Here is a 288,358-nt window from a genome sequence, read left to right as displayed (position 1 = left end):
TCAGCCCGAGAATCCTTTTTAATCGCTAAGGAGCTGATCAAGGTCCCCATCACTTCCCCCTCCAACACCCCTAAAGTTGACAGAAGCAATGAGCTAGCGAACTTCTTCAACGATAAAATCACCCGCATCCTGGTCTCCCTCCCACCCCCCAGTCCCCCCAGCATCACGGAAAGCCGTACACTCCTCGACCAGACTGAAAGTAACCGACGCCCCACTCTTCCAACATTCCGACCAGTCACCCCCCTTGAGGTTGAGCGAACCCTAACAAAAATGAAAAGTGGGTCACCCTTGGACCCAGCACCAATCAGGTTCCTCAAGACCGTTGCCTCAGTAATCGTACCTACTGTCACGGATCTCATCAACTGCTCGTTCGCCCACGGAACTGTCCCCGACAGCTGGAAGAGTGCTGTGGTCAAAGCACTCTTAAAAAAACCTCAGCTAGATCCATCGGACCTGTCTAACTACAGACCAATATCTCTACTCCCGGGCATCAGCAAAGTCACTGAGAAACTGGTAAATACCCAACTATCCCAGTTCCTTGAAACCAACAACTTGCTTCGACAATCCCAAACCGGATTTCGCCCGGGCCATGGAACAGACACTGCACTCCTCGCAGTCATCGAGGAGGCAAGGGGCATACTGGATTCAGGAGGATCAGTGGCAGTGATCCTCCTGGATCTAAGCGCAGCCTTTGACACGGTCAACCACCGTATCCTTCTGCATAGACTGGCGGATGCAGGACTTACCGGGACAGCAATCAAATGGATTGAATCCTTTCTTACAGGGCGCACCTTCCAAGTGTGGGACGATAATCATCATTCATCCACCCTCCCACTCACCAGCGGTGTCCCCCAGGGCTCCTCCCTGAGCCCGACGCTTTTTAATGTCTATATGGCCCCCCTCGAGGACGTGGTAACACCATTTAACATAAAAATGGTGAGTTACGCTGACGATACCCAACTAGTCGTCTCCTTGTCCCAGTTGATTGATCACCCAGAAAATCTGACCAACTGCCTCATAGGTATCCATAACTGGATGAATAACTCATCACTAAAACTGAATGGGACAAAGACGGAAGTGATGCTACTTGGAAAGCAATGGACGACCATCCCTCCAACACTATGGCCCGATGTGTTCGGAGAAATCCCCCCCCCCAAAACGTGAAATCAAGACACTCGGGGTGTGGCTCGAACCACAGCTCACGATGAAAACTCAAGCAACTAAAACCTCGGGCACCTGCTTCGGGCTCATGCGCACGACCCGTAAAATCCTGCCCTTTCTGCCACCTATCTCCAGGAAGCTTCTCATCCAGGGACTAGTGCTGTCCCGCCTGGACTACAGCAACCTGGTCTATCTGGGAGCCCCCGAGTCCACCATCACGAAACTCCAGCGGACACAGAACGCGGCGGCACGCATGCTTACTAACATCCCTTCCAGAACGTCCGCCAAGCCAGCCCTCAAAGCCCTGCACTGGCTCCCTGTGCGCCAAAGGGTGCAATTCAAAGCAATGTGTACAACACACAAGCTTTACAACGGATCTGGTCCAGCGATTCTTAGTAAAATGATCACTCCCTACACAGCAACCAGATCCCTACGATCTCAGAATGAGAACCTAGTCAGCACCCCCAGATTCAAAAGAACCCGTACAGGAGGTCGACAATTCTCCGTTCAAGCGGCTAAGGGCTGGAACGCACTCCCTCGCTCCCTCAGACTAGAACCCAACTACCTGGTTTTTCGCAAAAAACTAAAGACTCACCTGTTCCCTAAATAATACCCTTCTGTCGCTCTCCCCTCCCTCTCTTCCCCTCAACAGGATTTCAAGTCACATAGCGGGGGGATGCCCTTGGGTCACCAGGCGCTTTAGAAATCGCTAAAAAATAAAATAAATAAATTATCTGAAGTAACAGGGTTAAGAAAGCAACAAGTAACCTGGAGAATGGAAGTACTGTGCTGCAACTGAATAAACCTTGGACTTTCTTACCTGGATTTATCTCTTCTTTTTTGCAAATTTGGCGACGAGGGTGTCTGGTACCTACTACTGCAGCAGCACAGGTGTGGTACACCTGATTTGGACCTGATTTGGATTACTTATGGAATTTTAATCTATTTTGGGCATTTTAAAATTGTTGAAGATTGAGGACTTATCGGACTTATCACTTCCATAAGGAAAACGTCCTACCAACGATCTGTTTATATACTGAAGAATTGGTGACTTTTATCTTTTTTGGCATAATACCTACAGCTGGGAGTTTTTCTGCACAACGTTTGATTGGCAACGTTTTTGATCTGGAGACTGCACTGGTGTGGGCACTGCGTGTTATTGAAACTACGAGGTTCCTGTGTTTCTACTCAAAAGATTCATATTATTTCAAGCATTTGAGCAAATGTTTACTTTCAATTCTTGTTTCAACGAATGAATTTCTCACACGCGACGAACGAAGGCTGCCCATGCGACAGAATCTCCGTGCGCTTTGTTGAAAAGCGTAGTTGCCATAGTTTCAGTTATACCTGTGTGACAGAATCTCCGTGCGCTTGGGTGAAAAGCGTAGTTGCCATAGTTTCAGTTGTATCTGCCAAGTATGATGCTGCACGCATAGAACGTCACGTCGCATCACGTGAAAGCGGCCATATTTGTTTACATCGGTACCGGCTAATTTTCTCTTCAGCAGCTGCCGTTATTCTAATGCGCTTTTAAAATAAAGGTACTGTTTTTGTTTTACACATTCCCAAGATAAAACTAAACTAATTAATTAAATGACAAAATATGGCTCTACGACCTTTGCGACAATCTAATTGAACACTATTAGAAGATCGTGCTCATTGGAAGTGGAACATTTGTATCGGTGCTCACCAATTGTGGATTTCATTTCATGAGTCCAACATCTACAACTACCTTATGGGACTTAACATCGCTGATGTACACAGCTGGTGTACTCAAGGATTGTTTTTATTGTGAATTCTAGGTGGATGTTTATTTAATTTTTTTTGTGTTTTCTTTTCTTTCAACAGTTATTCTTACCATTTTGCACTATTTTGTTCTGTATCTATTTGGTGCAATTATTTTACATTCTCACACCATGCAGTTTGACCCTCCTTCGAAATTTTTACAGTGTAAAGGTGATCCCCCCATTCCCTGGAATAGATGGAAAGAGGAGTTCATGACTTATTTAAAAGCTATTGATGGGGAAAGAATGGGAAATGAAAGAAAGAAAAACATTTTTCTGCACTGTTTAGGATCCGAGGGGCAAGCTATATTTAGAAATTTACCACCTGTGCCTGGTGACTCTGGTGTATTTGATGAAGCAATGCTTCGTGTAGAAACGCATTTCAAACCCACAACCAGCATTGCTCTAAATCCTTATAAATTTTATACAAGAGCACAGAAGGAAAACGAATCTTTTGATGATTTTTTAACGGGTTTGGGAGCTTTAGTGGTTTCATGCAAATTTTGGAGCAATGACAGATGAAATGATTAGGGATCAGATAATTGTTAATGTTAAAAGCAAGAAAACGCAAGAACAGTTGTGGATTTTAGGTAATCCTACTCTGTTAGAAAGTATTTCCACTGCTAAAGCTTTTGAGCAATCTAACAAGTGGATGAAAACTATCGAGGAGACGAGCACTAGAAGTGGCAAGAATTATAAACTAAGTGAAGAAGTATGTGCGATGAACAATGTTACTAAAAGTTTTCAAAATTATAGAAATGTATCGCGTAATCGTATTGTATGTTTTAGATGTGGGAGTTACAATCACGTAGCTTCCTTCAAGTTTTGTCCTGCTTTGGGAAAAGAGTGCAACAAATGTGGCAGAATTGGTCATTTTTCCAAATCCTGCACAGAAGACAAGAAGAAAATTGGGGACAAAAGTAGTTACTTTAAAAAAGGGGAAGTCTCTTGTGTGAGAGATGACACAGATTTGGGGTCTAGTTTATCAAGGTGTGAGCGCATTGGGTCTGATGAATCTCTTGGGGAAAGAGGAATGATTGTGTCATTAGTGAGTTTAGGGTCACTTGAGGAAGATGTTTTAAACTCTCCTAAATGTACAGTTAGATTTATGGATGTTGAGCTTGAGCTTATGGCTGATTCCGGGTCTCCTTGGACCATTATAACGGAAGAATATTTTGATGAAAAGTATGAATCTAAAATCGCTAAAAGTGATTTATGCTCTCCTGATGTAATGGCACAAGGTTTCAGTGGTTCAAACATTGATTTCATTGGTTACATTGCTTCTACCATCAAATTATATGTTGTAGTAAAGGGTGTGAATGTTCTGGGCTGGCGTGATCAATTCAAACTTAACATCATGTTGAATCCATGCAGCAAAGATCCGGTTATGGTGTTGCAAGATGAGTGTGTTTCAGATAAAAGAGTTATGTTTGTGGAGGAGGGTAAAGCTTGGAAGATACTATCCAGTGAGTTTTCTGGAGTTTTTTCAGATAAATTAGGTAGATTAAGGGGTTTCATTCATGTTATCAAGCTCAAACAACGAGCTGAACCAGTTGTGCAAAAATTTAGACCTGTACCACTAAATGTTAGAGAAGAGTTAAGTGATGCACTAAATGATATGTTAAAAAATGACGTCATAGAAGAAATAGAATCCTCAGAATGGGTTTCGCCAGTAGTTTTGGCACGTAAACCTGATAAGTCTTTGAGACTCTGCATGGATTTGAGGGCTTTGAATGCGAACATAGTAGTAGATTGTCATCCGCTGCCGAATATCAACGAAGTGGTGAGTATGCTTGGTGAGGCTGTTGTTTTTTCTACTTTGGATCTGAGGTTTGCGTACCACCAGGTGGTGTTGGCAGAAGAATCGTGCCATCTCACAGCTTTTATCATGCCTCAGGGGTTGTATCATTTCAAACGGATGCCTTTTGGTCTAGCATCGGCAGCCTCAGTTTTTCAGAGGTCGATGTATCATATTTTTAAGGACATGAGTAACTACGTAAGTGTTTTCAGGACGACATCCTGGTGTTTTCTAAAAGTGATGATATACACATGGAACATCTGAGAAATGTGTGTAAAATGTTGAGTAAGTTTGGTCTTACCATTAAGAGTAAAAAGTGTAAGTTGTTCCAAAAAACTGTAGAATATTTAGGACATACTGTGTCTGAAAAAGGTGTTGCTCCAAAGAGGTCGTTAGTTGATGCGATTTTGAAAGCTCCCGCACCTGGTTGCAAAGATAAATTGTTATCATTTTTAGGACTCTGTGAATATTATAGTAAGTTTATAGTTGGTTTTGCAACTAAAATGGAGCCTTTGAGAGAATTAACCAGGAAGGATGTAGAGTTTGTGTGGAGTACTAAACAACAAAATGCTTTTGACAGTATTAAACTTGACATGGTGTCAGCTCCTACACTTAAGCCTTTTTGTTTGAACAAACTTTGTGTTTTAACAGTAGATGCTAGTCTTTATGGTCTTGGTTGTGTGCTTTCACAACGTTCGGGTAAAGAAGATTGGAATGTTGCTTTCGCATCTAGGTCTTTAAACCTCACTGAAAGATGGTATGCTGTGATCGAAAAGGAATTGTTAGGGTGTGTGTGGGCTGTTGAGCATTTCCGGAATTATATTTGGGTGCAAGATTTTTAATACGTACAGATCATAAGCCGTTAGTAGGTATTCTTTCACCTGGTGGAGGTTTAAGTGTGACTGCTCGAATTGCTAGATTGATGTCGCGGTTGCAAGAATACAGTTTTGACATAGAATATGTACCTGGTAAACTCAATGTGACTGCAGATTGTTTGTCAAGATTACCGTGTCCCAGTGTAAATGATGATGAAGATGTAGAAGTTGTGGTCAGTATTTCTGATTTGTTGTCTGAAAAATTCAGTGTTATTTCAGAAGATTTGTGGATGAAAAGCATGAGTGAGGATGATATCTTATGTAAGGTGAGTGAATATGTCAATTCGGGTTGGCCTTCTAAGGAGTTGATTCCTGCTGAAGTTATGCCTTTTTACAATGTTGCTGATGAGTTGGCCATCGAGGGAAATTTGTTATTCAGAGCTGGAAAATGTATTCCACCCTGTGCAGTAAGGAATGTTATTTTACAAATGAGTCATGAATGCCACATGGGAATGTCGTCCATGAAAAGATTAATTAGATCAAATTTCTGGTGGCCAGGAGTTGATAAGTTTGTAGATAGGTTTGTTAGAGAATGTCCTGAGTGCATTGAAAGTGATAAAACATGTAAATTTGATCCTGCACCTTTGACTCCCGTGAAGGGGCCAGATCATCCGTGGCAGAAATTAGGGATTGATATTGCTGGTCCATTTAATTTTTTGCCGCAAGAATGTAGGTATGCAATTGTTACTGTTGATTATCACTCCAAGTGGCCTGAGGTCAAACTTGTACCTCATCCTAACACTGAAAGTGTTATTTTGTTTTTGAGAGAGATATTTTCAAGAGAAGGATTCCCAGAAAGTATAGTATCTGATAACGGAATACAGTTCAAATCTTTAGAGATGTTGGAGTTTTTGCGCACTTATGGTATAAAACATTGTACCACAGCTTTGTATGAACCACAAGGAAATGGACTAGTTGAGAGATATAACGGGGTTCTCAAACAAGATATCTTATGGGCACGGAGGTTTGGGGGAATGTGGAAAGAGAAATTGAGAGAAAAGTTATGGTTGTACCGGATAACACCTCATGCTACAACAGAAGTGTCACCTTTCCGCCTACTAAAAGGTAGAGATCCTGTATCTAATTTGTGCCCTTGGTGGTTTAAGAAGAGTGTTGGTTATCACATGGTTGATGTGAATGTCAAGGATGTGGCTGAGAAAGTGGAACTTAAACAAAGTAAATACAAATGTGATTATGATTCTAGAATGAGAGTCAAACCACCCACATTTATGGTAGGTGATGTTGTTAGGATCCGTAAACCTGGTTATGTTACCAAAGGTGAGACAAAGTTTGTTAAGCCTATGAAGGTTGTGAAAGTTTATCACAACAGCATTGTTACTCAAGATGGCAAGAGATGGAATGTTAGAAGGGTATCTAAGTGTATATCTTAATATCTTAATATTCCTATTGTGTTCTGTAGTGTACCTTTTCTATGAGTTGGATTTTTGAAATGTTGTAACTTGCCATTCAATTTTCTTTAGGGGGAAAATGTGTTGTATTCTTATTTGTAGACATTTCCCTTTTAATATAATATTCCATCCCTGTAAATATTTCCCTTTTAATAGAATGTATATTCATTGCTGCGCATGCACACTGTGTAATGGATTCCATTTAGAATTGTTATTATCTGAAGTAAAAGGGTTAAGAAAGCTACATGTAACCTGGAGAATGGAAGTACTGTGCTGCAACTGAATAAACCTTGGACTTTCTTACCTGGATTTATCTCTTCTTTTTTACAAGCCCCTTTGGCTGCAGCTTAGTTTTTATCAGTTCCTCAACATAAAGATCCATCGCCCGGGTTCCTTCCGTCTCCGGAACACCTATGATTCTCACGTTGTTCCGCCATGCGTGTCTTCCTGGTCGTCCAACTTGTCTGCTAGCATCTTGTTATCTTTTTCCAAGTGGGCCACTGATATTTGCAAGTCCGAGGTGTCTTGGACCAGGGCTTTCGTCACAACCTCCACCTCCTTCACTCTATCTGCCATTTTGTGGAAGTCTGCCCGGAGCAGGGAGACGTCCGTAGAAATTGTTCCAACCGTAGTTTGTACATTTGTTAGCGCCTTCATGATGTCTTCCAACGTGATTTTCTTCCCCCCATCTCCCTCCTGAGTCTTACCCTGGGGCGGTGTCACATTCACCCTTTATCATAAGCATATTTGTCCAGCTTACTCTGCGCAGTCTGATTCCTGGGCCCTCTGCCCGCCATGTCGCCACGGATAGGAATTATTTCACAGAGGCAAACAGCGAGCAGTCGGAAGATGGTGTGTAGTATGCGACCCGTCCAGTGGATTCCAAGTGTTTAGAATAACGTGGGCCCAGAGGGGTGGAGGGAGGGAGGTCAGTTAAATGGTGAGGCAAGCACCTTCACAGTCACCGCGTGTTTGTCCCCTCACGAGCAGACCGCTCCATTCTGGGCCAACACCCAAGCCCACACCTCGAGGCGGTAGATCGTACCCAACAATAAGAGGCGTCAGCGGTAAATACACCATTCAATTCAAGGGTAGACAGCAGTTCAGTCCGGGCTTACCACTGCGCAAGTCAGGATTATAGGGCCTGTACCCAGGGACGCTTCAGAGCCCACTTGAGCCGGGTACCCAGAAAGCACGAGGTGATGCAGCCCAGGACAGAGCAGTCCTCACCCGCTAGTCACGGGGTGAGGGGTAGGGGTGGACACGACAGTGCCCAAGATGACGCCGCCACTGACCCGGTCACATCCACCGCAGGGAGCTGTACAGTAGGGCGGCCAGTGCCGATGTTCTTTAGGAACCGGCGTAGTCCGTCAGGACCTTAGAGGCAGGATCTTGAGGGGCACAATAGTAGGTATAAGTGGGGCGGAAGCGTCGTCTGTTCGCCTCAGTGCTCCGCCGCAACAGAGCAGTGCGCCTCTTCGCTGCCGCTGTGCGTCTTTCCTCGGCCCTCGGGAAGAACCCCAGCCCCCGGTCTCGAAGGCCGCAGTAGGCCGCCGATGCTCGGGGACGATATCAGCGTATGTCCGCAGCTGATCTGCGCCGGATTGCCTGCGGTGCATGCCACCCACGTTACACCGCCGGGGAAGCCCCTCAACGGACCCCAAATGAACGGATAAATGCACGGCCATTTTCGTCTGCCGGTAGCCACGCCCCCCCAAAAATACTTATTTTTAATATACAACTGTGTGGTGTCCATCTGTAGTGTTGTCACTGGGTTACTGTATGTGGTCACAAATGCTTTACACACTGCCTCTGAGATAAGCCTGTCTGCTCGCGCCAAGCTACCAAGGGGGTGAGCAGGGGTTATTTTAGGAGTGTACCCCTTTACCCTGACTAGAGGCAAGGGTCCCTATTTGTCACAAGTACCTACCTGTGCCAACTAGAGACCCCCAAATCTAACATTCTCCCTCTTGATTTCCATACTTTCAGCCCCCCCCCAGCGAATCACCTCACCATGCCATGCCAAAGCCATCGGGGGCAATGAAGACTTCCAACGCATTGTAATTGACATTTTTGCCAGAAGCATCATCAGATTGGCAAACCTAGTCTGCACTCCCTGCTTCTTGCACTTTTTGCACAACCTCAGTATGCAGTATTCAATTGTATTCCCACCTGTAAACAGCACTACCTCATCAAGAATGTTGAGTACCATTGTCCAAAAAGAGGTTAGACGGCGGCATGCACATGTCATATGGAGTAACTCAGCTGGTTGTGTGTGACATCTGGGACATATATCTGCTGTGCCTGGGAACATCTTACTAAATCTATGTGGAGTCAAGTACGCTCTATGTAAGAACATGTATTGGATTAGTTTAAATTTGGGATTACGAGATATTTTTTCTTAGAGTGTTCCAGTATTCGCTCCCATTCCTTCTCTGACAATGCACGTCCAATATCATCAGACCATTTGGCTCTTAGCTCCTGGACCAGGATTGCCGCATGTGCACGAATACCTCTATACAACCACTTGGTTAAGTGTCCCCCATTTCCCATGAGATATAGTATTTATACTAATTCATGTGTCTTAGGTTCAGTACCCTCTGCCGACGAGGTATTTTTAACATATCCACTGATGCTAACGTGGAGTAGATGTAGCGGTTTTGGAACCTCTTGTTCCCGGACAAAAGATTCATGCTCCATTAAAGTATTGTCTACAAACAACATCCCTATTGTGGTAACTCCTTCTTCTGATCATTTGGTCAGACTTCTGGTATTGACTATTCTGGACGGTGTAGGGATCCCCAGCAGAGGATTGTTGGGAGCATAGAGAGGAAGGCCATTTGTGTAGTGGATAGCTTTCTTCTAGTAGGCAACAGCCACTTTAAGTAGCAGCAATGCTGCGTGCAAGGGGTTCCCTTTGGGTAACAGCTGGGCATGTAACGTGCCACTTTCCCATGTTTTCTGTGACATCCCTATTTCCTACAAGTGACGTCCTGCTATCCAGTATGAAAGCCATTGGAGTTGGCACGCATAGCAATATGCCTTAAAGTCAGGGACCCCCAGTCCCCCCGATCTGTGTGCAGCTGAAGTTTCGCCAGTCCCACCCTCCTATGCCCTCTATTCCATATTAGTTCCAAAAGAAGCGTGTTTAGTGATTTAAAAATGTGTGACAGGATTAAGTTTGGCAAATTTGTAAAAAAGTAAAGCAGTCTCTGGAGCATAACCATTTTTGAAATAGTCACTCTCCCACTCTCAGTGATTTGATGGTACGGCCCAAGTTACCGTCCAGTAGATCCTGTGCCTCTATATCTATTTGTATCCCCAAGTATTTAAATGTTACAGAGGCTATTGGAAATGTCAAGTGACCAAAGTGAATGGGTTCTACTCTTGCAGTGTCCTTGAAATAATAAACGTACAATTTTGTTTCATTTATTGCTAAGCCTGAGAGTACTTGAAATTGTTAAAACACCATGGGTAGTGGGTCATGGGCACTTTTCAGGTTATTTAGATATAGTATTATGTCATCTGCCTAGGTGGAAAAAATATGCGTGGTAGCCCCAGTCTTAATACCTCTGTCCACCGCCACAGCACGTATTTTGACGGCTAATGGTTCAATCGCTAACACAAACAACAGTGGGGACAAAGGGCACACCTGCCTCGTGCCTCTAGCTATTGAATAGGGCTGCAAGATATGTGCCCTGGTGCGGGCCCTTGCCGTGGGATCCGTATATAATACTCATACCCACTTTATGTATTCATTGGGTATTGCAAACTTCGGGAGGACTCACAACATATAGCTCCAGTGTAGAGTATCAAATGCCTTTCTACGTCTAAGTCTAATGAAATACAGACTGCTGTATCGTCCTCTGTGGCCACACTTGTTAATACCTGGTGTAGGCATCTAGTATTGGGAGAGGTACTCCTGCCCAGGACAAATCCACACTGGTCTATGTGTACCAGCAGTGGTAGGTATGTAAGTGGTCTATGAGCCAAGATTTTGCTTAGGATATTATAATCTGTATTTAGTAATTTAAAGGGGGTAGTATCCCAACATATCTGTGGGGTCCATGCCAGTCTTCGGGAGGGATGCAACTAATGCCTGTTGTGTAGTAGGGGGATTAAAACCCTGTTTCCAGTGCCGCATGATATAATTTTTCTTGTTGGGGGACCAATTGTGTCTCAAATGTCTCATAGAACTCAACTAGCAGACCGTCAAGCCCCAGAGTTTTATTACGTGGGAGCTCGTTCATCGCCGGTCGTATTTCAGTTTTGGTAAAGGGTGTTGCAAGTTCTTTTTTCTGTGCATCTGAGAGTTGTGGTAATCCTAGGCCATCTAGGAAGGCCATAAATGCCTCCTCTCGAAGCTCCGCTGGAGCGGCGTATAGTTTTTCATAATATTTCCTAAAGGCCATAATGATGTCTACTTGTGTGTTCACTATATTCCCCTCTATCGTGATGACCTCATGTATTTGAACAGTGACCGGCATGTCCCGTATAATCATTGCTATCTGGGCACCCTTCTCTATCTGCCTCTACCTGCCATCTTTGGGTGTAAGCACCGTAGTATATGGTCCGCAACAGTTCTAAGAGTACTGCATGTCTTATGTGAGCTTCTTGTAGGACATCTTTATTCGTGTCATCTGACACAGCAGCCTGTTCTGGCCTTCCCAATCTGTTTCCCAACTCCGGTAATTCTCTATTTAACCTTATGCGGACTCCCACTTTGATGCTGATGGCCACCCCAAGGATGACCATTTTAAAGGCCTCCCACTCCACCTACTTCGAGCTTGCAGTGTCCTCATTTTCTATGAAATAATTTGTTATGGCAGTGGAGAGGGCGGAGCGGAACACCGGGTCCTCCAATGTTATAGGCTGTATTCTCCATGTGGGCACTGCTGCAGGAATTCTACCCCATACCAGCGTTACTTCTAGAGGATTATGGTCCCCAGGTAAGTAGTGTGTGTAATACGTGCTATTAGGGACAGAGAACAAAACACCTTGTCAATTCTTGCGTGTAACATGTGTGGTGGGGAATAGTACGAGTACTCTCTGCTCTTCGGATTGCGTACTCAATGCCTCGGCTAGTTTTTTACTACTAGTCCCTATTAGAGGCGGGTGTGAGCGGTCCAATTCGATGTCCAGGACAGCATTTAAGTCCCCACCTATACACCAGGCGTATCCCTCCCAGTCCGCTAATATTGTGTTGAGTGCTCCCAGGAATTTGCCTTGTTCTAAATTTGGGGCATATATACTATCAAGTATCAGATGTTCCCCATCCAGTGTGCCGCGGAGCAACACATACTACCATTAATGTCTATCCTCTGTTCCAGGACCACAAAAGCAGTGCCATTTCTGATCCATGTAGCTGCCACTTGTGTGAATGCCGAGTATGATGTACATGCTTAATGAAAACAAGAAAAAATGAACTGTAATAATTTATAATAAATTGTTTTTGATAAACCTCCTTTTGCTATATGTCTGTGAGATATCCCCTTGGGTTCAGAGTGATATGTAACCTTTGGACCTAATTTAGGCCTCTGTATTATCCTCGTGGCAGGTTCTTTTCTGCTTTGATACTCTGTTTTCTTCCCCGTCTACCTGCCTTGTATCGATGTGGGGTTCCCCCTTCTTCTGAAAGAGACTCTCTTCGGGTGTCTGCTCATGCTGGTTCAGGCCACCGCTACCGCTTACTCCTTATATATCCACAAGCAGGGCCGCCGAGTCAGAGATGCAAGTCGCCGCAGTGCGCACCGCTTAAGCCAGCAGGCCCACTTCCGTGTACTGCTGGTTTCTTGCACGGCGATTTCTTTGTGGTTCTCTTATTTTTTGGGGACTGCGTTATACCATCCTGGTTGGGTTTGTTGCTGCCACTTACTCCTTGTGTTCAGTCTGGCAAGGCCACTTGGTCATGCAGCCTCTGTTAATTGCCCTCCTCCGCCGCCGCCTAAAGAGCACTCTGGACAGAGACGCAGGCCTCCGCAGCGCTCGCCTCGCAGATCAGTTTGTCCGATCCGGTGCGCCGCTGGCCTCCTGCAGGATCCTTCGGCTCCCTTGTTCTTCAGTGATTGTGTCACGCCGCCTCGAACGATCTGAGCCGCAGCGTCGACTTCACTTTCGAGTGTTGCTTTTGCCACTTGGAGGGGGGATCAGAAGCCCAGCAGGCAGCGCAGCGCATCGGATGTCCAGTCAATCCCGCCGTAATTATCAGGATTTAGGGCCCCGACCCGGAGCTCGGCTACAACACATCCGCCTGCTTGGAGGTTAGCCATGCCCCCCCCATTTCAAGCCCACATAACCTTTCACAGCGCTGGGATGCCTCAGGGTAGCCATGCGCTATACAAGAGCGTACTCATTCATTCATTCATTTCAGAAATCAAACGCATACGGAGGGATTGGACAAATAAGCAGTGGGTGAGAGCATTTCTCAATGCACAAATTGTCAAATGAGTTAGAAGGACGATTGCTAAACTATGATCATGGAGTCCTCATACAACCTTATAGGTCCAAAACTACCCTACTGATAAAAGTAGCCCAGTCTCTGACAAAAAGCAAGCAGGCTGAATAATACCCCACCTTTTTTTCATAAAATACATCTGTAAAATATTGAAGCACAAATAGACAAATTAAGAATTCATACATATATGCTTGTACATTTCTTTCATTCAAAATCGTTTGCGTACTATTTAACAAATAGACAAACATTTAGGCTAGCATTATAAAGATAGCTCTTGACATTAGAGAAAGTTTTGTATAAATAAAAGCAAAGTACATATTAATCTCCTGAGAATATCCGTCTTCAGTTTAGTATGCAGGCTCCTCTGATGAGTGCAGGTGTGCAGAATTACCTGTGCCGAAATCACTTATTCTTGGGTGTAATTCGTTCCTGTACTGTTATTAAAAAAATTGAAGCAACCCAGAATTCATATTTACCAAGCCCATTCCAACATGTTTTTCCTGATTCTATATTAACAATTTAATATGGGAGCTCTTCCGTCACCTGAAAGGTAGAGCAACATACTCAATGAGTTGTCCAGTGTATCGACTCAGCAACCGATGTACTTTGCTCAGCAATGGATGGTGTGCATATAGTTAACTTTACGGCTTCCTCTCTGCATACAAGAAGTGAGAGTCCAAGCAGGGTTCCAAGACTGGCTTCTTCAACCGACTTAGATATTTTGTCATCATCCTCTTGTTCAGAAGATCCTAAACTCTTGCAGACGGATCGCTGAGTAGACCCCTAAATGGAATCTTCTCATCTCCCTACAAGACCTCCTTAGTGGGAGAACCAAATTTCACCTTTGGATCCCAAGTATGGTCCATAACTATCCAGCCTACCTCATCTTCACCTCTGTTGGATGTAATGCTGCTTATGTAAACCACTTTGCATGGTATCTTGGAAGCTCTCGTGCTGATAAGGTAAAATCAGGTGGACCAAACAAAGCTTCTGAAAGACATCAAACATAAATTTAATCATTTTAAAAGTAAGGCTTCAAATGTAGACAATACCATGGGCATCAAGCTCCCTGGTGCAGTTTCAGTCCCAGAGCTTTGGGGGGGTCAAAGTTTCCTCACAGGAGTTTTTGAGGGTCAATTAAACTCGGAAGGCTCAGTCTATATATCCAAATGCCAAATGTTTGTGAGGAAAAGCACCATCTCATTATCTCTTTTACATTTTCCTCAAGGTTTCCCTGCTCACAGAAGGCTAGTACTCGGAATAATATTTAGGCTCCCTTAGCCCACGTGCAGGTAGAAAGAAGGATTTGAGTTCTAAGGGAAGGGCCTGTAAGGGTGTTTCCCTCTTAGATCAATAATTGAGGACCTTAAAGCAGCTTGTTGGTAGATCTGTAGATGCACCCACCTATAAGGAGGTCAAATCAAAGACCAGTGTTAAAACTAGTTCAGTTCCCAGCTCCTCAACAAGTGGCAGCCCCACAACAAATGATAAAGCCCAAATATCAGCCAGTAATAAATGATCAAAGCCCCCAAATCCCCATAAACTTTGTAAAGATCCCTTCTCTGGTCCCGAATCTCACCCTAGCCTTGACTTGGGGTCTCCAGAGCTATTACTGGATATTACCCACCGGGGGAAAAAGCTAAGAAACTACGGCCTTTGAACCGCTCAAGAATCCTCCACATATTTCAGCAAATCCCCTTCCTCTCAGTGATATCCTTGTTGGATTTAATTTCAGTTGGGTTTCAGCCTGGCCAGCATGGCAGGGAAGAATCTAGAGTTTCTTTATTTTTCCCTTTATTGCGCAGCTAGTGCTTAAGGCAGTTAAGCTAAGGCAGGCCTAAAGCCTCCTGGCCTCCCAAACGGACCCCCGCCTCAATAGATTCTCAGCTGGGCCCTACTCCTCCTGCTGTTTTAAATGTCCATGGTGGATTATCTACCCAATGGGAGCGATTTATACCTTACAGACCACTCTCTAGGTGCGCAAGTTTATGGAAAGGCAGTCAGCCGGACAAAAATCTAGTGGTGGTAATAGTAAATGACAGACCAGCCAAGCAGACCAAGGGATCTGTATGTGGCCAGTGTAACAGGTTCTCTTCCCTACAGCAACTCCCTGAGGATGGTGTTTGGAAAGACAGATCCAGTTCTGCATAGAGCAAGGAGTCCTCTCCTAACCTGAGAATCCTGAGCTGGAATATCCATGGGTTTGAACGCTTTAGAATAGTGGTGAACTCGAGGAAAGATTGAGACCTTCAAGAGTCCTGGGTTGAGAGAGGATCAAACAGTAGAAGGTATTATGGTATTGAACAGCAAAGGCCCGAGCTGGGGTAAAGGGAAAGCCTCCGCAGGTATTATAACTTTAATATCCACTAAGGTGACCAAGAAATCATTAGAGGTCATAAATGTGTCAAGTTTTCTGAAGTTTTCCATGGTTGAAATAGGCTTGAGCAATACCACACATAGATGCTTACTTCTTATAAATGTTTATATCTTTAAAGAAGACCACCAGCAAATGAAAGGCTGGCTGGAATCGTTTGAACTTTCTTTCCAGAATCTGGTAGCAAAATACCCTGAAGCAATCATAATAATAGCCAGAGATGTTAATGCTCATCTTTTTCCTGTATAGATGGACTCACTGTTGGAGGAAGCTTTGGAATCTTATAACATTCCTCCAGTGCAATTTCCACCCAGCATTATTAAAAAGTAGGCTAAAGTGCTGAGTCAATGGCTGGTGAACAATGATTTGATCTATTTAAACGGGTGATATAAAAGCGATAAGCCAGCAGGTGCAACCTTTCGACAGGGCCTGTCTCCAGGATCTATTGACTATATACTCATGCCCCTTTGGCACTTCGATCTCTTCCTAGACTTTGAAGTGGCAAAATATGGTGGTAGTGACCATTGGGCAACCTCGGTGGTTCTTAGCCTGTGTGATCCAGTGACCCCTGAGAGGGTATTGCCACTAGGGATGTCCTATCAGCGGAGACTTTCAACATGCCTAGATCCCATTCACCTCCAACATCAAGCCGCTTTTCAATTAAGTGGGGAAATTGATATTCTCCCGATTAGTTTCGAGAATTTTATTGTGTGATACAATGAAATTGCACATAAAGTTCTGGGCTGTATAACAGCAAATGTAAGAGAGAAGGGACCGCAAGCAGACCCCCGTATTAAGGGGGGGCTGGTTTGACTCCACATGCCAAGAGCTTGAAGCGATTGGGGAGAGGGAGAGCCAGGAGCGATAGGCGACATCCAGGTACCGTAAGCTTCCAGCAGTTGGCTAAGCTTAAACAACAATATAATTCCCTAGTGAATCCCTTAGATTCTGAAGTACTAAGGATCAGCAAATGTTTTGGGCGAAGGTCAATGAACCCAGTGATCTCAAAAGGGCTACCCTGGTATGCATGATTCCGGAAAATCATTGGGATCCCTATTGGCTGGATCTATATAGGAGACCTTGGGCATCCTTAGGATTGCAGGCGGACTTTGTCCTCCCGCAATCCCGACGTAAAAATGGATTACCTGCCATAAGTGCGGCGGTCCTGTGGGGGTGATTAGGATGCACCCCCCACACTGGCGGGCGCATCCTGCTTTTTCAACATTGCGGCTGGCGGTGCTTTTAGCACGGCTCGCCACAATGCCAAAAATCCATGTTGGGGCCCGCTACGGGCCCCCAATAGCAAAGACCGCATGCCTTTCCGTGGCGGCAACCGCCACGGTAAGGCACATCCCCGCATGTATTGTAATATGGATGGCGGTGTCTGACAGACAACGACTCATCGACCGGGCGGAAAACCGGCGGACGGTCTTCCCATCCGCCGCGGTACTCCCCTCAAACATAATCAGGCAGGGGTAAATTTCATGCGGGCGGGGGATAATGGCGGGCCGATCGCCACCACCCATATGGCGGTGGCGATCCGCCTGCCATTATAATCGACCCCTTTGTGTTCTAACTAGACTCAAGGGAACTCCTGGACAAAAACTCCTCCCCACTTCATTTTCAATAAACGAGGTTAGAGCAGTCATTGAGAAAATAAAGCTGGCCCTGGTAACATTCCAGCAGTAATAAATAAAACGAACAGCGTTTGGTGGGCAACAGTTTACTCATCTTTGTTCAATTGGTTTGCTTTATTCAGCCTTTATCCTCCATCATAGAAAGGGTCCATAGTAAAACCTATTTTTCTTTATTTACTAGCTTACCCGTTGCTCGTTGCTGCGATCTCAGAAGAAAGGAAATTTAAGGAAACTTGTTATGATAACATTCAATTTACATTGTGTCATTTTTATTGAAACTTATTCATTTTAATATGGAAAACATTTTAAAGTGTTGTTTTAATAATGTTTATTTATTTTAGTGCTTGTGGATACACAGTATTTTTTGTTTTTCCGTCTGGTGCATACACGAATAAATCAGAAGGTTTTCCGATGCGTGAGCTGGCCACATACAGCTGTCCATGTGAGAAGCACGGATTCTCCAAATGTAGTCCGCACACTTGCAGCGATTGTCCTTGTGCTTTGTTGATGGTCATTGCAAAAGCGAGTAGCACCGTAAACTGTAAACGTTTAGTATTGGAAAGATTATGAGGGCCCTGGGGGGCCAAGGGCAGATATTTAACACATTATTCTTTTTTTTGTTCTTTTTTTTTGCCAGAAACCTTCGCGGGAGTGTACTCAACAACTTTTAACACTTTAAAAAAATAATAATAATTTTAAATGTATTTTATTTTTTGCCAGAAACCTTCGCGGGAGTGTACTCAACAACTTCCCAAATTTTCATGGCGATCAGATGAATGGTGTAGTGATGCATAAAGGACAAACAGACATACTTTTGTTTTTATATATAGAGATTTTGAAGGTTTTAATAGTGCGAACAAGACGCTTGCGGGTATCAGAGCGCTTTACAAGGTAAATATTGCAGGTACATAGGCATATAGTAAATAACATATAGTTCCATATAAATCAGGGGCAATAGAATCGACATATCAAAGATACATAGGCATATGGTAAAGGATGTGTAGTTTCATACAAAGCAAGCATAGTGTAATCACAGTAATCCCTGTTTGGAAACAGTCAATCTCCAGGAACTGAATGTGCACAGTTCCTAGAGTTCTATGATGCAGAGAACATTGGACTGTGGGCCGTCTATTAGGATGCATGTCTGCACTTCGTTCTCACTTTTCGGATCAGAATGTAATAGACCGATAAAGCACATCACTCTTTCCTAAACATCAAGTTTATTTTAAAAAAGTGGCTCAGACCCCAAACATTATAGACTTATAAGCCTCCTGGATATCTCTCTAAAGGTCTTTTCAAAAATTATTTTATCTAAGTTGAAAGACTGGGCCATGGGGTCGCAAGTCAATCCCAATAGAACTGGGGGGCTTTTGGGAGGGCCACTCCTCCACAGATCACTGATTTGCATTATGGAGCATTATCCGGAAGGCCCTGGAAGTAAATCAAGAGCTGTGTTGCTGTTTTGTCGACTTAAGGACAGCCTTTGATTCTGTGGATAGGGACATCTTATGGGGAAAACTTGCCACCTGGTAGCACCCTTCAAATCTCATTAGTGTACTTCAATCCTTGCACTCTGACACCTGGGCACAAGTGGAGTTTGATAAATCGGGCCGATTATCTCAAAAAATCTTCATAGGAAATGGCCTTCAGCAGGGTTGTGTCTTAGCAACCTTGCTCTTCAGTTAATTTCTAGCTGACTTCCCACCTTTATACCCCAATCTAAGTCCTTCTCTCCCAAAGTTTGAAAACAGTACATTGATTGTCTGCTCTATGCAGATGATCTGGTATTATTGGACTGTACCGCATTGGTCTGCTGAGGAAATTAAATGCCCTATCAACTTATAGCAAGCAGAACCAGCTTTAACTTAATCGGGAGAAGGCCAAGATTCTGATTTTTGGGAAAAAAGGTACAAATGTTTACCTGGTACCTAGATATAAGGGAGGTGGAGCAAGTCAACCAATATAAATACTGAGACACACTGGGACTACACTCAGCAGAAGGCACTATTGCCGGCCAGTTGTCTGTTTAGATTCAACAGTAAATTTGGGGGGTTATCCCATAGTCCTTTACTAAGGGCTTATGAAGGGAAGATACCTCCACTGGGCCTGTATGGAGTAGGAAATGTATTTTGCTCGATCCCGCCTATGACTGGGTCCGTTTAGAAGGGGTAGTTCTTAGAAGGCTGCTATCACTCCCTCCAGGCACTATGTTTCAGGCCATAAGGAGAGAGATCAATCTGGTGATCTGGAGATAGCTGGCCTTCACTCGGACCCTAAGATATTTTAATAGCCTCGAGGCAGTGAAAGAAGGTGGGCAAAGGAAGTAAGAATCAGACTGAACTTTATTTAGAACCTTCATTTAGATAGTGGTACAATTACATCCTGGTCCCCCTTCCCAGGCAAACAAGCATTGAAAGAGTCTGCAGTATTAGTGACTGAGACTAATGACCTGCCCTATTTGAGTAAGAAACCATCTATCAGTTTCGCGATTTCTTCTCTAGGCCAGGACATCATCTTCCCATACCTGATACAGTTACCAGACTCTGGCCCGTGATGAAATATTACGGACTAGAGTAGGGTGTAACCCAATCCACTCATACCGCCCATGCTGGGCCAGGGTTCAGGATAACAGTGGTCTTTGCACTTGCTCCTTGAATGTAAAATGCTCTGTACTGCATATACTTATGGACTGTGTTTTTATCTCTCTTACAATATTAAGGGCCTCATTTATGAGGTTTTCCCATAGGGCAGTGCTGAAAGCCTTCCTGCTGCGCTGCCCTATGGCAAAAGAAAAGCACAGGAATGCGCCGTATCTATCAGATACATGCAAAACCACAGTTGATGGACAGAATGCAGAACAATGTCATACATTCACCCCAGTACAGAGATCTGGGCCTAAATCCATCGTTTTTTTGCACTCCACACCACCCCAGTTTAGACATGGCCATATGCAAATCAGCCTTGACCCTGTGCCTCATGGGAACAGTCCAGCCCGAACTGCCAAGCCATGTCTTTCCTGGACCGGAATCAAGCATCCTAGGACCGGTTTCTGGCTATCAGCCGTCTTCAGCCAGAATAGCTTGACTCCAGTGATGTGGAGAGCATGGGACTAACGTCTGACCATACCCAGCCCACTCGGGGTGACAAATGCAAAACCACAGTTGATGGACAGAATGCAGAACAATGTCATACATTCACCCCAGTACAGAGATCTGGGCCTAAATCCATCGTTTTTTTGCACTCCACACCACCCCAGTTCAGACATGGCCATATGCAAATCAGCCTTGACCCTCTGCCTCATGGGAACAGTCCAGCCCGAACTGCCATGCCATGTCTTTCCTGGACCAGAATCAAGCATCCTAGGACCGGTTTCTGGCTATCAGCCGTCTTCAGCCAGGATAGCTTGACTCCAGTGGTGTGGAGAGCATGGGACTCATGTCTGAGCATACCCATCCCACTCGGGGTGACAAATGAAAAACCACAGTTGATAGACAGAATGCAGAACAATGTCATACATTCACCCCAGTACAGAGATCTGGGCATAAATCCATCGTTTTTTTGCACTCCACACCACCCCAGTTCAGACATGGCCATATGCAAATCAGCCTTGACCCTGTACTTCATGGGAACAGTCCAGCCCGAACTGCCAAGCCATGTCTTTCCAGGTACCTTTGCATCATGGTGCAATGGTGCCTCCATTGCGGGGATGATTATTTTTGTGCAGGAAAGGAAACCTGCAGCACATATAGAAAAAGGAAAAACAAAAAGTGATAAAAATACTTGTTGTGCCTCCCTTACGCCTTCCCTAGGGAGGCGTAAGTTTTTGGCGCTGCAACCGAGTTACGATTTCTAGTAAATCTGAGGCATTGTCAAAAAGCCATGGATGTTGCTGGGAACGCCCCAGCAACATCCAATGCACGCCCCTTTAACACAGAAAACTGTGCTAAAGGGGACAATATTTACGAGGCAGCATTAAGCCCCAAAAAAATGGCCTAGTGCTGTGTCGTAAATATGGAGCAGGCTCCTGCACCACGGAACATCAAAAAAGTGACGTTCTCATGGCCAAGGGGCCTCATAAATGAGACCCTACGTTTTTAAGACCTCCGTTTTTTAAATACGAAAGTGTCCATAGGAGGAAAGCTGTGGAGCTGTTATCCAAAATGCAATATTTTGAGGTGGCTGTAGGAATTGCTTGGTTTTTACAGTCTGTGAAACAGAGTTCTAATTCTGAAATTTAGTGGGAAGAGGGTGCTGGGCAGCCAAGATAGGGCCCACTTATCGATTTTAACTCTCATGTGTTTTTTGAATGTTTTATGGACAATTGTCTAAATAAACTTGTTTCTTACTACTACTGATTCTATTTGTGTTTTGGCTCACAGATTAGTCCTCCATTCTGCAGCAGGCTTAAGTGAGCACAATACTAAGGCAGACAGTTGGTGAGGATTCGCATCATTGGGTGAGGTGGTATGTGCATGGAGATATGTTTCCACCTGACTCGTAATCAGGCCCAATGTTGTCAACCACACATTACATCCTCAGCAGTCTTCCTCGAACAGTCCTTACACGATGAGTTATTCCCCAATCTTACAGTCTTACAGAAACTATTCACCTAGCCCACCTTTAATAAAAGAACAAATGAAGATTACTAATAACTAACAAGGTGAAGTTCACTTAATCTACTGGCATATCAGGGAGCAAAAACAACGGCAATGCAAGTGGTCGCCAGCAGTGTAGGATTGGTAACGCGGGCACTCGGGCAATGCCCGAGGGGCCGGTATCCGAATTCCAGCAGTGGGCTGCTTTTTTGAGCAGCCTGGGGGCCAATTTGGCGGTTTCTGCTTTGTTTAATGCCGCCAGCTGCCCAGTGAGTGCCTGAGTGGCCCTTCTGTCGGCAGATGGGCGTCCATTACCTCGCTTTTATCAACAGCATTGGTGTCACTCCCTTTCTCTCGCTGGGCCTGCCCATTAATATATGGATATTGAGCAGGGGCAGTGGCAGGGAACTGGACCAAAAACCAAAAGTGGCCTCACTTGTTTTCAGGTGTGTTTCACCAGTGTAAACTAATCCGTGCATTTTTTAACCCCCCCCCCCCCGCCTGAGTTTTAATCCCCAATCCAACCCTGGTCGCCAACTATACCGGCAAGTAAAAAAAAAAATGTACCTATTAATTTTTTTGCTAATTGGTATATTGCAAAGTAGTGGGGTGGAAATAGAGTTTTTCATCCTCGGCAGAAGGGCACACGATTGAATTTTCTGCGGTGATTCCGGGGACGTGGCCTGAACTATTCGGTTTGTTAAGCATACATTGGACACCTTATGAACAGAAACTTTTCAGAAGGTTCTCGAAGTTTTCGGCTGAAGTCTTCCGGTGACGGCAACAACATTTCCACAGCTGTTAAATCTGTTAAGAGTTAGCAGCCTCCAGGCGGTTGACTCTGAACACGGTCAGCGGATTAATCTAACTCTTGTATGATCCAGGAAAACCTCTGCGGGCTGGACGTCTCACAAGTAAAATAATGTTCAAAATCATCAAGCAACAACGTGTTTTTTTTTTAAACATATTTCCATTACACAGTTACATTTCACATAATTAATTTGTTTTCCCACACCGGGGACTTTGTGATTTGTTCAGAATCACAAACATTTTGATCAAGTGCGGAGGTTGGAATCTGCATCCAGGGGGATAATTCACAAATAAATTCAAAATCGGAACCTGCAGGATTGCAACCTAGTATGTGTGCAGATTTCCGAATGTACCGAATTCGCAAAGATTTTTAAGAGAATGCTCAGAACCCTGAGGCAGTTGTAGGTTGACAGTCATACTCCTGGAAAGCGATTCTAAATTCCCAATTGCAATCTAATGCGCAGGTATTTACACATGCGTAACTGTATATACACAATTGCCCATGCGGAATGCCTACCCGTGTTTGCACCTGGACTTTTTTTTCTTTATTTCTTGCACAGGGTTATATTTTCCCTATAGCAAGCCCGATTTCCTAAAACCCCCAATGCCCAATGCTGCAGGTATTATGTTTTCGTTCCCATGAGTACATTTCCCACCACTCCCAGAGTGGTCAGAAAAGGTTCGGGTACCCACACAGATTCTCTGCCACAGAAATGCCGAATCCAAGCCCTTGGAGTGAAATTTACTCATGCACAATGTTACACCATTGTGAGGTAATGTTGCTCCCGAGTAAATGGATTCATGAGTGAAAGTTCACCTTTTGTGAGTCTGACTTTCTTGCACTTTGGAATTAAGCAACATGCATGTATAAGGTGCACATACATGTGCAAATGATTTTGTGGATGGGACTCCATGTCTTCAAGTTGAGGTTCTTCTCCATCCATGTTTCGTCTGAAGGTTATAGTATTGTGCAACTCTCACATTTTTGCTCCTATTCTATTAGCTTACTACAGTCATGGGGCATTTTTCTAATGTCACCCCCTTTTTCACAGTGACGGTCTTAACTGGAGAAATGCAAAACCACAGGAGCGCATAAGGCCCCAAAAACAACGACTGCTCTTACTAGGAACACAGGTTTTGGGGCTGGGGGCAGGAAGGCATGGAGAGTATATGCAACGTTGGCTAAGGTAGTACAAATCTTTTGCTCCAGACTTTGTCCTATTTAAGCCATAAAATGAGCTTTGCAGTTTCCTACACCAGTTACACTGTGCTTCCCAATAATAACTGTGCATATGCTTATTGCATATTTTACAAGGAGCTGCATCTTTTTAATAATCAGGTGTGTCCTACTCCAGCCTCAGGTGTTACTGATGAATTTCCACTATTTCTGTGAGTATGCATATCTTACTCCTGGAACCAATCTTTGCAAATGCTTTTGGAATCAGATCTGGATATGACTCACACTAAAACCTGGAATAAGATACAGTAACGCATGAAAACATCTGTGTGAATTGAGACCATAGGAGAAGATGTCCAGGCAGGCATCCCTCCATGGCCCAATTTTTTACTCTGTGAAGCTCTGCCTAATTTATTGAAATGATATGTAAGTAAATTTGAATGTGAATTACACAAGCTAAATCACATCACTTCAGAAATATTCCTTAGACCTTCTCTCTTTGGCTTCATCCCTCACCTGCTCACATGCTTCAAGTCTAGCCTCTGGCTTCCATCTGGCGGTCCTGGAGAGGGATTGGAAGAAATACTTCCTTGATTTCGCTCCATAACGGATTACCTCACAAAAAACAGCACAAAAAGTCCTGTTTAAACTTTGCAGTGAGTTTTTTAATTGTGATGTCAATCTGCAATAAAAATCGCGTCTAAAGTGCTGTCGCCCAGGGGCAGAAATAATAATAAAGTAAATGGTGTAAGTACATCATGAACGGATAGAAAACAGCCCCTGTTCAACTAGGAAATGACCAGCTGTGCTAAACACAGATGTAGTGATGTCACAAGGTCTGTCCAATGCCAGGTTTTTAGTTCAGAGTTTAGTGAAGAGTTGGCCTTGGGGCTAACAGGAGCTCTGGAAAATGTCCTAGGACCATGCTGCAGCGTGCAAGCCCAACCGGTTAAATGGGCTTAGCGATGGGCAGCGGGAAATAGTTCTCAACCAATATTTGTCTGAAAAATAGGGCCAAACAATTCCTTTTAAAGCTAGGTGCTCCTGATTTATTTGAAAAAAATCAATGATTTTACAAGCAGTACTGGAGAGAAACTCATGCAGTAATTCAAAAGTTGCCCCATTATGGATGCGTTTGCTTTGAATCAGCACAGGGTTCCAGAACAAACCCATCCAGCCATGAAGCAGCCGATATTTCTCTCGCCCAGCAGGATTTTACCCGGCATCCTTTATTGTCAAGCCAGCCCTGTATTAGTGTGTCATGTTGCAACCATATTTTTGTTCCAGATTATGCTACGAATTTATGAACCAAATGAGTACTGTCCTTCGTCGCATATTAATCTTTTGTGTGATCTATCTCAACGATAGAATCTCCTTCCACGTACCCAAGAGGAACCTCCGATCTGCCGACCTTGCCCTCGCCGAAACCCCGCGCGTCCCCAGAACAAGAACAGGTGGAAGAACCTTCTCCTACATAGCGGCTAAAACCTGGAACGAGCTCCAGATCAACATCAGACATGCTCCCACCCTGCACATCTTCCGAAAGACCCTCAAGTCCTGGCTCTTTGACTGACGGGAGCTGCACTCTCCACTCCCCCCGCCCCTCCCCTCAGCACCTTGATACCCTCACGGGTGAGTAGCACGCTTAAACTCCCTGATTGATTGATTGTGAAGTGCTTATAGAATTCCTCTATGCTTAGGCTTTATGACAATTGTGTCGGACCTAAACAAAAGAGGGCTGGATCTAACCCAGATTTCAGGATTTTCACGTGAGATAAATTTAAATACAATCAAATTTAATAAGCTCTGTATACTAAGTCAGTGATTATCCTGAAAATCTGCCAAAGGATTTAGCCTTCCTGGATGTAGAGTGAGCACCTGAGCCTTCTGATTTTGCTCTTCTGGAGGAAAAGTGTATTTGAGAAAAGATCTAATCCAGTGATCAGAGAGTGGATGTGAAGTGAGAACTGCCTGTTTTAAGCTTAAATCTATCATGAAGGCAATCAATATCATGACTCTGAAATCTGATTGGAGCCTAATAGTATGCAATCTCCTTTATTGCCATTACTCACAGTAGCCCCTTTAACTCATTGGCTGCTCTGAACGTTCTGCGCCAGTGCGGAACGTTCTATTAAACGGGCGGGGCCGCGTCGGTTAACGGACGTGCGCAGCACTACCTCGGTAGTGCTCGCACTACCTCGGGTTAAAGAGCATAAAACACAAGCGAAATTTCAAAATATAGAAGGCCGTAACCCCTAGCCATCTCTTTCTTTTTTGCTGCTGTTCCATGCAGATAAGTGTACGTGAGACGCTGTGTGAATATTTTCAGTTTTGGGTGCTGTATTGACATTGGATTTGTCTGAAGAGTTGTTGATGCATGGGATTACAGCGAAGATTACAATCTTATGGTGAGCCGCTGTGTGAGTGTGAGTGACTGTGTTTTAGGATAAATATTTTTCTAAAGGATTAAGGGGACTTACTCCGGTCAAATAATTTGCTGCTTTGATGGGCAACAGTTTGGCTTTAATAGACATAAGCACTGGGCCTTATTTGCCATCCCTCAACTAAACCAGAGCGACAATACACCTTTGGTAGCTGGTTGTCATTGAACTGTACAACCCCTCCAGGGAACGTAGACTTGTCATGATGGTTCCTAATAAATGGCTGGAGGCAACTTTGAAACTGAGGGTCAGATTAAGAAGCCCCTTGCGTCACTTTTGTGACGCAGCAGCGGTATAAACAATGCAGCCAATTGACAACGTGACGTATCTAGGGAGATGTGCCACGTTGTAAAGCCCTGGGTTACATTATACCTGCATCAGGTATAATGTATGCAGGGTGGGCATTCCCATGCAGGAAGGCCTTGTAGAAGTGACGTAGTGAGATCTACAAGATTTAACTACGCCACTTCTAGGATGCACTTATGCCTGAAGGAATGACACAGTACAATGAGTATAGGCCTCACCATGCATTGCTGGAGTTGCGTCGTGCTTGCGACATGACTCCAGCAATGCGTGACTTTTGGGCCAACATATGCGTCAGAATTTCTGACGCAACTGTCAATCCTTGTATCATGGTGCGCCTTATTGAGCATACATGGTGGCGCAAGGGTATCGCAGGCCAGCGCAGGGAAACTGACACATCTTTACAGATGCTTCAGTTCCTTGTAAATCTTCTCCTGAGTATCCAATAGACTTGAGCCCCACTGCCCCCCTTTCTGGATATAAACTGACCCTAGGTCTTACCTCAGTGATTATATTTGACTTGCAGAAAGTCTGTACATCTGTGTAGAGAAACAACAGGACCAAAGGTTGCATAACTTTGCGGGCTCCCCTAAATGAGTAGGGAACATCCTCTGGGACTAAGGAAAATACATGTGGCTGTCAAGTCCTGAAGATGCATGGGGTAGACTTTCTGCATACTATCCCTTATTTATTCAAGGACTACAGGCCCAGTGGCTCCATCTAAAGTGTTGCCCAAGATTGGAGATCTCTTGTTGCTGCCCATCCTACCTAAAAATACTAATGAATAAGAACTGTCTGCACCTTCTCCCCATCTTAGTGAGAAAGGAGTGAATGAAGTGATCTGCCTAGCCACTAGGTATAGTGGAATGAGTTCTAGAAACAAGAGTGCAAACGTCTGCTGCGGTGTGTAGTGCAGATGCACTTTCCCTGCAACTAATTCTTCCCCCTATATTGGGTGTATTTAAGGAGAATGAGCCACCCAATTTGACCCGGAAGTGCACAGTGATGCAGTTGGCCCTTATCTTGAAGATTACATTGTGCCTTCTTCTAATATGAGTGGCTAACCGCCTCTAATGACTTCAAATTGCAAGTGGACCTCAGGGGTGCAATGGAAATTGTTCTGACCTGTTTGGAATACCCTGCCTGCAGCCATGGCTCTCCCTGTCTCCTGTGTTAATCCAATACCCATCTCAGTGACTGACCAAGTACAGCTAAGACAGCTGTCACTTGCAGAACTAATACCATGCTGATGTGCCAACCTAGGTAAAAATGTGCAGTACATTGAAGATGGCACATCCACTTGCTTGCGCAGATCAAACACTCCAGTTAGGCTAATGCAGGTATCATGTCAGCGACAGGCCTCAGGTCAACCCAAAAGATCACTGAAAGGATGCTATATTAGGGTCCCCAAACATATGTAAGCCCATAACGCAATCCAGAGGTGTGGCACTTGTTCAACACGTATTGAACACTTTTAGGGGCATAGTTACAAGTCCCTATTACCACCACAAAGTCACTTTTCTCTAAGTTGTTGTGGCAATAGGGGTTTTGCCTTATTCACAAGATGGTGTTGAGCCACTTAAAATGGCTTAACGCCATCTTGTGAATAAGGCACCCTTCCATGCTACTCTTAGCCTAGACTGGGCAGGCAATGGGTGTTGTGGTGGGCGTTCCACCGCAACACACATTGATTTTGATGCTGCCCTATATTTACAAGGGTGGCATAAATATGGGGCAGCGCCACAATTAAGACTAGGGAAAACCTGGTCTTACCCTGGCACAAAGAGGAGAAATGTTTAATTTCTCCTTATTTTTGATGTTTCCACATGTGCTGCATGGTGCTGCACACATAGAAAAAGCAAAACGCCATTGATTGTTTATGGTCAGGAAGGTGTCCCTTTCTGCATATAAACAATTATTTTTTAAAAAAATGACATTTTGCAACTTCTATGGGTGTTAAATTAAGCAGCACACATTGAAGTTTCAAAACTCCATTTGTGATTGTTTATGAGCAGAAAGGGACACCTTCCTGCACATAAAGAATAAATCCCCTCAACACAGGCACTATGGTGCAAGGGTGCCTGCGTTGATGCTAAGCAGCTAAATTAGGGGAAAACGCAAGGCTGCACCGTATTCTTGTAAATACGGTGCAGCCCTACGTTTCAGATGTGGCGGAGCGTGGCGTTAAGCCAAGGAGGCTAACGCAGCACTCCACCACTTCCTTGTAAATATGCCCTATGCTTGTCTATGTAGAGAATGATGACAACATACAACGTCTTCCCTTGTGTAGTAGATAGCCAGAAGTCCTTATCATGAAAATGTCATCTTTGTTTGGCAGGACCAATAAGTGGGGACGTAAAAAGAAAATTAGTTGACTAGACATTTTCTGATATCAATCACCTGGTCAATGTCAATCACCTGGTCAATGTCCTCTGCACTTCCTGGGAAGGTGGGTTAGGGAGGGGCTTAGAGTTGAGGTCAATATGAATGGTTTGATACAATGCATACCCAGTTCCATCACCGACACCTCTTGCCTGATTCACAGAGCTAAACTAAGACCAAAAGTCTAAGTTTATGACTTTCAGTATTGACAAAAGTAAGTTACGAGCAGTATCTTTACGTCCGCAGTCAGGCTGGAATCTCCACCCTGAGTGCAGAGACTCCTCCCCGAGTGCAGAGATTCCACTTGGACTCTCCGCACTTGGGGCTGAGATTCCAGCCTGACTGCCAGGGCCGGACTGGGAACAGAAAGAGGCCCTGGCAAACTGCTCAGCTGCCTCCCCTGGGGTGAGGGGGAGTGCAGCCGAGCAGTTTGCGACGGCCGGTTTCGGCCAATTTTGTTAAGCGGGCCGATATTGCCGACCCCCGGTAACATAAACGGCCCCCCAAGGGGCCCAAAACCGCCTCCACCCTAGTGACCTACCGGGGAAACGTCCGATGCCCGCTATGGCCAGTCCGGCCCTGCTGACTGCGGACGTAAAGATACTACTCGTAACTTCCCTTTGTGAATACCAAAAGTCATAAGCTTAGACTTTTGGTCTAAGTTTACCTCTGTGAATCGGGCCCCTCATCTTTGTTTTGACTGGGCAGCTTAAACCTACATGTCTCAAAAGAAGCAATTTATTTTCCTTTTCATATACTTTATGGAGTTGTTCGATCTACACATTCTGCAAACCCTGTCTATGCACACTCTTGATGGAACACCCAATCTCATCTTTTCTTAAGGTTTTATATCAATCTCTCCAATCACTCTACTATCACTTCTACCATCAGATCACTTTCTGCTGTATACTCTTTTCAGTTGTATTGTGACATCTGCGTAATTTGTCTCAGCTTCGATCCTTGATACTTTGCCTTCTTATTTATTTTCTTCATTGCCACTTAATAATGTCACAATGTCTCTTTCTAGTTATCTCTCTAAATACACAAGTTCCTCCCAAAATGTTTCCCTTATTTCTAAACCCTCTCAACATTGCCTCTCCACTGAAATATTCTCTCTCCCTAAGATTGTTCACCATTTAGAACTTGCATAGTGTGAACATAGGTCTTCCTTCTTTATATCTCGTTGTCTTACTGCCTGCAATAACTTTGCTTTGCATTTGAAAACTGCAAAGGAATGCTATTTTCATTCTCATATTTCTAAGTAACCTCATGACCCACATTGTTTATTTGGCACACTCAGCTATTTGTTCTCCCCTCCTTCCCTTGACTCATCCTTTAACTCTTTTAAAAATGCGAGCAAGTGACATCTTAATTTACATCTAAAATTTCCAATGTCTAAAATTTCCAATGTCCCAGCTGCATTTTCCTTTTCTTATGACAGCTTCTTCTTTATCCACCTCCCTCTGACCTTTCTCTCTCCTCCTTATTCCCTTCCTGTTGAAGTAGCAACCTCCCTCTGAAATATGTGTTCTTTCTTATTTATCTCGGCAAGACCCACTGCATTGTCCACTATCTACTCCATCGCCCTTTGGTGAAGTCTGCTGACCTTTTGCTTGTGCCTTACCAGGTTTCTTCCTTCAAATCTGCTACTGTCTTACCTCTACTTGTAAAGCCTTGTCTAGACCCTAATGATCTCCCAAATTCCCAGACTATCTCTTTGCTCCATTTACTGGTTACGAATGTGGGGGAAACAGACTTTACAACACAGCTTCAAGTATGCGTTCAGTTTCATCGCAAGCTGAAGACTGCTTGCCTTAACCATGCATAGGGCTGAACCACGCATATGCCTGGTTAAGGCAGTTGGCATTCTAGCTGCTGGCAGTTGGGGGTGGAACCGGGAAGGAGGACCTGCGCGAACGATGGGGATGCGACGAGGTAAGTTGGGCTGGGGTTAGGGGAGTAGATTTTAAGGAAGGGCTGAGTTTAGACCTCAGGGCGGGGCTCTCGGGTCTGGGGTTGGGGTAGGTTTTAAGGTGGAGCAGAGTTTTAGGGTTCAAAGCAGGGGGGACAGAAGATTTAGTTTCGGGGGGGGGGGGTAGTTTTAGGGACCAGGGAAGGGGGGGGGTGCCATGGCCAGTTTCTAGGGATGGGGGCGTTTTAAGGGTTCAGGTTAAGGGGGTTCGAGTAGGTGTTAAGTAGGAGGGCAGAATTTTAGGGCTCAGGGTGAGGGGAAAGGGGCAGTTATCAGGGCAAGGGGGCAGTTTGTAGGGCAGTGGGAGTCAGGTTAGTTTAAGGTTCAAGGGGTGGGGTTTTTTGAGGGCTGTGGGGGATCAGGTTATAAGGCAGGGATCAGGATTTTAGGACTCAGGCTGAAGGAAAGGGGCATGAACTTTACCACACATCCCTTTATAACGAAATTGTGTGGTAAAGGCATGCATGGTAAAGGAATGCATTTTTGAGACACATTCATGCTTCAGGCTGAACGGTAGAGGCACAAGTGGTTCAACCGTGTGTGCCTCTGTCATACAACTAATTTGGAACACATTGTCTCTTCTCAACTCCCCTCTTTCCTTCTTTCCCCATTTCACCCTGGCCTCTTTACAGTGCCTGCATTTCTTTCACACTCAAATCTGTGCTTCATTGCCACTATAATGAAAATTTTCTCTTGTCATTCTTCTTGATATCTTTGCTACTCTCATCACAGATCACTCTGTTTACATACATTCTTATCTAAACTTGGGATTTCTGCTACTGCTTTTAACTGATGTCCTCTCATCTCTAGATCTGCTCCTTATCAGTTTCCTATAGGGGAACCTTATATTCTCGCCTAGCCCTTTTATTTATGGTGTTCCTCAAGGTTTTTTGGGGGGTTCATTACTTATTGCACACTATGTTGCTAGCTTTGACGACTGCTTCCTTTAACTCTCATTTTTACACTGATGATTCTCAGATCTTGTTTTCTTTCCTATCTTTAAGCCTCTCTGATAGTGTATCTCTCCTGCTTATCTGCTCTTGAAAGCTGAATGACAACACATTGCTAAAAACCGAATCAGAAGAAAAGTGAAATTCTTTTTTTTTTGCTGTTGTGGATATGACTCCTCCTTGTCCTCTCGATGTTTCCTTTACCGTTATTCCCTTTTCCTTCTCAGCTAGAATCCTAAGTGCTTTCTTTGACTCTTCTGTGAAATTTTCATAGCAACTTTCGTCTCCTTTTAAATTCTGTTGCACCTACATAATATTCAGAAAATATAATCTTTTCTATTGTTCTCTTCTATCAAACCTTGGCTTCAGCTGTGGATTCTTTCTCAAACCAAATACTGTTCATCTTTATAAATTGGCCTTTGGTTTCGCCAGATCCTTATCTCAACTTTATCAGATCTTACAATTTGTAAGGATCTTCGGTCGACTGGACCTATTTATCTGCTGAGAAATGTAAAGGGGAGAAAACCACTACAATCGTCTTCATCAATAAGACTCACCAATTTAGACTTGAATAGACCACTGACTCCAACTTCCAATTTAAGGGTTCTATTACAAAGCCAAAAATAATTGAACATACACGCACCTCATTATCAGGTTGAAAAATACATAGGCACCAAAACAAAGTTCATTCTGTGGACTAACCTAATTCGGTGCAACGTAAAAAGGATAAGCAATTTCAAAAAGATTAAACAAGGACAATTGATCCAATATCCAAATCAGTCTTCATCAGTTTACAGAAAAGGGAAAATTAATTGGGTAATGCTGTCCCTACTCTAACACTAAGGTGACATCCCTACATAACGGTGCACAGACAAAATATCGACTGGACATAATATCGAGTTTTAAATATAGACTGGACAAAAAATCAACTGGACTTAATATCGACTACAAAAATATCGTTTTTCAGGTAAGTGAAGTAATATCGACTGTATAAAATATAGATAGCAAAAATATCGAATTTATAATAATATATAATATTTTATAGTGTATTTTTATGTAATAATATGTGTGAAAAGTGTGTATGAATGTTATAAAATATTTTATTAAATGAATTTTGTTTTTATAATAATTGCGTAATGTAATTCTGTAGCGGGTTGTGGGTTTATAGGGGAATATGGTGGTAAGTAATTTAATAATAATTAATTAATTAATATATGTTTGTAAATATTTTTAAATAATAATTAATTGATAATTAATTAATAATAATTAGTTAATTAATTAATATAATTTTGTACATATTTTGTATTAGTAATAAATTGGTAATTAATTAATTGTAATTAGTTAATTACATTAATTAGAGTACATTTTAATATATATAATTTTGTGTTATTGTTAAGTAATTAATTGGGAAAAAATAATATTAATTATTAAAATAATTACAGCTAATGTGCTAATATATTTACTTTATTGTTATTGTTAATTAATAATTATTTGGTAATTAAATAATATTGATAAATTTTGGGTAAAGGAGTATTTTTAGGGTTCAGGGTCAGTTTTCAGTTTTTGGGTAAAGGGGCATTTTTAGGGTTTTGGGTCCGTTTTCAGTTTTTGGGTAAAGGAGTATTTTTAGGGTTCAGGGTCAGTTTTCAGTTTTTGGGTAAAGGGGCATTTTTAGGGTTTTGGGTCAGTTTTCAGTTTTAGGGTAAAGGGGTATTTTTAGGGTTCAGGGTCAGTTTTTAGTTTTTGGGTAAAGGGGCATTTTTAGGGTTCAGGGTCAGTTTTCAGTTTTTGGGTAAAGGGGTATTTTTAGGGTTCAGGGTCAGTTTTTAGTTTTTGGGTAAAGGGGCATTTTTAGGGTTCAGGGTCAGTTTTCAGTTTTAGGGTAAAGGGGTATTTTTAGGGTTCAGGGTCAGTTTTGGGTTTTTGGGTAAAGGGGTATTTTTGGGGTTCAGGGTCAGTTTTGGGTTTTTGGGTAAAGGGGTATATTTTAGGGTTCAGGATCAGTTTTCAGTTTTTAAACGATATTTTTGCTAATCGATAATGTGACCGTCGATACTCTTTGGAGTGGGAATAGTATTTTTTACACTTCTGGTATTGTACGGTAATATAATAGTATCTTATTTAATTATAGTATGTTACTATATATATATATATGTTTTAACAAATAAGATTGTAAAAAATTATTTTTATTATTTTCATTTATTATTTAATTATTATAATTTAATTTAAGTATTTTTAAGTATATTTTAGTAATTAAAATTTAATATTAATTTAATTTAACACTGTTTTTAATAAAGTCGATATTTTTTACATCTATATTATTGTAAACGATATTTTGTACTCAATATTTTTGTACTTACCTGTTTGTAGATACAAACTCGATATTTTGACTGTCGATATTTTGTCCACGATATTTTGGCAAGTCGATATTTTGTCCCTCGATATTATTTCAGTGATCCCTACATAACATCTGTCAGGCAAATTCGAGAAAAGGTGTCAGCTTGTGAAGACTTCCTAAGAAGTACATTCACTTTGGACAGGGTCAGCAACTATATAAGTCTTCATCCTAGAATATATCCCTTCTCTTACCCTCCAAATGGTTCTCTGCTCTCTTCAGCCCTATCTGCCTCGTCTGCCTCTCTTTCCCTGGGGCATTTTCCCTAATACAAAATGCACAACTCCCAAAACACGCCCGACACACCTCCTCTGGATACACATCTTCGGCAGGTGATTTTCCACAACTTGTGCTTCATCCAAGAACAGTTGAGTTTTCCTTGGGTCCCAGGCTTCAACAGCAAGTTTCCAATTTTCGAATTCCACTGTTACTTTGTAACAGGTCTCCTCAATACCTAACTCCTAAAACAAAGAGCATCAGTCTAGCTAACGAGGAAAATGTCCTTGCACCTGCAACGGAGAGCATGTAAACAAATCAACCTTGCACGTACAAATCTGCTGACTACATTCTATTGAGAGCCTTCCCAAGGAAAAATACACTTTAAGCCTTCTCGACTCTGCTAACATAAGAGGAGGATTAAATAGCACCTCGCTATAAATTGACTTATTTGTATTGACTTGATTCTCACGTGTTGACACTGTAATTTGTGTTTTGGATGTGCGATTCCATCTCTTATTTTGCATGAGGGAACACAAATACCTTTTCTGTTACCGAATAGAACATAAGAAACCATGAACAGGCCTTTCATGGCAAAACGAGAATATTCATTTAATTCAGGCCTTTACACATCCAAACCCACACAAAATTAATCCCATTGCATTTCTAAGCATTACATCTCTTTACCTTAAAGCACCTTTTGTCATTTCTACGTGTGCAGACTTTTATAGTGCACATTTAAATCTAATGCATTACACTACACACTAACTGATTCATGAAATACTAACAATGGGCAGTCACATTTCAGATGTCGATAACACTCTCAGCTACCACAAAATAATTTCCTAACATTACACATACATTGTTCGTTATTACATAACATTTTCTAATGATTAAATGCTTAGTTCAACCCAGATTACATATGGATGTGCACTAACAGTGATTATGATGCACCTGTACAAATTTCAGAAGAACATGACGCTCTATCACCTTCCTAAATACTTGCTCACTGCTCTTCAACCTATTCATAACACCGTGTTCGCCTCTTTCATAGGTCTTCCTCCATATCAATGGAATGTTCTTCTGCTTTCCATCCGTTCTGCCCCATCTCTTATAGGGTCAGATTTTCAAGCCCCGTACGCCACATTTGCGCCGCCGTTGCGTCACTTTTGTGACGCAGCGACGAGGCAAGCCAGCGCCATGCTGCGGGGTATTTACAATGTGACGCATCTGGGAGATGCGTCACATTGTAAAGCCCTGCGCCACATGTGGGTGTTCCGGCGCGGGTGGGGGGCGTTCCTTCGCAGGAACGCCTCCTAAAAGTGGCTGAGTGAAATCTACAAGATTTCACTCAGTCACTTTTAAGGCCATGCTGCGTCAAAACCCTGCGCCTGCTTGAAGCAGGCGTAAGGATTGACGCAGCATGTTAGGCATAGGGACACTCCGAGCCTTGCTGGAGCTGCGTTGCGTTTGCAACGCGACTCCAGCAATGCGTCACCTTTACGGCAGCAGATGCGTCACGCATCTGTCTACTCTTGCCCCATGGTGCGCCGCATTGTAAATGCGGCTCATCCATGGTGGCGCTAGAGGTGTCTGCCGTGACGTACAATAACTGGCGGATCCCTGCTGATATGCAGGGATGTGCCAGGTATTGTAAATCTGCCCCTTTGTCTTTAAGAATACGTTTTGGCTACAGTTAATCAAGTGTAACCATGTTGTGTCTTTTTGTTTTTCTCCTTCATTACAATTTTGCTCTTTTGTATGCTAAAAACCTTCTATAAAAACTCTATAAATTCTTTCTTTCTTGATTTGTTCACAGTATTTCCATCGCACAGACCTAGCCGCAAGGGCAGCTGAGTGCTTTCTGGACAGCTATAAGAGAATAACATATAACAGAAAGTGTTCAGAAAAGATGGAAGACACTTCATGGAAATATAATTAATTAAGTAGCTAAATTCTGAGGAGATGGGTTTTTAGATTATTTTTGAAGGGACAGACATTCACATTTGGTCTAATTTCATCAGGAAAGCATTCTTCAGGTCCATGACAGAGAAGTGCGTTGCATCAGAAGAGACCATCGTTAGGAGGGCTGTATTGTCGGGGACAACAGGATATTGGGAGATTGTTATTTTGTTAAGGCTCTTAGATCAATCACAAATCCGTATATTTTAGGGGAGAGAGCATCTCCATTGGTCTTTTTAAGAACGAGAATAATGGGATGGATACAGATATTGCCACGTGTCTCCTCCACTACGCCCTTGTCCATTAATTCAGATATTATTGTTAAAAGACCCATTTCTCCTTCCGCGGGCAGTCGATACTGCCGGAGGCGGGGGAGAAGAGCACCTGGCTGGATGCATACCACATGAGGGGATATGTTGAGACGGATCACTGACATAATATAGAATGACAAAATATAGACTTACCAAAATATAGTCACCAAAATATAGAATGCCAAAATATCGAATTCCTATCTACAAAGAGGTAAGTACAAAAATATCGAATCCAAAATATAGTCTGTAAAAAATATAGTCAGTCAAAATATCGAATTTTTTTAAATGTCTTAAAAGTAATTTAAAATTAATGAAATAATAAATATAATTAACTAAAACATACTTTAAAATACTCAAATAACCTTAAAATTAAGATATAATTAATTTAAGTTCTTAATACAAAATGTACAATATTTTACCGTAGGATAGCAGGAGGGTAACATTTAATATTACCACTCCTGTGAGTGCAACAGTAGGGAAAGCGTTGGATAGCGTAGGGGTAAAAAATACTATTCCCACTCCAGTGAGTGCAACAGTAGGGAAAGCGTTGGATAGCGTAGGGGTAAAAAATACTATTTCCACTCCAGAGAGTGCAACAGTAGGGAAAGCGTTGGATAGCGTAGGGGTAAAAATGACTATTCCCACTCAAGAGAGTGCAACAGTAGGGAAAGCGTTGGATAGCGTAGGGGTAAAAAATACTATTCCCACTCCAGTGAGTGCAACAGTAGGGAAAGCGTTGGATAGCGTAAGGGTAAAAATTACTATTCCCACTCCAGAGAGTGCAACAGTAGGGAAAGCGTTGGATAGCGGGAGGGTAAAAAATACTATTCCCACTCCAGTGAGTGCAACAGTAGGGAAAGCGTTGGATAGCGTAGGGGTAAAAAATACTATTCCCACTCCAGAAAGTGCAACAGTAGGGAATGCGTTGGATAGCGTAGGAGTAAAAATGAATATTCCCACTCCAGAGAGTGCAACAGTAGGGAAAGCGTTGGATAGCGTAGGGGTAAAAAATACAATTCCCACTCCAGTGAGTGCAACAGTAGGGAAAGCGTTGGATAGCATAAGGGTAAAAATTACTATTCCCACTCCAGAGAGTGCAACAGTAGGGAAAGTGTTGGATGGCGGGAGGGTAAAAATTACTATTCCAACTCCAGAGCGTACAACAGTAGGGAAAGCGTTGGATAGCGTAGGGGTAAAAATTGCTATTCCCACTCCAGAGAGTGCAACAGTAGGGAAAGTGTTGGATAGCGTAGGGGTAAAAAATACTATTCCCACTCCAGAGAGTGCAGCACTAGGGAAAGCGTTGGATAGCGGGAGTGTGAAAATTACTATTCCCACTCCAGATAGTGCAACAGTAGGGAAAGCTTTGGATAGCGTAGGGGTAAAAATTAATATTCCCACTCCAGAGAGTGCGACAGTAGGGAAAGCGTTGGATAGCGTAGGGGTAAAAAATACTATTCCCACTCCAGAGAGTGCAACAGTAGGGAAAGCATTGGATAGCGGGAGGGTGAAAATTACTATTCCCACTCCAGTGAGTTTAACAGTAGGGAAAGTAATGATTTAATATATTATTAAAATAAATTAAATATCAATCCCAATAAAACATTAATTGAAATTAATAACCAATTTAATATTATGTAATAATTAATTAGAAATACAACTACATATTAGTTATTAAAGATTAATAACCTATTCATAATTATTTAACAACTAATTAATTTTCAATAACAAAAACTAATTAATAATACAAATTAATACCAATTAAAAATTAACAGTAAATTAATTATCAATACACAAAAAGTATTTTTAACATGTAATTAATTACAATTACATTACTTCCCACCCTATTCCCCTATAAACCCACATCCCACTACAGAAAATACATTAATACAATTATCATAATTATCAAATATTTAATTAATACAAAATAATTACCAATTAATAAAAATTAATTGCCAATTAATAGAAATTAATTACCAATTAAAAATTAATTAACAATAAATTAAAAATCAATACCAATGAATGAAAAAAATTATTTACTTAATTACAATTAAATTACTTCCCACCCTATTCCCCTATAAACCCACAACCCGCTACAGAAAATAAATTTAGAAAATTAACATAATTAACAATTAATCAATTAATACAAATTAATTGGCAATTCATAAAAATTAATTACCAATTAAAAAATAACAAATTCAAAATGAATACCAATAAATAAATAAAAATATTTAATTAATTACAATTAAATTACTTCCCACCCTATTCCCCTATAAACCCACAACCCGCTACAGAACTAAAAAGCAAAATTTAATTAAAAATTAATAATAATTGCTAAAAATGTATATTTAATTTAATATAATTAAATTACTTCCCACCCTATTCCCCTATAAACCCACAACCCGCTACAGAATTAAATCACACAAAAATTAAATATTATAAAATTCATTACTTAAAATACATTAAACATACATTACAAAAATTTATATACACTTTTAACACATATACTAACATACAAAACACTTTAAAAAAATTGATATTATTAAAAAATCGATATATTTAATGCCTATATTGTATACTTCGATATTTTGACTTCTATATTTTGAAAATCGATATTACTTACCTTAAATTCGATATTTTTAACCACTATATTGTGTCCATTCGATATTTTGTCCATTCTATATTTTTACTTCGATATTATGTCCATTCTATATTTTGGAATCGATATTATGACTGTTTACCATGTTGAGACACCCTACATCAGTGTCTGATGATGCCCAGAGGGAGGAAGGTAAAGACTGCAATTCTGGTGGGAGGGGACCAGACAGATAGATATATAGAAAGCTGTGGTGGGAGAGATTGTTAGGGATACACCTTGGGGACTACATGATATGGTCGCATACAGAGCTTTCAGTAAATCCATGCCTACCAAGTTTTGACTGCAACCTGTAGTAAGGACCAAGGGGGAGTCAACATGTGCTGGGCCAATATCGAGAGGGAGGCGTTCAGAGACAGGGCTGGTCACAGGTGGTCCTGCAAAACCCACAAAGACATTCATATTGCCAGAAAGGGGTGCCTCCGGGACTAACAGACGTGCAATAAAAGGCCTGGTGGCCCCGGTATCCAAAAGACAATTCTGATCGTTTCCCACAACTGACATTTGAACGTATGGGCCCCTTTGATCCACTGGAATTTGCACTCTGGTAATACCCCTTTCCTGGCTGTCCTATGCTTGGTAGGACCCTGTCTCATCAACTTCATCATAATCTTCATTGTAATAAGTGCGTGTTGCTTCGTACCCATCAAACCTATTGGCCGGGCGCCTCCGGATGGGAGCATCATCCCTAGGCCTGCGTTCTTTATCCTGTGGATGGTGCGGGCATTGGTCCCTAGTCGGCATCCCCTCCATGGGAACGCGAGGCCGAGTCTTCCCTGTTCGGATGTTTTCAGCTAACACGGGACACTCATCTATCCAATGGCCGTACCCCTTACAATAAGCACACTGATCTATTTGGAGGTCTCCCGTACATTGAGGGCTGGAGAGGGTAGACTGGTGAACCCTCAACCCCAGGGTTGAGGTCTGAAATTCCTGCGGGCATCGGGACCTCGGGGAGGGTAAGCCTGCTGCAGAAGTGCCTTAGGGCCAGATGTATCAAAGGGTTTTACCCATTCTTTGTCTATGGGGAAATGTGTTGATACATATGGCCCTTAGTCTTAAGATCCCTAGCATTCTTACTTTCCGTGTCTCTATCTTCATTCTCCCTATTTTCGTGATGTTGTGCAATAGCCAAGATACCAGTCATAGTTTGGGCAGACCACGTACTTTCAACTTTCTTAAGCCTGGCGGAGATCTCAGGAAGCAAGTTGCTGACAAATTTATCGACAAACACTGGGCCAGAACCAGGGGTCCGGGGATCCAAACCACTATGTCCCTTGTATTCTGTCTCAAAACGAGTAAAGAAGTCAGCCACATTCTCATCTTTTCGCTGCCTACAGGCGTTTATTTTATCCCAGTTAATGAAAGTTTCCGGCAAAAGTGTTTTCATAAACATCATTATTTTACCGGGCAAAGTCAGGATGGCAGCTTCTGCTTTAGTCCCTCCTACCCTTGCTTCTTCCATAGCCTCTAGGTCAGCCCATTTACCTCCCAACGCCACTTCATGGTCAGTATGTCGAATCTTGTCCCATATTTCAGTGGGGACAACTGTACCAAAAAGTTAATCTATATCCTCAAGAACGAGAGTACCTGTAAAAGGCAGCCGGATTCTTCAGGGGGTCTGGTAATTTTCCTTTTAACTGCATTACTTCTGACCTTTTCCAAGGAACATGAACCCAGAGTCTGCGCCAGTGTGCCTCAACAGCCCTTATTTTGGGCATCGGTAAGTTCGTTAACAAAGACAGGGGTCGCTTCTCTCATTGGCATAACTGTTTCTAGAGGGGTGTTGGAAAAAGCGGTCATATCATGGTAAGCCAGTAAGCAGACATAGCGCCAAACACCCCCTCTCCCTGAACATCGCTTCTTTTTATTTTGCGACCTAAGGTCCATTAATCCGGTATCTGCATCTCAAATCTTTGCATGACCAGGGTACACATTTATTCAGCCCAGGTGGTCTGTTCCACAATCGTCCATTGGGAAAAGGTGGACCATATTTCTTTAAAGGCATACATATTCCCGTTATTTATCCAACATTCACAATGTTGCCTCTGTAGGTCATTTTCTCGAAGGGACGAAAAGCTGACTGCAGAGTGCAAGGAAGCCAGGAGGGGGAAATTCAACAATTTATATAAATCCTGCTTAACTGTAGACCACGGGGAAGAAGGAAAAGGGCGTGTAGGGGTAAAGCCGCGGGGGTTGGGCAGATGGAGACCTGTTGTCATTCCCTTAGCGAGGACAGGGTTAGCGGACGTGGTCTTTGTCATGGGAAAAATCGGGAGGGTTCGTGTGACAGGGAGAACAGTAAGAGGGGCAGTGGGGGCAGGAGTGGGCTGTTGCCACGGGACATTGGGGTGTGAGGCGTCAGGGCAGGGTGCATTGGAGCATATGCAGGAGGGCTTTCTAGCGTGGTATCAAGCAAGGAATCACCTTCTTCTCCCCCTTCCATATGGCCCTTTCCTTTCTCCTCACGAGCTCGATAACATTTTTGTACCCGGGCCCCATGCTCCCTATCAGCTATTTCTACTGATTTTGTCATTTAATTTTGTAAATTTTCTATTGCTTTGTTGGTCGTTGACATACGTTTTTGTTTTCTTTCTTGAGCCTTCTGCTTTCTAGCTCTCTGCTCTATCTCTTTCCTCCAAAATTGGACAGATCCAAACATAGACGGGGGTGTTTTTCTTTTCATTAATTGTTCCTCTAAGTTGTCGAGAACTTGGGAATTAAAGGAGCCATAAAGTAGCCACTGTAATTCTGCGTTACTTTGTTTAGTTTATTTTACCCAGAATGAGGAAAACATTATGGCAGAAGGGCCATGTTTAACATACATCGTATGGCCAGGGGTCCCTTCTGGAGGAAGCGGACAGGCCGCCTCCAGCTGGGAGTCCTGAGTACACATACAACAACATAATCTTTTGAACTTACTACTGACTGGCATGCTGGAAAACAGATAACAGACACCAGCGGGTTTTTAAAACTCACCTTGCTTGCTTGGCTTTTTCAAAAGTCAATAACAGCAGAATCATAGAGAACAGGCACCAGCTGGTTTTAAAAACTCACCTCGTTTGCTTGGCTTTGGCAAAAGTCAATAACAGCTTGGCTTTTGTAAAAGTCAATAACATACAGACTTGGTGGGTGATCAGTCCACCCTTACCTTACAGGGGTAGTTCTCTTCTGCAGATGTAGGGCTGTGTCCTGCTCCAGAAATTATTTGCTAGGGGACTCCAGCGAGAACGCAGTCATGTGGCCCAGACCGGGTGGGGAGGAACAGCGGGCGAGTCGTTTGGTCGGAGTGTCTCCGTGCACCTCCTCACATTCCGTGCTCATGGAGTCCCTATTCGGGCACCATTTGAAGAACCGGATTAACCCACTTACTGGGTCTCGGCGGCGGAGGAACCGCCCAAGCCTTCCATACCCTTCATACGTAGTAAAAGGAGACACAGGAGCCTTCGTCTGCAGGAGGAACCCAGATTTATTCAAATAGCCCGGGCTATGGAACAGAGTCCCAAACTCGTCAGAAACAAGACAGAGGAGGCTACTGCTTTACTCCGCAGCTTACAAGCCTTTTATACTTTTTCATCTCAGTCTTTTGGCTGTTAGTTCATTGTTCAATCAGGGCAGTGTTTGCAGTTGATAACCAGATCCAGACGATGTTTGTAGATGGTGACCTTGTCAAGGCTTGGTACACAAATCATTGTTCACTCGGCTTGATCGAGGCTCAGTCTTTCAGGTCATTGTTTAATCACCTTGATCAAAGCCCGGTCTTTCAGGTTATTGTTTAATCACCCTGATCAAGGCCCAGCAGTCATACCATTGTTCAGATAACCTGATCACGGTGTCAAGGATGTTTACCAGGCTGGGAGCAGGAGATGGAAAACAAATCATTTACACAGGGTGTGAGTGTCTTGTGGCTTTCTGGTGAACTGCAAAGAACAGGGGGGGTTGGGTGTGTGACAGTTCCTGGGCAGAAATGTAGGCTGCAAGATGTTTTTTGTTTTGTCAGTTAGAATTTCCTCAGTCAGCAGCAGAAACGACCAGGTGGGTCGTGAGGAAGTGTTTGACACAAGATGGGAATAAAAAGCAATGGAGTCCCGGTACAAATGATGCCGATGAGAAGAACACTTTTCCTCAAGGGGCAGAGTTCCATGGCCTGGGATCTCGGTAGAAGAAAGCCTTTTTAGTTCTTTTCATTTTGTTGCTTTTGGGATTGACAAGATTAGGGGGTTTCTGTTTCAATAATAATTGCATTAAATAAATAAATAAACAAACAAATAAATATACAAATATAAAATGTTATAGTATGCAAGAGGACAGGACAAACTTCCACACCACTTCTGAGGAGTACAGACGTACAGGCACATAAGGAATGACTAAAACAGAAAAAATACTGGCTCAATGAAGTCACCTGTTTATGTTTGTGCATCAATTGGGGCACATTGAGGTGCCCAAAAAATGTAGTCAGGCAATGTGGAGAATGAAGAAATGCAGAATATTCTGTGTGAGAAAGACATGCATTGGGATAAGTGTATTTCAAAGGAAAATATCCGTGTCACACTTTATGTGTATTTTAATATGTTGTAATGTATAACAATAGTTAAATGGTTTGTGTAGCACGAGTTCCTGCGTATAGTGCAGATACTCATTGATACATGTGTCTGTGTAGTCGCTACCAGAGAAGGGTGCAGCAATCGGTAAGAGGTGAAATATGAAGCTGTTGATTGAGATACTGATGTGCAGTGTGAATGTTGGCATTTACAATTAAGTGTACAGTCAATTGCACCAAGTGACCATAGGAAATATGCTACACCATAAAAATGCTACCCCAACACGTAGTTTCAAACATCAACGTACAAGAATATTGGTTGCAAACTCTCAAATACCCCTATAAAGGCAAGGTAATTAAATGTAGGTAAGTATAGGTTCACTATTCTTACCTCCACGTCTACATATCTTGGACATTATATACATCATATCTACCACCATAAAGATTTATATCATCATGATAGGTAGACATGGAGTTAAGAATAGTATGTCTACACGTGTATACAATGATCTTGACGAAAAAGTAGTTAGTGACACTTTGCAGTAGATGACTTAGATAGTGTCACATACCACATCTTGGGGCCAGATGTCCGAAGCAGGTTTGCGACCCGTTTTCACATGGAAAAATACCTAAGGGCCATGTACAAACCCTAATTAGCGAGACACAATTTTTTTGCGACTCGCTACTTAGGATTTTTGACTTATTATTAGGAAGGGGCGTTTCAAGGGCATCCCTTCCTAATAGCGAGTCTGAGCCCTATGTATGACTGTTTTGCAACTGCAATTGTGGTCGCAAAACAGTCGCATTTTACCACCTACTTCAAGTAGGTGGTAAAGCATCCACAAAGGGCAAGGGGTCCCCAGGGGACCCCTTCCCCTTTGGGAATGCATGGAAAAATATTTTTTAAGGGCAGGCATTGGTCCCAGGGACCACTGCCTGCCCTTAAAAAATGAAAAGGCAACATGTACCATGGATCGTGTTTTTTTTATGCTTTCTTTACAGGGACATGAGTCTTCAAATTGTTCCTCCTTTTGATGATGTAGCCAGATATGTGCTTTCTCTGCCCCCTGCACTCTTGCAGTGATAGCACAGCACATGATGTTCAAGATATGATGCTTTGATTGTGAGTGTGTGATTGATGTTTTGTATTTTCTGTTAAAAAAATGTGTGCTTGGTCCATTCACTTCTGTTATATAGGAAGGATACATGATGCCTCATGTTGGATGTCTACACACATGCATGGAGATTTGCCATTACCAATATTTTGTTGACTGCATTTTACAAAGGTGAGGACAGATGTTTTTGCTGCAGTGGTGTAGGCGGCTCTTACACTTCAAATTTTCACTAACTAGGCGTATGGTTTTGTTAGGTTGAGCCTGGGCAGCGCATGTGCTGCTCTGCGAGGCATTCTATATTGAGGTAGGGAATTGAAGATGCCCACATTTTTCATTGGCTTGTGTCATTGTCCACTGTAAACTTGACTGTTCATTGTTCAAAAGGCTTAGTAGCCCTCCTTAGTACCGCTTTGTCTCATTTTGTAACCTCCCATGGCGACACCCCCTCTTACACGTGTTGTTGCTCGGTAGGCTTTAATTACAGCCTCCGAGCACTATTTTCTCAAGTAGCTTTGTCAGGACACGCTCTCTCCTAACGCTTTCTTTAATTTTTATAGCACGCATTTGCACTGCAATAGGTCTTGCATTTGTGAGAGTTTAAGCTATTGGCATTGTAAATGACAATGCCTTTTATTTATCTGTTTTAAAAACAACACATAAACAAAAGGCATTTTCATTTACAATGCCAATAGCTCAAAGTCTCATAAATGCGAGGCCTATTGCATTGTAAATGCTGGTTTCTACTGTGGACGAGTAGACCTACAGCTGTCTGTCTGCATCCTTGGCAGTAGCTCTTTAAGGACTGCGTGCGGTGTGTGTGTGACTCCAATCTTTGAATACCCTGTGAGGTGAATGTTTCTGGAGTCGCATGTGTACTTTTACATGAATAAACATTGTGTTGGCTACTCTGCTCACTGGTGGGTGTCTCTAGGGATTTGTATACCCTCATGTGCCACTTTGTCATTTTTCCCTAGCCACTCAAATTTACATGCAGAGATTCACAATTCTCCTGTTTTACCCATTGGTAACTTTAACACTTCCCATATAGTAGTCACATAGTGCCTGTGTAGCTATATGCACGGGGCTATATTATTACACGTATGAAAATAGAGATGTGTATACATGTATGCAACTCAGTGCTTGATTGTGAATTTGAAAATGTTGCACAAAGCCTATGAAGAAGGTGTAGGGACGGACTGGGAACCCAAAGCAGCCCTGGCAATTCTGTAAAAGCAGTCCGGAAGGTTGGGGGTTGGGTTTGTGCAAGTGTGAAGCACAACTACTTTTGGTTACTGGGGGCCGATATTGCAGCACCACTGCAAAACTGGCCCTCAATGACAAAAAACGGCCCCCACTCCTGCAAAACTAGCCCCACCTTTCCAGCCTCCTGGGAAAACGCCCGATGACAGCTACGGTCAGTCCGGCCCTGCATGTTTAGCATTACCCATAGAATTTTGAGCTTGGTGGGTCAAGCTCATGGTGTTTCACATTAAGGCCACTTCAGAGATAACCTGTTTATATACTTGGTTTAACCGTCGCTTTTAGTGGTTCTACAAAAGAGTCCCTCTGAAGGTCTAATTGCACCATCATTGTTAATGCTAAGTCAGTTAAGATCTGTGATGTTTACTCCCCAAGCAAAGTCTTGTCCTAATTAACAATTACCTACTCAGCAGGGCATTAAGAATGCTGATTCAAGTCACTGCTTGGCAAAATGTCAAACTTTCCCTCCCTTGGAGCTTCCAAAACAAAATAAAGGCAAAGTATTTTCAGTCAGTTGAAAACATTGGGCCAAAAGGTTATTCGTAATTGTTTCCAGTATGCTGATGTCACACAATTTTGTAAAGTTCTGATGTTCACGTAAATAAGTAGTCCTCGAAGACAAATCTATTTTGCTTGGAACACTGTGGGAATTCCAGAAAGAAAAATAAATAAAGGAATAGTGACTTAATTCTCTGTTTCAAAAAGCATGATTCCAACAAAGGAGGGAATAATACCTTTCTCCCCATCTGGACTGAGACTGTCCCAACCAATGAATAATGCCCTTAGAGTCAATGCGTTGTGTCTGCAGTGCAGAACAGTTATGGGTTGGAGTGTCTTTACTGCACATACTGAGGCAGTTTGAGCTTCTAAAGCCCCTTACTCTCAGAATATCAAAAAATCCCTCTCAAAACAGCCTTCAGGATGCTTCACTCAAACTTCAATGGAACACAAATGAACCTTTCTTTTGAAGGGCAGCACCATATTTAGATCTTCTCTATTGATGAAGGGGTCCTGGGGCTTGATGGCCTGTTTGTGGGTCTAGTGACTGAGTACAACACTATTGCCATAAGCTTGACGGCCCTTGAGTGGCCCTAAGGAGTACAATTCTGGTGGAGCGCAGCCTTGTAGGTTGACATTATCCACATCTTAGTATGGAGTGTCTCACCTGAAACACCCCTGCTATCCACTCAGCCTAGTTTTTAGGTGTGGCTTGACAGAGCATCTGTCTCCAAGTCATATTGTTAAAATGTTTTAAAAATCTCACTTTATGTTATTGACTGCTTGGCGCATCACTTTGCCTCCTATGGTGTGCTTGCACGGCAATGCATGACGGGCTATCTTACCTTTCAAAGGTACTTAGAATCCTTACAAGCCAAAATCTTTCTCTCCTAGGTGCATTGTATACAGTCATTATTTTGTATTTCTAACGCTTTAGGCTGTTTTACTTTAGTCGAAACTCAAATGCAAGACAGAACTATTGGTGTTGCCAGTGCTTGTTTCATAGGTTTCAATCATGTGCTGACACATTTTTGCAGCATTGAGTGCCTGCAGGTAGTAAGAACATTTAAAAGTAGGACCTGTGTGGCTATGCGAGCTTGCCTTGCAGTGCTGCTCAGAGCAGGAGCCTTGTCTCTTTTGCTTACTTCTCATTGGGTCCGATTCACAAGGGTAAACCGAGACGAAATTCTAACTTTACCATTTCCGGTATTCACAAAGGTCTTTACGAGTAGTAAAGTTAGACTTTTGTCTCAGTTAAAGTTAAGCTTTTATCTTAAGTTTAGCTGAGAACAAAACCGACACAAAGGTCTAACTTTACTACTCATAAATGTCCTTTGTGAATGCCGAAAGTTGTAAAGTTAGACTTTCATCTCAGTTTACCTTAATGAATCGGGCCCATTGACTTTACTTTTTGGTGTTAGTGACTATGCATTCACCGTCACCCGATTATTGACTCAAAATAAAACAGAGGTTTCTATAGAGTTAACACATAAATAAAAGATGGCAGTGCTGAGCTTTGTTGAGCCTAGGGCTGTTGTGAGGCCTTGATGCTAAATAGCTGAAAGGGTTCTCTGGTAGAATATCGATAACAAAAATATTGTGTGGACAGAATATCGGGTCAAAAATATCGAGGACCAAAATATCGAGAAAGTAAGAGCAAATAGGTAAGTATAGTTTTACTATTCTTAGCCCCACATCTATGTACCTTGAAGATGTATGTATCATCACGGTATATAAATGTGCAGGTAAGTACAGTAAAACTTTGCTTACCCATAGAAATTTAGCATTGCACTATTTTTGTCCTCAATATTCTTGACACAATGTTTTATCCACACAATATTTTTTACTAAATATTTTGTCTAAACATCACTGAAAGAAGACACACGAGACTGCTTGATGCCCTGGGGTTAGAATATGTGAGGAAGACCTGGATGCTAGGCTCAGAGTATACACATGGATATGTGCTATAGAACCTGCAGCCAAAACACTGAGGAAATCAAGGATTCCTCAGGGTCCATCTCAAGTAACAATTGAGCATGATCAATTGTTCCCTTCAGAGAGGGCAGTAGGGTAGAGGACAGACAGTCTCACTGTATACCTGCTAAAGTCAATGAGGGTTGTATGGGTTCAACAGGACAGCATAGTAACAGGGAATCTGCAACAGGAAGAACAAGAAGGGCCCACCTTATGTGCCTCTGTTTGGGTTTGGCAGCAGCCAGGCAGAGCTGCACATTTTGGTGGAGAACAAGCATATGAGCAAATGTTGTGGACATTTCAGAGAAATGTGTCATCATGGGAAATATCCTCTGCAATCTTAATTGTGATGAAAGTGCTAAAAAATTTAGGCTCACTCTGTTTCATAGAGAGTACCTAAGGAGGCGCAAATATTTTGGGAGCTGGGTCTGAGGGTTTATTAACACTCAGGGGCATATATACAGGAATTTAACGTCAATTTTTTGAGGTTATGGCAGCTTTTTTAAAATTTCCATATTTACAAGTTGCCTGAAAGACCAGTTAGCGGCATTGTTTCAGTGTAAGCGTAATTTTTCATAGCTGCACTTCTGTTTGCGTGACTTACTGAAGCTGAAATGCAAGGTAGGCGTTCCCACGTAAAAACTCCAGCAAAAAACACAACGCGATATTTACAAGGATTTCCTTGTACGTCGCTAAAAAAGAAAAACTGGTGCTAAGTCCCATTAGAGGCAGTTTTTTAACATCAGAAATTAGCTAGTCTTAAAAATGGCGCAAACACACTTGGGGCCTCACTTAAGAGATTTCGGTGCAGGACAGCACTGCAAGGAATCTTGCTGCGCTGCCCTGAGACCAAGCCAAAGGGCAGGAATGCATCTTATCACTAAGATAGGGCTCATTCCTGTCTTTTTCTCCTAGGTTGGCACATAATGGCTGCCATGGGCAAATGCAGGCACCCTTGCACCATGGTGCAAGGGTGCCTGCGTTGCAGAGCTGTTTGAAATCAATCAATGCAGGCGATTACCTCTTTCTATGTGTGCTGCAGAATACTGCACACATAGAAAAAGGAAAAAAATAGGAAAAATTAAAACATTCATCCTCGGTGCGCCTCCTAAACGCCACTCTTTATGTGGAGTTGGATTCTGACACATTTCCAGGTTTACGATTTCTTGTAAATCTGGAAATATTTCAGATTTCATGGGTTTTGGGTGGGAACGCCCACAGCAACACCCATGGAATGCCCTGTTCATGCAGTTTTATGTGTGAAAGGGGCACATATTTACAAGGTCATGAAAAGCCAAGTAAAGTGGCTTTATGTGACCTTGTAAATAGTGGTGCAAAAGTGCCACTAAAGCTTCACAAATGAGGCCTTTGGATAATAGATGAAATTCCACAATCCACCGACATGGAGGAGCGGCCAGCTGTCGATGCTGCCACGTGTGCAGGCGGCCCATCGTTGCGCCAGATGCCCAGGCACTATGTTTGACATGCGGTACAGTGTAGTGAGGCCAACCTGCCCCTCTCCTCTAGTCAGGTGTATGCTAGACAGGAGTCTTCATTCGGGCGGCACTGAGGGAAATCCACCGTACACCCTGTCGTGTTCTGACAGTGTGGGCGACGGACAGTAGGGCGCTAGGACCCTGTGGGTCCTCAGGCAGAGTGACCAGGTCACCGGACACCAGATCCGGTGACGAGACAGGAAAGGGGACAGACTATGACCAGGACAGGGACGAGTAAGGACGTGCTGACGAGCAGCTGTACGAAATGACAAAATAAAGGAATACCCGACTAACCTGTGTCCTGTGTTTTGATGTGCCGCCCAGCAAGCATCACGACATGACAACTGGCGACGAAGGGGTCAAGAATAGACGCGTGGTCATCGAGGAATACTAGAAGAAATGCCAAGAGCCCACCTTGGACGTGCATTGTCATGGAAAGTACAGAGAAATTGAAGGAGTAAGGTGCAGCGACGCGAGAGAACACCGCGATCGCTGAAAGAAAACGTCCGACTGAGCCCGGTAAGCGCAAACACCAAGCTCGTGAAATTGAAGAAATTAGCGAGAGAGCCGCGGCGGCCATGTTGGAACCAGGCGGATAGGGCCAATCAGCGAGCAGAACAGAAGGGCGGCCATTGTAGGGTCAGGCGAATGAGGATTGGCTCCGAAATATCGCGAGAGCATCAGCGGCCATTCCAGGATCAGGCAAACGAGCCAATAGGAGAAGAGAAAAAGCGGGCGGCCATCTTGAGGACAGGCAAAGAAGAACAGAATCGAAAATAAAGCTAAAAGAGGTGCAGAAGCACCGGAAAAGGCCGAAACAAAGGGAGAAAGGAATAATTACAAGAAATAATTAAAACAAAGAGTGTGAAAGACCACCACAAGGAAAGCAAAAAAACTACAAAAAGCAAAAAGGACGAAAACAAGCGCTACAAATTGAAAATAAAGATAAAAGAGGTACAGAAGCACCGGAAAAGACAGAAATAAAGGAACAAAAGAAGAATTACAAGAAATAATCACAAATAAAGAGTGTGAAAGAGCACCACAAGGCAAGAAAAGACTACAAAAAGTGGAAAAGAGCAAAAGGACGAAAACAAGCGCCAGAAAGCACGAAATAAAGGAATAAAACACAAACAAAGTGCCAAAAAGAGCAAAGGACAAAAATAAGTGCCAGAAAGCACGAAGAAACAGTGAACAAGAATACAAAAAGTGGAAACAAAGAAATAAAACAGTGCCAAAAAGGGGCATGATAAGGAAAGTAGGAACAAAGATTACCAAAGTATCGTGAGAACGACGGCGGACATTTCGAATGGGACACTCAAGAAAAGATCATAGGAAACAGCAGAGCAGCCACTTCAAAGCCAGGCAAAGGACAAATAAGAAGAATAACGCAAAAAAAAAAGTGAAGAATAAAGGATAAACAAAGCGCAACAAGGGCGCACAAGTGGAAAAAGAGCAATAAGACAAAGAAAGAAGACAGTGCAATAAGAAAAGAGAAAACCAAAGAAAATAAGTGAAAGAAAGAGAAAGGACATAAACAAAAAGACAAATCGACAAAGAGAAAGAAGATAAAGAGATAAGAAGAAAATAAAGAGAAAAAAAGAAAAGAAGATAAAGAGACAAGAAGAAAATAAAGAGAAAAGAAGAAAAGAAGATAAAGAGATAGGAAGAAAATAAAGAGAAAAGAAGAAAGAAGATAAAGAGAAAAGAAGAAAATAAAGAGGAAGAAAGAAGATAAAGAGATAAGAAGAAAATAAAGAGAAAAGAAGAAAGAGGATAAAGAGATAAAAAGAAAAAAAAGTAGGAAAGAAGAAAGAAGATAAAGAGATAAGAAGAAAATAAAGAGGAAAGAAAAGATAAAGAGAGAGGAAGAAAGAAAAGAGGAAAATAAAGAGAAAAGAGAATAAAGAGAAAGGAAAAAAAAGGAAAGCAGAAAGAAGAAGAAAAGAATAAAAGAATCAGGACCGACTAGAGGACAGACGTGATGAAGACCGCTCTTGTGTAACTAATAAAACGAAGATTATAACAACTAACCTGTGTCCAGTGGTTGGTGTGTATTGCCGCCACGACGGACACAACATCTGCACAGGCCAAGCAAAGAAAAGAGAAAAGGAGAACATAAAAGAAAAAAAAAAAAAAAAAGAAAGACAAAGGAAACAAAATGGAAAAAAAAGGAGTAACACGAGAGGACTTTGGCGCAGGAGAAACAGCAGCAAACAGGCGCCACCCAGGAAATAAAGGCAAGAGGCACCGCATGGCCAGGACCAAAGGGGTTGAGACAGAAACAATCTGGATAATAAGAAAACAAGTTCTCCAAAGAATGACTGGCGGTGACGAAAGTGAAAGGGTCGATGATAACGGCTGCCTACGACCAACGACGAATAAAAAAGAGACAGATAGCATTTCAAGGACAAAGAAGGCGGAGAAAGAAGAAATGGCAGCGACAACTGCAGCCACATGGAAGGTAGAAGATAGAGGACAAGGAAGCGATGGAGACACTAGATTCACGAAGGACATGCAGCAAACAACAGAGACTGATTGAAGAAATGTAGAATGACAAGTACTCTCTCTCTCTCTCTCTCTCTCTCGCTCTCTCTCTCTCTCTCTCTCTCTCTCTCTCTCTCTCTCTCTCTCTCTCTCTCTCTCTCTCACCTCCATCAACATAACTGTGAATTAGGACGATGGTAAATGTGTCACGAACATTTGTTTGCAACAAAGGGGGAGATGTCGTGTTCTGACAGTGTGGGCGACGGACAGTAGGGCGCCAGGACCCTGTGGGTCCTCAGGCAGAGTGACCAGGTCACCGGACACCAGATCCGGTGACGAGACAGGAAAGGGGACAGACTATGACCAGGACAGGGACGAGTAAGGACGTGCTGACGAGCAGCTGTACGAAATGACAAAATAAAGGAATACCCGACTAACCTGTGTCCTGTGTTTTGATGTGCCGCCCAGCAAGCATCACGACATGTGACACACCCAAAAGCACACTAACAGGGGGTGTGGAAAGGCTGCACCACCCGGTCGCCTCCTCCAATCTAACAGTGGCAATGAGAGCCTGTGTTCCCTAGTGCCTCAGCGAGTAACAGCTGATTAAGCTGAGTGACCAAGGGTCTGGGCCCAAACCGACCCCCGTCCCCTGGCACCTGCCACCATCAATGGCTGATATCAGTGACATGAGCCAGTTAGTGGAGTCCCCCACCAGTCTTGTGTGGTGTCCTCAGCAATGTCGGTCCACTGCACTGCAGGGGCTGTTCAAGGCACGGTGTGAGCCACTGACAGGCAATAGGCCTAGGCCTGACATGACCCTTGGGCCTTTTCCACTCTCCATCCCACCTTCTCCTCACCTGGACATTGACACCGGAGCTCAATCCGCCGTGCTGTCTCCGAATCTGTGACTCAGCCAGCAGGAGCCACAGCCAGGCTGGATTTCTCAAGCCTGGGGGCAGCAGTCGCTACTGAGTCCGCTGGGGAACCTCCTGCTGCATGTGATCCAACAGGGCCCTCTTAAGCACGAAGTTGCAGTGCTCCCGCCGCAGAAGATCGGCACAGCTTAGGGGCCTCACCCGCCACATCCTGGGCAGCACCATCTCCTCCGGCCTATGATGCAGAGGCACGACCCACCATCTGCAATCTCCTTCATGCACCCCAGTGTAGTCTTGGCATGTGTTATACAATGTAGACCCCCCACATCAGTGCGCAGGAGTGCCCCTACCTATCACAGCTCCAAGGGGCGCCAGGTGGTCTTCTCACATAGGTCAGAAATGTGTCTCCATGTGACCTGCCAGACTTGGTCACCAGGGAAGGGCGCTGGCCTACGCCTCAATGTCTACCACCACACCCACAGGCTCGGGCCCCCATGGAGCAGTCTCCACCATTTGGCCACAGCGACTCCACAGCACCGGCGCCTCCCACTCCCGGTCTCAGATTAAGGCCCAGCGAGGCTCCAGGCCCCGGGGACTGTCCCCACTTCCAGGCATTGGCCGCTATAGCGTCGCAAGGATGGTGCAATGAAAAGTGCTATTTTATGGGTTTACCCCAGCGATGCACCATTTTTCATAAATTAGGTCTTGATTCTGCATTTCCTCTTACCCTGGGACTCTGACTGGTCATCCTGGCTGTTGAGAGGTTTGTGTGGTTATTGACCTGTGCTGAACTTGGTCTTGGCTGCTCCATACTGCATGCCGGCGTTTTTTTGTTTTTTCTTAGCGGTGTATTTGTACGCTCTTTTTGCCTCTAGGCACTGAAACTAATGTTAGTCTGACTAACATGAATATTTTTGACACTATTTGGCCTTCCGTCACTTTTTTAATGCTAACTTGCAATTTTCTATCACCTTGACACTATGGTTATCAATTTTCCCGTCTGCTAGCTGATCCTAATGCCATGTAGCAACGTCCTGTAAATATGTCACAAAAAAAGCATGTATGGCAAAGACACAAGCGTGGTTAAAAATTACCTATATACCCCAACCCTTGCCCCCCCCCCCACTCTGAGCCATAAAGTGCGCTCAGTGCAGAAATCTACTCCACCTCAGCCCCTCCCACCCCAACCATGCCCCCCTCATTCAGCCCTAAAATGCCCCCAGGACAAAAATCTACCCGACCCATGCACCCCCTGCTATGAGCCCTAAAACAGCCCATCAAGCCTGAAAAACTAACCTGACCCCTGGCCACCACCCTGTGCCATAAAACGCCTGCTTGCCAAAAAACTACTCGTTTCTTCCCACCCTGAGACCTAAAACTACCCTCTCCCTCCGGAAAACCGATACCCTCCCCTGAGCCCTAAAAACTTCCCTGAACCCCTGCCCTAAAAACTACCCCTAAACTCCTGAGCCCTAAAAATTGCCCTGCAACCAAGCCCTAAAAACGACCTGCTCCCTTATGAGCCCTAAAAACTTCCCCAACCCCCAGACCCCTAAAAACTTCCCCTGACCCCCCAGCCTGAAAACTATCCCAGTCCCAGCCCTACTTATCTCACTGAGTCATCTCCCAATCCTTCCTCTTCCGGGGCCCGCCCATTCCGGATATCTAGATTGAGCATATTCCTTAATCACGCATATGCGTGGTTAAGGCCAACGTGATTGCGCTTGCATTGATTGAGCAAATGTGGCTGAGGCTGCGATGTTTCTACCTTTTTCTGGATATCCGGGCCCATATTATACATAAGGCCCACTGCCCTAGTTCGCACCGCAGAGCACCTTTAACTGGCCGCAGACTGAGTCAATGCGCCTAATCACAATGAATGGGCTGCCCCTGTGTAGCTGAAATCTCACGCCTGGGGGGAACAATTTTTGCTATGCAGTAGGCAGTCTGACCCGCTTTTGAGAAGTGGGCAGAGATCCCTCTAAAGGCATTTGTGGAGTGACTGCATCCATCTGCAAGGGGATGTTGGGGTAGTCCCGGTCTGGGCACTTACTGACTTCATGCCACCTCTATATGGCGTACATCCGGTGTACCTTCTGATGCTGTCTTTGCCTCTACACTAGTGTCTATAGTATGGTGTTGGCACTAAGGTAAAGGGTTTCCTCATTTGCATGAGGCCATGCTCTCATGCAAATGAGAATATGCCTCCAGAAGATTGTGTCCAAATTATATGTACACCGGCAGAATTTTACGCTCAGACCAGCAACACCTGATAGTTGTCCCTAGGGTAAAAAAGGCCCGATCAGGAGGAAGGAGATTCTCAGTCAACGTTGCCACTCTCTGGAATGCCCTCCCCCTATGTTTACGCGCGGAACCGTGTCTTCTGCGCTTCCGAAAACAACTTAAAACTCTCCTCTTCTGCTAATCCTTTCTGTCCCCGTTATTTCTGACACTTTCTGGTGGCAAAGCGCTGGGATGCTCCAGGGTAACCGTGCGCTGTACAAAACCGATTTATTAATAATAATAATAACTGGGATACAAATACAGTGGGAGATAACAAAATGGAGCCGGGGACAGGAAAACACAGACATTCAGGGTGGGCAACAATAATCATTCATTATGACGATACAGCAGGGTGAAGCATGGACAGTGAGTCGGGGAGGAAATGGAAAATTGGATAAGTAAAAACAAAAAGACATGAATATATGGACTCTCAAACAGGGAGACCTGGCACAGGCCCATTAACTACACAGATAATGTGGCTAGGAGGCATGGTCACTATGTCACACTGACCAATTCTAAGTCCAGCTGTTGTCCTTAAATCTCAAATCCATTAGGCAGAATACCTTGCGAGCATGATAGCCTGCCAAGACATAGCACCACAAGTGAGAGTGCAAACAAAAAGTTGACTACACAAAGACAATTAGTATGAAAGTGACATGTAGCACCCTCTACTTTTTTCAAGAAGTATTAAGCAAACAGTATAGCAAGGTGGCTCACTATAGGGTTATCCTGAAACCACTCAATTCTGCCAACCACATTAAAAAAAAGAAATGAAAAACCATGTGAAGTGGAGCAACAAACACAACCCAAAGGAAATAGGCTGTAATACCGCCGTAGTATCTAAGATCAAAAGAAGTTGCAAAAACAATAAGCTCATCCTCGTTTGTCCTTTTATACTCGTTCATGGATGTCATCAGTTCTGTCTGACCCTGGAAAAATTGGATCTGCTGTGGTTCCGTGGGTTCGAATTGGGTTCGATAGTTCCGAAAGCCGATTTATAAAGATCGTCGGAAATGGACGATTTTGGTATCTACAGACCGCAAATGGCGAGTGTAACGTGTCTGAGTGTTTTCGTATGAATCGATATAGGAGAACACTCTACATTTGAGGATTTAGTTTGAACCCTCGGGTTCCATTTTGTATGTGGCAGCCGTCTTGTATGGTTGCCCTAACATAGGCCCTATGATTGTAGCCGAACGAGTCCTTGACATGTACGCCTTAGTTGACTTCTGGTTGACCTGGCCGAACTGACTCCTCGCCTGGAGCGAATCCCGCTGTGCCAGTTCCTTGTTCAGCAGCTGGCCTGATAAAGATCAAAGAGCAGGACGTGCCCTGACTTTATGGCACCCCGTTCCCACTCCTCTATCTCCTTTCCATCTGTTTCTGCCTTTCCTTTACGACATGTTCATCGATCTGGGTTGAAGGTTTTATGATGGGTTTGTCCGGCCTGATTGAACAGGAAACTTAGCATATGTGCGATCGTTTTGGTGGGCTGGACAACGGAAAGTGGGATTAACTTTGACTGTCGTGATTCGCTACTTTTTGAAATGCTACTTGTCCATTGGTCAGTTTTGTATGCACCAAATGTAAATTGTGATGTTGCCAGAAGCGTAATTTTCGGCATAAAAGACCGAGTTTTGTTCATTGAGGTGGTGCAGTCTCTGTCGAACTACCAATGTGTACTTCGTAGACCTCTGTCCCTGGTTGCAACCAATAAACTTTGGTCTTTGACGTCATCGAGAAGTATCCTGTGTCTCTGTTTGCCAGAACAGGGGAATCCGGGGTCTTTGGGTGTTGCCCTGACACCGCTGGGTTATTGTAGTAGTATCGGTTCCGAGAAAACCCAGTACCTCAATTGGCGCCCCGGTTGGGGCGACTTCAGCGGTACCGGTCCAAGCCAGAGGTTCGTGACGAGCTTCGTGAGAAAATTCCAGAGGTTGGCCAGCCACTTCAGCGACCCCTGTATGTCGACGTGGTTCCGAAGGTCTTTGCTGCGAGGTTTCCCGCGTCCCGACGGCTACGAAGGACTGCTGCCCTGACTGTCGCCCTGTTTTGGATCCTTAGAGGTTTGTAGAGCGAGACGATTGACGGGTCTTCTGGTGACGCCATCGACAATTCAGTTAAGTATAAAGGGAGCGTCTCCTAGTTCTTAGTTTGTTTTGTATCCTTTAGTGGATAGCTTTGATTTGGTACCTGCAGGCCCCAAAGCCAAGGGATTCGTGTATTCACGAGCTTATCGATTTTAGATTGCCCTTGTTGTTTGAAGCTAGACTAATGAGCAAGATGCCTGGTTTTAGCAGTCTTAGGAATTTGTTTAGTTGTGGTACGTTGAGAGATTCCCGGTTAGAGGATTCGTGTCCGGTTCCTCCGATCGGAACTCCTACATACGAGTTGTATGTGAAGCATGGAGTAGGTCCTATCAGCTACAATGAGATTTGGGTAAAATATACGAAGGATGACGGTGTCCTACAGTGGCCCCGTTATGGTAGTTTTGAGTCAGAAGTCTTAGATAACCTTGAAGTGAGGTTGTTCAAGAAGAAAGCCCGGCCGGCAATGTTTGACTCTTTCCGCATATGGCGCAAAGAAGCCAAACAGAAAGAAATTAAGTTAGCAAAGAAGAATAGAAAGGGTATTTCAATGGTGCAAGCTGCCGTTGCATACAGAGATGATGAAGAAGAGAAAAACAGCGAGCAGATGCTTAGAGTGAGGAAGTTAGCGGTAGACAGATGCTACCCAGTCTTGCCGGCTAAAGAGCAGAAAGACGATAAGGAGCTTGTGAAAGACCCTTTGATGGCGCATTTGCTAAATTCTCCACCACCTTATGCGCAGGATGCTACGGCACCACCACAACTGATTGCGGCCACGCAAGCACCTATTGCTTTGCCTCCTGTTATTCCTCCACAGCCAGCTTCTTCGTTGGCCGTTGTTCCTTATGCGCAGCCTTCTCAAGGGTTGACAACTTTACCTTTTCCTACTACTACTGCCACTATGCTTGTTCCGACTATGGATCCTACTGTTAGGAATCGAGCTAGTCCTATCTCTGTGACCATGCCTTGCCATCACATGACCAGGGATAGGTAGATAAATATCCAGTCCTACCTTTAGCTCATTGCTCGATATTGCCAGTGTTTGGATTCCCTTCCTGGTTGTTGGTTGCTGGAGGCTGCAGAGCTGATCTTTCCTCTCTGTGGTCCTTTCCCTTGTTGCTGACCTGTACCCTCTCACGGGCTCGTGAGGAGGGTTATTTCTGCTTTTAGCCTCGTTCTTGTCCCTTCCCCGTCTTTCTTTCCTTTTCTAGGTAATTAGCGGTATCCTGGTATCCCTCCCTTTTTTCCTCTTTCTTTTTTCTTGTCACCGGGGGTTTTTTGTTTATTGTTCTCGAGTGAACCGGGGGCTCCCGGTCACTCCAGCGTGCTTGCCTGCAGAACGCTGTAGTGCTGAGACTCGCCGCTAAATTTAGTGCGCCCCGAACTCAGTACTATCCGCCTCGTTATTTGCGGAAGTGACGTTTCGGGTCACTCCGCGGCGGTTTCGATTTACATTAGCGCTGCTCGGAAAGCGCAACGGAGGGTTCCCTGCTCACTGCCCCTTCGGATATATGATTTCTTCTAACGGGGTTTTTTTGGTAGTGGCTGTTTGCCTCCCCTGACCTTTTTCCCCGTATCTACTTATTTCCGTACCAGTGTCATGGCCCATGCTCCCTCATTGCTACTGCTATAGTCATTCAGCAGACACAAGCAAACAACGTTTATTATTTCACGTTACCCAGCATCTTTACGAGGCCAAGCCTGCCAGAGACACAGGTGAGAGGGGCTATATGGTGGACAAGGCATGGTCATTGGGGGTTGATTGTAGTGGTGCCCAGTGTATGTGAAAAGTGTTGTTTTTCCCTACTTGTGCTGCAGGTGCAGAAGCGTAAAGAACGAGGGAGCAGTGTCCTGGTGCCTACAAGGGTGGTAGACTTGGTGTCTCCTTCACATAACCACCCTCTTTTCAAGTCCATAGGTGCACCCACAGTGTTTTTCCTGTGGGTGTCCAGTGGGCAGGAGAAGGGGACTGGTGCATGCTACGTCCCTGCAGTGTTTGGGCCGGTTGGGGATTTAACAGAATATCGAGCCCACGTTAATATAGCACTGCCCGGACTGGCATGGATGAGGATGGGAATCCACTGGGGGTTGGTACGGGGGGCCCCTCAATGCAGGATATCATGGGAGCTGTCCACACCCTGCAGGCACAGGTGCAAGAGTTGCAGCAGGAGAATGTAGGGCTGAAGCAGGAGTTAGTGGCAGTAAGAGCCCGTGAACAGTCACAACAGAGGGGCACTACTCCTGCGATTCAGCCGGCTACCTTCCAGTACACTGGAGGAGCGGGATCTAGTACAGCAAGCGGTGGTTCACCAATAGCAGTAACAGTCTCTACTCCTGTGGCGGTGCCCTTGGCCCCCCCTGAGAGATTCACAGGAGAGAATTTGGAACCTTTATGAACCAGTGTCAACTGCACTTTATGTGCAGAACTAATGCCTTTCCTGACGACTCCGCTAAGATTGCATTCATATTATCATATCTGGCTGGTAACGCGGCCCAATGGGCAATTCCGTTAGTGGAAAATAATGACAGGGTGTTGTACAACTATCAGGCGTTTAAGGTTTTAATGCATAGTCTATTTGCCAAACATGCGTTCATGCAGGCCAGTGATGCCGAACTGTTGAAATTACGGCAGGGCAGGCAGGACTTGTTGTCTTATATAGCCAACTTCAATCGCTTGGTCTCTGAGACGCATTGGCCGACTGAAAAGAGGACGTCTCTATTCTATCAAGGGTTAAATGAAGAATTGAAGGACATAGTGTCTCAAGTGGTGGATCCTCCGGAGGACTGTGCGGCATTCATAGACTTGGTAGTGAAACTAAACCATAGGGTGACAGAACGGCGAGGTGAACGTAGCCGATTTCAGTACTCAAGAGGTGGTTATGTGAGACCAGAGGTAAAGGCAGGAGGAGAGAGTAAAGTCACACCTGAGCCTATGGAGATAGGTGGAGTACGAGGTCCTTTGACTCTAGAGGAAAAGAAGAGAAGGAGAGAGAAGAACTTGTGTTTGTATTGCGGACAGGGGGGGCATTTTGCACGTGATTGTCCTGTGAAACCTTCTGGATCAGGGTTTGGGAAAAAGGTGGCATGCATACAAGTAGAGCGGATAATGGAGAAGGAAAGGAATGTACAATATGAAGTGGTGGGGGCGATTGATCAGGCCCCTAGGCATTTTGTGATTAATGCTCAGCTATTGATATCCGCGCAGAACCGGGTCCCGGTGTCTGTGTTACTGGATTCCGGGGCCACCGGGAATTTTATGGATATATCGATGGCGGATAAGTTGATGGTTCCATGTCATCTAAAGGAACAACCGGAACCAGTGAGGGCCATTGATGGAACGGAGTTGACTTCGGGGTGTATCACCAGACAGACCGAACCATTGGGTTTAGTGTGTGACAATGGGCATGTGGAATCCGTGGTTTTCGATTTGATCGATGCCCCCTCGTTCGGCTTGGTTCTGGGGGTCCCGTGGTTACAAACACATAACCCCAGGATTGACTGGGTACAAAGATTGGTCACGTTAGACTCGGTACATTGTTTAAAGAACTGTTATGTAGTGGCGGCGGAGCAGATCAATCCGTTGTCCTGTGCGGTTACCGAGACATGTAGAATCCCTCCTCAGTATGCGGCCTATAAGGAGGTGTTTGATAAAGAGTGTGCCCAAGGTCTCCCTCCTCACAGGTCGTATGATTGTAAGATCGACCTTATACCAGGGGCCCCGTTGCCATGTAGCCGGGTCTACGCATTGTCTGAACCTGAAGAGGCTCATCTGAAGACCTACATAGATGAGATGTTGTCATTGGGGTACATACGTCCTTCTTCTTCACCCGTGTCATCGGCGATCTTTTTTATACCGAAGAAAGAGGGGTCCTTGAGGGTGTGTGTGGACTACCGCACCTTGAACTCCGCCACGGTTAAGAACCGTTACCCTCTTCCGCTCATCTCCGTGCTGCTGGACCAGCTCCGCAAGGCTACAGTTTTTACTAAGCTGGACTTGCGGGGCACATATCATCTCATAAGAGTTCGGCCAGGGGATGAGTGGAAGACGGCTTTTAAGACGAAATATGGATTGTACGAATACACTGTAATGCCATTCGGTTTGTGCAACGCTCCCGCGGCGTTTCAATTCTTCATAAATGAAGTACTTGGTAGATACTTGGATCAAACCGTTATAGTGTATCTGGATGACATTCTCATTTATTCAGAAAAAGGTCTTGATCATACAGAGCATGTGATGCAGGTATTACAGACGTTACAAGAACATCATTTGTACGCTAAGTTGGAGAAATGTCAGTTTGGGGCATCTGAAGTGGAGTTCTTGGGATTTGTCATTTCCGCTGCGGGCATTCGTATGGATCCTAAAAAGATTCAGGCTATTGTGTCCTGGCCAGTGCCGACGAATGTAAAACAAATACAGATGCTCCTAGGTTTTGCTAATTTTTATCGGCGATTTATTCTCCATTTCTCCGAGATAGTGGCCCCAATGACTCGCCTCTTGAGAAAGGGCGTTCCTTTTGTTTGGACTAGTGAGACTCAGGAGGCTTTTCGGATGTTGTTGACACAGTTTGTGTCTGCCCCTGTATTGGTGCATCCTGATCCTGCCCTGCCGTATTTCGTTGAAACAGATGCGTCCTTGTGTGCTGTAGGAGGTGTTTTGTCGCAGAGAGACGAAGCCACTGGCCATATGCATCCGATCGCGTTCTTTTCCAAAACGCTATTGCCAGCGGAACGCAATTATACGGTGGCAGAGAGGGAACTGCTGGCGGTCAAACTAGCGTTTGAGGAATGGCGCCATTACTTATGGGGTGCCCGTCACGTAATCACCATCTACACCGATCATAAGAATTTAGAATTCTTTCGTTCCTCTAGGGCATTAACACCGCGTCAGATGAGATGGGTTTTGTTTTTTAATGAATTTGATTTCATTATAACATATCGACCTGCAGCCCAACAGGTGAAATCAGATGCGCTCTCTAGAATACATGTGGATACGAAGGACGAAGGTTCCTTGAGTGCGAGTAGGGCAATGATAGATAAGGAGAGAATTGTAGGGGCATTGACACTGGACGACTTTCCTGCTCTGGTGAAAGACCGATTAAGCCACCTGGATCTGGCCCCTTGGATATCCCTGCCACAAATTGAGATGCAGGACGGTCTATTGTATAAGGAGGGCAAGTTGTTTATACCCCCTGGGTTGAGAGAGGAGGTGTTGGAGTGGTGTCATTCCTCTGCCTTGGCAGCTCATCCGGGAATAAGAAAGACTAAGGACCTGTGTATGAGGTGGTTTTGGTGGGAGTCCATGTCAAGAGATGTTCAGGGTTATGTAAGTGCGTGTCCAGTGTGTGTAACGAGCAAGCCCTCGCATTGTAAACCCTCGGGACTTTTACAGCCTTTGGCAGTTCCACCTGGTCCGTGGCATTCTTTGAGAATGGATTTTGTAACCGATCTACCTTCTGTCACAGGTCTTACCGCAGTATTAGTGGTGGTAGACTTATTCACCAAGATGGCCCACTTTATCCCGTTTCCCAAGATTCCTACCGCAAAGGAGATGGCAGTGGTGTTTATGTCCTCGATTGTGCGTTTGCATGGGTTGCCGGAGGTGATTGTATCCGATAGAGGTGCCCAGTTCATCTCACACTTTTGGACTGAGTTATGTCAGGTGCTTCAAACCAAGATTTGTCTCTCTTCAGCTTACCACCCCCAGTCTGACGGTCAGACTGAGCGCACTAATCAGACGATGGAGCAATACTTAAGGTGTCTGATAGCGTCCTTGTCTTGCGATTGGGTTACTGCCCTGCCCATCGCGGAGTTTGCCTATAACAACAGTGTGCACTCCGCCTTGGGCATGTCCCCTTTTTTCTGTTCCCTGGGGTACCATCCAAGGGCGATGGCGATACAACCCACGGGTCGCGTGCCAGCCATTGACAGTATATGTAGGCAATTGGGGGAAGTCTGGATCTTGGCTAGAGATAGTCTTCTGGAGGCAAAGGAGGCTATGAAGGCACAAGCGGATAAACACCGCGTCCCTGCTCCTGCCTACAAAATTGGGGATCTTGTGTGGCTGTCTTCACGCAACTTGAGGTTACAGGGACTACGTAAACTGCAGCCCAGGTTTGTGGGTCCATATCCCATCCTCCGGGTTATCAATCCGGTAGCAATGAAGCTTAAGTTGCCGCAGGAGTATAGTGTGCACCCTGTTTTTCATACTTCACTGCTCAAACCCTATGTGCCAACTGACCAGGTGCTACCACCCCCTCCTGCGGTCCTGATTGATGGACAGGAGGAATATGAGGTCCAGGCTATCCTTGACTCAAAGAGAGTCAGGGGACGGCTATTTTACTTGGTGGATTGGAAGGGGTACACTAAGGACGACAGATCCTGGGAGCCCGCTGGGGAGGTTCACGCCCCGCGGTTGGTTCGGGCATTCCATAGATCGCACCCCTCCAAGCCCAGACCGGTGGGGAGGATTGTCGGGGGGGGGGTACTGTTAGGAATCGAGCTAGTCCTATCTCTGTGACCATGCCTTGCCATCACATGACCAGGGATAGGTAGATAAATATCCAGTCCTACCTTTAGCTCATTGCTCGATATTGCCAGTGTTTGGATTCCCTTCCTGGTTGTTGGTTGCTGGAGGCTGCAGAGCTGATCTTTCCTCTCTGTGGTCCTTTCCCTTGTTGCTGACCTGTACCCTCTCACGGGCTCGTGAGGAGGGTTATTTCTGCTTTTAGCCTCGTTCTTGTCCCTTCCCCGTCTTTCTTTCCTTTTCTAGGTAATTAGCGGTATCCTGGTATCCCTCCCTTTTTTCCTCTTTCTTTTTTCTTGTCACCGGGGGTTTTTTGTTTATTGTTCTCGAGTGAACCGGGGGCTCCCGGTCACTCCAGCGTGCTTGCCTGCAGAACGCTGTAGTGCTGAGACTCGCCGCTAAATTTAGCGCGCCCCGAACTCAGTACTATCCGCCTCGTTATTTGCGGAAGTGACGTTTCGGGTCACTCCGCGGCGGTTTCGATTTACATTAGCGCTGCTCGGAAAGCGCAACGGAGGGTTCCCTGCTCACTGCCCCTTCGGATATATGATTTTTTCTAACGGGGTTTTTTTGGTAGTGGCTGTTTGCCTCCCCTGACCTTTTTCCCCGTATCTACTTATTTCCGTACCAGTGTCATGGCCCATGCTCCCTCATTGCTACTGCTATAGTCATTCAGCAGACACAAGCAAACAACGTTTATTATTTCACGTTACCCAGCATCTTTACGAGGCCAAGCCTGCCAGAGACACAGGTGAGAGGGGCTATATGGTGGACAAGGCATGGTCATTGGGGGTTGATTGTAGTGGTGCCCAGTGTATGTGAAAAGTGTTGTTTTTCCCTACTTGTGCTGCAGGTGCAGAAGCGTAAAGAACGAGGGAGCAGTGTCCTGGTGCCTACAAGGGTGGTAGACTTGGTGTCTCCTTCACATAACCACCCTCTTTTCTAGTCCATAGGTGCACCCACAGTGTTTTTCCTGTGGGTGTCCAGTGGGCAGGAGAAGGGGACTGGTGCATGCTACGTCCCTGCAGTGTTTGGGCCGGTTGGGGATTTAACACCTACAACTACTGTATCGTCTCCTCTTGTCTTTCCGACTGTTCCTTCTCCTAGACAGCGGGTGACCGCTGCCTTTTCAAATTTTCTAACTCCTTTGTTGGGACAAATGGGTATGTCTCCTGTGAGTGAGCGTAGACAGTCGCGTAGCCAATTGCCTGATACAGATGAGCGAGTGGTTTTGGACCATATGGCACGTAGATGGGTGACGTATAAGTCCCAGTATGATCTAGAAGGTATTATGGATGTTTTCCGACAATGGGAAGCACCAAAGCAGCGTTATGTTTTTGAGCTTATGTGTGCGTTCCTCCATGAACAATGGATTATTATTATTATTATTATTGGACATTTATTAAGCGCCTGGTTACGCCACTGGCGTGTCCCCGCGCTATGACAAGTGGAGTGACTGTCCCCCCTCCTCCCAACCAAGCTATCTACTGAAAAAGATGTGTTTTAAGTTTTTTCCTGAACTGGATTTCGGAGGGTTCAAGCCGAAGTTCCAGTGGCAGATTATTCCAGCACCTGGGAGCAAGGTATCTGAAGGATCTGCCTCCCATACGAGCTTTAGATATTCTTGGAACTTTTAACAGCCCGGTCTGCGAGGACCGGAGACTGCGTGTAGGCTCGTAATAGGCTACTAGGCTCTGGAGCGGAAGAGGTGCCTTGCCGTTCAGAATACGATGGCAGGTGGCAAGGGCCTTAAACTTCACTCTCCTCTCGATGGGGAGCCAATGGAGCGCTCGCAAGGCTGGCTTGGCGGATGACCTCCTGGGGAGTCTGAGGACCAATCGCGCTGCCGCGTTTTGAAGAACCTGCAGGCGGCCGATGACCCTGCCTGTGGCCCCCAAATAGAGCAGGTTCCCATAATCGAGTCGGGATGTGACCAAGGCATGCACCAGCGTCTGACGAGCAGAGATGGGAAGCAGGTCTAAGACTTTCCTGAGGGCTCTCAGAACACTGAAGCATACCCCCGCCACCCGACCGACATGTGGGCCAAAGGTGAGGTCCTTATCGAGCCACACGCCCAGGTTCCTGGCCTCACGGCAGGGAGCGGGGACTTCCCCCAGACAAGGTGGCCACCACGCCGACGACCACGCCGACGGTGCACCCCCCACCACGAGCACCTCGGTCTTGCTCCCGTTCAACTTTAAACAGTTGGCAGACATCCAGGCAGCAAGGTCTTTCATGCAGTTCCTGAAGATGTCTGCCGCAAGACCGGGCGCGCGCGATAGGGAGATGACCAACTGCGTGTCATCGGCGTAGGACACCAGGCGGAGGCCATGACCCTCCACAATGGCCGCCAGGGGGGAGACGTAGATGTTGAATAGAGTTGGGCTCAGGGACGAACCCTGAGGTACGCCCTGGCCCAGCTCAATCTCCCTGGAATAGCACTCACCCAGTCTGACTTGAAAGCACTTCTCAGAGAGGAAGGACTTGATCCAACCAAGCGCAGCTCCTGTCACCCCGCCTCCATTCAGACACTGTAGCAAGGTGGAATGTGCTACAGTGTCGAATGCTGCGCTTAAGTCTAGATGGATGGATTGGGTAGAGTTCCTGTAGAATTGTCTCGATTACGTTCAGAATTTGCTAAAGGAACGATTGTGAGTCTGCTCGATGTTGAGAGAGCGGTATCGACGTTGTTGTCACTTTGTAGCGATGTCCCTACTGAACGGGTGTTTGAGCCAGATTCATCAGTTAGGAGACATGCGCGTCAATATCCGATGCGAGAGGTTCCTCCGGTATGGAGACCTGCTGATGCTGCTGCTCAGCCACCTGTTTTAGCGCACTTTCAGCGAGTGTGGGTCCATGTACCATGGAAGCGTGCAGAAGTTTTAGCGCTTAAGCAGACTTTACCAGATCCGCGAAAGAATCCGGCAGGATATTATAAAGAACTTACGCAAACTGTGGGTTCGTGCGTTATGAATTTGGCGGATATAGATATGTTGTTTGGGAATGTTGTCCCACAGTCCATCTGGAATGTTATTCGATATACAGATCATGACAATGAATTGGGCGATTCGTGGGTGAATCTTGTTGCAGCGAACGATAGACAAGTTGGAGGTGCTAAGCCTGAAGATGTTATTGCTGAACTTCCTGGTAGAATTATCACTTTCATGAAGACTTTAATGCCTGAAGTCCGTGTTAATTGGGACAAATTGTCAGCTTGTAAGCAGAAGAAAGACGAGTCTGTTTCAGACTTCTTCTCGCGTTTCGAGGAAACTTTTGTTGATCATAGCGGTCAGGATATGGCTACTGAAGGTGGCCAGAGATTATTCGTTGATAAATTTGTGCACAATCTTCTTCCTGAGTTGTGTACTAAGTTGAAGGATTCCGAGAGTGCTTGGCCTGTTTCTACTTCGGCGCAAATCCTTGCTACGGCTCAATACTACGAGAATAGGCGTAAGGATGAGTTAGAGAGAGCGGATAAGAAGACTAAGGAATTGAAGACTAAAGTTCTTCTACAAGAAGTTTATCCACCTCGTATCAATAATCAGCGTGATTATCAGCAATCACCACAGTATTCGAGGAACTCGCAAAGAGACGAGACTCCTCAACAACAGCGTATTCAGTATGGTCCTAATCAGTGTGCGTATTGTAGAGAAGAGGGCCATTATAAGAATAGTTGTCCGGTTTTGTTGCAACGTGCTAATAGTGCTCCTGGTGTTAGAGGTAGAGGTGCTCAACAAGCGCCTAGAGGTAGAGGTCATGGACAAAACGCGCACCCTTTGCCTCCGCAGAATTCAATGAATAGTTTCGATCAACAGCAGAACTTGTCTGGTAGGTCTACACAGTACTACGTAGATGATTACTATGCTGAAGGCGATGGAGAGCAAGGTAATGATTGTTAGGACAGCCATGGACAAAGAGAGGGAGTTGTTTCAGTTCCGGTAGATCAGAGTGGACCTTACGTGGAAGTGATTGCATCAGGTGTGTCAGAGCCTTTTCTGCTAGACACTGGTGCTACGAAGAGTTCTATTATGCATTCCAAACTCCCTGGCGCACCTTTGTCTGGCTTCAATAATGTTTCTATAGGTTTTTCTGGCGCCTCCGTTATGAATCCGATTTCCGTTCCATTGCCTCTTTCTGTTGGTCCTCGTAGGTTTGAAGCACCCCTTCTTTTGACTACAGGTTGTAATGAGAATTTGTTAGGCCTTGACCTGTTGAAGAGATTATATGCAACCTTGTACTGTTCTCCGTCAGGAGTACATCTTACTTTGGGAGAGAATGTGATTTCCCCGATATATGTTTCGAAAGATTGTCTACCACTTGAATTGTCTTCGCTACCAGATTCATTATGGGCTACGGGTCCGAATGATGTGGGCCTGTTAGACATTCCTCCGTATGTTGTGACGTTGAAAGTGAATGCTCAGTTACCGCGCATTCCGCAATATCGTATTTCAAGCAATGGTGAAGGAGCGCTTTTGGCGATCATTTATGATTTGATTGATAAGGGTGTTATTGAAGAGACTCGAAGTAATGTGTGTAATAGTCCGGTTTTGCCTGTTTTGAATAGAACTGATTCTTCACAGCCTCCTGTATATAGGTTTGTTATCGACCTTTGTGAAGTGAACAAAATTGTTGTTCCACAATTCCCTGTTGTACCCGACATTACTGCATTATTGACATTGATCCCAGCTTCTGCTACCTGGTTTTCGGTGATTGACTTGAAGAATGCTTTCTTCAGCATCCCGATTGCCATAGAGAGTAGAGATATTTTTGGATTCTCTTTAGGAGGACGAAGTTTCTGCTTTAAGCGTGCTCCTCAAGGCTATTGCGAGAGTCCATCAATTTATAGTCAAGCTTTGAAGACGCAACTTGACTTGTTAGCTCTTTCTGATGGTGCGGCCTTTATCCAGTATGTTGACGATCTGTTGGTCGCTGCCGATACAGAAGACATATGTAAGGATGCTACTGTGTCCTTGTTGTATCATTTGTCTGAATGCCATCATAAAGTTTCTCTCTCGAAATTGCAATTTTGTCACCAAGAAGTTACCTATTTAGGTCACCTCTTATCGAAGGAGGGAAGGAAACTGACCCCAGAAAGAATTCAAACTATTGCGAGAATGAGTGTCCCTACGACACAGAGAGAAGTACGTGCGTTTTTGGGTATTACGTCGTACTGCAGACAGTGGATCCCAAATTTTTCCCTTTTAGCGAAACCTTTGATAGCTCTTACGGTTAAGGATACTCCAAATCCGATTCCTTGGACTGAGGAATGCCAAAAGAGTTTTTCTGAACTGCGAAATGCGTTGTGTTTGGCTCCTGTGTTGGGTACTCCCGACTACAGCAAGCCTTTCACATTGTATGTCCATGAGAGAGAGGGATGTGCATTATCGGTATTGACTCAACAATTTGGCGGGAAGCAACGCCCATGTGCGTACTTTTCGTCAACATTAGATCCTGTGGCTAGAGCGTTGCCGAGTTGCTTGAGAGCAACTGCAGCAGCGGCTGTTTCGATTCGACAATCTGCTGGTTTAGTTATGGACAATACGCTAGTGGTTATGGTTCCACATGCAGTGGATACCTTGTTGAATCGGACGAAGACACAGCACTTGACTAGTGCTCGGTTGTCAGGGTATGAGCTTACGTTGTTAGCAAGCCATGTGCACATCAAGAGGTGCAATACCCTAAATACGGCTACGTTGTTGCCGATTTCGCTTGAGACAGACGATGATAGCGAAGAGCAACACGATTGTCTTTTGATAACAGAAGAAGAGACGAAAGGGAGGATAGATCTAAGAGATACTCCTCTTCCTGATTGTAATGATGCTTTGTGGGTTGACGGCTCATGTTTTAAATTACCAAATGGCGATACCACTGCAGCATATGCCATGACGACTTTACATACAGTTGTCGAAGCTGCACGTATCCCGCATAATTCTGCGCAAGCGGCGGAATTAATTGCACTTACGAGAGCATGTGTGTTGGCGAAAGGGAAACGAGTGAATGTGTATACTGATAGTCAGTATGCTTTTGGAGTGGCTCATAGCTTTGGACGATTGTGGCTTGAAAGTGGATTTTTGACATCGCATGGGACAAAGATCCAGCATGGGCAGCTGGTGAATGAACATCTTGAATCTCCTACGCTACCTTTGCAAATAGCGATCGTGAAATGCAGTGCCCATAAGAAAATCACGGATGATGTTGGTCGTGGTAATGCGTTTGCGGATGAGGTTGCGAAAGAAACTGCTAGGAATGTGACGAGTCGAATGTATGTTGTTGGTCCTGCGAGATGGGTTCCAGAGAAGAGCATGTGCGAAGACACTATTGAGAGCGTGAAGACTATCCAGAGTGAGGCTACTGAGAAAGAGTTGAATGAATGGAGAGAGAGTAAGGGTAGGTTGGATTCGAATGGTTGTTGGACTGATTTGTCGGAACATCAAAGATGGTTGCTGCCAAACGCGTATGTGCTTCCAGTTGTTACAATGGCGCATGGATTGGCACACATTAGTGTGAAAGGGATTTGCAAGTTGTTGGCTCCGGTATGACAGAATGTGGGAATACTCAGATGTGCAGAGAATTTGGTCAAGAATTGTATGGTGTGTTTGATGCATAATCCTGGCAAGGGAACCCCAACACCAGCTGGTCATTTTGCTCCTCCTACGTATCCGTTTGAGGCTTTGCAGCTAGATTATATCCATATGGAAAGATGCAACAACTTAAAGTATGTGTTAGTGGTTGTTTGCTCTTTTTCTAGATGGGTAGAAGTTTACCCCCTTAAGGACAACACTGCTTTTTCCACTGCGAAAGCTTTGATAAAAGAGTTTTTCCCTAGATTTGGTTTGCCGAGAATCATTTGGAGTGATAATGGAAGTGAGTTTGTGGGCCATGTGATGAAGAGAGTGTGTGATGGTCTCGAAATTAGGCAGAAATTCCACGCTGCAAATCATCCCCAATCAGCTGGTTTAGTCGAGTGCTATAATGGCACTCTGAAACTCAAATTGGCCAAAATTCAAGAGAGCGCTGGTTTACAATGGCCAGATGCCTTGCCATTGGCACTTTTGTCCACTCGAATGACTGTGCATTCGCGAATGGGTTTGAGTCCGTATGAGGTCGTGTTTGGTCGCCCGGCGAATATTTGGGGCGTACCAAGACCGACGAGGTTTAGTGACCTCGAATACCCTGTTTTGCTTGATTATCTGCGTGAATTGACAACTAAAATGAGTGTTTTACGCCAACAGGTATACGGCTCTCTCCCACAAGCTACAGAAGATCCGGGCCACGCGATCGAACCTGGCTCGTGGGTCTTCATTAGGAATTTTCAGCGTACGAAGAACAATCAGCCCCGCTGGACTGGACCCTTCCAGGTCCTATTGTCGACGAGATCTGCGGTGCGAGTACGTGGGAAGCGTCATTGGATACACGGCTCCCACACGAAGAAAGCACCCTTACCTTTGCCGTATGACAAGTGGGTTCAGGATGGTCTCGCAGATTCTGAAACCGAGACAATCCCGAAATTTGTAGCGTTCAGTGATGCTCGTTTGATTGGGACTAATTCAGAACAGGAAAGTGATCATCTTTTCAAGCTTCAATATCTCCTGCAGATCGATTGGACCCTACCGAGCCTCATCTTTTGTTTGCTGATCAAGAGTTACCTGGAAGAAATAGATACTGTTTGAGATCGAGAACTAAGGACAAATAAAGAAATTAATAAAGTTGATTTTTTTTACTGTTTGCAGGTTAACTCTCCACCAAGGATCTACGTATTTTTGTTTTTCTGAACTGCCATCGGGTCGCGGTTGCTACCAGTCTTGGGAGTGTAAGCCTGAGACACTAGGTCTTAGGGTCTGTTGGTCCGAGGCAGTCTTCCTGGGTGCAGCAGAGGCACTCTCAAGCAGAATCAACCAACCACCGCGGGCAGCAACTTTAGTTTTTAGGATGGATTTCTTTGAGTTGGAGAGACCTGTGCAGACACTGACTTTTAGAAAACGCATTTGCAAAATAATGTCGAAGAAATGCTTTTTGATATCATGCATATTTTTGCTATTGAGTTTCGTAATTTTCATAGTTGGTTATGTAGCATTTGTTTTTAAAATGACGTCTAATTCCACTGTGCAATCTACACCTTCACCTACTGTTTCCTCTCATTCTTTCCACCCTTTGCCTGAATATGAGGTAGTCAGACGTAAGGAATTCACTAATAATTCCTTCATACAGCTTTTGCACCAGCATCAGTTAGTGATCAATACAATGAACTGTTGGATTTGCGGTTTGATGCCTCATACAACCGATAAGGGAATTCCTTATTTGGTTTTGCCCTTTAGTTTGAATGGTTCGATTCGAGCTTATAGAACCATGTTCATATATGCCCACGGTGTTGACCCCTTACGTTCACCGAGAGATAATCCGAAGAATAGTCCTATAGCTAGAGGCATAGTCGACATGATTAAAGGGACTAATGCAGAAGAGACTATTCCGAAAGATGAGAGTCAACCATATAGTGGTTGGAACGTAACTGGATATGGAGTTAGTCTGAGTATTAACCAGCGAGCGAAACGTCCTCTACCGATCTGGATAGTGCCCCATCAGGGCTACTATTGTTTGCAGGGCAACGGTAAGAATCCGAAGGCTCAGTTAGGGAAGAGCGTTTGCGCTGAGACTTATGTGTTTCCGTCTCAGTCTTCCCCAGCGTTCTTAGTTGCTAAGGGTACTTACTTTGTTTGCTATGACAAAGCATATACATGGTTGCCCCCCGACTTCTCGGGCACATGTTTTGTTTCCTTTCTGTTACCCCCCACTTTTACAGCTGCGGCAGATTACCTCAAGACGAGGATTGCTAGAGGTGTCTTTAGTCAAGAAGACACTGCAGGACAACAATTGGGTGATTTCTTTAAGGTTTTTTTGCCGTTCTGGGGACCTATGGCTAACAGTAGGAATATTCGTCAGCTTACGAGAGTGGTTGAGTCCACCATAGTTGAGACTGCCGGTGCCCTTGGTAATTTGACTGCTGAGCTCCAGTCGGATAGACTTATGACACTTCAGAATAGAGTTGCCCTAGACGTTATTCTGGCAGATCGAGGGGGAGTTTGTAGATTGATTCAATCGAGCTGCTGCGTTTTTATTCCTGACAATGCTCCGTCAGTCCTCCAGGCCATTTCCAAATTGCATAAAATCTCCGATTCTGTCCATCTGGACAAAGGGGATTGGTCTTTGATGGGATGGTTATGGGGATTGATATCCACTTGGGGTTGGAAGATTCTGATGGTCATTGGTGTGGTTTTAGCGATTCTGTTCATGTTTTGTCTCTGTGTACAGTGTGCTCCGGCTATTTGTGGCCTCTGTGCTACTTTGTGCGTACGGAAACCTGTCCGGAGAGAAATGCATAGTAATAAGATGATGCTACAACAGCATATCGATGACTTGATGACTATAGATCCGGATTCAGATTAAAATGGGTCTGGGTTTATTGCCTATGATAGGGCAAAAGTAGGGTCTGTGGTTCCGTGGTGTGAGAAGTTGGCCTGATATGTAGTGTTTCCAATTCTGGAACCACTTTGTATCAGTCCAAACAATCCCTTATGGTGTCTGGTTGTAAGTCAACCTTGTAGACAAGCTATCCTAGGGGTAGCATGCACTAAGCAGCCTTAAAGGCTTAACTTAAGAGGTCGTGTTAAGCGAGCTGTTTTACCACATACAATCCTGTAATACCAAATGAAAGGACACCACACAGGTATATATTATAAAAATATATGTGTTTATTTCTAAATTAATCCCCAGTACTCTTTATGAGGAAAGGGGCACAAGCGTTAAATCAAAAGCACAGTATAACATACAAAGTTGCACAATTATGGATGAGCGCGGGTGGCCACTCAAACCATATACTAAAAAAATGGTATAAGAGATACCAATCAAACAGTGGTTAGGCCTAGGGCCTAGAGAATCGCTGGGAGCAATCAGGACTAGCAATGCTGAAGTCGGGAGAAGCCCGCGGGATTCGGGTGCAGCACGTAAAGTGCGGCTTGCACCAATGCAAAGTCAATGGTGCGTAAAAGTTACACAAAGTTAGTTTAAAGATACTTCCGCTGAACCTAGAGGAACAAAACTTAAGACACAGACTCTAGAGGTGTGTACCAACGTGGGCACACTGGCGTTGCAATGTTACCTCACCCACAGGAAGTGGGTGCACAGGTTCGAAGTGGCGTCGGGTTTTGACACGCAGGTTCTTGGTGCTTGGAGCTGGAGAAGCTGCAGGCGATGGGAAGCAGAAGTGTCCGGTGTGATCCAAGGGTGGATCGAAGTCGAGATGAATCTGAAAGCAGAGGGGACAGAGTCTGGGTCACTCAGCAGTGACCAGGGTGGAACCAGGACGGAACCAGGCAATGTCGGGCGCAATCAGATGGTTGTTAAGAGGCTTCTCTCCACTGTCACGTGGGCTCTGGGGCATCTGCGACGTCCAGGAGCAGGTCACGATCTGTCCCACGCAGGCTCTCGCCGTCAGCACCGTCGGCTTCAAGATTGCAGCAAACAGCACTTGGCAAAAGCAATCCACGTGGAACCGGGAGATTTCTTCTCACTCAGACCAGGAGGGTCAAAGTGGGGGCTCCTTTTCACAGGAGCTGGTGCAGACCTGGAGCAACCAGGAAAGCAAGTCGTTTTTAAGTTTTCATCGGCACAGGGGCCACAAGCAAGCTGGCAAGTGACCGGGCCAACGCGTCGAGCCAACACAAGCAGAAGGGCCCCACGCAGCACTCGTCGAGTGTGGTGGGGGTAGCTTTGGTGCAAGTGTAGCTCAGGGTTGGGGCTTCTCAAACCCCGGTGTACAGCTTCAAGGGTCACTCGTGGGCTGCACGGTCAGCGTCTTGTGGCCTTTTCAAGATGGCGTGCCCCACGCTTCCGGTCGCCTCCACGGGTCTCAGCTCTGCAGGGACTGTGGATCGGGCTGGGAGAAGGCAGACAAGCTTGTTCTCGTCGATCTCTGTCGCTCGAGTTCCGGCGGGAACTGCAACAAAGCAAGGGTCGAGGGCTGGATGGTGCCTGTTTGCACTGGGTGGTCACTCCTTGACCACAAGGGGGATTCTTCAGTCTTCTATGTTGAGTAGGATGTTGAAGGGTCCAGAATTCGTTTCTTATGTTTCTTCAGGATGATCTGAGTTGCATTGGCACTGCTCCCACTCTTATTCGAATCTGGCGGGCTGGACATCCTGCTAGGTCCCCTCCTATGGGTGGGACCCAGGAAGGGGGTGGTTACACCCCTTTCCTTTGATCCAGGAAGCGCTGGGACTGGGGCTGGTGTGCCCCAGAACCGGTTTGGCCAGATTATGCAAGGGGCAGCCTTGTGCTCCCCAGGCAGTGTCTGGTTTCTTTGAAACCTCCTTGCTACGATCCACTATCTCCTGTCTGGGGTGGTTTGACACCGCCCTGCGACAGGAAACCCTTTGTCCAGGCCACCATTTGCTGAGTTTCGGTCAGCAGCAGGAGGCCAGACCCGTGTCTGTGGCAGAGGCATCCATTTTGTGGATCTGAGGCTCATTTTAAATCAACCGCGTTTCAGTAAAGTAACATGTCTTCTCCCTGTAGAAGGGTGGAATGCTACCCCCGTCACCAGAACTGGCGAGGGGGTAGTATTCCAATTCGTATGACACCTTACACGACATGTTTTGATAAAGCCAAACCAAAGTTACTATATAACCGCGAGGATTATAAGGCACTTAAGAGTATATGGTATGGCATTATCCCGGATCAGCTTAGGGAGTTGTTCCCAACAGCTGCAGACAGGCTCAGCTCATGCCAGAGCTCCTTCTCACATAAAACCACGCACTCTGCCTCCAGGATTGATAATGCCTTCCATAGGAGTAACTCACAGGTTTATATGTGTCCAGATATAGGTTTAGATATAGGTATACTATATCTAAGCAAGGGGTGATTACACCCACTTGCCCCAGCTGAGTGATCAGCCAGTTGTGTCAATTTAAGAACCAGCCAGGGGTGGCAAAAGCTATGCTTCAGCCCCTGGTAGGCCTTGGTGGCACCTATGCCCTGAGCACCTATAGTGCATGGTACAGGGGCTGACAAGGAGTCCATTTCCAATTGTGGTATGTACCTATAGCACATGTATTACAAATTTAGAGAGAGAACAGCGGGCGGGGGGTCTGATTAGCAGGCCCACAGCCTCAGTAAGTCGAAAACCAGTGAAGCAAAAAGCAAAAATTGGGGTGACCATAGGATAGCAGACCCTACTCTCCTACACAACCTCCCCCCCCCCCCCCCCCAAACGCAGGGACATTAAACTTAACCTTGACCAGATAAGTCTTCATGTTCTAAGTGGAAGTACCTGGAGAGACCATCTGCATTACCATGGACAGTCCCTGGGCGGTGCTCCACTGTAAAGTCCATCCCCTGTAGGGAAATGGACCACCTGAGCAGTTTGGGATTTTCACCCTTCATCTGATTTAGCCACAAGAGGGGCTTATGGTCTGTCTGAATTAGGAAGTGAGTACCAAACAAGTATGGCCTCAACTTCTTCAGGGCCCAAACCACAGCGAAGGCCTCCCTCTCAATAGCTGACCAACGCTTCTCCCTGGGGGTCAGCCTTCTGCTAATAAAAGCAATGGGCTAGTCTTGACCATCTTGATTAAGTTGTGAAAGCACAGCTCCCACCCCCAACTCAGAAGCATCTGTCTGTACAATGAACTGTTTGGAGAAGTCAGGACTCTTCAGGATAGGTGCAGAGCACATGGCCTTCTTCAGGTCATCAAATGCCTTTTGACAGCTAACTGTCCACTGAACCTTTTTGGGCATCTTCTTGGATGTCAAGTCATTCAATGGTGTCACAATGGACCCATAGTTCTTTACAAATTTTCTGTAATACCCAGTCAGGCCCAAGAAGGCTCCGACTTGTGTCTGGGTAGTTGGAGGAGCCCAGTCCTGTATGGTCTGGATCTTGCTCTCCAATGGTTGAACCTGACCCCCACCTACTAGGTGGCCCAGGTACACAACCTTGCTCTGCCCTATCTGGCACTTGGTAGCCTTGATAGTCAGGCCTGCCTTTTGCAGGGCCTCCAGAACCTTCTTCAGGTGGATCAGGTGATCCTCCCAGGTGGAGCTAAAGACAGCAATATCATCTAGATATGCTGCGCAAAAGTCATCCAAACCAGCAAGGACTTGATTCACCAACCTTTGGAAGGTGGCAGGTGCATTCTTCAAACCAAAGGGCATTACCACAAACTGATAATGTCCACTAGGGGTAGAGAATGCTGTTTTGGCTTTTGACTCTTCAGCTAGTCTGATTTGCCAGTAGCCAGCTGTCAAATCAAATGTGCTCAGAAACTTGGCAGAAGCCAATTTATCAATGAGCTCATCTGCTCTTGGAATGGGATGTGCATCTGTCCTAGTGACAGCATTGAGACCTCTGTAGTCCACACAAAACCTCATTTCTCTCTTTCCATCTTTGGTATGAGGTTTTGGCACAAGGACCACTGGGCTAGCCCATGGGCTACCTGATGGCTCAATCACTCCAAGCTCCAACATCTTTTGCACCTCAGCCTTTATACAATCCCTGACATGGTCAGGTTGCCGGTAGATCTTATTCTTCACAGGCAGACTGTCACCAGTGTCCACCTCATGGGTGCACCAATTAGTCTGGCTGGGTGTGAGTGAAAACATATGCCTGTGGGCCTGCAACACCTGTCTGCAGTCCACCTGTTGCTGCTCAGTGAGGCTGCCTGCCAAGGCTACTCCATCAACTGAACCATCATCAGGGTTCTGGGAAAGCAGGTCTGGGAGAGGGTCACTCTCTTCCTCCTGATCCCCATCTGTGGCCATGAGGAGACTCATGTCCTCCCTGTCAACAAATGCTTTCAAACGGTTTACATGGAGCACCCTGTGGGGGCTCCTAGGGGTGCCAAAGTCAACCACATAGGTGACTTCTCCCTTTTTCTCAATGATAGGGTAGGGTCCAGTCCATTTGTCCTGGAGTGCTGCTGGGCCCACTGGGTCCAACACCCACACCTTCAGCCCTGGCTGGAACTCAACCAGAACAGCCTTTTGGTCATGCCAAGCTTTCTGTAATTCTTGACTGGCCTCAAGGTTTTTGGATGCTCTCTCCATGTATTCAGCCATCCTAGAGCGGAGGCCAAGTACATAGTCCACAAAATCTAGCTTAGGCTTTTTGAGAGGTAACTCCCATCCTTCCTTCACCAAACACAATGGACCCCTCACAGGGTGGCCAAACAAAAGTTCAAAAGGGCTGTAGCCAACCCCCTTCTGTGGGACCTCTCTGTAAGCAAAGAGCAAGCAGGGTAAAAGGATGTCCCATTTCCGCCTAAGCTTCTCTGGTAACCCTTTTATCATTCCCTTTAGGGTCTTGTTGAACCTTTCAACAAGCCCATTGCACTGTGGATCGTAGGGTGTGGTAAACTTATAGTTTACTCCACACTCTTTCCACATTGCTTTTAAGTATCCAGACATAAAGTTGGTACCTCTGTCTGAAAGAACCTCCTTTGGAAAGCCCACTCTTGCGAAAACTGCAATGAGGGCTTTTGCCACCACAGGTGCTGTGGTGGTCCTCAGGGGAATTGCCTCTGGGTACCTGGTGGCATGATCCACTACCACCAGTATAAATCTGTGCCCAATGCTGTTTGAGGATCCATGGGACCCACAATATCTATTCCAACTCTTTCAAAGGGTACCCCCACCACAGGTAGTGGTATCAGGGGGGCCTTTGTTGTGCCACCTGACTTACCACTGGCTTGGCAAGTGACACAGGAGCGACAAAACTCCTTGACATTTTCTGACATGTGAGGCCAGTGAAAGTGTGGAACAAGCCTGTCCCAAGTCTTGTTCTGGCCTAAGTGTCCTGCAAGGGGAATATCATGGGCCAAGGTGAGAAGGAAACCCCTAAACTTCAAAGGTATAACCAACCTCCTGGTTGTGCCAGGCTTGGGGTCTCTAGCCTCTGAATAAAGGAGTCCTTCATCCCAATAAACTGTATGGGCACCTTGAGCATTCCCTGCAGCCTCAGCAGCAGCTTGCTGTCTGAGGGGTTCAAGTGAAGGGCAATCTAATTGGGCCTGCCCCAGGTCTGCCCTTAAGGGCCCCCTGTCCCCAGAAACTCAACCTGGTAAGGTTCAAGCTCCCCAGAGACAGTCTCCTCTTGGACTGCAGAATCAGTTTCCTGTGAAACTTGATCCTCAACCTGGGGCAAGTGGGAAGGCACAGCCTTAACCCTCTTGCTCCTTCTCTTGGGTTGTGGTTGGTCTAATGTTTCAAGATCCACCACTGGTTCAGGAAGGCACTTCTTAGCCTGAGACCTTGTCACTGCAAGGACATGAGCTGAACTCCCTAGCATTTCTGCATGAGTCCTGTACTCCACTTCTGACCAAACTGAGCTTTCAAGATCATTGCCTAACAGACAGTCTACTGGGAGGTCTGCACTCACAACAACTTTCTTTAGGCCATTTACCCCTCCCCAGGAGAAGTTCACAACAGCCACACTATGTGAAGTAGTGGAGTTGCTTGCATTGGTCACTAGGTAACTTTCACCTAGTACAATCTGACCAGGGTCCACAAAGTCTGGTGTCACCATAGTGACACTGGCACAAGTGTCCCTGTAGGCCTGAGCCAGTTTCTCATTGATTAAGGGAGTCTGCCTATATGTGCCCAGGTTACTGGGGCTCACTGCAGTGGTCAAAGATAAGTCCACATAATATAGGAGAACTGCCTGTGTGGGGTTTCTGACTAGGCCAGATTCCACCTCAGTACCCAAGGTTAACCCTACTATCCCTTTAGGTTGTGCACTACCACTGCTGACTGTACTAGGGGGTGCAGTTGCTTTAGGAGCTGCAGTGGCAGGAACTGGATTTTTCTTAGTGCATTCACTGCCCCAGTGTGAAACTTATTTGCAGGTATTACACCAAGGTTTCTTTGGGCCATCATTCTTCTTTTTCTTTTTGTCATTTTGGGAACCACCCTCCTTATTACTAGTTTGGGGGCCTGAGGACTTCTGGTCATTTTCTTTATCTTTCTGATTCCCACCCTTCTGGTCTTTTTTCTTCTGGTCACCATGGTTCTGGGGTTTCTGCTTAATCCTTCTTCTGACCCATTTGTCTGCCTTCTTTCCCAATTCTTGGGGAGAGGTCAAATCAGAGTCAATAAGGTATTGATGCAACAGCTGGTTCTGACAGTTATTAAGGATCTGCTCTCTCATTATAAGATTGTACAATCCTGTATAGTCTGAGACTTTACTTCCCTGCAGCCAACCCTCCAGAGCCTTAGTGGCACAATCAACAAAATCAGTCCAGTCCTGAGTCTGTGCTTTTTGGGTGTCTCTGAACAACAGCCTGTATTGCTCAGTGGTTAGGCCAAACCCTTCAATAAGAGCACTCTTCAGGACAGAGTCGTTTTTGGCATCTCAGGTCTAAAAGTGAGGAGCCTATCCCTCCCTTTCTCAGAAAAGGAGTACCATAAAATTGCTGCCCACTGATCCTCAGGGACCTGCTGTACCATGCAGGCCCTCTCAAGAGCAGTCATCCATTTGTGGATGTCATCCCCTTCCTTGTAGGGGGGCACAATTTTTGTCAGGTTTCTATTATCATAGGCACAACAAAATAGGAGTCTAGAGCGAAAGACAAAAACTAGGACGCCCTCCACTCAAAAGTCATCAAACCAAATCCTAGTTCTCGTGGCAATATTTATCTATTGGTCTGTAGACATCAATGGAAAAGAAACAATCACTCCAGGGGATCTCATTAATATAGATATAATCCCGATATCTCAGTCTATTGCCTCTTTAAAAAAACAACCTCTCTGCTCTATACATTTAAAACAGCACAAGACTGACAATTACTTTGAAAGACAAAACATGTGTGAATAGCGAGAAGGCACCTCACGGGCGCACCACCAATGGGACCCCTGGCTGGTACTCACCAGGATGGCCCTGTTCTCATCATTGGTGCCTTCAAGCGTTAACGTAAACGTGTCTCAAGCCCAAAGTAAAAGGACAGTGAATGGTGCAGTGAACACAACTTATATGTGACAAAAACTTACAACATATAACACTTAACATACAAGTTACTGTGCAACCAGGACAATAAACTTTATTCATGTTCCTATCTTTGTTGCAAACAGTAAACACATAAACATAAAAAAGGAGAGTGTGAATACTACCTATCGATTCACACCCTGCTTACAGCGGACATGTTTCATTGCCTTGGTTTTTATCAGGCAATTCCCTCAGGGCAACTCAATTTAAATGCCACTGCAAGAGACACTGTATCTCTGGTGCTGTAATATAAACAAATATACATGAGGTTACCTGTTGTCCACCTTTATATTCTGCACATAGATATTAATGCACTGTCAAACAGCCATGCTGTATTGGGTAATTATTATTATTACCCTTCAGGTAGCCTTGCCTCTCATACCAGCCAAGAGGACTTTAAAATCAGGAACGCAGCCCCCATAGGTGAGCGTGGTCCTTTCTCCCTTCAGTTCAATTACTAGAAAAAACACAACAGGGTTATTTACTCTAAGAGCGGTCTTATACCCTGTTTGTTAGACATAAAAACAACCAAATCGGTCCATTAGGGCATTACCAGTGGAGAATACTCGGTCGGCGTCATCTCAGCACTCGAACGCCGAACGAGTGCTCACCGGTCTATTTTGATTCCCAAGTGCCGATTTTCGGGCGTTCCGATTGGCCGGAAAAGTCAGGTGACTACCGCGGCCATTTGCAAACGGTCCCCAGGCCATTACAAGTGCCTGTTGTGTGCAGTAATGTGTGCCAACACCCGTTGTGTACTCGGGTATGGCCATTTCTGCAGCTTTGATTGTTTGTAGGTGTATTAATGAATTTAGAGAGTATAATTTTGCAAAATACGTGAAAAAATTCACGTTGATTGTCACGTTCAGGGTACAGCCACCGAATCAAATAATCGCGTGTGCATATAGATATATTCAACACCAACAGCATATCCCATCAATTACTTTGTGACAATACCTCCTAATATACGTGGCTAATTGTTTAGAGGCAGAGGTATTATGTCAATCGCGGCCATCTTATAACGGTGTATAATCCAAGTACGCCGCGGCCATATTGGAACAGTGTATAGGCAGTCTAGATGGTAGGGATTGCTACTAGTGGCACTCTAGTGTAGACGGTAAGGATAACGCTACTACTAGTGGCACTCTCGTGTAGAGGGTAGTTACCCGGGTCTATTAAATTATACACCTCAGTTTTTATTGGGGATTGATGAGGACCGGGACAGCTACTAAATTTTTAACATATTCCAGTGGTTTGACACAATAACTGATGTAGGAACCTGACTATTATCAAGAGTAGTATTTCTTCATAACCTATAGTCAAGTTAATGGGACATCTGATTATTTATATGTCCAAACTCATCAGGTATGGTCAACTAATTATATTTAGGATGGAGAGGTACCTAGTAGTTAGGGGACAGTAGAATACTGCGCTTCGAGACAGATGCATGTATATTTCAACGTAGCTTGTTCCACTCCAAGAGTTCATTCAGTCCCTTCTGCTTGCTTTGTTCTTGGTATATCCAACGTGCTTCCTTAGTAATTAAGCGTCTTTCTGCAGTCTGAGCATCACCCATCACTCTCTCCAGCACCACCCACGTAAAGGTGTGTTTATTGCGGTGGCAATGTTGCACTAATTTGGTGGGCAGTATCCCAATCCTTATTGTGCTGACATGCTCCTGAATGCGGAGTTTGATCTTCCGCGTGGTGAGACCAATGTACTCCAACCCACATTCACATCTTAGTCTGTACACTACATTGGTAGTGTTACAGTTACTGAAGTGATTCAGTGACCAGATTTTTCCAGATTGTAAGGTCACTGTTGCAGTTTTTTCGTCAGGGGGCACACTGAGCAGTTTCCACATTGAAAGTGTCCTTTAGGGACAGTGGTGGTCTCTGTTTCTGGTCGTCCATCACACCTGGTGTGAACCAATTTATCTTTCAAATTGTTGGCTCTTCGGAAAGCGAAGCGAGGTGGAGGCATCTTGAATTCTGCTGTGGATAGTAGAGACCAGTGTTTTCTAATAGACTGGCGGATCTTAGCGGTCATCGGGTCATATGTCATGACCACAGGTAGGCATTCTGTCTTCTCCTTTGTTTGCGACTCTAACAGAACCGATCTGGGTGTGTTCAGGGATCTCTTTTGGGCCTGTTTGATAACTCTACGCGGGTAGTGTCGGGCTTCCAATTTCTTACTGAGCACCTCTGCTTGTTCCTTGTATAGTTCAGTAGATGAACAGTTTCGCCTGTACCTCAGAAATTGCCCCACAGGGAGATTGTCTCTTAATGCTCTCGGGTGGTAAGATTGATAAGATAGCAATGAATTTCTGTCGGTGGGCTTTTGATGGACACTTGTTCTGAAGCCTCCTTCCACTGCTTCGATGTCTAGGTCAAGGTAGACCGCACTCGTGTGGTGATACTTCCAGGTGAAGCGTAGGCTCATGTCTTGGGTGTTTAAGCAATTTAAAAATTGGAGGAGAGATGATTCTTCTCCTGCCCATAGTAGGAGCACATCATCAATATATCGCCTCCAAAGGCGCATGTGGCCTTTGAAGGGATTGTTGTCAGATTCGATGATGTGCTTCTCAAATTGGCCCACATAAATACAGGCCAGACTAGGTGCCATAGTTGCCCCCATAGATGTGCCCGTTACTTGGAGGAACAGGTCGTCCTTATAGCTGAAAAAGTTCCTTGTAAGTGCTAATTCCACACACTGTAAAACAAAGCTCTGGGGGCATCATAAAACCACTCCTGTGTGGCCAGCGCTCTTGCTGTTGCCACCAATGCAGCATCCTGGGGAATACACGAGTACAAGGACTCGATGTCAATAGTCACGATATATTCATTCTCAGGATCAAATGTCATATGGTTAAGGACATTCAAGATGTCCGTGGTGTCCTTAACATAGGATTTCTGAGTTATTACCGATTCGCGTAGGTAATAATCAGCGAACTGGGATAAAGGTTCCAATATTGATTGGATTCCAGATACAATAGGCCGGCCCGGCGGGGGCCGGGCCGGCTTATGTAACTTAGGGAGGATATAGAAGGCGAGGGTCCTTGAATTGGTGTTAATAAGGAACTCCGCCTCCTTCGTACTTATCCACTTCTTCTCTCTCGCACTCCCAATGAGGTCTGTTATTATTTTCATCAGTTCCGGAGTGGGGTCTTTTTTAAGGGGCTGGTAGTTGGCTCTCACATTAAGTAGTCGTCGTACTTCAGCCTCGTAATCACAAGTGTTTAGTATGACGACAGCTCCGCCTTTATCAGCGCTTTTTATTGTATTTTGTCATTATTCTGGAGGGAACTCATTGCCTCCCAATCTCCTTTCGTCATATTTTTGAATCTACTTGTTTTGTTGTTACTTTCTATCCTCCCAATTTCCTCTAGAACTTTGGCCTCAAATACCGCCACTTCAGGGCCAATAGCCCCCATTGGGGGACAGAAGGTTGAAGGTTTTTTCAAGTTGGTATTAAATCCTTTGCTCTCCTCAAATGGTTGTTTTGTGAAAAATTTCTTTAACTTAATTTTACGCATCGTCTCATGGAACTCAGTGCGACACTTGAAAGCATCATGAGTGGGAGTGGGAACAAATCCCAACCCTTTATTAAGTACCCTCTCTTCCTCCAAAGTTAGCTGGTGGTCGGATAAGTTAACCACGATACTCGTCAAACTGGTCTCTTTCCCCTGCTCCGTGTCTGTCGTGGGGAAAATGTTTGCCATTATTATTATTATTATATCTGATTTTGTAGAGCGCACAGCTACCCGTGGGTTTCCCGGCGCTTGGAGAACAGAAGTAATGGAAGGCAGACGGAATTGTAGGGAACAGATTATCGGGAAAACAGCCAGGTTTTCACTCCTTTGCGGAGCTTGAGATAACATGTTTCAGACCGCAAAGGGATGGGAAGCGAGTTCCAAAGCGTGGGTGCCAGGTAAGAAAAAGAGCGCCCTCCAACTCTAGCACGCTTGAAACGGGGGACAGAGAATCTGTAGTGGGTGGACGATCTAAGGGTGCGCGAGGGACAATATTGTTGAACTAAAGTGGATAAATAGTGAGGGGATTTTCCAGGTTTGATACAGTGCATAAAGCATAGTGCTTTGAATTTGGACCTGGATTCTATGCGCAGCCAATGCAGGCTACGCAGGGAAGAAGAAGCAGAGGAAGTTCTAGGCAAATTACAGAGAAGACGGGCAGCCATGTTCTGAACCACTTGGAGCTTCCGGGTGACCTCTTTGCAGGCACCCAGAAGAAGTACATTACCGTAGTCCAGGCGAGATGTCACTAAGGCCTGGACCACTGACTTCTGGGTGTCTGGGGGAAGCATCCATGTGATTTTCCTCAACCACCTGATGATGGTGGTACAGGTGGCTGAGACTTTGACCACATGATGTTTCATAGATAGCTGATTATCAAAGAGGACCCCGAGATTGCGTGCTGTAGTTGCTGGGGTCGGCAATGGTCCCATTTGCTGAGGCCAATGTTGCGGGCCCCAGAGAGCAGAGTCCGGCCCAAACAGAAGAAGCTCTGTTTTATCGCCATTTAGCTTTAGTTTGTTCGTCAGCATCCAATTGGCGATGTCAGTGAGTCCAGAACGAAGAGAAGAGGAGGGGGAGTGCTGATTAGAAGAAAGGGAGAAAATAATTTGAGTGTCATCAGCATAAGAAAAAATAGAAAGTCCAGCCTGTTCAGCAAGAAAAGCAAGAGGTCTAACATAAAGGTTGGAGAATAACGGACTAAGAATAGAACCTTGGGGAACCCCATATGGAGAATTGTGAACAGTGGACACAGAAGAGGGGGAGAAAACCTGAAAAGTACGATTAGAAAGAAAATTAGAAATCCAGGCAAGGGCGGAGCCGCAGATACCAACGGACTTTAAGGCAGATAGAAGGCTGTTGTGGGAGACGGTGTCAAAAGCGGCACTCAAATCCAAAAGGATGAGTGCCACTGTCTCCACTCTATCTACCTGGCGCCTGACTGTCTCCGAGACTCCCAAAAGGGTGGACTCCGTAGAGAAGCCCGCCCGGAAACCTGACTGGGAAGGGTGGAGAACGTTCGCTGATTCAATATGGCTGGTGAGGTGATGGTTAACATGCTTCTCCAACACCTTCGAGAGGCAGGGAAGCAGAGAAATGGGCCGAAAGTTGGCAGGATTGCAAACATCCGCATTGGCTTTCTTCAGAAGTGGAACCACCATCGCATGTTTCCAGATGTTAGGAACAATTGCCTCCCTGAGAGAGGCATTCAAGAGAGCTAGAATACAGTCCAAAGGAGCGGTGGCTAAAGTACAGAGAATCTGGGGGGGCATGGGATCCAATGGAGAGCCAGATTTGATCTCTGCCAGCAGTTTCTGGAAAACTGGCATAGAGATACATTCCCACTTGTCTAATAAAGGAAAAGAGGAACGTTCAGGGTCGTCCTGTGTAGATGGACGGTCATATTGCCGAATAGATGACTTGGGTGAAGCAGATGGTGAAGCTATAAAACCCGCATAGATGCTGTCAATTTTCGTTGTAAAGAAGTCTGCCAAGGAATTACATTGATTGCTATCCAGACAAGGAGCTTTGGGGGCACATGACATACCGGATAGTTCCTGAACTGCCTTGAAGAGGGCTTTAGGTCGGTTCTGAGCTTTCAGTATTGTGTTGTTAACATGATTGGGCCTGGCAGTATTACATAAGATGTGATATTTATGTAATGCTAGTTTATAGTTTTCTTTGTCTGCCGAAAAATAGTTGGATCTCCAAATACGCTCCAGTCTTTTGCAGCGGGATTTTTCCATTTTAAGTTCTTCATTAAACCAAGGGGCAGGTGGGTGCAGGAACTTTTGCTTGCATTTACGCTTCGGAAGGCAAGAATCAATTGCAGAGGTAAGCCAGGTGCTAATTTTACTCACATCATCCGTAGAAATATTGGCAAGAGGAGGTAAGGTTTTTTCTAAGGAATTATTAAGTTGCTCCAAATTAAGTCTTTGCCAATTTCTAGTGGTTCAAAGGGAGTGTGGGCTGCCAGAGGGGCAGGGTGCATCCATTATCTTAATGTGGAACTCTACAATGAAATGATCTGACCAAATAATAGGTCTGGAGGGAAGACATGTAACAGTATTTAGATTAGTGAAGATTGGGTCTAATAGGTTGCCGCCTTTATGAGTGGGACCAGAGTTTAAGAGACTTAAGTTGAGGGCGGCAAAGTCCAGTATAAAATGAGTGCTAATAGGGCATAGAGTGTCGTTGAAGTGTATATTCACATCACCCAACAACAGGAAGTTATTAGAGTCTAGCAAAAGGGGGGCAATGAGTTCCGGAAGGGCAGCTGCCCATGCGCCGGCCGCGCCAGACGGGCGATACAAAAGAGCACCAGATAATGTGAAGTTAGGGGATAATGACAATTTAAAACTACCAGCTTCACAATTAGGGATATCGAGGTCTTCCCACTTACAGGAGTAGATCCTTTTAAAAATAATGGCAATGCCACCTCCATCCCTGAGAGGTCTATTACGCCCCACGAAAGTGTATTCATCAGGGAGGGCGGTGGCAATATCCGGACCAGAACAATCCTTAAGTCAAGTTTCAGTTAGAAACAAGGCCGACGGGCTAGATGAAGTGAGGAGATCAAATATGTCCCTCTTGTGTTTGGGCAATGAGCGACAATTTAAGCTAATAAAACTAAAAACAGGAGAGGGATTGGGCAGGTGAGCATTTACTGGGAGAGGATTCTCAATCCAGAGAGGGGATGAGGAAATACACAACTCCGAGGGGAGAGATATAAGAGCCAAGGCACATACAGGGCAAGATAGAGGGGCATCCTGACCACGCATGCGAGAGCAGTACTTACTAGGCGAAGTTCGTAAACTATACAGTGTAGATCGAGAGTAAGTAAGTCTGGGGATAATAGAACCAGAAGCAGGGGGAGTGGCCCCAGGTCCCAATCGGTCGCGGACGGGCGCAGACGGGCTTAACTCAGGCGCGCCTACGTCGTGCCCGCTGCGCTTGCTGGGGGGGGGGGGTTCCATTTTAAAGGGTTGAGGGCGGGAGGGGCCGAGCGCTAGTCCGCTCGCCTCAGCTCCACTCCAGTCTCCTCACCCAAAATGACGGCCAAAATCGGGTCCCGGGCAGTGCTTTAATCGCCTGCCATGGGACAGATCTGGGGCAGATGAGCTAAATAAACAATTTGCGCTTTAAAAAGGAACCTGTATAACAAAAAATAATGTTAAAAACACGATGTGCAAATTTCGCTGCAAGTAACAGAATTCACTTTTAAAATGATCACGTCGCCTCTAAAGTAAACACGGAGCCCGGTAGAACCTCGGGCGACCGCGCACTTCTATCAATCAGACCAGAAGGCTTATTGAGCTTTTAAAGGGTTGAGGGCGGGAGGGGCCGAGCGCTAGTCCGCTCGCCTCAGCTCCACTCCAGTCTCCTCACCCAAAATGGCGGCCAAAATCGGGTCCCGGGCAGTGCTTTAATCGCCTGCCATGGAACAGATCTGGGGCAGATGAGCTAAATAAACAATTTGCGCTTTAAAAAGGAACCTGTATAACAAAAAATAATGTTAAAAACACGATGAGCAAATTTCGCTGCAAGTAACACAATTCACTTTTAAAATGATCACGTCGCCTCTAAAGTAAATACGGAGCCCGGTAGAACCTCGGGCGACCGCGCACATCTACCAATCAGACCAGAAGGCTTATTGAGCTTTTAAAGGGTTGAGGGCGGGAGGGGCCGAGCGCTAGTCCACTCCCCTCAGCTCCACTCCAGTCTCCTCACCCAAAATGGCGGCCAAAATCGGGTCCCGGGCAGTGCATTGTTGCGGTAGTCGATTCCCGCGTCCTTTTCCTCTCCCTTGTTGTCCTGGGCCCTTGTTGGTTGCTTGTCCCTGTTCTAAAAAATTGCGCAAAAATGCACTCAGGTCAGTGTTGGAGGCCTCAGGTGGGTTAAATCTCACTCTACTGGTGCTTTGCTCTGGCTCAGGTTTCGTCCTCACTGGACGTGTTATCAAATGTCCAGTTTGATGGTGTTCGTCGTTGTTGCTAAATTCTGGCTCCTCTACCTCTTCTCCCCCCTCCAAATTGTTGTTGTTGTTGTTGTTCTTGGGCGGGTTGGTAGTGTGAATCGTTAATGTAGGGGAAAGCCCACTCGTGTGTGTAGCGTTGTAAATTACGCTGTAATCCCCTGATTTTCTGGGTTATCATGTATTGTTTGTACTCATCAAGGTCTTCTTTGATTTTCTGCAGATGCTCTTTTGCGTCAGTAAAGCTACTGTCCCGACTAATGGCCTCCTCAAGTTCCACGATTTCTTTTAACACCTCTTCACTCAACCTCTGGGCAGTGCTAATTATGAGAATTAACCAATCTCTGGTACACTTATTTGCGATATAGCTCCAATCACGTCGGAACTGTTTATCGCCAAGGAAGATCCGCGGTTCGATCCTAACTATTAGGCTTGCAGGTGAGGCTCCAGACTGATAGTATTCAGACATTAGAGCCCCATGTAGGGCAATTCTTATGTGTTTCTTTTTTAAATTGCTCAGTTTCTCCCATTCTTCCCTTACTTTATTATTACCGGCAAGGGGATTATCTTCAAACAATGACGGGCCTGCTAAAATAGCCGCGATTTGTTCGCCCGTAAATGCCAGACAGTTTTTATCCATTCTACAAATACAGGCTTACTGATAGTTTGACTGTGCAGTAAATGGTGGAAATGAACCAGGATTTGCTGACCTCATGTATGACACTCAATAAAAAGAGCAGAGTTTGAAAATAGGGTTGCTTAGAAAAACTCTCACGGCTGGGCCGCCGTACACGAGGCACAACAAAATAGGAGTCTAGAGGGAAAGACAAAAACTAGGACGCCCTCCACTCAAAAGTCATCAAACAAACCAAATCCTAGTTCTCGTGGCAATATTTATCTATTGGTCTGTAGACATCAATGGAAAAGAAACAATCACTCCAGGGGATCTCATTTATATTGATATAATCCCGATTTCTCAGTCTATTGCCTCTTTAAAAAAACAACATACTCTCTGCTCTATACATTTAAAACAGCACAAGACTGACAATTACTTTGAAAGACAAAAAATGTGTGAATAGCGAGAAGGCACCTTACGGGCACACCACCAATGGGACCCCTGGCTGGTACTCACCAGGATGGCCCTGTTCTCATCATTGGTGCCTTCAAGCGTTAACGTAAACGTGTCTCAAACGTGCCTCTTATCATAGGCCCTGTCTTTCTCTTTAGGAACTTGGCTGCCACCAGTGGCATCTAAGCCACACAATTTTCTTTCTCTTGCTAAAGCAAGTTTAGCTTGAGCCAAGGCTATCTCTTCCCTCTCTATCTGGAGTTGAACAGCCCTCGTCCTGGCCCTATGCTCTTTCCTCTGGGGGGAAGTCATTCCCCTTTGAGATTCTCTTGAGACACTAGAAACATGAGAGTCCCCTGATGGAGATCTCACCCTCCTGTTGCCTGGGAGAATTAGGTTATGGGATCTGGGGAGGTGCTGGCCCTCTCCACCCCCATGTAGGTCTAGATTGGCTTGGTTAAGCCTGCCAACCTGTACCTGGGTCACCCTCTGATCCTGATCTTCAGGCTCCTCTATCTCTGAGCCTTCCTCTTCCTCTTCCTCCTCCTCTTCTTCTTCTGGAAGATCCTCATTCTCAGGGGAGTTCACCCCCTCACCTGAATCTAAGGGAGCCTGACTCACCTTATCTAAGTCATCCTTTTCCAGGATAGCTATCAGGGAAGGAATGGTAGGGCCTCTGCTCTTTTTTAGCCCCCTTGCTGTGCACAAGGCACCCAAGTCTTTGTGGCTAAGGTTGTCATATCTGGAAGTTGCCTTGGTAGGGTCAACTATTACAGGAGCAGAGCCTGAGGCTACATCTGTATCAGACATGACTGCTAGTGAGGTGTAAGTGGTGCACTTACCTACTGTACCTTGCTAGTGAGTTGTAGTCAGGGTGTGCTAATCCCTTTAATCTACAACTACTAAGTTCAGTAGAACTTAATATGCTAGGCTTTTGATTTTATATGTACCTAAGGTACTTGATGTGATCTTTCAATTTGATATAAAGATTGCAATGGTAAAACAAACAGCAAGCTCAAATCCGCACCGCTGTGCACCAATGTGAGAAGTTGGCCTGATATGTAGTGTTTCCAATTCTGGAAACACTTTGTATCAGTCCAAACAATCCCTTATGGTGTCTGGTTGTAAGTCAACCTTGTAGACAAGCTATCCTAGGGGTAGCATGGACTAAGCAGCCTTAAAGGCTTAACTTAAGAGGTCGTGTTAAGCGAGCTGTTTTACCACATACAATCCTGTAATACCAAATGAAAGGACACCACACAAGTATATATTATAAAAATATATGTGTTTATTTCTAAATTAATCCCCAGTACTCTTTATGAGGAAAGGGGCACAAGCGTTAAATCAAAAGCACAGTATAACATACAAAGTTGCACAATTATGGATGAGGGCGGGTCGCCACTCAAACCATATACTAAAAAAATGGTATAAGAGATACCAATCGAACAGTGGTTAGGCCTAGGGCCTAGAGAATCGGTGGGAGCAGTCAGGACTAGCAATGCTGAAGTCGGGAGAAGCCCGCGGGATTCGGGTGCAGCACGTAAAGTGCGGCTTGCACCAATGCAAAGTCAATGGTGCGTAAAAGTTACACAAAGTTAGTTTAAAGATACTTCCGCTGAACCTAGAGGAACAAAACTTAAGACACAGACCCTAGAGGTGTGTACCAACGTGGGCACACCGGCGTTGCAATGTTACCTCACCCACAGGAAGTGGGTGCACAGGGTCGAAGTGGCGATGGGTTTTGACACGCAGGTTCTTGGTGCTTGGAGCTGGAGAAGCTGCAGGCGATGGGAAGCAGAAGTGTCCGGTGTGATCCAAGGGTGGATCGAAGTCGAGATGAATCTGAAAGCAGAGGGGACAGAGTCTGGGTCACTCAGCAGTGACCAGGGTGGAACCAGGACGGAACCAGGCAATGTCGGGCGCAATCAGATGGTTGTTGAGAGGCTTCTCTCCGCTGTCACTTGGGCTCCGGGGCATCTGCGAGGTCCAGGAGCAGGTCACGATCTGTCCAATGCAGGGTCTCGCCGCCAGCACCGTCGGCTTCAAGATTGCAGCAAACAGCACTTGGCAAAAGCAATCCACGCAGAACCGGAAGATTGCTTCTCACTCAGATCAGGAGGGTCAGAGTGGGGGCTCCTTTTCACAGGAGCAGGTGCAGACCTGGAGCAATCAGGAAAGCAGGTCATTTTCAAGTTTTCGCGGGCACAGGGGCCACAAGCCAGCTGGCAAGTGACCGGACCAACGCGTCAAGCCAACACAAGCAGAAGGGCCCCACGCAGCACTCGTCGAGTGTGGAGGGGGTAGCTTTGGTGCAAGTGTAGCTCAGGGTTGCGGCTTCTCAAACCCCGGTGTACAGCTTCGAGGGTCACTCGTGGGCTGCACAGTCAGCGTCTCGTAGCCTTTCCAAGATGGCGTGCCCCACGCTTCCGGTCGCCTCCACGGGTCTCAGCTCTGCGGGGACTGTGGATCGGGCTGGAAAAAGGCAGACAAGCTTAATCTTGTTGATCTCTGTCGCTCGAGTTCCGGCGGGAACTGCAACAAAGCAAGGGTCGAGGGCTGGATGATGCCTGTTTGCACAGGGTGGTCACTCCTTGACCACAAGGGAGATTCTTCAGTCTTCTACGTTGAGTAGGATGTCGAAGGGTCCAGAATTCGTTTCTTATGTTTCTTCAGGATGATCTGAGTTGCATTGGCACTGCTCCCACTCTTATTCGAATCTGGTGGGCTGGACATCCTGCTAGGTCCACTCCTATGGGTGGGACCCAGGAAGGGGGTGGTTACACCCCTTTCCTTTGATCCAGGCCGCACTGGGACTGGGGCTGGTGTGCCCCAGAACCGGTTTGGCCGGATTATGAAAGAGGCAGCCTTGTGCTCCCCAGGCAGTGTCTGGTTTCTTTGAAACCTCCCTGCTACAATCCACTATCTCCTGTCTGGGGTGGTTTGACACCGCCCTGTGACAGGAAACCCTTTGTCCAGGCCACCATTTGCTGAGTTTCGGTCAGCAGCAGGAGGCCAGACTGGTGTCTGTGGCAGAGGCATCCATTTTGTGCATCTGAGGCTCATTTTAAATAAACCGTGTTTCAGTAAAGTAACATGTCTTCTCCCTCTAGAAGGGTGGAATGCTACCCCCGTCGCCAGAACTGGCGAGGGGGTAGTATTCCAATTCGTATGACACCTTACACGACATGTTTTGATAAAGCCAAACCAAAGTTACTATATAACCGCGAGGATTATATGGCACTTAAGAGTATATGGTATGGCATTATCCCGGATCAGCTTAGGTAGTTGTTCCCGACAGCTGCAGACAGGCTCAGCTCATGCCAGAGCTCCATCTCACATAAAACCAAGCACTCTGCCTCCAGGATTGATAAGGCCTTCCATAGGAGTGACTCACTTGTTTATATGTGTTCAGATATAGGTTTAGATATAGGTATACTATATCTAAGCAAGGGGTGATTACACCCACTTGCCCCAGCTGAGTGATCAGCCAGTTGTGTCAATTTAAGAACCAGCCAGGGGTGGCAAAAGCTATGCTTCAGCCCCTGGTAGGCCTTGGTGGCACCTATGCCCTGAGCACCTATAGTGCATGGTACAGGGGCTGACAAGGAGTCCATTTCCAATTGTGGTATGTACCTATAGCACATGTATTACAAATTTAGAGAGAGAACAGCAGGCTGGAGGTCTGATTAGCAGGCCCACAGCCTCAGTAAGTCGAAAACCAGTGAAGCAAAAAGCAAAAATTGGGGTGACCATAGGATAGCAGACCCTACTCTCCTACACGTGGGTTCGAATTGGGTTCGATAGTTCCGAAACCCGATTTATAAAAATCATCGGAAATGGACGATTTTGGTATCTACAGACCGCAAATGGCGAGTGTAACGTGTCTGAGTGTTTTCATATGAATCGATATAGGAGAACACTCTACATTTGAGGATTTAGTTTGAACCCTCGGGTTCCATTTTGTATGTGGCAGCCATCTTGTATGGTTGCCCTAACATAGGCCCTATGATTGTGGCCGAACGATTCCTTGACACGTACGCCTTAGTTGACTTCTGGATGACCTGGCCGAACTGACTCCTCGCCTGGAGCGAATCCCGCTGTGCCAGTTCCTTGTTCAGCAGCTGGCCTGATAAAGATCAAAGAGCAGGACGTGCCCTGACTTTATGGCACCCCGTTCCCACTCCTCTATCTCCTTTCCATCTGTTTCTGCCTTTCCTTTACGACATGTTCATCGATCTGGGTTGAAGGTTTTATGATGGGTTTGTCCGGCCTGATCGAACAGGAAACTTAGCATTTGTGCGATCGTTTTGGTGGGCTGGACAACGGAAAGTGGGATTAACTTTGACTGTCGGGATTCGCTACTTTTTGAAATGCTACTTGTCCATTGGTCAGTTTTGTATGCACCAAATGTAAATTGTGATGTTGCCAGAAGCGTAATTTTCGGCATAAAAGACCGAGTTTTGTTCATTGAGGTGGTGCAGTCTCTGTCGAACTACCCGTGTGTACTTCGTAGACCTCTGTCCCTGGTTGCAACCAATAAACTTTGGTCTTTGACGTCATCGAGAAGTATCCCGTGTCTCTGTTTGCCAGAACAGGGGAATCTGGGGTCTTTGGGTGTTGCCCTGACACCGCTGGGTTATTGTAGTAGTATCGGTTCCGAGAAAACCCAGTACTTCACTGCTCACTTGGACTTCTGACCGCCTGTAGATGTTCTCAAAGTTAACCCATTGTGGAATGATGCTCAAAACAGAGAGCATGTATGGTTGCTCTTGAAGGAGTACAGTGATGATGTTATGTGCCTCCTTAGATGGTGTTTCACTGATTAACCAATCATTCGACCATATTGTCAGCCATGTTTGTCTTCTAGCTTGTAGCCTCAATAGACTTGACTGACCTTCCCTACAAATTGTGTCAGGGTTCTAGAAAGCCTGGGGGGCTCCTACCAGCACCCCAGCTCTAAAGGCCCTTCCAGAGCCAGGCTTCCGAGAATGTCTACGTAGATAGACATTTACCTGTTTTGGACTTTAATGTTGATGGCAGGTTCCTGAATAGGATCCTCCGGCCCAACCAAATCGAACAGCCGTGGAATCGCTCCAAAGCATTCACATACTTCAGATTTATTATCACTTCAAATGAAGATGAGACTCACAATGGGCAATTAGACTTACTTGGAGGATAAATTTTCACACTGTTGAAGAATTAAACAATGGAAATATCTTCAAATGTCAACTCAAGACAATCTGCATTGCTACTGCAATAACTGTGTACTATACTAGATACAAACCACAGAAACATGTGTTAAACTTTTTTTGTCAACTTTATTCAGTGAGATATTCTTTAGTGATAACCTCCTTACATTACTAGAAGAGATGGGTGCAGCTCTTCTGTGGTTATCCAATAATATCACTCTTGACTTTGAAAAAGTTGGAACACAGTTTAAAATAGCCTGCTTAGGTACAGTGGCGTAGGTATGGGGGAGTGGTACACCCTGGATGGCACTGCTCTTGAGGTTAGCGCATGGTGCCACTTCACCCTTTCGCTTCACTTTTACACTCCCTCCACTCTTACCTGCACGCACCGGGGCAAACTTCAGGATTGCCCCGGGCTGCAACAGCGATAGCTACGCCACTCCTTAGGTTCTGATTTATAGAAGACAACTATCGCTGTGGGTAAATTTGGCCTGCGAAAATTTGGGTCAATGCCTGTACAGTCAAAAAATGGGTCTGTTATACAACCTAATGACATGTATTTTTGTGTGTAATCTATGCCCATGGAGCTGAGGATGAAGGACTAATCGATACTGCTCAGCAGTTGAGAGGTTGATTTGAGGAGTATTAATTTGAGATTATATTGAATGTGTTTATCGCTAAAGATCTCATTGAGGATGATTTGTTCTGAAATCTTAAAGTACAACACTACGTAAGGTAAGGATAGAGGTGAATTATATCCCACAGGGAGTAGGTGTAGATGGGTGTGAATGTTTGGCATTGGTGTGTTAGTATTCTGGCGTAGGTTGAATGAGTGTTCACGGGCGCGACAGTGGAATGTCTTCTGTAATGGAGATAATACATTTTTCTATTTCTATTTCTAGGTTTGGTAAAGCGCAACAGCTACCCCAGCAATGGGGCGTCCCGGCGCTAGAGACAGGGATGCACCAGAAGGACAGAAAAAAGAAAGAGGGGGAGGGGGGGAAGGGGGGCCTAGAGAGCAGGGAAAAGGTAGGTCTTGATAGCTTTACGGAAGGCTGGGAGGCAATCTATGGAGCGAATGCTGAGGGGGAGGACGTTCCATAGTTTGGGACCAAGGACGCTGAAGGAGCGGCCTCCAGTTCGGCAGAGCCTAATCCTGGGGACGGTCAGAAGGAGTTGGTTAGAAGAACGAAGTGCACGACCAGGGACATAAGGTCGGGCCAGGTTCCGCAACAGAGGGGGATTTCCTTGTTTGACGATCTTAAAGATCGTGGTAAGAGCCTTAAATTTAACTCGGTGTTCCACGGGCAGCCAGTGGAGCTTACGGATGGTAGCTCTGGCTGAGCATCTGCGTGGGAGACCAACCAACGTTCTGGCCGCCGCATTCTGGATACGTTGGAGCCTAGCAGTTTCCGCTTTGTTAGCTCCGAGAAGGAGGACATTAGCGTAATCCAGGCGTGATAAGATGGTAGCCTGGATAATTAGCTGGCGAGCTTTAGACTCGAAGAGCCCAAGTATAGGCCTGAGGTTCCTAAGGAGACCTATGCAGGTGGCTGCCACCTTTTTAGTGTGGGACTGGAAGCTAAGGTTGGCATCCATCCAGACTCCCAGATTTTTAACACAATTTTTAGGGAGTGGAGTGGCGCCCAGGGATGACGGCCACCAGTGCTCGTTCCATAGGCTGGTGTTTCGGCCAAGGAGGAGCACCTCGGTTTTTCCGGCGTTAAGTTGGAGGTAATTGTCCGTCATCCATTGTGCCACTGCTGCCATGCCCTCTTTAAACTTGGATGCCGCGGTGGACGGGCTTTCCGAGAGGGTGACAACCAGCTGGGTGTCGTCGGCGTATGAGACCAGCGTGAGCCCCCACTCTTTTGCCACGTCAGTAAGTGGCTGGACGTATAAATTAAAGAGGGATGGGCTCAACGCTGAACCCTGGGGGACACCTTGAGCTATGGGATGGGATTTAGAGAGAAATGGAGGGGCCGACACTTTGAAGGATCTATCCTTGAGAAAGGATTGAAACCATGCAAGAGCGAGGCCAGTCACACCGGCCATCTCCAGACGTTTCAGAAGGATGTCATGGGATACCGTGTCAAAGGCTGCGCTGAGATCTAGGAGGATCAGCGCAGCACTTTGACCGGAGTCTAAAATCGTCCGGAGATGTTCTGTGGTGGCCAGTAGGGCAGACTCAGTACTATGGCCTGCGCGAAAACCATTTTGGGAAGGGTCCAGTATTCCGTGGCGATCCATATGTATCGAGAGGATACCATTGACATGGGCCTCAGCTATCTTGGAAATCCAGGGGAGGAGGGATATTGGCCGGAAGTTTTCCGGTTTAGAAGGGTCAAGGGTAGGTTTTTTAATTATCGGTGATACCCACGCTTGCTTCCAAGCTATGGGTACAGATCCAGAGGTAAAAGAAAGGTTGAGGATGTTCAGCATGGGGGATAGAAAAAAATCAATCGAGTCCAGGAAATGAGAGGGACTCATGGGGTCAGCTGGGGAGCCAGACTTCACTTTCTTACATAGTTTGGTCAGGTCAACAGCAGTGATGGCAGAGATTTTGGAAAGAGGAGTGAAGTTAGAAGCTGGGGTCTTAGGTACTCCAAGGGGAGGAGGGATCTGCGGAAAGGTCGCGTAGATTTTTTGGACCTTTTCAACGAAGTATTTTGCAAGCTGCTCACATTGTTCGTTGGAAGAAATTTTTGGTGGGGGCGCCCTAGGGTTTTGGAGTTCTTTAACTAATTTGAAGATGGTTTTAGTTGGATTCGGGTTGGAGCTAATTTTGTTGGCATAAAAAGAAGCACTGGAAGATCTGATGGCTTTATGATAGATTTTAAGCCTGGATAGATAGTTAGCCTTATCCTGGTTGTCATAGTTTTTTCGCCATTGGCGCTCGGCTTTTTTACACTCCTTACGCGTTGATTTAAGGGTATCGTCGTACCACGGATTGGAGGGCGTATTACGTCCTTTGGTCAGTTTAGCCGGAATGAGAGTATCGAGGCCATTGCTAATCCATGTAGTGAACGAGGTGTAGGTCGCGTCTATCTCCTGGTTAGCTTCGTATTGGAACTCTCCAAGGGTTTCATGAAGAGCAGGGGGGGAGAGTTTGTGCCAAGGTCTTTTTAAACGCAGGTTGGATTCAGTTTTATACTGACGTTGTGGAATCGGAACCATCAGTTTAACAAGGTGGTGGTCCGTCCATCCCATCGGAGTGGGGGTTTCTGTGGCTGCCTCCTGAATGTTAGTAAAAATCGGATCTAGGGTATGGCCTGCTATGTGGGTAGAAGCATGGACTAGAGAATTAAGTTGAAGTGCTGCGAGGTGTGCAAGAAGGTTAGTGATTGTATGGCGTGTGATCATGTTGAGTTCTTGAAGTGTCAAGAAGGTGGCTACTGTAGAGTAGATGAAGTATTTCCCAGACAGAAACTTTCTTCAAGGTAGACCCACAACTGGCTGTAACTTTAATATAAGGGAATTTGCCTTACCCTCAAAGGCATATGGGACACTTTCACTCAGGTACATATACTATTTAGACGTATGCCTTGTTGAGCTCACTCTAGGGGGCATATTACCAAGCCTGGCCAAATAACATTATCATCGCTTTAGTGGTCGTTTTTGGCTGCTAAGCGGCGATAATTACATCGCCGTATTAGCAAGCTGGTGCTAACTGATGTTAGCGACAGCTTTGAGGCGATAGCAAGCGGTTTGGGGCCCGCTTTGCATGTCAGCGATATGTATCGCTAATGACATGCAAAGTGAGCGTACCCAACCTGTTGGCAACTGAAAACAGTCGCTAACATCGCTATCGCCTATTAGCAAGGCAGGCGTAGCGATGGAAATATTCGCTCTAAGCGCGAATATCTCCAAAAACTAACGCCTGCTCAGACCAGTTCTTAGCCATTATATCCAATGGGAGGTGGATATAATGGCTCAGACCCTGTTAGCGATAATGCGTGAATATCGCTGTATTCTCAGCTATATTCACGGAGTTTGCCGCTAATGCCGGGAATTTTATCGCTTTTGAGATAAACGTTGCTAATAGCACGTGATCTCAGCGATAAAATCCGGCGATAGTAAAATTGACGCTAAGCCTATTTAGCGATAAATATCGCTAGTTGTTAGTAATATGCCCCTACATTTCTCTGAAAAGTAATACACCCGCGACGGTAATGCTCTGCAGCAGAGATCAGTTTTTAGCCATTATTTTGTTATTTGGAATTTACTAAATGCCTAGGCTCCAAAGGATCGCTCCAGATCCGGGCACAGCAGAGTGATCGGTTTACCATGCACAGAAGTGTATCAATTTGCATGCTTGGTAGACTGTACACATCTTCACGAGATGAGGCCCATGTTGAACACACCAAATGGAGTCCTAAACACAAGCTCCATTCCGATAACACGGCAACCGTGAAGCCAAGAAACACAGGCTCCTCGCTTGGGCAGTCAATTTCACTTGATGCCGATTTTCCTCTGAGAGGCGGGAGTCATTTGGCAGGATTAATTCCGCACAGTGTTTTTTCAACTCAATAAACTGACTAATGATGGAAATGAAGGAATCGGCACATGGTGCCCAGTGTGGCTTTAACTCTGCGCCTGCCGCGAGCCCAATAATGGGTTATTGATTCCAGATTGCCACCGGAGTTAATGCGCGCGAAACCGTTCCACGGGGAGCCGTTTGAAAGACACCTTGAAAAAAGAAAAAGGCGGGAAGACAGATTAGAGGCATTCACGTCCACTTACCGTGAAATACAGGCCTTCTGGTTGTGCTGTGGACTCGTTCTTGATGTGTAAAGGAAAACATTGCATTTCATTCTGAGACCAGTCGATACTGACGCCTACAGGTCCCATCCACCTGGCTGTGAGCGGCAATCTGTTCCTCGTTGTCTCATTTGGCGACAATAGTGATGTTCTGGGGTTTTCACTGTCACTCTGAATTTAAAAGTGCGTCATGAGCTTTCACGGAGCAAACTAATAAGTGGTAAACAATAACGTTCAACTAAGCGAGCAACTGGATGATTTTCGAAATATGCTGCAATTTGTGCATTATCAGCAGCCAACTTCTTAGAAACCAGAGCTGTGGTGATTGTATTGGCGTTCAGATAGCGAAATTTTCCCGACGACACGTATACCAGAATTACTGAAGTCTTATTTACTGGGTGGTTTCATACATTGCGCAAGACATCGTTTAGCTATCTTTGGCCCGCAATAGCTTGAACACGTTTTTGGAAAAATAGGGAGACGTTTTAAAATTTGAAGGCCATTCTCATAATGATGGATTTGGTGGTGACACTTGGACCACGTGGTGAGGTGTTTTCTGTTGCTAAAGGAATTGGCTTCAGAATCTAAAGATGTGTGGATGCCACACAAACACTACCTGCTCATCATCATGACCTGGGTGTCAAGGGCCTCCTTGAAGCTCAACCGAACCAAGGCACAATTCTTAATAGTCAAGCACAACAAGCAGGAAATATTACAAACTTGACTCAATGACATAAACCTTGTTGGCTTCGAACCCCAACTTTCACCCAATATCAAGTCACCATGGACACTGTCGTGTCTTTATCGGTGAATCACGACTAGAGTCTTCTGCTTGATTCAGATATCTTTATTTCTTGGTTGCTGCGCAAGACCACACGTCCTGCCTCATGCCCTATTCCTGGCTTTCTGCCCGTCCCCCACCCCTTGACCGGAAGTGGTGTCCGGTCCTAGTGTCCTGTGCCCAGGTCACAACATCCACCAACCTCACCCTCAAATAACCATTGCCAAAAACATAAAGACAGCCTGGAACCAGCTTTCTTTTCTATAGAAAGTGAAGCCATTTCCTCTAGAAAGAGACCCCAGAACTCTCTCATGTGGATGGTGGCAACACTACACTTAATGGCTTCCCAGACTCCACTCTGGCACCCTTTAAGAGTGTCCTGCATGCTGCCCCCTGTCTTGTCCGGACTGTGAAGATATATGACCACATCAATCCCATCCTGATAGAACGCCATTGGCTCACCTCGATGGCCGTCATTTTGGGCATCATTTACAAAGTCATCATGATCAGAACCCCGCTCCAATACAGCAAGCTTGCTATCTGTGGGGCTTCTCATCACACCTAGAGCTGCAACACCATCAGTGGGTAGGATAAGGAGCGTAAAAAAAACCAAGGCATCCTGCTTTTTCCATCTATGCACCCCGCATCTCGACCAAGAGTACCGCTATACATCAGGACTGCACCTATGCTGCATCAGCTTAGGAAAGAGTTGAGCACCTCGTTAATGAACACTACATCACAATGTATTAACTGTCGGTAAACCAGCTACTTCTAAAATCACTCATTGACGTTATGCTTGACTTCGATGCTGTACAGCGCTCTGCTGCCTTTGGCTAGATTTGACCTGTCGATCGACCACACACATTCATTCAAGCGTTAGCATGCACTGAGGGGATTTGGAGATTCCTAAATATCTTCAAAACATACTTGTGCAAATTCTTGATGCATGTTGTGAATATTTGTATAGTGCAGTATTCAGCAATTCCAAAACCTCTTGTTCTCAGAGGTCAGAATGAAGGCTGTGATTTGTGGGATTTGTCTATGGAGCGGCAGGTGAGTCATTTGAAATACCTCTGACCTCCTCAACTGTGGATCTCTAAAAGTGTGGGTGATGTGGTCTGCAGGGCAAGGCTTTTCCCTGCAGTTGAAATCTGTAGGATTGGGGAGTTCTACCTGTAAATTCCCATTTAACCTGTGCACGTCACCTCTGACATGGGTTTTTCTTATCGGGTGTTACAAACGGGAGTGCGATTTATACAGCCCTCCATATAAAAATGGTCCTCTGTGTCAATACTGCCTATCATTATTGGTATCCCCAACATATCTCTGTGTGGCCAACAGGCTAGTCGCCCTTCAATGCGACTTATATGTGTATGAGTAAATATGTTGCTGCATCATGTGACAGACTCAATGATTTCTTTCTTGCACCTTGAGATCTGCCTTACTGCAAATGTTTGTGCAAGGATGTGAGAACGGTGGAGTAAATCTAATCTAACACACTTGCGTGTATTTCCTAGAGCAATGCAGTAAAAATCTGTGCAAATCACCAATGTCGCTCAGAAATCACTTTAAGTACCCTAGTAAAGTCTGGAAACATTTACTGCTTTATCAATCTAAAAAGGAAAGTTTATTTACTTAACCCAGCATCTGCCTAATATATACTTCTAAATTAATGTATAGTCACCATGTGTGCCGGTTAGGTCCTATGGGTGTTATTTAAATAGCAAGCATGTGTAGACAATTTAGATGAGGCTTAATTATCTAGCAAACATGTCAGCTTTCTTGAAATCCTATGCCTGTGGGAACTCTTGCGGTCAGCCAACATAAACTTTTCTCTCCCTATAGTAAAACTTCCCAGCTTCACTTTGCACTGGTAGGCCCAGCCAAATTAGGGAGGGGTTTAAATTGGGCAGATTGCTTCAGCAGGGATTTCAATTTAGCCTGAAAACCATTTCTGCTACAGGCCCTGAGCACGACCATGTTTCCATGTTCTTCTGCCAGGAAGGTACATGGCTAGGACGAGCAGAGCTTCACTCCTCATATGTTAATGCATGACCTGTGAGTAGGATTGGGCAAATCCATCTGCTGAGAAGTAATTCTCAATTTTTTAGTTCACCCACAGAAGGCAGCATTCACAAAGAGGTCTCATTGCTGGATGATCCAGAACTCATATACCATCCAGGCACCGCAGAACTATCTTGAACTAGGTTATTCAAAAACAAAAAAGGTCTTAAAGTAAAGGCTGGATCTGTTACCTTGCATTCGCCACTTCCCACACCGGTTAAAAGAACAGGCGGGCATCCTCTGTCGGTTATGCGGCTCGGCGCCTGAGGACATGGCGCACTTGCTGTGCTCTTGTGGCAATTTGCTGGAAGAATGTAAGCACCTGCTAAAATCCTATTTTAACGCACGAGGAATCCGCTCACGGAGACAGGCAGTTCTTGCCTGCCTTGCACCCCAGGATTCCATAGCTAAACTGCAGATTTGTGAGGTTTATGATGGCAGTGGAAAAGAAAATGATAAAAGCTGACTCTTAATTGCCTTAAGACATTTTTTGCACTTGTGAAGCTCAGTAAGGCACTAGAAAAGAAAACATTATGACATGCTCTTAACTGTATTTTAAGTAATTTTGGTATTTCCAGACTCTCAGTAGAACAGTGGTCTTGTTAAACTTTGAAGGTTGAGGGTAAGAATTTGACTAAAACCTGTTTTTAACTGTTTTTAGTTAGTTTTTTTAATGGATCTATATTATTTATTGCTAACTAAATCATGAGATTTCATGACTTTCATAGGAAGGAAAATTTGCGTGTTGATATACCGTTTCCTCCTTTGTATAGAGAGGCAATTTATATTTTTCTATTTGTTACACTGTTTATTTTAAAAGCTTTGTATTGCAATGGTTTTAAGTAACTATGCAACTAATAAAATAAATTACTCACAGAAGTAAATTGGGCAGAAAATGTACTTAAATACGCGTCACTGGCAATCTAAAGAAATGGATGGTTTTCTAGCACGAGCTGCCCAAACTTCTGTAAATCGATAATTTCACAGCAGGTTGTGGACTGACAAGGTCGGACTGACCTTTAAGCAATCAGGGGGTGCCTCATTGGCTGTTCTGACTGTCAGTCTGGACTGTTGTTTGCTGTTTGTGGGCCGGTTTTATTGCCTGGCGGGCCGGTTATTACTATTGATTTCCCTTAAATTACCGCAGACATATGCCTTTAGCCAGCTCAAATTCATGCAGTTCTCCATGCAGAACACTTGAACAGTGTGGGCCAGATTCACAAAGGTAAACTAAGATGAAAGCCTAACTTTACGACTGTCGGAATTCACAAAGGGCATTTGCGAGTAGTAAAGTTAGACTTTTGTCTCAGTTTTGGTCTCAGTTAAACTCTAGACGTAAATGAAAGTCTACCTTTACTACTCGTAAATGCCTTTTGTGAATACTAAAAGTCGTAAAGTTAGACTTTCGTCTCAGCTTACCTTTGTGAATCAGGCCCTGTGTCTTTACAAGTAAACAACTGTCCCAATTTGCAAACAAGGGCAACCTTCTATCTAATTCACTAATTGGGGGGGGGGCACTATTATTTGCTGTCCAGGCCTATTTTCTGTCCCAGCCTTACCCTGTGGACTGATGTGAAAATGCCACATGCAATTCACCTTTTTTGCCTGTTGTCGGAGGATACAAATTCAATGAAGATAGGACAGATTTGCACTGTGATTTACATCAGCACACCACAGGCCAACAACATTCTCCCCGCGCCCGTGCCCCTCCCCCTTCTGGAAAGCAGGCGAGAGAGACAGTGCCTTTGGATGATACAGATCAGAGGCGATGGCCACCAACTGCTGCTGCATACATTTTAGGTCTGGCCTAAAGCTTTAGCATTGTCTGCCGCCTCATGTCATGACAAATCATGAATATTAAACACACACATATATACATACCTAGAGGGGTTTTGGGTGACTCAGCTTCATCCAGTTTTCTCTTCAACTGACATTCACGTTTTGCTTCTGGTCACCACAGCATAAAATATTAGCCTGCCCATTACAGCCAATGGCGCTCCTTGTACGCATGTGCCTAATCACGTGCACATGTCTGAAATAAAGTAGGCCGTTGCAGCAATATTTTAGTTTGTGAGTGCTTTTTTGTTGCCATTTCATACCTTTTTTTAATTTTATTTTATTAGTTATAATAGTATGTTTAATTTCTGTCTTCAGTTATTCAAAGCCAACAGCGCAATTTCTTTGAGCCAGTAAAAAACATATTTAATTAACTGTTATGTGCATTAAAATAAAAGGGAGGAAGAGGAAGCCTCAATACTGTTGTATTAAAAACATATGCAACAGTTAAATTATTTAGATCTCAGATTGTTATTTCGAACATATGTGTACCGCGTTTAAGCAGTGCCACTTTTTTCTTCTTTTAAATTTAGCGGCATAAGCTTGCAAAACTGTTTTCTAAAATAAAAATCATAGCACCAGCTTGTGAAAATCAGACCCAATGGCTTTGTCAATGCTTGTTGCTTAAGAAGTTAGCAAGAGCCAGGTTCCCTGGTCCTTGGATTAACCCTTAGAGCCAGATATTCAAGTGGAAAATTGTTCAGTTCTCAATTCTTTTCAGAGGTGGCCACTAGCCAGGAATTCTACATGCAGGTCATGTTGATGTAGTCTCTGTTCCAACAGTGTTCTGACTTGAAAGGCAGTGGGAAGAGTAACTTAAAAGCACATGATTGCACTACTCCACTTGCGTTGAGTGCAAAAGGCTGCTTTATTTGCAACTGGCAAGCTGAATACCTAGCCCTTTGGCTGACTACCCCGTCAACGGAGTCAACAAAAGGTTATAACCAATCCTCTGCCCTTAAGTAATTCCCACCCCATCATCGCATCCCTCAAACACTTCTGAACTGCCCACACTCTTTGAAATGCCATTAGTCTTTGTGGTCCTCGCACTAGAACCCACATTACTCATCTTGTTAAGCGTGCCCGCTCTTGGACCAGGCTCTCATCCTTGCCCCAAATTGTGGCTCCATTGTTCCCTGCTTTGTTCTAACACTCCCATCCTTCCCCAAATAAGCTGAACAGTTTGATTCCCTCTGCTTTCCATTCAGCGACATCAATACACAACAATAAATTACACCCAACAATATAACACCCAGCCCAAACTCCTGCACCATGTACCAGGGTGGGCAGTGGGCTTCAGATAGGTAGAGGAGCAAAAGAAAGTGCTCTTGGTGCTGTACGGTCTGAAGCACGTGGGGAGCCCTAGGGCTGCCATGTCACTCTATTGTTCCCACCCCTTCCTCCCAACCCTTCAGAGCGCCCTGCGGTGCCCGCGCTCGAGACCGATCTTGGGAGTAAATGATCACCCCACTCTGCTTGCTTTGAGTGCAAAAGGCCGCCTTATTTACATCAAAGATTTGATCCGCACACAATAAATAGTAAGGTAACAATTCCACCAAATATCATAATTTGCATATTCCTTTATTATTTCAGTTGTAATTTCTTTCTTCACAGTAGCCACAGTAGCCAACGCATTTCGTCCTGTTTGAGGACTTCTTCAGGGCTGCAAGACGTAGACAACATACAATATTAAAACTCTTTTAAAATCCAACGTGTATAAATTGGCCAAGTCATTTTCACACTTTATGTAATCATTCAGCAGAGCTCTATTTGAATGATCGCTTAGTTGCACCTCTGATTTTTGATGTAATAGGATCTAATATTGTAAATATGAATTAAAGTGATGTGCGTAGCGTGAACTCACCCTCCACCTGCTCCCCTACTGGACCACGCTCACCATTGTCCTAATGCTCACTCCAGGCCAGTATCAGACCTCTTTCCCCCAAAGAGTAGGCTCCAAATCTCTGGCTGTCACAGTCATCCACACCAGACAGGTGCCTATCCATAGCCAAGTGTAAGAACAACAGGAGTAAGACACATAAACCACGTTGGGATGGGTGTAGAGTATATATAAAACAACAATTTCCAACAGGTATCAATTAAAGGCAGTTAAATGATGTATGCAATCAGCATTACATGAAAAGAAGAAACAAGGAGGCTCATGTGGTTTAAGAGCTTGTTATTCACTAATTCAGAGGAGGGTGTTTCACATGGGAATACAGTTAAACAGCACTGTACAGAGGGAATCATGTGACAACCCGAAGGCACTTGGTGAGTGTTGATATATACAATTGGTGAGAGGTGAAGATGCAAGTGCTGAACGTGAACAGCGTGAACGGCGCAAGGTGACAAAGGAAATATACAGTGATGGCTCCGCATGATTAAGTCTTAGTCTCTTAAATCATGGTATCATACAATTTTACAAGAGCCAAAAACGTTAAATGCGCCATAAAGTTGTGCTGAGATGTCGACGGCGTTTCGATCCCCGTGAGTCGGGATCGTCTTCAGGACAGGGTTGTCAGGTTCAGGCAGTGTTGTAGAAACACTGGCGGTAGCGTGGTTCCTGGGTCCCAGGGCGGAGGCAGCGGATAATTAATATGCAATTGGCTTAGTGCATCCGGGGGCCGGTAGAGAGGTGGGCAGCGCCTGTGGGAGGGAGAGAGAGAGAGAGCCGCCAGATAAGGTTAGCTATCATAGCGATCGGCGAGATAGGTGAGAGGTAGAAAGGTACGTATAGGCGTCCGTCAGTTACAGACGGTAGTTGCCGGGTTCCGCGGGTGAAGTTTGAGTAACGTACCTGAATAAATCAAGGCGGCCGGGGCAGTGAAGGCTCTGATGTTTGGGAGGCTCGCTGAGGCAAGGAGCAGCTCCGTGAACCCAGAAGGGGTGTCACGTTGTTTTTAAGATAGGATTGGATGTTGATGAAGGGGGGGCGTGGCTGGGGAGGGAAGGGGCGGGGTGGAGGACGAGTCAGAGTGTTGCTAGGGCAACGGGGGTTCTCAGGAAAAACTTGATTGAAAGGGGCATATCAGATCGAGGCAAGCATGGTTGGAACCGTGCGCGTGATAACAGGCTGAAATCCGCAAGGAAAAACACAGAATACTGTAACAACAATGGCCACGCCGTCTAGCGCATAGTAAGCAATGATATGTACAAAAGTTGAAACGGTTTAAAACCAGGCTGTTAGTTTACATATTTAGGACTAGAACAGAGTGAGTTAGCGTAGTTATGACATGACAGTACATGATTGGAACATAATGTGTACAATAGTTAAGACGGCTAGATGTTTAGCCCAGTTTGGACGAAACAATTGGTTAACATGTGCATCAAAATAAATCTGAACAATTAGGTGTGTAGTCCACAAAGCAGTACAACATTGACATGCGAGGGAACAAATCGGATCAATACTCAGGTGCAGGATCAGCTGGTGGTATGCAAGACAGATGGGCTGCACTGAGTGAATGTAAACAACTGAGGTCTGCAAGGGGGCTAACAAACCTGTATATAAAATCAGGTATATGTGGGTGCATGAGGTTCATGGTATTACACGGTGATAGTACTATTCCACTTATCGAGTGTGTTAAGGCCATGGTTGACAGAGTCGACACGTGAAATCCATTTGCATTCTGCTCTGTTCAATAGATTGGATATACTCCCACCCCTGATTGGCAGTGTAGGTTTTTCAATAACAATCCATCTCAAGTCTGTGTCACAGTGTTGTTTTTCCAGGAAGTGTGTGACCAGTGGGGCAGTCAACACTTTGCAGTTGATTCTGCTCTTATGTTGAATGATCCGCTGCTTCACCATTTGGGTGGTCTGGCCGATGCAAATAAGGTCACATGGGCAGCGGATCACGTAGATTACATTTTGGGTCTTGCAGTTGGAGTGGTGATTGAGTTTGTGGGTAAGGCCATTGTAGATGAACTCCTTTGTGTTGGCGGTGAGGTCGCACACACTGCAGGATTGACATTTGTAGTGGCCAACTATAGGCTCCATGCCCCAGGCGGCTGTTATGGTATGTTTGTCCATGGGTTGGTTGGGCCAGGTGATTGCATGTACGAGATGATTGGCGATGTTATTTCCCCGTTGGTAGGAAAACAAGGGGGGTTCATGAAACTGTTCTTGGGATCGTAGAAGGGGCCAATTTTTCTTGATTATTTTACTGATCTTGTTGCTGTCAGGGCTGAATGTAGAGACAAATGGGATTCTCGCCAGCGTCTTTTTGTTGTTCGGGGTCAGCAGGTGTTCACGGTGGTTGTACCAGGCGCGTTTCTTAGCTCTTGTCACTAGGCGACGTGGGTAGCCCATGTTTATGAGTTTGTTAACTAATATGTCGGCCTCCCTGAAGTAGTCTTTACGCCATTTGCAGTTACTGCGAATCCGCAAGAATTGGCCATAAGGTAGTCCGTCGCGCAAGCCCCTGAGATGGTAGCTGGAATAGTGTAGCAATGTGTTACGCTCAGTGGGCTTGCGGTAGAGCGATGTGCCAAGGGTCCCATCTTCGGCATGGATTATGGCATCAAGGAAAGGTAGATAGTTGGTCTTGTATTCACTCGTGAATTTGAGGTGATCCTGTGCGTTGTTGAGCCAATCGACAAAGGGTAGAAGAGTGTCTGGGGAACCATTCCAGATAAGGAGAATGTCGTCTATATACCGTCGCCACAGATCAATCTGCGGTCAGTACGGGTTGATGGAGTTGAGAATGAGTGATTTTTCCATGTCGTGAACAAACAGAATGGCGAAGTTGGGGACGAAGCAAGCGCCCATTGAAACTCCCTTGATTTGTAAGTAGTAAGTGTCTCTATACAAAAAGTAATTATTTTGGAGAGCAATGCGAAGTAAGTCCATGATGAAATCAGTGGGGATCTTAGTCGGTTGGGGTCTGGAAAGTAGGAGGTTTTTGATCACTTCAAGGCCTTCACGGTAAGGAATGTTGGTGTCCATGCTGGCCATCAACTGGGTGGTCATGTCAAAGGCCTTATCCTCTATGGTGTTAATGAGGTCCATTGTGTCTCGTATGAAGGTATCGGTGGTGGGCACAAATTCCTTGATAATGGCATCTATGCACTTTCCCAGTGGTTCCAATATAGTCCCGCAACCGGATATGATGGGTCGTCCCGGTGTGTTCGTGGTGTCCTTGTGTATTTTAGGAAGGACGTAGAGGACGGGCGTCCTAGGGTGTGGGTTGTTGAGGTATTCAAACTCCTTTTTGGTGATGATGTCCCGGTCCCTGGCCATTGTCGTGGTAGATAGAATTTTTTCTCTGATGTTGCTCATGGGGTCTCTGGAGAGAGGGCGGTAGTCTTCCGCATTGTGGAGAGCTGGCGTTCGATCTCAAGGTCGTATTGGGTGAAGCCTAAGACGACGATTCCACCGCCTTTGTCCGCGGGATTGATGATGATATCGCTGTTGTTTTGGAGGGAGTTGAGGGCATGTTTCTCAGTTAACAGAAGTTTGTAGGGGATGAACCGGGGTGTGGTTTTGAGGTCCATCACCTCTTTCATGACTAGCCGTTCAAAGGCCAATATTTCAGGTGTCATCAGATTGGAGGGGGGATTTAAGGTGGAAGGAGGTCGAAAGGGAGAGACCTGGAGAGGCTTTGAGTCCGGTCTGTCTGCAAAGAAGTATTTGAGACGGATCCTCCTGAAGAATTTCAAGACATTGGATTGGAGTTCAAGGAAATTAGTTCGTACGGTGGGTACGAAAGTGAGACCCCGAGATAGAAGAGTGGTTTCTTTGGTGGTCAGAATGTGGTTGGAGAGGTTGAAGATCGGAATGGTCATTTCAGTTTCCACGGTAGCTGTAGCGTTGGTTACTGGGGCGGGCCCCATTGGTAATAGCGGTTCCGTGTTTGGCGTTCGCCTGGGACAAGAGGTTGGTATTGTCTGGTTCTGGCTGGGCGGTTGTGAGGTGGCGGTTTGCCGCGGCTGCGGCCCCGGGCTAAAAAACCAGGTGGCAGAAGAGGTTGAGGTCTAGAAGAGGAGGCGGACGAGCCGGCGTATGAATCGTCCGCAGAAGTGTTGGAGGAGTCAGAGAAGGTAATCCGTTGATTGTTCCGGTATCGTCCCCAATTGCGTGTTATAGGGGGATTCTGAGGGGTATTGAAAAACTCGTTGTTTAGGTAGGGGTATGTAATTTCCACTTTGTAGTTTTTGATGTCTTTTTGTATCTTGTTGACTTTTTTGTTGAGTTCAAAAGTATTGAATGTTGCGATGGTTGAGTTAATTTTGTCTAGAAGGCTCTTAGCGTCAGTTAGGGAAGCATCTGCCAAGATGAGTTTTTCCAATTCATCAATTTCCTCCAGTTCAAGGCGACTGTGTTCGATGGCAGTATCAATGCCCAGGACCATCCAGTGGCGGGAGCAGGTGGTAGCTAAGTGGCTGAAACTCGTTCTGAATTTGGGGTCCTGTGTGAAGAAAGCAGGGGTGTTTCGGATTTTTAAGCCCACAGGGATCACACCTGATCGCAGGCAGTCTGTGAGCATCCGAGCATGGAGATCAGTCCTGATCTGTTTCTTTTTCAATTTTTAAAGTTTATCCAAGAGGACACGGGAAGTGTTCGGGGCAGTGGGAGTGGTAGTCGAGGTGGTTGCTCCCGAGAGGAGTGAGGGACCGGCCAGACGCGACTGGATGTATTCTTCTGAGTAGGTTAGAGACTCCTTGCACGTCGTGTGTATGCCAGATGGTAATACACCGACGGGGGCCTATTTTACTAAGGCAAGTGTGATAGGTACCGAGAGGTACAAATCTTGCAGCTCAGCAGCTGCTCAAAGTCATGTGTAAGAACAACAGGAGTAAGACCCATAAACCACGTTGGGATGGGTGTAGAGTATATATAAAACAACAATTCCCAACAGGTATCAAATAAAGGCAGTTAAATGATGTATGCAATCAGCATTACATCAAAAGAAGAAACAAGGAGGCTCATGTGGTTTAAGAGCTTGTTATTCACCAATTCAGAGGAGGGTGTTTCAAATGGGAATACAGTTAAACAGCACTGTACAGAGGGAATCATGTGACAACCCGAAGGCACTTGGTGAGTGGTGATATATACAATTGGTGAGAGGTGAAGATGCAAGTGCTGAACGTGAACAGCGTGAAAGGCGCAAGGTGACAAAGGAAATATACAGTGATGGCTCCGCAGGATTAAGTCTTAGTCACTTAAATCATAGTATCATACAATTTTACAAGAGCCAAAAACGTTAAATGCGCCATAAAGTTGCGCTGAGATGTCGACGGCGTTTCGATCCCCTTGAGTCGGGATCGTCTTCAGGACAGGGTTGTCAGGTTCAGGCAGTGTTGTAGAAACACTGGCGGTAGCGTGGTTCCTGGGTCCCAGGGCGTAGGCAGGGGATAATTAATCTGCAATTGGCTTAGCGCATCCAGGGGCCGGAATAGAGAGGTGGGCAGCGCCTGTGGGAGGGAGAGAGAGAGAGAGCCGCAAGATAAGGTTAGCTATCATAGTGATCGGCGAGATAGGTGAGAGGTAGAAAGGTACATATAGGCGGCCGTCAGTTACAGGCGGTAGTTGCCGGGTTCCGCTGGTGAAGTTTGAGTAACGTACCTGAATAAATCAAGGCGGCCAGTGCAGTGAAGGCTCTGATGTTTGGGAGGCTCACTGAGGCAAGGAGCAGCTCCGTGAACCCGGAAGGGGTGTCACGTTGTTTTTAAGAGAGGATTAGATGTTGATGAAGGGGGCGTGGCTGGGGAGGGAAGGGGCGGGGTGGAGGACGAGTCAGAGTGTTGCTAGGGCAATGGGGGGTTCTCAGGAAAAACTTGATTGAAAGGGGCATGTCAGATCGAGGCAAGCATGGTTGGAACCGTGCGCGTGATAACAGGCTGAAATCCGCAAGGAAAAACACAGAATACTGTAACAACAATGGCCACGCCGTCTAGCGCGTAGTAAGCAATGATATGTTCAAAAGTTGAAACGGTTTAAAACCAGGCTGTTAGTTTACATATTTAGGCCTAGAACAGAGTGAGTTAGCGTAGTTATGACATGCCAGTACAGGATTGGAACATAATGTGTACAATAGTTAAGACGGCTAGGTGTTTAGCCCAGTTTGGACGAAACAATTGGTTAACATGTGTATCAAAATAAATCTGAACAATTAGGTGTGTAGTCCACGAAGCAGTACAACGTTGACATGGGAGGGAACAAATCGGATCAATACTCAGGTGCAGGATCAGCTGGTGGTATGCAAGACATATGGGCTGCACTGAGTAAATGCAAACAACTGAGGTCTGCAAGGGGGCTAACAAACCTGTATATGAAATCAGGTATATGTGGGTGCATGAGGTTCATGGTATTACACGGTGATAGTACTATTCCACTCATCGAGTGTGTTAAGGCCATGGTTGACAGAGTCAACACGTGAAATCCATTTGCATTCTGCTCTGTTCAATAGATTGGATATACTCCCACCCCTGATTGGCAGTGTAGGTTTTTCAATAACAATCCATCTCAAGTCTGTTTCACGGTGTTGTTTTTCCAGGAAGTGTGTGACCAGTGGGGCGGTCAACACTTTGCAGTTGATTCTGCTCTTATGTTGAATGATCCGCTGCTTCACCATTTGGGTGGTCTGGCCGATGTAAATAAGGTCACATGGGCAGCGGATCGCGTAGATTACATTTTGGGTCTTGCAGTTGGAGTGGTGATTGAGTTTGTGGGTAAGGCCATTGTAGATGAACTCCTTTGTGTTGGCGGTGAGGTCGCACACACTGCAGGATTGACATTTGTAGTGGCCAACTATAGGCTCCATGCCCCAGGCGGCTGTTATGGTATGTTTGTCCATGGGTTGGTTGGGCTAGGTGATTGCATGTACGAGATGATTGGCGATGTTATTTCCCCGTTGGTAGGAAAACAAGGGGGGTTCATGAAACTGTTCTTGGGATCGTAGAAGGGGCAAATTTTTCTTGATTATTTTACTGATCTTGTTACTGTCAGGGCTGAATGTAGAGACAAATGGGATTCTCGCCAGCGTCATTTTGTTGTTCGGGGTCAGCAGGTGTTCACGGTGGTTGTACCAGGCGCGTTTCTTAGCTCTTGTCACTAGGCGACGTGGGTAGCCCCTGTTTATGAGTTTGTTAACTAATATGTCGGCCTCCCTGAATTAGTCTTTACGCCATTTGCAGTTACGGCGAATCCGCAAGAATTGGCCATAAGGTAGTCCGTCGCGCAAGCCCCTGGATTGGTAGCTGGAATAGCGTAGCAATGTGTTACGCTCAGTGCGCTTGCGGTAGAGCAATGTGCCAAGGGTCCCATCTTCTGCATGGATTATGACATCAAGGAAAGGTAGATAGTTGGTCTTGTATTCACTTGTAAATTTGAGGTGATTCTGTGCGTTGTTGAGCCAATCGACAAAGGGTAGAAGAGTGTCTGGGGAACCATTCCAGATAAGGAGAATGTCGTCTATATACCGTTGCCACAGATCAATCTGCGGTCGGTACGGGTTGATGGAGTTGAGAATGAGCGATTTTTCCATGTCGTGGATAAACAGAATGGCGAAGTTGGGGATGAAGCAAGCGCCCATTGAAACTCCCTTGATTTGTAAGTAGTAAGTGTCTCTATACAAAAAGTAATTATTTTGGAGAGCAATGCGAAGTAAGTCCATGATGAAATCAGTGGGGATCTTAGTCGGTTGGGTCTGGAAAGTAGGAGGTTTTTGATCACTTCAAGGCCTTCACGGTGAGGAATGTTTGTGTAGAGTGACTCTATGTCCATGGTGGCCATCAACTGGGTGGTCATGTCAAAGGCCTTATCCTCTATGGTGTTAATGAGGTCCATTGTGTCTCGTATGAAGGTATCGGTGGTGGGCACAAATTCCTTGATAATGGCATCTATGTACTTTCCCAGTGGTTCCAATATAGACCCGCAACCAGATACGATGGGTCGTCCCGGTGTGTTCCTGGTGTCCTTGTGTATTTCAGGAAGGACGTAGAGGACGGGCGTCCTAGGGTGTGGGTTGTTGAGGTATTCAAACTCCTTTTTGGTGATGATGTCCCGGTCCCTGGCCATTGTCGTGGTAGATAGAATTTTTTCTCTGATGTCGCTCATGGGGTCTCTGGAGAGAGGGCGGTAGTCTTCCTCATTGGAGAGCTGGCGTTCGATCTCAAGGTCGTATTGGGTGAAGCCTAAGACGACGATTCCACCGCCCTTGTCCGCGGGCTTGATGATGATATCGCTGTTGTTTTGGAGGGAGTAGAGGGCATGTTTCTCAGTTAACGGAAGGTTGTAGGGGATGAACCGGGGTGTGGTTTTGAGGTCCATCACCTCTTTCATGACTAGCCGTTGAAAGGCCAATATTTCAGGTGTCATCAGATTGGAGAGGAGATTTAAGGTGGAAGGAGGTCGAAAGGGAGAGACCTGGAGAGGCGTTGAGTCCGGTCTGTCTGCGAAGAAGTATTTGAGACGGATCCTCCTGAAGAATTTCAAGAGATTGGATAGGAGTTCAAGGAAATTAGTTTGTACGGTGGGTACGAAAGTGAGACCCCGAGATAGAAGAATGGTTTCTTTGGTGGTCAGAATGTGGTTGGAGAGGTTGAAGATTGGAATGGTCATTTCAGTTTCCGAGGTAGCTGTAGCGTTGGTTACTGGGGAGGGCCCCATTGGTAATAGAGGTTCCATGTTTGGCGTTCGCCTGGGACATGAGGTTGGTATTTTCTGGTTCTGGCTGGGCGGTTCTGAGGTTGCGGTTGGCCGCAGCCGCGGCCCCGGGCTAAAAGACCAGGTGGCAGAAGAGGTTGAGGTCTAGATGAGGAGGCGGACGAACCGGCGTCTGAATCGTCCGCAGAAGTGTTGGAGGAGTCAGAGAAGGTAATCCGTTGGTTGTTCCGGTATCGTGCCCAATTGCGTGTTCTAGGGGGATTCTGAGGGGTATTGAAAAACTTGTCGTTTAGGTAGGGGTATGTAATTTCCACTTTGTAGTTTTTGATGTCTTTTTGTATCTTGTTGACTTTTTTGTTGAGTTCAAAAGTATTGAATGTTGCGATGGTTGAGTTAATTTTGTCTAGAAGGCTCTTAGCGTCAGTTAGGGAAGCATCTGCCAAGATGAGTTTTTCCAATTCATCAATTTCCTCCAGTTCAAGGCGACTGTGTTCGATGGCAGTATCAATGCCCAGGACCATCCAGTGGCGGGAGCAGGTGGTAGCTAAGTGGCTGAAACTCGTTCTGAATTTGGGGTCCTGTGTGAAGAAAGCAGGGGTGTTTCGGATTTGTAAGCCCACAGGGATCACACCTGATCGCAGGTAGTCTGTGAGCATCCGAGCATGGAGATCAGTCCTGATCTGTTTCTTTTTCAATTTTTTAGTTTTTCCAAGAGGACACGGGAGTGAGGGACCGGCCAGACACGACTGGATGTATTCTTCTGAGTAGGTTAGAGACTCCTTGGACATCGTGTGTATGCCAGATGGTAATACACCGACGGGGGCCTATTTTACTAAGGCAAGTGTGATAGGTACCGAGAGGTACAACTCTCGCAGCTCAGCAGCTGCTCAAAGTCATGTGTAAGAACAACAGGAGTAAGACCCATAAACCACGTTGGGATGGGTGTAGAGTATATATAAAACAACAATTCCCAACAGGTATCAAATAAAGGCAGTTAAATGATATATGCAATCAGCATTACATGAAAAGAAGAAACAAGGAGGCTCATGTGGTTTAAGAGCTTGTTATTCACCAATTCAGAGGAGGGTGTTTCAAATGGGAATACAGTTAAACAGCACTGTACAGAGGGAATCATGTGACAACTAGAAGGCACTTGGTGAGTGGTGATATATACAATTGGTGAGAGGTGAAGATGCAAGTGCTGAACGTGAACAGCGTGAACGGCGCACTCACCAAGTGCCTTCCGGTTGTCACATGATTCCCTCTGTACAGTGCTGTTTAACTGTATTCCCATGTGAAACACCCTCCTCTGAATTGGTGAATAACAAGCTCTTAAACCACATGAGCTTCCTTGTTTCTTCTTTTCATGTAATGCTGATTGCATACATCATTTAACTGCCTTTAATTGATACCTGTTGGGAATTGTTGTTTTATATATATCCATAGCCAAAGCATCCCGTGGCCCTTTGCCACACCCCCAGCACACCATTCATTCGGCACTTCTTGGTCAGTTGTCCTTTCCACCAACAACTTCTTTTCAGACTACCATCAGCTCAATGTTGATCGTAACCAAGTGCAAATTTAAAAAAGCACTGTAAATGCTTTAAAAAAATGCTATAAAGCGCACACATGCCACTAGGGCATGTGTGCGCTTTACACATGCACCACTTTTTTCGGTGTGCAGAGAGGGGAGCCTTAGGCTGAATGTCACCCCTAATTTAGAATTTCCTAATTTGCGTTTCCTATTTAGGAAATCACTAATTCGCACATGAAAAAAGCCTTCATACCTATGGGCCATTAGGCCAATTGGAATGAATGGTTTGGCAGTACCTAAATAGCAATTTCTTAATAGCGATTCCTACTTTGTAGAAATCGCTATTAGGGAATCTCTATTTTTGTACATACCATTTTGTATTTCCTATATAGCAGTTTCTATGGAGTCGCAATTTAGGGAATGCAAAATAAATATTTCCTACATCTAGCCCATAATCTTTTAAGTGTACTCATTAAAAATCTTTTATTAACCATTTATTTAGTGTTTTATTTTGTATTTTTGAGATCTGGGTTGAATCATTCTTGGTACTTTTTTTTTTATATTTCTTTTCATTGAATAAACAAAGCAAGGCATGTACAAAACATAGGAATGTAAGGACTCTACGAGGGCTGAGCATCATATCATCAAACATTACAATAAACAATGTATTAACGAGGGTAGGGGGGAGGAGAAGTGAACATAGAAATCCTACAAAAATGATCAGAATCAATCAGGGGTCAGGGGGAAAGCGGGACATCAAGGACCGCAGCCACAGGTGGTATGCAGATGTCTCCTCTATATCGGTTCCAAGGACCCCACACTTTATGCCATTTCCGGGGGCGAGCCCGAGCCAAGTACACAGTTTTTTCCCGGAACATGCACCAATTCATGCTTTCTACCCACAGCTCAAGAGTGGGAGGCCTCTGGGACCCCCACAAATGTGTGATGTTCCGTTTGGCAATCATGGCCCCAAGAGTCACCCATTGAGTCTGTGCCACATCATGATCAGTGGGCTCCCAAACATTCAACAAACAGCGTCTGGCCTCAGATAAGAGAGCCACACCTGTAACCTCCTGCATCACCTCATGGACCCTACTCCAATAGTCAGACACTTCCCGACATTCCCAGATAATATGGAGGAACGTCCCCAATTGACCGCAACCCCGCTGACACAGACCCTCCTCAGAAAAACCCATCCTGACCAGACGGGGACCCGTGACATAAACCCTATGTAATATTTTGAGCTGGACTAGTCTCAGTCGTGCTGGAATCGCAACCTCCTTCGGTGAGGAGATTGCAGACTGCCATTCCTCATCATCAAGCTCAAGGCCGTCACGGGTCCACTGATCACGCAGCTGCGATAGAAGGTCCGCCCTATGATTAATCAGTTTCTTGTACACCAGGGAAATGGTACTATCAGGCATATGGCCATCCAAGATACGATCCTCTAACGGGGTAGACTCCGGTATCAACTCCCCTTCCGGGAAAACAGACATTAGTGCATGCCGGACCTGCGCATAACGGAAGTATTCCGTCCCTCCCAATTCAAACTCGGTCTGCAAGGCAGCAAACAATTTCACCTGTCCCTTCACCCATAGGTCTCCCACCTTGGAGATGCCAATGAGATCCCACTTGTCGAACCCTTTAGTGTTCCACAGTTTACCAAACTTATCGGAGCCAAAAAGCGGGGTAGCCAAAGTCAGACGGCTCTTCCACCCTAATGAACTGGTAGCGTCACACCAAATCCGCACAGCCGTCTTGGTTGGCCCCGTCAAAGTCTTCTCAACAGATTTAGTGTACAACGCTCTAAAATAACTGCCCCCAGGAAGTAGCCACCTATCCATGGTGAAACCAGGGTTTAACTCAGGGCCGTACATACCATGATTGATGGCTCCCAACTGCGAAGCCCAATAATATCTCCTAATATCAGGGAGAGCGATGCCCCATCATACCAAGGGAGCGTTAATTTAGCCAGCGCAATCCGCGGTCTTCCATCCCACAACAGTTTCCTTTGTAGACACTCCACCACACTAAAATAACTAGCTGGAACGATATCAAGCGTGTTTTGAAGGGCATACAGAAAACGAGGGAGCGACATTATTTTGAAAAGGGCCGCCCGCCCAAGCATCGACAATGGGAGTTTCCGCCAGCCCGCAACATCTCGCTTTAGCCAAGTCAAAGGAGGGAGAAGATTCCTTTCGTATCGAACCATGGGGTCCATTGAAACATAAAGTCCAAGATACTTGAACCCCTCTTGTGGATAGGACAGTTACGCTGTAGGACCGGTATTTCGTAACTAAGAACGTACAGATAGGATTTCGCCCAGTTAATGACCAAGCCAGAGTTTCTACTGAAGGTGGTCAGAACATCACTGAGTTCTATCAAAGATTTCCTGGGGGAGGTCAAATACAACAAGATGCCGTCTGCATAGAATGAAATACGATCTTCAAACTGTGGAGACCAATTAATACCCTTCATCGAGGGCTCCCAACGGATCCAAGCCGCGAGAGGCTCGAGGGCCAACACGAATAAAAGAGGAGACAGCGGGCAACCCTGGCGAGTACCCCGCCCAAGACAAAATGCCTCAGAGACGCGACCATTAACCACTATCTGGGCAAGAGGGTCTGCATAAAGAAGACGCACCCAGCTAATGAAATCCGAACCGAAACCAAATTTAGCTAGCACCGCCCACAGATACGGTCATTCAATAGTATCAAACGCCACCGTGGCATCTAATGATGCCAAAATGGCCGGTTCACACAGCGTCGAGGCCCTCGTGAGAGCCCCGTGCAGGCGTCTAAGGTTCAACGCCATATTCCTGTGCGGGATAAAGCCAGATTGATCCGGGTGAACCAGATCACTAATAACCTTGATTAGTCTATTAGCCAACAACTTAGCAAGAATCTTAGGTTCAGAATTTAACAATGAGATCTGCCGATACGAAGCACACCTATTTCTCGGTTTCCCTTTCTTATGAATTACCACAATCAACGCCAATCTCTGATCACGGGGGAGGAGACCGCAATCCTGCGATTCTGGGAACATGTCTTTCAAATACGGAGCAATCCTATCCGGGTGAAGCTTGTAAAGCTCAATCGGGAGACCGTTGGGACCCATTGCCTTACCAGAGTTCAGGGAGCGCATTGCTAACGCTACCTCATCAGCAGTGATCTTACCGTCCGTAAGGTCCCGGTCAGCCTCAGACAGGCACGGGAGCGCGATATCTCGCAACAACAAGCATGAGTCCTCCTCCGGTCTATCCAACACGGAAGAGTACACAGAGCGAAAGTGGTCAGCGAAGCATGCCACTATCTCCTGCGGGTCGGTGACCAGAACCCCACTCTCTGTCTCAATCTCTGGTACAACACGACCAGCTCTGTCTTTCCTGACTAACCATGCTATTAATTTTCCAGCCTTGTCTCCAACGTCATAGAGACGCCCCTGTTGTTCCCGACTAAGGGCCTTCGCACCATCCGTTACCAATGTTCTATATTCCAGCTGCTTCAGCCGCAGGACATGCAATCTAGAGTGGGTAATCTCTTGCTCCAATTCCAATTCCAAATCCAAATCAGCTATCTCCGTCTCTATCCTCACCACGTCCTCTTCCTTCTGTTTTTAACACCAGCGATTAAAGAAAGAGCTTCACCCCTAAGTACTGTCTTGAAAGCCTCCCACAGCGATATCGAGAAAGAAACATAACCCTCATTTTCCCGGAAATAATGTTCCAACGCCTTTACAAGTGCACTGCGAGTCTTGGGATTACGAAGATACCAAGGGTTGATAGGAGCTATCCTTCCCTCAGAGCCCGTCGCCAGTTCAAACCGAAACCAAATCGGAGAATGATCGGAAATACCCCGAGCCATATGTCTGACCTCCGCAACATAGGATGCCTGTGCAGCCGGCACTAACACATAATCTATCCTGGAGAGACTACCGTGGGCGCCCGAAAGAAAGGTATATTGTTGCTGAGTAGTATGGAGCAACCTCCAGTAGTCCACCATTCCCATCGTGTCAATGAAGTCAGGCAGCCAGCCATGAGCCCCCCCGAGATCTCTAGGTGGATGCCTATCCAACACACCAGATACGACTGCATTTAAATCGCCACCCAGTATCAGAAATCGAGTAGAACCCGTCCCAGGTCAGCAAAGGTAGTAGACTGCAGGCCAGGAGGAACATAAACAGACGCCAGGGAAAGCGTGCGACCCTCCCACGGTCCCGATACAGCCACATAGCGTCCTCTCTCATCAAGGACCGTTCACTCCACTTCGAACGGAAGAGAATTTTTAATGAGGATTCCAACCCCCCGGGACCCAGATGAGAACCCAGCATGAGCCACCAAACAATATCCCTTTCTATTCATGGCATGACATGTATTACCAACTAAGTGGGTTTCTTGAAGTAAAACCACGTCCGAAGAGTGCCGTTTCAGGAGTTGCAGCATCACCCCACGTTTAATCTTGTCCCCCAACCCATTAACATTCCAGCTCATAAACCTCAACCCCCTACCCCCATCATAAAACAGAAAGAAAACCCACCCCCCATCCGAGTCCAACACATCAATACAAATGTCTTGCGATATAAGGCCTTGCAGAAAAACGAAACTGAAAACCAACACCCCCCACCCAACCAGCCCGTTACAATACCCCCCACCCTACACCCCTGCTTCCGACTATAGAGCCACCCCAACTCAAAGTGTGCCTGTCGCCCCCACTTCTAAACTACAAAAAGTTAGGCTGAGGAGGAGAGAGACCCCTGATAGCTCAGTAACCCCCCCTTACCATCTGCGTAAAACTGCACATAGAGACTAGAACCCTCACAGTATGAAATACCCTAGCGTCCCCAGGTACCAGACAAATGATGCTCAGTCCTGCTCCATAGTTCCTCCCTCAGTTCCATCAGAATGTCTCTCCGGATCTTGCCGGGCCGGCAAAGTATCCAACCAATCGGCCAACACTTCAGGCTTTTCAAAGAAATAGGTCCGCTCGTCATGCTCGATCCTCAACTTGGCCGGGAAAAGCATGGCATATTAGAGACCCAAGTCGCGAATTCTCCTCTTCACCCCCAGAAAACGGAGTCTTTGTTTTTGGACCGCTTGAGTGAAGTCCGGATAAAAGCTGATAGTTGAGTTCTCGAACTTCAAGGGCCCACTCGCTCGAGAGGCCTGGAGGATAGCGTCTCTATCTCGAAAGTTAAAGATCTGCGCTATAATAGGCCTCGGCGGGGCGCCCACTTTCGGTCTTCTACCAGGGACCCTGTGGGCACACTCCACAGTAAAGAACTTGCTCAGTCCCTTGGGCTTTAGCTGGTTGATAATAAGGTCTTCCACAAAAAGGTCGGCCGCTTGATCCTCTGCTTTTTCCGGAGCTCCGATTATACGGACATTATTGCTTCGGGCCCTCTCTTCAAAGTCCTCAAGGAGACAGGTAACAATGTCATTCCAGGCTCTCAGATTTTGGACCTCGGTCTGCAACTCAATGACGTCATCCGGTAAGCTTGATGTCTTTATATCTAACGATTACACCTTCTCATTTGTCTTTGTAAGGTCGGTGCGAATCAGATTTTTATCAATAGCCACAGTGTCTAACTTGTGTGTCAAGGTCTCCATTTGCTTCCCGAGGGATGACCTAATGCAGTCAATGGCGGTCATAACGTCCTGCAATGTAAGTTCGGTTGCCGGAGCCGAGGAATCCTTCACCTCCTCCAGCAACCTACCCGGTCTACTGGGAGACCCTTTAACTTGGGCATATCGATCCATGACATTGGATTGGGTATATCCACCCCTTCTGGTGGTTTTCAACTTCTGCTTGTCCCCCTCTGATTTGCTCGCCATTTCAGGACAATCTCAAGTCGATGCCCAACTCAGGAGAAGGGGGAACAAGTCTCCGGTCTAGCAAGCCATAGATAGGAGCTATCTTCTAGGATATTTGCGCAATGTCTCTTTTCCGCTTCAAAGTAGAGAAGCGAAAGCACCAAACGGCCCTACGAACTTGAAATAGCCCAAACAAGGGACGGCGTGCCCCAGGCTAAAGTCCGACACTTCGTATTGTGTCTGAAACGCTCAGGCACCAACAGGAATATGAGCCGCCGCAATGAGGCGTCTCCCGGCTCAAAACCAGTCCAAATGCCGAAACCGAAAGTGAAAGCGAGACTGGACCGGTCGCCTCCGCAAACCTGTGCCGATGTTGTTCAATTACACCTCGGGCACCATGCCAACTCAAGCGCCGAGCATCCAGGAGGCGGAGGCCGCAGATTTCTCCACTCCACAACTCCGGCCCCCAGGGTCCGATCGGGACGCAGTTTTCAGCTTTCACTTCTTCCGTGGTTCATCTACTCGGACACTCAACCGCAAACAGGATCAGTGACAGGATATATGCGGGAGGGTTCGAGGGTCTCGGGAGCCCTTAGCTCACGTGGCCATCTTGGATGCGCGCGAAGCTCCTCCTCCTCCATCTTTGTTCTTAAGCTCACTTTGCCACCCCATTTAAGACCCAGACATATGCAAATCAGTCTTGACCATGTTCCCCATGGAAACAATTCAGCCCAAACTGCCAAGCCAGGTCTTCAATGGACCAGAAACAAGCATCCTAGGACTGGTATTGGGGTAACACCCCACATCAGCCAGGCTATCTTGAAACCAGTGGCAAAGTGAGCAAGAGACCCATGTCTGGGCATACACTGCCAACTTTGGGCAAACAAAGCAAACACGAGAAGATGGACGGAGCGCTAAAACGTTTCTGACACTCATCCTCAGTCACAGATCTGGGTTGAATCCATCATTGTTATAAGCTCACTTAGCCACCCCAGTTCAGACCCAGCCATATGCAAATTACCCTGTTCCCCATGAAAACAGTACAGCCTTAAATGCCAAACCAGATCTTTACTGGACCAGAAACAAACATTTTGGGACTGGTTTCGGGGTAACACCCATCATCAGCCAGGCTAGCTTGAATCCAGTGGCAAAGTGAGATGATGGACAGAGCGCTGAAACTTTTCAGACACAGTCACAGGTCTGGGTTGAATCCATCATTGTTCTTTAGCTCACTTCTCCACCCCAGTTCAGACCCAGCCATGTGCAAATCAGTCTTCACCCTGTTCCCCATGGAAACAGTCCATCCCGAACCATCAAGAAAGGTCTTCCCTGGAACAAAAAAAAGTATCATAGGACCGGTTTCTTCAGGCTAGCTTGAATCAAGTAGCAAAGGAAGCAAGGGACCCACGTCTGGGCATACCCTGCCAACTTAGGGCAAACAAAGCAAACACAAGGAGATGATGGATGGAGCACTGAAACTTTTCAGACATTCACTCCCAGTCACAGATCTGGGTTGAATCCATGTGAGAAGCTGGCTTAGTATATGGTGCACCCTTATGTAAGTGGACAACTTGCACTAATCCAGACAACCCTTATGATGATTTTAGTAGTCTTAGACAACCGTAGAAGGTTCTCTAAGTGGGAGCTGTGGAGAGCAGCCTTCAGGCTTTGTCCAAAATAAGTGTAAAGCAGCTTGTTTTACCAGAGCATAATCTTATTGATATAGATTAAGTGAAAGCACACAGTGAATTTATAAAAATATGTATTTATTATAAGAAACTCACTAACACATACAGATATCTCCTAAACAGAGATATACGCAATGCAGACAATACTTTTTAATAGAAACAGGTAAGTAGCATGAAATACACTGTGATCAGTAGGGGAAGACCAAACCATATACTAAAATAGTGGTATGCGAACCATGACTCGAGTCAAGACTATACCCAGAAGACGTAGAAGTGCCGGGGACCCACAGAACTACCCAAGGTAAGTAACTAGGAACCCCATCGAGGCCGAATGCAGAGTGGGAACACGACCACAGGCTCAGTACAAGTCAATGGATAAGTTGCGGTTGCAATTTTAAAGAAGAAGGGCCCTTCCCAGTGTAACCTGAAGGAACTCCATGGAAGACAGAAGGTTGGAGAGCCACTCCAACTGTGGATACCCTAGGAACCAGGATGCCTACACCAGGGAAGCCGGGTGCATAGGTGTGAAGTGGCATTGGAAACCGCCGTCAAACTAAATGGAGGACTTCAGGAAGAGCCCACTGCTGGAGAAGGTGAAAGCGTCCGGTGGAACCCAAAGATGGATTCAGGATGAGAAGTACCTGCAAGCAGAAGGGACAGAGTCTATGCCACTTGGAAGTGACCAGGAGGCCCTGGAGACGAATGCCCACCGAAGTTGAATGTTGCAGGAGAGTTGATGGTGACCTTGAACTTGCAGTTGTGCAGACCAGGTGATGCTGTGGAAGACCAGGAGCTATTCAAAAGCTGTCCCACGTTGGATGTCGAGAGTTGAGGGGTCGTGTCTGTCGGAAGCACCAAGAAGCCTTGGCAACTGCAACCAACGTGAAAAGTGAAGAAAGCACAGTGTCAGGATCAGCAAGATCCAGTAGACTCACCACAAGCAGGGGAGTCAGGGCAGGCCCGAGCAATCAGATGAGCCGACAGAAATTAAAGGAGGCCCTCAGGAGAAACCCCAGGCTGGAAGAACTGGAGTCGCAAGAGGACCTCAAGCAGCTCACCAAAGATGCAGGCCCACGATGCAAGGGATGTGGTGAGGACAAAGATCTAAGTCACAGGAGGTGCTTGAGGTTGGGGCTACTTGGGGCCCGAACATCTTAGCCAACAAGCCTTTGCAAGTGCAAGTTGACGCAGTGCACAGGGGTTCGGTTCCTGCAGTTCAGACAAGGAAACTGGCCTCAAACTTGGTGAGAGGAGAGGGCAGGCCTCACAGGATCTGAAGAACCACCACTTGTGTTGCTGAGCCTTTCAGAGTCAATGGGAGCGCAGGCTAAGCAGTCCGGTCACCTTAATTGCAGTGCTTGCAGATGCAGGGAAGTTACTTTTTCACTTCAAGGAAGATTCCTTCAGGTGTCTTGGATGCCCACAAGCCTTGGAAGGTTGCAGCAGATGAGCAGAGAGATGAGATCACGAGCAGCAGGAGTCGTCCCAGTTGCATCCTTGATTCCCAGAGCAAAGTCCAGAGTGTCAATATGGTTAAAGAAGAAGTAGTGTCTTGAAATTAATCTTGTTCCACAACACATCTAGGGACCCTCCTACAGGTAAGCCCTTAAGTACCCTAAGGAAAGGTTTGGGATGATTCAGGGTACCCTCCAAGGGGAGGGGTCAGACAGTGGGAAGGATACTCCCATGTCCTTTGTCCAGTTTCGCGCTAGTGTGGGAGCCAATGGCTCCCTGAGCTGCTTTGCCCTTCAAGCAGACCAAGTGGCGCTGACAAGTGGTCCTACCCGGACCCTAAACACTACACCCTGTCTGGGAGGTGGTCACACCTTCCTGTGACAGGATACTTATTGTTCTGCCTTCCCTTGCTCAAGCTTGGCTCAGCAGCAGGAGGGCAGAATCATGTCTCTGGTCGGCAGCAGTCATGTTGTGCTGTCCGGGTCTAGAACACTGGTACCGGGAGAACTGAGGGCCTCCTGGAGGAGCTTTACAGTGCATGGAATCATACCTCCCACGCCGTTTTATGATACCAAACATGACAGGGTTCGTTACAGCCAATTAAGAGATGGTCATCACGTAATGAAGCATCGCCACTCTATGTATCATAATGGATGATGTACATACAACCCAAGAGCATGGACTCCGAAGGTTGTTGGGGTGTCCTGAGCATGACGGGGCACCCTCACACTTAGAACTGAGCACCCTGCCTTCAAGATTGAATGGCCTGCTTTAGGGGTGACTTATAGATTTTAAGTGCAGTGACTTTAGATATAGGGAAACCTATATCTTTCGTAAGGGATGATAGAACTAGCTTACACAGGCTGCAATGGCAGGCATGTAGTTACAGTTTGATAGGTCCGTCATGGGTGGCATAATGCATGCCTCAGCCCATAGGGGAACCACTGGTTTACCTATGCCCTTTGTACCTCAGTACCATATACTAGGGACTGATAAGGGTACACCAGTGTCCAATCTGGGATATACCTAAGTACTTACCATACCAATTTAGGGGAGAAAGCGCAGAGACTGGGGTCCTGGTTAGCAGGATCCCAGTCAGACTAGTCAGAATCAGCATAGCACCAGGCAAAAAGTGGGGGTACCATAAAAGCAGATCCTACTTTCTAACAATTTATCATTGTTATTTGTCTCACTTTGCAACCCCAGTTCTGACCCAACCACATGCAAATCAGTCTTGACCTTGGTCCCCATGGAAACAGTCCAGCCCGAAATGCCAAGCCAGGCCTTCCCTGGACGGGTAATAAGCATCTCCATCCGGTCCCAGGATGTTTGTTTCTGGTCCAGGGAAAATCAGGCTTGGCAGTTCGGGCTGGACTGGTCCATGAGAGACAGGTTCAAGACTGATTTGCATATGCTGGGTCTAAACTGGGGTGGCATGGTGAGCAAAAGAACAATGGGTTGAACCCAGATCTGTTGACTGGCAATGAATGTTGAATTTGCTCTGAATTCCGTCCATCATTAGTGTGTAAATGCTCCAGGTATGTACAGATGTGGGCCCCAGACTCACTGTGCCACTAGATTCAAGCTAGCCTGGCTGAGGGGTACTACCCCAAACCCGGTCACAGGATGCTTGTTTCTTGTCCAGGGATGACCTAGCTTGTCAGTTCGGGCTGGACTTTTCCCACTAAGAAAATGGTCAAGACTGATTTGCATATGACTGGGTCTTAACTCTGGTGGCATGGTGAGCAAAAGAACAATGGATTTAACCCAGATCTGTTGACTGGGGGTGAATGTTTGATTTGCACTGCATCCCGTCCATCATTTGTGTGTCTTTAATTTTTATAGGTGGCAGTAAGCATGGGCGAATTTTGCGAATCTCGCGTTCGCGAATTTTGCGGATTTGCGAACTCGCAATCCGCAAAATCCGCGAATTCCCGCGAATTTGCGGATTTTTTTTTTTTTGTGTTCGCCCGTGTTTCTGCCAGTTCACGAGGGTTTTTACAATTTCGCAATTTGCGAACTTACCTGTCGGGTCGCAAGTTTTGCGAACTTGTTGTTTCTACGTGTCCAGCCTGTTTGGGACACTCTTCTTCATCACTGCCACTCTCTGTCACCACTGCCACTCTCTGACTACTCATGCCACCCTCTGGCCCACCCATGCCACCCTCTGTTTCATCACCACACCCTCTGGTTGTCCAGTGTACATTATTTTCGGCAAAGCAAAGCACACCTTCCCTGCCTCAAGTGACCTGAATTAATTTGGGGCTGATTAATGTGTCACAGAATATTTTTTTAGCTGGCACCTGCTTCCTTAGTGCGCCCTGATTAGTGATCTTTTGCACTTGCTAAGTGCTTTCATTGTTGCAAAATTAGTTACAACACCTGCCCTGCCCCAACTGACAATAATGAATTAGGGGCTGATTAATGGATTTTAACTTCCAGCCTGGCTCCTGCTTGTCTCCCTTAGCTGTAATTCAGGACCTTTGTGGCATATGTGTAACTATTCTGAGGTTCAGAGCAGGGTCACATAATAGTTGCAACTGGCAACTGAACTCTGGAGGGGCCCCTCAGGAAGCACTACAGGAAATGGCTACTAATGATGAGCCTGAACTTTTGAACCTGGTAAGTAGTTTCAGTTTTGCTAAGATCGTATTTCTGCAATTTAGCACTTCTTCGCGGGGCGCGAAGTTGTACTGGGAAGCCGCGAACTCACGCGAACAGTGCGAGCAGTGCGAGCAAAATCCGCTGCTCGCGGATTTGCGGATTTTGCGGGAGATTCGCGAATCTCGCGGATTGCGAATTTCCCGAAAATCCGCAAAATCCACGAGCGAAACGGATTTTCCGCCCATGCTTAGGTGGCAGTAATTTTTATACATGGTGAGAGTGTATTTGTGTGTACAGTCCTTATAAATACAGGGACCAATGCTGTGAACTATAAAGTAGACTCTTACCTAGATATTGGAAAGCCTAATTATTCTGAATGTGTAAATTTCTGTTGTATGCATCCTGAGGACTAAGCCCTATAAACATCCTATAAAGAAGGGACACAGACCAAAAGAGGGTGCACTGCAAAAGACTGGTGTTGCCCATTCACAATTTGCTGCAACATAGTATGGACTTCTACGTTAAACACCATCCTCTTTTGGCACCCTATGTGCAGAAGGGTACACTTGCTATTCCTCTAATACATTCATGTATTTGCTATATTACTTCTTAGAATTCCTTAGGGGGACATAAGACTTTTTTGACAGAATGTATCTGCAAAAAGAACACATTCATAAATAAAGCAGCCTCACATGGACATATATGAAGAGCACCTTATTCGACAAGGACTGCATCATGAGGGTACCAGGTGATGTTTGCTTTTGGCACTAAGTGAGACTTGCTCATGGGCTCCGGGCAAGATTTACTTTTAGGCACTGAGGGAGACTTGGTATAGATAAGTGGGGGTAATTTTCTTCAGAGCAATGGGAGAGGCGTCCTGTTGGGAGCTGGGTGAGATGTCCTGTTGGCAGCTGGGTGAGATGCCCTGTTGGGAGCTGGGTGAGATGTCCTGTTGGGAGCTGGGTAATATGTCCTGTTGGGTACCTGGAGAGCATTGCTGTCAGGCTCTTGGGGAGACTCAGTGTCATGATTCAGTATGAAGCCACACACGTGTATGGCTCAATTACTATTTGGAACTATTTACTGAAAAAAACCCACCCCTTTCCCGTGCACCAGCACTCCATAGTAAGTATATGTATATATGAAAGTGTGTTCGGTGCAATACGTGAAGTATAAACATTGTGACTTAGATTGGTGACATTTAGAATTATAAAACCTCTGATTGCCGTTTTCTGATTGCTGTTTTTGTTTATGCCTCTTGATTCACATTCATTGTGCATTTGTTTGCCAGCATTAAATAGCTCTCAAAAGAAATGTTGCTTCAATATTGCAGAGTTATCGCAGGATAAATCATTCAGTTGTTCTCTTGCGTGTTCCGGCCTAAAGCTGGCCGAGCGCACGCATTTGTAGCCAAGCGCACGCACACGTGGGGCGCGGCTGGGTGCGGTCCGGTATTTAAACCGCACCCAGCCTTCTGGAAAGCGCTTTGCCTCCCGCCTGTTCCAGCAAGAGGACGTGAGAGCTCCCACTCCTAGGGATGACATCGCTTACCTGAAGAACGAATTTGGAAAGCCTGCAGTCATCTTCGGAATCATGCCCTGGCATTTTCTTTCAATTTCAGGAACAGCAGAAAACTAAGATAAGTGTACTGATTTTCTAAATTAAGGCGCCCTTCGCAAGAAAGGTTACCGGGACAATTTATGAATACATCTTTCAAGAGATAACCTACAGAACTTCAGAAAGAGACTTTGAAACTTAATCTAGGTATTTAGGAATTTAGAGTTATTTGTTAGGAAAAAGGGGCAGAACGTGAACTCTGTAATTTGGAAAGACGTTATTTCCGAATGTGTAATATTTGATTCTTTAGTTGTGTATTTGTTCTTCTTGTTATAAAAACCTTGCTTTTTACATTTGGAAACCAAAGGATATAAAGGCACAGAAAACCATCTAGTAAGTTCAAAGACTGAGATAGGCCCTAGTTAATTAAGGCTAAAAGGGGGGTTACAAGTCAAGAGAAAGAATATGAAGGTTTAATAATTTTTATTTGTTTATTACAGAACTATTCTAAAAGAAAAGGTTTGAATTCACAACAGGACAACACAACACGACGAGACAATCGAATCTCACCTGACCAGTCCGACCAACAAGACAAGAAAGACATACTGGACGAAAGACTGACAACAGCTGTTCGCAGGTAGGCAAGAGATTGTAGTTTAAGGAGAGAGAGTAGTAGAAGTCACAGAAGTTGCTTGCTTCAAGAAGAGGATAGAACTAGAGAAGTAAATAGTAATTCTTGTTGTTTCGCAGGTCGACAGCAAGAACATTTACGTCCAGTACCGGCCCTCCTCCCCTTCGTCTAACTCATATCTTGTAGTGTTCAATACTTCCTCCAGGAAGGGGTTAGTCTTTAGGGAGGTTGGTCCCTTGCGTCCCTGCGAATTCTCTACGCGTCTCATATCAAGACAAGGTAAGGGACGACGTATAGACCTTGACAGAAGGCAAAGCCCAAGTAGATTAAAATTCGCCTGAACGCAATGGACCAAGTCACTCTTCAAGATATAGCTGCTATGCTATCAGAATTAAAACAGGAGAATGTACATTTACGTAGAGACATGGTTTCACTCCACAACACAGTGCACCAACAAAAGCCAGTTTTAAAACCAGCTGCCTTCTCGGGGGGAGCTTCTTCTTCTTCTGAAAATCAAACTCAGATCCAAGTAATCCCGCCAGTCCCTACACCTCTAGCCCAACCAGAGAGGTTTTATGGTGACCCTAATAAATTTACCATTTTTCTTAATCAGTGCCATTTAAACTTTTTGGCCAAAGTCACAGCTTTCCCAGATGATTCCTCCAAAGTGGCTTTTATGTTTTCCTACTTAGGTTGGGGATGCTGCTTTGTGGTCTGTCCCTCTAGTAGAAAGAAATGACCCGGTTTTGTATAACTTTAGAGCCTTTGAACACTCATTAAAAAAGAGTTTTTGCGAAGCACGTCTTTGTTCAATCAGCGGACAGTGAGCTCCTAAATTTAAAACAGGGTTCGTCTGATCTATTACATTATATATCAGTATTTAATCGCTTGGTTCTGGAAGCCGATTGGCCACATCAAAAAAGAGTATCCTTATTTTATAGAGGTCTGAAGGACAAGCTCAAGGATATGGTAACTCAAATCTTAGAACCTGCCGAAGAGATCAGCGTATTCATAGATTTGGTTGTAAAATTAAATCATAGGCTGATAGAAAGAAAAGGAGAAAGAGGAAAATTAGACCATAAGATAATGTTTCAAAAAGATAAAATTTTGTTTCCTAAAGAAACAACCCAAAGATTAGACACTGTAGAACCCATGCAAATAGGTTCAATTCGAGGACCTCTGACAAAGGAAGAAAAAGAGAAGAGACGAAAGTTAAATCAATGTCTTTATTGCGGGAAGACAGGACATTTCGTGAAAGAATGTCCCTCCAAACCAAATAAGGGGAAAACCAAGTCTGTAAATTTAGCTGTAACATCTGAGGAAACGGAAAACTAGTCCACTCGGTAAAGGAAGAGGTCAGTTTATCGAGTGTGTGTTCCAGTTCGGCCTCAACGGTCCCACCTAAGGGGTGTCGACATTTTTGTGTAATTGTTGAATTGAAAAGTTTAGTCAATTCAGGAAGTTCATGAAAAGTAGAAGTAATCATTGATTCAGGAGCTACTGGAAATTTTATTGACACTCAGTTTTTAAAATATTTAGGATTCAGCTCCGTTCTTAAGACTTACCCAGAAACAGTCAGAGCAGTTGACGGTAAAGAATTGACTTCTGGACCAATCAAGAAGCAAACAGAGGTTTTAGTTATGGACAGTTCCCCTATCCACAGGGAAAGAATAGTTTTTGATGTAATCGACGCTCCACAATTCAAATTCATCTTGGGACTTCCCTGGCTAGTTTTACACAACCCAATAATTGATTGGCAGGCACGAACAGTGACCTTTAAATCTCACCATTGTCTGAGTCAATGTTTTCTATTAGACAGGACTGGAGACACAATCCAAGGCTTTGAATTACCCGTAGAATCTTCTAGTATCCTACTTCTAGAAGGAGTGCCTGCAGTGTACTCAGACCTAAAAGATGTGTTTGACAAAAAGAAGGCTAATACTCTTCCCCCTCATAGAGATTTTGACTGCAGAATTGATCTTGTGCCTGGGGCAACCCTGCCATGCAGCAGAATCTATGCTCTGACAGAAAAGGAAAACGAACACTTACGAGAATACTTAGACGAATATCTTGCTAACGGTTTCATCAGGCACTCTAAGTCTCCAGTTTCATCTGCACTTTTTTTTATTCCAAAACGTGGAGGGGAATTAAGAGCGTGCATAGATTATAGAGCCTTAAACAATGTCACGATTAAGAACAGATATCCTTTGCCACTCATTCCAACTCTTTTAGACCAGGTAAAGAATGCAACCATTTATACTAAATTGGATTTGCGCGGAGCTTACCATCTCGTTAGAGTCCGGAAAGGCGATGAGTGGAAGACAGCATTCCGTACCAAATTTGGCCTTTATGAATATCAAGTCATGCCTTTCGGACTCTGTAACGCTCCTGCAGCTTTTCAATTTTTTATAAATGAGGTTTTGCATTAGTTTATTGACATTTGTTGTGTGGTCTACATTGACGACATTTTAATCTACTCACACTCCGAAGACGAACATGTACAACAAGTTCGCGCCATTCTTCAAAAACTGCTTTCCAATTCATTATATGTGAAATTAGAAAAAAGTTTATTTCATGTGTCAAAAGTAGATTTCTTGGGATACATTATTAGTCCCGCTGGCATTGAAATGGACCCTAAAAAAGTGGAAGCTGTTACTTCTTGGCCCCAACCTTCATCTGTGAAACAGATACAAAGTTTTCTAGGGTTCGCAAACTTCTACCGTAGATTCATCCAGAATTTTTCACAAATTATAACTCCCATTACCAAATTGCTACGAAAAGGAGTAACATTTGATTGGACCGAAGCAGCTGATAAAGCTTTTCATGATTTAAAGGAAAAGTTTACATCAGCCCCCATTTTGAGTCACCCAGATCCTAAACTCCCATTTATTGTCGAGGCAGATGCATCTCAGTTTGCTTTAGGAGGAATCTTGTCTCAACGAAATTTTGAAACTGGTCAAATGCATCCCATTGCCTACTATTCAAGAAAATTGTCCCCTGCAGAAATAAATTATGCAATAGCTGATAAAGAATTATTAGCTATAAAAGCAGTTTTCGAGGAGTGGCAACACTACTTGTTAGGGGCACGTCACCCCATCACCATTTACACTGATCATAGGAACTTGCAAGCTTTACAAAAGGTAAAAGCTTTATCAGCTAGACAGTTACGTTGGTCTTTGTTCTTCAATGATTACAGTTTTGTGATAACTTACCGACCTGGGAAAGAAAATCTAAAAGCTGATGCATTGTCTCGATTAGGAGAAAATAGTTTGGATCACAAAACTGTTGTTCTTCCTGTATTACCTACTACCTGTTTTCAAGCTTGTTTATTGGTCAAAAGTATTTCTGATGAAATACAAAGGGAGTTAAAGACTAAAAGTCTTGAAGAATGGAGAAAAGATTACCCATATCTTCAAGAAAAAGATAAGTTTCTTTACATGCATGATCTAGTTATGGTTCCTACTAAGTCCCTTCAGGAATCAATTATCCACCTTTTTCATGATTCACCTCTCTCGGCTCATTCGGGAATCGCCAAGACATACAAACTGATTAAGAGACAATTTTGGTGGCCAACGATGTTCAAAGATGTTCAATGTTATGTGACCACTTGTAGTGTTTGTATTCAAAATAAGCCCTCTCATCAGTCTCCTAGTGGTCTATTAACACCTCTTCCAATACCTCCTCAACCATGGCATTCTATTTCTTTAGATTTTATTGTAGAACTTCCTTTAACGCAAAAAGGACACACTACAATTTTAACTGTTGTAGATCAGTTTTCACGAATGGCACATTTCATCCCATTGAAAAGACTTCCTACTACTATGGAGTTAGCTAAGATTTTGGTTACTCATGTCATTCGGTTACATGGAATTCCATCAGTAGTGATTTCTGACAGGGGGTCTCAATTTATATCTCACGTTTGGAAGAATTTAAGTTCTCTTCTCCAAATGGAAATTCGTTTATCATCTAGTTATCACCCCCAAACGGATGGTTTAACAGAGCGCACAAATCAAACCATAGAACAGTACTTACGTTGCATGTTAACCACCGTCTCAGGAGATTGGTCTGACCTCTTAAGTACTTTGGAATTCGCATACAATAATGCTGAACATACTTCCACTAACATGTCTCCTTTTTTCTGTAATTACGGCTTCCATCCAAAAAGCTTTCCAGAAGACATTAAGATTAATACTTCAGTTCCAGCAATTCATGATTATATCTCTGAGTTGTCTTCTATTCTTAAGGAAGCTCGGTATAACTTGGCTCGTGCTAAGGAATGCCAAAAAAGAACAGCTGATAAACACAGAAGAGAACAACCTCAGTACAGCCCTGGAGACACGGTCTGGTTAAGCACAAAAAACTTGACCATAAAAGGAAACAAGAAATTTAACCCCAGATTTATAGGTCCGTTTCCCATCGAAAAAATCATTAACCCGGTTTGTGTAAAGTTACTTCTTCCTCAGAAATATCGGGTTCATCCGGTGTTCCATGTGTCCTTAGTCAAACCTTTTGACCCTCGAACTAGGTTGATTCGACCTCCATCTTCCGTTTTAATTGATGGTCACTCAGAATTTGAAGTCAAGAGGTTTTAGATTCCAAAAGGGTTCGTGGTAAACTGTTTTATTTGGTAGATTGGAAGGGGTATGGCCCTGAAGAAAGATCATGGGAACCTATCACTCATCTACAAAATGCTCCAAAATTGCTAAGAAAATTCCATATGCAAAACCCCTCGAAACCCAAGCCTATAGCAACAGTCTTAGGGGGGATCTTGAGGAGGGAGTACTGTCATGATTCAGTATGAAGCCACACACGTGTATGGCTCAATTACTATTTGGAACTATTTACTGAAAAAAACCCACCCCTTTCCCGTGCACCAGCACTCCATAGTAAGTATATGTATATATGAAAGTGTGTTCGGTGCAATACGTGAAGTATAAACATTGTGACTTAGATTGGTGACATTTAGAATTATAAAACCTCTGATTGCCGTTTTCTGATTGCCGTTTTCTGATTGCCGTTTTTGTTTATGCCTCTTGATTCACATTCATTGTGCCTTTGTTTGCCAGCATTAAATAGCTCTCAAAAGAAATGTTGCTTCAATATTGCAGAGTTATCGCAGGATAAATCATTCAGTTGTTCTCTTGCCTGTTCTGGCCTAAAGCTGGCCGAGCGCACGCATTTGTAGCCAAGCGCACGCATACGTGGGGTGCGGCTGGGTGCGGTCCGGTATTTAAACCGCACCCAGCCTTCTGGAAAGCGCTTTGCCTCCCGCCTATTCCAGCAAGAGGACGTGAGAGCTCCCACTGCTAGGGATGACATCGCTTACCTGAAGAACGAATTTCGAAAGCCTGCAGTCATCTTCGGAATCATGGCCTGGCATTTTCTTTCAATTTCAGGAACAGCAGAAAACTAAGATAAGTGTACTAATTTTCTAAATTAAGGCGCCCTTCGCAAGAAAGGTTACCGGGACAATTTATGAATACATCTTTCAAGAGATAACCTACAGAACTTCAGAAAGAGACTTTGAAACTTAATCTAGGTATTTAGGAATTTAGAGTTATTTGTTAGGAAAAAGGGGCAGAACGTGAACTCTGTAATTTGGAAAGACGTTATTTCCGAATGTGTAATATTTGATTCTTTAGTTGTGTATTTGTTCTTCTTGTTATAAAAACCTTGCTTTTTAGATTTGGAAACCAAAGGATATAAAGGCACAGAAAACCATCTAGTAAGTTCAAAGACTGAGATAGGCCCTAGTTAATTAAGGTTAAAAGGGGGGTTACAAGTCAAGAGAAAGAACATGAAGGTTTAATCATTTTTATTTGTTTATTACAGAACTATTCTAAAAGAAAAGGTTTGAATTCACAACAGGACAACACAACACAACGAGACAATCGAATCTCACCTGACCTGTCCGACCAACAAGACAAGAAAGACATACTGGACGAAAGTCTGACAACAGCTGTTCGCAGGTAGGCGAGAGATTGTAGTTTAAGGAGAGAGAGTAGTAGAAGTCACAGAAGTTGCTTGCTTCAAGAAGAGGATAGAACTAGAGAAGTAAATAGTAATTCTTGTTGTTTCGCAGGTCGACAGCAAGAACATTTACGTCCAGTACCGGCCCTCCTCCCCTTCGTCTAACTCATATCTTGTAGTGTTCAATACTTCCTCCAGGATGGGGTTAGTCTTTAGGGAGGTTGGTCCCTTGCGTCCCTGCGAATTCTCTACGCGTCTCATATCAAGACAAGGTAAGGGACGACATATAGACCTTGACACTCAGACTGACTGTTGAGCCCAGGGTGAGACTTGCTGCTAACCAATAGCTACGACCTGCTGTGAGCACTGAAATATTCCCTTTCCAAAATAAAATAAATTATAAGGGTGCAATTTTGCAATTAGGAGAAGTGCAGTCCTGATGGTTTCACAATACACCTAGAAGACTGAGGTTCAAAATGTCACTCTGTGAGTGTTTTTTTACTGTTAAAATGAAATGAAATGAAAATAGGTACTTATAAAACGCATTGATACTCCAAAGAGTGTCCCCGCGCAAAATGACCACCGAATAGCAGGCAACCAGAGCCCAAAGGTCAACCCGCCCAAAGAGGAATTATTGCTGGAACAATCAGGTTTTTAGCTGTCTCCTAAAGAAGAGCATGTCCTGGACCTGTCTAAGATGAAGAGGCAGACAGTTCCATGAGCGGGCAGCCAGTATTTGAAAGAAGCGACCGCCGTCCCGGGAGCGGACAAATTTAGGAATAACCATCAGAGACTGCCCGAGGACCTCAAGGAACATTTCGGCTCATAGTGCAGGACCCTTCTCCTGAGATATATGCCACCAGTGCCGTGGAAGGCCCGAAAAGCCAGAACCAACGCCTTAAACTAAATCCTCGTCCGTACCAGTAGCCAATGCAAGGAAAGTAGGTGGATCGTATACGTGCTCTATGTCCCACCATGAGAATGGCTCTGGCCACTGCATTCTGAACCACCTGCAGACAGTTCAGTAAATACTAAGGTAGGCTCAGATACAAAACATTGACGTAATCCATCCTGGATTAAATTAAGGCTTGCACTACGGTTTTACGGTACTCAATCGGTAGCAGAGGAAGGGCTTTTTTTGCATTTTTAACATGTCAAAACAGGTGTCAGCGACAGTGTGAATTTGAGCCTTCATTGTTAGAGTGGTGTCCAACTTGACCCCTAGCTTCCTCACCGTACTGACTGGAGCAGTGAGAGGGGATATGTTGCAAGGCCATAATTGGTGCCAAGATTTGCATGGCGGGCAGCCATAGAAGATAATCTCTGACTTTTCAGAGTTACACTTTAATTGGGTATGGTGTAACCAAAAGAGAAAACCTCTGTCAGACAGATGTTAATCTTGTTGCCTCTAAAGTCAGTGCCTTTGTCGCACGTAAACAGCAGTTGAGTATCATGGGCGTAAGATACAATCTTCGCGCTGTATGACTCAGCTAATAGTGCGAGAGGGGCCATATAAATATTAAAATGTGACGGGCTCAAAATAGATCCCTGTGGAACCCTCATCCTTCATGGGCGGAATGGGAGCTCAGTTGGGGGGGACCAGATTTCCTGCTGCCGATCACTCAAAAAAGAAGTGAACCACTTGAGTAACGTACCCCTGATGCCGCAATCCAGTAGGCTCTGTAAGAGCCTGTCATGGGGCACGGTATCAAAGGCAGCAGACAGGTCCAATAGTGTCAGTACTGCACTTCCCCCTTTGTCAAGCTGTGTTTTGTGGTTTCTGAAACTTCCAATAAATCTGTTTTGGTACTGAGATGGGTTCTAAAACCAGACTTACTCTCTTGGAGTATGTGGTTGGCTTCCACGTACTCAGTCAGCACTAGATTGACTTATTTTTTGAGGGCAGGAGAGATATAGGCCTATAGTTGGAGGCTACTGCTGGGTCAGCAGAAGGTTTCTTCAATAGGGAAATAGTTGTGACCCTTTTCCAGCTGCTCAGTACCTTCCCCTTTTGTAATGAGGTATTTAGGAGTAGGTTGACGGCTGGGTTTATAGTCTCAGCAATGACTGACCGTTGTTGCTGGGCAGAAGTCTGAAGGAGAGCTTGACTTTAATGTGTTCATTATCTCCAGGGATTTCTCTAAGGAGATAGGAGGAAACTGAGTAAGAGAGGGTCCAGCCCCAGAAGCTGGTCGTGCATAAAAACCTCCCCTCGTCCTCCTTAGCTATAGATAAAGTAGCAAAAGACTTTTGGATCGTACAGATTTTACAGTGGAAGTAGCTGGCAATATGATAAACCCTGGCAGACGTGGCAGTAAACTGAGTTCCCACCGCACTAGGAGAAGAGAAATCCTTAACAATTTTGAAGATCTCTTTACTCTTATGTACTGCTACCTCAATTTTAGAGGAAAAAAACCTTTCTTTTCTTTGCGGTCTTTATTATAGTGGGCTTTCAGAGCTTGTTTATATATGGATTTGTCCTCAGGATTAAACTTATTCCGCCACACTCTCTCCAACCTTTTGCAAGCACTTCTGCTTTTCCTAAGGGATTCAGTGAACCAAGGAGCAGAGGTGCGATTCGATTTAGCCACTCGAGTGGTAAGGGGAGCCAGCTCTGAGGCGCGACCCTCAAGCCAACTCTCGAGGCTGAGTGCATCTATCTCAGGATCGCCGCTAAAAGGAATCAGGTGCTGACTCATAGCTGCCTTCATGGCATCTGGGGTAATCTGACTGAAGGTTCTGAAGCTACACGGACGGGGTTTACAGCGGGCTAGCAAGTGAAATCGATCCTTATGGATTTTAAAACCTAATAGAAAATGATCAGACCACACCAGCAGAAGCGGTGTGTCTGTTTCTGTTATAACATTAGAAAATATCTGGTCTAAGATATGTCCCTTTTCATGGGTGGAAATTTGAACATAGGGGGCCATATTAAAAATCTCCAAGGATTCCTGCAACCTCATTGACTCAGGCTTGGCTCGGTTATCCATATGGATTTTAAAATCTCCTAACACCAAGCAGTGCTTATAATTGGTTGCAACCGGAGCATTGCTTGGATAACCTGACTTTTATAGAAGAACATTCTTACATTGCTGAAGCTCATATTGGTGTTTTTCATGATAATGGAGAGTCTTGAACATCTGAGAAAGTCCAAAGCCCTTTTGAAGTCCCCCTTAATAAACAACAATTCTTTGTGTTTACCCATCTAGCTCTCTAACTAACCCACCACAACAAAATATACATCACCCATACATGTTTTTTAACACTTTTGTTTTATTAGGATTTTGTTACGCACATCATTAAAGGATGTTTTTTTATACATCTTTTTATTGAATAAACAAGAAACCAAAGCTGCATTGACAGATTAATAAAGTGCAGTGCGGACATCAGTTATTATACCACATTCTCATGGCTGTAATTCAACAGTTATCATGGTAGATCTACAGAACAATAAAATGGTCGGAGAATACATACTTATGGTTACTCGCAAGATATTACTCTACAACGTGGTCAGCTGATCCTGGGGAAACATCATCAAAAGGAGCACATATCAGACCTTTGCTCATGTTCCAGGGCCCCCAAATTTTAGTCCATTTCTGTGGGCATCCCATACTTTCATAAATCACTCATGCGCCAATCCATATCGGATTCCTAATCTGATAACTTTAGTTTCGTCAATCCTTTCTATGATCTAGAGATATTTCGTTGTGCGATCCTACATCCTAGGGATACCCACACCCTCTCAGTTCTGGACAAATCGGTAGCCTCCCAGATGTTAAGCAAACAAAGGCCGGGTGAGACTTCAATAGACTTATGACAAATTAAGGACAGCGCTGACGTGACCTCCCTGCAGTACATCTGCAGTACATCTGAAGAACTGGGCATTCCCACCACTTGTGGAGGTGAGTTCCATTTAGACCACACCTCTCTGGGGCAAGAGAGGGAGCTTCGTACCCCCATTTTAACCAGAACTGAGATACTATAGTAGGCTCTGTGTAGTCATTTAAGTTGGATAAGTTTAAAGTGAGCTTGTATAGCCACCTCGCGAGGAGAGGCCAGGGCCTCCTGCCATTCTTCGTCATCGATTTCTCCAACATCATCCACCCATTTGGTACAAAGCTTTTCTAGAGGATCAGTCATATTGTTAAGTATTTTGCGGTATGTCTGTGAACTGGCTTTGAATTGCAGGTAGTCGTCTAGGAGACTATCTTCCAACGGGAAGAGACTTGCAGGCCGGTTCTCTTGGGTATTGCTTTTTGTAGTACACTTCGGGCCTGAAGGTAACACAACGTTTCCCTGCGGTGCAATTGATAATCGTGCTGGAGGTCGCTAAACAGGGTCACCCTTCCTCCTGCCCACAGATCACCCACCTTTGAGAGGCCTATTAATTCCCATTTATCAAATCCCAGTCATTTTGATAGTATGCCCAGCTGGTATGCGTCGAGCAAGGGGTAACTTGTGTTACCCTATTTTTCCATTCCAGGGCGGCTGTTGCGGTGTACAATTGATGAAGGGATGCACACCTTATTTATCATGTTCCTTTTATTATTTTTGTTATTCTTGCCTTAATTCAATTTGCGTGCAGAACGGTTATTAGGCCTGCCCCATTGCCATCAGTTAAAATGAACTTTTTAGGATGGGACTACATCTAGCCCCATGAAACCAGTTGCACAGCGTCATGCCGCCCCTGGGGTGAATGTTTTTTTCCGAAGGTTCTTTAACCATTTAACAGTAGTATTCCAAATTATTCTCCATATTTTCAACTTCTTTTAAACCATTTTCATCACACTTTTATCCAAATCCACAAAACCGATTGTAATGCCAATTTCCAGTTTTCTACTATTCTGACTGTGCCGATCCTGGCCTCTTGAAAGACTATGAGTAATGCGATGTTCATCACAAGCAGTCTTTATTTCATCTTAAAACCCAATGCATTTCGGGCCTCTTGGTGCCCTTCTTCGGGGGTCACTGCAATTGATAATAACAAAATCAACATTAACACTATTATTCTTATGTACATGTATAATTGCACCAAAATATCGACAATACTGCGCTTTTTTGCATCATTCCCTGTTCGCACATTGTGTCTTTCCTTTCAATCCTCCCCAAATAGTACATCCATCGCACGCCCATCCCTCAACCTTATCTATCTCCAACTTTAACCCTCTGTCCCTACACCACTTTTAACACTACCCGGGTGGTCCCAGTCTATTTCTCTCCCTTCGCCATTAACATCCTCCAACCCTCATATTTACGTGTGGAAAATCCCCTCCTATACACGTGTTAGCTCCGAAGTTATCGCTGTTGTAAAGAATTTTTAAAACTTGTAAACACACGTGTCTTACATCATCCTTGCGCTGCTCTCTTAGTACATAAATGGCAACGAACTCCTGTTTTCCCCTGCTTATGCCTGTCGAGTCAAAAAAGACTCTTCCACCCCCTTCACTCCGTACCTGCTGTGGTCGTTTGTTAAAACCTGAGGTCCACGCCATCTTCCTCAAGCTGTTAATCAATTACCTACTGCCACCCACTTCTTTAAATCTCGCTGCCCACGTGCTCTCCCTCCCAATCAGCTGCAAGTTTGGAATCCCCGCCCCGCTGTACGTATCTACTTTCCCCAACTACATTTCCCAACATGCGTTTCTGCAATCCAGCGCTGCATCGATTCTTTTGTCATTAATGGTTTTATGAAAAACAGTGCCGCAATTCTTTAGTCCATGTCCAAATAGGTTAGTGCGAGTTCGATACCACTTGCGATGAATCAGGGTCTTCCGTCGAATTGTGTGGATTTCAAAGTTCTGTTTCATCTTGTTTTTCATTCTCTGTTGTTCTCATGCAGGTGCAGTCCCTGGGTAGGGCTTTAGTGTTAATGTACAATTGATGAAGGGATGCACACCTTATTTATCATGTTCCTTTTATTCTTTGTGTTATTCTTGCCTTTGTTCAATCTGCGTGCAGAACAGTTATTAGGCCTGCCCCACTGCCATCAGTTAAAATGAACTTTTTAGGATGGGACTACATCTAGCCCCATGAAACCAGTTGCACAGCGTCATGCCGCCCCTGGCGTGCATGTTTTTTTTCGAAGGTTCTTTAACCATCTAACAGTAGTACTCCAAATTATTCTCCATATTTTCAACTTCTTTTATACCATTTTCATCACACTTTTATCCAAATCCACAAAACTTATTGTAATGCCAATTTCCAGTTTTCTACTATTCTAACTGTGCCGATCCTGGCCTCTTGAAAGAATAAGAGTAATGTAAATTGGAAATTGGCATTACAATCGGTTTTGTGGATTTGGATAAAAGTGTGATGAAAATGGTTTGAAAGAAGTTCTCAAGAGCAGCCCAACCAGGAGCAGCCTGCCTGCTGCTCACCCCATGCTCAATTATCACTTCACCTCACAGTCTCCCAACATTCCGGCACATCATGACTCCAACATTCTATTGATTCAGAAAAGGGGGTGGTGATGAACAGAGTGTCTGAATTAAGCATACCACTCTTACCCAGTCCAAAGATCAGGGCTTGATCCATCACCGTTTTTTAGCTCACTGCACCATCCCAGATCAGAACTTGGCTATATGCAAATTAGTCTGACCCTGGCCCAGTGCATCATGGGAACAGGGCAGACCAAACTACCAAGCCAATTGTTATACTGGGAAGGAAACAAGCTACCGGGGACCGGTTTCTGGCATTTCAGCCGTCTTCGGCCCGGCTTGCTTGAATCCTGATGGTGCAATGAGCTAGGGACTCACATCTGAGTATACCCTTCCACGCTTATGGTGGACAAAAATGATTCAGAAAAGGGGGTGGTGATGAACAGAGTGTCTGAATTAAGCAGACCACTCTTACCCAGTCCAAAGATCAGGGCTTGATCCATCACCGTTTTTTAGCTCACTGCACCATCCCAGCTCAGAACTTGGCTATATGCAAATTAGTCTGACCCTGGCCCAGTGCATCATGGGAACAGGGCAGACCAAACTACCAAGCCAATTCTTATACTGGGAAGGAAACAAGCTACTGGGGACCGGTTTCTGGCATTTCAGCCGTCTTCAGCCCGGCTTGCTTGAATCCTGATGGTGCAATGAGCTAGGGACTCACATCTGAGTATACCCTTCCACGCTTATGGTGGACAAAAATGATTCAGAAAAGGGGGTGGTGAGGAACAGAGTGTCTGAATTAAGCAGACCACTCTTACCCAGTCCAAAGATCAGGGCTTGATCCATCACCGTTTTTTAGCTCACTGCACCATCCCAGCTCAGAACTTGGCTATATGCAAATTAGTCTGACCCTGGCCCAGTGCATCATGGGAACAGGGCAGACCAAACTACCAAGCCAATTCTTATACTGGGAAGGAAACAAGCTACTGGGGACCGGTTTCTGGCATTTCAGCCGTCTTCAGCCCGGCTTGCTTGAATCCTGATGGTGCAATGAGCTAGGGACTCACATCTGAGTATACCCTTCCACGCTTATGGTGGACAAAAATGATTCAGAAAAGGGGGTGGTGATGGACAGAGTGTCTGAATTAAGCAGACCACTCTTACCCAGTCCAAAGATCAGGGCTTGATCCATCACCGATTTTTAGCTCACTGCACCATCCCAGCTCAGAACTTGGCTATATGCAAATTAGTCTGACCCTGGCCCAGTGCATCATGGGAACAGGGCAGACCAAACTACCAAGCCAATTCTTATACTGGGAAGGTAACAAGCTACCGGGGACCGGTTTCTGGCATTTCAGCCGTCTTCGGCCAATGCTTGCTTGAATCCTGATGGTGCAATGAGCTAGGGACTCACATCTGAGTATACCCTTCCACGCTTATGGTGGACAAAAATGATTCAGAAAAGGGGGTGGTGATGAACAGAGTGTCTGAATTAAGCAGACCACTCTTACCCAGCCCAAAGATCAGGGCTTGATCCATCACCGTTTTTTAGCTCACTGCACCATCCCAGCTCAGAACTTGGCTATATGCAAATTAGTCTGACCCTGGCCCAGTGCATCATGGGAACAGGGCAGACCAAACTACCAAGCCAATTCTTATACTGGGAAGGAAACAAGCTACCGGGGACCGGTTTCTGGCATTTCAGCCGTCTTCGGCCCAGCTTGCTTGAATCCTGATGGTGCAATGAGCTAGGGACTCACATCTGAGTATACCCTTCCACGCTTATGGTGGACAAAAATGATTCAGAAAAGGGGGTGGTGATGAACAGAGTGTCTGAATTAAGCAGACCACTCTTACCCAGTCCAAAGATCAGGGCTTGATCCATCACCGTTTTTTAGCTCACTGCACCATCCCAGCTCAGAACTTGGCTATATGCAAATTAGTCTGACCCTGGCCCAGTGCATCATGGGAACAGGGCAGACCAAACTGCCAAGCCAATTCTTATACTGGGAAGGAAACAAGCTACCGTCAACCGGTTTCTTGCATTTCAGCCGTCTTCAGCCCGGCTTGCTTGAATCCTGATGGTGCAATGAGCTAGGGACTCACATCTGAGTATACCCTTCCACGCTTATGGTGGACAAAAATGATTCAGAAAAGGGGGTGGTGATGAACAGAGTGTCTGAATTAAGCAGACCACTCTTACCCAGTCCAAAGATCAGGGCTTGATCCATCACCGTTTTTTAGCTCACTGCACCATCCCAGCTCAGAACTTGGCTATATGCAAATTAGTCTGACCCTGGCCCAGTGCATCATGGGAACAGGGCAGACCAAACTACCAAGCCAATTCTTATACTGGGAAGGAAACAAGCTACCGGGGACCGGTTTCTGGCATTTCAGCCGTCTTCGGCCCGGCTTGGTTGAATCCTGATGGTGCAAAGAGCTAGGGACTCACATCTGAGTATACCCTTCCACGCTTATGGTGGACAAAAATGATTCAGAAAAGGGGGTGGTGATGAACAGAGTGTCTGAATTAAGCAGACCACTCTTACCCAGTCCAAAGATCAGGGCTTGATCCATCACCGTTTTTTAGCTCACTGCACCATCCCAGCTCAGAACTTGGCTATATGCAAATTAGTCTGACCCTGGCCCAGTGCATCATGGGAACAGGGCAGACCAAACTACCAAGCCAATTCTTATACTGGGAAGGAAACAAGCTACCGGGGACTGGTTTCTCGCATTTCAGCCGTCTTCTGCCCGGCTTGCTTGAATCCTGATGGTGCAATGAGCTAGGGACTCACATCTGAGTATACCCTTCCACGCTTATGGTGGACAAAAATGATTCAGAAAAGGGGGTGGTGATGAACAGAGTGTCTGAATTAAGCAGACCACTCTTACCCAGTCCAAAGATCAGGGCTTGATCCATCACCGTTTTTTAGCTCACTGCACCATCCCAGCTCAGAACTTGGCTATATGCAAATTAGTCTGACCCTGGCCCAGTGCATCATGGGAACAGGGCAGACCAAACTACCAAGCCAATTCTTATACTGGGAAGGAAACAAGCTACCGGGGACATTCTATTGAGCACACAGCACAGACACTGGCTGAGCAAGAGGTGTAAATCACATAACATTAACAAGAGCAGGATACTACACAACAGTAATAGCTTTCCTTTTAGGGTACATGCAAGTTCCCATTTCCTTGCTAATTCTTATGACATCGAGGTTATGAGACAGGCTTCGAAAGGGGTGGGGTGGAATTATAGTGCCATGAGGTCCATGTTTATATAAGCAATATAAGTAAAACATGTAAAGTAACACACAAATTATACCTGTGTTCATGCATGCCTGTCATCTCATCACCCATACATGTTTTAGAAAGAAATTGCCTTACATTTGCTTTAATTTCCCCATTTTTTTTTATCTCTTCTCCAATGGATTTAGGAAATAGAATGAGAGAAAGGGAGGCTTTCAAACATTTATTGGTCTCAGTAATGGTAAGCTATATGACACAATCCTTCTGGACAGACTTTGGCCATGCTGTGGCATTCTGAGAAAAAGGTATTCTGATTGATCGATACAACAGGGAGAATAAAAAAAGATGGTTGTCATACTTTTGGAACTGGGTGAATAGGCTGTTTTTGCTGTGATACATAAAAAAAAGCAAGGACAGACACTTGTCCCTTTACAGTGATGACATGAATAAGTCAATCTGCTTTGATAGACATGAAAAACAGACTAATGCTACTGCATTGGCCATAACAAAAGACTCAAGCCACCCACCACGTTTACTAAAGACAATTATGAAAAAATTACTTACATCTGACCGTATATTTGACAAGAGTAGGGCAACAGATTTTCGGCAGGAGGTTTCCCTGAGTTTAGGTTAGCTTGGTGCCAGAGACACAGTGGGCATAACCTTTTACTCTGTTGTATACCATACTGGAAAGGCATCCTCGCATCCTCGCTGTAGAGGAAAACAAAATGATCTTTCTGAACAGTTGAGTTGTGCATTACAGTGCCTCCTGGTGCATGGAGCAAGGTGGTGAAACAAAATGTTGTGTACCCCTTGTAAAATCACACTTCCATAATCATAATTTGAACTAATTGGCTGACGAGTGAAACTAACCAAATTAGAATAAAATTTGCACCTACACAGACATACGTGGGAAACTAATTATGCTTATGTTGCAATCATAATGATCTAATTTTGTGATTCTGTCAAGTCTTAAATTAATAAGCAGTTTTGAGATAATGGAATGCGGCATAAATGTGCTTTTGTTTACGTATTTTGCGGCAAAACATGAAGAAAAGTGAGTATATTATGCTTAAATGTGGCTATTTTGCTAGGTAACTACTAATAGGGAAAACCTTAGAAAGGGGGGTGGTAAACAGAAAGGCTAAAATTCTTAAATTAACGTTCATTTGTGTTTGTTTCTATGATAGTTCCCATTTTTGACTCGTGAGGCCTATCAGAAAATGGAGTTGCTCGATTACTGTGGCCCTAAGAGAAATATGCATGCGCGAATAAAGCCGAGAATGAATGCGAGCTGATTGTGCCTGAACAGCGAGGTTCAAGGCCACCATGTCCTGAGAATATAGATGACTGCCAACAACTGTGGATGTCACTTTTGTATAACGTGGGAAAATGTTTGGAAATATCAATTTGAGAACGTGACTAGGCCGGACGTTTCCTTAGACAAAGGACCTATTAGATTTTGCTGACACAACAGAAGACGAAATTAAAAAGATGAGGTTATGCTCATCCACCCCTAAATTGTCCAATCAGAACTCAAATTTAAGTTGAAAAGTTACTCTTTAGATAGATAGAGCGAGTGAAAAAGGTATGAAAAGTGCTGATTTTACTTAAGAAAAAACTTATTTTCGATTTTCCTCAAGAGATGCTGTCGGAATGCTGATTTTCCGGGGATGTAAGACTTTGAATAATTTTCTATTTCTTCTGAATGAGATCTGAACTTTAGGTGAGGCTATTAGTCAGGGAAGTTAGGGAAATAGGAGAAAATGAGTTTGGGAACTATCTGTCTTTAACTAATACTTGCATTTCTAAATTAAAATAAAATGTCTATTTCTGAATTTCTGAAATAAATGAAATTAATTGTCCGAAAGAAATTCTTATTCCTTTAATTGTCTTTTTGAATAAAGAAAATAAATAAAGTGAAAAACTGTTTAGACATGCTGAATTTGCTTTTAATAAAAATTAGATAAATGGAGAATTAAGCTGGTCTGGAGTTTTCCTACGCCTAATTTTTTACTAGCAGATCTTAGTGGTGGCGTGTCTAATTAAAATGTTTGATTAAATGAACACCATGGTAAGCTCATTTAAACTACAGGTGTAAATAGTATAAATATCCAGTTTTAGTTTAGACACTCCACTATGATACAGCAGCTCTCCTTTGAATTTCACCGATCCATGAAGTAGGATGGAAGTATTTTGTGAGTGACTCGCGGTGTCATGGCCCCCACTGTCGAGTATATGTATGATTTTGTACTTCAGGGAAAGGTGCTATGGTATTAGAAATTGTCTCCGGAGTAGCTCTGCATCAGTTATTAGCTTGGTAGCAGAGCATTGGTTGTTATAGAATTAGCTAGGATTATGTACAAAGTGATATATAGGGTTTATGTACAGAATTATGACAAACATCTGTTGAGTTTGTATTACGTTATATGTAGTTCTGAAAAGGCTTCTGGAGGTTGTGGGAAGCTGGTTACTCTGTCTGCAGGCAGAGGAAGTCTGGCAACTGAAGTCGCATATCGCATAGTCTGTTTCAAAGGGTAGTATTGTCGTATACTACAGTGGTATTTGTGCATACCACAAGTGGTGTTGTCGTACATCACAAGTTTAGAGACCTTAGGTGTGAAAGAATAAATGTATAGCGAAGGGCAGTCTATGAAATTTTAGCTTTCAAGTATAGGGATCATTGCGTATTCTGTCTTAAAACGCATCGCTGGGAGAGTAGTAGGACTTAACCCGAGCTTGGAAAAAGGGTAATGGAGGTGTGCTGCTCTACTAACGATAGAGAAATTCTGTGGTAGGGTAGTACTGCGCTGCCTACTGGAAATACAGAATTATTGTACAAAAGAATAGGGATTTTCCGTGTGAAAGTGTGTAGATGAAATAGCAATATGCGTTCTTGTGAAACTCTGGATTAGACTCTAAGGAGTATTGAAGTCTCTGTATGTGTCTTATTTCTAGAGAAACGTGTACGTTATGGCCTGGTAGAAGGGTAAGGTAGTGGGTTGTGCTACTTTATCGGCGAGTCTAAAATTCTGTTGTAGTTATACAGAATACCTGAACAATTGAAAATCTATCACTTTGTTTTAGCGAAACAGACAAAAGGAGTTGTTTTGTGTAAGTTACTAACTAATTCAGTTGTATATCTTGTAAATACGGCTTCTCAATAAACCTTATAAAGGAGGGGTCATTCGGCGCTGCAGAAGCCGGAGCGCTGGTGACGTCAAAGGTGCCGCACTGGGATTGGTCCTCGTGACCAAGGCAGAGTAAGGGCTGATTGGTGCATCACGAAAAGCAGCGAAACTATTGGTTAAGCACTAAAAAGACGTATCTTGTTCTAATTGATATGCTAGTGTAAACCGCGCTGTGATAGGCTGGTGTTACGGAACAGCAACAGAAAAGTGCGCGCTCTTTTGAAAGACAGGGAATTTACAGAAAAAAGGATTACTATTACGAAGAGGAAAGGAAGAAACCATCATGGTTCAAGGAAGTAAAAAAATATGTTTGTGAAGGACAAGGCGATAGTCACAAAAGAGGGAAAATTACTTACTCCACCGAAAACGCCTGCTTCCTATATGTTGTCGAAATATGGTTACCATACGTGTGTTTGGCTAGAGAATTGGGTAAGGTATGCCAGAAATGATGGTGTGTTAGCTTTTCTGGAAAGAGGATCTCTTGATGTGGCAGTTTTAAGAAAATTGAGAGAAAGAATGACGAATCTTGACCCAAGACCTAGACCAACTCAGTTTGAGGCTTTAGTTGAATGGGAAGATGAGATGCATGAATTAGAAAGCGAAAGATTGAAAGGACATATCAGACCAAGAGGTAGATTTCGTAATCTATGGGTAGAAACACATGAGAGTAGAATGCGCAGATGGAGAAATGCAGACATGTGTGATGGCATGTATCCAGTTAGGAATATATCTTTCCATTCCGCAAAAAAAAATCCCGCATACCATCACTCCGCATTTTTAAGTCCGCAAAAACCATTACTCCTCAAGCCATAATTCCGCAAATTTTCACAACGCATATGACTTCACTCCGCATGCAATTATAACGCAAAAGCATGTGTGGTGAAGTCATATACTTTGTAAAAGTACTTTATCTTTAAAAATATATATATAAATATATATATATATATATATATATATATATATATATATATATATATATACACACATATATATATTTTTAAATAAAATGAAGAATTATTTCTTTAAAATTACATTATATTTAGAACTATATTAATAATACACACACACATATATATATATATACCTTTTTGGTTTGTTTACCTAAGTGTGTCCGTGTAAATATGTGGGGATTATGGGACATGATTGCAATCATTGAATATAAACCGCCTTATGTAGTCTTGGCAGTAAACTTGCCCACTTGGGCTGAACTTATGTAAAATAACTGTGAAAGCACCTTTAATCACAACTAAGATTTTAACAAATGAGCGCGAATATTTAGCGCATTTTTGTTAAATTTACACCGTTATGACTACTAATTTTAAGGTTCCTTATTTAGCATTTGGTAAAAATGTATGTACCCATTAACCCCGTAAATGAAATTTATGGTTATACACACTTTATGGAAACATGAATCATGGAAACCAATGTGAATCTTTCTTTCAGTTCTATGATTTCAGTTGTCACGTGATGCATCACGTGACACTAGTGCACTTTAAATGTTTGTATGTGTTTGTTAAAACTTTATCGTGACCAAGCATGCTGGGTCAGGCGAAACGCGTTGACAGCGACTAAAGAATAAAAGAAGGTTTTCCATCACGCTGTGTCGTCTTCTCTTCGAAAAGTTTGTCGAGGTTTTGAGCGTTTAATGTGATTCCTGCCTTTGCTCATGAGGCCGGAAAGACGACGCGCCCTCTGGACTGGTGACAGCAGCAGTTCGTGAGCAATTGGAGGAGTTTTGTTTGCTGCCGTCCCCCTCACGCAGAACAAGCAGGAGAAGCCGGAAAAGATCTCCGCTGTGCCCCGAGTCCACTCGCCGTGTAAACACCGCATCAAACTTTGGTGAGTGCGCAGACAACAAGCTATATTAATAATACACACACACATATATATATATATATACCTTTTTGGTTTGTTTACCTAAGTGTGTCCGTGTAAATATGTGGGGATTATGGGACATGATTGCAATCATTGAATATAAACCGCCTTATGTAGTCTTGGCAGTAAACTTGCCCACTTGGGCTGAACTTATGTAAAATAACTGTGAAAGCACCTTTAATCACAACTAAGATTTTAACAAATGAGCGCGAATATTTAGCGCATTTTTGTTAAATTTACACCGTTATGACTACTAATTTTAAGGTTCCTTATTTAGCATTTGGTAAAAATGTATGTACCCATTAACCCCGTAAATGAAATTTATGGTTATACACACTTTATGGAAACACGAATCATGGAAACCAATGTGAATCTTTCTTTCAGTTCTATGATTTCAGTTGTCACGTGATGCATCACGTGACACTAGTGCACTTTAAATGTTTGTATGTGTTTGTTAAAACTTTATCGTGACCAAGCATGCTGGGTCAGGCGAAACGCGTTGACAGCGACTAAAGAATAAAAGGTTTTCCATCACGCTGTGTCGTCTTCTCTTCGAAAAGTTTGTCGAGGTTTTGAGCGTTTAATGTGATTCCTGCCTTTGCTCATGAGGCCGGAAAGACGACGCGCCCTCTGGACTGGTGACAGCAGCAGTTCGTGAGCAATTGGAGGAGTTTTGTTTGCTGCCATCCCCCTCACGCAGAACAAGCAGGAGAAGCCGGAAAAGATCTCCGCTGTGCCCCGAGTCCACTCGCCGTGTAAACACCGCATCAAACTTTGGTGAGTGCGCAGACAACAAGCACCGGTTATTTGTTTGACGGTTGATGGGCATTTTGGACTGTACGAGGCATTAGTATCTGCGGCATTGAGGAAGAGGGAAAGCTAAGTGTGGGAGGGTCTGAGATTAAATCAGCCTCACGCTAGCGGTTGGTGAAAAACGCAGAGACTAGAAGGTATTGAAATGTCGCTTGAAGAGGAAATGAATGAACGCGAGCGAGAAGCACTACTGATATTTGATGAAACAACCACCGGTGTGGCGGCAAAACAATAGCCCTCAAGAGCTCGCAATGAAAAGATGCCGGATGTTTTGGTGCGATTGAAGCGCCTTGAAAAATTATCCAGGGGCGAACTTTCAAAATGGTGAGAATCGAGATCCCTACAGCGCTACCTAGAAGTAGGGAGAATTCCAAGGGGTTAAGAATTCTTGTGGCCCCGACCTATGAAGACCCCGATCCCCTAATGTTATAAGAGTGGGCGGATAATAATCAGGAATCATCCTGTCGCATGCTAAGAATTTTAATTAAGTATGCGGAGAAAGACCGTGCAAAAATGATAGAGGAAATAAGTCAAATTAATGATATGTTGGCGAAAGAGGATAATCAAGAGCCAATTACCTTCTACAAAAAGGAGATGGGAGAACGACTGAAAAAGTTGAGCACTTCTATCAAAGAACGAAAAGCGCAAAAGTTTATAAGGGACAAAAAAGACTATGACCGTGGGCAGATTTACACGTTTGCCAAGAAGTTTGAAAACGTAAGGAGGATAAAAATGAGCGGCGCAGCCCAAAAACAACAGGTAGCTCAATCTGGGGTAAGCAGCGTACCAAGCTCTGATGTGGTTACCTCAGCGGAGGAAGGTCCCAGTGGGGAAATGGAAGAACGAATCCCTACAGTCATTGATGAATTTGTTTTTTTTCAAGAAGACCGGCGATTCAATCTCCGCCCAAGAACAAAGGTAAACTACGCCAAGCCGCCAAGAGGAAAAGGCAAAGGCGCAAAAGGCGCCAAGGTGCAAAACAAAGAGCAATGAATAATGCACAAATGTCTCCTGTCAATGTCCCAATTGCGACGCAACAACAACCATCAATAATTAATTTGACAGATATGGAACTTTCTATTGAGGAAGAGCAGACCCTCAATTTAGGACTGTCATTTTGCCCAGGTGCCGAGTTTAATTACGTTCAAACTCGGATTGACATCTTCAAATTTGCAAGACTCTTGAAACTTAGAAAACATTTCTCCTTGAACCCTGGTTCTAGTAGTGGAGTTTTAAACCCTGGTGATAGCGAGGCCTCATTGGGAGAACTTAATGTACAAGACATGGATCTCATGTTGGATTTTCAACCTTCCGGTAGAATATATGGAAACGACGAGAATGGAGAGAGCTCTGGGAGACAGACAACAGATAAATCGTCAGAACTTATGAGTCAAGCAGATGAGGTAGCAAGATCTGAAGGACTGGTCATCAATGCCAGTGATCCAACTGGTTTTCGTCCCAGATCTCGTTATATCCCTTACACTGCACGAGACAACATTGACATTTTCAATGATTTGGTGGTAAATGATCTAAAAAACCTGGAGAAATGTACCAGAGTATGTAATAAAAAATTCAGCAAGCAAGAAAAAGCTCAGACAGCCCTTATTAATAAAATTAAGCAGGAGGACAATTGTATAGTACGGAATGCTGATAAGGGCGGCAATGTGGTCCTCTGGGACAGGCAGAAATATCTATCTGAAGCTTATAAACAGTTAAACAACAGAACTTGCTATGTAAGAGTTAAACCAGAGATTATGTTTAACAGTCATGCGCAGTACAATTCAGAACTAGAAAACTGGTTTGGTCAGTCCTTGATTACTCATGATGAGTACAAATACCTTAAAATAACCAATCCGGTCACTCCAGTTTTCTATTTGCTCCCAAAGGTGCATAAGGACACGCGTAACCCCCCTGGCAGGCCGATTATCTCAGCCATAGGTAGTGGGTTAGAAAATACCTCTAAATTTATTGACTCTTTTCTGAATCCCTTAGCTGCACAACTCCCGTCATATACTCTTGATACAGGGGATTTTCTGAAATCTATCTATGACATTCCCTGGGAGGAGGACTTAATTTTGGTAACCATTGATGTTACCACCTTGTACACAAGCATTAAGCACAGTGATGGATTGAACGCCATAAGACACTTCCTGGGGACAAGACCAATTAAACTGTGGGCTCATACACAAATGCTTTTATCAATGGTTTCAACCTGCCTTAAGAACAACTTTTTCATCTTCAATGACGAACTGTTCCATCAAACCTGTGGCACTGCGATGGGCACCTGCTTCGCCCCCAGCTATGCTAATTTGCATATGGGCTGGTGGGAGGAGCAGGTGATCCGGAAGCAGTGCCAACCTGAATGGGAGAACAACATCCTGCATTGGAGTCGCTTTATTGACGACCTGTTTGTTGTCTGGAGAGGCTCTTTATTAGATCTAAATCTCTTTCTGGCTAAAATACAAAAAAATAGTTTGAATTTGAAGTTCACTAGTACCGTTAGTACAGAATCTGTTCATTTTTTAGACCTTACAGTCTACATAAAAGACAATAAATTACAAACTAAAATATACAGAAAAGAGACCTCTGGAAATACTGTGCTACATGCCAGTAGTTTCCATCCTACTTGTTTAGTAAACAGTATCCCTTATGGGGAAGGTCTAAGGGTTCTAAGAAATTGCAGTGATCCAAAGGACAGGGAGTGCGCATTATCTGAGCTCCAGCTACGTTTCAAACAGAGGGGGTACAGTGATAATTGTCTTAATACATCATTCAACAAAGTCAAGCAGAAAACCAGAGAGGAAGTCCTCTTCAAAGACAGAAGGATGATGAAAGAACAAGCAGATAATGAATGTAGGTTGATCACTAATTACAACAAATTGCATGGATCAGTGAGGAAAATTTTGACCCGACATTGGCATATCATTAAAAATGACCCAATTTTAGGTCCTTCACTTACCAACAGACCTCTTATAACCTTTCGGAAGGCAAGATCCTTTAAACAAATGCTAGTGAAAACCACATTGACTAAGGCAAAGAAAAAGGCAAAAAACAAAAAGAGTAATTGGTTGTCCAGGAAGGATGGGTTCCTAAAGTGTAGCAAATGTAAGGCTTGTGAACATGGGAAAAATGCAAGTACATACCGACCAGGTCTTTCTAACAGAACAAAAAAGATTAAAGGACAATTTGACTGCAAGACAGACTTTGCGATTTATGTTTTGTGTTGTGGATGTAACCTACAGTATGTAGGTAGTACAATTAAACCCGTTCATCAACGGGTGCTGCAGCATTTAAGGGCGATTAAGAATGCGGATAGATCCTATCCAGTCGCCCGGCATTTCGAAAAGTTACATGACAAGAATCCGAGCAGTCTGTCCTATTTTGTGATTGATTCCGTACCCTTGAATGAAAGAGGGGGGGATAGGGTTAAAAAGCTACGCAAACTGGAGTCATGGTACATAGTTGAACTGAATACAAAAAGCCCGTACGGATTGAATATCGAAGAAGACCTGCACACACACCTATGAATTTTGAATTAACTGTGGTAAGGATATTATCTTGTGGTATATTTAGCTTCTTGTATAGCGAGAGTCATTTTCTCGGGTTAGAGTTTACAAAAATTTGTGTTATTGGTTTTAGAATTTTTGTTTTTCACAAATGAGTAATAGAACTGATGAGATTTGCCCACTTGGGCATTATTTGGTAAAACCTTTTTGGTTTGTTTACCTAAGTGTGTCCGTGTAAATATGTGGGGATTATGGGACATGATTGCAATCATTGAATATAAACCGCCTTATGTAGTCTTGGCAGTAAACTTGCCCACTTGGGCTGAACTTATGTAAAATAACTGAGAAAGCACCTTTAATCACAACTAAGATTTTAACAAATAAGCGCGAATATTTAGCGCATTTTTGTTAAATTTACACCGTTATGACTACTAATTTTAAGGTTCCTTATTTAGCATTTGGTAAAAATTTATGTACCCATTAACCCCGTAAATGAAATTTATGGTTATACACACTTTATGGAAACACGAATCATGGAAACCAATGTGAATCTTTCTTTCAGTTCTATGATTTCAGTTGTCACGTGATGCATCACGTGACACTAGTGCACTTTAAATGTTTGTATGTGTTTGTTAAAACTTTATCGTGACCAAGCCTGCTGGGTCAGGCGAAACGCGTTGACAGCGACTAAAGAATAAAAGAAGGTTTTCCATCACGCTGTGTCGTCTTCTCTTCGAAAAGTTTGTCGAGGTTTTGAGCGTTTAATATATATATATATTTATATATATATATATATATATATATATATATATATATATATATATATATATATATATATATATATATATATATATATATATATATATATATATAAACACCCTAAAAACGAATTCCACCCTAGTCCCTTTAAATATCCCAGCACCCTTAAACACTAACCCATCCTGACCCTAAAAATACCCCTGTACCCCAAAACCCAAAACAACCCCTGAACCCTAAAAATACCCCTGTACCCCAAAACCCAAAACAACCCCTAAACCCTAAAAATACCCCTGTACCCCAAACCCCCAAACAACCCCTGAACCCTAAAAATACCCCTGTACCCCAAAACCCAAACCTACCCCTGAACCCTAAAAATAACCCTGTACCCCAAAACCCAAAACAACCCCTGAACCCGAAAAATACCCCTGTACCCCAAAACCCAAAACAACCTCTGAACCCTAAAAATACCCCTGTACCCCAAAACCCAAAACAACCCATGAACCCTAAAAATACCCCTGTACCCCAAAACCCAAAACAACCCCTGAACTCTAAAAATACCCCTGTACCCCAAAACCCAAAACAACCCCTGAACCCTAAAAATACCCCTGTACCCCAAAACCCAAAACAACCCCTGAACCCTAAAAATACCCCTGTACCCCAAAACGCAAACCTACCCCTGAACCCTAAAAATACCCCTGTACCCCTTAACCCTTAAATACCCCGGCACCCCATAACCCAAACCCACCCTTAAAATACCCCTGAACCCCAAAAAAACCCATATACTTACCTTACAACTTACCTTAAAACATATACTTTTACCAATCATGCTTTTACAATGATTTTCGTCATAAAAGCATGCGAGATAAAAGCATATAATATATAAAGGCATGCGTTATAAAAAAATGCGGAGTAAAGGTACCTGCGTTATAATGGTATGAGGAGTGAAGGTATGCGGAGTAAAAAATGCGGAGTGACGGTATTTTACCATCCAGTGAGACTAGTGGATGAATATGAAGGGGGGAAATGTACAGAGAAGAAGAAAAATGTGGAAACAGGTTATGGTGATAGTGAATCAGAGGATGCTGTACTGGAAGAGATATTAAATAGGAAACCGCCTCCATATCAACCAGGTTCTTTATGGACTACACCTAATGATCCGCCAGTAGAAGGTAGAATTAATGAAACCCCAAGGCAATTTTCAAATTTCAGAGATGTACCAGAAAGAGTAGGAGTGAGATATAACCCAAATACCTCAATGACAGAAACAAGACTTACTGGTACTCCCAAACAGAATGATGACAGAGGAAATGTAAGTAGAGTAGAAAAACGAGTTGAGGAACAAACTAGTACTACTGAGTATATACGATCTACAAATGAAATTGACTGAAAAGATACAAGAGCTTATGAAAAATATAGAAGCGGTAACAGTTCCAGTAACGATAGGACCCATAATTCCAGTGTTTGAGAACCAAAGAATAAAAGAGCCAAGTTCAACAATCCCTTTACAGCAAGGTTTTCAAAAAGTAAAAGAGAATATTTATCCAGATTTGTCAGAAATCAGACAAGCAAATAATGTAAATCCGCCTTTAATCAGAGTTCAACCTAGAAATATGCAACAGGAGCAGAATCAGATTCTGCTACACCCGAAAAGAGTACTGAGAAAATAGACTTAACACAAACCCCGATAGGTCCGTCGGAACAAGAATTAAGTGATTGGCTTAAAACATTGAAATTAAAAGAGAATGAACCTAAAGTATTAGATGTCGCAAGATTAAAGGTCGATATTGAAGAATTAATTATTGGAACATTTGGAACAGATAGATTAAAAGCCTATCAAGATGACGAACTGATGTTCATGTATAAAAGTATTACTTGGAAAACAAAATCTGTATATGATCAGCTGGAAGGATGTGCCAGTGAATTAGATGTGGATTTGACAAAATTAAAAAATCTGCAGAAGACGTATAGAGTAGACTTTTCAGAAAAAGATATTGAAAATATGAATACAGCTGGAAGAATAATTCAAATAAAAGAATTAATTCTGCTGCTAAGAAAATGGGGAGAGGTGAATAAATGGAGAGTGAAATGGGCAAAGAAGAAAGAAGAGGCTAGTGATAAATCTACATTAGAATTTCCAGTCAGAGAAAAGGAAACTACGGTAAATGAATTCCCTATGAGAGAAATACCTGGAGGAGGATATGTGCATGTTCCTTGGAGTAGACAGGACATATTATCATTTACGAATGATTTTCCCAGATTGAGAGAGAAACCAGTAGAATGGTATCGATAGGTGGATAGATTTGTAAAGGTTTCAAAAGTATTATGGGTTGATCTGGATGGATAATTTGATATAGTTGTGCCAGCAGATTTATGGACTGAATGTAAAATATTTGTTAATTGGCCAAGGGAAGAATATCCTCTTGATAAAGTGACAGGTGCTCCGTCACCTGAAGTAATGAGAAAATACGAACAAGTAATAGTGTTTTTGAAGAATAAAATTCCGCCAAAAGAAACTGTTTGGGTTAAAATAGACAGAACTACACAGGAACCAAAAGAATCTGTACATTCATTTTATGAAAGATTGTTGTTGGTATTTAAGCAATACTGTGGATATGAGGAACTGAGTGAAAAAGATATGAGTCATTTTATATATCGATTTGTATATGGATTAAGGCCAGAAATCGGAGACATGATCAGGCATAATATGATAGGATGGCAGTCAGGATCTGTGGATGATGATGTTTTGAGAAAAGCCAAATATTGTAGTGAAGAAATTGATGGCAAACAAAAGAAGTTAAAAGAGAAAGCTATGTGGACGCAAGTGAAAGTAGCTGAACATCAAGTAGCAAAATTGGAGAATAAAAATACAGAGAGTCAAGGAAAATTGAAAGGAAATTTTAACAAAACGAAATTGGTAGGGAATATAGAAGAGCTTAAGAAAAAGCTCCCTTGTCATAATTGCGGCAGAATAGGGCATTGGAGAAAAGAATGTAAGTATCCACCAAGAGTTAATCCCGAAAATACATAATTAAATCCACAGGTGCAGCCTGAGGTAATTCAACAGCAACCGCAAAAGCAGCAGATAGTTAATCAGAAAATTCAGGTGCCACTACCGCCACTTCCACACAGTGTAAATCAACAGAGATACAGTGCAGAGACAGGATTCAGCGGAGTCGAGCAGGTAAACAGATCACCTAGAGTGAATGTAAGTCCCCAGTATTGGTTGTAAGAAGAGGGTGGAAGTGAGTCGGATGAAAGTTTCTAACGGTGCCTGAGAGAGGGAGAAGAGTGTGTGCTTGAAGCCGCTTTCGAGGTAGATCTGTTGTAGATGAATCTAGGGCTCTAGTGTAATTTTACCAATTCATGCCCTTATATAGGTATAACTCATCATATCCTTATATAGGCATCAGAATCATAATCATATTTAGACACAGCCAATGCAGTCCAAATACGGCATGGCTACTTCCACAGATTCCTAGAAATCACAACGAGTTCTTGGAGAGACCAAACCTCCAGCAGTCCGGGACTTTCCCCTTCTTCTGTATTGATTTGTCCTTGAACTCCTGGAGTCCTAAAAGAACTGCGAGTTCTTAGTGACGTATTATGTCCAACCTTACATCAAACTCGGCACCTTCCAGGTAAAAATATACCAGCGTCTGCCCTAGGGAAACACACAGTGGTTTGGAGCAGATCAACTAACTACTTGCCCGACGCCCTGCTGTAGCGAGTGCCGAAGGAAGCCGACCCTCCAGCTGACGCACTGAGAGAGACGCTGTCTTTTCTTTTGCCGAGAAAACCAGCTCCGGTGTTTCCCGGCTACCCTTGCGGGTTACTGGGAGATCGAGTCCTGAGAGAGAGATACAAGACCTCCTACATTCTATAAAGAAGGTTCGGAGCTGATTAGACCCTTAGAGAATTCTTGGATAGATTTTTGGCAGAAACTATTTAACTCAAGCTACATCTCACTTACTCCTTCCCATGTACTAGGCTTAGCTTAGGTACACCGGGGTAGGCGTATCTTAGAAGCACAAGTTGAGTACGTTTAGTCATCTTTTATCATTGTATGTATTTTATCCATTTTAAGTATCTTATGGCTTAGAAACCATATAAATGATTTTACAGTATTATTTCATAATACTCTTTTTACCGTACGCACTTTACTTTATGACAAGTATTGCGATTGTAGCAATTCACTTCTCTTGCATGAGAAAGAAGACTGCTCAATAAATAACCTTTTTATTGAAAACGCTCATCTCTCTATTTCTCTGCACTTCTGGTGAAACTAAGCATGCACGATTGACTGAGTGAAATAGCCATCTATTGTTTCCACGACTCTAGAGATACATTCCTTATTCCTGGGGAACAAAGTTGTCATGTTATATGGTTGTCAGAAACGAATCCCTTCTTGTGTATTCAAGAAAGTTTCTAGTGAATTCTGAGCTAGCTGGCATTCACAAATTAAGTCTAACATATTCAATAGAGACCTAGTCGACTTCAGTCCTACGTCTAAACTATCGTTTATGTTATTCCAATGCGCAGAGCCTATTGGGAATATAGGAACTACGCTACATGGCGCCCAACGTTTGGTAAGGCGATAATTTAACGCTAGATACTAGAGTAACTCAGTCGTGCTTTTCACACAGACCCCTTTCCCGTAAAAACTCCAATAGACGTCTGGAGTGGGTGAAAGGTTAATATCTGCCAAAACCTAGTAGGAGGAGAATCCTATGTATTAGTTTTTGGTTTAGTCAACGTTGAAGGATACAGTGTTCCAAAATATTGTGCACCTAATCTTTGTTTCCTTGAAACTTGCTCTGCAAACTTTCAGTCAGTAAAATGACGGAAAGTGACGACAAAAGGGAGAGAGCTAGAATAGCAGCTCAAGCAGTCTTAAATGACACAGCTCTCCAACAAAATGACCCGGATACTATATCCATCCTGGCAAATATAAGGAAAACCATAACTATAAAACGTATAGAAAATGGGGTATCACCAAGAGGTGGTAACGTTATATTTGTGATAGAGGCACATGAGTATCGGCAGACAGAGGTATTCTATTCATGGATAACTTTTGCAGCAGCAAATGCTGTGAAACACAAGTTCCACTACTACAAAACAGAGGAACCTCTAACGGAATACTTTCCTTTCGAGGATGTTGAAATTCCACTAACTTACCAGGAGCATCAGCTCTGGTTTAATGGCGCCCTAAAACATCAAAATCACATTACCAGGCTCGGTCCACTAGGTAGGCCAGGAGCTACATGGCCGGTTCTAGTCAGCTATACACCACATCCTGACATGTCAGACAGAGAACTTTTAGCTCAACTAAAACAATTAATTAAAAATACATAGACAATTGGTCCAATACGTCATGCAGACTTTAACAGTCCAAACCTGCTATAAAAATTCCACAGCACACACTCACCAGGGGAATACAAACAAAATTACACCACAGACTATACAATCAGTCATTGGTAAATTACCCATAAAATGGGAACAAATTCCGTTCTGGTTGGCTCAAAAAATTACTCAAATAGAGGCAGTATTCCCTGATAGTATACCTCATGAAAAATGCAGAATTCTGACAATCTGTTTACCAATGGGGATCGCACCACATGTGGAAGACTGTGACACTTGGGGAACAGTCTTTGCTTCAATCTACACAAAAACAAATGGTGTTCCGTCTATGGCCGTTATACCAGACGTACTAAGACAGATTCAAAATGAATACGTCCAGAGCCTGCTTTAAATCTAGGTATGAAATTACTGAAAGACTTTAAGCAAGTCTCGGCTATACTACTAGCCAATATAAGAGGAGAAGCAGCATCTGTGGCGATCCGCCAAAAATTAAAGGAAACAGAAATAGCAGACCAGCCTTTTGAACTTGCCAGAATAATTGAAAAGTGCTATGAAGAATTAGGTAGAGATAGTTTGGGTGGGAAACCACTAAAACCACAACTAACAGAAAATCCTGAAAAAAACTTTTATTGAGAATAATCTCTCTACTCCAAAAAAGAAATGGGAGAGTAATAAACAAACTCTTCCTAGAGAAAAATATTCTCAACCCAGAGGAAGATCTCCTCAACAGAGAGACAAGTCTCCCCAAAGGGAGCCCTCTGAAAAGAGATATAACCCCAGCAATAGGGATAATTTGAGAAAACCTGACAGATATCAAGATAATGATACATGTCCCTCTTGATCTTTTCAGACTTCCTCACAGAAATCGGAAAGAAGAGGACGGTCAGAACATAAAGAAGAGCGCGTCAAGTCGAAAGACTAGGAACCTGCTCATCAAAGTAAAAAATCACAATTTTCTTAAAAGAAGGTTGCTAGCATAAAGATAAAACATGCCGAGGATCCTGAGGACACAACTCAAGAACGGAGAATGGGCCTAAACAATGCTAGACAGTGCAGCAGAAGTGACCATAGCTCGCAAGATCCTGATGAATCTTCTGGAGACAGTGGACATGAATAAGTACATTCAGGTGGAAACTGCAGACACCAGAGTTAGTGTACCCCATAAATTATATGAAAAAACATTACGTATAGAAGGGGACAAAACTAGGAAAATAAGAGGTCTCTTTTGGGAGAAGCTATCTAAAGGCTATGATATCCTTCTAGCTGAGAAAGACTGGCCACCAGAATTTGTTAGGGAGTGCCCACATGGCGAAGAAATGATTATGCCTGCCTTCTCAAATCACATTCCAATTCATAAAAAATACACATATGCAAGAAAATGGGCAGTGGCCTAAGCCCCTGCAATATATAAAAATCATGTAGGATGGAATGAGGAATCCCCTCACCATAAAATCCAGTTAAAAAATCAACCTACTGCACAAAGGCAGTATCCCGTTAAGCAAGAAGCTAAAAACAAGTCAGGGAGATCTTAGATCAACTTGAATACCAGTGGGTGATTGAAACATGCACCTCACAAATTAACAATCCTTTGTTTCCTGTCTCCAAACCAGACAATTCATATCGTCTAGTATTGGACTACAAACACTTAAACACTTGTTGCAAAATTCACACAGTGCAGCACTAATGAATAACATCGTGCACAAAAAATATAAAACGACATTAGATATTTCAAATGGTTTCTTCTGTCAAAACATTGCACCAGAAAGCACGTATTTGACCGCTTTCTCCAGTATGGGGGACCAGGGTCAATTTTGCCGTCTCCCCCAGTGATTCAAGAATAGCCCAGGGTTATTTTCAGCGAGAGTAACCGAGTTACTACAAATGTATGATGATGAGGCATTATCTTATGTTGATGAAATCTATCTAACAGACAATGATTTGGACAGGCACTTGGAAAGAGTGAACACCATTGTACTTGGGTTCGCATCAGAAGGGTTCAAATTCAACTTTAGAAAATCGCGGATTGCCCACCTCACTGTCCTATTTCTAGGATATGAGTTATCAAGTGAAGGCAAAAGCCTGGCAGCCAATTTCTTAGAGAAATGTGCGCTGCTCCAAACTCCAAAAATGCTGAAAAACTTAAAATCAATTCTAGGTTTCTTGAATTTTGGAAGAACTTACGTTCTGAATTATGCAGAGAAGGTTAAACCTCTCTACGAATTAATTAAACCTGATTTCAAACCAACTAATTGGACACAGAAACACACAGAAATTTTACGTTCAATAAAAACAGACATGTTAGCTTAAACAAAGCTGCAAACACGCGTAAACGTATGCAACCTTGTAATCCGAGTCATCCCAGGAAGATGCGGATTCACGTACCTGACCTATAATGAAGGGGAAACGGTACCAATAGCTTACAAATCACACTTGTACACACAAGCTGAAATAAAATTCACTTCTACTGAGAAAATTCTGACAGCGGTTCAAACTGCTAAAGCAAAAGAAAGAGCCCTCGCACAGGATAAACGTATAATAATTGTTACACCTGTACCTGCCCTAGAGGCAGTGACAAGAGCAAGCATTCCAAATGCTAAAGCTTTACATCCGAGATGGATACAATGGGTTAATTCTCTTGCTGCATCAGACATAATTTACGAATTTGATCCTAACTTGAAAACACAAGAATTTCTCCAATACGAGTATGAATGTCCTCTGCCGACCGAAATTCTGCCTCTCGAACATTACGGCTGTATAATTTATACAGACAGATCAGCACAGCCCGCAGTTGGGGGTAAACAAGCTTATAGTGCTGCGTGCATGATTGTTAAAGGTGGCTGGCACGAAGGTAAATTCAGACCTATGATCACTAAAACTCAATCACTCGGAGACTGTACAGCTCAGCGAGCTGAACTACAGGTCTTCAAGATGGCGCTTGAGAATACTGATCGCGAATTCCCCACACTAATAGTGTGCGATTCGTATTACTGCGTCCAGTTGTACAATGAATACTCGCAGAACTGGGTTCAAAACGGGTTCAAAGATGCGAAAGGTGGCCCAATTATGCATAAAAAGCTTTGGGAACAAGTAGTTCTTTTGTGGAAAGAACTACAAAAAACTCACGTGATACATGTTGCAGGGAATTCATTGGATGATGAAGCTGCAAAGGCAGCTCTACACACGGCATCGGTAGCTACAATAAAGCGTGCTAGGAAAAGAATAGGCGGTGAAACGCTGTTATCAGTAAAAGCCACAATGAAAGGCAACTATGCGGCATTACCTCTACACTATCCACTCACGAATACATACATAATTGATGCACACTCCGTTCCTTTTGCTCGAATCCCTGGAGTGGGGGACAGAGTAATTCCAAACAGGAAGCGGAGAGTTTTCTTGTTTCAAGAAGCACACATGGGAGAGGGTCTAAGACATCAAAAGATCATAGATTCCATACGGGAATTAGACAAGGTGTACTGGTGGCCAGGAATGAGCTTGGACAACTACGAATTTGCAAGTAATTGCCCAGACTGCAACAGAGATCGCAGTAATGAACCGCCCCAGACACCTGACTACAGAGTAGCAAGCCAGATACAGACACCTCTGTTAGACAGTATTAGGCTATCTACCCGCAGGCGTCCCTACAGACAAATGCGGTCCCACAACTACTAGAACGAGATTCATTTGGATGTGGCCCCAGCGCTTGGCTGACGCCAAAACTGTTATTAAAGATCTGCGAGTCTTTATCGGCACATACACAATTGGCACGCTACATTCTGACCAGGGTCCTGCGTTTAGCTCTCGAGCTTACAAAGAGGCCATGGCCAGCTTGGGCATTGCATTGCGGTATTCTAGTCCCTTCCATCCTGAGGGTAATGCGGTAGTGGAGAGAAAAAACCGTGACATAAAGCAATCTATAACAGCGTGGGTATTAGGTTCGGGTGATGGGTGGGTCAAACATCTAATAAGTGTCCAACGTAGTCTTAATAATCTGCCAAGACATTCTCTGGGTGGAATCACTCCCTATGAACTTTTGTTTGGTACTAGAATAATGATCAAAGACCTTGATCGTCAGACTTCAGTGATGGAACAAAAAACCTTTGATATCAAAGATCGTTTGGCTGTTTTACAGTACTTAGATGAAACAAGAAGAAGTCTAAGTAACACAAAGCAAAAGCCAACTGCCACTGAAGAAAAACCACCTGTCCCAGCAAGACCTGTCTGTATTCCAAAGATTGGGGTTCTGGTCAGAGAAAAGATCGCAGTGAAGAAGGAATTTGGGCCTTCTTACAGAAAAACAGTACCTGTCTTAGCAATCCACGGAACAAGATCAGTAGTACTACCGCCCCTTGCTGGTAAAAAGGAGAACAGAGTTGTATCAATCGACCTGGTAAAACCACAACCATGTGGCCAATAATAAGTAGTAGGCCCAGTGGACTCCCAAGATGTAGCAGAAGACCAAACCTTGCTACAATTCAAGAGGTTCAAACTGAGAGACTAATCACATTTGATAAACCTGCAGTGAATAAAGAAGGACTATGCAACAAAGCCATGGAACTAGTGCCTCTTGAAACCCAAATTGCAACAGTTCTTCAAGTAACACCGGTCTATAATGAATTACTTAAATAGAATATTTATCCAGATTTGTCAGAAATCAGAAAAGCAAATAATGTAAATCCGCCTGACTTGACTTTTAATCAGAGTTCAACCTATAAATATGCAACCGGAGCAGAATCAGATTCTGCTACACCCGAAAAGAGTACTGAGAAAATAGACTTAACACAAACCCCGATAGGTCCGTCGGAACAAGAATTAAGTGATTGGCTTAAAACATTGAAATTAGAAGAGAATGAACCTAAAGTATTAGATGTCGCAAGATTAAAGGTCGATATTGAAGAATTAATTATTGGAACAATTGGAACAGATAGATTAAAAGCCTATCAAGATGACGAACTGATGTTCATGTATAAAAGTATTACTTGGAAAACAAAATCTGTATATGATCAGCTGGAAGGATGTGCCAGTGAATTAGATGTGGATTTGACAAAATTAAAAAATCTGCAGAAGACGTATAGAGTAGACTTTTCAGAAAAAGATATTGAAAATATGAATACAGCTGGAAGAATAATTCAAATAAAAGAATTAATTCTGCTACTAAGAAAATGGGGAGAGGTGAATAAATGGAGAGTGAAATGGGCAAAGAAGAAAGAAGAGGCTAGTGATAAATCTACATTCGAATTTCCAGTCAGAGAAAAGGAAACTACGGTAAATGAATTCCCTATGAGAGAAATACCTGGAGGAGGATATGTGCATGTTCCTTGGAGTAGACAGGACATATTATCATTTACGAATGATTTTCCCAGATTGAGAGAGAAACCAGTAGAATGGTATCGATAGGTGGATAGATTTGTAAAGGTTTCAAAAGTATTATGGGTTGATCTGGATGGATAATTTGATATAGTTGTGCCAGCAGATTTATGGACTGAATGTAAAATATTTGTTAATTGGCCAAGGGAAGAATATCCTCTTGATAAAGTGACAGGTGCTCCGTCACCTGAAGTAATGAGAAAATACGAACAAGTAATAGTGTTTTTGAAGAATAAAATTCCGCCAAAAGAAACTGTTTGGGTTAAAATAGACAGAACTACACAGGAACCAAAAGAATCTGTACATTCATTTTATGAAAGATTGTTGTTGGTATTTAAGCAATACTGTGGATATGAGGAACTGAGTGAAAAAGATATGAGTCATTTTATATATCGATTTGTATATGGATTAAGGCCAGAAATCGGAGACATGATCAGGCATAATATGATAGGATGGCAGTCAGGATCTGTGGATAATGATGTTTTGAGAAAAGCCAAATATTGTAGTGAAGAAATTGATGCCAAACAAAAGAAGTTAAAAGAGAAAGCTATGTGGACGCAAGTGAAAGTAGCTGAACATCAAGTAGCAAAATTGGAGAATAAAAATACAGAGAGTCAAGAAAAATTGAAAGGAAATTTTAACAAAATGAAATTGGTAGGGAATATAGAAGAGCTTAAGAAAAAGCTCCCTTGTCATAATTGCGGCAGAATAGGGCATTGGAGAAAAGAATGTAAGTATCCACCAAGAGTTAATCCCGAAAATACATAATTGAATCCACAGGTGCAGCCTGAGGTAATTCAACAGCAACCGCAAAAGCAGCAGATAGTTAATCAGAAAATTCAGGTGCCACTACCGCCACTTCCACACAGTGTAAATCAACAGAGAGACAGGATTCAGCGGAGTCGAGCAGGTAAACAGATCACCTAGAGTGAATGTAAGTCCCCAGTATTGGTTGCAAGAAGAGGGTGGAAGTGAGTCGGATGAAAGTTTCTAACGGTGCCTGAGAGAGGGAGAAGAGTGTGTGCTTGAAGCCGCTTTCGAGGTAGATCTGTTGTAGATGAATCTAGGGCTCTAGTGTAATTTTACCAATTCATGCCCTTATATAGGTATAACTCATCATATCCTTATATAGGCATCAGAATCATAATCATATTTAGACACAGCCAATGCAGTCCAAATACGGCATGGCTACTTCCACAGATTCCTAGAAATCACAACGAGTTCTTGGAGACACCAAACCTCCAGCAGTCCGGGACTTTCCCCTTCTTCTGTATTGATTTGTACTTGAACTCCTGGAGTCCTAAAAGAACTGCGAGTTCTTAGTGACGTATTATGTCCAACCTTACATCAAACTCGGCACCTTCCAGGTAAAAATATACCAGCGTCTGCCCTAGCGAAACACACAGTGGTTTGGAGCAGATCGACTAACTACTTGCCCGACGCCCTGCTGTAGCGAGTGCCGAAGGAAGCCGACCCTCCAGCTGACGCACTGAGAGAGACGCTGTCTTTTCTTTTGCCGAGAAAACCAGCTCCGGTGTTTCCCGGCTACCCTTGCGGGTTACTGGGAGATCGAGTCCTGAGAGAGAGATACAAGACCTCCTACATTCTATAAAGAAGGTTCGGAGCTGATTAGACCCCTAGAGAATTCTTGGATAGATTTTTGGCAGAAACTATTTAACTCAAGCTACATCTCACTTACTCCTTCCCATGTACTAGGCTTAGCTTAGGTACACCGGGGTAGGCGTATCTTAGAAGCACCAGTTGAGTACGTTTAGTCATCTTTTATCATTGTATGTATTTTATCCATTTTAAGTATCTTATGGCTTAGAAACCAGATAAATGATTTTACAGTATTATTTCATAATACTCTTTTTACCGTACGCACTTTACTTTATGACAAGTATTGCGATTGTAGCAATTCACTTCTCTTGCATGAGAAAGAAGACTGCTCAATAAATAACCTTTTTATTGAAAATGCTCATCTCTCTATTTCTCTGCACTTCTGGTGAAACTAAGCATGCACGATTGACTGAATGAAATAGCCATCTATTGTTTCCACGACTCTAGAGATACATTCCTTATTCTTGGGGAACAAAGTTGTCATGTTATATGGTTGTCAGAAACGAATCCCTTCTTGTGTATTCAAGAAAGTTTCTAGTGAATTCTGAGCTAGCTGGCATTCACAAATTAAGTCTAACATATTCAATAGAGACCTAGTCGACTTCAGTCCTACGTCTAAACTATCGTTTATGTTATTCCAATGCGCAGAGCCTATTGGGAATATAGGAACTACGCTACATGGCGCCCAACGTTTGGTAAGGCGATAATTTAACGCTAGATACTAGAGTAACTCAGTCGTGCTTTTCACACAGACCCCTTTCCCGTAAAAACTCCAATAGACGTCTGGAGTGGGTGAAAGGTTAATATCTGCCAAAACCTAGTAGGAGGAGAATCCTATGTATTAGTTTTTGGTTTAGTCAACGTTGAAGGATACAGTGTTCCAAAATATTGTGCACCTAATCTTTGTTTCCTTGAAACTTGCGCTGCAAACTTTCAGTCAGTAAAATGACGGAGAGTGACGACAAAAGGGAGAGAGCTAGAATAGCAGCTCAAGCAGTCTTAAATGACACAGCTCTCCAACAAAATGACCCGAATACTATATCCATCCTGGCAAATATAAGGAAAACCATAACTATAAAACGTATAGAAAATGGGGTATCACCAAGAGGTGGTAATGTTATATTTGTGATAGAGGCACATGAATATCGGCAGACAGAGGTATTCTATTCATGGATAACTTTTGCAGCAGCAAATGCTGTGAAACACAAGTTCCACTACTACAAAACAGAGGAACCTCTAACGGAATACTTTCCTTTCGAGGACGTTGAAATTCCACTAACTTACCAGGAGCATCAGCTCTGGTTTAATGGCACCCTAAAACATCAAAATCACATTACCAGGCTCGGTCCACTAGGTAGGCCAGAAGCTACATGGCCGGTTCTAGTCAGCTATACACCACATCCTGACATGTCAGACAGAGAACTTTTAGCTCAACTAAAACAATTAATTAAAAATACATAGACAATTGGTTCAATACGTCATGCAGACTTTAACAGTCCAAACCTGCTATAAAAATTCCACAGCACACCCTCACCAGGGGAATACAAACAAAATTACACCACAGACTATACAATCAGTCATTGGTAAATTACCCTTAAAATGGGAACAAATTCCGTTCTGGTTGGCTCAAAAAATTACTCAAATAGAGGCAGTATTCCCTGATAGTACACCTCATGAAAAATACAGAATTCTGACAATCTGTTTACCAATGGGGATCGCACCACATGTGGAAGACTGTGACACTTGGGGAACAGTCTTTGCTTTAATCTACACAAAAACACATGGTGTTCCGTCTATGGCGGTTATACCAGACGTACTTAGACAGATTCAAAATGAATACGGTCCAGAGCCTGCTTTAAATCTAGGTAGGAAATTACTGAAAGACTTTAAGCAAGTCTCAGCTATACTACTAGCCAATATAAGAGGAGAAGCAGCATCTGTGGCGATCCGCCAAAAATTAAAGGAAACAGAAATAGCAGACCAGCCTTTTGAACTTGCCAGAATAATTGAAAAGTGCTATAAAGAATTAGGTAGAGATAGTTTGGGTGGGAAACCACTAAAACCACAACTAACAGAAAATCCTGAAAAAAACTTTTATTAAGAATAATCTCTCTACTCCAAAAAAGAAATGGGAGAGTAATAAACAAACTCTTCCTAGAGAAAAATATTCTCAACCCAGAGGAAGATCTCCTCAACAGAGAGACAAGTCTCCCCAAAGGGAGCCCTCTGAAAAGAGATATAACCCCAGAAATAGGCATAATTTGAGAAAACCTGACAGATATCAAGATAATGATACACGTCCCTCTTGATCTTTTCAGACTTCCTCACAGAAATCGGAAAGAAGAGGACGGTCAGAACATAAAGAAGAGCGCGTCAAGTCGAAAGACTAGGAACCTGCTCATCAAAGTAAAAAATCACAATTTTCTTAAAAGAAGGTTGCTAGCATAAAGATAAAACATGCCGAGGATCCTGAGGACACAACTCAAGAACGGAGAATGGGCCTAAACAATGCTAGACAGTGCAGCAGAAGTGACCATAGCTCGCAAGATCCTGATGAATCTTCTGGAGACAGTGGACATGAATAAGTACATTCAGGTGGAAACTGCAGACACCAGAGTTAGTGTACCCCATAAATTATATGAAATAACATTACGTATAGAAGGGGACAAAACTAGGAAAATAAGAGGTCTCTTTTGGGAGAAGCTATCTAAAGGCTATGATATCCTTCTAGCTGAGAAAGACTGGCCACCAGAATTTGTTAGGGAGTGCCCACATGGCGAAGAAATGATTATGCCTGCCTTCTCAAATCACATTCCAATTCATAAAAAATACACATATGCAAGAAAATGGGCAGTGGCCTAAGCCCCTGCATTATATAAAAATCATGTAGGATGGAATGAGGAATCCCCTCACCATAAAATCCAGTTAAAAAATCAACCTACTGCACAAAGGCAGTATCCCGTTAAGCAAGAAGCTAAAAAACAAGTCAGGGAGATCTTAGATCAACTTGAATACCAGGGGGTGATTGAAACATGCACCTCACAAATTAACAATCCTTTGTTTCCTGTCTCCAAACCAGACAATTCATATCGTCTAGTATTGGACTACAGACACTTAAACACTTGTTGCAAAATTCACACAGTGCAGCACTAATGAATAACATCGTGCACAAAAAATATAAAACGACATTAGATATTTCAAATGGTTTCTTCTGTCAAAACATTGCACCAGAAAGCACGTATTTGACTGCTTTCTCCAGTATGGGGGACCAGGGTCAATTTTGCCGTCTCCCCCAGTGATTCAAGAATAGCCCAGGGTTATTTTCAGCGAGAGTAACCGAGTTACTACAAATGTATGATGATGAGGCATTATCTTATGTCGATGAAATCTATCTAACAGACAATGATTTGGACAGGCACTTGGAAAGAGTGAACACCATTGTACTTGGGTTCGCATCAGAAGGGTTCAAATTCAACTTTAGAAAATCACGGATTGCCCACCTCACTGTCCTATTTCTAGGATATGAGTTATCAAGTGAAGGCAAAAGCCTGGCAGCCAATTTCTTAGAGAAATGTGCGCTGCTCCAAACTCCAAAAATGCTGAAAAACTTAAAATCAATTCTAGGTTTCTTGAATTTTGGAAGAACTTACGTTCTGAATTATGCAGAGAAGGTTTAACCTCTCTACAAATTAATTAAACCTGATTTCAAACCAACTAATTGGACACAGAAACACACAGAAATTTTACGTTCAATAAAAACAGACATGTTAGCTAAAACAAAGCTGCAAACACGCGTAAACGTATGCAACCTTGTAATCCGAGTCATCCCAGGAAGATGCGGATTCACGTACCTGACCTATAATGAAGGGGAAACGGTACCAATAGCTTACAAATCACACTTGTACACACAAGCTGAAATAAAATGTACTTCTACTGAGAAAATTCTGACAGCGGTTCAAACTGCTAAAGCAAAAGAAAGAGCCCTCGCACAGGATAAAGGTATAATAATTGTTACACCTGTACCTGCCCTAGAGGCAGTGACAAGAGCAAGCATTCCAAATGCTAAAGCTTTACATCCGAGATGGATACAATGGGTTAATTCTCTTGCTGCATCAGACATAATTTACGAATTTGATCCTAACTTGAAAACACAAGAATTTCTCCAATACGAGTATGAATGTCCTCTGCCGACCGAAATTCTGCCTCTCGAACATTACGGCTGTATAATATATACAGACGGATCAGCACAGCCCACAGTTGGGGGTAAACAAGCTTATAGTGCTGCGTGCACGATTGTTAAAGGTCGCTGGCACGAAGGTAAATTCAGACCTATGATCACTAAAACTCAATCACTCGGAGACTGTACAGCTCAGCGAGCTGAACTACAGGTCTTCAAGATGGCGCTTGAGAATACTGATCGCGAATTCCCCACACTAATAGTGTGCGATTCGTATTACTGAGTCCAGTCGTACAATGAATACTCGCAGAACTGGGTTCAAAACGGTTTCAAAGATGCGAAAGGTGGCACAATTATGCATAAAAAGCTTTGGGAACAAGTAGTTCTTTTGTGGAAAGAACTACAAAAAAACTCACGTGATACATGTTGCAGGGAATTCATTGGCTGATGAAGCTGCAAAGGCAGCTCTACACACGGCATCCGTAGCTACAATAAAGCGTGCTAGGAAAAGAATAGGCGGTGAAACGCTGTTATCAGTAAAAGCCACAATGAAAGGCAACTATGCGGCATTACCTCTACACTATCCACTCACGAATACATACATAATTGATGCACACTCCGTTCCTTTTGCTCGAATCCCTGGAGTAGGGGACAGAGTAATTCCAAACAGGAAGCGGAGAGTTTTCTTGTTTCAAGAAGCACACATGGGAGAGGGTCTAAGACATCAAAAGATCATAGATTCCATACGGGAATTAGACAAGGTGTACTGGTGGCCAGGAATGAGCTTGGACAACTACGAATTTGCAAGTAATTGCCCAGACTGCAACAGAGATCGCAGTAATGAACCGCCCCAGACACCTGACTACAGAGTAGCAAGCCAGATACAGACACCTCTGTTAGACAGCATTAGGCTATCTACCCGCAGGCGTCCCTACAGACAAATGCGGTCCCACAACTACTAGAACGAGATTCATTTGGATGTGGCCCCAGCGCTTGGCTGACGCCAAAACTGTTATTAAAGATCTGCGAGTCTTTATCGGCACATACACAATTGGCACGCTACATTCTGACCAGGGTCCTGCGTTTAGCTCTCGAGCTTACAAAGAGGCCATGGCCAGCTTGGGCATTGCATTGCGGTATTCTAGTCCCTTCCATCCTGAGGGTAATGCGGTAGTGGAGAGAAAAAACCGTGGCATAAAGCAATCTATAACAGTGAGGGTATTAGGTTCGGGTGATGGGTGGGTCAAACATCTAATAAGTGTCCAACGTAGTCTTAATAATCTGCCAAGACATTCTCTGGGTGGAATCACTCCCTATGAACTTTTGTTTGGTACTAGAATGTTGATCAAAGACCTCGATCGTCAGACTTCAGTGATGGAACAAAAAACCTTTGATATCAAAGATCGTTTGGCTGTTTTACAGTACTTAGATGAAACAAGAAGAAGTCTAAGTAACACAAAGCAAAAGCCAACTGCCACTGAAGAAAAACCACCTGTCCCAGCAAGACCTGTCTGTATTCCAAAGATTGGGGCTCTGGTCAGAGAAAAGATCGCAGTGAAGAAGGAATTTGGGCCTTCTTACAGAAAAACAGTACCTGTCTTAGCAATCCACGGAACAAGATCAGTAGTACTACCGCCCCTTGCTGGTAAAAAGGAGAACAGAGTTGTATCAATCGACCTGGTAAAACCACAACCATGTGGCCAATAATAAGTAGTAGGCCCAGTGGACTCCCAAGATGTAGCAGAAGACCAAACCTTGCTACAATTCAAGAGGTTCAAACTGAGAGACTAATCACATTTGATAAACCTGCAGTGAATAAAGAAGGACTATGCAACAAAGCCATGGAACTAGTGCCTCTTGAAACCCAAATTGCAACAGTTCTTCAAGAAACACCGGTCTATAATGAATTACTTAAATAGAATATTTATCCAGATTTGTCAGAAATCAGAAAAGCAAATAATGTAAATCCGCCTGACTTGACTTTTAATCAGAGTTCAACCTATAAATATGCAACCGGAGCAGAATCAGATTCTGCTACACCCGAAAAGAGTACTGAGAAAATAGACTTAACACAAACCCCGATAGGTCCGTCGGAACAAGAATTAAGTGATTGGCTTAAAACATTGAAATTAGAAGAGAATGAACCTAAAGTATTAGATGTCGCAAGATTAAAGGTCGATATTGAAGAATTAATTATTGGAACAATTGGAACAGATAGATTAAAAGCCTATCAAGATGACGAACTGATGTTCATGTATAAAAGTATTACTTGGAAAACAAAATCTGTATATGATCAGCTGGAAGGATGTGCCAGTGAATTAGATGTGGATTTGACAAAATTAAAAAATCTGCAGAAGACGTATAGAGTAGACTTTGATATTGAAAATATGAATACAGCTGGAAGAATAATTCAAATAAAAGAATTAATTCTGCTGCTAAGAAAATGGGGAGAGGTGAATAAATGGAGAGTGAAATGGGCAAAGAAGAAAGAAGAGGCTAGTGATAAATCTACATTAGAATTTCCAGTCAGAGAAAAGGAAACTACGGTAAATGAATTCCCTATGAGAGAAATACCTGGAGGAGGATATGTGCATGTTCCTTGGAGTAGACAGGACATATTATCATTTACGAATGATTTTCCCAGATTGAGAGAGAAACCAGTAGAATGGTATCGATAGGTGGATAGATTTGTAAAGGTTTCAAAAGTATTATGGGTTGATCTGGATGGATAATTTGATATAGTTGTGCCAGCAGATTTATGGACTGAATGTAAAATATTTGTTAATTGGCCAAGGGAAGAATATCCTCTTGATAAAGTGACAGGTGCTCCGTCACCTGAAGTAATGAGAAAATACGAATAAGTAATAGTGTTTTTGAAGAATAAAATTCCGCCAAAAGAAACTGTTTGGGTTAAAATAGACAGAACTACACAGGAACCAAAAGAATCTGTACATTCATTTTATGAAAGATTGTTGTTGGTATTTAAGCAATACTGTGGATATGAGGAACTGAGTGAAAAAGATTTGAGTCATTTTATATATCGATTTGTATATGGATTAAGGCCAGAAATCGTAGACATGATCAGGCATAATATGATAGGATGGCAGTCAGGATCTGTGGATGATGATGTTTTGAGAAAAGCCAAATATTGTAGTGAAGAAATTGATGCCAAACAAAAGAAGTTAAAAGAGAAAGCTATGTGGACGCAAGTGAAAGTAGCTGAACATCAAGTAGCAAAATTGGAGAATAAAAATACAGAGAGTCAAGGAAAATTGAAAGGAAATTTTAACAAAACGAAATTGGTAGGGAATATAGAAAAGCTTAAGAAAAAGCTCCCTTGTCATAATTGCGGCAGAATAGGGCATTGGAGAAAAGAATGTAAGTATCCACCAAGAGTTAATCCCGAAAATACATAATTGAATCCACAGGTGCAGCCTGAGGTAATTCACAGCAACCGCAAAAGCAGCAGATAGTTAATCAGAAAATTCAGGTGCCACTACCGCCACTTCCACACAGTGTAAATCAACAGAGATACAGTGCAGAGACAGGATTCAGCGGAGTCGAGCAGGTAAACAGATCACCTAGAGTGAATGTAAGTCCCCAGTATTGGTTGCAAGAAGAGGGTGGAAGTGAGTCGGATGAAAGTTTCTAAAGGTGCCTGAGAGAGGGAGAAGAGTGTGTGCTTGAAGGCGCTTTCGAGGTAGATCTGTTGTAGATGAATCTAGGGCTCTAGTGTAATTTTACCAATTCATGCCCTTATATAGGTATAACTCATCATATCCTTATATAGGCATCAGAATCATAATCATATTTAGACACAGCCAATGCAGTCCAAATACGGCATGGCTACTTCCACAGATTCCTAGAAATCACAACGAGTTCTTGGAGAGACCAAACCTCCAGCAGTCCGGGACTTTCCCCTTCTTCTGTATTGATTTGTCCTTGAACTCCTGGAGTCCTAAAAGAACTGCGAGTTCTTAGTGACGTATTATGTCCAACCTTACATCAAACTCGGCACCTTCCAGGTAAAAATATACCAGCGTCTGCCCTAGGGAAACACACAGTGGTTTGGAGCAGATCGACTAACTACTTGCCCGACGCCATGCTGTAGCGAGTGCCGAAGGAAGCCGACCCTCCAGCTGACGCACTGAGAGAGACGCTGTCTTTTCTTTTGCCGAGAAAACCAGCTCCGGTGTTTCCCGGCTACCCTTGCGGGTTACTGGGAGATCGAGTCCTGAGAGAGAGATACAAGACCTCCTACATTCTATAAAGAAGGTTCGGAGCTGATTAGACCCTTAGAGAATTCTTGGATAGATTTTTGGCAGAAACTATTTAACTCAAGCTACATCTCACTTACTCCTTCCAATGTACTAGGCTTAGCTTAGGTACACCGGGGTAGGCGTATCTTAGAAGCACCAGTTGAGTACGTTTAGTCATCTTTTATCATTGTATGTATTTTATCCATTTTAAGTATATTATGGCTTAGAAACCATATAAATGATTTTACAGTATTATTTCATAATACTCTTTTTACCGTACGCACTTTACTTTATGACAAGTATTGCGATTGTAGCAATTCACTTCTCTTGCATGAGAAAGAAGACTGCTCAATACCTTTTTATTGAAAACGCTCATCTCTCTATTTCTCTGCACTTCTGGTGAAACTAAGCATGCACGATTGACTGAATGAAATAGCCATCTATTGTTTCCACTCTTTATACTTTCTTTATTCTTGGGGAACAAAGTTGTCATGTTATATGGTTGTCAGAAACGAATCCCTTCTTGTGTATTCAAGAAAGTTTCTAGTGAATTCTGAGCTAGCTGGCATTCACAAATTAAGTCTAACATATTCAATAGAGACCTAGTCGACTTCAGTCCTACGTCTAAACTATCGTTTATGTTATTCCAATGCGCAGAGCCTATTGGGAATATAGGAACTACGCTACATGGCGCCCAACGTTTGGTAAGGCGATAATTTAACGCTAGATACTAGAGTAACTCAGTCGTGCTTTTCACACAGACCCCTTTCCCGTAAAAACTCCAATAGACGTCTGGAGTCGGTGAAAGGTTAATATCTGCCAAAACCTAGTAGGAGGAGAATCCTATGTATTAGTTTTTGGTTTAGTCAACGTTGAAGGATACAGTGTTCCAAAATATTGTGCACCTAATCTTTGTTTCCTTGAAACTTGCGCTGCAAACTTTCAGTCAGTAAAATGACGGAGAGTGACGACAAAAGGGAGAGAGCTAGAATAGCAGCTCAAGCAGTCTTAAATGACACAGCTCTCCAACAAAATGACCCGAATACTATATCCATCCTGGCAAATATAAGGAAAACCATAACTATAAAACGTATAGAAAATGGGGTATCACCAAGAGGTGGTAATGTTATATTTGTGATAGAGGCACATGAATATCGGCAGACAGAGGTATTCTATTCATGGATAACTTTTGCAGCAGCAAATGCTGTGAAACACAAGTTCCACTACTACAAAACAGAGGAACCTCTAACAGAATACTTTCCTTTCGAGGACGTTGAAATTCCACTAACTTACCAGGAGCATCAGCTCTGGTTTAATGGCGCCCTAAAACATCAAAATCACATTACCAGGCTCGGTCCACTAGGTAGGCCAGGAGCTACATGGCCGGTTCTAGTCAGCTATACACCACATCCTGACATGTCAGACAGAGAACTTTTAGCTCAACTAAAACAATTAATTAAAAATACATAGACAATTGGTCCAATACGTCATGCAGACTTTAACAGTCCAAACCTGCTATAAAAATTCCACAGCACACACTCACCAGGGGAATACAAACAAAATTACACCACAGACTATACAATCAGTCATTGGTAAATTACCCATAAAATGGGAACAAATTCCGTTCTGGTTGGCTCAAAAAATTACTCAAATAGAGGCAGTATTCCCTGATAGTACACCTCATGAAAAATACAGAATTCTGACAATCTGTTTACCAATGGGGATCGCACCACATGTGGAAGACTGTGACACTTGGGGAACAGTCTTTGCTTTAATCTACACAAAAACACATGGTGTTCCGTCTATGGCGGTTATACCAGACGTACTTAGACAGATTCAAAATGAATACGGTCCAGAGCCTGCTTTAAATCTAGGTAGGAAATTACTGAAAGACTTTAAGCAAGTCTCGGCTATACTACTAGCCAATATAAGAGGAGAAGCAGCATCTGTGGCGATCCGCCAAAAATTAAAGGAAACAGAAATAGCAGACCAGCCTTTTGAACTTGCCAGAATAATTGAAAAGTGCTATGAAGAATTAGGTAGAGATAGTTTGGGTGGGAAACCACTAAAACCACAACTAACAGAAAATCCTGAAAAAAACTTTTATTAAGAATAATCTCTCTACTCCAAAAAAGAAATGGGAGAGTAATAAACAAACTCTTCCTAGAGAAAAATATTCTCAACCCAGAGGAAGATCTCCTCAACAGAGAGACAAGTCTCCCCAAAGGGAGCCCTCTGAAAAGAGATATAACCCCAGAAATAGGGATCATTTGAGAAAACCTGACAGATATCAAGATAATGATACACGTCCCTCTTGATCTTTTCAGACTTCCTCACAGAAATCGGAAAGAAGAGGACGGTCAGAACATAAAGAAGAGCGCGTCAAGTCGAAAGACTAGGAACCTGCTCATCAAAGTAAAAAATCACAATTTTCTTAAAAGAAGGTTGCTAGCATAAAGATAAAACATGCCGAGGATCCTGAGGACACAACTCAAGAACGGAGAATGGGCCTAAACAATGCTAGACAGTGCAGCAGAAGTGACCATAGCTCGCAAGATCCTGATGAATCTTCTGGAGACAGTGGACATGAATAAGTACATTCAGGTGGAAACTGCAGACACCAGAGTTAGTGTACCCCATAAATTATATGAAATAACATTACGTATAGAAAAGGGACAAAACTAGGAAAATAAGAGGTCTCTTTTGGGAGAAGCTATCTAAAGGCTATGATATCCTTCTAGCTGAGAAAGACTGGCCACCAGAATTTGTTAGGGAGTGCCCACATGGCGAAGAAATGATTATGCCTGCCTTCTCAAATCACATTCCAATTCATAAAAAATACACATATGCAAGAAAATGGGCAGTGGCCTAAGCCCCTGCATTATATAAAAATCATGTAGGATGGAATGAGGAATCCCCTCACCATAAAATCCAGTTAAAAAATCAACCTACTGCACAAAGGCAGTATCCTGTTAAGCAAGAAGATAAAATACAAGTCAGGGAGATCTTAGATCAACTTGAATACCAGGGGGTGATTGAAACATGCACCTCACAAATTAACAATCCTTTGTTTCCTGTCTCCAAACCAGACAATTCATATCGTCTAGTATTGGACTACAGACACTTAAACACTTGTTGCAAAATTCACACAGTGCAGCACTAATGAATAACATCGTGCGCAACAAATATAAAACGACATTAGATATTTCAAATGGTTTCTTCTGTCAAAACATTGCACCAGAAAGCACGTATTTGACTGCTTTCTCCAGTATGGGGGACCAGGGTCAATTTTGCCGTCTCCCCCAGTGATTCAAGAATAGCCCAGGGTTATTTTCAGCGAGAGTAACCGAGTTACTACAAATGTATGATGATGAGGCATTATCTTATGTCGATGAAATCTATCTAACAGACAATGATTTGGACAGGCACTTGGAAAGAGTGAACACCATTGTACTTGGGTTCGCATCAGAAGGGTTCAAATTCAACTTTAGAAAACCACGGATTGCCCACCTCACTGTCCTATTTCTAGGATATGAGTTATCAAGTGAAGGCAAAAGCCTGGCAGCCAATTTCTTAGAGAAATGTGCGCTGCTCCAAACTCCAAAAATGCTGAAAAACTTAAAATCAATTCTAGGTTTCTTGAATTTTGGAAGAACTTACGTTCTGAATTATGCAGAGAAGGTTAAACCTCTCTACGAATTAATTAAACCTGATTTCAAACCAACTAATTGGACACAGAAACACACAGAAATTTTACGTTCAATAAAAACAGACATGTTAGCTAAAACAAAGCTGCAAACACGCGTAAACGTATGCAACCTTGTAATCCGAGTCATCCCAGGAAGATGGGGATTCACGTACCTGACCTATAATGAAGGGGAAACTGTACCAATAGCTTACAAATCACACTTGTACACACAAGCTGAAATAAAATTTACTTCTACTGAGAAAATTCTGACAGCGGTTCAAACTGCTAAAGCAAAAGAAAGAGCCCTCGCACAGGATAAAGGTATAATAATTGTTACACCTGTACCTGCCCTAGAGGCAGTGACAAGAGCAAGCATTCCAAATGCTAAAGCTTTACATCCGAGATGGATACAATGGGTTAATTCTCTTGCTGCATCAGACATAATTTACGAATTTGATCCTAACTTGAAAACACAAGAATTTCTCCAATACGAGTATGAATGTCCTCTGCCGACCGAAATTCTGCCTCTCGAACATTATGGCTGTATAATATATACAGACGGATCAGCACAGCCCACAGTTGGGGGTAAACAAGCTTATAGTGCTGCGTGCACGATTGTTAAAGGTCGCTGGCACGAAGGTAAATTCAGACCTATGATCACTAAAACTCAATCACTCGGAGACTGTACAGCTCAGCGAGCTGAACTACAGGTCTTCAAGATGGCGCTTGAGAATACTGATCGCGAATTCCCCACACTAATAGTGTGCGATTCGTATTACTGCGTCCAGTCGTACAATGAATACTCGCAGAACTGGGTTCAAAACGGTTTCAAAGATGCGAAAGGTGGCACAATTATGCATAAAAAGCTTTGGGAACAAGTAGTTCTTTTGTGGAAAGAACTACAAAAAACTCACGTGATACATGTTGCAGGGAATTCATTGGCTGATGAAGCTGCAAAGGCAGCTCTACACACGGCATCTGTAGCTACAATAAAGCGTGCTAGGAAAAGAATAGGCAGTGAAACGCTGTTATCAGTAAAAGCCACAATGAAAGGCAACTATGCGGCATTACCTCTACACTATCCACTCACGAATACATACATAATTGATGCACACTCCGTTCCTTTTGCTCGAATCCCTGGAGTAGGGGACAGAGTAATTCCAAACAGGAAGCGGAGAGTTTTCTTGTTTTAAGAAGCACACATGGGAGAGGGTCTAAGACATCATAAGATCATAGATTCCATACGGGAATTAGACAAGGTGTACTGGTGGCCAGGAATGAGCTTGGACAACTACGAATTTGCAAGTAATTGCCCAGACTGCAACAGAGATCGCAGTAATGAACCGCCCCAGACACCTGACTACAGAGTAGCAAGCCAGATACAGACACCTCTGTTAGACAGCATTAGGCTATCTACCCGCAGGCGTCCCTACAGACAAATGCGGTCCCACAACTACTAGAACGAGATTCATTTGGATGTGGCCCCAGCGCTTGGCTGACGCCAAAACTGTTATTAAAGATCTGCGAGTCTTTATCGGTACATACACAATTGGCACGCTACATTCTGACCAGGGTCCTGCGTTTAGCTCTCGAGCTTACAAAGAGGCCATGGCCAGCTTGGGCATTGCATTGCGGTATTCTAGTCCCTTCCATCCTGAGGGTAATGCGGTAGTGGAGAGAAAAAACCGTGACATAAAGCAATCTATAACAGCGAGGGTATTAGGTTCGGGTGATGGGTGGGTCAAACATCTAATAAGTGTCCAACGTAGTCTTAATAATCTGCCAAGACATTCTCTGGGTGGAATCACTCCCTATGAACTTTTGTTTGGTACTAGAATGTTGATCAAAGACCTCGATCGTCAGACTTCAGTGATGGAACAAAAAACCATTGATATCAAAGATCGTTTGGCTGTTTTACAGTACTTAGATGAAACAAGAAGAAGTCTAAGTAACACAAAGCAAAAGCCAACTGCCACTGAAGAAAAACCACCTGTCCCAGCAAGACCTGTCTGTATTCCAAAGATTGGGGCTCTGGTCACAGAAAAGATCGCAGTGAAGAAGGAATTTGGGCCTTCTTACAGAAAAACTGTACCTGTCTTAGCAATCCACGGAACAATATCAGTAGTACTACCGCCCCTTGCTGGTAAAAAGGAGAACAGAGTTGTATCAATCGACCTGGTAAAACCACAACCATGTGGCCAATAATAAGTAGTAGGCCCAGTGGACTCCCAAGATGTAGCAGAAGACCAAACCTTGCTACAATTCAAGAGGTTCTAACTGAGAGAGTAATCACATTTGATAAACCTGCAGTGAATAAAGAAGGACTATGCAACAAAGCCATGGAACTAGTGCCTCTTGAAACTCAAATTGCAACAGTTCTTCAAGAAACACCGGTCTATAATGAATTACTTAAATAGAATATTTATCCAGATTTGTCAGAAATCAGACAAGCAAATAATGTAAATCCGCCTGACTTGACTTTTAATCAAAGTTCAACCTATAAATATGCAACCGGAGTAGAATCAGATTCTGCTACACCCGAAAAGAGTACTGAGAAAATAGACTTAACACAAACCCCGATAGGTCCGTCGGAACAAGAATTAAGTGATTGGCTTAAAACATTGAAATTAGAAGAGAATGAACCTAAAGTATTAGATGTCGCAAGATTAAAGGTCGATATTGAAGAATTAATTATTGGAACAATTGGAACAGGGAGATTAAAAGCCTATCAAGATGACGAACTGATGTTCATGTATAAAAGTATTACTTGGAAAACAAAATCTGTATATGATCAGCTGGAAGGATGTGCCAGTGAATTAGATATAGATTTGACAAAATTAAAAAATCTGCAGAAGACGTATAGAGTAGACTTTTCAGAAAAAGATATTGAAAATATGAATACAGCTGGAAGAATAATTCAAATAAAAGAATTAATTGTGCTGCTAAGAAAATGGGGAGAGGTGAATAAATGGAGAGTGAAATGGGCAAAGAAGGAAGAAGAGGCTAGTGATAAATCTACATTAGAATTTCCAGTCAGAGTAAAGGAAACTACAGTAAATGAATTCCCTACGAGAGAAATACCTGGAGGAGGATATGTGCATGTTCCTTGGAGTAGACAGGACATATTATCATTTACGAATGATTTTCCCAGATTGAGAGAGAAACCAGTAGAATGGTATCGATAGGTGGATAGATTTGTAAAGGTTTCAAAAGTATTATGGGTTGATCTGGATGGATAATTTGATATAGTTGTGCCAGCAGATTTATGGACTGAATGTAAAATATCTGTTAATTGGCCAAGGGAAGAATATCCTCTTGATAAAGTGACAGGTGCTCCGTCACCTGAAGTAATGAGAAAATACGAACAAGTAATACTGTTTTTGAAGAATAAAATTCAGCCAAAAGAAACTGTTTGGGTTAAAATAGACAGAACTACACAGGAACCGAAAGAATCTGTACATTCATTTTATGAAAGATTGTTGTTGGTATTTAAGCAATACAGTGGATATGAGGAACTGAGTGAAAAAGATATGAGTCATTTTATATATCGATTTGTATATGGATTAAGGCCAGAAATCGGAGACATGATCAGGCATAATATGATAGGATGGCAGTCAGGATCTGTGGATGATGTTTTGAGAAAAGCCAAATATTGTAGTGAAGAAATTGATGCCAAACAAAAGAAGTTAAAAGAGAAAGCTATGTGGACGCAAGTGAAAGTAGCTGAACATCAAGTAGCAAAATTGGACAATAAAAATACAGAGAGTCAAGGAAAATTGAAAGGAAATTTTAACAAAACATAATTGGTAGGGAATATAGAAGAGCTTAAGAAAAAGCTCCCTTGTCATAATTGCGGCAGAATAGGGCATTGGAGAAAAGAATGTAAGTATCCACCAAGTACCCCACACACCAAGAGTTAATCCCGAAAATACATCATTGAATCCACAGGTGCAGCCTGAGGTAATTCAACAGCAACCGCAAAAGCAGCAGATAGTTAATCAGAAAATTCAGGTGCCACTACCGCCACTTCCACACAGTGTAAATCAACAGAGATACAGTGCAGAGACAGGATTCAGCGGAGTCGAGCAGGTAAACAGATCACCTAGAGTGAATGTGAGTCCCCAGTATTGGTTGCAAGAAGAGGGTGGAAGTGAGTCGGATGAAAGTTTCTAACGGTGCCTGAGAGAGGGAGAAGAGTGTGTGCTTGAAACCGCTTTCGAGGTAGATCTGTTGTAGATGAATCTAGGGCTCTAGTGTAATTTTACCAATTCATGCCCTTATATAGGTATAACTCATCATGTCCTTATATAGGCATCAGAATCATAACCATATTTAGACACAGCCAATGCAGTCCAAATACGGCATGGCTACTTCCACAGATTCCTAGAAATCACAACGAGTTCTTGGAGAGACCAAACCTCCAGCAGTCCGGGACTTTCCCCTTCTTCTGTATTGATTTGTCCTTGAACTCCTGGAGTCCTAAAAGAACTGCGAGTTCTTAGTGACGTATTATGTCCAACCTTACATCAAACTCGGCACCTTCCAGGTAAAAATATACCAGCATCTGCCCTAGCGAAACACACAGTGGTTTGGAGCAGATCGACTAACTACTTGCCCGACGCCCTGCTGTAGCGAGTGCCGAAGGAAGCCGACCCTCCAGCTGACGCACTGAGAGAGACGCTGTCTTTTCTTTTGCCGAGAAAACCAGCTCCGGTGTTTCCCGGCTACCCTTGCGGGTTACTGGGAGATCGAGTCCTGAGAGTCCTACGTCTAAACTATCGTTTATGTTATTCCAATGCGCAGAGCCTATTGGGAATATAGGAACTACGCTACATGGCGCCCAACGTTTGGTAAGGCGATAATTTAACACTAGATACTAGAGTAACTCAGTCGTGCTTTTCACACAGACCCCTTTCCCGTAAAAACTCCAATAGACGTCTGGAGTGGGTGAAAGGTTAATATCTGCCAAAACCTAGTAGGAGGAGAATCCTATGTATTAGTTTTTGGTTTAGTCAACGTTGAAGGATACAGTGTTCCAAAATATTGTGCACCTAATCTTTGTTTCCTTGAAACTTGCTCTGCAAACTTTCAGTCAGTAAAATGACGGAGAGTGACGACAAAAGGGAGAGAGCTAGAATAGCAGCTCAAGCAGTCTTAAATGACACAGCTCTCCAACAAAATGACCCGGATACTATATCCATCCTGGCAAATATAAGGAAACCCATAACTATAAAACGTATAGAAAATGGGGTATCACCAAGAGGTGGTAACGTTATATTTGTGATAGAGGCACATGAGTATCGGCAGACAGAGGTATTCTATTCATGGATAACTTTTGCAGCAGCAAATGCTGTGAAACACAAGTTCCACTACTACAAAACCGAGGAACCTCTAACGGAATACTTTCCTTTCGAGGACGTTGAAATTCCACTAACTTACCAGGAGCATCAGCTCTGGTTTAATGGCACCCTAAAACATCAAAATTACATTACCAGGCTCGGTCCACTAGGTAGGCCAGGAGCTACATGGCCGGTTCTAGTCAGCTATACACCACATCCTGACATGTCAGACAGAGAACTTTTAGCTCAACTAAAACAATTAATTAAAAATACATAGACAATTGGTCCAATACGTCATGCAGACTTTAACAGCCCAAACCTGCTATAAAAATTCCACAGCACACACTCACCAGGGGAATACAAACAAAATTACACCACAGACTATACAATCAGTCTTTGGTAAATTACCCATAAAATGGGAACAAATTCCGTTCTGGTTGGCTCAAAAAATTACTCAAATAGAGGCAGTATTCCCTGATAGTACACCTCATGAAAAATACAGAATTCTGACAATCTGTTTACCAATGGGGATCGCACCACATGTGGAAGACTGTGACACTTGGGGAACAGTCTTTGCTTCAATCTACACAAAAACACATGGTGTTCCGTCTATGGCGGTTATACCAGACGTATTAACACAGATTCAAAATGAATACGGTCCAGAGCCTGCTTTAAATCTAGGTATGAAATTACTGAAAGACTTTAAGCAAGTCTCGGCTATACTACTAGCCAATATAAGAGGAGAAGCAGCATCTGTGGCGATCCGCCAAAAATTAAAGGAAACAGAAATAGCAGACCAGCCTTTTGAACTTGCCAGAATAATTGAAAAGTGCTATGAAGAATTAGGTAGAGATAGTTTGGGTGGGAAACCACTAAAACCACAACTAACAGAAAATCCTGAAAAAAACTTTTATTAAGAATAATCTCTCTACTCCAAAAAAGAAATGGGAGAGTAATAAACAAACTCTTCCTAGAGAAAAATATTCTCAACCCAGAGGAAGATCTCCTCAACAGAGAGACAAGTCTCCCCAAAGGGAGCCCTCTGAAAAGAGATATAACTCCAGAAATAGGGATAATTTGAGAAAACCTGACAGATATCAAGATAATGATACACGTCCCTCTTGATCTTTTCAGACTTCCTCACAGAAATCAGAAAGAAGAGGACGGTCAGAACATAAAGAAGAGCGCGTCAAGTCGAAAGACTAGGAACCTGCTCATCAAAGTAAAAAATCACAATTTTCTTAAAAGAAGGTTGCTAGCATAAAGATAAAACATGCCGAGGATCCTGAGGACACAACTCAAGAACGGAGAATGGGCCTAAACAATGCTAGACAGTGCAGCAGAAGTGACCATAGCTCGCAAGATCCTGATGAATCTTCTGGAGACAGTGGACATGAATAAGTACATTCAGGTGGAAACTGCAGACACCAGAGTTAGTGTACCCCATAAATTATATGAAATAACATTACGTATAGAAGGGGACAAAACTAGGAAAATAAGAGGTCTCTTTTGGGAGAAGCTATCTAAAGGCTATGATATCCTTCTAGCTGAGAAAGACTGGCCACCAGAATTTGTTAGGGAGTGCCCACATGGCGAAGAAATGATTATGCCTGCCTTCTCAAATGACATTCCAATTCATAAAAATACACATATGCAAGAAAATGGGCAGTGGCCTAAGCCCCTGCATTATATAAAAATCATGTAGGATGGAATGAGGAATCCCCTCACCATAAAATCCAGTTAAAAAATCAACCTACTGCACAAAGGCAGTATCCCGTTAAGCAAGAAGCTAAAAAACAAGTCAGGGAGATCTTAGATCAACTTGAATACCAGGGGGTGATTGAAACATGCACCTCACAAATTAACAATCCTTTGTTTCCTGTCTCCAAACCAGACAATTCATATCGTCTAGTATTGGACTACAGACACTTAAACACTTGTTGCAAAATTCACACAGTGCAGCACTAATGAATAACATCGTGCGCAAAAAATATAAAACGACATTAGATATTTCAAATGGTTTCTTCTGTCAAAACATTGCACCAGAAAGCACGTATTTGACTGCTTTCTCCAGTATGGGGGACCAGGGTCAATTTTGCCGTCTCCCCCAGTGATTCAAGAATAGCCCAGGGTTATTTTCAGCGAGAGTAACTGAGTTACTACAAATGTATGATGATCAGGCATTATCTTATGTCAATGAAATCTATCTAACAGACAATGATTTGGACAGGCACTTGGAAAGAGTGAACACCATTGTACTTGGGTTCGCATCAGAAGGGTTCAAATTCAACTTTAGAAAATCGCGGATTGCCCACCTCACTGTCCTATTTCTAGGATATGAGTTATCAAGTGAAGGCAAAAGCCTGGCAGCCAATTTCTTAGAGAAATGTGCGCTGCTCCAAACTCCAAAAATGCTGAAAAACTTAAAATCAATTCTAGGTTTCTTGAATTTTGGAAGAACTTACGTTCTGAATTATGCAGAGAAGGTTAAACCTCCCTACGAATTAATTAAACCTGATTTCAAACCAACTAATTGGACACAGAAACACACAGAAATTTTACGTTCAATAAAAACAGACATGTTAGCTAAAACAAAGCTGCAAACACGCGTAAACGTATGCAACCTTGTAATCCGAGTCATCCCAGGAAGATGCAGATTCACGTACCTGACCTATAATGAAGGGGAAACGGTACCAATAGCTTACAAATCACACTTGTACACACAAGCCGAAATAAAATTCACTTCTACTGAGAAAATTCTGACGGCGGTTCAAACTGCTAAAGCAAAAGAAAGAGCCCTCGCACAGGATAAACGTATAATAATTGTTACACCTGTACCTGCCCTAGAGGCAGTGACAAGAGCAAGCATTCCAAATGCTAAAGCTTTACATCCGAGATGGATACAATGGGTTAATTCTCTTGCTGCATCAGACATAATTTACGAATTTGATCCTAACTTGAAAACACAAGAATTTCTCCAATACGAGTATGAATGTCCTCTGCCGACCGAAATTCTGCCTCTCGAACATTACGGCTGTATATTATATACAGACGGATCAGCACAGCCTGCAGTTGGGGGTAAACAAGCTTATAGTGCTGCGTGCACGATTGTTAAAGGTCGCTGGCACGAAGGTAAATTCAGACCTATGATCACTAAAACTCAATCACTCGGAGACTGTACAGCTCAGCTAGCTGAACTACAGGTCTTCAAGATGGCGCTTGACAATACTGATCGCGAATTCCCCACACTAATAGTGTGCGATTCGTATTACTGCGTCCAGTCGTACAATGAATACTCGCAGAACTGGGTTCAAAACGGTTTCAAAGATGCGAAAGGTGGCACAATTAGCCATAAAAAGCTTTGGGAACAAGTCGTTTTTTTGTGGAAAGAACTACAAAAAACTCCCGTGATACATGTTGCAGGGAATTCATTGGCTGATGAAGCTGAAAAGGCAGCTCTACACACGGCATCCGTAGCTACAATAAAGCGTGCTAGGAAAAGAATAGGCGGTGAAACGCTGTTATCAGTAAAAGCCACAATGAAAGGCAACTATGCGGCATTACCTCTACACTATCCACTCACGAATACATACATAATTGATGCACACTCCGTTCCTTTTGCTCGAATCCCTGGAGTGGGGGACAGAGTAATTCCAAACAGGAAGCGGAGAGTTTTCTTGTTTCAAGGAGCACACATGGGAGAGGGTCTAAGACATCAAAAGATCATAGATTCCATACGGGAATTAGACAAGGTGTACTGGTGGCCAGGAATGAGCTTGGACAACTACGAATTTGCAAGTAATTGCCCAGACTGCAACAGAGATCGCAGTAATGAACCGCCCCAGACACCTGACTACAGAGTAGCAAGCCAGATACAGACACCTCTGTTAGACAGCATTAGGCTATCTACCCGCAGGCGTCCCTACAGACAAATGCGGTCCCACAACTACTAGAACGAGATTCATTTGGATGTGGCCCCAGCGCTTGGCTGACGCCAAAACTGTTATTAAAGATCTGCGAGTCTTTATCGGCACATACACAATTGGCACGCTACATTCTGACCAGGGTCCTGCGTTTAGCTCTCGAGCTTACAAAGAGGCCATGGCCAGCTTGGGCATTGCATTGCGGTATTCTAGTCCCTTCCATCCTGAGGGTAATGCGGTAGTGGAGAGAAAAAAACGTGACATAAAGCAATCTATACCAGCGAGGCTATTAGGTTCGGGTGATGGGTGGGTCAAACATCTAATAAGTGTCCAACGTAGTTTTAATAATCTGCCAAGACATTCTCTGGGTGGAATCACTCCCTATGAACTTTTGTTTGGTACTAGAATGTTGATCAAAGACCTTGATTGTCAGACTTCAGTGATGGAACAAAAAACCTTTGATATCAAAGATCGTTTGGCTGTTTTACAGTACTTAGATGAAACAAGAAGAAGTCTAAGTAACACAAAGCAAAAGCCAACTGCCAGTGAAGAAAAACCACCTGTCCCAGCAAGACCTGTCTGTATTCCAAAGATTGGGGCTCTGGTCAGAGAAAAGATCGCTGTGAAGATGGAATTTGGGCCTTCTTACAGAAAAACAGTACCTGTCTTAGCAATCCAGGGAACAAGATCAGTAGTACTACCGCCCCTTGCTGGTAAAAAGGAGAACAGAGTTGTATCAATCGGCCTGGTAAAACCACAACCATGTGGCCAATAATAAGTAGTAGGCCCAGTGGACTCCCAAGATGTAGCAGAAGACCAAACCTTGCTACAATTCAAGAGGTTCAAACTGAGAGACTAATCACATTTGATAAACCTGCAGTGAATAAAGAAGGACTATGCAACAAAGCCATGGAACTAGTGCCTCTTGAAACCCAAATTGCAACAGTTCTTCAAGAAACACCGGTCTATAATGAATTACTTAAATAGAATATTTATACAGATTTGTCAGAAATCAGACAAGCAAATAATGTAATTCCGCCTGACTTGACTTTTAATCAGAGTTCAACCTATAAATATGCAACCGGAGCAGAATCAGATTCTGCTACACCCGAAAAGAGTACTGAGAAAATAGACTTAACACAAACCCCGATAGGTCCGTCGGAACAAGAATTAAGTGATTGGCTTAAAACATTGAAATTAGAAGAGAATGAACCTAAAGTATTAGATGTCGCAAGATTAAAGGTTGATATTGAAGAATTAATTATTGGAACAATTGGAACAGATAGATTAAAAGCCTATCAAGATGACGAACTGATGTTCATGTATAAAAGTATTACTTGGAAAACAAAATCTGTATATGATCAGCTGGAAGAATGTGCCAGTGAATTAGATGTAGATTTGACAAAATAAAAAAATCTGCAGAAGACGTATAGAGTAGACTTTTCAGAAAAAGATATTGAAAATATGAATACAGCTGGAAGAATAATTCAAATAAAAGAATTAATTGTGCAGGTAAGAAAATGGGGAGAGGTGAATAAATGGAGAGTGAAATGGGCAAAGAAGAAAGAAGAGGCTAGTGATAAATCTACATTAGAATTTCCAGTCAGAGAAAAGGAAACTACGGTAAATGAATTCCCTATGAGAGAAATACCTGGAGGAGGATATGTGCATGTTCCTTGGAGTAGACAGGACATATTTTCATTTACGAATGATTTTCCCAGATTGAGAGAGAAACCAGTAGAATGGTATCAATAGGTGGATAGATTTGTAAAGGTTTCAAAAGTATTATGGGTTGATCTGGATGGATAATTCGATATAGTTGTGCCAGCAGATTTATGGACTGAATGTAAAATATCTGTTAATTGGCCAAGGGAAGAATATCCTCTTGATAAAGTGACAGGTGCTCCGTCACCTGAAGTAATGAGAAAATACGAACAAGTAATAGTGTTTTTGAAGAATAAAATTCCGCCAAAAGAAACTGTTTGGGTTAAAATAGACAGAACTACACAGGAACCGAAAGAATCTGTGAATTCATTTTATGAAAGATTGTTGTTGGTATTTAAGCAATACAGTGGATATGAGGAACTGAGTGAAAAAGATATCATTTTATATATCGATTTGTATATGGATTAAGGCCAGAAATCGGAGACATGATCAGGCATAATATGATAGGATGGCAGTCAGGATCTGTGGATGATGTTTTGAGAAAAGCCAAATATTGTAGTGAAGAAATTGATGCCAAACAAAAGAAGTTACAAGAGAAAACTATGTGGACGCAAGTGAAAGTAGCTGAACATCAAGTAGCAAAATTGGAGAATAAAAATACAGAGAGTCAAGGAAAATTGAAAGGAAATTTTAACAAAACGAAATGGGTAGGGAATATAGAAGAGCTTAAGAAAAAGCTCCCTTGTCATAATTGCGGCAGAATAGGGCATTGGAGAAAAGAATGTAAGTAACCACCAAGAGTTATTCCCGAAAATACATCATTGAATCCACAGGTGCAGCCTGAGGTAATTCAACAGCAACCGCAAAAGCAGCTGATAGTTAATCAGAAAATTCAGGTGCCACTACCGCCACTTCCACATAGTGTAAATCAACAGAGATACAGTGCAGAGACAGGATTCAGCAGAGTCGAGCAGGTAAACAGATCACCTAGAGTGAATGTGAGTCCCCAGTATTGGTTGCAAGAAGAGGGTGGAAGTGAGTCGGATGAAAGTTTCTAACGGTGCCTGAGAGAGGGAGAAGAGTGTGTGCTTGAAGCCGCTTTCGAGGTAGATCTGTTGTAAATGAATCTAGGGCTCTAGTGTAATTTTACCAATTCATGCCCTTATATAGGTATAACTCATCATATCCTTATATAGGCATCAGAATCATAACCATATTTAGACACAGCCAATGCAGTCCAAATACGGCATGGCTACTTCCACAGATTCCTAGAAATCACAACGAGTTCTTGGAGAGACCAAACCTCCAGCAGTCTGGGACTTTCCCCTTCTTCTGTATTGATTTGTCCTTGAACTCCTGGAGTCCTAAAAGAACTGCGAGTTCTTAGTGACATATTATGTCCAACCTTACATCAAAATCGGCACCTTCCAGGTAAAAATATACCAGCATCTGCCCTAGCGAAACACACAGTGGTTTGGAGCAGATCGACTAACTACTTGCCCGACGCCCTGCTGTAGCGAGTGCCGAAGGAAGCCGACCCTCCAGCTGACGCACTGAGGGAGACGCTGTCTTTTCTTTTGCCGAGAAAACCAGCTCCGGTGTTTCCCGGCTACCCTTGCGGGTTACTGGAAGATCGAGTCCTGAGAGAGAGATACAAGACCTCCTACATTCTATAAAGAAGGTTCGGAGCTGATTAGACCCTTAGAGAATTCTTGGATAGATTTTTGGCAGAAAATATTTAACTCAAGCTACATCTCACTTACTCCTTCCCATGTCCTAGGCTTAGCTTAGGTACACCGGGGTAGGCGTATCTTAGAAGCAGCAGTTGAGTACGTTTAGTCATGTTTTATCATTGTATGTATTTTATCCATTTTAAGTATCTTATGGCTTAGAAACCATATAAATGATTTTACAGTATTATTTCATAATACTCTTTTTACTGTACGCACTTTACTTTATGACAAGTATTGCGATTGTAGCAATTCACTTCTCTTGCATGAGAAAGAAGACTGCTCAATAAATAACCTTTTTATTGAAAACGCTCATCTCTCTATTTCTCTGCACTTCTGGTGAAACTAAGCATGCACGATTGACTGAGTGAAATAGCCATCTATTGTTTCCACGACTCTAGAGATACATTCCTTATTCTTGGGGAACAAAGTTGTCATGTTATATGGTTGTCAGAAACGAATCCCTTCTTGTGTATTCAAGAAAGTTTCTAGTGAATTCTGAGCTAGCTGGCATTCACAAATTAAGTCTAACATATTCAATAGAGACCTAGTCGACTTCAGTCCTACGTCTAAACTATCGTTTATGTTATTCCAATGCGCAGAGCCTATTGGGAATATAGGAACTACGCTACATGGCGCCCAACATTTGGTAAGGCGATAATTTAATGCTAGATACTAGAGTAACTCAGTCGTGCTTTTCACACAGACCCCTTTCCCGTAAAAACTCCAATAGACGTCTGGAGTGGGTGAAAGGTTAATATCTGCCAAAACCTAGTAGGAGGAGAATCCTATGTATTAGTTTTTGGTTTAGTCAACGTTGAAGGATACAGTGTTCCAAAATATTGTGCACCTAATCTTTGTTTCCTTGAAACTTGCTCTGCAAACTTTCAGTCAGTAAAATGACGGAGAGTGACGACAAAAGGGAGAGAGCTAGAATAGCAGCTCAAGCAGTCTTAAATGACACAGCTCTCCAACAAAATGACCCGGATGCTATATCCATCCTGGCAAATATAAGGAAAACCATAACTATAAAACGTATAGAAAATGGGGTATCACCGAGAGGTGGTAACGTTATATTTGTGATAGAGGCACATGAGTATCGGCAGACAGAGGTATTCTATTAATGGATAACTTTTGCAGCAGCAAATGCTGTGAAACACAAGTTCCACTACTACAAAACAGAGGAACCTCCAACGGAATACTTTCCTTTCGAGGACGTTGAAATTCCACTAACTTACCAGGAGCATCAGCTCTGGTTTAATGGCGCCCTAAAACATCAAAATCACATTACCAGGCCCGGTCCCCTAGGTAGGCCAGGAGCTACATGGCCGGTTCTAGTCAGCTATACACCACATCCTGACATATCAGACAGAGAACCTTTAGCTCAACTAAAACAATTAATTAAAAATACATAGACAATTGGTCCAATACGTCATGCAGACTTTAACAGTCCAAACCTGCTATAAAAATTCCACAGCACACACTCACCAGGGGAATACAAACAAAATTACACCACAGACTATACAATCAGTCATTGGTAAATTACCCTTAAAATGGGAACAAATTCCGTTCTGGTTGGCTCAAAAAATTACTCAAATAGAGCCAGTATTCCCTGATAGTACACCTCATGAAAAATACAGAATTCTGACAATCTGTTTACCAATGGGGATCGCACCACATGTGGAAGACTGTGACACTTGGGGAACAGTCTTTGCTTTAATCTACACAAAAACACATGGTGTTCCGTCTATGGCGGTTATACCAGACGTACTTAGACAGATTCAAAATGAATACGGTCCAGAGCCTGCTTTAAATCTAGGTATGAAATTACTGAAAGACTTTAAGCAAGTCTCGGCTATACTACTAGCCAATATAAGAGGAGAAGCAGCATCTGTGGCGATCCGCCAATAATTAAAGGAAACAGAAATAGCAGACCAGCCTTTTGAACTTGCCAGAATAATTGAAAAGTGCTATGAAGAATTAGGTAGAGATAGTTTGGGTGGGAAACCACTAAAACCACAACTAACAGAAAATCCTGAAAAAAACTTTTATTAAGAATAATCTCACTACTCCAAAAAAGAAATAGGAGAGTAATAAACAAACTCTTCCTAGAGAAAAATATTCTCAACCCAGAGGAAGATCTCCTCAACAGAGAGAAAAGTCTCCCCGAAGGGAGCCCTCTGAGAAGAGATATAACCCCAGAAATAGGGATAATTTGAGAAAACCTGACAGATATCAAGATAATGATACACGTCCCTCTTGATCTTTTCAGACTTCCTCACAGAAATCGGAAAGAAGAGGACGGTCAGAACATAAAGAAGAGCGCGTCAAGTTGAAAGACTAGGAACCTGCTCATCAAAGTAAAAAATCACAATTTTCTTAAAAGAAGGTTGCTAGCATAAAGATAAAACATGCCGAGGATCCTGAGGACACAACTCAAGAACGGAGAATGGGCCTAAACAATGCTAGACAGTGCAGCAGAAGTGACCATAGCTCGCAAGATCCTGATGAATCTTCTGGAGACAGTGGACATGAATAAGTACATTCAGGTGGAAACTGCAGACACCAGAGTTAGTGTACCCCATAAATTATATGAAATAACATTACATATAGAAGGGGACAAAACTAGGAAAATAAGAGGTCTCTTTTGGGAGAAGCTATCTAAAGGCTATGATATCCTTCTAGCTGAGAAAGACTGGCCACCAGAATTTGTTAGGGAGTGCCCACATGGCGAAGAAATGATTATGCCTGCCTTCTCAAATCACATTCCAATTCATAAAAAATACACATATGCAAGAAAATGGGCAGTGGCCTAAGCCCCTGCATTATATAAAAATCATGTAGGATGGAATGAGGAATCCCCTCACCATAAAATCCAGTTAAAAAATCAACCTACTGCACAAAGGCAGTATCCCGTTAAGCAAGAAGCTAAAAAACAAGTCAGGGAGATCTTAGATCAACTTGAATACCAGGGGGTGATTGAAACATGCACCTCACAAATTAACAATCCTTTGTTTCCTGTCTCCAAACCAGACAATTCATATCGTCTAGTATTGGACTACAGACACTTAAACACTTGTTGCAAAATTCACACAGTGCAGCACTAATGAATAACATCGTGCGCAAAAAATATAAAACAACATTAGATATTTCAAATGGTTTCTTCTGTCAAAACATTGCACCAGAAAGGACGTATTTGACCGCTTTCTCCAGTATGGGGGACCAGGGTCAATTTTGCCGTCTCCTCCAGTGATTCAAGAATAGCCCAGGGTTATTTTCAGCGAGAGTAACCGAGTTACTACAAATGTATGATGATGAGGCATTATCTTATGTCGATGAAATCTATCTAACAGACAATGATTTGGACAGGCACTTGGAAAGGTTGAACACCATTGTATTTGGGTTCGCATCAGAAGGGTTCAAATTCAACTTTAGAAAATCGCGGATTGCCCACCTCACTGTCCTATTTCTAGGATATGAGTTATCAAGTGAAGGCAAAAGCCTGGCAGCCAATTTCTTAGAGAAATGTGCGCTGCTCCAAACTCCAAAAATGCTGAAAAACTTAAAATCAATTCTAGGTTTCTTGAATTTTGGAAGAACTTACATTCTGAATTATGCAGAGAAGGTTAAACCTCTCTACGAATTAATTAAACCTGATTTCAAACCAACTAATTGGACACAGAAACACACAGAAATTTTACGTTCAATAAAAACAGACATGTTAGCTAAAACAAAGCTGCAAACACGCGTAAACGTATGCAACCTTGTAATCCGAGTCATCCCAGGAAGATGCGGATTCACGTACCTGACCTATAATGAAGGGGAAACGGTACCAATAGTTTACAAATCACACTTGTACACACAAGCTGAAATAAAATTCACTTCTACTGACAGCGGTTCAAACTGCTAAAGCAAAAGAAAGAGCCCTCGCACAGGATAAACGTATAATAATTGTTACACCTGTACCTGCCCTAGAGGCAGTGACAAGAGCAAGCATTCCAAATGCTAAAGCTTTACATCCGAGATGGATACAATGGGTTAATTCTCTTGCTGCATCAGACATAATTTACGAATTTGATCCTAACTTGAAAACACAAGAATTTCTCCAATACGAGTATGAATGTCCTCTGCCGACCGAAATTCTGCCTCTCGAACATTACGGCTGTATAATATATACAGACGGATCAGCACGGCCCGCAGTTGGGGGTAAACAAGCTTATAGTGCTGCGTGCACAATTGTTAAAGGTCGCTTGCACGAAGGTAAATTCAGACCTATGATCACTAAAACTCAATCACTCGGAGACTGTACAGCTCAGCGAGCTGAACTACAGGTCTTCAAGATGGCGCTTGAGAATACTGATCGCGAATTCCCCACACTAATAGTGTGCGATTCGTATTTCTGCGTCCAGTCTTACAATGAATACTCGCAGAACTGGGTTCAAAACGGTTTCAAAGATGCGAAAGGTGGCACAATTATGCATAAAAAGCTTTGGGAACAAGTAGTTCTTTTGTGGAAAGAACTACAAAAAACTCACGTGATACATGTTGCAGGGAATTCATTGGCTGATGAAGCTGCAAAGGCAGCTCTACACACGGCATCAGTAGCTACAATAAAGCGTGCTAGGAAAAGAATAGGCGGTGAAACACTGTTATCAGTAAAAGCCACAATGAAAGGCAACTATGCAGCATTACCTCTACACTATCCCCTCACGAATACATACATAATTGATGCACACTCCGTTCCTTTTGCTCGAATCCCTGGAGTGGGGGACAGAGTAATTCCAAACAGGAAGCGGAGAGTTTTCTTGTTTCAAGAAGCACACATGAGAGAGGGTCTAAGACATCAAAAGATCATAGATTCCATACGGGAATTAGACAAGGTGTACTGGTGGCCTGGAATGAGCTTGGACAACTACGAATTTGCAAGTAATTGCCCAGACTGTAACAGAGATCGCAGTAATGAACCGCCCCAGACACCTGACTACAGAGTAGCAAGCCAGATACAGACACCTCTGTTAGACAGCATTAGGCTATCTACCCGCAGGCGTCCCTACAGACAAATGCGGTCCCACAACTACTAGAACGAGATTCATTTGGATGTGGCCCCAGCGCTTGGCTGACGCCAAAACTGTTATTAAAGATCTGCAAGTCTTTATCGGCACATACGCAATTGGCACGCTACATTCTGACCAGGGTCCTGCGTTTAGCTCTCGAGCTTACAAAGAGGCCATGGCCAGCTTGGGCATTGCATTGCGGTATACTAGTCCCTTCCATCCTGAGGGTAATGCGGTAGTGGAGAGAAAAAACCGTGACATAAAGCAATCTATAACAGCGAGGGTATTAGGTTCGGGTGATGGGTGGGTCAAACATCTAATAAGTGTCCAACGTAGTCTTAATAATCTGCCAAGACATTCTCTGGGTGGAATCACTCCCTATGAACTTTTGTTTGGTACTAGAATGTTGATCAAAGACCTCGATCGTCAGACTTCAGTGATGGAACAAAAAACCTTTGATATCAAAGATCGTTTGGCTGTTTTACAGTACTTAGATGAAACAAGAAGAAGTCTAAGTAACACAAAGCAAAAGCCAACTGCCACTGAAGAAAAACCACCTGTCCCAGCAAGACCTGTCTGTATTCCAAAGATTGGGGCTCTGGTCAGAGAAAAGATCGCAGTGAAGAAGGAATTTGGGCCTTCTTACAGAAAAACTGTACCTGTCTTAGCAATCCACGGAACAAGATCAGTAGTACTACCGCCCCTTGCTGGTAAAAAGGAGAACAGAGTTGTATCAATCGACCTGGTAAAACCACAACCATGTGGCCAATAATAAGTGGTAGGCCCAGTGGACTCCCAATATGTAGCAGAAGACCAAACCTTGCTACAATTCAAGAGGTTCAAACTGAGAGACTAATCACATTTGATAAATCTGCAGTGAATAAAGAAGGACTATGCAACAAAGCCATGGAACTAGTGCCTCTTGAAACCCAAATTGCAACAGTTCGTCAAGAAACACCGGTCTATAATGATGTAGCCTCTGACTATATTAATATGACAAAGGAAGAAGCAACTACAAAGATTAATAACAATCATGATGCAATTCCAACAATTGACAGAACTGCCTCTGGCTATTTTATCAATTTTGATGACTTTTCTGAAGATCCTAGTGAACATGAAGAAAAGCTAGCAAAAAAAACTTTCAAAGAAAAAATAACAGAACTCTTCCATCAACTTGGAGAAACATATCTGATTTCAACATAGATTGAATTGTGGATTGTGTTAGGTGTACTTTTCCTCCTGCTCTGGCTCATTTTGGTTTTAAGCTTGGGAAGAATGATTAATGGAAAATACAGTACAATGGACACAGCAAGTCAGAAAATCAACTTGGTTCTAAAGCCTCACAAATCTTCTCACATTGAGAAAAGAGAACTATCATCAGTAAACATCACAGCCATTCCTATACCTGGTGGTGTAGCTGGGGCGCTACTGATTATGACATCTATGGCCCGGTTGAACTTTTGAAGTATCCACACCAGTTCAAGGTTTCTTTAAGTGACTTTGTCTCACCGGGCACTTTCTCTGATGATTGGGACTTTGAAACTATTAATAACATGATGTCAGATTTAGAAATGTCAGCAAAATTTGCAGAACATGAATATTTAGAAGGTTCATCAGATTATGAACAAATGTATTGCTTTAATCATTATGGGCACCACTATTTGCATAAATCTGCGAATCCTAGACATGTTTTTACTTATAATCAATGGCAACATTGTCCAACACCGCCAAAAGGCAGCTCAAAAACATTTTATGAGAAATTCCCATACTTCTCAGGGTTTAATACCACAGCTCCAGAAACGTTTTTTTTCAAAATTATGAATAAGACAGGAATGAAAAACATGCTGACAAATACTAAACTAATTTATTCTGCAAAATGTTATGCACAGTTGTCTACATTTGGTTTTGAATTTTGGAAAAACAACATTGAGACAAAAACGGCCTGGGGTACATAAGACTGGCAAGTACAAGGTTTAGAATCATTATTCAGAGCCTGCATGATCCCAGAACAAATAATGTTCCTGAATGACACCATTCAACAAACAACCTGTCTTGGCCTAGCCAAGATAAAGGATTTAAACAAACCGTCTATACCAAAGCCCATACTGGATAGTAATAGCACTACAGATGAGGAGATAGACGTATCCCATATTTTACACCAAAACAGAACTAATCCTGATTGGAGAAAATGGTTGATCTGGCCCACAGACACTAATAACTGTCAAGATAGATTCCTGAACGAAACACAGGGGTTCACACAGAACAGGCCAGACCCAAGATATTCCCAGAGACAACATCCAGGGATAATAACAACATACAGTGTAGGAAAACTATGCCTAGAATGGTTACAGAAATCCACATTACCTGAAATTAAGCAACACTTGACCTTACTTAAAGAAGGCGCTGACGTGCGAGATTTCTTATTGGGACCTCGCAAACAGCGTCAAAAAACGTTTCATATACGCCGGTATATATGCTGCTTACAACGGAGCTTGGAAAGTAAGTCAAATTGAAACTGCTGGAAAAATACGAGAAATTGATCGTATTAATTTGGAAAAAACCCTGTCTGTAGTGGACAATGGGTTAACGACTCTGTCCTCCAGAATTTATTCTTTGAACAGCATTGTATCATCTGCTATTGATATAATAGAACAGGATATGCTAATGTTACAACATGGTCAGTCCCAATTACGTTCTATTGTACAGTTAGGCTGGACGTTACAAAATCTCCGTTCAGGCTACGTGCCCTGGCATCTAATCAACACAACGTCATTATTTTCTATCTTTAACCTTACAGATAAACAAATCTCTTTGGCACAAAGAGGAGCAGACTGTACGGTGCTGAGCATTGAAAAACTAGAAAGATTACCATTGACAGTTTCCGAAAAGCATGTCATTGAATGGATAATACATGGCAGCATTACAATACCAATAACAACATTTCAGTTTCAATATTGCCTAAAGCACATACCAGCGGGCCTGTATGAAAAGTTGGGTAAAGGGTACATCGAGTCAACCTGGAATTTACCTTACACACATAGATGTTGGAGTGGGGGAAAAAAGAGGTATTTCTTAGTGGTAACAATTGTAAAAACTCACTAAGTGGTACACTTCTGTGTCAAGGAATTAACTTGCATGGAGCCTGCAAGGGTTCATCAAATGACCTTTCTTGCCACCTGCACGGCACCCCAGCCACACAAATAGAACCTTTTTTCAGACAACTTTCCAACGGCAGTTACGTTATGTTAAGTGACCACAGCTGTTGTGGCATGTTGCCAGGAACGGCCTATCTCGTTAGTGTTACATCCAGGGTCACTTGCTGTATGCAAGTATTGTATCCAAACAGCAAACGAGACAAGGAGGCAACTATATGGCCTTCATTGAATATCTCCTCTATTCGAATTGATAATTTAAGCAGAATGAAAGCCATTCTTTTTTTAAAAACTGTGCCTTTGACCTCGTCCAGAGAGACGTATGATCTGCAAGTCGCAAGGACGTCAGCAGAGATACATGCATTATTATCAACAAATTGCCCCGTGCATTTTGTAGAAATGTTAAGTCAAATATTAAACATGTCTGATACCAGCGGCATCACACATGTTTTTAAGACAATTTTTTCGGGACTATTATCACCATTTGAAGCAGTCCTGAGCATCTTCCCGAATGTCATGCACTCTGTGTTTGGCGGCCTGCCTCTCATCTTGGGACTCGTAGCAGGAATTCTATTTTTGTTCCTTCTGCTCCGATATGGCAAGTCCAGTCACAAGCAATACCCAGGTTACCATGGAACAAACGATCCTGGCAATGCGGTACAGAGATAGGATTACAAAAGTCCTCAGATTCGCTCGGCTAAGAGATCTGAATACCACATGGTTTCTTTCATTCAGACCAATCTGGCAAGATTGCATCCTACCTGTTCTACGATGCCTGCTCTGCGGAGAAGAATGCGTGTTAGACGTCTGTCTCACACTCCCATCAGCAGTACCTATGGATGACGATACTTTGCTTGGTTCGGTAACGGCTCATGCAATGTGTTGTCCCCAGCGGCTACCAATTCTGATGACGGCATTCATTGAGACCTCACAGCAACATGCTGGCAGTGAGGTACGAGATGAAAGCGGCACACAGGTACAACATTCCGTGACCATTGCTGATCTAGACAACGATGACCGCAATGCATCTCACATATGCACTATTTCTACTTCTTCGGACATGGTCCAACTTTCACCTACTGTTGTAGATGAATTCTTTGCCAGCCTATCTGAGTTAATGTTCTCTCCTAACAACGAGAATAACTTTTGAAAACACAAGCACAGAGCATTGCCTGAACTTTGAATTCGGCCTTCAGTTTTGATAAACAGAACTTCTAAAACTTTGGAACTATTTTTTTCCTCAAACAAAATTATTTTTTCTCATTCCCAAAATATTTACTTTTTTGGCACAGAGTAATCTGCTTAAAGTAGAACTATTCTTAGAGAACAAGATTTCTATTTTTAAGGAAAAAAATATAGAGACAATATTTGAACTCAGCCTCTAGCACATGTACAGTCTTGTATAAATATGTGATGAAATGGTATCGACCTTCTCTTCTGTATTAAGAGCCATTTCATGAATGTAACTTTTCGTGATTCATTCAGTCAGCATTTCAAATGTAAACTATATGCATTGTTTGAATGATACCACTGCTTAGAAAATAGTACAGTACAATACTCATTTTTCGCGTACAAACCATTTCAAATTCATTTTATGTATTTTTGGGTGGGATTGTAAACACATGCTTAGATATGTTATACTTGCTTTAGTGCTTAGTAAAGATGGACATTCTACGTGGAGTGGGTGTTGTAGACGAATCTAGGGCTCTAGTGTAATTTTACCGATTCATGCCCTTATATAGGTATAACTCATCATATCCTTATATAGGCATCAGAATCCTAACCATATTTAGACACAGCCAATGCAGTCCAAATACGGCATGGCTACTTCTACAGATTCCTAGAAATCACAACGAGTTCTTGGAGAGACCAAACCTCCAGCAGTCCAGGACTTTCCCCTGCTTCTGTATAGATTTGTCCTAGAACTCCTGGAGTCCTAAAAGAACTGCGAGATCTTAGTGACGTATTATGTCCAACCGTACTCGGCACCTTCCAGGAATAAATATACCAGCATCTGCCCTAGCAAAACACACAGTGGTTTGGAGCAGATCGACTAACTACTTGCCCGACGCCCTGCTGTAGCGAGTGCCGAAGGAAGCGACCCTCCAGCTGACGCACTGAGAGAGACTCTGTCTTTTCTCTTGCCAAGAAATCCAGCTCCCGTGTTTCCCGGCTACCCTTGCGGGTTACTGGGAGATCGAGTCCTGAGAGAAAGATACAAGACCTCCTACATTCTATAAACAAGGTACGGAACTGATTAGATCCTTAGAGAATTCTTGGATAGATTCTTGGCAGAAACTATTTAACTCAAGCTACATCTCACTTACTCCTTTCCATGTACTAGGCTTAGGTTAGGTACACCGGGGTAGGCGTATCTTAGAAGCACCAGTTAAGTACATTTAGTCATCTTTTATCATTGTATGTATTTTATCCATTTTAAGTATCTTATGGCTTAGAAACCATATAAATGCTTTTACAGTATTATTTCATAATACTCTTTTTACTTTACGCACTTTACTTTATGACAAGTATTGCGATTGTAGCAATTCACTTCTCTTGCATGAGAAAGAAGACTGCTCAATAAATAACCTTTTTATTGAAAACACCCGTCTCTCTATTTCTCTACACTTCTGGTGAAACTAAGCATGCACGATTGACTGAGTGAAATAGGCATCTATTGTATCCCCGACTCTGGAGATACATTCCTTATTCTTGGGGAACAAAGTTGTCATGTTATATGGTTGTCAGAAACTAATCCCTTCTTGTGTATTCGAGAAAGTTTCTAGTGACCTCTGAGCTAGCTGGTATTCACAAATTAAGTCTAACATATTCAATAGAGACCTAGTCGACTTCAGTCCTACGTCTAAACTATCGTTTATGTTATTCCAATGCGCAGAGCCTATTGGGAATATAGGAACTACACTACAGATCAGTCTGGTCCATTTCTAAATGGAAAAGTGAATGATGTAGAAATACCTTTCCTGGTGGACACTGGTGCTACCCGTTCTTCTGTGAGGTCAGTAGAAGTCCAAAATCTTCCTCTCCCGGGAGACCACATCCAAATTGTAGGTGTAGCTAATAGACAGATTAAAACATCTTTAACACAACCAGTTGAAGTGGAAATTGGACATTTTAAAGACATGCACCTATTTGTGGTGTGTGATAGTAGCCCCGTAAATCTGTTAGGACGAGATATTTTGTGTAAAATGAAATATGCCATATACTGTTCACCGGATGGCATAGAATTACAAACCCCAGATGAAGATTGTCTGTACAAAATGACCATGCTTATGATTGAGGCAGAACAAAATATATTGTTTTCCGTGTTTGATCGAGAGAAGATACTGGATGAATTGAAAAAGGTAGTAACAGAAAAGGTGTGGGATTTCACAGAAGAAGATATTGGGTTGATGAAAGATGTAGATCCTGTAAAAGTCACTATAAAAGAAGGTGTGAGTTACCCGAACATTCCTCAGTATAAAATGACAGCAGAAATAATTGAAGGAATAACTCCAGTGATAAACAAAATGATTGAGCAAGGAATATTGAGAGAAATAGAGAGTAGTCCTTGTAATTCACTGATAATGGGATTGAAAAAGCCAAATGGAACATTTAGAATTGTACAAGACCTTAGAAAGGTAAATAAAATAGTTGTCCCATGTTGTCCGATTGTACCAAATCCAGCAGTGATTCTCTATCAAATTCCCCATGATGCAGAATGGTACACTGTGATTGATCTGTGTAATGCGTTCTTTACAGTTCCATTTCACCCAGAAAGCCAGACAATTTTTGCGTTCAGATTCGGAGATCGTATTTTGGCATGGTGCCGAATTACTCAAGGGTATACTGAAAGTCTATCTATCTTTAATCAGTTGCTAAAGAAATCACTAGAAAGTTTGAGCATGCCTGGAGAGTCTGTATTGGTTCAATATATCGATGATCTCCTAGTGGCATCAAAGACAAAAGATGCATGTGTAACAGATACCATTGCATTGTTGAATCATTTGGCTGAAGAGGGACATAAAGTGTCTCCGTCAAAATTACAATTTTGTCAGAAGGAAGTGCAATACTTAGGTCATAAAATTGCCAAAGGAATCAGACAAGTTACTGCAGAAAGGATTACAATGATACAAGGAATGCAGCCACCGAAAACCAAAAGACAAGTGAGGATGTTTCTGGGAATGGTGGGTTACTGTAGATAGTGGATTAGTGGATTCTCACTGATTGCCAAGCCATTGCAGAGATTAACCCGAGCAGATATTAGAGACCCTATAGTTCTGACGAAAACTGAAATGGAAGCATTTGAACAACTGAAACCTAACTTATGTGAAGCACTAGCTTTAGGGATGCCTGACTATGAAAAAGAGTTCGAATTGTACTGGAGTGAACGAGAAGGATGTGCATTGTCAGTACTGATCCAGAGATATGGAAAACTGAGAAAGCCTATTGCATATTTCTCGATTCAGAAAAGGGGGTGGTGATGGACAGAGTATCTGAATTAAGCAGACTACTACTACCCAGTCCAAAGATCAGGGCTTGATCCATCACCGTTTTTTAGCTCACTACACCATCCCAGCTCAGAACCTGGCTACATGCAAATTAGTCTGTCCCTGGCCCAGTGCATCATGGGAACAGGGCAGACCAAACTACCAAGCCAATTCTTATACTGGGAAGGAAACAAGCTTCCGGGGACCGGTTTCTGGCATTACAGCCGTCTTCGGCCCGGCTTGCTTGAATCCTGATGGTGCAATGAGCAAGGGACTCACATCTGAGTATACCCTTCCACGCTTATGGTGGACAAAACGATTCAGAAAAGGGGGTGGTGATGGACAGAGTATCTGAATTAAGCAGACTACTCCTACCCAGTCCAAAGATCAGGGCTTGATCCATCACTGTTTTTTAGCTCACTGCACCATCCCAGCTCAGAACCTGGCTACATGCAAATTAGTCTGTCCCTGGCCCAGTGCATCATGGGAACAGGGCAGACCAAACTACCAAGCCAATTCTTATACTGGGAAGGAAACAAGCTTCCAGGGACCGGTTTCTGGCATTACAGCCGTCTTCGGCCCGGCTTGCTTGAATCCTGATGGTGCAATGAGCAAGGGACTCACATCTGAGTATACCCTTCCACGCTTCTGGTGGACAAAACGATTCAGAAAAGGGGGTAGTGATGGACAGAGTATCTGAATTAAGCAGACTACTCCTACCCAGTCCAAAGATCAGGGCTTGATCCATCACTGTTTTTTAGCTCACTGCACCATCCCAGCTCAGAACCTGGCTACATGCAAATTAGTCTGCCCCTGGCCCAGTGCATCATGGGAACAGGGCAGACCAAACTACCAAGCCAATTCTTATATTGGGAAGGAAACAAGCTTCCGGGGACCGGTTTCTGGCATTACAGCCGTCTTCGGCCCGGCTTGCTTGAATCCTGATGGTGCAATGAGCAAGGGACTCACATCTGAGTATACCCCTCCACGCTTATGGTGGACAAAACGATTCAGAAAAGGGGGTGGTGATGGACAGAGTATCTGAATTAAGCAGACTACTCCTACCCAGTCCAAAGATCAGGGCTTGATCCATCACCGTTTTTTTTTTTAGCTCACTGCACCATCCCAGCTGAGAACCTGGCTAAATGCAAATTAGTCTGTCCCTGGCCCAGTTCATCATGGGAACAGGGCAGACCAAACTACCAAGCCAATTCTTATACTGGGAAGGAAACAAGATTCCGGGGACCGGTTTCTGGCATTACAGCCGTCTTCGGCCCGGCTTGCTTGAATCCTGATGGTGCAATGAGCAAGGGACTCACGTCTGAGTATACCCTTCCACGCTTATGGTGGACAAAACGATTCAGAAAAGGGGGTGGTGATGGACAGAGTATCTGAATTAAGCAGACTACTCCTACCCAGTCCAAAGATCAGGGCTTGATCCATCACCACTTTTTAGCTCACTGCACCATCCCAGCTCAGAACCTGGCTACATGCAAATTAGTCTGTCCCTGGCCCAGTGCATCATGGGAACAGGGCAGACCAAACTACCAAGCCAATTCTTATACTGGGAAGGAAACAAGCTTCCGGGGACCGATTTCTGGCATTACAGCCGTCTTCGGCCCGGCTTGCTTGAATCCTGATGGTGCAATGAGCAAGGGACTCACATCTGAGTATACCCTTCCACGCTTATGGTGGACAAAACGATTCAGAAAAGGGGGTGGTGATGGACAGAGTATCTGAATTAAGCAGACTACTCCTACCCAGTCCAAAGATCAGGGCTTGATCCATCACTGTTTTTTAGCTCACTGCACCATCCCAGCTCAGAACCTGGCTACATGCAAATTAATCTGTCCCTGGCCCAGTGCATCATGGGAACAGGGCAGACCAAACTACCAAGCCAATTCTTATACTGGGAAGGAAACAAGCTTCCGGGGACCGGTTTCTGGCATTACAGCCGTCTTCAGCCCGGCTTGCTTGAATCCTGATGGTGCAATGAGCAAGGGACTCACATCTGAGTATACCCTTCCACGCTTATGGTGGACAAAACGATTCAGAAAAGGGGGTGGTGATGGACAGAGTATCTGAATTAAGCAGACTACTCCTACCCAGTCCAAAGATCAGGGCTTGATCCATCACCGTTTTTTAGCTCACTGCACCATCCCAGCTCAGAACCTGGCTACATGCAAATTAGTCTGTCCCTGGCCCAGTGCATCATGGGAACAGGGCAGACCAAACTACCAATCCAATTCTTATACTGGGAAGGAAACAAGCTTCCGGGGACCGGTTTCTGGCATTACAGCCGTCTTCGGCCCGGCTTGCTTGAATCCTGATGGTGCAATGAGCAAGGGACTCACATCTGAGTATACCCTTCCACGCTTATGGTGGACAAAATGATTCAGAAAAGGGGGTGGTGATGGACAGAGTACAGACATGAGTCCCTTGCTCACTGCACCATCAGGATTCAAGCAAGCCGGGCCGACGACGGCTGAAATGCCAGAAACCGGTCCCCGGAAGCTTGTCTCATTTCTGGTGAAGAATTGGCTTGGTAGTTTAGTCTGCCCTGCTCCCATGATGCACTGGGCCAGGGACAGACTGATTTGCATATAGCCAGGTTCTGAGCTGGGATGGGTTGGGAGCTAAATAACGGTGATGGATCAAGCCCTGATCTTTGGTCTGGGTAAGAGTGTTCTGCTTAATTCAGACACTCTGTTCATCACCACCCCCTTTTCTGAATCGTTATTGCATATTTCTCAGCGGCTTAGGACCCTGTTGCAAAGCCATTGCCAGGTTGTCTGAAAGCAGTAGCAGCTACAAGCATCAGTCTAGAACAAAGTGAAGGAATAGTAATGGGATTTCCTGTGAGGGTGTATGTACCTCATTCTGTGGAGATTCTCCTTACTAGGATGAAAACACAGTACTTGACCAACAATAGGATGACGAAATACAAAAAAACAATTCTGGGAGCAGAAAATGTGACAATCTCTAGATGTGTGAATGTGAATCCTTCCACATTATTGGCTGATACTATGGAAACTGAAGTGAGAAATGAGGTTGGTCACAAATGCCTAGATGTTCTTGAATACTGTACCAAACCAAGACCAGACATCAGAGATGAGCCGTTGCCTGAATCCGACTATGTGATGTTTGTTGATCGTTCGTGTCTGAGAACAGATGAGGATGTTCTGAGTGCAGCATACGCGGTCTGTACAGTGGCAGACTTATTGGAAGCATCTTGTCTGAAAGGAATTCGTTCTGCTCAAATCGCGGAATTGATTGCTTTGATTCGAGCATGTGAATTGGGAAAAGAGATCAAGGTTACCATAGTGACTGATAGTCAGTATGGTTTTGGAGTTGTCCATGATTACGGACAATTGTGGTCGCAAAGAGGTTACATGACCTCTGCAGGATCGCCAATACGGAATGCAGAGTTTGTGAGAATGTCGATAGATGCGATTCAGTTGCCTGATAAGATCGCTGTTGTGAAATGTGCATCTCACAAAAAGGAGGATGACTACATCACCCGAGATAACAGGTATGCAGACTCAATTGCCAAATACTGTGCTAAAAATCTTGCATCTATTAATCGGGACAGGGAGAAAGAGCATGTTTCAAGTCCTTTAATGCTAACAACTTTAGTTTAAACTTGGCAGGAAGTGAGGCAAATGCAGGAAGAAGCTGATGAGGAAGAGAAAAATGTTTGGTTAAAAGCAGGATGTAGACAAAGAGAAGAAGATGAAATCTGGGTTTACAAAGATGAAAGACCAGTAATGCCCGATAGCATGATTTCAAATATGGCCCGAATGTACCATGGTCAAGCTCATATTGGGAGAGATGCCATGCTTCGTTTATTCAGACAGACGTGGTACAATTCCAAGTTCAGTATGATAGCTGAGAGTTTGTGCCAGAGATGCTTAGTGTGCCAACAGTTCAATCCAAACAGAAGAACAAATAGGGAGTTTGGGAAACATAGGACGGGAGGGAGGTCCATTTATACGAATGCAATTAGATTTTATTGAGCTTCCTCCATGTAACCGACTCAGATATGTTTTGGTGATCATCTATTTGTTCTCGCGATGGGTAGAGGCTTTCCCCACAAGGAGGAATGATGGGCTAACTGTTGCAAAGTTACTACTACGTGAAATCATCCCTAGATTTGGTTTTCCAGTGACGATTGAAACTGATTGTGGCCCACATTTTCAAAATGAACTCATGCAAATGGTATGTGAAGCACTGGACATTCGTCAGAGACTGCGTTGTGCTTACAGACCTGAGACTTCAGGAGTGGTTGAGCAAGTAAATGGAACAATTAAGAACAGGAGTGAAAAAATATGCTTAGCAACAGGACTAAAGTGGCCCGATGCCTTGCCACTTATTTTGATGACCTTAAGAAGCATACCTGACAGGAAAACTGGACTGAGTCCACATGAGATCCTAATGGGCAGGGTGATGAGACAAGCATTTGTGCCAGTTCATAAATTGTTAACAATTAATGATGACATCATACTGGATTACTGAAAAAACCTGTCTGACGTGGTGACTTCTGTGTTCCATCAGGTGGGAGCTGAATCAAACACGAAAGAGAAAAGTCCAGCTCATGATCTAGTTCCTGGAGACTGGGTACGCATAAAAAGTACACCACAGAAGAAACTGCTTGGTACCTCATTGGCAGAGACTAAGACAAGTCATTTTGGTTAGCACCACTGCAGTGAAATGTGCCGGAGTAAAAAGATGGGTGCATGCAAGCCATACAATCCGTGTGCCTGAACCTGAAAATCTAAGCGAAGAAGGTGAAAGCACAACTGATTATGACTCTGAAGGTGAACTAGAGAGAAGTCCAGATACTGAAGATCGACAGGAACGTCGATATCTGGAAGTGTCAGATACTAGCTCTGCATCTGAAGGAGAAGGAGAAATTCTTGAAGTACCGAATTCTGAAGATCAATCTAAAGATCGAGAATTGGTAAAGACTGACACCAGTAAGGACACTGAGCAAAGTGAAAATAAAACTGGTGAGCAATAAAATCCTGAAGAACAGTTTGAAAACTCTGGAAGCAGGAACGGAGATCCTGAAACTGGAAAAGAAGGAAAAACTCACAATAAGGATGAGATTCCAAGTACCAGCTATGGAGATGTTCCTAACAGAGTGAACGAACTGATAAAAGAGAAAACTGACTCTGAGAAAGAGAAAGACGTTGTAAAGTTCATCATAAATGAAACTGTCGAAGACACTGAAAGTGAGACTGACGACAGTGCAGATGAAACTTCATTAAGAAAGAGTCCGAGAAAAAGGGCTTGGAATGTGGAACATAACACCACGGAGCCTAAGACAAAAAGATTTTGTAAAGGAGATAATTGGCCTAAAGGAAATGATGGACTGAGATTCAAACTGGTTAACAAAGAAAGAAAAAAAGAGGAGCAGGTTAATGAAATAACAAGTCAAAGAGAGACATTGGGAAAGAAAATAGAAGTTGTCCAAATGCCAAAAAGAGTGAGAAGACCAAATCAGAAGTACAAATCACCTGAATGGACATATATTGTTCTACCTCCAATTGAAGAGGTAAACAGCAGTCAGGAAAATTTGAATTGCCCAAAGATAAATGGGAAAAGTGAGTAAAGGATTGAATCACAAAGAAAGTGGTAATTGACCAAAGAAATAAGGTAAAGGTAAAACCTGAAATTATGATAAAAAGGGAGGACATTGTAAGTGACATAAGGTCGAAGAAAATGTTGTTAGAAAAGTAAAAGCTTGTAAGTGACATAAGGTCGAAGAAAATTTTGTTAGAAAAGTTAAAGCTTGTAAGTGACATAAGGTCAAAGAAAATCTTGTTAGAAAAGAAAAAGCTTGTAGTTGACACAAGGTCGAAGAAAACCTGTTAGTAAAATTTGCTGTGTAAAAAAAAAAAAAGAAAAGGTCAATAACGAGCATAAAATGAAATTTTCTATTTTAGAAAATGGTGTTGATCCTGTTTAATTTGTACCAGATTACTAATATTGATATGGATAATTTGAGCTATTGTTATTCCTTTCCGAGATAAACTAGTGAAGTTAAAACATAATGTGAGTTCAGATGAACAAAATGTGGAATCAAAGTCTAACTAGCAGCATGCATATAGGCCAGAATTACATCAAGATAGTTCTATTAGTGATTTTTTGAAAATACATTTTCAAAATTGTTATCTGAGTATGTTAGGACAATGGATTCTGGCGATTGTTATGTGTGTGTAAAGTTACCCGCTTCTGTTTCTGAGGGGGTGACATATCATCACCTTCCACTTACATATGGAGTTACGTGTAGTGTGATTGCAAGCCTGTTTTATCAAACAGGTAAACTGGAATACCATTATTCTAATTCAGATGAAGTATTTGCAAAATTGAAAATTGATAATGTACTGAATAAGAAAAAGCTGCCACAGTTATGGGAGAATATTTTTTAGAAATAGATGAATTGAGCCATGATTATGCATTTAAAAATAATCTGACATGAAAAATGAGAGTGAAAGAAAAGACATTTTTAGATATGGTAGAGGAAAGGCGAATTGCTTATAAGTGAAAAGAAAAGGTAAAGCATGAGAAATCAAAATATTGAACATTCAATGGCGAGAATCTTGATGAAAGAAATGTGAATGTAGCAATAAATATAGATACTCCATTGTTAGGGAAATGTTGTATTAGGAGAGACAACACTGTGTATGACAATTATTTCGTGGGAGCAAGTCAATGTAAAGACACTTATAGAATTCTAGGGGGTTGGGGATTTAAAGGGGGAAATTATCCAGTTTTTCCTGGTATTTACTTCATTTGTGGAAACAAGGCTTATTATAGATTACCTGACCACTGGTATGGGACTTGCTATGTGGGTTTGGTCTTTCCTAAAATCTTTCATGTAGATAGAGGTACCAATGGTATTCATGAAATAGGTAAACCTTTAAGTCGTAGAAAAAGGGAGCGTGTTATAGAAATAATAAGTGATGTTTTTGGAGAGCACTGATACCAGCAGTGGGAATATCTTTCAATGCAAATTGAATTAGAAGATTGTCAACGATAGTAGATCGTTTGTCAATAGACACAGCAGGTAGATTCTTAATGGTAAACACTGAAATGATTGCTATGAGGACTATGGTAATGCAAAATCGTCTTGATATAATATTAGCGAAAGAAGGAGTTTGTGGAATTTTGAAGGTACAGCATTGCTGCACCTACATTCCAGATAAAAGTCAAAACATTGAAAAGTACATTACAAATTTAACAGAGTTGCATAGAGAAATTGAACCACTGGAGGTTGGTCGTATCCTTGAACGACTTGGAAGAAGTTTTACAGCAGTTAAACATTGGTTTCAAGAAATAGGTAGTTTGATTATAGGTCAAATACTAATTCCAGTAACAGTAATAGTATTAGTGGTTTTAATGATGAGATTATGTTGCATATACAGAAAGAGAAGAAATGTTAGAAAGTCATTAAAGAAGATGATCCAAGAGAAATGAGAAAGAGAAAGAGAAAGAGAAAAAGGTGATATAGAAATGGAGGAATTCCGAGAAAAAGTCTTTAAAGAGATCAGAGAAAAAGATACTACAGTATAAATCTATACTAATCTGAAGAATTTGAAACATGTTTTGTTAAATTTTTGGGAAATATTTGGTGATAAATCACCAAAGGGGGGAGTTGATGGAGCAAGGTGGTGAAACAAAATTTTGTGTACCCCTTGTAAAATCACACTTCCATAATCATAATTTGAACTAATTGGCTGATGTGTGAAACTAATCAACATAGAATAAAATCTGCACAGACATACAGGGGAAATTAATTATGCTTATGTTGCAATCATAAGTAACTAATTTTGTGATTCTGTCATGTCTTAAATTAATAAGCAGCTTTGAGATAATGGAATGCGGCATAAATGTGCTTTTGTTTACGTATTTTGTGGCAAAACATGAAGAAAAGTGAGTATATTATGCCTAAATGTGGCTATTTTTCTAGATAACTACTAATAGGGAAAACCTTAGAAAGGGGGGAGGTAAACAGATAGGCTAAAATTCTTAAATTAACGTTCATTTATGTTTGTTTCTATGATAGTTCCCATTTTTGACTCTTGAGGCCTATCAGAAAATTGAGTCGCTCGATTACTCTGGCCCTAAGAGAAACACGCATGCGCGAGTAAAGCCGAGAATGAATGCGAGCTGACTGTGCCTGAACAGCGAGGTTCAAGGCCACCATGTCCCTAGAATATAGATTACTGCCAACAACTGTGGATGTCACTGTTGTATAACGTGGGAAAATGTTTGGAAATATCAATTTGAGAAAGTGACTAGGCTGGACGTTTCCTTTGACAAAGGACCTATTAGATTTTGATGACACAACGGAAGACGGATATTAAAAAGATGAGGTTATGCTCATCCACCCCTAAACTGTCCAATCAGAACTCGAATTTAAGTTGAAATGTTACTCTTTTAGATAGATAGAGCGAGTGAAAAAGGTATAAAAGGGCTGATTTTACTTAAGAAAAAAATTGTTTTCAATATTCCTCAAGAGATGCTGTCGGAATGCTGATTTTCCTGGGAATAAGACTTTGAATCATTTTCTATTTCTTCTGAATGAGATCTGAACTTTAGGTGAGGCTATTAGTCAGGGAAGTTAGGGAAATAGGAGAAAATGAGTTTGGGAACTATCCGTCTTTAACTAATACCTGCATTTCTAAATTAAAATAAAATGTCTATTTCTGAATTTCTGAAATAAATGAAATTAATTGTCTGAAATAATTCTTATTCCTTTAATTGTCGTTTTGAATAAAGAAAATAAATAAAGTGAAAAACTGTTTAGACATGCTGAATTTGCTTTTAATAAAAATTAGATAAATGGAGAATTAAGCTGGTCTTGAGTTTTCCTGCGCCTAACTTTTTACTAGCAGATCCGTCAACCTTAGTGGTGGCGTGTCTAATTAAAATGTTTGATTATATGAAAACCATGGTAAGCTCATTTAAACTGCAGGTGTAAGTAGTATAAATATCCAGTTTTAGTTTAGACACTCCACTATGATACAGCAGCTCTCCTTTGAATTTCACCGATCCATGAAGTAGGATGGCAGTATTTCGTGAGTGACTCGCGGTGTCATGGGCCCCACTGTTGAGTCTATGTATGGTTTTGTACTTCAAGGAAAGGTGTTATGGTATTAGAAATTATGTCCGGAGTAGCGCTGAATCAATGCGCCATACTAAGCAGGGTTTTTGGCATAAAGGACACTACTCCAAGATTCATGGACTCTACAACTAGTTATTTGGAGAGTGTTTGCTGTCTGAAGTTCTGTCCAGGTTCTGGCCGCAGTGTCGTTCTGCATTGGCTTGCTGAATTTTCCTGCACTATGGTGACATATATACTAGGATAGTGTTGGAGCTCGGCATTAAGCCAAAAAGGCTAACGCTGCACTCCAACAGTTTCCAAACGCAGGGATGCACCCTACTTACAAGAATACAGTTCACTCCTGACTTTCCCCTAGAATGATGATGGATTAAACCCAGATCAGTTGACTGGGGGTGAGTGTTTGATTTGCTCAAACGCTCCATCCATCATCCGCTTTTGTATCGCTTTCCCTTAGCGCTGGCAGTAAATGTAGATGTAATTCAACAAGAGGGTTGCTGAACTGTTCCTATGGAGAGGGGACAGTTAGGTAAAGCTGGCGTGACCGAAGGTGTGAGTATTACACCTTTGGGCATCCATTTTGTTGGATGTATTTGCCTCACACACCCAAAAGGGTGTCATGCTTCATCATTGGCGGTTGCTCCTCGTCGGGGAGGTGGTGCAATCCCCGACGGGCTCACCTCAAAGAGGGGCTCTTTGGCGGAGATCTTTTGTATCCAACTGCCTTATAGTGAAGTGCGGGTGTGTGGGCGGGATAGAAAGTTTGCCTGGTGAAGTGACTAAAATGTAGCAGGGGGTGCCGGAAACCACTTTATTCTGGAGGTCCCCCTACTGCAATTAAAATCGTGAAGATAGCTCGCTAGGTGTCAATACGTTAGGTAGAACGACCCTAGAAGAGACTTAAAGAACAATTGGTCAACATGTTTCTCGCACTGGGGTTTATTCACCTGCGATTCATCAGGACCTTATAAAAGTGAAAAAATTAAATGAACTAAACAACATGCTAGTGTCATGTATGTGGTGTGGGTCTAGTTTACCTCTGTGGATGATCCTATGCCTAGACAAAGAGAGAGAAAGGAGATAAACATTAATAGTATTATATTCCTCTTAAACAGCAAGGAGGGTCAACGCCAGGGTATGAACATAGTGTGGCATGCTGGTGGTGGTGTTGGGAAATGAACACAACCTGTACATGCCTAAATGGTTTCAGCGTGCAGTGTAAAACTCACACATTCACACTATGTATGTGAGAAAAGTGATGGTTAAAAATCAGTGGTTTAAAAGCAGCATACTTATAGATAACACCATCTATGTCACAATGTGGCAAGTCAAATAATGATTGTGTAAGTGACACCCTCTATATCTCAATGTGGTTTGTCAAACAAAGGTGTAGAAGTTAACAAGCTCCTGGCTTACCTAATAGTCAGGGACTAAGAGCCACATGAGGGGTCGGCGGGTCAGTACATCGGGGTTAAGCCTTCAGGTTTAGCTACAGGGGGAATATAAGTATTATCCTCGAGGTGGCTTCATGAGTAATATGCTTAGAAGTGAGCACGGATGACTAAGACAGTCCGTGTTTCATTTGGGTGTCCTATCTTACCTCAATCTGCCCGTGTCTGCGTGGAAGCACCTACCCATCTCCGCCGAGCTCGGATAGATGGGTGGGTTCGGCGGCAATTGTTATTTAAGGAAACCGGTATCGTAAGATCCTGACCGTTTCCGCCCTTCCGTGAAGGTCACGTGATATGGTTAGTGTCTATGGCGGCCATGATGTAATGGTCAAACGGGATGCTTATTAGATCCGTAGTGGCTCACGGACAGAGTTTGCTGAAGTACAATGGAACGTGACCGTATAGTTGATAGGTTAGTCAAAGAATGTTAAGTTGTTAAGTTAAACGGCCAACCGCTAGGTGGCGTTTAATACTTAGAGGAGCCAACAGCCCAGGATTAGACCCGTGACCACCCCTCAGATGGGTCACGTGATATATTAAGTAACTATGTCGGCCATGATGTAAGGGGCAAGGGGTCTCGTAAAGGAACCTAGACTGTTTCACATAACAATGGAGGTATAGTCATAAAGACAAGGAATTACAAGCAGGTATACCTCAATAGTCACTCGATCAGACAATGCATGTCGCTTAGAGGCTGGCGGGGAGTATTTTAGCCATGACCGAGTAGACATAGAGAAACCATACCGAGTATCAACAAGTGGCAAGTGGAAATCCTGCATACCTTTCTCCAGAAACACCATGGCTATCTCATCGATGTAGGGGCCAGGGTCACGCCGGTCTTCGGGCAAGGAGGAGGTGTATAGTGTTTTATAATATGACAGAAAGGTAGCGCATATGGTAGGGGTGGTCTGGTGGCGAACGTCAGAGTCATCAACCAAGTCAGTTATATATGAAGCCTGGCGGGGGGCGCAGCAGCTGTGCTAGGAGTCTGCCAGGTCTGTCACCCTCTCCGTGTTGTCTAGCTGCGTGTTGTGTGTGCAAGTAGTTCAATTCCCTATCCGCGGCGTCCCTGAATTCTTGCAGCAAGCCCAGACGTTTCGCCTCTAAAGCGCCATCGGGGTCAGGGAGTCTAGCATTATCCAACACGACAATGTCTTTCGCAATACGCGTCATTGTGGCTCGGATCTCGCGTAATGTCCCAACATATTTTGTGATGCACACCCCCCGGATGGTGGCCTTGAAGCCCTCCCACAATGTGGCCCAGGTGTCAACAGTGCCCGTGTTAAGTTCAAAATAGTCTTCTATCGCCTTGCGAATGTCCTCCTTAAAAACTGGATCAGCTAATGCCTTGCCAGGGAAGCGCCACTGTCTCTCATACCCTCCCAGCCTAGGGACCAGTAGAGTCAGAAGTATAGGAGAGTGGTCTGAAAATGTACGTGGGAGCGTAGAGTGTGCATCCACCCAACCAACCACCCCCGGGGAAAGAAGCCAATAGTCGATCCTAGTGCTAGTATTATGATGCCCAGAATGATGTGTGTGAGCGGGTGAGTGGGGGTGGAGCCGGGCTTCAATATCAATAAGGGGATAGTGTGCGCACATGGCTGCAAGCACAGCACGAGAGCGAGGTTTGCAATCTGGGGATGTAGAGGTGCTGTCCCGTGCAGGGTCCATCAACAAATTAAAATCACCACCCACCACAAACATGTCAGTGTCAATGCGTAGCAAAACGTCATGGAGACCTTGGAGCATGGCCGGGGAGTCGGTGTTGGGCCCATACACCCCAACAAAGGTAATCTTAAAGCCGAGAAGCGCCCCAGTGACCACCACGTATCTACCCTCCTCATCAAGCACGCTCTCAGAAAGCACAAAAGGGACCAGTCGATGCACCAAAATGGCCACCCCTTGCGCATATCTACTGTAATTAGCGAAGAACCTGTGCGCGCCCCAGCCCTTGGCAACCAAAGTGGAATCAGCCCGCCCCAGGTGTGTTTCCTGTAGGAACAACACATCAACCCCGTGTCTAGCTGCATAATTCAGGACCTGTTTCCTCTTTCTGGTGTCATTGAGTCCCCGAACGTTCCACGACATCAGAGCCAGTCTGGAAGGACCGAGTTGCTGACCTACCCCAGCCATGCAAGACCGCTTAGGACATATGTGAACAATCGTGTGTGTAACCGCCGCCCCCCCCCGCAAAATAGGCATCTCTCAGAATGAAAAACAATGCAAACACAGAAACATTCCAACTAATGCAGGAAACAATCCCCCCCACCCGCCCACCACCCAGCCTCACGTTAGCCACACGGAGGCACCACCCAACCCAAAAAACAATACCAACAGCAGTAAAGAGAAGCAAGTGTTCAATGCAAGTCCTGTAAAGGAAAAACACTCTCAGAAAAAAGCACCAAGCGGCTCGTGCCATGGGGAGAGGCAACGCTCCGCCGGGCAGACGTCACATTCAGGGCGACATTCAAATCGAATCAACGTACAAGAGCCCTGCCAGGAGATCCAAATAGTCAGCTGTGCAATGTGTAAGTGAGTGGCCTAAAGAAGGGGAGACATGAGTCAGCCCTGTCCGCTCTCAGCAAAAAGGTCAGCGCTAGCCTGCGAGCCCATGTTCGGCGGGGATTGTTGCGCCTTGTCCGAGGACCAAGGCAACCCTCTATTTTTATAGGCTCGGCAGAACTCTTGCGCCTCAGTGGGGGAGTCAAAGATACGGAACCTTCCATCGATGTCCACTCTCAGTCTGGCAGGGTACAGCATTCCATAGCGCAGTCCCAGTTTACGCAGCGAGGCTTTGACGCCTGCGTATTTACGACGGGCATCCTGCACCATCATCGTGAAATCCGGAAAGAAAGAAAGCACCCCGCCTTGCCATTTCACTTCGCCCGCCTCACGAGCGGCTTTCAGTGCAGCGTCCCTGTCCCTAAAGGTCATGAGTCTGGCAATGATGGGTCGAGGTGGCAACCCCGGGGCGGGCCGAGGTCCCAAGGATCTATGCGCTCGCTCCACCACGAAGCCAGCTGTGAAAGTGTCCCTGCCGAATAAGTAAATCAGGAGCTGCTCTACAAAAGTGTCAAAGCGGCCAGTGGCCGTCGTCTCCGCCACACCAATAATGCGAATGTTATTGCGTCTACTACGCGCTTCTAAATCCTCGTTCTTAATGGCCACCTCCTTAAGGATCTTCTCCACCCGCTCCAGCCTTTTCAGTGTGGAAGTAGCGCCATCCTCCAGATCGGAAACTCAGGACTCAGCAACATCCAGACGCCTATCATGAGCCTGGATTTTCGCGCCCATCTCGGCCATCTTCTGATCAAGGGCGTCAAAGCGAGAGTCAATGGCTTTGAACCCCGCTCGCATCTCGCCAAGCATCTCAGCCACCATTCCAGCCATATCTGTCAATGGCGCAGGGCTAACCGAAGCAGCAGGTTTGGCAGGCAGGCTGTCGGACGAGCAGAGGGGGGTTTATCGAAGCTGAGCTTCTTCTGCGTAGGGTCTTTCCGTCGTGTTGTAGCAGGTGGGCCCATCACGCCTCTAGTCGTTCCTGAAGGCGAGGGATCAATATTGGGAGCCCAGTTGAAGGCAATGCTGGGGACAGGCGTGTGCCGATGGTGAAGCACAGCAGTGGGGGCGAGAATGTAGAGCCCCCACTCGACGTAGATACGCGGGGCAGCCCAAGAGCCTCCCGAGAGACCCCCCCCGCGCGCCCCTAGCCACCCCCCGACCGCACCCAGGGCCAGCCGCCCGCCGCCCCTGCTGCCACCACCCAGCCCAGGCAGGCCCAGAAAAATCGAGGCCGGACCAGGCCCGAAGGTCTGGATCAGCACCGGGGGCCAAAACCCCCACCAAAGAAGCCCACCCGGGACTAGTGACGGACCGGGGAGGGCACAACAGCGGCCCGGATGCCAAGGGGGGGGGGACACGGGGGCCCGGGGGAGACTCACCAGGCGCTCCGGCGCGACAGGGCTCACGTCCGGCGAGACCCGACAAGCCTCACCGCCCCTCCGCGATCCTCAACGTCTACGCCGTCCCCCGGTCTCAGACTGCGGCCATCAGCATACCGCGGCTTCCGGGGACGGATGCAGGCATTTTCCGACCCCAGGCAATGTCGGATCACCTGCGAATGTCGCCCGTTACAGCCCGTCCGGCGGAGCTCTACAATCAGGCGGCCATTGCGTTCGCCTGCGTAGCCACGCCCCAAATTTTGGGCACTTTTTTTTAGTTTTTGTTTTATATAGCGCAAACTCGACAGAAGGTATCAGAGGGCTTTACATGAGCACCAGTTGTGTTACAGACAGATACATTCATTTTGCTAGGCACGGGGAGATTACGTGACTTGCCCAGAATCATAGAATGTTGAGCGTCCCCGTCTTCAAGGTCCACCACTCTAACCGTTAGGCCACATCCGCATTTAAGTAGCGTTACTTAAGTATTTAAAGTGACTCCTATGTTCCCTGTTATGATCACCACACAATGACTGAGAAGTATCAATGCAGCCAAGGTGGGTTTCAGAAGGTGTGCAAGCGCGACCTCTGGTTGTCCCATTACATTCCACACTGTTCCTTATGGGCACAGCTGTAATCATGATGTGCATAAGAATTGGGAGCTTTCTGCAGAGAATATTTCTTCTGAGGACTATGAACCTTAAAGTTGGTGGATTAGAGTCTCTCTCTCCCCGTATCTTCAACCACAGGGACCTTTCCTGATGTGTAAATCTTACGGGTGACACAGTGCTTTAGATGGACCGGTACACAATGGTACTGAGGGGAAACGGCCACTACAACGCGGCCGTTTCCACGAAAAACTTTACCACGCATGCATTACAATGCATGCATGGTTACAACGAGAGGCTTTACCACGCATACCTTTACTACGAAATACGTAGTAAAGGCATGTGTGGTAAATTAAATTTTAAAAAAGGGGGTTTGGGGGGTCTCCCCCCCCCAAAAAAATAAAGCGTGGGATTAAAAAGGGGGGTTGGGGTGGTCTCCCCCCCAAAAAAACGAACCCGAAGAGCCGAAGCTGATGCAATCAGCGTCGTTAGAGAGGAAACGGGAAGTAACTTCTGCTTCCTCTTTACGACGTACGACCAACGTAACCAAAGAAAATGGAGAGGAGGCGAGTTAAAAGGTAAGGGGCATTTTAGTTAAAAAAATATATATATATTAAGGGTTAAGGGCAGGGGTAATTATAAGGAGTGGAGGTTGGGGCATGTAAGGGGAAAGATATAACCTTTAACAAGAGTATGCCCTCACCATGCATAAATTTACAACGAAAAAGTTGTAAATCTTTGCATGGTAAAGGAATATTCGAGGTAAAGGTTATGCGTGCAACGGAATTCGTTGAAACGACATACAACCGTACTGAGAACTGGCACTCCTCAATTTTGTTTCCTAGAGTACCCGCACCAGCAGCTGAAAACACAGGTTTTTCTGAGAATGAGGCTGCCACCACTCTGTGATCCAAGCACCACTGTAGCTCTGTGCTGAGATTGTCGGGTGGTGGGCCCTGGGTCACACTGTGCTTGAAAGTGCAGGGCCAACTACACTGGTGTTACACAGTGTCTGCCCTGACTTGTTATGCTGAAAATCCAGCCTGAGCGAGGGAAGCAGAAATTGGAGCTATATACCAATGTATTCGATTTTATAAAAAAGGTCTCGAATGCTGTGTGTGGTTGTCTTTTTGTGCACATGTTAGAGCACGACTAAGGGCTGAAAAGATATGTGAAGAAAAATTCAGTCTTACTGAAGCTAGCCAGGTTCTGAGCTGGGGTGGGGCAGTGAGATAAATAACGGTGATGGATCAAGCCCTGATCTTTGGACTGGGTAAGAGTGGTCTGCTTAATTCAGACACTCTGTTCATCACCACCCCCTTTTATGAATCGTTTTTGGCCACTATAGGTGTGGCAGGGTATACTCAGACATGAGTCCCTTTCTCACTGCTCCATCAGGAATCAAGCAAGCCGGGCCGAAGACGGCTGAAATGCCAGAAACCGGTCCCCGGTAGCTTGTCTCCTTTCTGGTGAAGAATTGGCTTGGTAGTTTAGTCTGCCCTGTTCCCATGATGCACTGGGCCAGGGACAGACTGATTTGCATATAGCCAGGTTCTGAGCTGGGGTGGGGCAGTGAGATAAATAACGGTGATGGATCAAGCCCTGATCTTTGGACTGGGTAAGAGTGGTCTGCTTAATTCAGACACTCTGTTCATCACCACCCCCTTTTATGAATCATTACTGAAGCTAGGGCAGCAAATATCAAATATTTAATTTCCTCTTCATTATTGTTAAAAATTAAAGTAAATATTTAGAATGCGTAACAGTCTATATATTTATCTCAGGGGTAAAGACCAAGACCACTTGAATCATGCAGCAGAGGAGGGAGAAAATGACTCCCCAAATTTCTTCACATCTTCATAAAAAGATTTCTATACTCTCGTCTGCCAGAATACTGACAGCTGTGAAATTTGGGAAGTGATTTAACACATAACTTTTGGTTTTCCAAATATGGGCCCCAATTCACAAAAGTAAACTGAGAGGAAAGTCGAACTTTACAACTTATGATATTCACAAAGGGCATTTACTACTCGTTCATGCCCTTTGTGAATACCAAAAGTCTTTAAGTTCGACTTTCGGTATTCACAAAGGACATTCAAGAGTGGTAAATAGTAAATGCCCTTTGTGAATACTGAAAGTTGTAAAGTCCGACTTTCATCTCTGTTTACCTTTGTGAATCAGGGCCATGGTCTATATGTAATTGACACTGAAGATATATCACTTTGAATAAATGCCGGTTTTACTCCGAAGCTTTTGAGTGCAGGAAGCCTTGCTGACTGTCAAAGCACTAACAGCCAGATTCATCATTGTCCCATTTTGCGAGTCCTTAATAGTGATTATTAAGGAATCGCTATTAAGGACTTGCAAAACGGGATTCATGTAGGAATCGCAAAATAAATTGCGATTCCTACAGCTTCCTTATTTGCGATTAGCAAATTGCTAATCGCAAATAAGGAATAACTCCCCATTCATGAATGGGGAGTTATTCCTTATTTGCGATTAGCAATTTGCTAATCGCTAATTAGGATGCGATTTCAAGGGTGCCAGGGGTGTCCAAAGGACACCCTGTAGCACCCCTGAAATGAAAATGTAGACTGATGTTGCGCACACACATGTCCAAAGGACATGTGTGTGTGTAACATACAACTTAGAAAAATGCTCTAAAGTGCATTTTTCTAAGTTTTCGCTATTTACCACGAAGTCAGACTTCGCGGTAAAAAGCGGCCAAAAATTGCGAATTTGCAAATTAAAAATGGTTAATGAATTGCATTTAAGGAATCTCAAATAGAGATTCCTTAAATGCAATTCCTCGCAATTGTACGATTTTGCTATTAGCGATTTTTGCATTTGGGATGATGAATCCCAAATGCAAAAATTGCGCTCGCAAAGGGCCAGATTCTCAGAATCTGGCCCTTTGCGAGCGCAATTTTCAATGATGGATCTGGCTGTATTTCTAGTAATTTAGGGCGTCTCCATTTGACGCCAGAAAGGTGATACTTAGGGGCACTTATAAGGGCTTATTGGCACCAGAATGTCACTTTTTGTGACGTTCAGGTGGCCATAACCCCTTTGCTGCATTTACCAGGCGGCAGTAAGCCAGTTAACATTGGTGGCGTAAATATGGGGAAGCAACCTGGTCTTAACCCTCCGTACGGCGGAGAAATGATTCATTTCTCCTCGATTTGATCTTTCTATGTATGCTGCATAATAGTGATTTTTTCACTCCGCTGCTGCATGATTTAAGTGGCCTTGGTCTTTACCCCTTAGATAAATGTATAGACTGTTACGCATTTTGAATATTTAATTTGATTTTTTTGCAATAATGAAGACAAAATGAAATAATTGATATTTGCTGCCTTAGCTTCTGTAAGCCTGCATAACGCAGCACATATAGGAAGAGAAAATCGCCATTAGGGATTGCTGATGTGTAGGAAGAAACATGAAGAATCCTTCCCTGCAACGCTGGCATCCTTGCACTATGGTGCCAGTGTGCCTGTGTTGCCGTTCGGCAGCTACATTTAGTGCCAGTGCTAGGGAAAGCGCAGGGGTGCACCATATTATTGTAAATACGGCGCCTACCTGTGTTCCCAGATTGTCAGAACAAGGGGTTAACAATTGTGGCGTAACACCTCACTCCACCATTTTGTTGTACATATACCCCTTAGGGGCATATTTACAAGGGGTTATCGCCACCAGAATATCACGTTTTGTGACGTTCAGGTGGCGATAACCCCTTCGCCTTATTTACAAGGTGTCGTTAAGCCACTTAACATGGCTTATTACTGCCTTGTAAATAAAGCATCTTTCATACAGCACTTAGCGTGAAAAGGGTAGGTAATGGGTGTTGCAGTGCGCGTTCCCCCGCAGCACCCATTGCTTATTGATGCTGCCCCCTATTTACAAAGTTGGCGTAAATATGGGGCATCCTGAAAAATAAGACCAGGGAAAACCTGCTTTTAACTTGGAGCAACAAGGAGAATGCAGGGGTGAGCTGTAATATTATAAATATGGCGCATCCCTGAGTTTTCAGAATGTCAGAGCGCGGCGTTACCAATTGTAAACTAACACCGCACTACGCCATTCTGTTGTATATATGGCCTTAAGATTGGCCTGCACGACAGCAGCAGCAGGCCAATCTTAGTAGTAATCGGTCTTCTATGTGTTTTTCGCCATGTTTAATGTTTAAAAGTAAATTGTAAACAAATTTAGTAAGCCTGAGACAGTGTTTTCATATCATGGACACAACAGTTGACTAGTGCCGTTGGACTTCGCTTCTACAAATTTAGTGAATGCCTACTGTAAAGTTCACAAATTTCATAAAATGTGTGAATTATTTTTTAAAAGGAAATTGGAAGAGAAAAAGCATTCACAAATAGTTTTAGCAAGAATAAAATAGGCAAATTTACTTTTTTTTGTTTATCAGCAAACCATTTTGCTGAAAGTAATGTCAGCAAATTGACACTCAAGTGAGAATTTTCCTGCAGTAGACACATTTCTATGGCAACCTAACTAACCGATGGCAAATAAAGAAAATCATAATATCATGACACAAAACGATTAATTAACACTAGGAAAGTTATTATCTTGTAAACGTCTATATTTGATCCGAACAGTACTGGTTGGAATTGTGTCTTGTTTGAAATATATTGTTAAAAATCGGAAAACACATGACACTAGAACCTAGCAATTCCACGAAATTCCTTTGGGCTTACTTCTGCAGCAAATGTTTCTTAGGCTGTTTTACTTCATCAAATATGCTGCGTTGTTAATTGACAGGTTGCCATCCCATGCGTTGTTCAAAAGCAAGGCATATGTCTCCAATGAATGCCTCATTGTTTATTTTTAATGGTAGTGTGCCATATGTGTGGGGCTTATGGGTCCTATTAAAATGATATGTTTGCCTACAGAAAAGTGATTCCACGCTTTTATATTCAAATATTTCAAGGAACATATAGGGGCATATTTACAAGCCCCTATCGCCAGGGAACATCACTTTTTACGACGTTCCTGTGGCGATAAGGGTTTTGTCTTATTTACAAAGCAGCATTAAGCCACTTAACGTGGCTTAACGCTGCCTTGTAAATAAGGCCCTCTTTCGTGCTATGCTTACCGTGAAAGTGGATAGCAATGGGTGTTACTGTGGGTGTTCCACCGCAAGACCCATTGATTTTGATGCTGCCCCCTATTTACAAGGGCAGCGCAAATAGGAGGCAGCGCCAAAATTAAGACCAGGGAAAACATGGTCTTACCATGGCGCAACGAGGAGAAATGTTAATTTCTCCTCGTTTTTGCTGTTTTCATGTGTGCTGCATTGTGTAGCACACATGGAAACAGCAAAAGGCCAATGATGGTTTATGAACAGGAAGGTCCCCCTTACTGCACATAATAATTTTGGGGAAAAGCCATTTTGCAACTTCTATGTGTGCTGCATTAAGCGGCACACATAGACGTAACAAAATGGCATTAAAAGATTGTTCATGTGTAGGAAGGGGAACCTTCCCTTACATAAAAAATCTTCCCCTGGACGCAGACACCCTTGCATTATGGTGCAAGGGTGCCTGAGTTGGCGCTAGGCTGCTAAGTTTAGTTCCAGCGCACGGGGAAACACAGGGATGCACCATATTCTTGTAAATATGGTCCAGCCCTGCGTTTCTGAAGTGGATGAGTGAGTGCATTGCAGCGTTGTGATGGGCTATGTGGAGACTGGGAGCACCGGATGCTTCCTGCTTCTTCCTGCAACTGGCGGAGACATAAAGAAGAGAACTGAGAAGATGCAGCAGCCGGCTAAGTGTTTTTTGTTTTGTTTTGTCTGCTCCACCCACCACCGCCTCACCACTCCAGATCAGTAGCAGCCACTGCTGTTGTAAGGACCACCTTTCAGTAATCATGTTTTCAGTTCTCACACACCTTTTATACTGCAATACAATAAGGCTTTGAAAATGTGAAAGACAGGCCTACGGTGGCTGGGGAACAATGGATGGGTGTGGTTTGACAGTAATAAGGATCACCCTATTACTTTCTGGTCAACAGCAACATCATGGTTTTCAGGTTTCCACTCTTTGCTTCATGTCCTTCATGTTGTCTTTACTCTTTCACATCCTTGCATATGGTACTCCAATTCCCCCTCCCTGCCTAATTTTGTATGTTTAAGTTGTGCCTGCTGATGTCTTTTGCTTCTCCCATGTTCCTGGATGTCTCTGCAATGAGTCCCGGATGACATCAATGAAGGTTGTCAGAGCTTATGTTCAGTGTCAAGTCCAGAAAGCTTTCAGTTAAACAGTGAGGGGTACACTCTGATCAAAGCCAATGGTCCAGGACCTTGAAAGTCAGTACTCACTCCGGAAGAGGCCATCAGGTTAGGTCCAATTGGGACTGGTAAGCTTGGAAAGCAGTAAAAGTCCACTTGAAGCTTGTTGCAACTGTCAGCACCCCTTTCAGAGGGCCATGGGGAATGCAGGGGCTATTGGGCACAATCGTTGTGGTTTTACTACTGATGTCTCAGGGCCTGACCTTCTATGGATCCCATACCCCCTTCTACACTTGAATCTCAGTGGTAGCTTGGGCAGAAGAGTCAAGTCTCCGTCCGGGGGCATGGAGATAGAGTTGAGTGAGCACAACTCATAACTCAAAATGCAAACAGTAAGAATGATTAATCAATGTCCAGCCAAATATTTCCTTTAAGAAGAAAAAGTAGTATTTTATTTATAACCCTACTTATGCCAAAAGATGCAACATTCATAAGCAACAATATAAACTCCCTTTGAGTGTGGGGCACTAGTAGTCGTCAGGTGAATACCTGTCTCACTCTCTTTCGTGTAATGGGTTCAGGGGTATTTCCCATTCACTAGTGGCTGCATCAGGGATTACAAACAATTAGGCCGTACTCAAGAGTTCCTCTTTTGACTCTTCAGGGTTTCAGTCAAAAGTGTCTGTGGAGCTGTAGTACCTTCAGCTGTAAATTCCCCATGCCCCAAAAGCCCTAGTTCAAGTCCTACCCAGTCCTGCAGCATGAAATCATTCAGTGTTACGATGGGTGCTTGCAGTGTGGGCCCTCGTGATATTCGATCTTGCTCGGAGAAGTCAGGCTGCTTGGGGTACATGCAGAAGTGTCAGGTTGGTGCAGGCTCAGTCCAGCAGTCAGCTCAGCTTTCAGCTCCCAGTGATGCAGTAAGTCTCGGGGGAAATCAGTTGTTCAGTTCCCGGCTGGAGTCCCACGAGAGTGAATCATCCTCATTGGCTTCCTTCTGGTCCATGGGTGTCAGTCAGGTCAGATCCTTCAGTGTAGCTAGACGTGCTGGTCACACTCTCACTTTAGTCCTGGGTAACAGCCTGACGTCTTTGAAGATTTGGTCCTTCCAGACCCCCTTGGCATATAGGGTTGCCACGGTACCTTCCAGATGCAACGTAGACTCCTCTAATGCAATCACCTCACAATGGATGCCCCTTCTGGCACACAACTTCTTCACCGGTGGACCCCTTTTGGCATCCGTGGTCACATCAATGAGGCTGTGTGGGCTTAGGGCCCTCCAGATAGCGCTTGATACTTGGTACAATCTACAGTGGCCCTCTCCTGGCATATGGGGAATGGTCCAATCATTGCACAGCTGAATGCTCACACCTCACACAGGGAGTCCTCATGGTAGGACTCCCCAATGGACTTCGCTCCCTCCAATGCTCTCATCTTCTTCACAGGCCCACTGGTTTTGCCAAGTAGGCAGACAATGGTGCTCCATGTTCCAGGGCAGGTAGTCTTGGTTTCAATGTCCCCTCCCCCAGCTGGGATACTAGCAGACATTAGCTCCCAGTCCTGGTCATGGGCAGAAGTTCTGCAGAGCTTTCTGTTCTCATTCAGCCTGTCTGGCTGCTTGGCTGATGACACATTTTTAAGGACTCACCTCCCTTTCTTATAGAGATAGAAACCAAATGTGATTTAGGGTCTGAGTCTTTCAAGATTTATGCTGGGGTTCTGCTTCTTTTGAAGTGGGCACTTCTCATTTTCATCTTCCTCCATGAAAGAGGTCTGCCACAGCAGGCATGACTTTGAAGCTGACACAATTCATGGGGGTGACCAGTGTTCACACCTGGATATCAGCCACCATGATAAGTACATCAAATGGTTAATCTCCAACCCACAACCTTACTCTTTATGGTTCTCTTATCAGCCCCATCTCCCTTCCCAAGATGTGTTCATACCTTTTCCAAGTAATTTATCACTTAATCAAAGAACAGTCTTTTGAAATATAAAGGAAGTATCTTCATTTTTCCTCCAATGTGTTCCCACCGAGCTCACAGGAACGCAGCAATACACAAATCTGTCTGCGGGGATTCCTCTCCTCCTGATGTCTTTATCAGGCAGGCATGGGCTCCCAAAATGGAACCCTGGATCCTCCATACACTGTACCATTGCAGGAACCCTCACTGAGTGTACTTTCACAGTATACTCTGAGTCCAGCACTGTTACCTCTATGCATTGTACCCGTACATGTACACATGCATTCACCACACACACTCTGCTCGCACTGTTCAGCACTGAAGCTTTTCTATCTTTAACAAGGGTGTATTATTTCAAAACACAAACACTACCAGCACATATAATTAATATGCGCACACTGTAAACTGAACATGTATTGTTCTCTACACAAGCACACATACAACAAGCGCATCCTTTCCCAGCACATGCACTGCACCGCATTACATCTCTCATGTAATGTATTCCATAGATACACCCAGCCCATTTACTAACCACACATGCACAGCACAGTATTGCTTTATCCTTGCACTCTACCCTTCCAAGGCACACATACAACTCACACATAGTCACTTTTCCTGTGCTGTGCAGCACTCCACATCTTACCTGATGCAGGCCAAGGGTGAGTAAAGCACACAGAAGTGGTACTTTTAAAAAGGTGAGCGTGCTTGTAGGCCTCACTCCAGTAAGGCAGGGTAAAAGGGTCCTGGTCCCTACTGCTGATCACCCCATGGTGTGCTGCCATCACTGAGCTCATGCTGTTTAGTTCCTCGTAAAGGTAGTAGCCTTTAACCACTTTGAGGATAGCCCTTTAAGCGCCCCTCCCAGTCCAACAAGGCCACAATCTGTGTGACAGATCTGTGTCACGGCACACCCACATGATCCGTATTCACCTATGACAAATAAATCAGCATTAGGTATCCAGCAACAGTACAGTTGGTCACTCAAGCCAGGCATACACGTCTCTTACTATGCACAGGATTTTTCAGTCCCAACAGAAACCCTGTATGTTCAAACAGTAGGCCAGCCAATGACCTTGGGGTCATTTTTGGGATCCTAAGTTCGCTGCAAGCAGGTCTGGTCTTCCTTTGTGTTCTTCAGACAGTAGGGTAGTCCTTCTTCTGATTCTTCTCAGAGAGAGTTCTGGGGTAGTACTGGCTATGCCACATTTATGCCCAGTGCCAGCCTGTGGTTGGGGGCAACCACTGCCCACACTCTAGCCAATGAGGTAAGAATTCCCAGAGTCTACCCTACCTACTTTTATGAAACTTTCAGTGTACGTTTATTTAAACTATCCCCAGTGCCCCTCTCTACTTAAATGTAATTTGGTAGGATATTTCTTTCCTAGTCAGAGCCCCTGAGCATAATCAGGTGTGTGGATATGATAATGGGCAAACCCTCCCTTGTGTTCACTCCAAACCAGTTCTGGGAAAGCGTTGCCTCCCACTGAGTTCTAAGCCAAGCTGCATAGAGGATACAAAGAAACGGGGCAGGCTTGGTGTCAGATTCATGTGCTTTTGCCAGGGTAGGCAACTTTAGATTGCAACTAGTCCTTGGGCACAGCCTTCAACCATAATGGCAAGGAAAGGCAACACCTCCACAAACCCAAACCCTTTGTCACCTGTCTGTGAGCAATTCACATCTCAGGAAAACCATCAGCAGTCATATGGCAGTTAAATACTGTTAGAAAGGCCTACAGAGGTTTAGGCAGGGAAAAGTAACTCCTCTAAAAGTACCCTTTCAAACATAATCAAAATCTCATTTCACCATTACATTAGATTTAGAATAACTATTAAAAAGCATCCTCAAATTATATTTTTATCTGCATCCAAACCTAAATTAGCAATATAAGTTGTTACATTATAACCCAGTATTTTCCTTTGGAGCAGCTAATCTTGCCATAGTGAAAATGGCTTTTAGGGCCTTTTCACTGTCAGAACAACATTGACAGTAACATTAATTTCGACAGGTCCAACTTTTGCATTCCATGCACCCTGCCTTATTGGGCAATATAGCCAACGTAAGGGGTGACATAAATATTTAATAGGAAGGTTTAGGTCTGTCAAGCAGATGATTTTGTTAGGTCGATTTGACACTTTAAAAGTTGCACAGGCAGGCCTGGATACATGCGTTACAGTGCTACTGTAGTGGGTGGTATGATGAGTGTTATAGTCCACTAGTAGCATTCAATCTATAGGCCCTGTGTACATGTTATACTATGGACTTAGAACTAAATTAAACGTGCCAATCAAGTGTATGACAATTTCAGTGTGTGTTATGGGAGAGCATAGAACTTTACTCCCAGTTAGCAGCAGTAAAGAGCATTCAGCCTGATTCATGAAGGTGAATTGCGCTCGCAAAGGGCCAGATTCTCAGAATCTGGCCCTTTGCGAGCGCAATTTTTGCATTTGGGATTCATCATCCCAAATGCAAAAATCGGTAATAGTGATTTCGCTATTTTGCGAGAAATTACATTTAAGGAATCTCTATTTGAGATTCCTTAAATGCAATTCATCATCCATTTAAGAATTGCGAATTCGCAATTTCGGCCTGCTATTTACCGCGAGGTAAAACCTCGTGGTAAATAGTGAAAACTTAGAAAAATGCTTTTAAAAGCATTTTTCTAAGTTGCATGTTGCACACACACATGTCCTTTGGACATGTGTGTGCGCAACACCTGTTTAAATTTGCATGTAAAGGGTGCTACAGGGTGTCCTTTGGACACCCCTGGCACCCTTTAAATCGCTATCTTATTTGCGATTAGCTAATTGCTAATCGCAAATAAGGAATACTCCCCATTCATTCCTATGGGCCTTTTGGCCCATAGGAATAATTGGGGAGTTATTCCTTATTTGCGATTAGCAATTTGCTAATCGCAAATAAGGAATACTCCCCATTCATTCCTATGGGCCTTTTGGCCCATAGGAATAATTGGGGAGTTAATCCTTATTTGCGATTAGCAATTTGCTAATCGCAAATAAGGAATGTGTAGGAATCACATTTTTTTTTGTGATTCCTACATGAATCCCGTTTTGCGAGTCTGTAATAGCGATTCCTTATGAATCGCTATTATAGACTTGCAAAACGGGTCTTTGATGAATCAGGCTGATAGAGTCATAAAGCCAACAAAAACATTCCAGGTAAAAATCTGGGGAAACGCCAAACAAAATAAATTATTTTCCAACATGTATAGTGTGCATAATGCAACACTATTCTCCATAAAAGCTGTAGTCTTTACCTTGACCAACAGTTATATCATATGCACCTAAACCATGGCTCTGGTACATGTGTGCCAGACTGAGCTGATACAAAATATGGGCCTAGATGTAGGTAATAGTAAATTACCGAATGGTAAATACCGAATTTTACAGATTCGGTATTCACTATTCGGTAATTGCTATGTAGGTAAAATATTCGGTAAAAATACTGAATCTGTAAGATTCGGTAATTACCGATTCTGTAATTACAGAATCAGTATTTGCCATTGATTCCTATGGACCTTGAAGCCCATAGGAATCAATGGCAAATACTGATTCTGTAATTACAGAATCGGTAAAATTACTGAATTTGCAAGGGTGACAGGGTGTCACTTTGACACCCTGTTGCACCCCTGTTTCTGGCTTGTGTGCCATGTAACACACAGACATGCCCTTAGGGCATGTCTGTGTGCCACATGGCACCGGTGTACATGCACAGATGTGCATGTACACTGGAATTCGTTATTTACCATGGAATAGTATTCCATGGTAAATAACGATTCGGTAAGGGCCTGTGGCACTGATTACAGTGCCACCTCCATCTTGATTTACAGAATCGGTAAATTTACCGATTCTGTAAATTTACCGAATCGGTAAATATACCGATTCTGTAAATAAAATGCCCCCTACATGCCAAATACCGGTCGGTAACGGCTGAAATCGGCCGTTACCGGCCGGTAATTGGCAACCTACATCTGGCCCATAATGCTTTTGTGAGTTCTGGAGGTATACAACGGATGCAAACCCAATTTCCCACCTTGCTCAGGTGCAAATGTGCCAAGAGGAGGTATGTGTCCTCCTGAGCGGGACAGACCAGATGCATATCAGAGGTGATGCAGCCTTTGCAGTTCACTGCTCTGATGTGTCACTTCACTAGCCTGATGGGGGAGGAGGGAGGTTCAACCTCCTTCCTGCCCAGCCTTTGTTCCTGACTCCTGAGAGTGATCACACTGCCTGGCAGAGGGTCAGAAGCCTGTCTTGGTGGCAGCAGGTGTGGGAGTATATTAAACTTGGGGTAACCAGGTGGGCATCTTTTATGGTAGACACCTGGGTGCATGCCAGCCTTTCCTTGACACTAGATTTGTGTCAGGGGAGAGAAGGTACGTTGATTGACACCAAACTTGACAAAATTAGGTGGTACCATAATGGAGCAAGCAGCCCGGGCCTGCCCAGGTGCAAGTCCCATGTTATCCTATGGACCTCCTATCACTTACAGTGTAATTTAATGCAATGGCAGGCCTGCTGTCATTAGTTTACCTGGGTCATTCATGGTGGCACAAATGGTGCTTCAGGCACTGGGTACCCCTCTACCGCACATGCACTTTGTACCGCTAGTACCATATACAAGGGTCTTATAAGCGGATAAAGTCCTTGTCAATTGTGGATGCCAATTCACGCCAGAGCTTTTAGTGAAAGAACTCTGGGACTTAAGCCTGCATAGCAGGCTTCAGAGCACTGTCAGTGTCGAAAACTAGCATCTACAGTCCAAATGGGGGCCAAAAGTGTGCAGACATTTGAAAAAAGTCCTGTTTTCTTACATGCATTTTCTTACTTAAGATTATTATTTACTTGTTTCTTTAATTTGTTTAAGGATCAGTGCCGTACCTTGTAAACTAATATTTCCCCAAAGAGTTTTAATGTAATACAATTGACAGGAGTGTGGTGAGCATGGTGAGAATCTTTCACAAATAATTATGAAACCGTGACTATGTGATAAGAATAATTACAGTGAGGAAACAAGTTCCAAAATTTGAGTTTTGTGGACAAAAGGCACTACATGCAAGAGCGATTGCCCAGCCACACTTTAAGTTCCAAAGGCCCTGGAGTGCTTGCCTGCCACTCATACTTTCCCTTCACCCTATTGCCATTCACCACTCTGATGTTAAAGCTAGTTCCCTTCGGTTTACACCACTGGTAAAATATCCATTAGGACTTCTACTAAGATGCAACTAAACAAATGATTATGAGTCACTACTTTCTTCCCTATAGCCCACGTAATACATTGTTTAGTAGCATCCACTAACAAAGTCTCCAGTGTTTCATGTTACTTTACAGTCTCATTAAAATCACATAAGTGAGTGCTGGAGTGTTCAATCTCCTTATCTGAACATCTTTCACCCATTTGTGGTTGACACATTCGCTCTCCACAAACTTAGTTGAATTTAGGGGTCTCTCATTGTTTTAGTGTTTTTCAAGCAGTCAAAAAGACTGAAAATGTGGTAAACTTCCAGGAACAGAGGAAAATAGAGAGGTGGTCAGCTCGTACTGTCACACTGACCCTCATATGCATGTATACATACATGATCTATTTGCACATGAACAGGTGTGAATGGAAGAGGCATTGTCCATCTAGTTTTCCATTGACACATTCAACCCACAGAGATTGTTCTTAAACACAACACTTTTGGGCAGGTTGAAATAGTTGTATTGACTCTGAGACTGTGGATCAGTCAATATGTGCATGGACTGAATGAACATCTGGTTATGTAGTAGGTAAATCACTGTATAAAAAGAATGCCCTCTTGTTGATCCTTTGTGGATTCTGCTATGTCCCTGCCCAAAGAATAGAAGAATCTCACACGCTTCAGACATAAGCTTCCCATGATTGGGGATAATCAATCAGAATACAATGGGATACAGGTTGATGCTCTTTTTCTTTCACATGTGCAGAAACAGTGTGGAATATTTGAATGCCTCCATCAATCAGGTGTGCAATTATTACTTTGAAATATTGAAAAACAGAGGACATATCTCATTTATTAATTCATGCATATGACCTGTCATACACAGGAGCTTCTTTTTGTGCTTTATTTGGCTGAGGAGTAAATTCATGTCTATGCTCTTCACTCACTGTTGATCGATTAGAAATGCCCGATCTCAACCTATCGTTTAAAGTAATCCATCCAGGCTATAGGGACATTGCCACATAAAAGTCAGCAATAGACTGTCAGAATGATGCAATATAGAGAAGGAATCTAGGACTGTTTTCCCTGCCATTTTTATTGTTCACTCTGCATACCACAGCCCTGGCTAAAATGATCTGGAGTGACAATGGGTCAGAGTGACCAAAGCATTTATAAGAATGAGTAGTAGTGCCATAGGAGTACCCTTTACGTACTCTTGCATTCCATGTGAATCAACCCCAAAAAGCCCACCTCCCTTTTAGTAAAAATGCAAAGAGAACAACACAGTCCTTTCTATTTGCACTATTTTTATTTGAATATCCTCTAATACATTGTATTTCCATTTTTTATGTTTGTAAATATACTACTAGTAAAATTCCTTTGTGAATAGCAAACAATCATAAACGTATACAAACGTGTAAGTTTACCTTTGTGAATCAGGACCTGAGTGAAAGTTACTACTAAACTAAAACAAACAATAGAGAGTCCAGCACTATATATGGACAAACAATGGTACTGTAACACTGGCCCACAGAAAATAATGGAGGAAGAGACATATATTAAAAATAACACTGCATCCAAATCAATGGCTTTTTGGGCTCATACCCAGGGGAATCATTACAGGCTGTAACAAATTGTAAAATACAAACTCTATACTTCTCTAATAGTGGGGTGGTGCAAGCCTCCCAAGGCAGCCTGAAGAACCGGGATTCAAACCCAGCGGCGTCAGGGGCACGCCCAAAGTCTTCGGGTTCACCTGTCTTAGAATACAGAGACACGGGATACTTGGTGGCGTCAAAGATCAAATTTATTAGCTGCAGCCAGTAACAGAGGTACTAGAAGTACAACACGGTGTATGTTCTCAGGAGACTGCTCAACTTTACAAAGCAGGTCGTCCCTTTTTATGCCAAAAATTGTGCTTCAGACAAACATTCCTTATTTACAGTTGACCAATCCCATGTTTCCACGACAAAAAGCATTGCATGATGACAAACCCATTTTTCAGTTTGTCCAGCCCATAATTAATCATCAAACAAACCCAAGATAAACATTCTTCTTTAGACAAGCCAGACAAACCCATAATAAAGAGGCCCGCAGCCCACATCATAAATAGACTATAAAGAAGGAAGCAGAAACAGATAGAAATAGGATAAGGCATGTTTGTGTGTGGTAAAACTTTATGATGTAGCCCTTGTCCACCCAGATCAGGCAGGTTTTATGCCACGCAGGGCAACGAGACACAATATACGACGGGCGCAGGCCGCGCTACAAGCGATCGAGTCTTCGGAGGACCCGGCGGCGCTCCTGCTGGCTGATATCGATAGTGCCTTCGATTCGGTCAGCTGGACCTTTCTTTTTGCCCTGTTGCCGCTGCTGAACCTCGGCCCGATCTTCCTCTCCTATGTCAGGCTGCTCTACACTGAGATCACAGCCTCGGTGCGTATCTCGGGAACGGCGTCAGCTTGTTTTCCGGTGTCCAGGGGCACGCGTCAGGGGTGTCCGCTCTCCCCTTACCTTTTCGCGCTGGCCATGGAGCCGCTGGCCGCCAGGGTGCGCCGCGATGAGCTCTACCGTGGCTTCGTCTGGGGTGCGGATCATTCAGACCGCATAGCTTTATATGCGGACGATGTGCTATTTTTCATGACTGACCTACAGCGTACGGGTCCTCGTGTCCTGGAATTGATGCAGGAGTTTGGTCGGGCTTCGGGGCTCTTCCTTAACCCGCGCAAGTCGACCATGTGGGTGCTGGGGGGTGCCGCGGTGGCCTGCCCCTGGGCTGCATCCCTCCAGATGGCTGTGGAGGGGGTGAAATACCTGGGTGTCTTCCTCTCTGCCTCGCCTGCAGTGGCATGGGACCGGAACATCCTGCCAGTGTGGGATCGGGTCCAACTGGACGTCAAGACATGGACGCGCATGCCTCTTAATATCTGCGGCCGGTCGGCCATCTTCAAGATGGTGGGTTTGCCCCGTCTACTGTATCAACTACAGAATCATCCCTTCCAGGTTGACCCGCAGTGGTTCCGTACTGTTAACTCTGTGCTGGGCCGGTTTCTATGGGCTGGCGGTGCCGCCAGGGTGGCGCTGCGCACATGCTTCCTCTCTACCTACTGCGGCGGCTTGGCGGCCGCGGATATTTTATCTTACTATCAGGCCTCCCATCTCCTTGTGCTTAACGAGTGGTGGTATGGGGACCGTAGTGATCCGGCTTATGCCCTCGAGCATTCTCTGATGGGTGGCGCCTCCCTTCACACCCTGCTGTACTCGGCTAGGCGGAGGCGACTGCTTCCGCAGGTCACCCAGGTGGTCTTCGCTGTCTGGCGGCGGGCCCTGCACCGGGTGGGCTGGTGGGGTCGGCTTACAGCTGAAACCCCATTGTGGCGCAATGGCCTGTTACCGGCGTTGGCGTCTCTGTCCGGATTTGACGGCTGGGATGCGATCGGGATCTCGTCCCTGGGTCATGTCCTCTCTGGTACTACCCTAAAGTCCTTTCAGGATCTTAGCTCTGAATTTAGCATGCCCAAGACCCAGTTTTTCCGCTACCTTCAATTTCGCCACGCTCTTACTCCTAGCCTGGTGGGCCTGGAGCAGCTCCCTGATTTTAGTCCCATCGAGGCTAAACTGTTTATGGGAGACCTGGGTGACAAGAAGGTCTCGCAGATATATCGTTCTCTGGTCACTCACTGTTCCCCTTCACTCTCGGCGCTGAGGGCCTCTTGGGAGGGTGATGTTGGTCCATTGGATGACGACTGGCGCGAGGCCGTGGAATCTCCCCGTGGTGCTGCTATAGCCATCCACCTTCGCTTCATCCAGTTTAAATACCTCCACCGGCCTTACTATACTAGACACCGTCTATGGCGGGCAGGCCTTATCGCGACTCCGGAATGCCTGAGGTGTGGTTCTGAAGAGGGAACCCTTTTGCATACGGTATGGTCCTGTGAGAGACTGACTCGATTCTGGGCTGGGGTTTGGGACTGCCTGTCAGAGGTGTTGGGTTGGGACCTGCCCCGTACCCCTAGGCTGGGCCTTCTTCATGTTCTTGAAAACGTTGGGGGCAATATTTACAAACGCCATTTGCTGTTGCTGGGGCTGGTGGTAGCGAAGAGAGACCTGGCGCAGGCCTGGAAGAGCGAGCGCGCCCCCCCACTCGGGGCTTGGAGGGCGGGCCTGGACTTCCTCATGGGGCTGGAGCAGCCTGTTTTTGAAGCCCGGGGATGTCCCAGCAAACATTACAAAATCTGGAAATGGTGGGCGGATTACCGGGGCCTGCTCCTTGACCCCCCCGTGGACATTGATGATGCATTACAGCTGGATGTGGATCCCGCACTCTAGGCTGCTGGCCGGCTCCACCTTTGTAGGTCATCTCCTGTTGCTGGACTATGATCACGTGCACTGGGTTAGGGTGGGATAAGGGGTGGGTAGCTGCGGGCGGGGTTGGTTGGTGTTTTTGGGGTTGGGTGGGTGGGGTAGTTCGATGTCTTTCACTCTATAACGCTGGGTTCGATGCTGTACTAATGCTGTGTCTCTTTCTATTTGTCGTTGACAGTCTCCTCCTGACTGTGGAGGGCTGTGTTGAGCTTTGCTTGAACTCATAATAAAATTGGTTATGAAAAAAACTTTATGATGTAAGTCAAAGGGAAATCCCTGGACTGTGTACTAGTTGCTCCGTATCTTTTATCTTCATACATACACCTCAGTCAGGCCTTACCATTTTCATACATTATCAAACCAACACGAAAATATGACGTTTACAATCTTTGTATTTTTATTAAAAACTCTTGTATTCAAAGTTAAAAACAGACTTTTGTCTGTGGGGCATAAAAACAATTTGTTATACACTTATGTCAACTCAAATACATATGAATATGTACATGTGCAGATTACAAAGACGAAAAAGTACATTCATTAATATCAGAAAGAAAGGCAAACAATAGTCATCGAAATTACACCCAATATATGCTGCTAAATTGCATAGAACAAACCCTTTCCCACCATAGGAAGAACTTTTTCCCTATTCTTGTTTAGGCCTGACCCAGTATCCTCTTGTAGATGTAATACACAAATATGCAATTGATGGTAGAGATCACAGTAACCACAATCCAGGTATATCTGTTCTCTGTTAGGGATCTGACTGGGTTCTATTTTAAAATGCGCCAACGCGTTTCGGTGTTCACAACTGGTATGTCTACACCTTCATCAGGACTGCTGATACGTGGGGTTCATCATTTTTCTATATCTTTCTCTGCGTGTAAAACAATAATATACAGTTAGGAGACGTTTAACTTTTGTTTGCTACATTTGTCATTTTTTGGACCTAAGGCCCATTACACTAACTGCTTTACTCCTCAAATGCTCTGTTTCACCACTTTTTCTTTGCCCTCAGGCCTCTATGTTCCCCATTTGCTCATTACCCCTTTCACAAGAAACTTTTCTAACCACCTTTGGTGACGTTGTATTAGGAGAACCTCTTAGCCACAATAAATCTGACATTACATTGGAAAAGCAGCTCCCAAATGTCCCTCCGTTATATTTGGGTGTTGGATTCTTGTTCATTCGTCCCATTTACACATTCATTCTCTCACATTCATTCACATTTTCATTCCTTGGTTTACAAGGAAAAGTAAAGAGATTTTTACCTTGCTGTCAGGAAGATATGTCCTTAATTTTGTTCTGTGTCCCCTGTAGTGATATGACAGGTGGAGCTGCCTGTGGGATCAAGGTATATTTTCTTTAGTGGGTAAATTTCTAGATCCCTGGCCTCACACTATTTACTAGCTTCGGTTATTACCTTATTGTAATTCCTCAAGCCGTCACTTGTTTCCTTCTCAAAACAGAGGTGAAAGTCCTGTTTTACAATTCTCTTAAACAGGATATAATTCTCTTTGCTATTGGCGCTATAGGTGTTCAAAGACAGAGATAACAAAAGAATTGTATCATATTGTGTGCTTTCGTTGTAATTTGATTTTATCCGCACATGCATTTTGGGCATTTATCTACCTTTACTTGTGTTTCAGCAGTTTTTCTTATTTGGGTTTCTTTCCTGCACTATCTTGAACTGGGTAAGATTGTTTCTGAAAACAATGGACAACGTCTGTTTTAGTACCATCCCTATTCCCTATTTGTTTTCATACTGTTTTCTCATAGAGTGGTTCATACCTTAGTTATGTTAAAATTCGTCACAACGAGGTGTAGCGTTTTTCTTACTGCATACCAAAGAACTGGATATGTTCTGCGGGGAAATAACAATGAAGCCCTCCATTATGTTGGTTTACTTTTAGAGTATTCTTAACTTAGGCATTATAGTGGGGAGCGAGGGTGGTTGGTACTTGCTAGCATTGTTATCTATGCATTACATGGAACACCAGCCATCTCTAAGATGTGGCGTGTGCGCCGGTTCTCTGGTGTTCAATTCCCCTGTTAAGATCTTTTACTCTGCCCCCAGGTCTATCCCCTGGGTCCAATTCCCCCTTACCTGAATGTTGGTTAATGCTCGCGTCTACCTCGTCTTCCCCGTCTTTTTCGCTATGTGTAATCAGACGATTTTCCTCCCCTTCTTGTAGCGAGCGTGGGGCTTCCTTATTGCTCACCGGTGTGTGTTTTACTTTCGCGCATGCGCACATCTTTCTACCCTGTATGTTTGTAACGCCGCCATCTTAGACTATACACGAGCGGCATGTGTACTATAAGGGTATCTCCCTATGTAGGATAATAATTTGTTTAATAAAAACTAGGGGGTCGATTTGTATTTGCGGGGGCGAACACTTTACTCGAATGGTGTTTTGAATTTCCCTCGTAACGCTTAGGCTTTACTGTTGGAAATCATTCGTTTAATATTTAGAGGAATCGTTTGTTTAAAGAGCGATATCGTGTTAAGCCGTGTACATGTTATTCACGTATATTGAGACCTTTTGCAGTGAATTTGTTTTCGAGTCACATTTTATGATGCCAGTTTATTTAGTATGGTTTAGATACTCTTGCACATGCGCACATCTTTCTTCTCTACGTGTTTCTGTCGCCACCATCTTAAAATTGTACACGGGCGATATGCTTCCTATGAGTGTATTTTCCTATTTAGAAAAATATATTATTTGATGATTTAAGGGGAATAGATTTATAATAAGGGGGCAAATACTTCACTCGGATGATATTATGATATACACCCCTCCCCATTTGGCGCTACTCTCAGAGATCGCTCATTTTATATTTTGAGGGATCGTATTTGGGGACAATATTATATTAGTCCGTGTGCATGGTATTCACGGATACAGGAGCCCTTTTCAGCGAGTTTTTTGAACATTTCTTATTCTCTCCTCCTCATTTTTTTGGCATTAGTTAGATACATTCTAACTATAGACGTTAGATGCTACTCTATTCCAGATCTATTAAGTGGGGTTTGAGCACCTATGTCTCTTACGTTATATGGTACATTGAGGGCCCTTATTTCATGTTCCCTATCCATCATATGCAAGATTTTTTAATTTGATTAGTTTCAGAGGTATGTAGATTTTAGTTTTACATTATCGGATTCCCAGAGAGAAATGAATTTAGAGGGACTAGCTTTTTTTCTTGTCCCCTGTCGCTAGATAAGAGTTTCCCAGTCCTCTTTTGAATTAAGGCCAAGTTTGATAGTGTTAAATTTAACAATGTACCATTGTTCTTGCAGTTTGCGTCTCCTTTTACTGTCTCCCATCCTGGTCTGTTCTATTATTTTCTCCAGCATCACCCATTGTATATCATCAATCTTGTGGCCTTTCTGCTTCCAGTGGTTTACTAAGGGTGCATTCTCTTTGTTAGTTTTTATTGCTGATTTGTGCTCACCTATTCTAAGTCTTAGTTCTCTGCCTGTTTCCCCTACGTAACCACATCCGCAGGGACATAGAATTAAACACAACATTTTTGCTCCTACAGTTGTTGAGAGTGGTGATTTTATGTTTGGAGGAATTTAGAGTGATTTCTTTGGTTTCTAGGCAGAGCTCACATACGCTGCACGAGCCACATTTGAAGCTGCCCGATGCCTTATCGCCTAAAAAAACCCCCAAAAAAAACTTTATGATGTCCTGTGCTCTGATCCTTAATCTTGATCAGCTAAAGGGCAAGAACTGGTTTGGTAAGGTCAGCTTCAGGCAACAGGGTCAGTTCACTCAGGTCAAACAGAAGTCAGCACAAACTCAAGCTAAGGTGTATGTGTCCTAAAGACTCGTTTGGCCACAGTCATCAGCCTATGTGAGGGCAATCACAAAATGGCTGCCATGCACAAAATGGAACCCAAGGGTTTCAGAACGAAATCGTCAAATACACAGTGAATCCATTGGTGTAACATGACGAAAACACTCATGCTTGCTGAGCTCACTATTTACGGTTCGTTGTTACCTAAATCGTAATGGAACCATAACCTTTATGACCCAGGTTCAGAATTCACGGAACCTCAGACCCTCCTTTTGCCCTTACATAGGCAATAACCTAAACTCACGTCAATCTGAATCCAGGTCTATATTCATCAGATCATCAAGATGTTGCTGTAGCATTATCCTGTACTTAGTAACTCCCTCTGGACAGGTCTCCTCGAACACGAAGTAGCACAAAGGCCACATATAGCAGGAGCACACTGTACGCAAAGACAGAACAGGAAAAGGATAGCTAATACCATCCCACTGACCATCAGAATCTTCCATCCCCAAGTGGATAACAATCCCCAAAACCATCCCATCAACGACCAATCTCCTTCGTCCACATGCACAGACTCGGAGATCTTATGTAGCTTGGAAATGGCTTGGTACACTGTCGGAGCGTTGTCTGGAATGAAAACGCAGCAGCTCGATTGAATCAATTTGCATACCCCTCCTCTATCTGCAAGTATGACATCTAACGCAACTCTGTTTTGAAGAGTCATAAGGCGATCCGACTGGAGCTCAGCAGTCAAGTTACTAAGGGCACTGGCAGTTTCAACTATGGTGGACTCAACCACTCTCGTTAATTGCCGTATGTTCCTGCTGTTAACCATAGAAAACCCTTCAGAAAATCACCCAATTCTTGTCCTGCAGTATCTTCCTTACTGAAGACACCTCTAACAACTCTCATCTTGTGGTAATCTGCCGCAGCTGTATACGTAGGAGGCAACAGGAACGAGACAAAACATGTGCCCGAGAAATCAGGGGGCAACCATGTATACGCTCTATCGTAACAGACAAAATAGGTACCCTTAGCTGCTAGAAACGATGGGGAAGTCTGGGACGCAAAAACATACGTCTCAGTGCAAACACTCTTCCCTAACCGAGCTCTCGGATTCTTGCCATTACCTTGCAGACAGTAATGACCCTGATGGGGTACAATCCAAATCGGAGAGGATTTTTTCGCTCGCTGGTTCTCACTCAGACTAACTCCATATCCAGTAACGTTCCATCCAATATATGCTAGCGTCTCATCAAACCAGAACTGTCGACCTTGTGTCTACATGGCAGTACGCTCTAAGTCTTTATACCACGACCCTACAGCTGAACCCGGATGGCAGTTCGAAAAAACAAAAATCGGTCAAAACAGTTTCTCGGAGGAGAGAATTCAGTTTCAAAAATAGCAAAGAAAAGAATTTTACTTTATTAGTCCCACGACTCTTGGTCGCAAATTATAACGGCCTTTATCAGGCAATGTCTGATCACGAAACAAAAGTTCAGGTTCAGAAGTGTCCAAACGAACTGACGGAGGCACAGCTTCTTGCAGAAGACCGTCGCTTTCTCGTTCAGAGTTTGTCCCAATTAAACGTGCATGGCTAAAAGGCAGAAAACGAGGCACGGTTTCAGTTTCAGAGTCTGGAATACCTTTCTGGACCCACTGGTCGTACGGCAGAGGCAAAGGGGCCCTCTTACAATGTACGCCGTGAATCCAGTTCTTTTTACCGCGCACTCGCACTCGCACTGCGGATCGCACCAAGTAGGGTCCGGTCCAGCGGGGCTGATCGTTCTTTGTCCGCTGAAAATTTTTAACCAGAACCCAGGAACCAGGTTCGATGGCGTGTCCTGAATCTTCAGAAGCCTGAGGCAATGTATCATGAACCTATTGGTGTAAAACACGCAATTTAGCCGTCAATTCGTACAGATAATTAAGCAGTACAGGATACTCTATTTCACTGAATTTGGTCGGCCTCTGTACTCCCTATATGTTTTCCGGGCGACCAAAAATAATCTCATTGGGCCCGATTCACAGAATGAACTTACTACTTTTGGCATTCACAGAATGCACTTACTACTTTTGGTATTCACAGAATGAACTTACTCATTTCGGTATTCACAGAAGTTAGGACTACTAACTTTAGGACTCCTAAATGCCTTCTGTGAATACCGAAAGTCTTAAAATTAGGATTTTTCTCAATTTAGTAGTAGTAAAGTTAGGACTCCTAACTTTAGGACTCCTAAATGCCTTCTGTGAATACCGAAAGTCCTAAAATTACGATTTTTCTCAATTTAGTAGTAGTAAAGTTAGGACTACTAACTTTAGGACTCCTAAATGCCTTCTGTGAATACCGAAAGTCTTAAAATTAGGATTTTTCTCAATTTAGTAGTAGTAAAGTTAGGACTCCTAACTTTACTACTACTAAATTGAGAAAAATCATAATTTTAAGACTTTCAGTATTCAAAGAAGGCATTTAGGCATCCTAAAGTTAGGAGTCCTAACTTTACTACTACTAAATTGAGAAAAATCCTAATTTTAAGACTTTCGGTATTCACAGAAGGGATTTAGGAGTCCTAAAGTTAGTAGTCTTAACTTCTGTGAATACCGAAATGAGTAAGTTCATTCTGTGAATACCAAAAGTAGTAAGTGCATTCTGTGAATGCCAAAAGTAGTAAGTTCATTCTGTGAATCGGGCCCCTAAGGACTAAGTCCCACTCGTGAATGTACAGTCATCCTAGTTGACAAAAGTGCTAATGGCAAAGCATCGGGCCATTGTAGACCAGAGCTCACCTGAATCTTGGCCAGTTTTAACTTAAGGGTGCCATTGTAGCATTCTACCAGACCAGCTGATTGGGGGTGATTTGCAGCGTGGAACTTCTGTCGAATTCCCAAACCATCACACACTCTCTTCATCACTTGACCCACAAATTCACTCCCATTGTCACTCCACACCATTCTCGGCAAACCAAAAATAGGGAAAAATTCCTTAACAAGGGCTTTAGCTGTGGACAAAGCAGTGTTATCTTTCAGGGGATATGCTTCTACCCATCTAGAAAAGGCACAAACAACCACAAGCACATACTTTAAGTTGTTGCACCTCTCCATGTGGATGAAGTCAAGCTGCAAAGCCTCAAACGGATACGTCGGAGGAGCAAAATGACCAGCTGGAGTTGGAGTTCCCTTACCAGGATTGTACATCAGACAGACCATACAGTTCTTAACCAAATTCTCTGCACACTTAGGAATTCCAGCATTTTGCCATACTGGAGCCAACAACTTACAAATCCCTTTCACACTGATATCGTCACATACGCTGACGATACCCAATTAATAATTCAACTTGCCAACAACCAGCCTGAGGAAGCCATTAACTTTTCCAACTGTATGCGGGCTGTGGCAGGATGGATGAACAGCAACTGCCTTCGCCTAAATGGCGATAAAACCGAGTTGTTGGTGGTCGGTAAGTCCCCCTCCACCTGGTCGCAGGACTGGTGGCCGACGGAATTAGGGCCAATCCCCCGCTCAGCAGAGGTTGTTAGAAATTTGGGAATTATGATCGATACGGAGCTTTCCTTCAAGCAACAGATTAATAAAATCACTGGAAAATGCTTTGGAATACTGAAAACTCTCTGCAAAGTTCTCGATCTGCTCCCCTTTGGTGCCAGGAAGAAACTTATCCACGCCCTAGTCACGCCACATCTGGATTATGGCAATGCCCTTCTCCTAGGCCTGAGTAAAAAAGGCATTCAACAACTACAGTGTGTCCAAAATGCCGCTGCCCGCCTGGTACTTAACCTTCCACGCAGGGCATCCGGTAAGACGGCATTGCGTAAACTTCATTGGCTCCCTATTGTGGAGCGCATCAAATTTAAGGCACTATGTATGGCTCATCGTATTGCCCAGGGAAAAGGCCCAAACTATCTGCAAAGACTCCTCACCATCCATCGCCCCACTCGAAATCTCAGATCCGCCCGAGTGATGTTATTCCAACTTCCCTGTGTTCACAAGACCAGAATGGGAGGTAGTTCCTTCCGTTTCTTGGCTAGCAAACACTGGAATAGCCTCCCCTTGAACCTTCGGATGGAGCCCTCCGAAACAAGATTCAGACAATATTTAAAAACTTATCTCTTTCCCAAGTAAATAGTATCCTGGTACATTCTGCTTCATCTGGGAGTAGTAGCATTTCAGTGCGGGGACACACCGTCATAGGTGTAACCAGGCGCTTTAAAAATGGTTTTATTATTTATTATTATTATGAGCCATTCCATGCGCCATCGTAACCACTGGAAGCAAATACGGATCGGGTAACAACCATCGTTGATGCTCTGACAACTAAACCCAACAACCATTCAAATCCAATTTACCCTTACTTTCTCTCCATTCACTCAACTCTTTCTCTGTAGCTTCAGCTTGAATTGACTTCACACTCTCTATCGTATCTTCACACATACTTCTATCCGGAACCCATCTCGCCGGACCCGCAACGTACATTCGACTCATCACATCTCTCGCAGTTTCTTTCGCGAATTCATCTGCAAACGCATTACCACGACCAACATCATCAGTAACTTTCTTATGCGCACTGCATTTCTCAATCGCAACTTGCAACGGCAAAGTAAGTGACTCGGATCTTTGTTCCATGAGACCTTAGGAACCCACGTTCCTTCCACAAGCGACCAAAACTATGAGCCACACCAAACGCATACTGGCTGTCGGTATATACAGTCACTCGTTTCCCTTTCGACAACACACACGCTCTTGTTAATGCAATCAACTCTGCTGCTTGAGCTGAATTATGTGGGATACGTGCAGCTTCAACAATCGTATGCAAAGTCGTAACAGCATATGTCGCAGTCATATCACCATTCGGAAGCTTGAAGCACGAACCATCCACCCATAAGGTACCATCACACTTCGCAAGAGGAGTGTCCCTAAGGTCTATTCTCCCTTTCGTTTCCTCCTCTGTCCTAAGAAAACAATCATACTGTTCAGAAACATCTGTCTCTACTGAAATCGGCAACAACGTAGCTGGATTCAACGTGTTGCATCTCTTTATATGCACATGACTCGCTAAAAGTGTCAATTCGTAACCTGACAACCGAGCACTAGTTAAGTGCTGTGTTTTTGTTCGATTTAATAAGGTATCCACTGCATGTGGAACCATTACAATCAACGTATTGTACATTACCAAACCAGCAGACTGTCGAATAGAGACAGCCGCTGCCGCTGTAGCTCTCAAACAACTCGGCAACGCCACTGTCTACAATACGAAGTAATACCCAGGAAAGCACGTACTTCTCTTTGTGTCGTAGGCACACTCATTTTCGCAATAGCTTGAATTCTTTCTGGGGTCAATCTTCTTCCCTCCTTCGATAAGAGGTGACCTAAGTAGGTTACTTCTTGTCGACAATATTGCAACTTCGAAAGAGACACCTTATGATGGAAATCAGACAAATGACGCAACAATGACAAAGTAGCCTCTTTACAAATCTCTTCATTGTCATCAGCAACTAACAAATCGTCAACATACTGAATAAGGGCAGCATCATCAGGTAAAACAATCGTATCAAGCTGTGTTTTCAAAGCCTGACTATAGATGGATGGACTCTCACAATAGCCTTCAGGAGCACGCTTAAACCGGAAACTTCGGCCTCCTAAAGAGAAGCCAAAAACATCCCTACTCTCCTCGGCAATCGGGATGCTGAAGAAAGCATTCTTCAAGTCAATCACTGAAAACCAAGTAGCAGAAGCTGTAATCAAAGTCAGTAAAGCAGTGATATCTGGCACAATTGGGAATTGCGGAACTACAATCTTATTCACCTCGCGGAGATCAACCACAAACCTATATACAGGTGGCTGTGAAGAATCAGTACGTTTCAGAACAGGCAAAACCGGACTATTGCACACATTACCTCTTGTTTCTTCAATCACACCTTTCTCAATCAGATCATAAATGATCGCCAAAAGTGCTCTTTCACCATCGCTGGAAATCCGATATTGGGGAATACGAGGCAATCTAACATTCGCTTTCAGCGTCACAACATATGGCGGGATCTCCAAAAGACCCACATCATTAGGACCAGTTGCCCAAAGAGAATCAGGGAGAGAAGACAATTCAGCTAGAAGTCGGTCTTTAGACAAATACATCGGAGAGATTACTCTCTTTCCCAATGTAAGCTGTACTCCTGAAGGAGAACAATAAAGCGTCGCATACAATCTTTTCAACAAATCTAATCCCAACAAGTTCTCACCACAACCCGTCATCAAAATAAGGGGTGCTTCAAAATCACAAGGTCCAACAGAAAGAGACAAAGGACTAGAAATCGGATTACTAACCGGGGCGCCAGAAAAACCTACCGAAACATTCGTTAAGCCAGACAAAGGTGCGCCAGGGAGTTTAGAGTGCATGATAGAACTCTTCGCAGCACCAGTATCCAACAGAAAAGGCTCTGACACACCTGATGTAATCACTTCAACATAATATCCACTCTGATCTACTGGAACTGACACAACTCCCTCTCTTTGTCTATGGCTGTCCTAGCAATCATTACCATCAATGTTCTCACCTTCAACATAGTAGTCTTCAGCATAGTACTGAGTCGTCCTACCAAACACACCATTCTGCTGATCAAAACTATTCATCGAATTCTGTGGAGGCAAGGGACGCGCATTCTGAGACACACCACGTCCTCTACCTCGCGGAGCTTGCTGAACACCTCGACCTCTCCCACCAGAAGCACCATTCGTGCGCTGTAACAGAAGCGGACAACTATTCTTGAAGTGACCCTCTTCTTTACAATACGCACACTGATTAGGGCCTACAGGAAAACGCTGTTGAGAAGACTCGTACCTTTGCGAGTTTCTCTGATACTGCTGAGGTTGCTGATAATCACGCTGATTATTACGAGGCGGATACGCTTGCTGTAAAAGAACCTTTGTCTTTAATTCTTTAGTCTTCTTGTCAGCTCTATCTTTCTCGTCCTTATCTCTATTCTCATAGTACTGGGCAGTAGCCAATATCTGCGCTGACGTAGAGACAGCCCAAGAACTCTCAGAATCCTTCAACTTAGTGCACAATTCTGAAAGCAGATTATGCACAAACTTATCAATAAACAACCGTTGACCACCTTCCGTACTCATGTCCTGACCACTATGGTCGATAAACGTTTCTTCAAACCTAGTGAAGAAATCAGACACACTTTTGTCTGTCTTCTGCTTACATGCAGACAATTTGTCCCAGTTGACACGCATAGCAGGCATCAAAGTTTTCATATAATAATAATCCTACCAGGGAGTTATGCAACTAAAGGCTCAGGTTTAGCACCACCAACCTGTCTGCCATCTGAGGCACCAATATTGGCCCATGTATCACCTAATTCTTGTGCATGATTCGTATGACGAATCAATCCCCATAAAGGCTGTGGAACTACATTTCCAAACAACATGTCTATATCGGCTAAATTCATAGTACATGAGTCTGCAGTCTGTGATAATTCCTTATAGTACCCTGCAGGATTTTTACGAGAATCAGGCAAAGTCTGCTTAAGGGCCAAAACTTCAGCTCGCTTCCATGGAACATGTACCCAAACACTCTGAAAATGAGCTGGTACAGCTGCAATACCCGCAACAGCGTCACCCTGAACTGCATCTTTCCACACCGGGGGAACCTCTCTTATTGGATATTGTCGCACTTTTCTCCTAACAGAAGGATCAGGCTCAAACAACGGCTGAGAAGGAGACTCACTCCTAAACGACAACAATGTTGCAACTGCTCTTTCAACATCAACACCCACTATAGTTCCTTTCGCAAACTCGGACTGTACACGGAACAACTCAGACGGAGTCTGTCCCAAATCACCATCTTCCCATTCTTCACGAAGGAAAGTACACATCTTGTCCAAAACATATCTCTGCTTCGGTGCTTCGCATTGACGGAAGACATCCATAACAGACTCTAAATCATATCTTAAAGAATGGGTAACCCATTTACGCGCTAAATGATCCAATACTTCCCGCTCATTGGGACCAGGCAATTGGCTACGCAACTGTTTATGCGCTGAAACAGGGGTCAAACTCAATGACCCAAAGAAAGGAGAAAAGAGACCAGTAACAGTATCAGTCATTCTCTGTCGAACAAAAGGAGAAGTTGACAATAGAACAAGAGACAAAGCAGACTGAGAGGAAACCAACGTAGGAACAGTAACAGAAGAAGTAGCAAGTACAGCAGACAAAGTCGTAGGAATTGGAGGCGGAGTAGGTAGCAAAGTCGGTGGCCCTTGAGAAGACTGCGCCAAAGGAATAGGAGCCAACTGAAGAGGAGCTGGCGGTTGTAGGACAACAAGAGGCAAAGCAACCGGAGGTTGCGGAGGTGCTGTAGCACTCTGCACATAAGGTGGTGGCGAACTCAACAAATGTGACATCAAAGGATCTTTCTCAAGGTCCTTCGTTGCACCTTGCTGATGAGGTGGCAAAGCTGGATAACACTTATCAATCGCCATTTTACGTTGCCTGTGCAACTGCTCACTCGCTTGTTCTTCTTCATTATCTTTAAACTGTATAGCAGCTTGCATTATCGAAATACCCTTCTCTCTTTTATTTCTCTTCGCCAATTTAATTCTTTCTGTTTTGCTTCCTTTCGCCATAGGTAGAAAGAGTCAAACATCGCCGGCCGGGCTTTCTTCTTGAACAGTTTAACTTCTAGATTATCTAAAATCTCTGTGTCATAACTTCCATATTGGGGCCACTTTAGGACACCGTCCTTTCTAGTGTAGCGAATCCACACTTCATTATACGTGATGGGGCCCACTCCATGTTTCAAATAGAGCTTATAGGTCGGAGTTCCAATCGGAGGCACCGGACACGAGTCCTCCAATCGGGAATCCCTATTACAACCACAACAAAATATCTTTCCAAGTCTGCTAAGACCAGGCATCTTCGCTCACTAGTCTAGCTTCAAACCTTCAAGGGAATATCGAACACGATAGCCTCATGAATACACGAGTCCCTCGGCTTTGGAGCTTGCAAGCCCCAAATCAAAGATCCCAAGGGATACCCAAAAACTAAGGACTGGGAGACGCTCCACTCATACTTAACTGAAGTATCAATGACGTCGCCAGAAGACCCGTCTATCGTCTCGCTCTACAAATCACCAAAGGGCTCCAAGACAGGGCGACAGTCAGGGCAGCAGTCCTTCGTAGCCATTGGAAAGCGGGGAACCTCGCAGCAAAGACTTTCGGACCAGGACGACATACAGGGGTCGATGAAGTGGTAGGCCTTCCTCCAGAATTTTCACATGAAGCTCCTCACGATCTTCAGGCTTGGACCGGTACCGCTGAAGTCGCCCCACGTTGGAAGCGCCAACTGAAGAACCGGGATTTAAACCCAGCGGTATCAGGGGCACGCCCAAAGTCTTCGGGTTCACCTGTCTTAGAATACAGAGACACGGGATACTTCTTGGTGGCGTCAAAGATCAAATTTATTAGCTGCAGCCAGTAACAGAGGTCCTAGAAGTACAACACAGTGTATGTTCTCAGGAGACTGCTCAACTTTACAAAGCAGGTCGTCCCTTTTTATGCCAAAAATTGTGCTTCAGGCAAACATTCCTTATTTACAGTTGACCAATCCCATGTTTCCACGACAAAAATCATTGCATGATGACAAACCCATTTTTCAGTTTGTCCAGCCCATAATTATTCATCAAACAAACGCAAGAAAAACATTCTTCTTTAGACAAGCCGGACAAACCCATAATAAAGAGGCCCGCAGCCCACATCATAAATAGACCACTGCGCCTTCATCGGCCTGGTCGCCCCCACGCTCCTCGCCTCTCCTGCCTCCTGAGACTCACCTGCTGCCTGTGCCAGATCGCCGACGCCGATTCCGGCGCCCCAGCCGCCGCAGGGCCGCCCGCCAAGCCCGCACTGGTTTTCCCGCTGCTGCCTGCAGCCCCGCCCCCGCCAGCTGATTGGCTCCCACGCTCCCACCTCCCAGCGGACCCTCCCTCTCCGCTCCCTTTTTATGACGCCCCCAGAGCGACAGCGCAGCAGACGCGCGCAGCAGGAGCACCGATTGAGCGCCGAAGGTGCGCCAAAGGTAAGCCTGTGTGCGCCCGTCCGCGCCTGGACCGCGCTCAGAGCCAGGACCCCTGGCACCCGCAGACACCAGCCCACCCGCCGGACCTACGACGCTACCGAACTCTACGCACTCAACGCCGACAGAATCCCAGGCTGCTATCGAGCCACCCCGAGACGCACCCACGGACCCTTCTGCTGCCACTCCTGCAAGTTCACCTGCATTCGGACCTGCACCACTCCAGCACCGACCAAGCCGAACTCCAGCAGCAACCACCTCAAGTGCATCCTGCTCAACACCCGCTCCGTCCACAGACACGCCGTCGAGCTCTGGAACCTGCTCGACACCACAGCCCCAGACGTTGCCTTCCTCACGGAAACCTGGATGAACGCCTCCTCAGCACCCGACATCGCCATCGCCATCCCGGACGGCTACAAGATCATCTGGAGGAACCGCGTCAACCAGACAGGAGGAGGCATCGCCATCATCCACAGGAACTCCATCCGCGTCACGACCAACACCGACGACACCCTCGCACCCGCCGAACACCTGCACTTCCAGATCCTCATCAACCCCAAAACCACCCTCAGAGGCACCCTCATCTACAGACCCCCGGGACCACGCACCCAATTCAGCGAAGACATCGCCGACTTCATCAGCCCGCACGCCCTCCCCTCCGCTGACTACATCCTCCTCGAGGACCTCAACTTCCACCTGGAGAACAAGAACGACCGCAACACCACCACCCTACTGGACAACCTCGCCAACCTCGGTCTCAAGCAGCTGGTCAACACCCCCACCCACTACGCCGGACACACACTCGACCCCGTCTTCTCATCTAGCAAGGACGTCGCCTTCAGCCACGCCACCGGACTCTGCTGGACGGACCACAGCTGCGTCCACTTCAGCTTCAGAAGGACCACGACCCACCACCACCAGCAACAGGCTGCACGCAGAAGCTGGAACAAGATCACAGCCGACCAGCTCGCGACTTCCCTGAACATGAACCCTCCCACCAGTGCAACAAACCCAAGCCAGGCGGCCACCAACCTCGCGAAGTGGATCAGCAACTGCGCAGACGACCTCGCCCCCCTGAAGACCCCGCCTAGCAGACCCGGCAGCAAGAAAGCCCCATGGTTCACCAACGAACTGAAGAGCTCCAAGAAGAACTGCCGAGCCCTCAAGAAAGCCTGGCGCAGAGACCCAACACCGAACAACATGACTGCCCTCAAGCTCGCCACCCGAAAACACCACCAACTGATCCACGCCACCAAGAAAACTGCCTTCAAGGAACGACTGGACAACAACGCCCACAACAGCAAGGAACTCTTCAACATCGTTAAAGAGCTCTCTAACCCCAACGTCGGAAACAACGACATCACCCCTTTGCAAGGCCTCTGCAACTCCCTCGCCTCCTACTTCCACAACAAGATCGCGGACATACACAACAGCTTCAGCCCTCAACCAACGCACACCACGACTGAACCACCGCCCCCCCACCGCCATCCTCCGCGCCTGGACCCCGATCAGCACCGAAGACACCGTCCGCACAATGAACTCCATCCACTCCGGATCTCCGACCGACCCTTGCCCTCACCACGTCTTCAACAAGGCCGACACTGTCATCGCACCCCACCTGCGGGACATCATCAACACCTCCTTCGACACCGCCACCTTCCCGGAGAGCTGGAAGCACGCCGAACTCAGCGCCCTACTAAAGAAGCCATCAGCCGACCCCACCGACCTCAAGAACTACCGCCCCATCTCGCTGCTCCCGTTTCCTGCAAAAGTCATCGAGAAGACCGTCAACAAGCAGCTGGCCGCCTTCCTCGAGACAAACGGATCCCTCGACCTCTCGCAGTCTGGCTTCCGGGCAAACCACAGCACCGAGAACCCCCTGATCGCAGCTACCGATGACATCCGAGCCCTGCTCGACAACGGAGAAACAGCGGCCCTCATCCTCCTAGACCTCTCCGCGGCCTTCGACACAGTCTGCCACCGAACCCTAGTGCAGCGCCTCAGCAACGTTGGAATCCAGGAGAAGGCACTGGAATGGATCACCTCGTTCCTCGCCGGAAGGACACAGAGAGTCCGCCTCCCCCCGTTCAGATCAGAAGCCACCGAAGTCATCTGCGGCGTTCCTCAAGGCTCCTCGCTCAGCCCAACCCTCTTCAACGTCTACATGAGCCCCCTCGCAGCCATCGCACGCCAACACAACCTTAACATCATCTCCTAAGCCGACGACACCCAGCTGATCCTCTCCCTCACCAACGACACCGCCACCGCCAGAGCCAACCTACACGAAGGGATGACAGACGTAGCCAAGTGGATGATGAGCAGCCGCCTGAAACTGAATTCGGACAAGACGGAAGTCCTCATCCTGGGATCTTCACCCTCCACCTGGGACGACTCCTGGTGGACCCCCGCCCAGGGCAGCGCACCCAAACCAACAGACCACGCACGCAACCTGGGCTTCATCCTAGACTCCTCCCTCTCCATGACCAGACAAGTCAACGCCGTCTCCTCGTCATGCTTCAACATCCTGCGCATGCTACGCAAGATCTTCCGGTGGATCCCCAACAAGACTAGGAAGACGGTCACCCAGGCCCTCGTCACCAGCCGTCTGGACTACGGCAACTCTCTCTACGCCGGAACCACTGCCAAACTCCAGAAGAGACTCCAGCGGATCCAGAACGCCTCAGCACGACTCATCCTGGACATCCCCCGTCGCAGCCACATCTCCGGACAACTGAGAGATCTGCACTGGCTCCCGGTCAACAAGAGAATCGCCTTCCGCCTCCTCACCCACGCACACAAGGCCCTACACAACCAAGGCCCAGGATACCTCAACAGCCGCCTTAACTTCTACGCTCCCTCACGCCAACTTCGATCGACCGACCACGCCCTCGCCGCCATCCCCCGGATCCGAAGAGCCACCACAGGAGGAAGGTCCTTCTCCTACCTGGCCGCCAAGACGTGGAACTCCCTCCCGACCCACCTCCGCCTGACCCAGGACCACCTCGCCTTCAGGAAGCAGCTCAAGACCTGGCTGTTCGAGCAGTAGCAGACCCCCCTCCCCCAGCGCCTTGAGACCCTCCGGGTGAGTAGTGCGCTATATAAATGCTGTGATTGATTGATTGATTGATTGATTGATTGATTGATTGATTGATTTAAAGAAGGAAACAGAAACTGATAGAAGTAGGATAAGGCATGTTTGTGTGTGGTAAAACTTTACGATGTCATGTGCTCTGATCCTTAATCAGCTAAAGGGCAAGAACTGGTTTGGTAAGGTCAGCTTCAGGCAACAGGGTCAGTTCACTCAGGTCAAACAGAAGTCAGCACAAACTCAAGCTAAGGTGTATGTGTCCTAAAGACTCGTTTGGCCACAGTCATCAGCCTATGTGAGGGCAATCACAAAATGGCTGCCATGCACAAAATGGAACCCAAGGGTTTCAGAACAAAATCGTCAAATACACAGTGAATCCATCGGTGTAACATGACGAAAACACTCATGCTTGCTGAGCTCACTATTTACGGTTCGTTGTTACCAAAATCGTAACGGAACCATAACCTTTATGACCCAGGTTCAGAATTCACGGAACTTCAAGCCTAAGACCCTAAATGACCTATGATATAAAGGTGGAATGATGGTGGTTGGGTGTCAAAAGAAAACGTCATTCTGGGGGTGGGAACTTATACTGGATTTCCGTCTAGCTCTACGCTCTAGCTTGTCTAATTGGTGTGTGTGGGAAAAGTTAAAAATGCAGTTCTGATAATGTTTTACATGAACCTAAGGAGCAGTTTTCCAAAGAAATTGTGCCCAAGCAAAGTCAAGCAATGTGACACAAAGCGGTGCAAAGGCTTGGAATGGTATTTACTTTTCAGTGCAAAAGGTAATAAGTAATGGATAGGTGCCTTTTACCGGTGCAAAATGTACTGCCGTGTGCCATTTTGTTTCAAGGAGGATTTACATAGGTTTAACTTGGGCTGGCCAGTACAGGCACTTATATTTTTGACACTAGAGGGTAGATTTACTAACATTTGATGTTCGCTTTTCAGCTCAAAACATATTTTGCTCTGGAGACTAGCCTAAAAGTAATTCATAGCAGCGCCTAGTGCTGGTTTGCGTCACTTAGCACCAAGGGGGTAGGGTGACCACCTGACATTAAGGCAAATTCTGGACAGCACTGTAAAAAACAAATTCAAGGCAAAGGGTCAAAATTCAGGTCAAAAACTCAGCACAAAAGGTCAATTTTATGGACTCATCCAAGGAGAGGCCATAATCCACTATATTATCAGTGCATTTATTTACTAATGTCCACATAGCACTATTTATTCACTATGGCCTTTATGTGATACTTCTAGGTATGCTACATTCAGCTGCCACATTATGTCCTTGTTCAATAATAAAGGAATGCCCTTGAGCACGGTGTCAGAGGCATCACCCCTATCCAGATTAGGCAAATGTTCTTGCAGAGAAAGCAACAGCAATATTTTGATTATGTTTCTAAACATTCTTAAACCTATGGCAAACTGTTTGGGGAATAATGAAGTAAGTGACCATCTGCTGATTTAGACAAGTTAAACAAAACATCTCTCTCACTTCAACCTCCAGTCAACGTCAAACATAAAAAAAATGAATGAGGCAGAGCAGAGGGTGTGAGCAACATTCTCACACCTAATGTCCGAATGTGAGGTACCCCACAACCTGTCTGTAGTCTCATGCACTAGAGTGTGCTTCTGCGACTCTACATTTAGTTCAGAACTTGGAGCAGGATGAAATCAGTTTTAGATGGGAGATCCACAAGGACTGATTCAAAGGGTTGTTGCTAAGAACCAGACAAATAAGGAAGAGAAGAACAAGGTGGTACAATTCCTAAAATCAGACATGATGGGCCAGCCATGAGTACTGTAAACTATTTTGTCACTGGGGATTTTTTTCAGTAGTGAGGAGAGAAACAAAAGAGACACCGTCAAGGTGCTGACCATGCAGCACCCACCAACTCTTGCAATCTCTGTTGGTGCAATGGTCTGCTGGTTGTACTTGTGAAGGGTGAGCAGGGGCCAGACCCCTTGGAAGGTTGTGCTGAGCAATTGTCCACTCTGTCCATGTCTTAAAATGGTTCTGTAGTTGAGCTAAGACCGAACCAGTGATCTGGCTCATCCTTAAGTACCATAGTACAATCAGAATCTTCAAAATATATGGGATGCAAATTACACAAACAAAATGTAAAAACATAATAAAGATTTTACAATGTAAGAAATGTTTCTTGAACATACAATGGTGTTTCCCCCTTTATATACAATTAGACCCCAAAGTAACCTGGTAATAGGTTACCTTTTGATACCTAGAGATTAATATCTACTATTACCCCACTGATATGTGGGATGGAAATCTGGGCAGAGCGACATGGTGCCTCCAAGCCTAGTTTGCTTTTTTGATCTTCTCTTCTACTTTCAGTGATGGGCAAACAGGCACTAGTGAAGATGGTGGTGTCACCCCATTTATTGTATTAATTTGCAAATCCTCACCGGCTAATCCCTAGTTTCTTTATAAGACACCTGAGCACATCCCATGTCTGATTTGGGGGCTGGAGCGCCTCCAGATAGCTCTTTCCATGAGAAAGCTACCCGTGACTGCGGGTGGATTAGACCATCTGGACTTAGACCACCATTATTTAGCTGCAAATCTCCAATGGGTGTTTCGTTGGCTGCCTGACCTCCCCATGCGTGAGACGGGGTTTACCCATAAAGACTTTAAGGAGGATTTCTGCACTACTCATTGTGTCCTACAGATCAGTCTAGCCAGGGTTATTCCACCCAGCTTTCTCTTACCTTGCTAGAACCTGTAAATACCCTAGTACGAAAAACCCTACTCTCCGGCAATACCTTTTCTAGGCTTCCCCACTCATACAACATGGCTTCGCTCAAGGCAACTCCGTCAGTGGCATGCTTCAGGGCTCTCGAAATTGGGGTATTTCTTTGTTGACAGCAAGCTTCGAGATTTAGAAACCCTTACGGCAGACTAAAGTCTTCATCCGGGTCAATTCCTTTCTTATGAACACCTTAAAGAATCATTAAATGCCCTATTTCATGTTAGCCTCCTTGCACCAACCCCACATGAAGTGTACCAGATGCTCTACACCATAGGGACCCGTGGCAAACTGATAAGATGGGTGTCCAGAAGTTTCCAGCAATATGGGGACCACTACAGGGCTTCTCTCTGTACTAACTGGGAGACTGACATGGCCAAACCTCTGCACCATGCAGACTGGGCTAAAACACTGGAATATGCCCACAAATTATCCAATGGCTCCTGTTTAAAGTGTATGCCATTTAATATTCTGAACTGTACCTACCATACACCTGCCCAAATTAACAACATATAGCCGGGACTGCAGCTGCATTTCCTCGCTGTATGCAATTAAGTGCTGATTTGCTTCATATGTAGTGGACTTTCCCCACATTATTTTCATACTGGCAGATAATTGTAGTTGCTGTTGATCACGATGGGCCGTGTGGTAACGAATTTCCCAGAAGTGGTCCTTTCGGGCTTATTCCCCCGCTCTAAGTTAGCAAAACCCTCCACCAAGGTCCTCGGCCTGGCTCTTTTTCTAGCAAAACACAATATTACACTGCTCTGGAAGGATTCACTTCCTCCGATTCTCTTAAGTTGGACCAAGGTCTCGCTCTCTTGGTTTTGATCTCAGAGCACCCTGTTACACATGGACGAATAGGTCAGTCTGATAAAATATTTTAGTGTACAGGTGTGAAATATTTTGGTGGAGGTCTTTAAAGACTGCACAACGGATGTGCCTCTTCCCTCATAACCAGTCCTCCGATGCATGTACTTTATGTTTCTATATAGTAGTTGTTCTTGCCACATCTAGGCAACTACTCAAGCCAGCGGTTTAAAGGTGCCTAACTTCGACACACTGTCAGGATTTGCCCTCTAGAACACTTTCTTCTATTCACCACAGGATTCATTGCTCTGCTTCTCTACACTGATAGCTAAAGCTTCGGCAACCTGGAAGGCGGTGTGGATGGACAGGCTATTATGAGGCAGTTTGTTACACAGAAAACAAATTACAAATTGTATGCTAACTCTTCATAAATACCCCAGCGCTGTTCTTCTGTAATCGTACGATGGAATCAGTCAGTCAGTCAAAACAACTTTATTTGGTTCATAGCAAAAACCATAAAAGTATACTACATAGTACATTAATGTCAAGACCAATTAAAAAATATAAACAAAATAGTTGTGCGAATTTTTACAAACCATTTGATACAAATATGTATAAAAACACACATTATAAATATCATTAAAAAGCACAATACTAACAGATAGGACAATTTTAAAAAGAGACAAAGCCCTTGATAATAATTCAAGATTTCATAAGTTTCCCACAAAAAGCATTATAACCAGTTAATCTTCCTCCTGAGTCTCATTGCTATTGTCAAGAAATTCGCTATATTGAAAATCTCCCATGTATTGGACAACAGCTGTAGATACAAAAGGGCCGGTTTTACTTGTCTGAAGCCCTTGTCTTTGATAAGAGGAATAATGAACTTTTTACGAATGGGGCACAAATGCTTACAAAAGAAGATAAAATGCACAGTGTCTTTAATAGAGAACCTGTCACAAGAACAAATCTTCAGTTCCGTCTCCTTAATCCAGCCTGGGCGTTCGGTAAGTAGAAGGTGGAATTTGTTCAGTCTAAACTTAGTCAATAAGTAACGATGATTCACGTTATTGACTATTCTCAGGTAGGGTTCTATATCACTGCAGGTAATTAACAACTGGTGAGCCCTTACTGTTGGTTTACATAGTTCCTCTTCTTCTCTTGCTAGATATACCAACTGCTTATGTGTATCTTTCGCCCATTTCACATCTCCCTTCAATAAGTCCTCTGGGTGATCAAACAATTCTGGACGACCCATTTCTGTTGTTAATTTTTTAACATAGTTCAACCAGGGGATGGTGTTACCATACTCAAGGGCTAAACAATCCTTAAGAATCTCATGGTTCAGCTTTAATTCAGGGTTTAACCATATTGAGATCCATTTCAATAGCGGGGCTAAGGCTATGCGGTCTGCTAAATAATTTAGCTCACACTCTTGATGGACAATATATCCAGGTGTTGACAGGGGAACGGATAAGATGGATTTCAAAAACTTATCCTCTGCCACCTGCAACGCCTTTACGTTTTTGAACCCCCACAAATCAGCTCCGTACATAGCTATTGAGGTGCATTTAGCCTCATAAGTTTTTAACACAGCTTGTAAGAGCTTCACCCCTAATTTACGGGAAAAGTCCAAGACAGCTAGAATGGACCTGGCAAAAGCGTTACGTTTTGCAACTATTTGGCGCAACCAAGTAGACTTATCATCAAAAATAACCCCCAAATATGGGAATCTTGTGACCCTAGATAAAACATTCCCTTCGCAGTGCATAGTCATAATTCTTTTGGGCTTGCTGCCCACAATCATTACATGAGATTTTGTAAAGTTCACACTTAAATCTAGGGCTTTCATAAAATTGGCAAATACATTTAAAAGACATTGCAGCCCCACTGATGTGCTTGCTATTAAGGCGGCATCGTCAGCATAAAGTAATGTCGGAATAGAATACTTGCCAGCCCTTGGAATATCTTTGCACGCCTCTGTTAAAACTGCTCCCAGGTCATTAATATAGAGGGTAAAAAGTAAAGGGGCTAAAATACACCCCTGTCTAACACCGTTAATGATCCCAATCTTGCCCGTACAGTTGCCTAAGCGGTCATATCTCACTGTGGCTGTAAGGTCCCTGTGCAAATCAGCAAGAAAATACACAATGTTTTTATCAATGCCGAACTTAAGGAGCAAACCCCAAAGTTTGGACCTATTCACTCGGTCAAAGGCCGAGGATAGGTCCATAAAGGCTAGATATAGTGTACCCCTTTTGGCAATGGTGTATTTTCCAATTAATAGCTGAAGGTTGAGGCTCTGATCGATAGTACCTCGTCCCTTCCTAAACCCATATTGCAGGCATGAAAGGGTATCTGTGTCCTCCAACCAAGCTGTTATTTTGCCTAGGACCACTCGCCCTAGCACCTTCACTGCAGAGTCAATGAGTGAGATAGGGCGATAACAACTGGGATCCCCTCTATTACCTTTCTTAAAAATGGGTATGATGACAGATTCAGACCAAGTGTCCGGAATACCTGCTGCACATACCCTATTAAAAACATTAGTTAAAATTGTGGACTAGGTCCTGACAGCTGATTTAAAGAGGTCGGCAGGGACGCTGTTGGGCCCCGGAGCCTTATTGCTCGTCATCTACCCGATGGCGTCTGCCACCTCTATCTTAGTGACGATAAAGTATAGGGATCAGAAAAAGGGGTAGGCAGAATCGCCTGCCCACAATTTTCCCCTTCATAGACTGATTTAAAATGGGAGCACCACACCTGTTCCTGAATACCACAATCTAGTTGGTCGTTAAAACGGTCATGGAAAAAGGGTTTGTTTACGACAGCCCAGAATTTGGCGCTATTCCTGAGCACGTCTATTAAGGTTAATTCTTCCCAGGCCGCCTCCCGAATTTCACGTCTTCTAGTTTCCAGAGCTTTATTGTAACTTTTCCTTAATAAGGCCACAGTCGCCCTATTCACTGGGTTACTATTCAGGGCGTCCTTTAGCTTTTTATTGGCTGACAAACCATTTCTGTCAAACCACCCCATCTCTTCAGAAGCCCCAGTTCTCCCTGTACGTTTGAGGTCTGCGGAGATCTGGGTACAAATTATTGAGTAAGCCTCTAAAACCTCCTCATTCCCTGCTTCCAGATTCAAACATACGTCCAACTCGGATCCTACCTTCCTCGTTAAATTATTATGGAAGTCACCCGGTATGACTCTACTCCATCTGATCCTAGGGGCCTTGTCTGTCGGACGAATGTCAGATTTATCTGATCTGTTACGAGCTATTGTTGGTTTTTCGTGCATCTCAAAAGCACTTAGGACCACTGAGTTATGGTCACTGAAATGCGACCAAACCGGCGAATATCCAGTGATCTTATCCCCCAATGCTATACTAATAAAGACATAGTCAATAACAGAGTGACTACCATTCCCTTTGAAGGTAGGTGTCTCCTCATCCTGCATGGGTGAAAGCATAAGGCCGTTATCCGCCAAGATTGTTTCGAGGAGATCTCCCTGTGCAGAATGTTCAAAGTGGGTATCCCCTTGCTCTACTGGGCCTAATCGGTTTAATGACACACAGTTATCCGGACAGGCGTGAATATTAAAATCTCCCATAAGTATGATAAAACAATGATTTTGTTGACCTCTTTATAATCTGCAAAAAATAAATTTAGGGTGGTCAGATGGTCAGTTGTGCTAACTTTATCATAAGAGTTATAAAAGTTAATAATTAAAATACTTCCCTCCCCACTCTGGGAAATTTGTACTGCCAAGCAGTTTCATGAACCTGTATCTACTTGAATATGGGTACCCGGTATAGCTGACGAAATTAAGGTAACCAAGCCGCCCTTCGCCCTCCCCATATTAGACGGGACAGCGGGAATAAAATAACTCGAGTAACCATCCACACTCAAATTATTCCCGGTGTCCCAGGTTTCTTGAAGACCTATAAAGTCAACCACACCAATAGACTCTCTCCATACTGGGTCATCTATTTTATTTTTGAACCCAGCAACATTCCAAGTTACCAGCTTTATAGATGTGCCCTTGGGCCCTTGATCACGCCCAACTACAGGGAGGGCATTTCTCGCTGGTGTGGCTGCACTGGGGACTCTAGCTGGGGAAACAGGGATAGTGATTTCTTCTTGAGTCCCTAGTCACTCATTTTCTCCTAAATTAGAGAAGGTATCAAATCTGTTAGAGACTGGAACAGTACATTCAAATGGCCCTCTCCCTTTAAATAAATCATTACACACCGGCCTTAAGCTGATTGGGGGGTAAAAGAACCCCAAAGGGAGTACGTTTACATAGTCACCTTGAATTCTGACTGACCCAGCCTGCCTTAATATGTCATCGACCAGCCTGGGGGATCTAAAGCTTATGACGACACAGTCTCCATCTAAGCTTTTTTTAGTCTTGCCCACCCATGGCACCCTTCTTATCATCATAAAGTTATTAACCAGATGTTCTCCCAAGACTGTTTTATTGGACAGATAGTGGAGGGCCTTATTTTTTAGACAGGACCAATGTTCGAGTTGACCACCCTCAACTTTGGGTACATTAGCAAGAATTATTGTATAGGGACACGCTGCTGCAGGTAGATGTAGTGACCAATCTTTCTTGGGGGGCTATGTAGGGGGACTTAATCTTCCCACTGGCCCCTGTGGACCCTGTTTCTCTCCCTGAGTAGCTCCCGTAACTTTTGATGCAGAAGATGGAACACTTATCCCTGCCCCCTGGTGAGTAGCTAGAGGTACCGGTTGTTGGAGTGGGGTAATAATTGAGTCCAACAGGTTATTAACTGAGGCTGTAACTACACTTAGTGAGTGAGCTGCCGATGTGCTTGGATTCGTCATTAGACCTTTGGTGTTTAGATGTTTTTCAATTACCTTAAGTCGGTCTTCTATTTGCTCCAACTTAGCCATTAAGGGCGAAGTAAACGACATAAGACGAGCATCCAAAACCTTAACAAAATCTGACATAGTCCCCCCACTACAGTTCTCAATGTTTAAATCCGTGCAATCACTTCTTTCCTCCCCCCTATCAACATTGTCAGTGTGATGAACATTTGCTCCATTGTGACCCAACCCAGATGCGGTGTTACTCTTTCTTGGCTGTTTTGCATGTTGCCGGCTACCATGTGGGGTGTTCTTGGCCTTCCTTTTCCCTGTACCAGTTTTACTGCGAATAATTGTTATGTCAGGTTTAGCCCTCAACTGCCTTGTGCATATTGCCACAGGATGAGGTAATAAGTGGAAACAACAGTGGTCCTATGTAAGGAGATAATTACACACAAAAGATAAATATAGACACAATGGATGCTATATTCTCAGTTGACTTGCCCAGCCGGGCAGAGGTCTAATATTTAATTCTCAACACAGTATTTATAAAATACCTTCAACAATTTTTAGGAGGAGGGCACAAGCCTGTACCCAAACGTTTACAGATTGTCACGGTTAGCAGAGTGGATAGAGAGTAGAGAAGAGTTTTTAGGCCAAAAGCTATTATATTTCTGTGCATATAGCAATAACAGAATTCGCATTCACACCATTACTCAAGTTATAGTGATTAATACACAAAACAGTATATGGTGTAGCAATTGTCGACGGCATTTCGATCCCACTACTCAGTTACAGGGATCATCATCAGGACTTGTATAAAGCCTAATTATTCCTAGCCATGATATCCTAAAGGAGAAAAGGGGAAAAAAGGACATTTGTCCAAGAGAGGACACATTTTAGTGATCACTACTGGTTTACATTTGTCAAATGATCATAATGTGTGACATGTGTGACATTCAGTGTTGCCATATGGGCCTACATCCAGGGTGTGCATTTAAGGTGAAGTAGAACATTAATTAAAAACAGGTAGTTTACAACAATTGCAAGTCTAGCAGAACCATTTGTTTCAGACATTACCCTTCATGCATGAATTGTTGACCTAAGTGATAGTGTGCACACATGATCTTAATAGAGTGTTCCAGCGAGTGTGAGCAGCTCCAATGGAGGTGCTACGGTCATGGTGACTGGCTTGTGCCCAGAGGTCGGTGGTCACGAAAGTAGTGACGCAGTGATTGGTGATGAAAAGGTAAAAACGGCGCGTTTGAGGGATAAAAAGTGCCTAGAGAACCTGCCACGCAAGTTACAACATACCGCGGTGGGCGGGAGGCAAGCAGTGAATAATGAGGAAATAAGTGAGAACAATTTGACGAGTGCCTAGAGCATGCCACACGCGTTTACACCTACCACGATCGGCGGGAGGCTCGCAGCAGGTACCGGCTGGTATACGTTTGAGGGCTGCAGTGGAGATCTATAAAAGATCAGGGTATCAATGAGCAACTGGAGCACATCGGGGAGTGGGGGAATGAACCGCGCTGTGAGGCGGTTACTTACCCAGAGAGGAACAATAAGTTCAAGATCACTTGGGCAGTTTGAGAAGGAACTACAATCGTCCCGGTTAACGGCGGGGAACAATCTCCTAGGGGGAGAAACAATGAATGAGTCCCGCGAATTATCGGCGAGACGTACACTGCGAGGCGTTTAAATAAGTAGCTTACCCCGTAAGAGTATCGACGCCAAGGGTCGTCAAAGGGAGCCTGGGGAAAGGAAAGGGTGGGAGCGTATTAATGGGAGTTGAGGAAACCCCGCATAATCGAGCAAGGGAACAGCCCTTTGCTTACCTGCACGGCAGTCTGCAGTCGCTTCCCGGGCCGGTGCAAAGGCAAACCGGCCCGGAAGTAAGATATAACAACGTGATTGCAGGGGGCGGTCACGTGCTCGGATGGACACAGATTAGGGACTCAATCCAGGGCAGTCAGGAAGTGAGTTGTGACTCAGTGATTGGACAAGGCAGTCACATGGCTGGGTGACTAAAATAAAGGAAGGACATTGGTGGCAGCCATGTTATGTGAGGGAGAGACCCAAAGAGGAATAGTGGTGAGCAAGTGACAGTGAATCTAACACTGAGTGGTGGAGGACAGAAACAGATAATTAAAAGCATGCACATTTGAGTATTTCGCACATTGCACTACGAAATCAACTGTAAAGGACCCAAACCACAGCAATCTATGTAAGGTTGGTCCTGTCCTCTTGCTGGTTAAGTCCAGAGTTTAAGCTATCAGTGCGTAGTATCCATTTCAATTCTTCCTTGTTTAGAAGTTTGGACAAGTCTCCACCTCTTGGTGGTAGAGTAATTTGGCTGATCACAGTCCATCTCAGATCATTCTCGGTGTGCCCTTTGTTAATGAAGTGTTCAACGAGAGGGGCTTTCTCAATTTTGCATCTGATCCTACTGCGGTGTTGTGAGATTCTCAGTTTGATCTTCTGCTTGGTTTGTCCCACGTAGATCATGTTGCATGGGCATAAGATGGCGTATACCAAGTTACAGCTGTTACAATTGGTAAAAGTACGTAAAACATTTTTAACTTCACCAAAGACAAATTCTTTTGACTCAATACAGAAATCACACACCACGCAACTACCACATTTGGAATGTCCCTTCAGTGGGGGAAGTTCCCATAGATCTATAAGTGTGTGTGCTAGTTTAGGCGAAGGAAGAGCAGCCCTTACCAGGTGGTCCCTGAGATTTTTGCTTCTCTTAAAAGCAAACATGGGGGGTTGCGCTAGTTTCAGGTAGAGGGGCGGGAGAAATCGTGAAACTATCTGTCATTACTGACCCAGTCGACATCAGATAAGGGAGCGAGCTATCCAACGGGGCAGCAGTGGGGACAGGTTCCACTACGATTAAGGAAGGAGAGACTGTTTGCCTAATTGGGTCCAAAGACAGTCTCCGCTCTACTAGTTCAATTTCTTTTGCAACCGCTGTTTCAACCTGTTTCGGGTAACCATCAAGAGTCCCCATACCCGCCGCCCTCAAGCTTGTTTTGGAGTTCGCTTTGGTCATGGTTAATAGTTATATGTTACTAGTTAAACCTTCCCCTTTAAAAAACAAGCTCAGGTTCTCAGTCACGGGATACAAAGTTCTGCTCCTCACTTACAGTTCAAATCATCGATAGCTATCCACAAACTGAAAAGGGATTGTCCCAGCCCGGCCTCCTCTGGCCTCTGAGGGCCTAAGAGGGCCCGCCCTTGTCCCGGGCGATCCCGCGCGCGTCCCACTGCGCGTTGGGCCGATGCCGATTTTAAATGTCCCAGGGGGCAGGGCTTCCGGCCGGCACCTCACGCGAGACCGCGCTGCCTGCTGGATGTTGTAGGCAGGCAGCGCGTGGTCCAAGGATGACTCGAGGCACGGGTGGTTGGTGGCGGCAACAATCCCCCAGCTCTCCCTCAGCGGGCAACAGGCGGCGGCCTCCTCCTCTCCCAGCGCAGGTTCCAGAGCCAAGACGAAAATCTCCTCCAGGTTTAGGTTGGTTGCGAATCTATTAGTGCATAATTGGCTGCTATCCTGCTATGTAACCTCTTTTTGCATACAACAATAAAATCTTTTGAAAAACATATAATAGTTTTTCAGTTTGGTGCATGAGATCACACAACATTGCATTGACATTTATTGGAAGTGAAACTTTCTAAATATGAACTTTAAAGTAAACCAATTATCTGTGTCCTTTAAATGGCCAATAGTGTTGTTATGAATGGTGAAACTTTCCAGGCTAATAAAACATACAAGTGATGTTTTGCAGATAGTCAATCTTAAACTGAATTACTTGAAAGTACTCTCAAATGTCCCGATCAAGTAAATTAGACACTTGAAGTAAATTGATTTGACTAAGATCAAGCAATTTAGCCATGCAGGAAATCTGAGATATGAACCCAGGCTTCCTGGTCACAAGTAATGCACTTAAGCCAATGACAAGATTCATTTATTTTCCTCAATCTGCTTTACAACCAGAAAACAGTGTTTTTGTACCATTCTGTAAGCTGAATAGTAAACTGTGTTAAATAAATACAGATCACAGGCTAACCTGACACAATATCTAAAACAAAGAGGTCCATAATAAAGGCAAGTGAAGGTAGGACTCCAAATGCTAATATCAATGACTTTTTAGACTTTACATAGCTATTCTGGAGGTGGCGTGCCACTGACAGCTTGAGCCAGGCTTGAGCCTCAATACTGACTCTTGCTCAGCTCGAGGTCCTGTTGGAACCATGAGCCCATAATGAGGCGAGTTTTCATGTCGCTTTTGCCCGCCTCCTTTCCGCTACCCAGGATGCGGCATTAGGGCCTGGGATGCTGACTTTAGAACTGGGGACCCAGATTTGAGTCTCTGCATCAGCTCAACATCCTGTGATTCTGGGCAAACCACTTAATCTCCCCTTGACTATGAATGTGACTTTGTGTAATGTAAGTAGTGCTCATGTAAAGTGCTCCAATACTTTTGGGTCGAGTTCATGCTAGATAAAAACTGCAGAAAAATGCACAAAGAAGTAAAAACAAAGCCTTAACATAAGGAAAGACAAGTAGCCATTTTCTGGCTGATTTGTACAAAATTAAATTAGAAAAATGTGATATATGTCTTCTTCACCTGCATAAATTGTATGACCGTAGGCAAATATTTTACTTCACCAAAACTCTTTTGTTTTCATTAATGGGTATGAAAGCGCGTTCAAATATGTAAATTCTGAATACCAGTTGTACAAAAACTACTGTATTTGATTTAATAGACTTCAATGTGATGTATTAAATCCAGTGCTTGACATGTTAAAGAAATGCACTTCTCTTGAATTGTATTACATTTTACAAGATGTTTGTTAAATGAGTTACGTTACAAACACATCCGGCCTTGTCTTATGCATGGGCTCTAAGATCAGAGCCAGAACCTTGGCTCGGCTCTCCTTCTTAATTTATTGGCTCACACACCTCAAAGCTATTCAATGCAGCGGTTTAAATGCATTAAAAAACGATATGGATACTGCCATGGGGATGGGGTCAAGTGAGCGCGGAGGCGGAATCAAAAGTGTGACTACAAAGAGGAAAACATTCTGCAACTATTTTGTTGATCTCTCACCGTCAGGTAACTTCATATAAAATAATGCTCACCATAACTGAAAAATAAAACAAAAGTTAAACTAATCATTGGAAAATGCAATATTTAAGTTATGAAACATCTGTTGGTTAATGCAGTCCCTACAGATGTACATGGGTGCAACCAGTGGCCCACAGAATTTCATTCTGTTTGGTGCAGTAGGGAAAAGTGACTTGAGTATCTTTAGTGTTATGAGGTCCCTGGGTATGCCAATAAGTGGGCCCCTTGCTCACTTGGCCACTGGATTCAAGATAGCCTGGCTGATGAGGATTTTGAATCCGAAACCGGTCCCAGGATGCTTGTTTCCGGTCCAGGGAAGACATGGCTTGGCAATTCGGGCTGGACTATTCCCATGAGGCACAGGGTCAAACTGATTTGCATATGGCCATGTCTGAACTGGGGTGGCTGATTGAGCTAAAGAATGGTGATGGATTAAACCCAGATCACTTGATTGGGGGTGAGTGTTTGATTTGCTGAAACGCTCCGTCCATCATCCCCTTTTGTATCTCTTTGTTCACCCTAAGTTGGCAGGGTATGCTCAGACGTGAGTCCCTTGCTCACTTGGCCACTGGTTTCAAGATAGCCTGGCTGAAGAGGATTATGAATCCGAAACCGGTCCCAGGATGCTTGTTTCCGGTCCAGGGAAGACATGGCTTGGCAGTTCGGGCTGGACTGTTCCCATGAGGCACAGGGTCAGACTGATTTGCATATGGCCATGTCTGAACTGGGGTGGCTGAGTGAGCTACAGAATGGTGATGGATTAAACCCAGATCAGTTGACTGGGGGTGAGTGTTTGATTTGCTCAAACGCTCCGTCCATCATCCCCTTTTGTATCGCTTTGTTCGCCCTAAGTTGGCAGGGTATGCTCAGACGTGAGTCCCTTGCTCACTTGGCCACTGGATTCAAGATAGCCTGGCGGATGAGGATTATGAATCCAAAGTGATCAAAGCGGCCCAGGTGAAAGCGTATACGCTTGTGCTACAGGCCCCAAGACAGGCAAGGAACAACAGGCTAAGGCTAGAAATAGGCTTGAAACGCCCGGTGTGGAAAAAAGGTACAGGCTGAGGACCTTCTTCAGGGTTGCCCGGCGCTAACCGCCTCTAATACCACTCAAGTTACCAAACAAAGAGGCAGGCGCTGGAGACTGGAAGGCAGGAAACAGAAGTTTTATTCCGACGGAGCAGAACACATCAATTCAGACAACAGGGTATCTTCACGAGGTGCTCTAACCGCATCTCTGAGGCCTGGCCTCTTATACACAGGTTTATGATCTTTATTATAGTTTATTGCATGTGGCACATTCTTGCAAATGCTTTGAAGTATGAAAGGACATCTTCGGAATCCCCGCTTCAGGCCCGTTCCCACACACATTTACAGTAGGAGTCCCCACCCCGGTCACAACAGGTGAAGATTGTTGCGCAGCTGGACATTCCGCCGATTCACGGAATGTATGTGGTCGATCGGATCTCATGGGGTGGGGGCTTTGATCAACTTGTGAGACCTTTGATGGGAGAAGTTTCCTACTGTATGGGGGGGGGGCAATAAACAGCATCCGCAGGGCCAGGTGGCGGCCTGGGAACGAGTAAAACAATCGGGCACAGAGGAAAGGGGGTTTTATCAAAGGACCCGGGGTCATGAAAGGAATGGAGGGAGGTGTTGAGCTGGGAAAAGGATGGGGTTCCGAGGCAGGGTTGCGTTGAAGAGGGGTTTATGGCCCAAGCATGTGAGAGCGGGGGCTGTCAGTGCGCGGGGGATGCCTGCGAGGTCAGGAGAGAGAGAGAGAGAGACGCGCTGGCTATCGGCGATGGGCAGAGAGGCCATGGTATTTAAAATGGCTGCCGCTTACGTGCATGAATGGACTCAAAAAGGGAGCAAGATGGCGCCGATAATGTTGACACTGTAAGCTTGATTTTAACAGTCCTCCCTTTTCAGCATATCTAGCCAGCTTGTCTAATCAATGTCTATCTGCATCAGATTCCTAACCTCGACATCATACAGCGCTCTCATGCGTTCCTTTCCAAAGTCCGCAGTCTTAGGGCAGATACAATCCGCACATAATGAACACAGAGGCGGCAGGCATTGAATTCCTAAGCAGAACCTACATATTACAACCACAGGAATCAGGATAATAGTAAACAGTCTCCAGCCCCAGTTCTTAACAGTACTCCAGAACCATCCACCAAGCGACCATTCTTCTTGGTCCTGGTGAACTTCTGAGGAGAGTCTCTGGAGATGTTCGATGGCTTTGTACACTGAGGGTGAATTGTCCGGTATATATGTACAGCAGCTGGATCCAATAATGCGGCATGCTCCACCACGATCCGCTAGAACCACATCTAGAACAAGGCGGTTCTGGAGAGCTACCAGGCAGACCTCTTAAAGCTCGGCTGTATTGTTTGCAAGGATGCCAGCTGTGATGTTCATTGTTGTCTCGACTGCCTGAGTCAAATGCCGGATGGCACGGCTGTTTGCCATCGAGCCCCAGAGTGGAACAAGTCCCTTCATTGCATCGAGGAACTGTGCTCCTGTGGAGTCGGCTTGTTCTATGTCCTTGGCTCGTTTTTGTCTATGGTGATTCGCTGGAGCCACGTAGGTCGGAGGGAGGATGAAGGAGATGAAACAGGTGCCCCCCCAGCCTTTGGGGAGCCAGGTGTAGGCTTTTGTGCCGCAAACAAAGTACATATTTGGAGAGGATACGAAGGAGGGTGGATCGGTGGAGTCCAAAGTTCTGGTGATGCGGCAGGCACTGCGGCCCACCAGCTGTGTCCCAAGCCCTTCTATGCACATAAGGCCTGTGACTTTGATGACGGATAGGGCCACAGTCAGGGTGGCGGCTGTTCGCTTCCGAAGGTAGGAGAAGGTGGGTCTGGTCGGATTGTTGAACACCTGCATTTCAATTCGTTCTTTGGCAGGGATGTCCATGTGGATAGAGTCGTTGGAGGTCTGCGGGCAGAAGTGTGTCTTTGTTTTGTTTCGCCAGACCTCATGAAAGAAATGCGTCATAGTTTTGCTGGAGGTGGCATTATCCCTATAGCTCTCTTGCAAGAGGATCAGCCAAGCAAGGCAGGAGCCGTGAATTGAGAAGGGTGAAGGGATGAAGGGTTTCGAATGTCCAGTGGTTGGGGTAGCAACCCACAGATCCAGCAGTTGGTGGCATTGGTGGCAAGATTGTGCTGTTGCAGCAGTTGCACGAAGGAGTTGTTCCAAAACTCCTTTCGCCTTTCTCTGAGTTGGGGTGAAAGAGAAATCAGATAATGTTCCTTCATGGTGGTAGGCTGTGCAGTGGTTAGGAATGTCTCATGAGCAGGTGTGCTTTCTTCCACAATCCAGAGGGGGGTCATGAGGAGGAGGCAAAAGAGTATTGCGATAAAGAGTGAAATTGTTTTTGAACTGTGGATTTTATCAGTCTTTGGGTTTCTGTAGTGAATCTTCGGGTGTCCGGTTGCTTCCATCATCTTCTTATCGGGCGCTTCCATCATCTTCAAGGGAGCTCGGTAGCGGGCAGAACCAAAGACCTCGTCTGGCTTTCTCTCCTGATAGCCTTTGTAGTGTTAGGCCACCGATCTGAAAATTATGACTTAGTCAATGGTCTACTTAGCCGAAACTCCCTCCTTTCGTCGCAGGTTATACCCTTCTCTGGATGGCACTGTGGGGGCAGGAATCTTTGCTAGTTCAAGTGTCTCTGTGTCAGGATAGCAGTTCAGTGATGGTCGGTCTTTGTTCAGGAGCTCTTCCTGGGTGGTCACGTCTTCAGTCGTCGTCAGAGTCGGGGGGATCCGTTTGCAGTGGTGCGCATGCACCCAGGTCCGCTTCCCTTCCACTCGAAGAGCTGTTCGGGTGGTGAGGAGGACTTGCCAGGGGCCCGTCCACTGGGGTTCCAGACTCTTGGCACGCTGGAAGTTCCTTATCAACACATAATCCCCGGGTTGCAGGTTGTGTCCGGGACCCCTGGAAACGTCAGGGATAGCATGCAGCACCTGTTGGTGAATAACAGACAGGGTTTCAGTCAATTTATATAAGTAATCAGACATTAGGACGTCCGGGACGTCATGAATGGAAGTCGGTTTCGGTGCAGACCAGACGCTCATGGGTCGGCCGAAAACGACCTCGTAAGGTGTCAAGTGGTGTTTGGTGGGGGTGGAGCGCATCGATAGCAATGCCAGTGGGAGAGCGTCTGGCCATTTCAGTCCTGTGGTAGCCACTATCTTAGCTAGTTTTAGTTTTAGCGTGGCATTGTGTCGTTCAACAAGTCCAGCAGACTGGAGGTGGAAGACTGCGTGGAACTTCTGTTTTACACCCAGCCCCTTCAAGATGAGCTGGATAACTTCGGCTACGAAGTGGGGGCCATTGTCGCTCCATAAAATTCTGCAAAGGCCGTAGCGAGGGAAAAATTCTTTTAATAGTACTTTTGCAGTGGCCATAGCAGTGTTGTCACGGGTTGGGTATGCTTCCACCCATTTGCTGAATGCACACACCACAACAAGTACGTATTTCAGGCCTTGGCATCTGTCTAGTTGGATGTAGTCCATCTGTAGGACTTCAAATGGGTGATTGGGAACCCCAAACCCTCCCCGGGGTACTACAGTTCCTTTCCCAGGGTTATGTTGCAAACATATCAAGCATTGTTGGACCAGACGTTTGGCGGAGTCTGTGATTTTGTCGTTGTGCCAAACTCTGGAGACAAGTTCGATCATGGGGGCTGATCCTATGTGTGCAGGGGAGTGTGCCATAGTCAATATGGGAATCAGGTAAGAGTCAGGTAGCAACCATTTGTTCGTGTCTTTTGTCCGCCAGCAGCCTTCATCGTCTTTCAGTCCCACCCGTGCCCATTCAGTCAATTCGTGTTGTGAGCTAGCCATTTGAATGTCCCTAATAGTGTCCCTAGCGTCTGTCCATTTCTCTGCTTGTGACCTGGTCACGTACATGCGTGTCGTCGTCCTATTCTCAGCTGTGGTTCGAGCAGTGATGTTGGCTAGTGCATTTCCCTGTCCAATAATGTCTGTCACTTTCTTATGTGCCTGGCATTTGATGACCGCAAGTCGTTTGGGGAGAAGGACGGCTTCGATCAGGGCGGAGACTAGATCTCCATGTAAGATGGGGGTGCCGTGTGAGGTCAAGAATCCCCTCTCCTTCCAAAGGAGTCCAAAATGGTGTACCACCCCGAAGGCATACTGGCTGTCGGTGTAAATGTTTGCTGTGGTTCCTGCTGCTAGGATGCATGCTCGTGTCAGGGCAATCAGTTCTGCTGCCTGTGCAGATCGTTGTGTGATGCGGGCTGTCTCTACTACAGTTCGGGCCGTGGTGACTGCATAAGCAGCTGAGGTGGTGCCATCGGGGAGTTTGATGCAAGAGCCGTCCACCCACAGTTCTCCGTCAGGGTCAGGAAAAGCTGTGTCTCTGAGGTCGACCCTACTCCTAGTCTGTTCGTCCGTGAGGGTCACACAGTCATGTACGGGGGACACATTGGGATCGTTTTCTGGTAGGGGCAACAGGTTGCTGGGTTCAGTGTGGTGCATCTTTTCAGGGTGATGTGAGGTGCAAGCAGAGTCAGTTCGTATCCAGTCAGTCGTACACTCGTCAGGTGTTGTGTCTTAGTTTGGTTCAGGAGGGTGTCAACTGCATGGGGTACTAATACCGTGAGGGAATTCGAGAGCACTATCCCCTCACTTTGTCGGATAGAGATAGCAGCGGCAGCTACAGCTCGAAGGCAAGCAGGCAAGGCTCTGGCTACGGGGTCAAGAGTGGCAGAGAAGTAAGCGCATGGTCGTTGCTTTGGGCCAATGGACTGGGTCAAGACAGATAAAGCACACCCCTCCCTTTCATGAGTGTAGAGGGAGAAGGGCTTTGTGTAGTCGGGGGTTCCTAGGACAGGGGCTGAACAAAGGGCATCTCGTACCTCTATGAAGGAGGATTGGCATTCAGGAGTCCAAGGGAGTGGGAAGGGGACATCTTTAGCTAGTAGGGAAAGCAGTGGTTTCAAAATGAGGCTGAAGTTTGGTAACCACTGCCGACGGAAGGAGGTGAGGCCTAGTAGGGAGCGGACTTGTTTCTGAGTCTTGGGGACAGGGGTCTCTAGAATGGTTTGGATTCGGTCAGGAGTGAGTTTCCTTCCGTCTTTGGACAGAAGGTGGCCTAGGTAAGTGACCTGGGGTTGGCAGAATTGCAGCTTCTTTTTGGAGACCTTGTGACCATTTTCCGCAAGGAAGTGCAGGAGTTGGATGGTGGCTGTGACTGCAAGTGGAGTGGTGTCGGCCGCCAAGAGGATATCATTAACGTACTGTATCAACACCACTCCATCGGGTAACTGGACTTCGTCCAGTTGTCTCTTGAGGGCCTCACTGTAGATGCTGGGGCTTTCTGTGTAGCCCTGGGGTGCTCGACAGAATCTATATGAGCGGGCCTTTAGGGTGAAGCCAAAGAGGTATCGGCTGTCTGGATGGATGGGGATGGAAAAGAAAGCATTTTTTAGGTCAATTACAGTGAAGGTGGTGGCAGTAGAAGGAATCAAAGTCAGGATAGTGGTGATATCTGAGACCACGGGGTACTGGGGTACAACTACTTTGTTGATCTCTCGAAGGTCGATGATGAAGCGGTACGCTTTCTCATCTCCCTCTCCTTGTTTCTTGATGATGGGCAAGATAGGGCTGTTGCAAACATTGCTAACCACTTCCTCTACCACTCCTGCGTCTATCAGTGACTGAATAATCTTTACCAATGCCTTCTCGCCCTCGGGCGATATCCGATATTGTGGAAGTTTTGGGAGTATTGCGTCCTGTCGAACAGTGATGTGCACTGGGTCAATCATCATGCGTCCTACGTCCGAATCTGTCTTGGCCCACAGATACGGAGGCAGAGTGTCAAGTAGGGACGAGTCAGTGTCAGTGATGGAAAACATGCGTCGGGAAGGGCAATGTCTGAGCAGAATTGGGTTGTCGTACAGAAAAACTCGAACTCCGTCTTGTGAACATCTAATAGTAGCTCGGAAATGTTTCAGCAAGTCAAGTCCCATAATGGCGTCAGGAGTATTGGCGGAAAGCAAAAACGTTGTGTCAGTTGTGTTGTTCTCTAAGTCGAAGGAGATCGGTGTAGACAAAGGGTTAGTGGAGGGCGTTCCATCGAAACCTATCGATGTTACAAGCGAGCCAGACAAGGGTGCCCTTGGAATCAGTCGTTTAGATAACGCACTACGTGTCGCGCCAGTGTCTACCAGAAATGGAGACTTTGTACCCAGGACCTTAGCGGTGACATAAGGACCTTGCTGGTCAACATAGAGCTCGACTGGATCCCTCCCTTGCCCTAGGCAGTCCTATGCGAAGTCGTGGGCATCGTCGCAGTCAGACTTTTGGTACTGGTTCTGTCGGGGACGGTCAAACGTATTCGGTCTGTTTGATCTATCGTTATTTGTGTCATTCGTGGACCCCCGTTGCTGCCCTCTATTTTTCGGTCCACCCGCTATGTCCTTGGGGTCCCTATTTCTGTTCATCTCCATCAGAACCGGACACTGGGATTTCCAATGGCCGAATCCTTTGCAGAATGCACACTGGTCCTCGCTAATGTCTCTTCGTCCAACATGGGGTGTCGGGGTACGGTCCTTGGGGGGTGCGTTCCTAGGGACACTTGTCTGGTAGTTCCCCTTGTATTGCTCTCGTCCAATAGTCACCCCTTGCAACTGCGCAATCATCACCCTTTCTTTTAAGTCTTTCTTCTTTTTCTCTGTCGCTCTATCGTTTTGATTTTTCTGGTGCTCGTTATACTGGGCCATCTGGAGGATAGCCGCGGGTTTGGAGGCCGCCCAACTACTCTCGCTGGCCTGTAGTTTCTGAGAAACCTCCTGTGACAAACCCTTTACATAATTTTGGACAAACAGATGGTGTCCGGTTGCAGTGGTCATGTCCTGGCCGCTGTAATTGGAGAACACCGTTTCAAACCGGAAAAAGTATTCTGATACGTCTTCCTGGGGTTTCTGACGACAAGCCGTTACTATCGACCAGTCCACTTTCTTTTCTGGGATCAGGGTTTTCAATTTCTGTACAATTTTGTCTGGGAGGTCTAAAATGGATTTCAAAGGCTTCTGCCCAGGTTCTCGTTGTCTATCTATGCCATCGAGTTGTGACCAGGTATGTCCGAACAGCTCAAGGTGGTCGACTTTCCGGATTTGCTTCCACACATCAGCTGGCAGACATAACCCGAAAAACAAGTCGATGTCAGCCAGGGTCATAATCGTTGAACCTAGGGCCGTACCTAATTCAGTGTAGAAGGCAGTGGGGTTTTTACGCAAATCGGGCAAAGATTTCCGCAACGTCAGAATATCTTGCTGATCCCATGGCTGGTAGACCCAGTTGTACACTACCCTCCCTCTTGCATCTTGGTGGTTAACGTCATCGTGTGTTCCCAGACCTCGCAGGGGAACCCAGTAGGGGGCAGCCTCTCTTATTGGCATCATGGTGCTAGCTCGCTCAGTTCGGGATTCGGTCGCTATGGGTGTTGTAGGTTTAGCTTCCGATTCTTGTTCAGTGAGGTGGCGGAAAACCTCAAGCGTACGCATAAGGAGGTCCGTCACGTCACACTCGCCCTCATCCCCGATATCGCCCTTTCTATAGAGAGTCATTAGGCTCTCGGGACCTTTGTCTCGATATCGGTCCTCATACGCATTCAGGGCATGATAACACAGTCGTACGGCAAAGTGCCGTCTGTGGCTCCCTGCATATGAGTTGAACATATCCGTGATGTGCTCCTCACTCTCCTTTCTTTCTACCAGTGTCCTTACTATCTTGTCAATCCCTGCTCGTTCATCTTTGCTCAACCTGTTCGTTCTCGTGGAATCTGTCCTTCGGGCCTCTGGGTCATCTAACACTGTCACTTGTGCTGTATCTAGTACAAGGGGTTCGGCCGGCGCGGAGGCCATGGGGACCGAAGCTCTGGTACTACTTTCATCTGTGCTTGAGGGTGGTGGGTGCTGTGCTAAAGGCTGGGAAGGGGATATGGAGGGGGCATGTAGGAGGACCTAACAAAAGATCATCGTTGACTCGCTGTTTCGAGGGTAATTCAGGGTAGAGCATAGAGGGTGTTCTAACCGGACACTGACTTGATGTCCCTACCTCTTGTTTCTGTTTGGCTTCTTCTCTCTCCTTTATCTCTTCTTCTAATTTCTTAGCAGCTAGGTGGGCTGCCTTTCGAAGCTCTTTTCCCAACCTACTTTCATTTCTCTTTTTACGTTATTCAGTTTCTTTGCGCCACATGCCGAGACTATCAAGCATAGTGGGCGTTGTTTTGTGTTTCCCAAGGGCTGTTTCTAGCGCGCTTATTTTATCCTCATGTGGCCGAGACTATCAAGCAGAGTGGGCGCTGTTTTGTGTTTCCCAAGGGCTGTTTCTAGCGCGCTTATTTTATCCTCATCGAAGGATCCTATCAGTGGCCACTGACTTTTCTGATCCTTCTTCGTATATTTATGCCACAGTTTGCTGTAGGCTATAGCGATCAGTCCATGCTTCATAAACATGTCCTTATTAGGGGTGCCTTCCAGAGGAGCCGGATGGTTCATCTCTAATAAGCGGTCCGGGCTAAACAGGCTACCAATCAGTGGGGAGAAGATAGGCATGACGGATTACAACGGGGACAAAAGTCTGCACTACCTATCTTATCACTGCGTGCAAAGACTAGACAGAATATTTCTATTCTTCATTATTTGCAGGCAGTGAATACCTCAAAAGAACCAATATCGAACAGTCAATGTTCGGTCAATCAAACAATCAATGGGGAGAATAAGTACGCACGACGGGTTACAACGGGGACAAAAGTCTGCGTTACCTACCCTTTCACTACCTGCAAAGAGAGAACCTGGTTTTTCCCTGTTTGCAGACAGAGAATCTCCAGAAAACAATCCGCGAACAACAGTTCGGGCCAAACAATCAATCAGTGGAGGAGGAAGATAGGCACGACGGATTACAACGGGGACAAAAGTCTGCGTTACCTATCCTTCAGTGCCTGCAAAGAGAGAGCCTGTTCTTCTCCGTTTGCAGACAGAGAATCTCCAAAAGAACCAACAATTCAAAGAGTAATACTAGTATTTTCCAAATCAAACAATCATTTCACAATTTGTCGTGTTACACGACCTTACCCGGACCGCATGGACAGTTTCTTGTCTTCCAAATCCAGCGCCCGATCGTCCTCTACTCTTCGTGACCGTCCCGGCACTCCTGATGGTTCCCAGTCAGGACCGTAGATCACTCGAGAGAGGTCTGTTCGGAACCAGTGAAGTTCGGATGATCGGCTGTCAGACGAGGGTCTATCGGACAGGAGCTCTCCCGATCGTTGCAGTCATTCACTCTGTCGTCAGGACCTCTCCCACTGGATCCACGAGTCGCTGATGGGCCCCACGTTTGGGACGCCAATTGTGGAAAAAAGGTACAGGCTGATGACCTTCTTCAGGGTTGCCCGGCGCTAACCGCCTCTAATACCACTCAAGTTACCAAACAAAGAGGCAGGCGCTGGAGACTGGAAGGTAGGAAACAGAAGTTTTATTCCGACGGAGCAGAACACATCAATTCAGACAACAGGGTATCTTCACGAGGTTCTCTAACCGCATCTCTGAGGCCTGGCCTCTTATACACAGGTTTATGATCTTTATTACAGTTTATTGCATGTGGCACATTCTTGCAAATGCTTTGAAGTATGAAAGGACATCCTCGGAATCCCCGCTTCAGGCCCGTTACCACACACATTTACAGTAGGAGTCCCCACCCCGGTCACAACAGGTGAAGATTGTTGCGCAGCTGGACATTCCGCCGATTCACGGAATGTATGTGGTCGATCGGATCTCATGGGGTGGGGGCTTTGATCAACTCGTGAGTCCTTTGATGGGAGAAGTTTCCTACTGTATGGGGGGGGGGGCAATAAACAGCATCCGCAGGGCCAGGTGGCGACCTGGGAAAGAGTAAAACAATCGGGCACAGAGGAAAGGGGGTTTTATCAAAGGACCCAGGGTCATGAAAGGAATGGAGGGAGGTGTTGAGCTGGGAACAGGATGGGGTTCCGAGGCAGGGTTGCGTTGAAGAGGGGTTTATGGCCCAAGCATGTGAGAGCGGGGGCTGTCAGTGCGCGGGGGATGCCTGCGAGGTCAGGAGAGAGAGAGAGAGAGATGCGCTGGCTATCGGCGATGGGCAGAGAGGCCATGGTATTTAAAATGGCTGCCGCTTACGCGCATGAATGGACTCAAAAAGGGAGCAAGATGGCGCCGATAATGTTGACACTGTAAGCTTGATTTTAACACCGGAGCTGGTACTACAGGGGGACCTGTTAAAATACTACATCAGAGTACTGAAAGCACCGGAAAACAATCTTAAACATTTTCTAAAAATTATTTTTGGTGAAGTGGGCACCCCATGGCACACCAAGGTGGCACAAGGCATTGACCTATTGAAAATCAAGGGAAACAGCTTGCCCCTTCAAGACATTTCACATTCTGCTTGGGTCTTAGCTATCAAGCGCCAAGTCCAGACCATCTTGTACGAGCTGGATTGCTCATCACTCCGATATAATCCACTAACTCTGGCCCTGGACAAGTCTTATATTCCTGGCAAACCCCAACCATATCAGCAAGACTCACTATCAACCCAAGCGAAAAGGAAAATTCTGTATCTGCGCCTCTTGGCCCTTGGGATCGTAGATTTTAACCCAAAATGGGCACGAACGGATTGTGCCATTGCCTGCCGGCTATGCAACTACCGCAGAGAATCTTGGTTACACCTTTTGTGCTGCTGTACAAAGTTGGTCAGCTATCACCATCGTCTGCTGCGCCCGGCCCTACGGAACCTAGGCTATAGAACCTGCAGAGAGGCCTCAGACTGGTGCTTTTCGGAAACAACTACCTGTCTACTAGCTAGGGTCGGCAAGTTCATCCATCAAGTCAGAACTGCACTTGACACCTACCAAAAGGCCACTGACCCGAAGGTTCCTGTCATTGAGCCATGAGCTCTATCTGATGCCCTAACCATGCAAGCTGTCAGTCAATTTAGGAGTTATTGCTAAGTAATTGGGATTACTAGACCCAGAAACCAAACCAGGGGTGGATAAGGGGCTAGTGAAGAACTTTCCCATTGACATATGGCATCGAGTTGGGATTAACCTTGCTGAACTTTGATATAACTTTCTAGACTCCCGAAGTCGTAAAGACAAGGAACAAACAAAAGAAGTTTTAACGGACATAATGTAGTAAAAACAGCCATTATGTAATCCTAATGTTGTATATAGGGTTTTACTGTGGGAAGGGTATTCTGGGTGGGGGGGGGCGATGTTCATGTGTTTTATACTGTAAAGATTTTAAGTAATCGCACAGTCAATAAAGTTTCTATGAATCCAAAACCGGTCCCAGGATGCTTGTTTCCGGTCCAGGGAAGACATGGCTTGGCAGTTCGGGTTGGACTGTTCCCATGAGGCACAGGGTCAGACTGATTTGCATATGGCCATGTCTGAACTGGGGTGGCTGAGTGAGCTAAAGAATGGTGACGGATGAATTTTCTACAGAAAGGCTATACCTCCAGTACAAATCCTATGCTAGATATCACAAACACACCTCTGCATCATGGCACAAAGGGGCCTATTTACAAGGAAAGTGAAGCAAGTGTGTTGTTAAGCCAAGAACGCTAATGACAAGCTCTGTCACTTTAGAAATGCAGGGTTGCACCATATTTACAAGAATATGGTGCAGCCCTGCATTTTCCCTTGCTCTGGCGCGAAATTTAGCTGCCTAGTGCCAATGCAGACACCCGTGCACCATAATGCAAAGGTGCCTGCGTTGAGGGGAGTGATTGTTTATGTGCAGGAAGGTGTCCCTTCCTGCACATAAACAAGTGTCCCTTCCTGCACACTAACACTCTGAAGTGGTGATTTTGAACGTCTATGTGTGCTGCTAAATGCAGCAAACATAGAAGTTGCAAAACATCATTGTTTTGGGATTGTTTAATTGCAGGAAGGGACGCCCACCTTCCTGCACATAAACAATCAAAGGCGTTTTGCTGTTTCCATGTGTGCTGCACAATGCAGCACACATGGAAACAACATAAACAAGGTGAAATTAAACATTTCTCCTTGTTTGGCCAGGGTAAGGCCAGGTATTCCCTGGTCTTAATGTTGGTGCTGCCCAATATTTACGCCACCCTTGTAAATATGGGGCAGCGTCAACATCAATGAGTGTTGCAGTGAAATACCCACAGCAACATTCATTTCCCTCGCTTTTCACGCTAAGTATATTGTGAAAGGGTGCCTTAATTACAAGGCGGCGTTAAGCCATGTTAAGTGGCTTAACACTGCCTTGTAAATAAGGTGAAACCAGTATCGCCACCACACTGTCTTTAAAAGTGACATTGTGAGGGCGATAGGGGCTTGTAAATATGCCCCAAAGTTTGTGAGTGGCGCTAGGCAGCTTGTTTGTGTGACAGCATAGGGAATGAGAGCAGCAGCAGACAATGTTAAATAAATATGGCTTAGGCTGCTTTCTCCTCCTTGAGCAATTCAGTGCAGCTTCAATAGTTACTGCACTGCACTGTGAAAATAAATAATATAATCTATCTATTAATGTGAAAAAGCTCTGAGCCCGTTGATTTTTCTTCTCTTAGGTCGATGGATCTTCCATTAGTTGCATAAGAGGTAGATGTAGTTAGCATAACCTCCAAGTCCCAATAACAGTTTAACAAACTAGTCACACAATAAGGCCAGGAATAATAAATGGAGGTAAAAGGTTTTATTACAGACTCAGAAACAAACTGATATAAATGAGTCTCAGAAGCATGTTATAAAAGTATAGAATACATCTGCACCTCCTGATGAAATTCAGCCTAAACAGCAAGAAGCATACTAGGAACTCGGTGGTTGCAATGCAGAAAATGAGAAAGAGGATCTGAACGTTAAACTGCAAGATTTGATCCTCCTTCCTACTCATAAGGAGTTCTAAAGGAACCTAACATAATCTACTTTATACTAAAATAGAAAAATCCTGATTAATCTAAGGTAAGCAAAGAACACGTGTCAACATTATGAAATCTTGCATAAAGTATTCCAAGTCTATAGAATGTGTAGCATGAAGCCACTCAGCGAGAGGAAAAACAAAGAGGCCTGTGCCTCGTGAAATCCTAATGGTCTCTGTTTCTAACTAACAATGCAACTCCTATTAACACACAGGTATTCATGGTAAGCAACGTCATAACCTTCAGTACATTCATACAACAAATACAGAAGGAGCATAATTTTATCTAGAACAGATTAATAAGAAGAATATTTCCAATTTCTAGGTCGATAATGAGTCCCAAAGAAAATTTCCAGTCGAATACTTTGTAATTCCTTTTCTTTATTACGAATATTCATCAATGCCAGCCAACTTCTCACAATTAGATACAATCAACAGCCGACGCGTTTCGTCCCCATCTGGGACATTATCAGGGCTCCTGCCACATCCAATTATAGCAACCGTGATTCAAAATTCTTATTTTAATCGTCATGAACCGTGGGTCCCCTGTGTTCAAGACTTCCTTAATATATGATTGTTCTCAATTCAACCACAAGATTATCAATCCGCTCCACAAAACCAATCTCAATGCTACGAATGAGTTGACCAACTTCTATTGATTTAGTCATTCAATCTCTATCCAAGATCAGTATCTTATAAATCACTATTTAGTATATCAGTTCCCATCAATCCTTCCTCTTACTTAATATTTTTAACCCTGAGTTAAATGATACCACATCCCTCCAGCAGTAACTGAGCGTGTATACATCTCTTTACCCATATTTAATGCTCTATGCCTTTATAACCCCATGATCTGGGTGGTTCTCAAATCATACACATTTAGTAAAACTCTACCTCTGTAATCCCATGAATTGCCTAGTACAAACCAGGGGTCACTAATTTTTTTTCTTTTTTTTAACACACTGTATTAACGACTGCAAAGTTGACATTGATAATAACAGGGTCATAAAAAACTGTACAGTCCTTTTCAATTATACCACTCCCTAGTATGCAAAACAAATAAAAACATATCATTGTCTCATGTGCAGTACAGTATATCTTGTCAGAAACTAATCAGTGCTTCGTGGTCATGATCCAACATATAATTTGAGGAGTGTTTTCGGTACAATTCAAATGTCAGTGCAGTAACGTGCATTGTTTACAATTAAACAAGAACTACTATAAACCTTTTACCCGACCCAACCCTAACCCGCCCCCTCCCACTCCTGGTCTATCCATTCCTGGCATTTCCATTACCCGTGGGGAATCTCTGGCAGTTCTCAAACTATAGGGTGCATGAAACAAAAGGAAATCACCTGTGTCAGCTGGAAGGGTCTTTAACTCAAAGGTACCTGGGGACTCATGCGCATTACTGGGACCCAGCCACCTCTGTCGGGACTAAGTTGAGTGTTTCTAATCCGATCAGCATGGCTTCCCATTCCAATGCTATAGATTGTTTTCGTAGCCCTCTCTCTTCCTCCCTCCGAAGGGCCGCTCCCTCCGCCTGACCCCACTGAAGTAAATCTGCCTGCCACACGGTCACCGCAGGGGATCTGGAAGACTTCCATTTCATTGTTATGACCCTAATGGCTAAAATGAGTCCCAGATCTAGGAATTTCAGCTTAACTCTTTGCTTCCCTGATCATCCACATAGTCCCGCAAGGCAGGGCAGGACCTCGTTAGGGACCGGCAGTTGTGTCACAGTCATGAGGGCTTGGCGGACCTCAGCCCAGTATCCCCGTAGTCGAGGGCAAGACCACATCATATGGATAAAATCCGCTTCATCCCCCCACAGCGAGGGCAACAATGAGGTGAGTCTGGAAACGATATATGTATTTTCTTGGGGGTGAGATATGATCTATGGAGCTACATCGCTTGAATAAATTTAAGTCTGGCATTACGTGACACTCTTTTGGGGTGTTCTAGTATGGTCTTCCATGCTTTGTCTGTGGTTTCAGTGTCCGAGTCCTCTGCACAATGTGTTCTAAGGGTCAAGAGAGGGATCGCTGCGTGTGCCTGTATCCCTGTATATAACCAACGCACCAGATGGCCTCCCGGTCCCATGTAATATAAAAGATGTACTAGTTCATGCTGAGTGGGTTTGGTTCGTTGTGGTGCCCATGTGGTCCTAATGTAGTGTGTCACCGTGGCATGTAACAAATAAAGGCGTGGTGGAGCTCCAGTAATCTGCACAAAGGATTTGTAGTCCAGTAGAGCATCATCCCCCAAAAAGGATCCTACTTCCTCCACCCCGCTATCCGTCCATTCCTTGTAGTCTAGTTCGTATGAGTCTACCTTGTGGTGTGGGGATGTCTAATAGAGGAATATTCGCCGCATGAGGTGGTATCGCCGACGTATAGGAAAGGGCTTTCCTCCAGCAATGTAAGAAGGTTTTTAGCAAGGGGGGACAATCCGGGGGATCTGGGTCTTGGGCAACAATAAAGAATGGAGTTCTCCGTGATCAAGTCTCTCTGGTGTGAAGCCGATCTCATGCAAATTCCTACCCGCAGTCCAATAAGAAAGCCACTGGAGCTGACTAGCATAGTAGTATACCCGAAATCGGGGACCCCAAAACCGCCTGCCGTCGTCCCCAGCTGGAGTTTCCGAAGGCTGATCGTCTCCGGCCAGCTCCCCAGATAAGAGTGATCAAGATGGTGTTCAGTGTGTTAAAAATAGATTGAGGGAGATTTACCGGTAATTTCACAAAGTAATATAGAGGGCGAGGGAGCATAACCATTTTTGAAATGGCAATTCTACCCATCACTGATAAAGACAAAGAGGTCCAGAATCCTACACTACTTCAGAGCCTCGTTATTGCACTTTGAATGTTACCACCAATCTGATCCTCTGGTGTCCTATACACTTGTATACCCAGGTACTTAAAGGTGGTGGGGGCAACAGGGATATAGTATGTGCCAAATCGTATATGAGTTAAGTGTGGCGTCTCTCGGAAGAAGAAACTAATCGACTTTATGGGGTTTATCGCTAGGCCTGACAATTGCTCAAACGTGTCAAATATGGCAGATAGCAGGTTGTTATCTGCCGTCAGATCGCGGAGAATTAAGAGAATGTAATCCGCGTATATATATATATATAAGGTGCTGTGTCCCGTCAATAGGGATGCCCAGGCGATCTTCTGTTCTCCGGAGAGCTAAGGCCATAGGTTCAAGGGCAAGCACAAACAACAGTGGGGATAAGGGGCAGCTCTGTCTTGTACCTCTGTGCACCGCATAGCGTTCTGAGATATATCAGCCAGTGCGAGCCCTGGCCATAGGAGATGTATACAATAGGTGGACCAACTTAAGAAAGTTATTCGGAAATCCAAATTGTTTCAAAGACTCAAACATAAATTCCCAGGATAGGGAGTCGTATGCTTGTTTAAGGTCAAGCGCTATACACCCCGTGCGGGGAAGCTCGCGTGAAGTAGCTGCCATTATAGAGTGCAATCCACGAGTGTTCAGAGATGTGCTGGAATTTGGAAGGAATCCGCACTGATCCTGGTGAATAAGTGTGGGGAGGTGTGATTGTAAACGGTTGGCAAGGGCCTTACTTAGAACCATGTATTCAATGGAGAGCAAGGAGAGAGGTCTATAGTTGGTCATTTCTAGCACGTCTCGTCCCGGGTTAGGTATGGACGTAACTAAGGCCTGCATGGTGGAGTCAGGTAGGTGGCCAGTGTGAAATGCCACCCTGTAGACCGTCTCTAATACTGGCACAAGGAGGTCCGAGTAGGTTAGGTAAAACTCCACAGGAAGGCCGTCCATGCCAGGTGTCTTATTGCGATTCAGGCTCTTAATCGCTGCCCATATCTCGTGTTGGGTAATGGGGCCGCAAATGTCTTTCTTTGTATCTTCCATCAGTACCGGAAAGGGGAGGTCCTGTAGGAACTCATCAATCATTGCACTGTCTATTGGTACAGTGGGTGTGTAGAGTGCCTGAAGATGGTCACA

At 44.3% G+C, this 288,358-nt stretch overlaps 1 pseudogene; it reads left to right on the top strand.

Moving 5' to 3' along the window:
• The first annotated feature begins 210,976 nt into the window (after positions 1-210,976).
• LOC147698113 (uncharacterized) lies at positions 210,977-212,358 on the top strand (annotated as a pseudogene).
• Positions 212,359-288,358: the final 76,000 nt, after the last annotated feature.

The sequence above is a fragment of the Lissotriton vulgaris genome, chromosome 8 (genome assembly GCF_964263255.1).
Source record: "Lissotriton vulgaris chromosome 8, aLisVul1.2, whole genome shotgun sequence".
Lineage (NCBI taxonomy): Eukaryota > Metazoa > Chordata > Amphibia > Caudata > Salamandridae > Lissotriton > Lissotriton vulgaris.
The sequence above is the reverse complement of the archived record's forward strand: the minus strand, read 5'-3'. Positions and strand labels throughout refer to the sequence as shown.